This window comes from Epinephelus lanceolatus, chromosome 10 (assembly GCF_041903045.1).
Source record: "Epinephelus lanceolatus isolate andai-2023 chromosome 10, ASM4190304v1, whole genome shotgun sequence".
Lineage (NCBI taxonomy): Eukaryota > Metazoa > Chordata > Actinopteri > Perciformes > Serranidae > Epinephelus > Epinephelus lanceolatus.
Window position 1 is genome coordinate 43444127 of NC_135743.1, and position 288358 is coordinate 43732484.

At 41.7% G+C, this 288358-nt stretch overlaps 2 protein-coding genes and 3 long non-coding RNA genes across 8 annotated transcripts in view; 3 read left to right on the forward strand and 2 right to left on the reverse strand.

The window, feature by feature from the left end:
• Positions 1-7399: 7399 nt before the first annotated feature.
• On the reverse strand, positions 7400-108982 carry ano10a (anoctamin 10a). 3 transcript variants are annotated; one of them, XM_033638262.2, is made up of 15 exons: positions 108746-108826; positions 105051-105101; positions 102928-103074; positions 102654-102851; positions 97904-98038; positions 96589-96708; positions 96069-96253; positions 94942-95326; positions 85837-85892; positions 85640-85714; positions 82949-83137; positions 82626-82817; positions 81398-81526; positions 30935-31051; positions 7400-9048 (listed from the first exon to the last, which is right to left on the reverse strand). In XM_033638262.2, exons 3-15 carry the CDS (start codon positions 103061-103063, stop codon positions 9007-9009), a joined length of 1959 nt encoding a protein of 652 aa, XP_033494153.1. In that variant the 5' UTR covers positions 103064-103074; positions 105051-105101; positions 108746-108826; the 3' UTR covers positions 7400-9006. The 3 variants fall into 3 exon arrangements, with proteins under 3 accessions (XP_033494153.1, XP_033494154.1, XP_033494155.1); XM_033638263.2 differs by lacking the exon at positions 105051-105101 and having other exon boundaries at positions 108746-108982; XM_033638264.2 differs by lacking the exon at positions 108746-108826 and having other exon boundaries at positions 105090-105713.
• Positions 108983-109218: 236 nt separating this feature from the next.
• abhd5a (abhydrolase domain containing 5, lysophosphatidic acid acyltransferase a) lies at positions 109219-163994 on the forward strand. Of its 2 annotated transcripts, XR_013492243.1 has the most exons (9): positions 109219-109292; positions 113759-113839; positions 128150-128235; positions 129329-129704; positions 139335-139489; positions 143376-143487; positions 143631-143817; positions 145090-145149; positions 145228-145349. XR_013492243.1 is itself a non-coding variant. In XM_033638136.2 (8 exons), the coding sequence occupies exons 1-8, from the start codon at positions 109261-109263 to the stop codon at positions 162083-162085; spliced, it is 1119 nt and encodes a 372-aa protein (XP_033494027.2). In that variant the 5' UTR covers positions 109224-109260; the 3' UTR covers positions 162086-163994. The 2 variants fall into 2 exon arrangements, 1 of the variants encoding a protein (XP_033494027.2); XM_033638136.2 differs by lacking the exons at positions 145090-145149; positions 145228-145349 and adding an exon at positions 161996-163994 and having other exon boundaries at positions 109224-109292.
• Positions 163995-207851: 43857 nt separating this feature from the next.
• Positions 207852-208231, forward strand: LOC144464435 (uncharacterized). The gene is made up of 2 exons (XR_013492131.1): positions 207852-207987; positions 208071-208231. It is a non-coding gene; the product is annotated as an uncharacterized LOC144464435 (long non-coding RNA).
• Positions 208232-232714: 24483 nt separating this feature from the next.
• Positions 232715-240321, reverse strand: LOC117264283 (uncharacterized). Its single transcript, XR_004502279.2, has 4 exons — positions 240116-240321; positions 235546-235894; positions 235368-235456; positions 232715-235248 (listed from the first exon to the last, which is right to left on the reverse strand). It is a non-coding gene; the product is annotated as an uncharacterized LOC117264283 (long non-coding RNA).
• A 25541-nt stretch (positions 240322-265862) lies between these two features.
• Positions 265863-288358, forward strand: part of LOC144464536 (uncharacterized) — a 114278-nt gene continuing 91782 nt past the window's right edge. Inside the window, exon 1 of the long non-coding RNA XR_013492245.1 lies at positions 265863-266223. This is a non-coding gene — a long non-coding RNA (uncharacterized LOC144464536). The remainder of the gene's footprint in view (positions 266224-288358) is intronic.

Here is a 288358-nt window from a genome sequence, read left to right on the forward strand (position 1 = left end):
ATGTTATGAGCATAAAGTCAATTCTTTAAAAAAAAAAAAGGTCAATATGAGAACAAAAAAAGTAATTTAGGAGACAAGTCATAATCATTTAAGAATGAAGTTGTCATTTTACGGAACATTTTTAATATTTAGAGATAGTCATTATATAAAAAGTCATTTTGAAGCTAAGTTGTAATTTCAAAAAAAAAATTGTAATAATTTGAGATAAAGAGGGAGAAGTCACAATGCTTCATGAGTAAATTTGATCAGGAAATCTACATTTTTCCTCTAAACTTATTTTCAGGTTCTGACTTAATTTCATGAAAGTGGGGGGGGGGGGGGGGGTTTCTATTTCTTTCATTTACAATTTCAACTTTATTCTCAAAACACAACACTCAAAATATTCTATTTTTATTTTTAATATGTGGGATTATTTTCTTGGAACAGCAGCCCTTATACTCTGTAGTTGTAGTGCACAGTGGTCAGGCTGTTCTCATGCACTGTTGGTTGGTACCAGTAGTTACAGGAACTATTGAAATAGTTGCAGTGCTGCACTGTAGCAGGCAGCTGACTCTCCATGCTAATAAACAAACACTCCTTCACACCTTCCTTCCTTCCCCTCTGAATGTTAGCTATCTGTGGGTCTATAACATGAATTACATTTTTATAAACCCATGCAGGAACCTCTGTTTTACCTGAAGAGAAAAGGTTTTAATTTTGACTCCATATTGCACTCAGACAATCTGTTTTAACTTGTTTTTGAAATGATTTCTACTAGAATGAGTTCATATGATCTGTCAGAACCCCGTTATATGTGGACAGTGGCTCTTTCTAGAGGTAAGAGTTTTACTTTAATAAATGAGACATCAAAAGAAAAGCTGGTGGTTAATCGAAGTGGGTGTGTGCACTCCTCTGTAGCAAGATGATGAAATGTTACTGCTGACCATATATTTTAAATGAAGTATTGCTATTGTTTTATCCATATTTTAATGTGTTGCTGGTAGAGAACATAAGTTGTGTCTGGCTCAAGTAGTGTGTCCTGATTTGATCTCTGCTGACTTCTTTCAGTACCACCTGCACCCATGTCTCCTGCAGCTGACTGTACATGTGGGTGCAGTGTGTCGACTGGTGTATATATAGTATGTTGAAAAGTAAAGTTTATTTTTAAAATGTGTACATTTTGTGGAGCGATGTGCTGTTGATGACAGGAGCCTGTGTGAAGTGTCACTGGTTAGAATAAGTGTGTGTGGTGCAGGTTAACCAGTAGGAGTTCACCTGTGCTTTAAAAGGGGCTGGCCAACAGATGAAAGACAGGGAAGATGAAATGGGAAAATTCTTTAAGGGCATTGGCAATAAGCTATCTGGTGTGTTGCAGCTATTTGTACAGAAATGTTTTCATTAGTTAATTTTTTTTAAATTCCAAACTTGTGCACCCTCACAGCAGCTGACTAAACAGAAACACAGGAAAGCTATGTTTGAAATATTTCTTTGTCTCTTTGGTTGTTGTCTGAGTTTTCTTTTTCAGAGTAGATGTAAATAGGGTTGTAAATATGGTGCTCTTTCTCTTTATCTAGAACAACAGAGTGAACCCTTTGGTGCATAGTTGTACAGTAATCTAGCCTTATGATAATTAGTAATACTGTATGGGTGTCTCAGCTAAAAGTAAAGCCTATTCATACTGTCAGGTCTGTTTGACTGTTGTCTTACTCAGTTGTATCCAGGTGAATGATGTGCATGTGTTTCAGTGTTTAACATTCAATGACACACAGAGAGAATCAGCCACAGAAATGTTACTGGACCAAAAAGCAGCAGCAGCAGAAGAAGAAAAGGGGGCAAAAAGAAAAAAAAAGAGTTAGAACTGACAGAAATATTCAATGTATTATTCTGTAGTTGATATCAGTTGTCAGAAGTTACATATAGCTATGGTAATATCCAAAAATAAAATGTGAAATACAGTCTTGTGTTGTATCTGGGTTTTTGTTTGATTTTTCTCAAACTGGCTGAGACCGGTGTTCTTCCAGTGCTGAAATTATTCTTCATTACTCATGACATATTCCCACTTCATAAAGTTGATATAGCAACATGTTACCAAAAAAAAAACCTTATTTACACAGCCAGCATTTACAGAGCGACATTATCATTAAGTAGAAGTCTTTGTTTCCACTTGATAAATGTAATTTCAATCAGGGGTGATATGGCAAAAAAAACTATTTCAGGGTATTTTTACAATCATGATATTCTTTACAAATAAGTAAAAAGCATATTTTATTTTAATTTAAGAACAAAGAATTGCAACAAAATAGGTTTGCCTTCAAATATTCAGTAAAAACTAAAGAGAAATGATCTCTCATTTCTTTAGTCCGTCAACAACATCAGTAACTCATAGTGAGATTCAGATTCTGTATACAATATTAATACTACAAAAAAAATCAAATCTACCACAGAGTACACATTTAAACAGTTCCCAAATACAAAAAATGTACCCTGGGATCTGTATATATAAATTAACAGGCGATTTCCTTCTCTTTTAGCAAAATCCTAAATGACTTAGTTGTTTTTTTTCCTCCATCTGGATCTTTATGTTCTGCCATTTGTCCTCTAATCATCACGCTGTAACCTGTGACAGGCTATGATACCACAACTATTGCACATGTAGTTTCTTGCGAAGCTGTGAGCATCACGTAAGTTTACATTATCAAACGTTGTGTGCATGGCAAGAGGAGAGAGGGAGAGATGCTGTGCTGCTGCCAGAGGAGCCGCTGAATTCCCTCTGAGCAGTAAATTGCTTAAAGAGTCTGAGTAGTCTGTTTTTGATCAACCCTGAGGAAAATGTGTGTTTTTAGCTGCTAAATGCTCCTCTGTGTTCATCAGCTAGGACCTAATTCCTAATGTCCACTGCATGTACAGCTTGACTCAATTTCATTTTTCCTCTGCGGATAGTACCCCTTCGGGGTAGGTGAGATTCTCAGCTGATCATTGTAGCGACGCTGCATGAAACTGCCCTGACATCATCTGCAAGGTGACACACAGTTATCCTCTAAGTTACTCTATTCCTCCCTCCAAAGCAGTAAGCCATGTGTCTGCTGCTCAAGTTAGATCATTTTCCTCTGTCCTTTTTGTGAAGGCCAGTGTGCATCAATATAAACATGAGTCATGGCAAATTGTATTTGAATCGTGCTCATATTGGCTCAAACAGTGTTCGGGAAAAAAGAGTTACATGTAATTAAATGACTACATAAATGTAATTGTAATCAATTACAGGTGCTAAGAAAAAAATGTAATTAAATGAGTAATCAAAATGTTGGTGATTGAAAAGGGGTTACATCCAATATGTTTTGTTCATATATATAGAATAAAACAACCAATAAAGCATCTATTCTGCTTTGCATCTTTTTGCCATGCAGGAATGCTTTCTTTTGGCAGAGCCTATTTCGGGATCTGTTTCTACCTTATTTCCCCAGTTTGAAACATTTATCAGAAGAAGTGATCAAAAAGCAATCAAATGTAATACATTGCATCACTTTGATAAAGTTAAGTAGTCAAAATACTTATTTCATTTTTAATAGGTGTCGGGGACTGGAGGGTGTGCTCCAGTTATTGGGGTGTCACACTGTTCAGCCCCCTTAGGAAAGTTCAGTCCAGAATGCTGGAAAGGGGGCTGCGACTCATTGTCTAACCTTGGATTCAGGAGGAGCAATGCAGCTTCCATCCTGGCCATGGAACAGCAAGAGCAAGAGGCAAACAGGAAATAGGAAAAACATGTTTTGAGTAAATTTTGTCTCATTACTTTGTCCTAAGAAAGACTCCTGAGCTGTAACCTCTTCGACATTACTTGTGATCAAGAAGCTAGTCAACTTTTACACTTTCCATGCCTAATATTTTTAGACATCTTTTTTAAAGGTATCTTTGTCATATTTTTTATTCTAACTTTTCTGTTCTGTTCTTGAGTGTTGCAGTAGGCCTACTTTTCCTTATGTTTTAGTCTTCTTTTTGTGGGTTTAATGCATGCACAAAAAAAAGCAAATTCCTTGTAAGTGAAAACCTACTTGGTAATAAAACGTATTCTAAATTGAATATTTTATCCATTTTAAATTGGTTTTAAACTTAGTTTGATGTTATTATACAGCCAAACTAAGAGGAATCCCTGCTGTCTAAACCAAGGGTCTGTAGGGGGGTCTTGAACCATAGTTTGAGAATTTGAAACTGATTTTGTAATAACTGACTACATTGTCAATAGACTTTTTTACTAAAGTTTCAACATATCTGCTACATAATAACATGCAAATGTAACGTATGCAGTTTGCAAAAACATGCAATGCCAACATTTTTTATTTTTGGCTATTGGGTTGGATTCAAGCAGCAAACCATACTAGACTATACTCTTGCTTTGGCTAATAGATGGCTCCTATCTAACCCGGTCTCAGTCCGAGGTCATCAAATACCAGCGCTTGGTCAGTGACCTCCGGTGTCAGACAAAAAAAAGCCCTCCTTTCACGTTGAGATGATACACGGCCAGTCGCTGTTATTGCGTAAATTAAAGGGGTGAAAGTTAAGGGGATAAAAGTCCGAGTAGGGCAGGTGGGAGGGGTGGCGGATGGGTCCAACAATCACCAACTTTTACCTATATGAATGTAAAACCAAACCCTGTTCTTTTTTTGCCGAAACATAACCACATGCATTTGTTGTTGAAGGTAAAAAATGTTTGCAGTGTTGTACCGATGTAGTGCGTTTATTTTGAAAGAGACTGTATCCAAACTGTATATTTCCTGTGAGAATGGAAGTGTATTTTGAAAACAGACAATGCATTTAACAGGCTGAAGTTGACACGCCATCAAAGAATGTCAAATACCAACACACCCAGGGTACCTTGCACGTCATATGTAGACGTGGAAACTACATGACCAAACTTCGATATGTTACAAGGTTGTAGTGAGAATGTGTTGTCCAATCAGTAGTGATGCATTTCATCTTCCTGTCCTATTTTCTTATACACAACTTTATTAACCTAGAGATACATAAACACCTCTCTGTGGACCATGCTCACATGTGCGCGCTTGCGTGCGAGACCAGCAAAAGCACGTGAACACACCTGAAGGCGATGCCCATGTCTCACGGTCTCATGCAAGCGCGCGCACGTGAACGCACTGTACAGAGAGGCAGTTAGAGCTACAGGCTACAATGAGGCTAAAAACAGAGTTCATATGACATTTTTCCAAACAACTTTTTATGTCGGGGCTTCAGGACACTTGGATCACTACAGACGAGCAGTATGGAGATACTTTGTGGTTTCAATTATGTGTTTTTGGATGTATTAATCTGGGGTGCCATCAGCCATTAGGTGTGCAGTTGTGCTGCTACCCACTCCCCCCTTAGATCTCCGCAAGTGTTGTGAGGACTCTGAAACTTCACCAGAGCCTCCTTCGGCATATGGGTGAGTAGATAATGGCTGAATTCAAATAGGATGAAGTGAGAAATTTGGGAGTGACTATTCCAAACAACCTGGATAATCTATATCATTGCAACTACGGGTAATTAGAAAAGTCAATAAAACAAGACATACATAGGTGGAAATATCTACCTTTAACACTACTGGAAAAAATTAGTTCATTGAAAATGAATGTTTTACCACGTTTTCTATTTTTGTTCCAGAATCTACCTTTGCATTTTACACGGGCTTCTTTCAAATACTTGGAGAACTTGTTGAGAAACAGTATGGGATGGAAAGCGACCAAGAGTGAAGCTAACAATTGTACAGCAAAAAAGAAATGAAGGGGGACTTGCCCTACCCAGACTATTTTTACACTGCACAAGCAAAATCAATTCTAATCATGATTAATAAAGAAAATTACCCCCAAATAGAAAACACTGGAGAGTAAATTGGTGGGATCATTACACACACTGACTTCTTCAAGTCAGATGAAAGTAAATTACTTCACACTTAAAAATACAGTCAAGACCTGGAGAAGAAAGTAGGAATGGGAGGCGGATGGAAGTAAATTGCTGCCCGAGTCAACGCCTAAGTTTGAATGCACTAGTCCATTCATTTAACATCTAACCACACTTAATTAAAATCATAGCATACAGGTGAAAAAGTGGTGGAGTGGTTTTGAATAAAATCTGATTTTCATGTAGGTGCAATATCACAGGGGAAAAGCACACTTGGAAGCTGCTTTAAATGAAATATAAAAACATCATTCAAACAGGTAAGGCATATTTTACTTGGTCATGATTGTACCTTTCTTTAGTTTTATTCATATTTGATTTATTAAAGAAAGTAGCTTAAATAACCTGTCATTCAGTGGCTATTTCATCATGTAGCTACTGTAGGTCACTAGTAATTTAAACCTCCCAAAAAATACTGCTTCAACTTTTATGTCTTCTTGCCTAATATCCTGCTTAGTAACATTTGAGTTCTACTCAGGCAACAGAAAGAAGGCAGAAGCTCACAAAACATCACCAATATCATATGAAGAGCTACCGTTTGCAAAAAAAGGTAGCACGATGCACAACATTTGCTCTGATGAGAGCGCATGTCCACGGTGTGTCAGATTTGATGTGTGTGGGAAAATTGGGGAATGACAGCACATCTAAACGGGGTCTGAAGATCCTCTCCTGGTGTAAAGCAAAGCGAATTAATTCTGCCTCGATATCGATCTTATTTCCTACATACAGAAAACCCATGTCTGTCTGACAACTTGCTTCAGGCTTGGCAGAAGGAGACAGGGTGAACTCAGCGTTTCTTACAGAAAACCTGCCAGCGAACAGGTTGATTCACAGAGTCAGTTGCCATGGTGATTGACTCAGAGTTTGACTTTCTCTGTCTGGAACTGAAAACCCAGAGTTTCCCTCATTTCAGGGTTAACATACTCAGAGTTTTCACTAAAGCTGCTTTCTGGAATGACTTCTGTTGTGATCTAGCGCTACAGAAAAAATAACATTAAATAAAATTAACTTGATCTTCAAGGGGGGCAGGGCGCCCCCCTAATATAATGGTAGGGGGAACACTGCATTACATTACATCAATAACAATAGTACTGAAAAACTAAATCTTATCATATGCTTTCATTGCCTCAACCTAACCATGGACTCTTGTTGCCTAAACCTGAGGAAGTAAACCCAAAAAACAAAGTGTTTTACCAACGTTGTAAGATTGATGAGCAGAAACTGGGAAAACAGAGTTATGTTTTGAAAAGACACAACCCGTGGGACAAGTATAAATTGAAATACCATCCTTAAAAGTCTAAAACTCACGCAGGAGGGTACCTAGTGCGTCATGTTTCAATGTGTAGGGCCAGTGACCAGGGGTTGGTATTTGACAAGTTGCGATAAGAACATGTTGGTTTTATATGCTTTGAGAAGACAAGGCAAGTACTTTTTTGAAATTATCACACCATGTGCTGAATTTCTTACATTAACAAACTTTTTTTTTTTGCTTGGTTTACAATTTAATAATTTTCTCATAATGTAACATTACATTATACACAAAACCGTTACTATGTTCTGCACCAATGGTTCTCTTACAGCTGATTATTACATGATCAACTTTTATGACGTTTAAATTACTACATTATTCACTGTGAATGTGTGTGTGAATGGGTGAATGTGGCATGTAGTGCAGAAGCGCTTTGAGGGCCAGAAGTCTATAAATGGGGTATACAATTGCAATTCCTTTTTCCAATGTTTCAGACCTCTAGTGCTAAACTCCAGTAACACTGTAAACACACAGTACAGCTCGACACACATTTTAGTTCCTTCTTTAGAACTTTAGCCTGTAAGGTTTCAATGTTCTTTATTCTTCACAACAATTTTAATACATTAGGTCTTGTAAATACCAGAGGACTGTGTGTAAAGCATATTCAGATAGGCATTACAGTTCAAGGCACCAGGGATGGTTGACTTAAGTCATATTCATGTACACTGGAAGAAACAGACTGATATTATTACTGACTAATTACACTCTAGTCACATCACATGCTCAGCATTTGTCATTAACTCTTGTCTAAAACAAACAAAACAGACACTCCTTTTTTCTTAAGTCTTGTAAGCCACTGAATACCTAATTGTGATTAATGTTAAAATCAAATACCGCATTTATGGTGTTAAACATTTTATTTTGAGAAACATCGTATCTGAATTTATGTGCTTTTAATTCCCAAAAGGAAATTTCAAGTTTTGCTATGTCAAGCACTTGGCTACACAAATCCAGATAAAAAACTCCGCTGTCCAACATCTTTCTGAATTACATGATTAACAGACTGTAACCTGATAGGACAGTTTCATGCTTGATAGCATTTTCTTGGTAGCCCCAGTGTTAAAGTTTAAATTTTTAATCTTGAACTTTGATTTTAGTAATTATTTAAAAAAATGGAATGAAATGTATATACTAGAAAATGAACAACAAAGTCTTAGTGACATGAATATAGCTTTTTATTTCCATTGGATAACTGAATTTTGCACTGCTTAAATTACGTCATGAAAATTTTGAAGAGTGGAATTCAGACACATAAATGCAGATAGTTGGCTTCAAAGTCCAGTATTTGATACCACTTTTCACAATTAGGTGTTCAGTTACTTGGAGTGTAGAACTCAAAATGATTTCTAATCACAAGCAGCTTTAATAGCGAAATACAGTCAGCATCAGTCATCCATTTAGATGGAGGCTTTGGTACAGTATAGTACGTCATAATACAGCATTCTTCTGTGATTTTAACATCTTTTTAAAACACCATTTATCTCATGTATCCACCACCCCAACATAAAACCTCATTACAGTACATCTGTAGAGACCAGCGTGATTGGCTGGTACACAGCTGTGTATCTGAAATAGTAGTAAACCACTGTTAACAGCCCATTTAGTAATGCTGAGAAGATATTGCAGGTGAGCAGCACACCCCTGTGTAAAGGTCAACCACAAAAAGTCCCAAGTGGTTTGGTCTGAATACATACATGTGAATACGTGTTTGCATAAACAACAGTGTGAAGCGGCTGCTGGCGGTCCATCATTGCCTGTAGGTCCGCCTCTCCTCTTCACTGGGTGTTCTTAACGAGCTCCGAGGCTTCAAGCATTTTCTGAAACACAGCAACAGCGTCATGTGGATTTGTTTACATACAGAAAGGTGCAGAGTGTGTGTGTGTGTGTGTGTGTGTGTGTGTGTGTGTGTGTGTGTGTGTGCGTGCGTGCGTGCGCGCGCATTTTGTCAAGGTGTTATCAATTTCATAGGAAGTGAGAGGAGCTGGCATCAATCCGGCTTTGCTTTGAGGGGTGGACACACACACACACACACACACATACACATCCCCCTCAATATTTATAGTAGCACAAGTGCATTGCCTCCCTCCTCCACCCAATAATAACATAACAGTACTGGATTTATTTTTTTAAAAAAACTACTAGTACATAACTCCTGGACATAATAATGCCTCCAGTAAATAGTATGCATCCTCAACAGCAATGGTTCCAGTCTGCCATGAAACAGAAAGAAAAAGCCGTGATGTTGACATGTTGTTTTTGGACAGATAGAGCAAGAGAGCTGGCCGCTGTTGCAGGAGGAGTCCTGGGGGGAGGACTGGAGTAAACGCAGCAGAAGACATGACTGAGTATTAAAATATCCACTCTAACCTTGTAAATTATGACTTGTTTTCTCATAACATTATGACTTTATTGTCAAAATGTCAGAGAACAAAGATATGTGGGATATGCTTTCAATGTGCAGAAAGTTTTGAACATGAGCAGAAATTTTGCCGAAACACTTATATGCTTAGGTTAATTATTAAAATAAATTAATGTATCATGGACGAGAACATGTGCCACATACACATTTAAAGAGGCAACCTTCTCAAACCAAAGGCACAAAAGAGGACGGAGGATTAAATCATGCCTACGTGTGGCTGCGTAACTCACCAGTGATTACATTAAATGAGAAATGTTGAGACAATTTTTTTTTCCTTTTCATAAATTTTTGCCATAACTTGATCCAGAAAAATTCATCAGAATGCAGAAAATGAAGTGTTAATGACATTAAGTTCTGAGCACAGTTGTGAAAATAGTATTACATCTGAGTAGAAGGCTGGAGGGTCTGGACAGTGTCTGTCTGTCTGTCTGTCTGTCTGTCTGTCTGTCTGTCAGGGACTCCGCACAAGCTTTCTGGATCATACGCAGACATATAGGAATGGTGTGCGAGAACTGTCTGTAGTGCTCTACTGACAGCACACAACTCAGCGAGGCTCATCAGGAGCAGGGGAGTGGAGTTGGAGTTACACTGTAAGCAAAAACCTGATCCTGAAACACAGATCTGATCTATACACAGCTGTCCAAACACCAGAAATTGGTCTGCTGGGATTTTTCCACAACATTAAGACAGTCTGTGTGTATAACTAAGGATAGAAATGGACATGTACCAGACAAACAGTATGCACTGATGTTTCCTCATATTTCCTGGTTGCTCCTTAATAACTCTCAGTCCATGACTCTGAATAAGCCCCTTTCCCTTCGATGCTGATCTTGGCAGAGTTACTTTTCAATCAGTTAATTCCTTCATGCTTCTGGCAAGATGTAAGGCAGTCAATTTCTGTCCCACAGACTGGTACATGGGAGGGTCGGGGATAGGGGGTGGGGTGGGATAGAATTGTGCTGAGGCAGCCGTTTCACTTCAGAGCTGCTTCAGAGGGGTTAAACACAAACTGAATCTCCAAGGAACATAAAGGGGCAAATAAATGCTTCCAGAAGCAGACAGGAAAACTGTATCCCTCCTGCAGAAGAGAATCCTGAGAATTCATGTGTTTTAATTAACAGGATGCCTTCCACCATAAATTTGTACTCTCTCTTCAGTGATTTTTGCCAGATAAATTTGCAAATAAAGGCAGGAATAGGGGTGGACTTTAACTGATCTAGCTGGATCAATCAATCGATCGATCGATCGATCGATCGGTCGGTCGGTCGATCAATCAATTTTAGTTGTCACATGAGGCCCGTTTCCACCGCAGGAACTTCGTCGTAATTTTACGGGGCCAGGGCCGTTGGTGCGTGTTTCCACCGCAGGAACCACCCCCGAAGGACAGAGTTCCAGAATTTTTACAGGGGCTAAACAAGTCCCTGCCTCGGAGTAGGTACTCGGAACAGCCCCAAAAAACAACTGGGTGGGGCTTGGGGTTTACTTGGTGCTGACTGGAAATACTCAAGGCGGGATGTGACGTCAACAGAAAGTGACAAAATAGCTGGCATTTTTTTTTGCCACATCGCCCCGGTCAAAATGGTCGCGCAACGATTACGTTACATCCAGAGCCCGGTAACTTTACAGGAACCTTCCTCCTACTCCGCTCTCTCAGAGGAGACACGGCGGTTGACAGGGCCGAGTGAGAGGACGTTCCTGTAAAGTTCCTGCCCCCCAAATAGTACCAGGAACTTCTTCAGTGGAAACGGGCCTATGTAATCATATAAGGTACAATTACAGTGGAATGTAATGCCACCAGTTTCTTCAATTTGTGCATTAAAAGCACTTTAAATATTATAGGAATAGTAATAAACATATGATTGAAAGGAGGGCAGTATTAGACCATGTCTTCATTTAATATCCTTGTGACCTAAAGGTAGAAGCTCTTCCTAAGCCTCTCAGTGCTGGCCTGACGTATCCAGTAACTTCCTCCCAGCTCTGCAGGGTGAAAAGACTTTTACCTGGGGGGTTGGGATCCTTAATGATTCTCCTGGCCTTTTTCTTGCTTGAATATCTTGCTGGACCTGCGCCCTTTTTAGAGTTGTCCACGGTGAGAGGTGCTGGGTTTGTGTGGGAGTACTCATGAGCCTTCAGCTCAGTGACACTATGTTGGTGTTCTTCCCAAGGAACTAGGGGATCACTTAAATGCAATTGCAAGTCACTGTGAGGAGGTCTCTGACTGTTAATGCTTAATGCACCAAACAGTTCAGCACACCAAGCCTTCTTGGAGTCTCTGGGGGGTGTCCTGGAAAGGGTACCCATCGGGGAGCCTATAGTTCTGTTGAGGGACTTCAATGCTCATGTGAGCAATGGGTGAGAAACCTAGAGTGAGGTGACTGGGAGGAATGACCTGCCTGATCTGGATCTTTGTTTTGTTTTGTTATTGGATTCTGTGCTAGTCATGGATTGGCCATAACAAAAACCATGTTTAAGCATAGAGTGATTCATATTATACAGTAACAGAACATCCAAGGCCAAAATTTGGGGTTATATCATCAGATTTGCAGCCACTCAAGTGAAGAGAAGAGTAGAGCTGTCAACTGATCACCACCTGGTGGTGAGTTGGATCAGTTGGTGGGGGAAGTTGTGTGACTGACCTGGTAAACCCAAATGTGTAGTGAGGGTGAACTGGGAACATTTGGCTAGGCCTGTAAGTGAGGTCTTCAACTCCCAACTCTAGAAGAATTTTTCATGTATCCCAGAGGAGGCCGGGGACACGCAATCTGAATAGGCCATGTTCAAATGGAGGCAGATCCTAAAGATTGTGGTGCAAAGGTCATTAGCGCCTGCCATGGTAGCAACCTAAGAACCTGCTGGTAGACACCAGTAATGAAAGAGGCCATCAGGCTACAAAAGGAGGCCTTTCGGGCTTTGTTGGCCCAGGGGTTTGCTGAAGCACCAGACGGGTACCAGTTGGCCAGAGGAGCTGTGCAGGACTCTAGTGCACACACGTGTCAAATGTACGTGTAATTACCCATCACAATCTGTGCTGTAGTCCTGGAGCTGTATGAGTATTGAGGGACAGTGTTCTTCTGTGTGTGTATCTGCAAGTAAGTAAATAAGTATCCAAGTGTGCTATGTAGGTATGAAGTGTACAGAGAGAATGGTGTGAATGTGCTGCTTGACAGAGGCTTCTGAGCTTTGGATGGATTGTTCCTTAAACACTTAAACACAAATTCTCACATTATCTGTAACAGTAAACAGTTCATCCATTCTGTTAATAGTTGCCACTTATTTTTCTGTCCATCAGCTAATCAGTAAGTCCAAAAGTTGTTTCAGCTCTACATACTTGCCCTCACAACACTGGCTAAAGTTAACTTTATTTGTCCAGCCCAATATTAAGTACAATTCCCACAACACCAATCCAGACCCAGCCCAGGCACACTTACAGGCCATTTCCACTGTGGGAACGTAATGAAGGGGAAAAGTTTCTGCTTTTGTTCCCCCTCTGCTGCTTTGAGAATGAGGTCCAGCTCAGTATGACTTACGAAATGCAATTTCCATGTTTCTTTTAGAGGTTACCAGTAGTATTGTTGATTGTAATTGGTCAAGCAGATGTGACATCACATCACAACAAGGATGACTACAGTAAGCAAAACGCCCATCACCATTTTACTACAGAATCTGGATCAAACAGGACAACCCACACTTTAAAACAATGCAGAACACTGTTTGGACTAGCAGATATGTCAAGGCCCTCATTAATATGTGGTAAGGTGAGGCTCTGGGAAAGGGAACTGGTCTGGTTAGACATTAAAAAGTGCAGCAAATCAGAGATGGGGATACAACACACAGCCAAACGGTGCATGGCCCTTGATTCCCCATCACCATTTTATTTTGTGCATTAGGTTTATGTAAATCTGAAATTAAATCAATGTTACTTCTCACACTGTCTGTCCCATACCCACTTACTTCATTCTCCTAACAACCCACACAAAAAACTGACATGGACTGTTCCACTTTTGTCTTTTAAATAAGGCATATACAAAATGTTCCAGTTTTTTAAATACAGCAGAACGGCATTACAGAGCTTAGCGTCCAGGCTTTAGGAAGACAATCCAATATATCTTAGAAAAATAAGCTCTGGAGAAACAATGACCCCTCCCCTCAGGTAGCTCAATAGGCCCGTTTCCACCGCAGGAACTTCGGGGTAATTTTACGGGGCCGGGGCCGTTGGTGTGTGTCTCCACCGCAGGTACCACCCCCAAAGGACAGAGTTCTGGAACTTTTACGGGGGCTAAACAAGTCCCTGCCTCGGGGTAGGTACTCAGAACGGCCCCGAAAGACTCCTGGCTGGGGCTTGGGGATTACTTGGTGCTGACTGGATATACTCAAGGAGGGATGTGACGACAACAAAAAGCAACAAAATAGCTGGCATTTTTAAAACTGAGCAGACGAGGGTTAGCTCGTTCATATAGCTTCCGCCGCCATCTAAAAAAAACTCACTAAATGGCCCGTGAAAAAAATATTTTTTCCAGCGGATATCTTAGTTACAACATGATTGAGCTAGCAAAGCAGTTTTGTGTTGATATGTGTGGTATTTATTCAGTTTTGGGAAGTCACGATGTCTAGAAAGCATCAGCTAACAGCAGCAGCAAAGCTAACATCAGGACGTCATCTGTTAAAAGCCTCCCGTTGTCGGATACGACATGAAACTACTCCAGTTAGCTCAATCATGTTGTAACTAAGACATCCGCTGGAAAAAATATTTTTTTCACGGGCCATTTAGTGAGCTATTACAGACACCGCTATCGGCTAACGGTGCCCCTACGTCTCCCCGGTCAAAATGGTCGCGCAACGATTACGTAACATCCAGAGCCCGTAACTTTACAGGAACCTTCCTCGTACTCCGCTCTCTCAGAGGAGACACGGCGGTTGAGAGGGCCGAGCGAGAGGACGTTCCTGTAGTAGTTCTTGCCCCCCAAATAGTACCAGGAACTTCTTCAGTGGAAACGGGCCTAATAACTTCCTCCAGATCAACGTTTCAAAAACCAAACAGCTATTCATCAGCATCTGACCAGAAACCCAGGCCAATCACCACCATGGAGAGAGTGTAGGTGTGACTAATGATATCAGATATTTAGACATTACTTGGGACAGTATCCTCTCACCCACCACTTGCAAACACAACTCATTGTAATCTTTCATCACGATCACTGCTTGGCTATGCACTGCATCTCAGTGTACTCTGTGTGCACTCTGTCTTGTTTCAAACGTTTAAATGTCTAACTTGCTGCATCTGTATGAAACATCCTTCTGTAGATGCGTTTTTTTAATCCTTCATCCGAAAAGAATTGTTACGCACAGAAGGGTGGCACACTGATTCAGATGTGTTTTATTGTTCTATTCGTTAAAATTTGCAAAAGACAAAATGAAAAGACACATTTCCTCCTTTGCCTTTCTTAACTGGAGTTACCTATCTGGCTGTCACCACACCCTCCCTGTCTTGCATTTGGCACCGCAGCTGCATGAAGGAACAGAGCTGTCCTCCCTTTATGGCTTCACATTCTGTGTGCCCTCCTCCTCCTCATCATCATAATCCACCTGAATATTACTATCTGACCTGTTGAAATCAAGGTATCTGAGTTATGAAATGATTCTGTGCCACCTGGTTCTCTGTCTTGTTGGAGCTGTGTCTCACCGCCACAATTTCTTCACTGATTCTTGGTCAGACAGCTCTCTGTAGGATTCTGACAAACGCAAAAAACAAAGAAAATCAAACGTGTTCTGAAAATTTCAATTACGGATTAACCTGTTAAAACCTTATAAACCCTAAGCCTATTTTATAGGCCTCTGCTCAAAAATTGCATACCCATAATGAAATTAAATATCTTTGCAACCACAAGGTCTATTTGAATACTTTTGGTGTCATAGTAAAGGGAACACTTGTGAGATTTGTTAAGATGTGTAAATATCAGTATAAAATAAAAATAAAAATTTTTGAGGTTCGCCTAAAAAAAAAAATTTAAAAAAAAAAAGCATTTTCAGGATGAGTATCCCTTTGGAATGATGCAGCTGCAGCTCTAAACCTCTATCAAGTCATAGTACAATATGTGAACATTAACTCTGCAAAGGTTGATTCTGATAAAGTGAAGCAGAACAATATTAGAGAGGTTTTAGTACAGAAAATCCAGGTGAGCTCTCCAAAATTGCACCATGTTTGCATGTGATTTTTGTCAAATACAATCCTATATCTTTCATTTTTTGTTTCTGTACATCCCTACTGATGTTTAGGATATACACATACAACTGTCCATTTCGTTTTTTTTCATCTATTTCCCACCCAAACTGACCAATACACACCTACTACATGTGAAACTGATTTTCTCTTCTGTGCTTTGAAGGTCCGTATCTCTGTGACGGCTTGGCCGATTTGAGTGATTGACACCTCGTTTGATTTGTTAGAGCCAATAGAATGACGCTATACCCACCAAAATGAGATTGACAGCACTGTAAGCCAATCAGAACGCATTGTGGGGGAGATGTTGGCTGCTGTGAGTGGTCATTGTTATGCTTATCCCCGGAACCTGAAGGCCGTCATTTTTTGCCCGGATTCATTTAAATGACGGACAACATGTCGGCAAATGGGAATGAAGTGTAATTTAACAGCAGAATGAGCTTTTCACAGCAAAAACAACAAGGTAAGAGAAATATTACAACTATAGCTCGGTGAAACGATTTCTGCTGTTGTTGTTCTTTGGCCTCTATCTCTCTGAAGCTTTGGTGTAGCATGCTTTGGCGCATATGTGTGGAAACAGCAGAGTCTCAGCTTTCATTTGAGATGAACGGCGTGTGTTTTGATAACATGTGGTCGAGTTAGAGCCCGAAATATACCAAGTGGGTAGGGATATCGGTGCTGTATGGAGTTGGATTTGTTGCTGCTTATTTAGTTGTTGTTTGAGCTGTGTTTGGGGCATGTAAAAAGGGTTTTTGCAACCTTGTAGCCCAGGTTCTGCTGTTTAATTTGATGTGCAACATCACTATATTCTTTGTGATCAGTGCATTGTTTCACACTGTGTTTGCAAAGTTGCAAAATTGGGGGACTTTCGGTTTTAAAGTTTCAGAAACATGATTGACAAAATGTGAGGTTGTATTTATTTTTAGTTGTGCAACAATTTTGGATCAAAAAAACAAACTAAACAATATTTACTATGAAGCTGAGCCCAGATGGGTCTGAGGGGTCTTGAATGTTGTTAAATGTATGTCTCTTTTTTCTATCTTAAATGTTTTTCCTTTTGATGTTGCAAATGCAGCTGCTGTGAGGCAAAAAACATTTCAGACTCAATCTGGCAATAAAAGTATCATCATCATCATCGTCGACAGAAAATAACTTTAGACATACCCTCCTCCTCTGAGGAGTCCTGCTATAAGGAAACATTTGTTTCTTTACTATCTTAAGCTGCTACAACATTTTTCACATGACGTTTAGCCTTATATCTTCAGCCGTGAAACAGAGGACCAACCTCACTGTCACTTTACACTCCTTTCTCTGCTTGTGAAGATCACTAGAGATCACCTGATCAATAGCTTTTCCCTCTGCCATAAAATAAACTCTCTCTGCTAGTACCACTGTCTGTGTCTGTATAGTTTATGTTTGGACATATTGGTATGTGTACAATGTGTTATGTTTTCAGGAAGAACTATGGGCATCTTTTCATATGTATTCAATGGAATGACATCAAATGGAAAGCTCTCAGTCAGGGTTTAGGTGTGACGGAATCATTCCGTTGTGATTGGCCTGCTCAGATGGTGGCGCAGAGGAAGGTAGAGAAGTGTAGCCAAGAAAGTCACTTGTCTGTCTGATCAAGTGTCTCCTGTGGGAATGGGAGATCTCCCTCACCACTTTGTCCTGCATACCCTCCTGTGACTGTCTGTGTGCATTTTGGTGCACAGAGCCAATGAACACTTGATATTATAGAGACCTACATGGGGGCTAAGGGCAGCTTGTTGCCTTTTAATCACATCAAAAACTCCCATGTGATTGAGAAATAATGATAACTCACAATGTCATTAAATCCAACACTTGTAGTTTCAGGTTAACTCATACCTCATGTACGTTCAACAGCTCTCCTGACTACTGCACTTCAGGCATTTTATGTCTGATTCATATTAATGCTTTCATTTTCATTCATGTGCACGAATGAGTCAGTGGTGGTATTAGCAGACCTAAAACAAATAGCAAATAATACAGGTGTCAGCAATGTGTCCTCGGAGCAGCACATACTGTGACAAAAATAAAGAGAGAATGTCTTAACATTAAGTAAGACACTAAATAACGTCTTTCTAAAGCAAAGCGACTAATGACTGCATTACGTGAAAGCTGGTCAACAGAATGGGAAAGTCAAGAAAATAAAGTTAAAGTGAAGGAACTTAGTCATAAATCCACATGAACTAGGAATGATCGTAGTTCTTAGAATGCTGTTCTGATGGACACTGAACAAAAATTAAAAAACAACACTTTTGCTGTTGCTCTCATTTTTACAGGTTTCACAAATTAAAGATCTAGGACTTTTTTATTCTGGTCAGAAATTTGTTTAAATCTGTTAGTGAGCACCTCTTCTTTTCCAAGATAATCTTTCGATCTGACAGGTGTGGTATATCATGATGCTCATTAAACAGCATGATCTGTTCGTCAGTATCTGGTGTGACCACCATTTGCCTTTATGCAGTGCAACATATCTCCCTTTGAAAAGGTTTATCACGTTGTTGTGTATGGCTCAAAGTGGTCATTTGGGCAGATACTCCAGTCTCTGCTGTGGAATTTTCCAGCTCCAGAGTTATCTTTGTCTCTTTGTTGTCTCTCTGATTACTGTCCTCCTTGCCTGGTCCTTCAGTTTTGGTGGGTGACCTCTCTTGGCAGGTTAGCTGTGGTACCATAGTTTTTGCCATATTTTGTAGGGATTTTGTGGGATGTTCAAAGTTTCAGATATTTTTTAGAACCCTTCTCTGATTTGAACTTCTCCAGAACTTTGTCCCTGACCTTTCCAAACAGGTGTATATATACTGAGATTAAACACAGGTGGACTTTATGTGACTATTTAAAGGAGCTATATGTGAGAAATCTAAAGCAAATAGTTGTAAAATCCTCCTAATATGTCACAGAGACTAAGGAATAATGTTCATATAACATACTGATCTCACCGACAACAATAGTACAGCCAGAATATTCGCATTTAAAAAACATTTTTACGGTCCGCAAATCATGTTTATGTTTTGAATTTGTGTTTTGGCCTGTTGCGCCACCCACCGCCGTCTACCAGTCACACAGTCAGTAGAGTCTCAGCATCAGTTACGACTGAGCTACAGCAGCACGGCAAGCAGCATTAGCAGTGTCCCGGTACATAGCAATAGCAGCCGGCTCCTCCTCAGCTGTATCCCGGCAGCAGCGTTCGCAGCAGAGAAGCCAGACTTGCTTGAATGTTCTGCTGGCAGCGACGCGGCCCTGCCACGGCAGCCACCCGTGGGCAAACAAATCAGTCTTCAGCGTGCCGCTGTCCAGCAACCTCAAATCTGTAGGGGAGGGGGGGCGGACACGACTCGCGGCTATATTTTGAATTTGAGTGCAGTAACCGTTTTGGCCACATTCTTACGTACAACGCCTTTAAAGTAATCTGTAGCAACAGGTCTTATTTAGGGGCTTCTTAGCAAAGGGGGTGAATACATATGCACACACCGCATTATAGTTTCATTTTTTGTTTTTCAGTTAATTTTTCAGAATTAATTTCCCTTCACTAAATTTGACTATTTTGTGTAGGCCCATTACAAAAAACAAAACAAAAACAAAAACAAACAAACAAAAAAATTAACAAATATAAATTCTAAACTTCAGGGGGGTATTCCATCAATGTAGCTAAGAATATCCAGACTAAGGTGTAATCTTGAAGTTTGACTAAATGCCAACTCCCAATCTAGCGCCAGCCCGTTCCATCAAGTGAAATCAGCTGGCTCCAACTGACGCTAATTCAAGCTTCACCTGTTAAGCCTCAATTCATGCACGCTCCCAGGGAAAATAAAAAGCCCAAACTAGTGGAGTGCCGAAAATGTTGCAAAATGTCAAAAAGCAAAGGAAAGGAGTGAGCGGAGGCTTTTTCTGTGGCGGAGCAAACGCTCCTTATGGAAGTGTATGAGAACTATGACATAATTAAGAAAAATGCAATACTGCAGCAATTAATAAAGCAAGGCAGGTGGCGTGGCGGAATATTGCCAACAGGCTTAATGCGCCAGTGACAAAGAAAATTCAGCATTTCAGCATATTATCATGTTCTATAAATCCCTCATCAAAGGGACAAAATATATGTAGATAAGAACACCTATTAAATCTAACAATTCAAGTATGCCTAATGAAATTCACTAAATGTGTAAATTAATATTAGTGATAGACTATTTATCACATTTATCTACTGATTCCTATGTACATTTCAGATGATGCATTTAATCAAACTATTTCATGTCAATCATCGCATTTATCACATAATTGATTGTAGATTATGACATTTCCGAAATGATCAGTTTATACAGTAGGAAATAGTCACATGACATTTATCTATTGATTGTAGAAAATGACATTTAGCAAATCCATCAATTCAGTGGAGATAAGGAAAACTATGAAGTGAATGCAGGTGATGGTGAATCAATTATCTATTTCTCATCATTTGGGAGTCAGTTGTAAGCTCTATCCCTGATTATATCAAAATAAGGAAAATCCCCTTAAATGTATGGGATGTGCTATAACCACAATGGTGTGTGTCCCATTTTAATGTGGTTGCTTTGTGTCATGGTTAATTCATAAATATAAACGATAACCATATGTTAATGTGAACAAATCAAACCCTATGCATGATGTATGGTGATGCTATAAATAATCAAAATGAATAGAAAATGCACTCTTTTTACCTCTCTGCAAACAGTTGCCTTACTTAGCCTCTCAGCATCACCAACACTATACAGGAATGTACCGCTAGCAAAGAACCTCAGTGCAATACAGACTGACTGCACAGTGGTCAGAGACTGGCTGCAGCCTGTGACCTTTATATTGTGTGGTTCCAGCAAACTGCATAGATACACTATGCTTTGCCTGCTGAACCAGTACCTCTCCCACAGATAGGAGTCCATCTGTATCAATGGGTTGGTCCTGTCCTGGAAGACCCTTGGGGCTGGTGGTGGTTGGAAGGCCCACTGAACAATGTGGGCCTCCTCATCAACAGGATCCTCAATGAAGGGGCACGCCATTATTTCCTAATTTACTCTCTCTTGCTCTGTCTCTGTGTCTCTCTCTGGGTGTGTCCCTCTCCTTCTCTGGCTGTTGTCAGTTGACCTTAATTGGCTGTGAATTTGCTAGCCAATTGGAAACACAGTGGGGTGGGGATGGGAGGGCAATCACATATTCATGTACAATCTTTTTTTTAATGCCTCAGTTTCATTTTATTATAGTTTTGTTTTATGAAATTGATTTTGGCTTTACTGTTGTGTTTTTTTTTAATTATCTTATTTTCATTACATTTTAATAGTTAAATTTTTGATTAATTATGTTATATATTTTATGATCTACCTATTATTTTATCATTACATGACAGTTGTGAGTGTGTAAAAGCACTGGCAGAACTGTCTTTTAGGTGTCTGTTCTTGTCTACTGAACATTTTTTGATCATAGATGGAGCTAATCCTCATCTTAATCCTGTTACAGACCAGGACTGCCCGGCAGCATAAATTACCATGGTTACTAGGCTGAGATTCAGGTTAACCACCTTGATGGAACGGAGTTGTGGCTCATTTTGATGGAATGGAAATCGGAGTTTAGCTCGATGTATCAGGCTTAGCCAGAACCATGGTTTCCATGGTTACCGATGTGAGGCTAATCTTAGCCACTTTGATGGAACAGAACTCTGGCTCACATTAGCCAGACTTGGCCATTTAAGCCTGGACTTGCCTTTAGCCTGCTTGATGGAATACCCCCCTGGTTGTAACGCAACAAAACAGAAGAATGCCAAGGGGGATGAATACTTTTGCAAGGCACTGTAGTTATGTAGCAGTTTAATTTTGAAAGTCAGTCTCCTCATGTCATGTCTTTGTGTTTTTTCCGCCTGTTTTCCACCTCACTTGTGTTCCATTAGTTAATTATCTCATTGTGTATTTAGTCTGTGTGCTTTCCTTCTTTCAGTGTCAGTTCATCTGTGTTTGTGACTAATTCTCTGGTTCGTGCCATCCTGGTTTGTTCTCAGTTTAGTTTTGGTGCTTCTTTCTTTTGTACTTCGTTTTGCCTGCACCACCACCCTAAGTTTTGTTGCTTGTAATTGTTTGTTCTTGGTTTCAGCTACTTTAAAGCTTGTTTTTTTTAATCCACCTGCCTGCTGTCCTGCATTTGGGTCATCCCTTTCTGAACTATAAGGCTCAACTTGTTTTCCTTTACATAATAAAAACATTACCACCATAAATCATTGCATAAAAAAAAATCACAAGTATTCAGGAAATGAAACATTTCAACAACATTTCCCAGAAATGACAGAAAACAGGACCAAAATTGTGTGAATAAGTCACAAAATTTGTTGCAGGTCACTTTTTAGAAAAAAGACACTAAATCTAGCAACAAAGTTGCCAAGTTGGCACCACTGTTTAGAAATAAATTAAGTCTTATTTTATCTTCTTTCGTTTATCTATTTCATACTCCTGACTTGTGAGAGGCAGCAATGTGCCGCAAAGCATCCTGTCCACCAGAATTCAAACAGAAAAAGAAGCACTTATGTTTATCACAGACTGACAGTACATCAAATGAGAGACAAGGAATCATTGTCTCACCTCTTTTCTGAAATGTTGTAGTGTTTTGGTAAACATCATAGTATTTTGTGAAATGTTTTGTCTTATGAAATGTTTTATTTGTGAAATATTTTGTTTTCTGAAATATTGTAGTGTTTTGACCCTCAGGGCCAACGCATGAAACCCCCCACTTAATATGGTTCCCACCAATGCTAACATGTAACCTATGCCCTTGCTATTGGTGGTGTGTCAATGTAAACAGAAAAAAAGGAAAACAAAAAGTGTGCTGGCTAAACAAGTTGGAATGCCACAAAACAGATTCTAATGACACAAACTGTCAGATTGTTCTCCAACAAACTTAACTGAATGTCTGTCTGCTTTAGTTAATATTATGGAGCTTTTTTCCTATCTTTATTCAAGAGAGTGGTTTATCAGTTTGAGAGTATTATTTATTAATTTCACGTTCAGATTTTAAAATATTGTCCCTCAAAACCCTGCCCTTGTACTCAAATAGCCTCTGCTTGGCCAACATGGACCGTCAAAGTCAAGGACCTCAAACACCATGTTGGGAAGGAGGCAGGGATCATTTCATTGATCAACAACAAACCTGCCGTTCTATTGGTTAGGTTTTGGGTTTTGACAGAGCAGGGCAGAAATCTGAGAGCAGAAATTCCATGAGTGCACAGAAGCAGCTTGAGCCTGAGGAGAAGAGCTGAAGCTGGAGTAGGAAATCTGTGCGAGCACACAGTTTGAGCAGAAACAGAGTAAATCCAAGCGCAAGCAGAGGCTATTTGAGTACAAGGGCAGGGTTTTGAGGGACAATATTACAAAATCTGAACGTGAAATCAATAAATAATGCTCTCAAATTGATATACCACTCTGTTGAATAAAGATAGGAAAAAAGCTCCATATAATATAGTGTAACAGTTTTCCTCAAGTAGCAGTCTGTCTGCCTGTGATTCTGAAGCTGAAATCAGACTGTCATCAGGGTTCATCAACAAGGTAGGAAAAAAAGGGAACCATTTAAGCACAGAGACTTTCATATAACCTTGAGTAAGTTATAAAGTTCTTGTGATGAGGTTAAGTTTTATGCCATGCTGATTGTTAAATCAACTGCGTTTAATCTTATGACCATGGACATCACCTGGCCTGGGCATTTGGAGCTTTAGCCCTGAGAGATTCTTTCTTTACCCCGGTGGTTTCAAGTCTGTATCTGCAATGAATGGAGATGAAATGAGAGCAGTGCAGTGGCTGTGAAGATGTTACATGACAGAGCCCACTGGAAAGTGGTAACACATGCTCACTCCAGGGGCTGTGGCGGAAGTTGAGAAAGTACTGTTTATGACAGTAGAAAAAGTCAGCAATTAGTCAGCAATGGTCTTCACAAGACAATATTCACAACCTGGATTAAAAGTTGTATTGATTCTTTTGATGGTACTTAAGGGATATAAATAATTGAGAAATGGACACACATTCTGACTTTATGACAGGTTCAAAGGTAAGGAGAGACGCCAGTAAATATGAATGAATTATAATTTGGTACTCATGGGTTCTGTAAAATGACCATTATTGAATTATGGAGAATCTAACCAAACTAATGATGTGCAGCGTGTCCATATTGATAAAAGTTTAATGTTAAACATTTATATTTTGATGTGCTAATCAATTTAGAACTAACATTAGCTCAAGCTAACCGACTGGGTTTAAAGAGGTTTTAATATTCTAAAAGCCAGATGAAAAAGCGATCATGTCATAATCTATCAGTTGATTTATATTTTGTATTAATAATCAAAATCTGCATAGTAACTAGAGCTGTCACTAAAATGCAGTTGAGTAATAAGTACAAAATTTCCCTTCCCTGTAGTGAAGCGTAAGTATAAAGTAGCGGAAAATGGAAATACTCAGTGAAGTACAAGTACCTTAAAATTATATATATGTACAGTACTTGAGTAAATGTACTGGTGAAATGACATTCCACCACAATTAACATCAATACATTTTACTGTTTTTCTAGTCAATAAATGTTTAATGATGGGAGTTCTGAAGTATTCTGTTATTTAGGCTACTAATTACTAAAAACTACTTTATATTTTTAACGTCACAATTCACAACTAATCTAAATTCAGCAAAAGCTAAGTTTTTGATGTAAACATTTCATTTTTTTCATCAGTAAGATGCGTACTATGAATGTAAATAAGGTGCCAGGATGCATTAAAAAAAAAGCATCTAAATAGTTTGTTTATCAAAAAATGTTTCCAGGGGAGAATCCCCCCTGAACCCGCCTACAGAGGTCCGAGCAAAGCCCCCAATGTCCTCAACCTCAGATAACACCTCTGATTAAGACAGTGGAAAAGTGATGCTGCTTATTACGAGAACCCAGCATGTTACATCAAAGATTCACAAACAAACCATTCAAGTTAGAATATTAGATGAGTAGTCAACAATATGAATATCAATTATATTTCTAATATCATCTAAGTACTCAAAATCATTTGATAATGTCACTTCAGCCTACAATCCAATATCATCCAAACTCACACAGCCAGAGCTACTCACCCTCCATGGAACTTTCTCTGCAGAACCAAGAGACCACAAAACAGTCATCAAGCCAAACCTCATTTCTCCAGGCCATGATAAGCATGTCATCATGACTACAGCCCATGCAGGACTGGAAATGAACCGTCACTGTATGCAAGCTGCAGTTTTGTCCTATAGAATAACACATTACCTGTAACAATGGTAAAAGAAAGGAGTAACCTTTGAGTCGTAAAGAATGCAGAAATCATCTATTTCTGTGTGTTGTCTGTATTAGAAGGACTGGGCTGTGTAAACCGTCCTTCTTCAGAATAGGGAAAATTTATATAGAGAGTCATACCTGTAAAATGGCTACATACTAAGCAGAAGCAGCAGCGTAAGTCTAACAAAAAAAAAATCACGTGAGAAATGATGAACCAAAAGCCAAATAGCTGATCAGAGAAGCACTCAGCCCCGTCAGTCCACATCTAGGTGGTACTAGGTGATGGAGGACCTAAGGCTGGATTGCACTGAGTATGTGATATAGTCTTCATTAACCCTCTGCAGTCCACAGCCGCACCGGCGCGTCAAAATCACGTGACCAATTTAAGACGATGTAGCATATACACTGGCAAGACAGTAACTATAAGTGAACATGGGCTGTCTTATGATGCGGTCATGAAACTTATTCAGCCATCCTGTCTTGGCACTGGATATCACGTCTACATGGACAATTTTTACACCAGTCCCAAACTGTTCATGGACCTGGCCAGCATGAAATTTGGAGTGTGTGGCACCTACAGGGAGAGCAGAAAATGATGCCCCAGAGGGAGGGAAAATGCTCTCACCAAAAGATGTGAAAGAGGATCAGTGAGATGGATCAGAGAGGACCCACTTGTTTTTGTGAAGTGGATGGACACACGGGAGGTGTCTGTGTGCTCCACCATCCATCCTGCATTTTCAGGTGACACAGTGCGGAGAAAGGTGAAGGATAGAGATGGACGCTGGGCTGTGAGAGACTTTCCCTGTCCCACACCAATCGTGGCCTACAACCAGAGTATGGGTGGGGTTGATCTGTCAGATCAGCTCATTCAGTATTACTCCACCCACAGAAAAACTGGTCACTGGTACAGGACCATGTTGCTGCAGTTCTTGGACATTGCAACAACAAATGCCTTCATCTTGCACCGTGAGATGAGCAATGCCAAGCAGGTGCAGCCCATGACACACAAAGATTTCATGGTGGAGCTGGTGAGTCAGCTTTGTGGCATGGACAAGGAAGGTGTTCCTCAGAGCAGGAGAGCTGATCATGTTCCTGTGCCTATTGTCAAAGCCACAGATGCAAGCCAAAAAGCCACCAAAGGCAGACTGAAGTGCAAACATTGCCTCCAGGTGGACAACAGGAGGAGTGACACACCCTTGAAGTGTCAGGCCTGTGATGTGCCCCTCTGTGTTGTGGTGGACAGGAACTGCTTTTCAGAGTGGCACAAATAAGTTGTGTGGCATCTGATTGTTTTGTAAATAGTTGTTCAAAAAACACCTGAGGCATTGCCTGCATTTTCATGTAAATAGTGATATATAACTTTGTTGTTTGCTAAATTTGTTCATAAGTTTTTGAGTTCACAATTTATATTTCCATTCTAAGTTACAAAAATGGTTCGTTAGACATGTTTGTGGTTTTCACAGTCAAAAATCAAACTTTTTCCTACTCGGATTTTATGTTTTTTGTGTGATTTTAGGTCCAGTGTGTTAATACAGTATGTCAAAATGCAAAAATAACTGTAAAGTCACACACTAGGTGAGGTTGTGCTGAAAAGAATGATCCCAAACAAGGCAAGGTAAACAGGTAAATTGGCCGTTTTTGACTACTTTTCTTTAAATTTCACCTTAAGGTGAAATTTCTTTAAATTTCACCTTAAGGTGAAATTTAAAGAAGAGTAGTCAAAAACGGCCAATTATCCCCTAGACCCCAAAGGGTTTTAATAGATGGACAAATGTTTAAAAAGCTGCATTTATCCAGCAAAACAATGTAACATTTTAAAAACACTGCAAAAATAACATATAATTTTATCCAACACATACACAAACTGTATCTGTTCAGACAGGCAGCAGTGGTGGGACGAAGAACAGCAATGCTGATTAAGACTCAGGCCTCTAGTTTCACTGACCGGGCGAGGCGGAAACGTAGCGCACCTGCGCTTCGCCAACTGGGTGTGGCCAGGCGGATTTTGAAAGTCTGGCACACCGTGCACACTGGCGCAGCTACTCCTCTTTCTCACCTCCGTCCCTCCTACCTGCGCAAGTCGGAAAGAGGGAGGAGAGAAGGCGTGGAGTGGGTTTTACACAGCCCATTCACATCACACCAATCAAATGAGCCCCTCTCCTCGCCCTTAAATGCGCCGCGCGGAGGCGTAATGAGAGTTTACTCAATTCGCCATGGCAGAAGAGAGCAGCAGCGTTAGACGGCCAAACTTCTCCAAGGAGGAAACTGATGTTTTGGTCCGGGAGGTCCAAGCTCGCAGTGTCCGAATATACGGAACTGCGAGCAGACCTCCACGGGTTTCCATTATGCGTGCCAAACGGTGCCAATCCCCTTTGATCTGACATCAGATGTGACGGGACAGTCGATATAGAGATACATTTATGTGCTGATTGCAGATAGTTGCATTGAATAGTGGTTTTTGTGGGTATTTATTGCATCGTTAATGTGCCTGATATTCTGGAAACCTGCCTGTGAGGTTTTGGTGATGTGTGCACACTGTCCGCTGGTCAGCCAAACTTCCGCTACACCGGCTGCACTCCGCCTGCACTGACAGTAGACCTGGTTTCAGCTGGCGAGCTTTTAGCGCACCTTCGGCGAAGCCTTTTGACACGAAACTGTCATTGCGCCAAGCTGGATCTGTCGACACCTCCCCCTGCTGCGCCGCCACACCCATCTCAGTGCACCTCGGTCTGCCAAACTACCAATCTGAGCGCGCCTCGGGTTGCGCTACTCAAAACTAGCTCTGCGCAGGGTTTGCCACCCTGCGCTGGGAAACTAGAGGCCTCAAACTCACACTGTTGGTACCAATGAGCTTTACTGATGTCTCCACCATCACATCACATTCAAGTGGAGTCACTGGGCCTTGATGCTGCCCACTGCCTTGTTTAATGGTGTCAGACATGTCTTACTGCTGTCCATCATAGGCTGAACCCTGTCAGCTCTGAGTGACAGTGTCTCTGACTATCCGTCCTTTCTATTTGTGCATGCCTCTTTAATGAACCACCTCATGTTGAGCAATCTAGTCATGTTTCTTCTTTTGAGTAACACATTTCAGTGCATGTGTCTGTGTGAATGTGAAGGTCAATAATATAACATACCTAAGGTATATATTTTTTTAAATTTTTTGCTGTGATGATAAATAATTTGGATCAAGGAGGTCAGGATGTGTCTTCAAAAAGAGAAACTGAAATTCACTTTAAAAGGATCCTTTCCAGCAGGCGGCTGTGGCTAGGTAGAGCGGGTCGTCCACCAATCAGATCAGAAGATCAGCGGTTCCTGTCTGCATGCCGAAGTATCCTTGAGCAAGATACTGAACCCCAAATTGCTCCCGATGGCTGTTCCATCGGTGTGTGAGTGAGTGAGTTAAATAAAACTGAGTAGCAGGTGGCACCTTGTATGGTAGTCTCGGCCACCAGTTTATGTGTGAATGGGTGACTTGTAGTGTAAAAAGTGCTTTGAGCGGTCGGATGTGTAGAAAAGCGCTATACAAATGCAGGTCCATTTACCATTACCATCTCACTTACTAGTGTCATTCATAAATAGACATTCTCACCTTTTTAGGGGTTCAAGCCTGAAGCCGTATTGTTATTTGTGCTGATGTATTACTATAATAATTATTATCATTATTCATTCAGAAATGTCTTTGCAAATTCCCGTTAGATGGTACATTGTAGATACATGACATTTTCAATAAATATAATGCCAGATGGGGCCCTATAATTAAGGCCAATTATTTTTATTTTTTTGAAAGGCCAGCTTGTGTCTGATTGACTTGAAATTTGACACACATGTCCAGCTGTATACACAGGAGGACTGCAACATCAGCTAGTCCGGAGCGAAACTTCAGCATGGCCCTGCTGAATGCTAGGTCAGTAGTTAATAAAACTTTCCTGTTGAATGACTTCTTCAGCAAACTGGATGTTATGTTTGTGACGGAAACTTGGAACCCTGCTGGTGACGATACCCCGTTTTCGGAACTCCTTCCTCCAGGCTGCTCTTTCTTTAGCTCACCCCGCTCCTTGGGCAGTGGCAGCGGCATAGCCTCTGTATTCAAATCTAATCTCCAGTGCCGTCTGTCCCAGCCTGTGCCAAGCTATTGCAGCTTTGAATTGCAGCTCTTTGAATTTAATATGTAATAAATTACAAAATACAGCAAAGACTTTATAAATGACTTTGCGGACTTCCTGTCTGGGATCGTAGTGAAATATGACCACATTTAATTTCTGGTGACTTTAACATCCACGTACAGTTGAGGACAAAATTATTAGCCCCCCTACAAAAATGTCATTGTTTTAAAAGTATTTCCCAAGTGCTTTTAAACAGAGCAACACATTTTTAACACAGCTTTTTAAGACATCCTAGTTTTATTTTGGATGCTTACATTATTTTAGTTTGCACACAGAAATGAAAATATTCCACAAAAAACAAAAACTACCAGGGTCAAAATTATTAGCCCCCCGGATCCTAATAGTCAATTGTGTATCCTTTTTTGCTGGATAACAGCCTGCAGTCGTTTGTTGTAGTTTTCAACAAGTCTCTGACACTTCTTTTGAGGAATCCCAGCCCATTCTTCTTTGGCAAATCTCTCAAGCTCCTCCAGATTTGATGGCCTTCTGGCATGGACGTTCTTCTTTAGGTCATTCCACATATTTTCAGTGGGATTTAAGTCAGGGCTTTGTGCAGGCCACTCAATTACATTCACTTTGGTCTTCTGGAGATAGTTCTTCACCAAGAGAGATGTATGTTTTGGATCGTTGTCATGTTGGAAGACGAAGCGACGACCTAGACCTAGACCCAGTTTTACTGCTGACTGCTTAAGGTTTTCTTTCAAAATCTCCACATATCTTTCTTTGTTCATGATTCCTTCCACCTTGACAAGATTTCCAATTCCAGATGCACTGAAGCATCCCCACAGCATAATACTCCCACCACCGTGTTTCACTGTGGGGACGGTGTTCTTTGGGTTATATGTTATATATCCCTTTTTTCCAAACATAAGCAGTGTCTCTGTGGCCAAAGAGCTCTAGTTTAGTCTCATCAGACCATAGGACATGCTTCCAGTATGCATAATCTTTCTCCAGGTTGTCCTGAGCATACTTAAGTCTGGCTTGAAGGTGTCTCTTCTTCAAAAGTGGAGTTTTTCTTGGTCTGCAACCTCGCAGTCCATTCCTGAGCAGAGCTCTAGTGATTGTCTTCTTAGAGACTACGATTCCTGATGTGTCCAAGTCATTCACCAGTGTCTTGGCAGTTGTTCTGGGGTCTTTAGACACATCTCTCACTAGTTTTCTTTCCAGGGTCTTTGAAATCTTTCACTTCCTACCTCTGTCAGGCTTGTTCTGTACTGTGTGGCTGTCTTTGAATTTCTGGATTATACTTCTCACTCCAGTTTTATTTATATCTATTTCTGCCTTGATCCTTGAATCTTTGCAGTACACTCTCATACCCACATAGACATTAAAGGTCAACTGCAATATGGCATTTTTTCTGTTATTGAAGTATATGACTGGACTTTATGTTACTCTTAGCATGGGGAGTGTGCAACTGTCTAACTGTGACCGAACTTTTGTATTTCTATTTAATTTAATATCATTGCTGTTGTTTCCACTGTTAACTGTTGTTTTGTTGAAATGGGGAGAATCAATAACAAAAAAAAAGTAAAAAGTCACATTGTATTGAAGTTTGCCTTAATCCATACGCAGACTATGTTGTCAGATTTTACCTTTTTCTTGAGGGCTTCCAGTGATTCAAACTCCAGGCGGGCCAGATTGATCTGGATGTGTTTGGGAACATCTGGGATGAGGAAGGTCAGGATGAACTTGAAGGCCAGCAGCCCATGCTGAAATCACAGAACAGACACAGTTGTTTCAGCTTTTTTTGCATGCTCTTTTTTTGAAAAAGTAGTGAGGAGAACATTGTTTGAAAGAAAGATCACATTACTTGATTCTGTTTTTACAGGATACTGCCTTATAAAATGAAGATGATGGAATGTCAGGGTGAGACAGACAGCATCTATACAAATGTCCTTGAAGCTGAATGACAAAGACAGTGTTCGCTTTTTACTCCAAAGTGCATTTTCAATATGTGGTCAGTGTCAGTCTGTGGCTTGTAGACTTTAGACCCCTGGTATCCATTATTCCCTGGTGATGCTCTGGGTCTGAACTTCAGTCTGGTCTTCAACAAGTGAAACACATAATCATCATCTAACTACACTATAAAACAGGCTATAACTCTTACACTTACAATGTCTACTTGGACACCTTTAGACACAGATAAGGCTAAAACAAAGGGGCCCTTAAACATCATAGTTACCATTACATTTCAAATCCAATGTGTAGGACAACAGAGCCAACACAATGACATATCACCATCCTAGTGCAAACACTGCAAATGACTTAGAACCAAATTGTCACAATAATAAACCATTTGCACTCTATGATTCATGCACAGAAAAGTACATGTTTGAGAATACATGTGAAGACTGCTCATACATGATAACTCAGAATCAAAGATCCTTGAGAAAGTAGTCGCAGACCAGCTGTGTGATTTTTTCCATGATAATAATTTATTTGAGGAATTTCAGTCAGGATTTAGAGTGCATCATAGCACTGAGACAGCACTAGTTAAAATTACAAATGATCTTCTGATTGCTTCAGACAAAGGACTTGTCTCTGTACTTGTTTTATTAGATCTTAGTGCGGCGTTTGACACAATTGACCATCAAATTATGCTACAGAGACTGGAACACTTACACACTGGAACACAGTTTGTTCTGGAACACAGTTTGTTCATGTTCACGATGAATCATCCTTACATACTAAAGTTTGTTTTGGAGTTCCACAAGGTTCTGTGCTCGGACCAATCCTATTTACTCTATATATGCTTCCTTTAGGTTACATCATTAGAAATCACTCTGTAAATTTCCATTGTAATGTGGATGATACACAATTGTATTTATCGATGAAGCCAGAAGAAACTGATTAATTAACTAAACTTCAAAAATGCCTTAAAGACATAAAAACCTGGATGAGCACCAATTTCCTGATGTTAAATTCAGACAAAACTGAAGTTATTGTTCTTGGCCCCAAACAACTCAGAGACTCTTCATCTGATGACACAGTTTCTCTAGATGGCATTGCACTGGCCTCTAGCACTACCGTAAGAAACCTCGGAGTAATATTTTATCAAGATTTGTCTTTTAATTCTCATTTAAAACAAACCTCAAGGACTGCATTTTTTCATCTGCGTAATACTGCGAAAATTAGGCCTATCCTGACCCGAAAAGATGCAGAAAAATTGGTCCACGCTTTTGTTACCTCTAGGCTGGATTACTGTAACTCCCTATTATCAGGTAGCTCTAGTAAGTCTTTTACAGCTATCCAGCTAATTCAGAATGCAACGGCACGTGTACTAACAGGAACTAAGAAACGAGACCATATTTCTCCTGTTTTAGCTTCTCTGCACTGGCTCCCGGTAAAATCCAGAATTGAATTTAAAATCCTACTGTTAACTTATAAAGCTCTAAATGGTCAAGCTCCGTCATATCTTAGAGAGCTCATAGTGTCATATTATCCCACCAGAACACTGCGCTCTGAGAATGCAGGGTTACTTGTGGTCCCTAAAGTCTCCAAAAGTAGATCAGGAGCCAGAGCCTTCAGCTATCAGGCTCCTCTCCTGTGGAATCATCTTCCTGTTACGGCCTGGGAGGCAGACACCGTCTCCACATTTAAGGATAGACTAAAGACTTTCCTCATTGATAAAGCTTATAGTTAGGGTCGGCTCAGACTTGCCTTGTACCAGCCCCTAGTTAGGCTGACTTAGGCCTAGTCTGCCGGGGGATCTCCTATGGACCATTTCATTGCTATTCTGTTGCTAGGGCAACAACTCTGGTCCCTGTTTACTTCCTGTCAGCTTCTGCATTAACATACATTCAAACAGGAAATACAAAGGGACCCATTTAGAATGTTCATGTTGTCCAGTTTGAAACGGTCTATAATACACCGGGCGCCTTCTCTCCTTCTCTCTCTCTCTCTCTCTCTCATGTCCTGTTACTACATCTTGCTAACTCGGCTGTACTGCATGTCACTAACTTGGCTTCTTCTCCAGAGCCTTTGTGCTCCACTGTCTCACAGGTTAACTTCTATCACAGCGGTGCCTGGACAGCGTGACGTGTGTGGTTGTGCTGCTGCCATGGTCCTGCCAGATGCCTGTTATCATTAGTCATACTTCTACTGTTATTATACACATATGATTGTTGTCACATATGTATACTATCAGACATTTATATATACTTTCAACATAATGTACCATAATAACCAGAATTATAATTATAATATTATTATAATTATAATAATATTATAATATTATTATAATATCATTACTTTCATTAATGTTGTTGTAAGCTTCTGTCATTACCGTCTAAAGTGTTTTTTTTGGGGGGGGGGAAGTTTTTCCTTATCCGCTGCGAGGGTCCTAAGGACAGAGGGGTGTCGTATGCTGTAAAGCCCTCTGAGGCAAATTGTGATTTGCGATATTGGGCTTTATAAATAAAATTGATTGACTGATTGATTGACTGACTGACTGATTGATTGATTGATTGATTGATTGACTGATTCATTCATTCATTCATTGAATGTTATGTGCTTATAAATGTCTCTACTTCTTTGCACATGTTCTTCTAAGATCTCAGCTTCTCTGGTTATCAGACACAGATGACCTGAGTACCTATGATTCAACAGGATGTGTGTTTTCCCATAAAGATGATTACATTTATACTGTGCAAACACAGTCACAGTCCTCAACTCACAGTGTGCGCACACACACACACACACACACACCCGCACACACACACACACACCATTATACAGACTGAAAGGCCACGCCGTGCACACACACACACACACCTGTGCCAGTCCATCTGGAGGACTGCCAGCTGCCATCAGCTGCTTTCACTCACTACAACATCCTACAGTCGACTGACAGCAAACTGCTTCACAGAAAGCATTGAACAGTCTGCACATATATGTATGTATATACATACATATACACACATATGTATATATACAGTACAGGCCAAAAGTTTGGACACACCTTCTCATTCAATGTGTTTTCTTTATTTTCATGACTATTTACATTGTAGATTCTCACTGAAGGCATCAAAACTATGAATGAACACATGTGGAGTTATGTACTTAACAAAAAAAGGTGAAATAACTGAAAACATGTTTTATATTCTAGTTTCTTCAAAATAGCCACCCTTTGCTCTGATTACTGCTTTGCACACTCTTGGCATTCTCTCCATGAGCTTCAAGAGGTAGTCACCTGAAATGGTTTCCACTTCACAGGTGTGCCTTATCAGGGTTAATTAGTGGAATTTCTTGCTTTATCAATGGGGTTGGGACCATCAGTTGTGTTGTGCAGAAGTCAGGTTAATACACAGCCGACAGCCCTATTGGACAACTGTTAAAATTCATATTATGGCAAGAACCAATCAGCTAACTAAAGAAAAACCAGTGGCCATCATTACTTTAAGAAATGAAGGTCAGTCAGTCCGGAAAATTGCAAAAACTTTAAATGTGTCCCCAAGTGGAGTCGCAAAAACCATCAAGCGCTACAACGAAACTGGCACACATGAGGACCGACCCAGGAAAGGAAGACCAAGAGTCACCTCTGCTTCTGAGGATAAGTTCATCCGAGTCACCAGCCTCAGAAATCGCAAGTTAACAGCAGCTCAGATCAGAGACCAGATGAATGCCACACAGAGTTCTAGCAGCAGACCCATCTCTAGAACAACTGTTAAGAGGAGACTGCGCCAATCAGGCCTTCATGGTCAAATAGCTGCTAGGAAACCACTGCTAAGGAGAGGCAACAAGCAGAAGAGATTTGTTTGGGCCAAGAAACACAAGGAATGGACATTAGACCAGTGGAAATCTGTGCTTTGGTCTGATGAGTCCAAATTTGAGATCTTTGGTTCCAACCGCCGTGTCTTTGTGAGACGCAGAAAAGGTGAACGGATGGATTCCACATGTCTGGTTCCCGCTGTGAAGCATGGAGGAGGAGGTGTGATGGTGTGGGGGTGTTTTGCTGGTGACACTGTTGGGGATTTATTCAAAATTGAAGGCACACTGAACCAGCATGGCTACCACAGCATCCTGCAGCGACATGCCATCCCATCCGGTTTGCGTTTAGTTGGACGATCTTTTATTTTTCAACAGGACAATGACCCCAAACACACCTCCAGGCTGTGTAAGGGCTATTTGACCAAGAAGGAGAGTGATGGAGTGCTGCGGCAGATGACCTGGCCTCCACAGTCACCGGACCTGAACCCAATCCAGATGGTTTGGGGTGAGCTGGACCGCAGAGTGAAGGCAAAGGGGCCAACAAGTGCTAAAGTGCTCTGGGAACTCCTTCAAGACTGTTGGAAAACCATTTCAGGTGACTACCTCTTGAAGCTCATCGAGAGAATGCCAAGAGTGTGCAAAGCAGTAATCAGAGCAAAGGGTGGCTATTTTGAAGAAACTAGAATATAAAACATGTTTTCAGTTATTTCACCTTTTTTTGTTAAGTACATAACTCCACATGTGTTCATTCATCATAGTTTTGATGCCTTCAGTGAGAATCTACAATGTAAATAGTCATGAAAATAAAGAAAAGGCATTGAATGAGAAGGTGTGTCCAAACTTTTGGCCTGTACTGTATATATATATATATAGATATATATAGATGTGTATATATATATATAGATGTGTGTGTATATATATAGATGTGTATATATATATATATATATATATATATATATATATATATATATATATATATATATATACACACATATATATATATAAATATATATGTATGTATGTATATGTATATATACATACATCATACACACACACACACACACACACACACATATATATATATATACATACACATAAATATATATATATATATATATATATATATATATATACACATACATACATACATACATACATACATACATACATCAATCAATCAATCAATCAATCAATCAATTTTATTTATAAAGCCCAATATCACAAATCACAATTTGCCTCACAGGGCTTTACAGCATACGACATCCCTCTGTCCTTATGACCCTCGCAGCGGATAAGGAAAAACTCCCCCAAAAAAAACCCTTTAACGGGGAAAAAAAAGGGTAGAAACCTCAGGAAGAGCAACTGAGGAGGGATCCCTCTTCCAGGACGGACAGACGTGCAATAGATGTCGTACCGAACAGATCAGCATAATAAATTAACAGTAATCCGCATGACACAATGAGACAGAGAGAGAGACAGAGAGAGAGACAGAGAGAGAGATGCAGGTAATGACAGTAGGTTACAACAACATTATTGAAAGTAATAATATTATAGTTATAGTTCTGGCTACTGTGGTACAATATGTTGAAAGTATGTATTAATATCTGGCAGTATACATGTGTGACAATAGTCATATGTGTATAATAACAGTAGAAGTATGACTAATGACTAATGATGGCAGTAGCAGCAGGAGGCATCTGGCAGGACCACGGCAGCAGCACAACCACACACGTCACACTCTCCAGGCACCGCTGCGATATGAGTTAATCTGAGAGACAGTGGAGCACAAAGGCTCCGGAGAAGAAGCCGAGTTAGTGACATCCAGAATGGCCGAGTTAGCAAGATGCAGTAATAGAATACGAGAGAGAGAGAGAGAAGGAGAGAAGGTGCCTGGTGTATTATAGGGGGGTCCTCCGGCAGACTAGGCCTAAGTCAGCCTAACCAGGGGCTGGTACAGGGCAAGCCTGAGCCAGCCCTAACTATAAGCTTTATCAAAGAGGAAAGTCTTTAGTCTAGTCTTAAATGTGGAGACGGTGTCTGCCTCCCGGACCGTAACAGGAAGATGATTCCACAGGAGAGGAGCCTGATAGCTGAAGGCTCTGGCTCCTGATCTACTTTTGGAGACTTTAGGGACCACAAGTAACCCTGCGTTCTCAGAGCGCAGTGTTCTGGTGGGATAATATGGCACTATGAGCTCACTAAGATATGATGGAGCTTGACCATTTAGATTTTACCGGGAGCCAGTGCAGAGAAGCTAAAACAGGAGAAATATGATCTTGTTTCTTAGTTCCTGTTAGTACACGTGCTGCTGCATTCTGAATTAGCTGGAGAGTTTTTAAGGACTTACTAGAGCTACCTGATAATAGAGAGTTACAGTAATCCAGCCTAGAGGTAACAAAAGCGTGGACCAATTTTTCTGCATCTTTTCGGGTCAGGATAGGCCTAATTTTCGCAATATTACGCAGATGAAAAAATGCAGTCCGTGAGGTTTGTTTTAAATGAGAATTAAAAGACAAATCTTGATCAAATATTACTCCGAGGTTTCTTATGGTAGTGCTAGAGGCCAGAGCAATGCCATCTAGAGAAACTATGTCATCAGATAAACATATATACACATAAATATACATATATGTATATATCATTGCAAAATAGGCATGCTGGCCTATCTTCCCCAGCCACAACTGCGTCCACATTCTCCTCCTCCTCCTCTTCTTCAGACTTTTTTGACACATATAAATGCCACAATAGCAAAGGCTTGATTCATGTTTGTTTTCATTTTTCTGTTACGCCTACAGCAGCACAGATGGATGTTGCATGCTGATGACATTTTGTTCTTACACACTGAGGTTGATGGATGTACATCTTAGCCTACGACTTAGTAGGCGTGGTCATCGTACAGTTTACATACATCAAACTTGATGTTGTACCCAAGTTTATAAAAGCTTAAAAGCTGCATTGGAGTCTGCTGATCTCAAGGGAAGGCTGTTCCAACGCCAAGTGGCTGTCACTGAAAATGTACGGTCACCTTTAGTTTTCAGTCTGGTCGATGGAACAGCAAGGGTTTTAATCAGATGATCTTGGTGGATGGCTGGGCTGTAAGGTGTTAAAGGTTCTTAAATATAATCTAGAGCCAGACCATGGATGGCTTTGTAAATGATTAATCAAATTTTAAAATGTATTCTTAAAGTAATGGGCAACCAGTGAAGTGATGCTTAAATTGGAGTGATGTGTCAGAACTTCAAGATTTTGTTAATAATCTGTGTATAAATTTCAAATGTGAGACTGAGTGGGAGTTTTAAACAGATGAAAAGAGAGTTACAGTACTCCAGGCGTGATGACATAAAACCATGTATGATTTTTTGGGTGTGTTCATAAATCCATTGTGACACTCTACACTAAAATGAGAGCGCTGTTGTTCGAAGAAATAGAGAGTTCTATTTCTACATGAATTAGTGAACAATTAAGTTAATCACATATTCGCTCCGTCTTCCCAGACAGAGTGCCCAGAGTATGCTTTACTACTCTGAGTATGGGGCTCTGAATCACCGAACGGCACACTCCAACAGTGCACCGAGTTTGTGGAGTGAGTAATTCCAAACGCACCCTTTCTGTGTCATTATAATTAAGCTATCTTAAAGATGTTTCGTGATTGATAAAAACAGGCTTGATTATATTTCTGGTGTGCTGTTCAAAGGATAACTGGCTATCAAAAGTTACCCCAAGGTTCTATGCCACAGTTTTAGCATTTGCAGTACGTGAACCAAGGGAGGACTATATCGAAGGTTACGATATTGTAACCCTAGCTGTATTAGCACAGGCGGACCCCCTATTGGACTCTTTAAGTAATATTCCTCTAATCATGACCACATGTTCACACACTGAGATCTGAATAAACATAGCCGGCTGATCAGGATATGCCTACCTGAATACATGCGGACCCCGCAGTATAAAAGTAGGTGGCTTGCTGCCATTAGACATCATACACCTTCAACAGTGAGCGGCGTCAGCGCATCAGGGCCCCATAGGTAGAGGGTTTTGCCTGTGCTAATAGAACTGGGGTTACAATATTGTAACTCTCATTCTATTTCACACAGGGGTGGAGCCCAATGAATAAATGTGATGTCGTAACATGACACTGACCAAACCACACTGATTCTGAATGGCTAAAGGTTAGACATAGCACATAGTCATAGCACAGAAACGGCGCTTTTAAGAATTTTAAATGACCTTCTTTTGACAGTTGACTCTGGTAACTCTGCAGTCCTGGTCCTTCTGGATCTGACGGCTGCCTTTGATACAGTGGATCACAACATTCTCCTGTCTCGCTTAAACACCTGTGTGGGCATTAAGGGTACTGTTCTTAAGTGGTTTCAGCCCTACCTCTCAGATAGGAGCTTCTCTGTCCAGCTGGGCCAGTATTCTTCAGCCACTTCCCCCCTGAACTGTGGGGTGCCTCAGGGTTCTATTTTGGGCCCCCTCCTCTTTTCAATATGTATGTTGCCATTGGGATCCATATTTAGAAAGCACAATGTCTCATTTCATTGCTTTGCAGATGACGTACAAATCTATCTGCCTTTAAAAACAAATGAGCAAGCCTCTGTTCAGGTCTTATTAGACTGCCTCAATGACATCCGATCTTGGATGGAAGTGAACTTTCTCTCCATGAACAAAAATAAAACTGAGATTATTTTATTTGGCCAACAAAATCTGTTAGATGGGTATGACAGCGCCATTGGCACCCTTAAGTCTCACTGCCACCCTTTTGCAAGGAACCTTGGTGTTATTTTGGACAGTGACTTTAGGTTTGATAAGCAGATAAGCTCTATTGTCAAAACGAGCTTCTTCCAGCTAAGACTATTAGTAGACTTTACTTTAGACTAAAGTAAAGGCATATCTCCCCCGAGATTATTTTGAGAAAGTTATTCACACCTTTGTTACATCACGCCTAGACTACTGTAACTCTTTGTTTGTTGGTCTTGACCAGTCAGCACTGCGCCGTTTACAGGTAGTCCAAAATGCAGCTGCCCGCCTGCTGACTGGAAAGAAACGGCGTGATCACATTAGTCCTGTCCTTGCATCTTTGCACTGGCTGCCTGTTAATTTTAGGATCCAGTTCAAGGTTTTATTAATTGTTTTTAAGTGTTTAAATGGTCTGGCACCGTCTTATTTATCAGAGCTTGTACAGCCTCACAGTACTTCTAGAGCACTTAGGTCGTCAAACCAGCTGTTCCTGGCAGTACCTCGGTCCAGACTCTCTACTCGTGGGGACAGAGCCTTCTCAGTGGCGGCCCCAAAGCTGTGGAACAGCCTACCATTTCAGGTTAGAGCTGCACAGTCTGTTGAGCACTTTAAAACATTACTGAAAACCCATCTTTTCTCCTTGGCGTTCAGTCCCTGCTAGGCAAGAATCCTTGGCTTTTACTCTTTTTACTCTTTTATTTCCCTTTTTTAATCTAATTTTTTGTTTTTTAAATTGAGCCCTTACTATTTCCTTTGTTTTATTTATTATGATATTTGTGTATGATTATTTTATATTTCAATAACTGTACATCACTTTGGTCAACTGAGGTTGTTTTTAAAATGTGCTTTATAAATAAAGTTTGACTTGACTTGACTTGACTAGACGCCATTGCCCATCTACTTCTTTATAACCTAGGCTGCTGCAGTGGAGAAATAGGAGGCCCCAGTTAATAAGCAACTGAACTGGGTTAGACACTGCCAGACCACATGTGGAGTGTGTGCAGACCACAGTGGGAGTGTCCCTGCCTTCCTGCTTGTAGGCTTGGGGGATGTTTCTTGGATAGAGCCTTACCAGCCACACCACCGCCAAAACACACAAACAGCCGTACAGTGTGTCAGATGGGGGCCGTGCTTTCAACATAAGGGCCCCAAAATTTGGGCCCTCTTAAGTCTTTTCCTCCAGAAGTACAGGTCTTGTTTCATCTCTCAGTGAAAGAAACAAAGCTCACATTGGATTGTCCTTAGGACAGTAGACTGAGAGAATCTGTTGTCTAAGTTGTCGCAAGCCGGTGGCAGCAGATAAATGAAAATCTCAGGTAAATGACCCATATGTCCGATGACTAAAACCTTTTACCCAGTTAAAATATGTAGATAAAACAACAAGGATCTAAAAGGTGTATGATAAAATTATGGTTTAAAATAAAAGGGGTTAAATTGTCAGTGTATGAAAGAGTTTCGATTAGACATAGACTAGCCAATGCATTGTCCCAGTGTATTAAATAACATGAAATTGATGCCTTTTCATCCTGATCATATATTGTCATAATTAATATATTATATATTATATTATTATAATTAAAATATAATAATATAATAATATACTAGTTAAAATATAATAAATATACAAAATATAAAAACTGAGTGTCCGAGTCCTAGCTCATAGTTAAGTATATAAGAATGTGTGTATTGTAAGTGTTTTGGTTTTCATTGCTCTTACTGAATCTGCCTGGGTATATAAAAAAACTGATTCATTTCCAAGCAGGTGTTGAGATGACATATTGAGCCTTGCTTTTTTTTTTTTTTTTTTTTTTTTTAATACTTGTCTGCATTGGTCTTCATAGCTTAGCGCCACTAAAGGGTGTAAGCTTCTTGTGAAGATTGATGCACTGTTAATCTTGCAGTCAAGTATTTTATACCCATAATGCGTGGTTGTGACCGTCACCCACCCTCCCTGGAGACTAGCCTATCAGCCTTTATTGGAAAAACTTCCTAATATGAGTCAGAGAGGGCCGTGATACACCAAAGTGTGTCAGGGGGAAAGTAAGGAAACAAGCAAGGGGGAGGGGGCAGGTGCTTAAGTCCTGAGTTATATAGTGACAGTGCATGTGGAGAAGAAGGAGGAAAAACAAACAAATAAACAAACAAACGAAAAAAAAAACAGGGGAGAAACAGGCAGTGTAGCTGATGTATTGTGGCCTTGAGGTGGTTGTGCTCCATGCAGATTATCGAAAATAAACATATACATGTTTACTATACTGTACTGAAAAACAAAAACAAAAGAGAAGTCTATACTGAACACCAAAAATGTGAGAGTCTTGGTGGAGGGGGAAAGCCCAATTGCAGAGAAGAGTTGCCAGCGCGGTGTGGTAGGTTTGAGAAGCAAGTGGGCCCCTTTGGAGTGATCCCATCGGTTCTTTGCGGTGCGTCACGGAGCTGAAGTATCGAACATGCATGCGTGTATTTGAACCCTCCCAATGTGTTTATGAAAACCATCACCAGGGTCCAGGGCCAGCCCTGCGGGGGAAGGGGGGCGGTATGGCACCCCAAGACCGCAGGAGCGCCCAGACCCCAAGACCTGGGAGCCACAGAGGCCGCAGGACACCACGCAGGCCCAAGGACCCAGGGCGGCGAAGGCCGGCACCCCCAGAGAGCCAGAGACACACCCCAGACAGGCGGGGCAGGAGGGCCCGCCCACCCACCGCCCAACGCGGACCGCCCCCACCCCCCCCAACCACCCGCCCGCCCCCACCCACGGACGCACCCAGGGACCGCCCCCGACCCAAGGAGCCAGGCGCGGGGGCCCGGCACCGCCCCCGGAGAGAGAACCAGCACCGCACCGGACGGGCCCGCACCAGGCGCCGGCCACCAGCAGACGCCGGACCGGACAGTAACGAGAGCCCACCCAGGCCCGGGCGGACGAGGGAGGCAAGGAGGCGGTGATACTGCAAGGCATATGTCCCCGGCGCATCGGGAACCAGGGGAACGCGAAGGGCCACCCGCCCGAACCCCCCAGGACGGGCCCCCACCAACACACAGGAGAGAGCGGACCGCCATGAGCAGTCAATCCCACATCGGGACCCCATAGCAGAGGGCCCATAAACCACAGCCGGTCAGGAGGCAGAACCCCGGCAGGAACCCACAGAGCCCCCAGGGCGCCACCCGGCCCATCCGCCACAGGGCCACGGGACCCCCCAGACACCGGGAACCCAGCCAAACCACCATGATGTAAATGGGCTCCCTGGCTCCAACCCTCAGCCCAGGAGGGCCGGGCCCCACTAGCCACGCCATGCGTATCTACAGTGTGTGTTACACATATCGAGCCTTGCTAGAAAATGTTGCAGCTGTTAGAAAGAAAGGGAAATTTTAAGCCCTGGTAATGAACAAAGGTCTGTCCTGTGCCATTGCAGTTCAAGCCCAGTTCAGACCAAAGATTTGAGACGAGATGAAACCGTTATAGAACGTAGCAGAGGAAAGTTGCAGCAGTGTGAAATGGCTGGTCTGAGGTCAAGCCGGCTGATGGCTCAGCACATTATTGGATTTTACTCCTTAACTATTGAGCCAATTGTCACAAAACTTGTAGGAAATGTCCAATACGGGGCTCTACATATGCAAAAAGTTGATATCTCATTATCAGTCAGAGATATTTGTACAAAATGTAAACTGCATCATCTAGGATCATGTTTCAGTTGATAGATAAAAAATGAAAATGATTGCTTAAAGGGGGCGTGGCTTGTTACACTAAATCTAAATTTCAAGACATTTCACATTCCATACTTCAAAAAAATCATAATCAATCACCAGTGTGTCCTACAGGGCTGAAATCTTTTCAGCACATTCACAAAAGTTTGCAGCACTGCAACCTATAGTCAGTTCACAAGTACATCACTTTATATTTTTAAGAATATGCAAAATTAATTAACATCTATATCTCCAAAAGTCTTCATCTAAATGCAAACAACATTGACAGAGACATTCTTTAGATACTAGATGGTGGTCAGATTCGTTAAATGGTTAGCTCACAGTGATATTCATAATCTTGTTGTTATTTGTACTGTATGCACAACATTTTCTATTTCATCTAATTTCTAAGCAATGTCACCAAAATATTTGACAATATACCTGAAATCAGCAGAATGATGTAAGACTTTTACTCAGAATTTTATCACCAACGCTTAAACTGTTTTTGATATCTGCATTTTGAAGATATAGACCACTTTAGAGGGGGCATGGCTTAGCACACAATTCCACAACCTTTGGGTAAATCATCACAAAACTCGAAAGTAATGTCTTATGAGGTACCAGGAACATATCCTGGCAGTTTTATTCAAATTGACCACTAGGGGGCACCATTAATACAAAGAAATGGGTGTAGGATAACACAAATCAGACTACAAATCAGAAATGGATTGTTGAATCATTACAAAACTTGCAGGGTGTGTTAAATAATAATGATGAACGACGTGTTCAATTATATTGAAATTGGTTAATAGAAGGTACCAACAGGTCCAAACAAGTGCAATGGCCTTTTGCAGAATTTGGCCATAAATCAATGAGAGTTTGTTCAAACAACACCAAACTCAGTGGACTTTTTAACTAAGCAAATAAAGCATGTCCCCAAAATGTTTCTGCAGTTGACCACTAGGAAGTGACAGTGTTTCCAAACAAGAGCATGGCTCAGTAGAGATTTGGACGTTAATGAATGAGCATCTGTCTCATTTTCAAAAAACCTGTTGTTAATCTTAAATGCAGGCGTCCTAAATTGTCAAAGGTCTTGATCCTACCCAGTTTACAACTTTTAAAGGTCCATGCTAGCTTGAACCCCAGAATTGCCTTTTGCGGCTATATTTGTTTATATTATTGTGGCGTATTTATTATGAATTCAATCCCTTTGATGCTGGTTTTGTTTCTGTTTTCAGTTGTTTAATCACTACTACAAATGCAACTGTAGCCAGTATCTCACTATCACTATCCTCATTTATATTTTCGGAAGTCACAAATTAGTCAGCCACAAAATAAGCCTTATAAGCTGGAAATTAATTCAATTCAATTCAATTCAATTCATAAAGCCCAATATAACAAATCACAATTTGCCTCAGAGAGCTTTACAAGCATACAACATCCCTCTGTCCTTGGATCCGCAAGGAAACCCCCCCCCCAAAAAAACCCTTTAATGGGGAAAAAACAGAACAGAAGCACAGTGAGTTGTGGCATAGAGATGATACACCCTCTCATCTAGTTGCATTGGTGTGAACTGGCAGGTTTTTAGAACATTGTAAAATGGCACATTGCAAGTAGTTGCCTGTTTCCACTCGTCTCATTGCGAATCTCTGGTCTGAACTGGGCATTATACTCAATGTTCTTACATTTGCCATTCCTGTCAGCACAACAGCTCCACTTATTGACAACAGAACAGCAGCAAAAGCTAAGAAACCCCTGATCTTAGTAACTTGTCATATTGATTGAAAGTACACAATAAACACTCCAGCTCTTAGTTGATTGTTAATGCTATTCAAGGCTGATTTACATTTCTGAGTGCTCAGCAGCTCAAGGTTAAGACTGAGAATGAGAAGATGCCAGCTGAGATGGCAAGGACAATGCGGCAGAGATGGGACCAAGTCACACATGTGCAAGTCTCAAGTAAGTCTCAAGTCTTAACCTTCAAGTCTCAAGTAAGTCCCAAGTCATTTTTTCTTGGGCAAGTCAAGTCAAGTCAAGTCAAGTCACAGGTTATGTCAAGTCAAGTCAAGTCCTGTAACAGGTCAAGTCAAGTCCAAGTCAAGTCACCTTATTATTGTAATTTTACCTGCAGAATCTGATCTTAATAAAGTGAAAAGACAAGATATAAGTAACTGTCAGTAAACATTGACTTCATCGCTGCAATGTTTGCTTTGCAGGGACGACCCCCATGCATGCGCGTGCACACACACACACACACACACACACGCTAACCAAACTAACCCATTTAGCTCATTTAACCCTGTGTTGCTTGTTCATAAAACGTACAGCTGGTCTTGTGATGAACCGGTCGGAATGTTCGCTCATGTTTTCTGGGGTTAATGTTAGCAAATAAATTAAAAAACAAGTTCCACCAAACCGACCTTGATGATCACGTCCCAACACCCAGATTCAAAATATCAAGAAAACAAAACAAGGCTGTTATTATCAATGTGCATCCTAAGGCTAGTTTTTACTCAGAGCTTACATGATTAGACTGAGTGTCTGTGTGGCTACTAACCAGATCTTGAAGAGTCGATGCTGTTTGTTCCATAGATACCAAATCCAAATAATCTTTGAGCCAGCTGTCTATATTGAAACAGTTCAATTTTCTTACCTTCCAATTCCTAAGTATTGTCTGTTCACTGAAAGAAAGGCGGGTCCAAACAGATGATGTAGTTCTTTTGAGATACCTCCCTCTGCCTTATTTCCCAGAAAGACCACTATTGGACATAACTGGAAGCAAAAGTTCAATATTTTGCACAAGAAATCTTTCAAATTTATCTAAAATCTTCTCTCTGGGCAGTGACACAGCTGATCCATGAGAGAACCAGACATGCCACAACCATGTTAACATACACTCAACAGCCACTTTATTAGATACACCTGTTCAATTGCTTATTAACACAAATAGCTAATCAGTCAATCATGTGGCAGCAACTCATTGCATTAAGCCATTTAGACATGGTCAAGATGACCTGCTGAGATTCAAACCGAGCATCAGAATGGGGGGAAAAAGGTAATTTAAGTGACTTGAATGTGGCATGGTTGTTTTCACCATCTCTAGGCTCTACAGAGGATGGTCTGAAAAGAGAAAATATCCAGTGCACTTCAAACCAAGTAACACACTGAGACAGAAACATGTCCACCCCAAGAACAAAACACCCAGACAAAAGCAGAGCAATGTAGTGTATGCAGTTCAGTGCAGCCAGGAATGCATAGATTTATACACTGGGGGAAACAAGACAACCACTCCACAAGTGCAAGGCACAGCACAGGAGAGCCAGCTCCTCAGGTCAAGACTCAGCTGTCCACTTACATCTACAGGAGAAGGGACACTCCTTTGAGGACAGCAATGTGCATATCTTGGCCAGGGAAGAAAGACGGTTTGAAAGAGGAGTAAAAGAAGCCATCTTCGACAATCTGGAACGACCATCGTTAAACAGAGAGGGTGGCTTACGACACTACTTATCACCCACCTACAATGCAGTCTTGGGATCCCTCCCCAGACCCTAATGACTCACATGGTGGCCAGGTGGGCAAACGACTCACATTGTGACAGGCTTAATATTAGGGGAAAACTGTCCCCCCTCTTCTCCTTAAGAACCGCCATTGTTTCTGAGCAGAGAGACTTGTGACTCTGAAAGAAAATCTCTGTTTCTGTAGCAGGCTGGCTGGTTGCCTGGTTACTGCTCAGTGATGTGTGTAAGCCTTATAAAGTAATTATTCAGGTATCATAGCACTGCTGCAGGAAAGCAACGTGGTGCTGCCCTCCCTCCTGCCCGCCCCCACGCCAAACCCATATCCAAGATAGGAGGAGCTGAATGATTTTATTCTCTTCTCTCTTTAAAGCATAAAGATTAAAACAATTGCAAAGATAATAATTGACCTAACAATGGAACTTTTAGATGAAAATCACATTCTTAAAAATGCATGCACTCACTGGTCTGTTAACGGCTTTAAATAAAAAGTGTCCCTCAAGGCAATATATTTTCCAATCACTTTAATAAACTGCTTTCTCCATTTTAGGAAATGTGCTGGATGGTAATGGGGAGGAACATGCATAGATGTGTGTAATCAGCTCAGGTTTATCATACGCTCATGCAGTGCTTTTCTCTCCCCTCCGTCTCTCTCCTCTGACCTATCATTTACTCTCTCAGCCCTTTCTGCCCTTTTTTCTGTCCATTTACAGCGTCATTTCATTTGTTAATTATTATTCACGTTGGCGGCAATGACACCCGGTTACGCCAATCGGAGGTCACAAAAATTAATGTTGCCTCGGTGTGTGAATATGCTATAACTATGTCGGACTCTGTAGTTTTCTCTGGACCCCTCCCAAATCAGACCACTGATGAGATGTTTAGCCGCATGTCATCATTTAATTGCTGGCTGTCCAGGTGGTGTCCAGCAAACGATGTGGGCTTCGTTAATCATTGGCTATCCTTCTGGGGAAAACCTGGTCTGATTAGGAGAGACGGCATTCATCCCACTTTGGATGGAGCTGCTCTCATATCTAGGAACCTGGCCAAGTTTATTAGTAATTCAAAACCCTGACAACCCAGAGTTGAGACCAGGAATCAGAGTGGCAGTCTTACACGCTTCTCTGAGCTTCTAGTGCAGTTACTGACCCATAGTTTTATACAAATGGTGTCTGTCCCCCGACCACCTAAATTATCTAAATCTAAAATTAAACAAAGAGGGGTTTTACATAACAACCAAAGAAAAATTAAAACCTCTTCTGTGACAGAAAGACAAAACAGGAGAATTAAATGTGGACTGTTAAATATCTCTATCGTATAAAGCAGTGTTAGTAAACTAATTAATATCAGATAATCATATTGATTTACTCAGCCTCACTGAAACCTGGCTGTGTCAAGATGAATATGTCAGTCTAAATGAATCCACTCCTCCCAATCATAATAATACCCACATTCCTTGAGGCAGCGGCCGAGGAGGGGGGAGTTGCAGCCATTTTTAACTCTAGTCTGTTAATCAGCCCTAAACCTAAACTAGATCATAATTTCTTTGAAATTTCTTTGCCTTGTTCATAGTCTTTTACATCCGACCTGTAAAACCCTGCAGCCACTTTTATTTGTTATAGTGTACCGTGCTCCTAGTCCGTATTCTGAATTTGTATCTGAATTCTCAGAGTTTCATCCAGCAGTGATGATTTTATGAGCTTTTTTAATGACAAAATTATAACTATTAGAGGCAAAATTCATGACCTCCTGCCCTCAAAGGGAACCAATCTGCCCTCAAACACAGCTGTAAGACCTAATATATATTTAGATAGCTTCTCCACAATTTCTCTTCAACAACTGACCGCAATGATTTCTTCATCTAAATCATCAACGTGTCTCTTAGACCCCATCCCAACTAGGCTACTTAAGGAAGTTTTACCTTTAGTTAACACTCACATATTAGACATGATCAATATATATTTATTAACAGGCTATGTACCACAGTCCTTTAAGGTAGCTGTAAATTAAACCTCTTCTAAAAAAGCCCACCCTGGATCCAGAGGTGTTAGCCAACTGTAGACCAATATCTAATCTTCCTTTTCTTTCAAAGATCCTTGAGAAAGTAGTCGCAGACCAGCTGTGTGATTTTCTCCATGATAATAATTTATTTGAGGAATTTCAGTCAGGATTTAGAGTGCATCATAGCACTGAGACAGCACTAGTTGAAATTACAAATGATCTTCTGATTGCTTCAAACAAAGGACTCGTCTCTCTACTTATTTTATTAGATCTTGGTGTGGCATTTGACACAATTGACCATCAAATTCTGCGACAGAGACTGGAACATTTAATTGGCCTAAAAGGTTCTGCAATAAGCTGGTTCAAATCTTATTTATCTGATCGTTTTCAGTTTGTTCATGTTAATGATGAATCATCTCTACGTACTAAAGTTTGTTTTGGAGTTCCACAAGGTTCTGTGCTCGCACAAATCCTATTCACTCTATATATGCTTCCCTTAGGTAACATCATTAGAAATCACTCTGTAAATTTCCATTGTAATGTGGATGATACACAATTGTATTTATCGATGAAGCCAGAAGAAACTGATTAATTAACTAAACTTCAAAAATGCCTTAAAGACATAAAAACCTGGATGAACACCAATTTCCTGATGTTAAATTCAGACAAAACTGAAGTTATTGTTCTTGGCCCCAAACAACTCAGAGACTCTTTATCTGACGACATAGTTTCTCTGGATGGCATTGCTCTGGCCTCTAGCACTACTGTAAGAAACCTCGGAGTAATATTTGACCAAGATTTGCCTTTTAATTCTCATTTAAAACAAACCTCAAGGAGTGCATTTTTTCATCTGCGTAATGCGAAAATTAGGCCTATCCTGACCTGAAAAGATGCAGAAAAATTGGTCCACGCTTTTGTTAGCTCTAGGCTGGATTACTGTAGTTTCCTATTATCAGGTAGCTCCTTATAAACCTAATTCAGAATGCAGTGGCACGTGTACTGACACGTGGAACTGGAACTGGTGCCTCCGCAGGTTCCCATGCTGCACTCCATGGAATATTTTCCAGTCCAGCAGTCTCGTGACGATACTCTACACTTTGCCTTGGACCAAGTGATAAAAATTGATAGTCATTTGGTGCGCCCCGACGCAGTGCAGACATACCCACACTTCTCATTGATTAGGGACAGATTGTATAGAGTGAGTCGTGACACTCAGACAGGAGAGAAAATTACCCAGTTGTTGGTAACAAAAAGCCACCGGGAAATGGTTTTCCAGGCGGCTCATTATAACCCGATGGCTGGGCACATGGGGTATGATAAAACACTAGACCAGATAATGGCCCGATGCTATTGGCCTGGCCTTCGGGGAGATGTACACCGCTGGTGTGCATCTTGTCCTGAATGCCAGTTGGTTATCCAACCGGCCATCCCAAGAGCACCTTTGCGCCCGTTGCCACTCACGGAGGTTCCGTTTGAGCGGACTGGCATGGACCTCATCGGGCCATTTCACCGGTGTGCACGTGCGTATCATTTTGTGTTAGTCCTTGTGGATTACGCAATGCGATATCCCAAAGCAGTGGCCCTACGCACTATCTCTGCAAAGAGTGTTGCACAGGCGCTGTTTCAGGTCATCTCCTGAGTTGGGATCCCGAAAGAGATCCTAATTGACCAGGGCACCTCGTTTATGTCACTCACACTACGGGAACTGTATGGATTATTGGGCATCAAGTCAATTCGGATTAGTGTGTATCACTCTCAGACTGACAGCCTTGTCGAGCATCTGAACAAAACCTTGAAGTCCATGATCCATAAGTTTGTGCACAATGATGGCCACAATTGGGATAGATGGCTAGATCCTCTGTGGTTTGCAGTGAGGGAGGAACCCCAGGCCTCCACGGGATGTTCTCCCTTTGAACTGCTGTTTGGCAGGAAACCACGTGGGGTTCTGGACCTGATCAAAGAAAGCTGGGAGGAAGGTCTGAGCCCAAGTAAAAATGAAGTTCAGTATGTCATGGACCTGAGAGCAAAACTCCACACACTGGGGCAGAGGGTCATAAGGACAGAGGGATGTTGTATGCTGTAAAGCCCTGTGAGGCAAATTGTGATTTGTGATATTGGGCTTTATAAATAAAATTGATTGATTGATTGATTATCACGGGAGAATTTGCTCAGGGCCCAGGAGCGTCAACAGTCCCTGTACAGCAGCTAGATGTGCTACAATGTTGTTGTAAGCTACTGTCATTACCGTCTGTCCTGCATCTCTCCCTGTCTCTGTTTCTGTCTCATTGTGTCATGAGGATTACTGTTAATTTATCATGTTGATCTCTTCTGTACGACATCTATTGCACGTCTGTCCGTCCTGGAAGAGGGATGCCTCCTCAGTTGCTCTTCCTGAGGTTTTCCCGTTAGAGGGTTTTTTGGGGGAGTTTTTCCTTATCAGCTGCAAGGGTCCTAAGGACAGAGGGATGTCGTATGCTGTAAAGCCCTCTGAGGCAAATTGTGATTTGTGATATTGGGCTTTATAAATAAAATTGATTGATTGACTCTTTTTCACTGCTCCCATCTCCACTTTGATCTGACCCTGAGGTATATACTATAGAGAGTAGCACATACAAATGTTTGCATGGACAGGTATAACTGATCCAGTGTCATGGCGTGCAGGATGCTATGGCAGGATGAAATGCTGAGACACACAACCACACAAAAAAAGAGAACGCAATAGCCAACACATGCTGTGAACTGCCCTCGTTTTTCTTTTTCTTTTTTTCCCTGTACTCACCAGAGCAGCACCTTGCCTTCTCTCCTTATTCAGGTGAGAGGGCACAGGGAAGTCAAACAGGGAACATCCCCGGGGCCAGAATGCAGTCTATTCCTATAAAAAGTCATGTTCAATTCCACTCAGCCCAGGAGACAGTCTGAAGGTGGGAGGGATGGATGAGAGTTGACATGCTTGCTATCAGCACAAGAGTCCATCACTTTCCTACAATCTAAGTTTTTTGTCAACAAGACTAAAATCCTAAGGCGAGCAGCTCCTAGCATCTGTACATAAAATCCAAAACAAACAATACAAGTATCAACATTACTCTGCAACACACTGATGATTTTGATATTCTCACAGGAGTTAGGTTAAAATATTAAGTTTGCTCAGAGGGTGACACTAAAGGTCATGAGAAACCTAGGTGATTGGGTGAGGGGTGATTGGGAGGAACGGCCTGCCTGATTTAAACTCAAGTGGCCGTATGCTTTGGACACTCAGGTGAGAAGAGGAACAGAGCTATCAACTGATCAAAACCTTGTGGTGATTTGGATCAAATGGTGGGGGAGGCTGCCAGATGGACTGGTAAACCTAAATGTGTAGTGAGGGTGAACTGGGAACATCTGGCTGAGGCTGAGGCAATTGCCAAAGCAATAAAAAAAAAAGTTGTGGGTGGATTTTGGGGACGCTATGGAGAAGGACTTTTGGTCAGCCTCTAGGAAGTTCTGGCAAACCGTGACGCCTCAGGAAGGGAAAACAGGGCTTGTTTCAGTCTGAAAACTCTGTGGAACTCTTGTCCATATCCCTGGCAGAGGTCACTGATACCCCTTTTCCACCAAAGCAGTTCCAGTGCTGGTTCCGGGCCAGTGCTTAATTTGGAACCGGTTTTCCTGTTTCGACAGACAAAAGAACTGGCTCGGGGCCAGAAAAACTGGTTCCAGAGTGGCACCAGTTCTTTGCTGGACTACAAGAAAGAACCAATACGTCACGCGGAAGGGGGCGGGGTTATTGAGACCAACAACAATAAACAAGACTGTGCGAAGCGCCATTTTTAAAAAACCAGCGACAGAAGAGAAGCCATGGATGCAGCAAAACAACCAGCTGTCTCCTAGCGTTGTGGTCGTCGGCAGAGGTGCAGAAGAAACTCAAGGGAGCTTCGCGGACCAAGCTGGTATTTTTGTAAATACAGCAAGAGATGGCTGCCGCGGGGTACGAGAGGACCATCAAGCAGATCAACAACAAGCTCAAAAAGCTGAAGAAAGATTACCAGGACCAAAAAAAGGACCTCGGCCAAAGTGGCAAAGGGCGGTCAAGGAAGAATCCCCATTTCGATGTCCTCGACTCGGTCCTTGGTGACAGACCGGCGTGCCAAGTGACCGGAGCCCTGAACTCGGCCATTGCAATGCTGGAGGCAATGGTGGACGACAGCGTAACGTTAACGCTGCCACAAACGGAGCCTGGTAAGTTTCTTTTCAAACGTTTTCGCTGTGCATACAGTTGTTTACTGTAACCAGTTTCTGCAGATAGCAGCTGTGTCTCCCATGAGGATGCCGTCCCTAAATTGGGACACAGCTATTGTTTGTGATATGTGCTTGGCTTAATGCTCAACAGGTTAGCCTTGCTAACGTTAGCTTAGCCATGGGCTCACCTACCAGCCCCACTTTCAGTTGGCTAAACATTGTATTATGTGTAGTGGACAAGTCACTGTTTAAAGCGCTGTTTTTCATGTGGTCTACAGAGTTATCTGCCGTCGAACAAGACAACGCTAACTTGGAGCTAACATTGCCACTCCACTGCAGCTCGCCATCCTCGTCCAGCAGCTCAGGTCAAAGCCACCACTCCAGACCAGGTAAGAGTTGTTGTGCTGTTTATCCAATAGTCTGTCTCACCAGACACTATGCAAACATGGAGATATACCTAAAAGTATGACTTGATAATATAAATATGTGCTGTGATAAATGAACAATCATTCATACACAATCCCCTATCACCCATGACTGCTGCCATTGAACCAGGGCAGCTACATACTCCAATCAGCAATACTATGCACAATTGTCACAGTTACTTTTATACCCACATCCTCATTTCCATATGGTGTGTGGTCTGTATACTGTGTCGTAAGACTAGTGCTGATTGTTGAGCTGACATGTTTGCTACATTGTACTGCTACACCTGTGTTCATGTATTTATGATTTAATGACAAACTTTTAAAATGATTCTTCTGTTCTTGTGCACAGGAAAGAGGAAGAGAGACAGCAACGCCGGGCTGCTCAAGTATCTGGAGAGGGCAGACGAGAGGTTCTTGCAGCACAGCAAGGACCTAAATGATGCCCTGCTGCAGAAGCTGGACACCGATTCCAGTGCATTGCTTGGACTGATGGTGCACATGGTGTCACTGATGGAGGCCCAAGCCCAGAAATGAGCAGCTACACGTTAAATGGACAGTATTTTGCACATTCTATGCACACATATCACTTTGGTCTTTAGTGTGTTTTTTTGTATTTAAATAAACTTTCGTTTTTTAAAGAGACATTTAACTTTGTAATAAGTTCAACTAAAGCTAGTAAAAACCAGTCAAGAACAGGTTACCCATTTATGAAGATGCTATACATATAGATGTTTTCAGTCACTGTTTATAAAGAAATGAGAACATGACAGCCATAATCATTTCTATGAATTTATTGAACTGTAAGATGAAACAATTTAGGTGACATGAAGTAGTCCTAAGCAGCAACAAAGCAGCAAAACAACTCAACAGTTCAATCATTCCCTGTTAAAATATGCCATTAAAGCAGCTCTAACATCAGCCCCTTCCTGGTTGCCATGCTCTGGTAATGCCTGAAGAGGAGGCTGAATGTTGGCCTGTCTGTCCTGGTGCTCCTCAGTGAAATTGTCACCATGTTCCTCACAAATGTTATGAAGAACACAGCAGGTCAGAGCCATTTTCTTGCTCAGGTCAAGCTTGCAGTCATTTCTTTTTAGGAGGCACCTCCACCGTCCTTTCAGTCTCCCAAAGGCCATTTCCACAACCGACCGTGCACTGCTTAACCTGTAGTTATAGGTGTGTTCTTCAGGTGTCAACCTGCCAGTGTCCGCGAAGGGCTTCATGAGCCAGCTCTGCATGGGGTAGGCTGGATCACCTATCAGGTAATGTCCAACATCACAGCCAGAGATGGACACTTTGTTTTGGCCCAGAAATTCCCCGTCACTTAGGACTTCCCACAAATGTGACTGTTTTAGGACTCTTGCGTCATGCACACTCCCTGGAAAGCCAACACATACATCCCAGAAAAGACCTCTGCCATCTACAACTGCTTGCAGAACAACTGAATGCCATCCTTTCCGGTTGAAGTAGTCTCTGGGAAACTCCTCTGGTGCTATAATTGGAATGTGGCTTCCATCTACTGCACCAACGCACTGTGGTACCCACCAACGACTCTGAAAGTGAGCAGCCATTTCCACCAACTTCTCAGCATCAGGGCATGCAATGTGGGTAGGGAGCAGCACCTTGTTGACTGCATTGCAAAAATGCTGCACACAGTTGAATACAGTGCTCAGGCCTACTCCAAAAAGATGGCTGATGGTTCTGTATTCACCGCCGGTGGCCAGCTTCCACATGGCAATTGCAACCCGCTTCTGGATAGGGACACACAAGCGGTAATTTGTGTTCCTCCTGCCAACGACATGCCCCACTCGACCGCAGATGTACTCGAATGACTCGCGGGACACACGGAAGTTCTGGATGAACTGGACAGGGGTGAAATCAGGAACAATTGTTTCCCACCAGTAGTGAGATCTTGGGTGTGCCCAGACAACGGGTGATCTTCGGCTTGCCACCAGTTGCAAGACTACCTATAAAGACAAAAATGTATAGGTAAATAAGCATGTTGAGTGGAGAGTGATCAATACTAAAATTAATATCCATCATGCTATTTAATCCTTGTGCCTCATTTAATGAAGTTCTGCTTGTACTGAAAAAAAAAAAAGACCTAGTCCACACGTTTGTTTACATGCATTTCAAATGGTAGAGTTCATTTCATAGAGCTAAGCATCCTCTTTTGTCCAGCTGAAACTCCAATAAACTAGCCCTCAGTTGTCTTAAATAAGTACACATACACATTTGCGTTGTGAATTAGCTGTGCTCTGCCAGCTAACGTTAGCTTACAACAAAGGCTAACATAGCAATCTCACATTCAGTGTTAGTAAGAGACAAACCGTGTATTATTCTATGGGATTTGGCTGTTTGGCCAAACACAACCGCACTTATGTGCCCCCGAAACCGCGTTTATGTGAAACCGGAGTCCAGGGAGAAGTTTTTGGAAGACTCCGGTGCCAGCGGTTGCGTGCAGATAGGATAACCGCAGTATTTTATTGTTTTTATGTTTACATGCATTTCCAATGGTAGCGTTCATTTCACAGAGCTAAGCGTCCTTTTTGTCCAACTGAAACTACAATAAACTAGCCCTCAGTTGTCTTAAATAAGCACACATTTGCGTTGTGAATTAGCTGTGCTCTGCCAGCTAACGTTAGCTTACAACAAAGGCTAACATAGCAATCTCACATTCAGTGTTAGTAAGAGACGAACTAAACTGTGAGGTTTTTACCTGTCTTCTGGAACTTAATCGCCGTCCATACAAACGCTGTCGAGCCGCACAAACACGCTGTATCTGCCGTGTATGGATGCTGATGAAGCCTCGTAGAGCCAGGAGTAACAGCTGCACAAGTATGTGGTCCGCCATCGTTGTTGTTCCTTCGAGCTCGGCGCCACTTAAGCAACGACGTAACTGACGTATACGGTGACGTATACAGTGACGCAATGACGTGGCACCCTTACCATCTCCAGTCGTGGAAAAGCAAATCGGTTCTCAGCTGGTTCGCAAGTTGAACCAACTGAGAACCAGCACCAGCACTGGCCCCGAACCAGCACTGGAACTGCTTTGGTGGAAAGGGGGTTTGAGGTACTCAGAAAGCTTCTTTGGGGCAAGGCACCCAGGCGTAATTCAGATCTGCCCTGAAATACTGAAGGCTCTGGACATTGTTCGATATCTTGGCTGACATGCCTTTTCAGTGTTGTGTGAAAGTTGGATACAGTGCCTGTGAAGTGGCTGACCGGGGTAAGTGCTCCAATTATTGGGGTATTACACTGCTCAGCCTCGCTGGGAAAGTCTCCTCCAGAGTGCTGGAAAGGAAGCTCCGACCGACTGTCAAACCTCACATTTAGGAAGAGCAAAGCAGATTCCATCCATGCTATTTAACAGTGGACCAGCTCTTTACCCTTGCAGAGTTGCTGGAGGGGTCATGGGAGTTTGCCCATCCAGTCTACATGCGTTTTATGGACTTGGAAAGCTTATGACCGCATTCCCTGGGGAGTCCTGTGGGAATTCCACTTTCTTCTGTAGTTCCTTTTGCCTCTTTTACTGTTCCTCTTGCATTGTAGGCTGCTGCTATGTAATTGTCCATGTTTCCAGACTGCTGTCCTAATTTGCTGCAGTGTGTGTGTTTATGGCATCCTGGATGGTTCTGGTAATCTATGCTTTCTGATTGTGGAATGATTTAAGTATAGTTTTTGGTACAGTTGTTTCTGTAGTTTTACAGATTGAATCCACCAGACTTAGTGAGTTGATAGCAGACACTGCAAATGGTTCTTTCCAACAAGTGATTATCAATCAATCAATCAATCAATCTTATTCATAAAGCCCAATATCACAAATAACAGTTTGCCTCACAGGGCTTTACTGCATACGACATCCCTGTGTCCTTTGGATCCTCACAGCAGATAAGGAAAAACTCCTCAAAAAACCCTTTAACAGGGGGAAAAAAATGGTAGAAACCTCAGGAAGAGCACTGAGGAGGGATCCCTCTTCCAGGACGGACAGACGTGCAATAGATGTCGTACAGTACAGATCAACATGATAAATTAACAGTATCAACATCTGTGTTCGCTGGTTGCTTAGTATTATATACTGAAGTCCTTTTCTTTTTCACTGTTGAGTGTCTTTAAAGCCATGTGAAGGCAGCAGGTATCTGTTCCATCTGCAGTCTTTAAGTGGAGTGATGTTGCACACTGTTGAACTGCAATTATGCTCGGCAGATCTGTTGCTTACATTTTGTGCAACCAAAATCAGACAGTTGTAAAATAACCACAGAATAACCCCATAACCCAAACATGTCATTTTTGTTTAATCATTTTACACACTGAGCATTCCAATACACCTACTACCATATTATGTAGTATCCCAGAAAAAGATTTAGTATGTCCCATTACATACTATGTCAAATGCAATACGCCAACAATACCAGGCTGTTCTACTACCTTCGGTCGTATTTTGCAGTATGTAAGCCAGAAGGCTTTTCTGGCTATTCTGACCCACAATCCTCTGTGTAGTGGAAGATTCATCAAATCAACTGAGCTGCCAACAGATAACCGCTTGTTGACAGCTGATTGACAGCTCTCAGAAGCTGCAATGTCGGCTGACAGCAGATTCAAATTTGTTATGACCAGTCTAATAGCAATAATAGGAATATTAATTGTGAACAAAATAATCATAAAGATTTCCACTAACAACAGGACATAACGATGAATATAACAATGACAGGGAAATGCAGATGTAGTTTTACCCCAGTGAATATAAAATGTAAGAATCTACCTTGTATGCAGTAATAACTTCAAAGTTAAAACTACAACACTGCAAAGTAACAACAACTTCAGAGCTCTGCGGGTTGTCCTCCATCTCTGGAGAGCTCAGTGAATGGCGTTTTGTTTTATCTCCAAGCTAACACAAGAAAGAGGGTCAAAATTCAGGGCATGTTATAATAAAGTAGTATGTCCTGATTGTGTGCATGTTGCATGCAACAGTATGTACTTTTTAAGGGCAGCTACATACATACTAAAAGTTGAAAGAAAAGGTATGCGATTCAGAACGCACATCAGTGGCGATGTTGGAGGCAGGACACATTGAAACCAGTTCAAACAGCGCCATGAAGTTAAACTCTTAAAACTTCTCGCTCTGCTTATAGCTGTCTCAGGACCGTCTGCTCCTGTCAGTCTTTTACCTGGTGAATCCATCCTGAACACTTGTTAAGTGGGGTAACGGCTGTGCATCATTTTTCTTCCAAACAGGGCTGGCCAAAATGTTGCCCGAAGGTCCCCATTTTTTATGATACATGTGGATGTGAGGGTGGGACAAGCCACATGATGTGGTAGAGATTGTCTGGGTTCCAATCTTAAGTTTGAAAATTTCCCTCCCAGGGTACCCAGTAGCTTAGTAGCTCAGTGGGTAGTGTACAAGGCAATGTCCTTGGAGCAGCGGCCCCAGGTTCAATTTTAACCTGTTTGGTGCATGTCATCCCCTCTCTCTTTCTCTCTCACCTTCATGCTTAAAGTGTTCAATCAAACAAGGGCGGCTGGCCAATAGAGGGCGATAGGGCGCCGCCCCTGCTTGAGCCACAAAAGAAAAGAAAGATGATGATAATAAATGTATGATTATCATCATCATCATTATTGTCATATACACAATATTAATTATTCTGATAATTTTCACTTGAAACAGCTCGTCCTGCCTCTGAATATCCAGTGTGAAGTTGCGTTCCGACCCTTTGGGGCGATATCAGCCTGGTTGGAAATCGCCCCAATTCACTCTCAAAGACTTTCATGTAAAAGGCTTTTTTTTTCTAAATGCAGGCACTCCAATGCAATCTCTATGGGTTCCGGGAGGGCTTGCCCCAACGTGTTTTCGTCATATGTAAACCACCAAGTATCATTCATGTGCTGCTCGGATGGTCCGATTTCCCATGTCGGGAAGTCGTTCTTCGGCACTTCATTGTGTGTTCATGAGTGTTTAAGTCGTAATGTGGAGACAACATGGACATTACAAAGAACATGTGTTGTATTTTATCACTCAAAATGTTTGAAAAACATGTCGTCAACCATTTCCACTGAAATATTGCTTTACGGTCGGAAACTCATTTTTCCGATTATTCCGACATCACATGAGGCAGCGCCACCGCAGCGGTCACATTCAAGATCAACATGGCTAACGTTTCCAGCTGATCCAAGAGGTTTTTTAACCATATAGGTTAAAAAAGAACAACGCATAGTGCGTCCAAATTCACACCAAATTGTATTTTCTCTGCGATCAGGCGTCATAGCGAGATGCCACGCATATCACGTGAAACAGCGGAACAAGACCAAGCACTTGTCGGTAGTCCAATGTTTACACAAGGAAAAAAAAACGATAAAATTACACTCAAATTATGTATAAAAAAGCTTTCATACAGCTTTGCACACACATTACTTTTGGATGGATTACTCGCGAATGCAGGCTCGCACAGAAATACCATGCATATCACATGAAAGTGCAGGACCAGAGCTTTCTGGTGATAACACACATATCATTGTGCTGTCATCCCACCATGCTATAAATACAGATCGTCTACAAAATAAAAACCTGACGAATTTCTTTACAATCCATTATACAGATCTTGTTATCAGTTACTTCATATAGTGAGGAATATCGTATCTCACCACATCTTAGGCTTGCGTGTGTTTCTTCCTGTCTATCCACATTTGTAGTCCAGCTTTCAAGATGCAGATATCTCCATATTGTCCAGTTGACACTCCATCAAACTTTGTATGTCAAGACTAGCACACTTCACCCAGACAACTGAGGCCTAATTATGCATGCATGACAGGGCAGTAGTCACTAGGGTTGGGTACCGTTCATAATTGAACCAATACGGTACTGGTACCGGTATCTGGAATTCGGTACCGGATCAAACGGTACCTTATTTCGGTACTTTTTAACCCTATGGGCCCTAGGCCTTTTTTTGGGGTATTTTTACTGCCTTTGCTTTTAAGCTCATATCACAGTCATTATAAAGGCTACATACACATGCTATATCTTGTTTTTTCAGGACAATCTGGGCTAACCAGATTTGCCATCATTTCAAGATTTTCTATGTGCCTGTATTTTATATTAATTTTTATATCAATGAAAAAAAAAAACAAATCTGTGTGCCTTAATTCTTACATTATTACATGTATCTCACCATAGCAAGTTGGAAAAAGACATATTCTACCATATATGAAGAGGGGAGACTCCCTGGAATCTGGTAATATAAGAACCATGATGCTGGGACATTCTGTCACTTCACAGTTGTCCAAAACATGTGGTTTGTGCCAGGCGGACATGATTGCCAGTATTTTTTCATTATTGCAAGAAATTGACTCATTCACAAGTCAAAAATGTGTTTTATCTGAAAGAAACATGCAATATTTACATCTAAGATAATAGAAGAATAGTCAACCAAGTGCAATGATGTCCTCCAAGATAATATTTGTTTTTCAGTTTCAGTTATATATTGGGGAGACATTTTGGGCATTGGTGGGGGGGTACGTGTCCCCCTCAATGTATATGGTGACTACGGCCCTGTCAGCATGCATAATTAGGCTACAGTTGTCTGGGTGCGCAAAGGTGAAGTGGCTGGTCTTGTCATACAAAGTTTGATGGAGTGTCAACTGGACAATATGGAGATATTTGTATCTTGAAAGCCGGACTACAAATGTGGATAGACAGGGAGAAACACACGCAAGCCTAAGACGTGGTAAGATACGATATTCCTCATTGTATGAAGTGACTGATAACGAGATCTGTATAATGGATTGTAAAGAAATTCGTCAAGTTTTTATTTTGTAGACAATTGATCTGTATTTAGAGCATGATGGGATGACAGCACAATGATGTGTGTGGTCCTGCGCTTTCATGTGATGTGCGTGGCATTTCTGTGTGAGCCTGCGTTCGCGAGTAATCCATCCAAGAGTAATGTGTGTGCAAAGCTGTATGAAAGCTCTGTTATACATCATTTAATTGTAATTTTTCGCTGTGAAAACATTGGATCACCGACAAGTGCTTGGCCTTGTCGGAAAGCTACAATTCTGCTGTTTCACGTGATATGCGTGGCTTCTCGCTTGGACGCACGGTCGCGGAGAAAATCCACAGAGAAGAACGGGTGTGAATTTGGATGCACTATGCGTCCTTGGGGGCCCATAGTCTAAACTTCTCAGTTTCAACATTTTATTGAGAACATTTAGGAACAGTGCTGCATGTTAACTTTTGTCTGCACATTGTTTTTGTCGCCATTGTTGCTGAGTCTGAGGTGCGAGTCATGCGCTCTCGCTCCGCCTCCACCTCAGGTACCGAAATTTGGTACCGTTTCATTTTAAGTGAATTGGTACTCGGTAGTACTGAAGTGAATCGGTACCAAGTACAAAAAGTACCGAGTTTCGGTACCCAACCCTAGTAGTCACCATATCCATTGAGGGACACGCATCCCCCCCCAATGCCCAAAATGTCCCCCCAATATATAACTGAAACTGAAAAACAACAACAAAAAAATGTTCAGGTCAGGTCAAAGAGTAGTGATACTATGTGATGTACATTGTATTAAGTTGTACGGTATGCCTGCATTTATTTGTTTAATCAGAACACAAAATGAATTTCCACTTAGCTATAATAAAATGTTTTCTGATTAAGACTGACAATGACTCAGTGAATACCTTACTCAGTTTTATTTGATTAATGGTAAAACAGGTCTCTGTTCACATTCAAAGGTATTTGTGTGGGCAAACTGATGAAAATATGTCTGTTGATGACTACAGTGGATTGTTCAGTCATTGTAGAGCCAAATTAATTTAAATTTACCCATTGAACGGGTCACCTCAGCCATCATCAAAACAATTGCCCCCCCTGAGAAATTTGGCAGGAGACGCCACTGCAATCAAATAAGGCAAAAGCCAAAAAATTACTGTTAAAAAAGAAAAAGAAAGAAAAACTCCCTCCCATGTCACAGACAACAGTAGGCATTTTTATTGCAGGGTTCCAGAATGGTCAGTGTATCATGATGGGGAGAGCTTTGTGTTAAATGAAATTAAAGTTGTGAATGTAATAAGCCATGATTGTCACAGCTTTTAATGTACCTAGGTATAACACTGTGTTCTTTCTGATCCCACTCTCTGTCCAAGTGGGGGGACAATACGTCTTGTTGTCCCCACCACTCTTCATTATTTCTGTTGTGTCTCGTCAAGTATGTTAATTTTATTCATGTTCATGTTTAGTGTTTCATATTTTATGTCATGCCTTAGTTTAGTTTCATGTTTAGTCCTTTGTTGTCATGAGCACTTTATGTTAAGTTAAAGTCACTCATGTCCAGTCTCGTCGTGCACTTCCTGTTTTATTTTGTACTCACCTTTTCCCTCTCATTTTAGACCCTGAGTTCCTCACTTTGTATGATTTTCCTGCCATTGTGATTGTCTACCCCACCCCTGATTGGTTTCACCTGTGTTCCCCTACCTCATGTATAAATAGTCCTTAGCACTATTCGGACGGGATTAGTTTTATATAGGGACGTGGGGTAATGTCACTTTACCACAGGATGTCAGTAATATTAATGGCCGATTCGCACGGGATAAGAAATATCAGTAAAACTACCACAAGTGGGAGGGGTAAATCCATTCACGCACCGCCGTCCCCTCCTGCCGTCATGTGCGTATGATAGGACTGTCAAAAGCACCAGGAAATTGAGTTCGAATATTTTTTAATTAATTTATTAGAATAATATTAGAATTTATTATTATTAGTATTAGTAGGCTATTAGTATTAGTATTAGTATTATTCTTTTTTTTTTTTCAAAAACCCCCCACAAAAAATAAGATGCTTATTGCAATATGAACATGACACTCGGATGAAAACACCCGTTCTGACCTCACTGAAGTGCCAGGTATGATCAACTTCTGCCTCACTATCTGAGCAATGTTTGGATACTTCAGTGCGTAGTTTTCCACCACAAGAGTGGATCCTGGTCGGCTCGTAGTGGTGTCTCATTCTGGTAACATTTCATCTCTTCTTCAAAAAGGGTAGGCAGGGAGGCAGCAGGTGCAACACTCTCCCTGTATGTCTCCCCGAACAGGTCACACATCGCGGACAGCGCAGTGGGTGGTGTTGGCGCAGTGGGCTCCTCCGTCGGCACCTCTCCCTCCCTCTGCGTCCCGAACGGGATTTGCCGTGATATACAACATTATTGATAGTATTAATTAATTATTAATGATATTTTTTGAAATTATCAATTTTAGGTTCGAACTTATAAAAAAATATATATATTCGAATATATTTCTAACTTTGATTTTTTTCTTGACAGCCCTAACACACATATTTACTGCTGGTCTATTCGCACGGGATTAGTATTACCTGGGGTAATTGTCCGGGACCCTTTTACAGAAGGTAAAAGTCGCGGTAATCTTTACTGACATCGTTCCATAATGATTACTGACATGGCACATTCGGACAGGACTAAAATCTCTGGTTATTACTTTACCCCACGTCCCTATATAAAACTAATCCCGTCCGAATAGGGCTCTTGTCTCCCTTTGTTTTGTTGCCAGTTCGTCTTGTTCAGTCTGTGTGATGCCAGGTTTTCATGTTATCAGGTTTGATTCTAAGTTGTGATATTTTTTGATCCTCAGTGTGAGTGTTTTGTTTTGAACTTTGTATATCCTCCTTGAGAGCGCCTTTTGTTTAAATTGATTTTGCCAAGTAAAATACTTTTGTTAAACCTACTGCAAGTCGTGCATTTGAGTCAACCAGTGTCGTGTCTGAGGTCGTTACAATTTCTAAACTTCATGGAGTATTGTGATGTCAGGAATAGGATTTATTTCACTGACATTTTGAAATTGTTTCCAGTGAGATATTATTGAGTTTATATAACTGCTGATGTTAACAGTACTGCTGCTGCTGTCCTAGAAACAGCATTTAGTTATAATTATAATATCACATCCTATTCCTGTTCTGAATCATTTTAAATGTATTATTTCAAAAGCAGTTATTTAGTGATGAAAAAATGGTAGGAGTATTGATAAAGAACTAAGCTGAAAAGCAGTATCAAGAGTAGTAGTAAAATTCTAACGATACCCATTTGTACCTGGGAGTCAGTGCTCTAAACCTATGTGAGGTAGAGATGCATGATGCTTGATTTTTTGCCAATATCCGATATGTTATTATGTAACAACTCATTTGCCTGATAACCAATACCGATATCAATATATCCACTCCACTTTCCTCCCTGCCTAATTTAGTGAATGTAAAGTCTCTTCAGCAGTGGAATTAACATCATATTATGCATGGATACTCTGGCTCACCACCAGATGGAGATGTGAAATATAATGTTTTTCAAAGTATGTGATATTCATTCATTGTGCAAAATATGAAAAAGCATGTTGGCAGATTCCGAAATTTAATTTTAAAGCAAATATTGGCCAATAGTGATGAGGTGCCAATACTACCATGTATCCCTAGTGCAAGACTAATAAAAACTCAATCTCTCTGTCACCAAAGGAAAGCGAAATTAAAAATGAGGTTACCCTGACAACTAAAGAAGAAAAAAAAATCCCTCACAACTAACAACTTTTCCATCAACTAGGGATGTCCCGATCCGATATTCGGATCGGTATCGGCTGCCAATATTAGCAAAAAACGGGCATCGGCATCGGATCGGACTGCATGGAAAAATGCCGATCCAAGAACTCCGATCCAGTTTTTCACGGAATCCGCTCCATGTTTTCTGGACAGCCCAGCGCTCCGCGAGTCAAGCAGTCCATTCCAGTGATCCGCTCCAGCTCTTACTATCAATCCACCAGGCCAGCATGCAGACGGCAGACACACATAGAGGATAGGAAGATTAGCGGTCAACTTAGTTAACTGACTATTTGTTTTCTGCTCTGTTTTTTTGAGAGTGATATTTTTATTTGGTTTACGCTCTTACTGTTTAAGTAAAGAGCACTGATGGCACTGTTTTGGGCACAATTGGTGAAATTGGAGCCATGGATGGACTCCAAAAACACTACTAAAATAACTGAAAAGGAAAGGCTGCATTGTTTGTTAAATGCCAACAATGTCTTGTGGTGTTAATCTTTTTTTTATTTATTAGGGGAGCAAAGCACAAGTGTGTGGAGTCTTGCTTCTATTTTAATTTCACTGTTAGACATTTTAAAGATTTCTTGTGTTGATCTATTTTCTATTTATTAAGGGGCCAAAACAGCCAAAGCAAACCAGCTATATTTTTTATTTAATGTTAATGTTCAAATTTAAAGTTTGTTTATTTAACCCTGTTAAGAATAAACGGGTCAGTTTCTCATACCAACTGTTGTGGATCATTCTAACTAACCCGATTAAGTAGTTGTTCTTGTTAGAGTAATATTGCTTGATCAAACTTTTTCTAACATGACTGACAACAAAATAAGTGAATATGTATAATACGCGCTTGGATCGGATTAGTATCGGTATCGGCCAAAACTCAAGGCTGTAATATCGGTATCGGATCGGAAGTGAAAAAGCTGGATCGGGACATCTCTACCATCAACAGCTGAGTTTATCATTCGATCAAACACATTTGATCAAACATGCAATCGATATGACCCATTTCTGCCTCAGAAACAGCAAAGAGCTGCAGTACTGTGAGGTACAGTATAACTTTATAGTATTTTACAGTCTGAGACAATAACTGGATGAACTGAACAATCATCCCTCGGGAGCTTGTTTAAGCAGAACCAACACTAATGTTTTTTAGTTTTAGTTTTTAGTTTTCTAGTTTTTTCTATGTGTGTGTGTGTGTGTGTGTGTGTGTGTGTGTGCGTGTGTTTGTCTATGCAGTCTGCATACAACACAGAGAAAGGGAGAGCAGGCTGAGGCTAACGTTAATGGAGGTGGACACAGGAGAAGAGGAATCTGGAGTGGGACTGCTGGATTTAGACGCAAACAATGATAGGCTGACAATTACACACACACACACACACAGTTATGTACATAACCACTGTGTGGATCTAGTTTAGACTCTGGCTCCATCTAGTGAGCAAATATCTTCATCAGCCCGACTACTATAGTGTGGTGGAGTACATGTACAGGAACAGAGCAGTGCTGTGTCTCAAATCGCGTACTTCTGTACTTACACGTAATATTCAATTCAAATAAACACAAGAAGTTTGTGCTCTAATAAAAAAAAAAAAAAAAAAGGGATCAGCACTCAGTGAATAATCCTCCTAAGCCCTACGATAAGCTATTATGGCAATGCTTAACTATACAGACCAGTGAGCAGTGATAACTAACATGTCTTTGGGGTCATCGGGTGGGAACCTCCTTTCACCGGTGTTTCGTCTAGTTAGTCCCACGACACCTCCAGGAGGCTAGACAGTGATCTCTGGCGTCCCAGAGACACTCCCCTAATGCCAGGTCTCACTGCTCCCCACACTAACCGAACAACCTCCTTTACCTTACCTATACTACCACAGAGGAGGTAGACCCAGGGAAGGAAGCCTTGTTAGGCTATCACACTCCCCCGCCGGGTTAGGCTGTACAGTCTACCTCCCCAGGACGAGCCCTCACAACAATGACACCTCCAGGAGGCTGGACAGTGATCTCAGCCCAAACAGCACTGCCACCTTCAACCAAGCCCAGGCTCCGTTTATGCGAGCTCCAGGCAGAAGCAATGCTGATACTACCTTTACTAGCACATTCACCATACTCTATTTCACATGCTACATAGCATAACTACAATGTAAGCTAAAGTTAAAGGAGATAAATGAACTCACAGGATCAGCAAACACACTCACTTTGCAGCATGGTCTCAAACAAAATGGATTCAAATAGGCCACTCCCACACTTAAATACTTCCTCTTCCTGGATTTCCTTCTTACTTACACATGGCTTTCTCAGCCCAAACAGCACTGCCATCTTCAACCAAACCCAGGCTCCATACATGCGAGCTCCAGGCAGAAGCAATGCTGATACTAGCTTTCCTGTCACATTCACCATACTCTATTTCACACACTACATAGCATAACTACAATATAAGCTAAAGTTAAAGGAGCTAACTGGACTTACAGGATCAGCAAGCACACTCACCTTGCCGCATGGCCTCAAACAAAATGGATTCCAATAGGCCACTCCCACACTTAAATACTTCCTCTTCCTGGATTTCTCCTGACAGGAAGTGGATCTCTCCACCTGATCTCAAGGAGTTATGTGCCCTGTTTAGTAGTTCCCCCTGCTGGCCCCCAGCTGACATTATTTCTTCTGTAATAGATAAACTGGCTGCATTTAATTGCTTCATCTGACATTTCCCTCACTGTCTTCCTCAAACTCTGTCCCCGCACTCCGAGTTCCCCCAGGAGTGAGACAGTTGATCTTGCTATGAATCCCCTACACCCCACTTCCACTGGACAAATCCTAGTCTTCCATCCTCGCTGCTCAGCTTCTGCTCCTAAGTCTGCATATCTAAGCTTTTTTCTTTCATAGGCTTCTTCCACTGAGTCTTCCCAAGGAACTGTCAGCTCAATGAAATAAACTATCTGTTGACTCACTGACCACAACACTAAGTCAGGCCTCTGCCTGGTACAGACTATTTCCTGAGGAACAACAAGCTTTCCCCCTAAATCTACTTGCATTTCCCAATCACAAGCACCTTCTAGGCGGCCACACCCTTGCCTCCTCACTAACTTATCCCTTCTGTATTTCTCTCCCTCACGGACAAACTGAATTACTAAGCCCCTATCCTTAACACCTTCTGAATTCACCTGTCTTCGTTTCCCTTCGATGCCTGCAGCTAAACATTTCAACACCTGATTATGTCGCCATGTATATCGGCCTTGTGACAAGCTAACTTTACAGCCTGACAAAATATGCTTTAAAGTTGCGGTACGTGAACACAATGGGCATGATGGGTCCTCATTTACCCACAGTTTTAGGTTCTGGGGGGTTGGTAAGACATCGTATGTAGCCCCTACCAGGAATCTAATATGATTCTCCTCCATGCTCCACAGGTCCCTCCAACTAATAATAATATTAATATATTTTGAGTTCACACTGAGAAGCAGTGCACTATGAGTACCCAGATGGTGCATTCAAAACGGTCAGAGTGTGGAACTATGGACACTTCTCGCCCTCAATGGTCGCCATCTTGGCTACGTAGTGGAAGCAGACGGACCACTTTTCAAATTGGAAATAGCGGGCAAGGACTGTGCGACCGTGAACGTTGCTGCATTGTACAAATACATGTGTTTTTTGCAGTAAGCACCACTATACTGTTGTCAGGTATATGCCAGCAGTATGTTTATTAGGTTAATTTAGCAGTTTGTAATGATTTGGTACCATGAACGATAACACGAATGCTAATGCTAGTTTGCTAACTAGCTAATTTGCGGCCGTCATTTCCGGTGAGTGCACAGCGGCCGTGTTTGGTTTGAGACAACACTACCCTGTCGAAATTCCCACACTACGCCAATAAGTACATAGTGCACATAGTATACTACATGGAAGTGTACTAACAGAAGTATGTGATTTGAGACACAGCACAGGTCTGTATATATGTATGGTGTTACAGGTATGGTGTTTGGCCCAATCAGATCTCTTGTTAAGGTGCAGCTGAAGAAGTTCAATCTGCCCAAGAGTATGATGGTGCACTTTTACACAGCCATCATCGAGTCCATCCTCACCATCTCCATTGCCATCTGGTACACTGCTGCCACTAGACTGCAGTTTACCATTAGCCCGTAAGCGCCGGCTTGGGTTTGATACTGGGAGGTAGGGGTGGGTGATATGGCCCTAAAATAATATGATATAATATTTTTGCGATAATGATATTCTTGATGAAATGACAAATTAGTGAAAAAAATATTTCATTATTAATTTAAGAACATAGAATTGCAACAAAACTGATATAGTTTTATAGGCAACCTGACAGTTTGCCTTCAAATATTCAGTAAAAACTAAAGAAGAATGTTCTCTCATTTCTTTAGTCTGTCAACAACAACAACAGTAACTTAGAGTGAGATTCAGATTCAATATTAATTGTACAACAAAATAAACTCTACCTTAAATCACACATTTAAACAGTTCCCAAATACAAAGAATGTAACCTGGGATTTATATATATAGATCATCAGGCAAGTTCCTTCTCTTTAAGTAAAATCCTAAATGATTGAGTTGGGTTTTTTTTTCCACCTGGACCTTTATGCTCTGCCATTTCTCCTCTAATCATTACGCTGTAACCTGTGACAGGCTGTTATGCTACCATAACTATCACACATTCACATATATGTAGTTTAATTGTCGAGCCACGAGTGTCATGTAGGTTTACATTACCAAAGGTTTATGACAAAATCACTTGACAACACAGACTCCCGTGGGCGCATGGTGAGAGAGGACAGGAAGAGACGGTGTGCTGAAGAGGGGGATGTGTACGGGAGCAACTGAAACGCCAGCCCTTGTCTCGTATCCCTCTTCCCTCAATGTTTTTAGCCAACGCAAGGTCCCTCCGCAATAAGACGGAGGAACTCCAAGCCCTCGTATACAATCACCATGAGTACTGAGAGGCCTGTATCTTGCCATCACTGAAACTTGGCTCGGGGAGTCTGACTCTGACAGCAGCGTGGCTATTGACAGCCTTGGAGTAGCCTACCGCTGCGCATGGACTGTGACGCGAGGATCACCGGCAAGCTGTGTGGAGGTGGGGTGTGTCTTTATATTAATGAACGCTGGTGCAAGATTGTGCTTGTTAGAGAGTGTATCTGCACCAAAGACATTGAGATGCTTTTTGTGTCCGTGCGCCCGTCTTACTTGCCGCGGGAATTCCCACAGATTTTCATTAACTGTGGTGTATATCCATCCAAAGGCTGACTCGAAAATTGCCGCTGAGCAGATCCTCGGTGCAAAATCTGCAAGTCAATTTTTAAAAAGAATAATTTGAGTTCTGTGTTGGACAGCCTTATGACGGGGCAAGCCAATAACAAAAAAAAATAAAGTGGCACTAGAGGACTTTTCCTCTGATCAAATTCTAGGAAACGAGCTAAATAACTTTTACTGTAGATTTGATGTGCATGATTTCAGCAATGAAGTGTTTTTTTTTAGGGAAATTTTTAGCTGATTGCAGTGATGTAGCTATTTCTTTTAATGTCCACACTGTCACAAACTTGTTCAAACAGTGTAAAAAGAGAACAAGCGCCGGACCTGATCATGTCAGTAGCCGCATGCTCACCCACTGTGCAGAACGGCTGGGGCCTATTTTTACTTATATTTTTAATCTGTCACTGACTAGTCTGGGGCCGTTTAGTGGCCGTTTTGGTAAGGAACTGGAACCAGGGCAAGAGAGACAGGATCCGGAATTCAATGGATGCGCCTTTCCGTCAAAATAAAAGCACCAAGCTAATAAAAATGCGGTGAAACTTTTTAATTTAAAGAATATAATTTACAAGAAAAGCCCCAAGCCATTAAGTTAACCTTTTTCTTTTATTGTAAATCGATGGTGCACCAGAATTTAAAGCTTTACTGTGGTGAACACTTTTACTTTGGTGAATTTGGTGAATTCTGGATCTGCTCTCTAGACCGGAACCAGAATCCAGACAAAATTCAGAGGGAATGGAAACCAGGCTCTTCACCATACGTGAAGAGCCTGGTGACGCCAGGCTAGTCACTGACTTTGCAGAGGGTCCCAGCAAGATGGAAACAGGCTACTATAGTCCCTGTTGCTAAAATCCCATACCCTAGGATCCTGAATGATTTCAGGCCAATATCATTGACCTCATTGGTCGTGAAATTGGATGTCTTCTCTTCTTCGGCTGGCAGTTGTCATCTTGGGAGAAGTGAGCACTGCAGACCCGATGGTCTGCAAGGCGCAGTGTCTGGACAGGAGTGTTAGCATCCATTTGTAGCACAACTAGCCACAACTTCAGCATCTCGCCGTCCAACAAAGGCAGCCTGTGAAAGCTGTACGGGGTGTTGCGCGACATCCTGTTCTTGCGTTCAGGAAAAAGGCCCGTTTATTTGAGCACTCCAAAAATTCTGGTAATACTCCAGGGGGTAGCATGTAAAAGACCCAAACTCTGACTCTTCTAGCGTAACACACACACTTCATACACACATACTCACTTACAGTACCCAGCGGGGCAGCCCTCTCCCTCTCTGCTCCAACACTGACTGACAGCTGACTCCACTCATACCACACTCAGGGCCTCTACAATATGCTATCTACAGAGATAGCACTGGCGATCTGAACCGGTCAGTGGCGAAAAAAAGCACTTTTAATACTCAAACTTATACGGGATGCATTTGCCCCCGTTACTGTTTTAGCTCGTTTCGCGGCTCCAGGCTGCATCCGCCTCCCTCAATACTGAACCAATTTTAGAACGAGTTGTACCTATGAATCATACGCACACATACACATGGGGAAATAGGGCCCAGGTTGAAAAATACTGAAGTTATCCTTTAATGAAAGCTGCTGTCTTGTATAGCTAAAATATGAACCTTATAGTCAAACACAGTGTATTCAGCCTGTGTAGTTGAAGGACCAGGTCAAACTGATATGATGCTGATTTACAGGAGATTACATGTAAAATGGAGGATAAACCATGAACATAAATTACAGATCACCTGTAAAGCATTTTAATAAATTAATCTATCATAATTGAAACAACTGGAGACTGAAAACAAACTGATATATGGGTCTAATCACTTTTTTAATGAATTGGCATCATTCCAGACAGGATGTTAGTGTGTCTGTGACTTCCTGTACCGACTGGAGGCTGCTGGAAACCAGTCGGAAAACTGTCCGACTTCACCGCAGCTTTTTGTCACCGCCCCCTGCTGCGGCACATACTATTGGGGCCTGCTCTCATCTACTTTTCAGGCGAGGTGCAGTTCATCTCGAACGAGCCTATTGTTTTGGTCTCGCTGTGCTCTCCGCTGATTGGTTTCAGAAACATTTAACTTATTGGTTGTGTTAAACAGAGGGCAGGGCTCATTATCATCTGGAAGAATGATAGTTATTACGGCATAAAAGCGTTGTCTACTGTGGCTTTCTACAACGCCGTAAAAAAACGGGTGCGTTTTATGGCACTTTGTCGTGTTAAAAGCGCCGGTTTAAGGCTCCCAGCAGAAGCGCCGAACAAAGTGGCGCTTTAGACAAGTAAGACGCCGCTTTTTGCTGCATTTAAATAAAAAAAACAGCCGCAAAAAGCGGCGTCTCAAGACAGGTAGCGTTGAAATAGTGGCGATATATGGCACTTTCGGCTTCCCATACGAGACGGGGATGTCGCGCCAGAGTGCAGCGCCCATACCGGAGGAGACAGTACAAACCCATCCTCCCGTCCGTCGTCATGGGAAACGTAAGATCACTCCCCAACAAGATGGACGAGCTGTCAGCGCTGACTCACCATCAGAGGGAGTACCAGCAGAGCAGCGTGCTGGTGTTTACAGAGACATGGCTGAATGCGGAAGTACCGGACACGATCGCTGCGCTGGACGGATTCTAGCTCATCAGACGCGACAGGACAGCGGACAGTGGTAAGAGGAAAGGAGGAGGGCTGGCTGTGTTTGTGAATGATAGATGGTGTAACTCTGGGCACATCACTATCAAGGAACAGCATTGCTGCAGGGACACTGAGCTGCTGGCTGTTGGCATGAGACCATATTATCTACCCAGGGAGTTTTCTCATGTCATTATGGTAGCAGTGTATGTCCCCCCGTCTGCAAAGGCTAAGTCTGCTTGTGACATTCTCCACTCTGTTACAAGTAGGCTGCAGACACAGCACCCTCAGGCCCTCCTTCTGATCTCTGGGGACTTCAACCACACCTGTCCATCCACCACCCTGCCCACCTTCACCCAGTATGTTTCCTGCCACACCAGAGACAATAAAACACTGGATTTATTTTATGCCAACACCAAGGAGGCATACCACTCATCCCCCCTGCCCCCCCCACCCCCCGGGAAAAGCTGATCACAACCTGGTTCATCTTCTGCCTGTCTACAGACCTCTGGTGCAGAGGGAACCAGCAACCACCCGCACTGTGAAGAGGTGGTCTGAGGAGGCCGAGGAGGCCCTGAAAGACTGCTTCGAGGCCACTGTGTGGGAGGTACTCAGCGATTCCCATGGGAAGGACGTTGACAGTCTGCCATCATGTATTACGGACTACATAAACTTCTGTGTGGAAATCATTTAGGGGTGTGCACAATTCATCCATTCTGTGATGCATCGCGATGTGACACGTGACGATTCGGCATAGATTCATTAACGCTGATTCTTTAATTACTGAATGCAACATGGCCGCAGAGTCCGGAACAAAAAAAAAAAGTAGCACGCGCATCGTCCGTAAAAAAAAATCAGTAGCGTGTGCCGCCGCCCGGACAATTGCAAGCGAACCACCACAAGCACACGGGAGACTCAAATGATGACCGCACTGGAAAGAGCAATTCACTCGTCTCTGGGATTACAAGCCATAGCCATAGGCATTGCCGTCTACCGTTGCCGTGGGCGGTATTCTCTGCCGGCCTCGCCCAAGTTTTACCGTCCTTCTCTCGTCCACTAACATGACATCCGGTTTGCCGTCTGCCATTTGCCTGATTCCATGTGAATGCAGCATAACTGTGATAGACTGTGTTACCTTCTCCAGTCTGGCGCTCCGAACCGTAGCTGGGAGACACTGGTTTTCTGTAGATTATCTTTACAACTTGGTTCATTGCTAGTAACTAGCTCTAAGAGTCTGGACCAACTCTGCTTGAAGAATGAGGATGCAGAACTGACGTTTGTGCAGAAGCACATTTATTTCTCCTCTACAGCAGGAAAACATAACGCAGGGCCTTCTCACAGAGACTATGCTGTAACTGGAGCACTAAACACTGTAAACAGACTGCAACCACCCGTAGCATGAACAGTACTATTTTCACGGTGCATTCCCGTCCATACACTCTATACGCCGCTTTACTTCCCACGAAAAAAATTACCCACTCTAAACGTTTAGAGATTTTTGTACACGAACTCACCCCTAGTGTGTGTGTGTGTGTGTGTATGTGTGTGAGAGAGAGAGAGAGAGAGAGAGCGAGACAGAGAGAGAGAGAACATGTGTGTGTGTGTGTGTGTGTGTGTGTTACCTGTACAGAAGATCTATGTGTGTGCACATTGTGCAGTTACTCATTTTCCCCAGCCAGAAAATTAAGTTATCCAGACTGAAAGTCTTATTTATTTATGAAGAGTGCACTTTATTTCCCTGGAAAACGTGAGTGTTTCCATTTGTAAATAAAAGACTCCTCCCCCCACCTCATCTCCTCCGCCCCCCAGCACACAGCCCCCCTGCTCCAGCTTGTCCTTCACTACATGTCAGGTGAGAGATCAACTGAGGAGGATAAAGACGAGGAAGGCTGCGGGTCCAGATGGCATCCGCTCCAGGCTCCTGAAGTCCTGCGCAGACCAACTGTGCGGGATAGTTGAAACCATCTTCAACCTGAGCCTGAGGCTGGGGAGAGTACCACAGCTGTGGAACACGTCCTGCATGGTACCTGTGCCCAAGACTCACCCCAAGGACTTCAGCAGCTTCAGACCGGTGGCATTAACATTGCACCTCATGAAGACTCTGGAGCGGCTGGTCCTGTCTCGTCTCCGCCCCGCAGTAGGCCCTTCAATGGACCCGCTGCAGTTTGCCTACCAGCCTGGCATTGGGGTGGACTATGACGTAATCTTCCTCCTGCATAGAGCTCTTTCTCACCTGGAGAAGCCCGGAAGCTCTGTGAGAATCATGTTCTTTGATTTCTCCAGCGCTTTCAACACCATACAGCCTGCGCTTCTGAGGGACAAACTGGAGCACATAGGGGTGGCTAATCACCTCACATCCTGGATCCTGGACTACCTCACGGACCAGCCACAGTATGTCAGGACCCAGGATTGTGTAACGGACTTGGTTGTTTGCAGTACGGGGGCCCCACAAGAGACGGTGCTGGGGCCATTTCTTTTCACCCTCTACACTGAAGACTTTTCATACGACACCCCCACCTGTCATCTGCAGAAGTTTGCCAACGACTCTGCCATAGTCGGCCTCATCACAGATGGGGATAACAGGGAGTACAGAGAACTGAACCAGGTCTTTGTGGACTGGTGTCTGAGGAACCACCTTCAGATCAACGCGGGGAAAACCAAAGAGCTGGTGGTGGATTACCGCAGGCGCAGACTCCTCCCCCCAACACCGGTGAACATCCAGGGAAAGGACATTGAGATGGTGACATCTTATAAGTACCTGGGTGTTCATCTTAACAATAAACTGGACTGGACTGATCACATAACAGCACTGTACAGGAAAGGCCAAAGCAGACTCTACCTGCTGAGGCGGCTCAGGTCTTTTGGAGTGCAGGGGGCGCTCCTGAAGACCTTCTTTGACACTGAGGTGGCATCAGCCATCTTTTACAGAGTGGTCTGCTGGGGCAGCAGCATCTCGGCTGCAGATAGGAAGAGACTGGACAAGCTGATCAAGAGGGCCAGCTCTGTCCTGGGATGCTCTCTGGACTCTGTGCAGGTGGTGGGAGAAAGGAGGATGACAGCCAAGCTGTCATCTCTGAGGACTAATGACTCCCATCTTCTGCAGAAGGACATAAAAGCTCTGGAGAGCTCTTTCAGCGATAGACTGATTCACCCAAAGTGTGTGAAGGAATGCTATTGCAGGTCTGTCCTGCCTGCTGCTGTCAGACTACATAACCAGCACTGCTCGCAATAAACTGCCCCATGGACACTTTAGGGACACTATGGACACTTTATAAACACCACTACAAGCATTGCTGCCCCCCTTGTTGTTGTTTATTTGCTTTATTTGCACATACAATATTCATTTTGCACTAAATATGCTCACTTTATTCCATTGCTCACTTTTTATCTGCGACTCGTTATCATTATTATTTATTGCTGTTTTTTGTATTTTTTGTACTTTTTTTTGCATGCCTAGTTTTTTAAGTTTTTAAATTTTGAAATCTTTAATCTGACTCTTTCCCCTTGACTGCTGTAACACTGGAATTTCTCAATGTGGGATCAATAAAGGTGTATCTTATCTTATCTTATCTTATCTTACCTTATCTTATCTTATCTTATCTTATCTTATTCGCATATAGAAGCAAGAGAGGAGTGCAAGATGCCACTTTATCTTTGCTTAACTACATTTACCATGGGCACCAGCACCCATGCTAGATTACTCTTTGCCGACTTCTCTTTGGCTTTCAATACCATCCAGCCACATCTACTTGTCCAGAAACCAGTTTGGCCTGGATAACTGTATTGCTGGCTGGATATTGGATTTCTTAAGAAGCAGGACCCCAAGAGTGAGAGTAAATGGGACAATGTCTGATCTGGCATTAACATCCACTGGCTCTCCGCAGGGATGTGTCCTTTCTCCCCTATTGTACATTATGTATACAAATGACTGCAGAAGCAATTTTGAGAACCACCATATTGTGAAGTCTGCTAATGATACGGTGATAGTGAGCCTGCTTAATAAAGATGAGAATTCCCATGGCCCTGTTACTGATTATTTTACCACCTGGTGTGAGGAAGCATTTTTGTCACTAAACGTGACAAAGACAAAAGAAATGCTGATTGATTTTAGACGCTCCAAACCTTTACCTGTCAGCACTGTTATCAATGGGCAGGAAATTGAAGTTGTGGAGTCATATAAATATTTGGGCACCATACTTGACAATAAGCTGACTTTTGAGTCTATCACTGACTCTGTTTATTAAAAGTGTCAGCATCTCCTGTATTGCCTTAGAAAATTGGCCAGGTTCCAGATAGATAAGCTGATGTGCTTGTTTTACCGTTCCTTTATTGAGTTTGTAATCACTTTTTCCTTTATCTGTTGGTTCCAATCCTTAAACATTAAAAACAAAAACTCTTTATCAAGAGTGGTTAATGTGTCAGGCAAAATAATTGGCATGAACCAGGAAGCTCTGCAGGAAATATACAACAAAAGGGTGTACAATAAAGTGAACTCCATTCTGTCTGACAGCTCCCATCCCCTTTATCAATATCTGGAGCTCCTCCCATCAGGTTCCCTTTTCAGACTGCCACCAATCAAAACCAACAGATATACAGTACAGGCCAAAAGTTTGGACACACCTTCTCATTCAATGTGTTTTCTTTATTTTCATGACTATTTACATTGTAGATTCTCACTGAAGGCATCAAAACTATGAATGAACACATGCGGAGTTATGTACTTAACAAAAAAAGGTGAAATAACTGAAAACATGTTTTATATTCTAGTTTCTTCAAAATAGCCACCCTTTGCTCTGATTACTGCTTTGCACACTCTTGGCATTCTCTCAATGAGCTTCAAGAGGTAGTCACCTGAAATGGTTTTCCAACAGTCTTGAAGGAGTTCCCAGAGGTGTTTAGCACTTGTTGGCCCCTTTGCCTTCACTCTGCGGTCCAGCTCACCCCAAACCATCTGGATTGGGTTCAGGTCCGGTGACTGTGGAGGCCAGGTCATCTGCCGCAGCACTCCATCACTCTCCTTCTTGGTCAAATAGCCCTTACACAGCCTGGAGGTGTGTTTGGGGTCATTGTCCTGTTGAAAAATAAATGATCGTCCAACTAAACGCAAACCGGATGGGATGGCATGTCGCTGCAGGATGCTGTGGTAGCCATGCTGGTTCAGTGTGCCTTCAATTTTGAATAAATCCCCAACAGTGTCACCAGCAAAACACCCTCACACCATCACACCTCCTCCTCCATGCTTCACAGTGGGAACCAGGCATGTGGAATCCATCCGTTCACCTTTTCTGCGTCTCACAAAGACACGGCAGTTGGAACCAAAGATCTCAAATTTGGATTCATCAGACCAAAGCACAGATTTCCACTGGTCTAATGTCCATTCCTTGTGTTTCTTGGCCCAAACAAATCTCTTCTGCTTGTTGCCTCTCCTTAGCAGTGGTTTCCTAGCAGCTACTTGACCATGAAGGCCTGATTCGCACAGTCTCCTCTTAACAGTTGTTCTAGAGATGGGTCTGCTGCTAGAACTCTGTGTGGCATTCATCTGGTCTCTGATCTGAGCTGCTGTTAACTTGCCATTTCTGAGGCTGGTGACTCGGATGAACTTATCCTCAGAAGCAGAGGTGACTCTTGGTCTTCCTTTCCTGGGTCGGTCCTCACGTGTGCCAGTTTCGTTGTAGCGCTTGATGGTTTTTGCGACTCCACTTGGGGACACATTTAAAGTTTTTGCAATTTTCCGGACTGACTGACCTTCATTTCTTAAAGTAATGATGGCCACTGGTTTTTCTTTAGTTAGCTGATTGGTTCTTGCCATAATATGAATTTTAACAGTTGTCCAATAGGGCTGTTGGCTGTGTATTAACCTGACTTCTGCACAACACAACTGATGGTCCCAACCCCATTGATAAAGCAAGAAATTCCACTAATTAACCCTGATAAGGCACACCTGTGAAGTGGAAACCATTTCAGGTGACTACCTCTTGAAGCTCATGGAGAGAATGCCAAGAGTGTGCAAAGCAGTAATCAGAGCAAAGGGTGGCTATTTTGAAGAAACTAGAATATAAAACATGTTTTCAGTTATTTCACCTTTTTTTGTTAAGTACATAACTCCACATGTGTTCATTCATAGTTTTGATGCCTTCAGTGAGAATCTACAATGTAAACAGTCATGAAAATAAAGAAAACGCATTGAATGAGAAGGTGTGTCCAAACTTTTGGCCTGTACTGTAAATGTTCCTTTATTCTTTCTACAATTTCCCTTCTTAACTCCAGAAGGAAGAGATAACTTGTAGCAGTGATTTCCACTTTGCACTCTGTTTTTTTTGTTTTGTTTTTTTTAACCGACCTTTTAACGATTTTAATGATTTTTAATGATTTTGATCTTAATAATGATTTTATGATGCTCTTATATTACTGTATGGCTTTTTTTATGAGTACCCTGCCCAGTGATTCCCAGTGTGACTAAATTATTTGTGTATATCTGTGCCTTGCCAGTTTTGTTGTTTTATACAGTACAGGCCAAAAGTTTGGACACACCTTCTCATTCAATGTGTTTTCTTTATTTTCATGACTATTTACATTGTAGATTCTCACTGAAGGCATCAAAACTATGAATGAACACATGTGGAGTTATGTACTTAACAAAAAAAGGTGAAATAACTGAAAACATGTTTTATATTCTAGTTTCTTCAAAATAGCCACCCTTTGCTCTGATTACTGCTTTGCACACTCTTGGCATTCTCTCCATGAGCTTCAAGAGGTAGTCACCTGAAATGGTTTCCACTTCACAGGTGTGCCTTATCAGGGTTAATTAGTGGAATTTCTTGCTTTATCAATGGGGTTGGGACCATCAGTTGTGTTGTGCAGAAGTCAGGTTAATACACAGCCGACAGCCCTATTGGACAACTGTTAAAATTCATATTACAGCAAGAACCAATCAGCTAACTAAAGAAAAACCAGTGGCCATCATTACTTTAAGAAATGAAGGTCAGTCAGTCCGGAAAATTGCAAAAACTTTAAATGTGTCCCCAAGTGGAGTCGCAAAAACCATCAAGCGCTACAACCAAACTGGCACACATGAGGACCGACCCAGGAAAGGAAGACCAAGAGTCACCTCTGCTTCTGAGGATAAGTTCATCCGAGTCACCAGCCTCAGAAATGGCAAGTTAACAGCAGCTCAGATCAGAGACCAGATGAATGCCACACAGAGTTCTAGCAGCAGACCCATCTCTAGAACAACTGTTAAGAGGAGACTGCGCGAATCAGGCCTTCATGGTCAAATAGCTGCTAGGAAACCACTGCTAAGGAGAGGCAACAAGCAGAAGAGATTTGTTTGGGCCAAGAAACACAAGGAATGGACATTAGACCAGTGGAAATCTGTGCTTTGGTCTGATGAGTCCAAATTTGAGATCTTTGGTTCCAACCGCCGTGTCTTTGTGAGACGCAGAAAAGGTGAACGGATGGATTCCACATGCCTGGTTCCCACTGTGAAGCATGGAGGAGGAGGTGTGATGGTGTGGGGGTGTTTGCTGGTGACACTGTTGGGGATTTATTCAAAATTGAAGGCACACTGAACCAGCATGGCTACCACAGCATCCTGCAGCGACATGCCATCCCATCCGGTTTGCGTTTAGTTGGACGATCATTTATTTTTCAACAGGACAATGACCCAGGCAGATGACCTGGCCTCCACAGTCACCGGACCTGAACCCAATCCAGATGGTTTGGGGTGAGCTGGACCGCAGAGTGAAGGCAAAGGGGCCAACAAGTGCTAAACACCTCTGGGAACTCCTTCAAGACTGTTGGAAAACCATTTCAGGTGACTACCTCTTGAAGCTCATCGAGAGAATGCCAAGAGTGTGCAAAGCAGTAATCAGAGCAAAGGGTGGCTATTTTGAAGAAACTAGAATATAAAACATGTTTTCAGTTATTTCACCTTTTTTTGTTAAGTACATAACTCCACATGTGTTCATTCATAGTTTTGATGCCTTCAGTGAGAATCTACAATGTAAATAGTCATGAAAATAAAGAAAACGCATTGAATGAGAAGGTGTGTCCAAACTTTTGGCCTGTACTGTATGTCATATGTTATATGTCATGTCCACACTCCTGCAAATGAATTGCCCCATGGGGACAAAATAAATAAATGAATAAATGAAGTTCTTACAATCTGAAAAAACAGACTTGTCCCTGCTCCTGGTTGTGCTTTTAGCATTCTGATACAAGCCAAGCTAAGCCTTGTTTTATTACAAGTCATGTCAAAACAATTAGATACTGTATGGGATCATACTCTTGGTGTAAGAGTGTGTACATGAATTACCTCAATAGCTACAGTCCACAGTATGAGTTGTGTCTCTGAGTTGGAGAAGTATGCCTTGACTTGTGGAGACATGCCTATCAGCGAACAGTTGGTCACAACAGCTATCACGCTCATGGCCTCAAAGGCAAGCTGGACACAGAGAGAGACAGCAACAGTCAGTGACTTGTTTCCAAAAATGGAAACCTTTGTTTCCCAGCTGAGCAGAGTGTAGACTAAACGATAAATACTACTTGTTCTTAAAGGGATAGCTCGGATTTTCTGAAGTGGGGCTGTATGAGGTTCTTATCCACAGGCAGTGTATTACATAAAGTATATAGCCAAAATGCTTCCAGTTTGGAGACAGAAGCATTCTATGCAATGTACTGCTGTGGACAGGGGTCAGCAGCAAAATGTATTTCAGACATTTAAAAAAAGGTCTACCTAACAAATTATTATCAGTTTGAGTGGATGCTATACTGAGAATATTTTCACCGCTTTACAATGCCGTCAGACAGCCCTTTCATTTGGGACTACATTTTCTCAACCATAGAACTTCTCTATTGTTTTGATGTGTATATTCAGTGGAACTAACCACAGCTGTGTTCATTTCTGTTTGAACAGCCCAGAAAAAAAGCACACACCATCTCTTAAATCTTTAGAAAAGTGAAGTCTGTTTTTAGTCTGATCATGCAGCAGCACTTTCTGGCCCCAACAGCTGACCTGCAGCATCAAACATCACACGGCATGGTTAGGCTTATGCCCAAGAATAAAGAAGTTCTACGGCTAAGAAAATGTAGTGCCAAAAGAAAGGACTGTCTGACGGTGAGGTAAAGCTGTGAAAATAGTCTCAGTACAGCATCCACTCAAACTAATATCAATGTTTTTAGGTAGGCTTTTTTTAAGTGAGGAAAATATGTTTTGCTGCTGACCCCTGTCCACAGCAGTACATAGCTGATCTTCTGTAGGTAATACACTGACTTTGGATAAGTACCTCATAAAACCCCACTTGCCAATGTGGCAAAAGGAGAGGATATATGTTTGTCATTGATCTTATGCTGTTCAATCCTACTTGAACCTTTGGTCTGCACTTAAAAAATAAAGATTACAGGTAATGTGTTTAGTTTTTCTTTTCCTAAAAATAACATCAAATACCACCTTTGTTTTAAGAAAAATCAGATAAATCCATCAAAAATGCTGCAGCAATCTCATATAGTTCTTCACAAACAAGCTAGCAGTCTGAGTCTTTTACCTGCCAGACTCCTATGTTTGCTGCCGGGTCCGAGAAGGGTCGTTTGAACACACGACACATCTTAAAGGCATCAGAGTAAACCTCGGTGATATTGTTCAGCACCACCAGGACAGCAGCCAGAGGGTAGACACAGGAGAAGAGACTGACGTAACCAAAAAGCAGGAAGAGCTCCAGGTAGTCATCAAAGGTACCCTGAGAAGAGGGAGGGAGGGACAGACACACATACTCACAAACACACACACTAAGTAATGGACTCTGAAGGTTACATGATAACAAGGTCATGTAAAGGCTGCAATCTACATTAAAAGACTGCAGGCACTTACCAAGTATGTGCTCATGTCGGCCTCCAGCCGGACCTGCTCAACCAGAGGAAGCTCTTTGTCCTCCAGAGTTCTTCCATTCTGGACTTTGCGGATCATCTTCTTGTTGCGTCTCCTCTGGAGCCAGTAGGGTAGGAAGGCCTCCATAAACTGATTCAAGATCTGACTAGTGATCAATAGTGTGGCCAGACTCTGGATACAGACAAGAACAGGAGAGCAATGGAAACCAGGTGGGGTGAGGGGAAGAAGGATTAAAAGAGGGGAGGTGGGATGAATGGTAAAGGAAAGTAAATAAATATGGAGAAATCGAAAAAAGCCACAAGTGAAGGTAGAAATTAAAGAGTGGAGAAAGGAGAGACAAATGGAAGGTGAGAAGGCAGAATGGTAGAAGAAAGAAAGAAACAAAGGAAAGGGAAAGAGGGTAAAATGAGCACCAGGAGAATAGGTGATAAAGTGTTAAGAGGGACGTAATAAAGGGATCAAGAAAGAAAGAAACAAATGAAAATGGATATGAGGAAAAGGAAACAAAAATAAAGTAAGACAAAAGCTAGATTTACAGCTCTGTGGTTGTATGCCGTCAGTTGCACTTACAGTTTACATTCATGTCTGTGAAAACATGGATGCTTCACACACATCTTACCCCCAGCAACACAGAAGATCTATACAATAAGCACAGTTTCAAGGTGGACACCCAAGATTAGTATCACCAATTCAGTATCTGACCAAATGTCTGTTCCTGAGATATGATGCTGAGTAATGGCCAGAAAAGTGTTTAACGCAGAATATTATGATGTCACAGTGAAGCTGACCTTTGACCATTTGGATATAAAATGTCATCACTTCATTATTTTAGCCTATTAGACTTTTGTGTGAAATTTTGTCATAATAAGCATATGAATTCTTGAGTTAAGGCCAAAAACTCATTTTGTGAGGGCAAAGTGACATTGACCTTTGACTACCAAATTCTAATCAGTTCATCCTTGAGTCCAAGCGGATGTTTGCGACAAATTTAAAGACATTCCCTCAAAGCGTTCTTGAGATATTGTGTTCGCGAGAATGAGACCGATGGACAGACGGTCAAACTAAAAACATAATGCCTTCAGCCACAGCTATCGCTGGCGCAGAGGCATAATAAAACAATGGAACAAACAAGGATGATAATTAAATTAAAAAAAATCTTCCTTTCCTGTGATCCCATTTTTTTCTTTTAAATATCAGCTTTAAATTGTGGATTTCCAGTTGATTTCAGCATGAGGATACAGGGAATAACACACCCTAAAATTAAGTTTATTGTACTGCCACAAAAGTAATGTAAAGAGGACATCAGTTCAGAGAACTAAAAACAAAACAGTCAAGTGAGTGCAAAGCTGGATCCAAAGTGTATGAACATATTGTACATTGTAGCTAGTAAAAAAATACTGTGGTTTTTGCTATTTAAGGGTATTGCAACTGCTATTTAGTCAATCAAGTTACATTTTAACAACTACTTCCAAAGCCTTTTTACTATATATATCATCATTCCCTTTCTGCTGTCTTTTTTACATTGCTGTGAAAACATCAACTAGTTCCTCCTTCAGACAGTTATAACTGTATGTTATCTATGTTTTTTTGTAGCTTGGCGCCACCTAGTGTCAGCAGTGTTGCTCGCACTGTCGCAACGACCAAATTGACCATGGGGATCAGAGATAATCAATAAAATGTAGGCTGTAAAGCCACCTGTATACCTCTATGTATATGTAGAATGAGAAGGTGTGTGGACACTATACTAAATAAATGAGTAAAGAGACCGAGCAACAATTATCAGAGTTATCTGAAGAAAAAACAATAGTAATGCAAATAATTATACCAGAATGCACAGTACCAGTACAAACAACACTATCAACGGTATCACTGTCCGAGGGCTGCCGTAGAATGGTAACGAGGATGTCAGCCAACACTCACTACCCGGTCCCCGGTTGCAGCGATTTGCGATGCTGGCCAGCTGGAATGAACTAGCAGCCAGTACAGTACAGTCCTCTCATCTAGCTAACATTTAGCCATGTTACTTAACGTTACTGATCCATTAGAGAGAAACCTAGATGGACATCGGTTTTGAAGCCTTTGGTCACGGAGCGCCCTCCATCTTTTGAACCCCTGACTGAGGTTTACTTGTTTTTCCTCTTCTTTTATCACTCTCCTTTTTGCTCTTCTTTGCCTCCTCAGACAGAGGAGCTCGTTCGTCTGTCTGCCATTGTGCCCATGGATCAACTATCTCATGCCCAACTCCTCAAGAACTCGCTCCAGTCCCTGATTGGCTGACCGACCAGTTTAGCAATACATGACGCGTTTCCTGCCGTAAAGCAGATTTTTTTCTGTGAAATTTTGCCCCCGGTGGCAGATGCTTATTACAAAGTAACTAAATAACCTGTGTAAACGCTGATAGTCTGATTTTACTGTGGCCACTACCCTGTGCAACCCACATTATTTTCATAATGATATATATAGGAAAAGATGCTATCTGTTGTCTCTTTAAGTCCCCATGACTCTGTCCTTTCAGACCCCTCCCCCAATTTTTCAAAAACTCATCAGATCTACATGAATCTCACAAATGTCATATTTGGTATTCAAAACAGCAATTTTGCCGAAATATGACAAGTTTGCACCCCTGAAGGAAGAGAAGAAGCTGAAAAGAATAAAGGAAGGAAGTAGGCCTACCTGTCTGAGTAGCACCATGTCCTGCATGACAAAGGCGATGTAGAACAGTGAGGCAAAACAGTTGAAGAAGTTGAACTAGGAAGAAAAGAGTCAAAACAGCCATGATAAGTCAACTGTTGACAAGAAAAGTTGCACACTTATCACTGTGGGATGAAATTGGCAATGTTCTGGAAAACATAGATGTGATTTATACTCACTACTAATACTTTGAGGACCAAGTGATTCTGATATGATGACTCTAGCCTGTGATTTTCTAAATACGCAGAGGGGAAAACACATTTGGAGCATGTCAGCAACACAAAGGAAGTGCAGAAATCCTCAGTTCTTTATTTCAGTCACAGCACATATCCTCACTATTCAGTGGCATGCAAAAGTTTAGGCATCCCTGGTCAAAATTTATTTACTGTGAGATCAACTGATCTCCAAAGGGCATAAAGTTAAAGATGACACATTTCTTCAATATTTTATGCAACATTACGTTTTAGTTTCAATCTTTTACAGTTTCAAAATAAAAAAAGAAAAAGGGCTTTCAGCAAAAGTTTAGGCACCCTAGGTAATCAGTACTTAGTAGCACCCAAGTATCACAGCTTCTAAATGCTTTTTGTAACTAGCTAAGAGTCTTTCAATTCTTGTTTGGAAGATTTTCTTCACTGTGAAGGCTTCTAGCTCTGTGAGATTCTTGGACCATCTTGCGTGCGCTGCTCTTTTGAGGTCTATCCACAGATGTTTAATGATGTTTAGGTCGGGGGACTGTGAGGGCCATGGCAAAATCCTCAGCTTGCTCCTCTTGAGGTAGTACATTGTGGATTTCAAGGTGTGTTTAGGATCATTGTTGTAGAAGCCATCCTTTCTTCATCTTGAGCTTTTTTAGAGATGGTGTGATGTTTGCTTCAAGAATTTGCTGGAAATTTAACTGAATCCATTCTTCCCCCTTCCTGTGAAATGTTCCTGTGCCACTGGCTGCAACACATGCCCAAAGCATCACCGAATCACCTCCATGTTTAACAGTTGGACAGATGTTCTTTTCATGAAACTCTGCACTCTTTTTTCTCCAATCATACCTTTGCTCAATGTGTCCAAAAGTTCTATTCTAACTTCATCAGTCCACAGGACTTGTTTCAAAAAAGGTTCAGGCTTGTTAAGATGTATTTTTTTTCTACGTGAATTTTGTGGTGAGGACATAGGTGAGGACACAGAGCCCTGTTTGCAGTCAAACAGGGCTCTGATTTGCCTGAACAATCCTACGAGTAGCTCTCTCAAAAGTTTTCTTGGTCTTCCAGACCTCAACTTGACCTCCACAGTTCCTGTTAACTGCCATTTCTTAATTACATTACGAACTGAGGAAACAGCTACCTAAAACACTTTGCTATCTTCTTACAGCATTCTCCAGCTTTGTGGGCATCAGTTATTTTAGTTCTCAGAGTGCTAGGCAGCTGTTTAGAGGAGCCCATGGCTGCTGATTGTTGGAACAAGGTTTCAGGAGTATTTATAAAGCTTTGAAATTTGCATCACCTGGCTTTACCTAACAATGACTGTGAAGCCAAAGCCCTGACAAGCCCTAACAAGCCTATTATGGTCTGAGACTCTGGTAAAAGTTGTCTGAGAGCTCATATGTCTTGGGGTGCCCAAACGTTTGCATGGTGCTCCTTTCCTTTTCTCATTCTAAACTTGTACAAAACAAATATACTGCACAAATCTTGCTGAAAACCATGTTTCATCTTTAACTTCATGCCTTTTGGAGTGAATCCACAGTGAATCCTACATTTCCTATAATGCAACTTAATAGTACTGTTAATTTCACTGTCCATGTCTTTTAAACTCCATGCCCACAGGGTTTCTGTCCCCAAGCCCAAATGTACATACCTTAAGAACAGTTTTTAGAGGATGAGTAGTTCCACTCTGACTTTGACCCCCCAAATCAGGTACAACCAAAATGACAAAACTAACAGGAGAGATACGTCAAGCACATTCTGTGCTCGACCCTACTGGAATTGTACCATGGTGGTGCATCTATAAAGATTTATCGGTTCCTTTGTAAATATCTATCAAATGAGGTCGCATGGCAGAGATAAATACAGTATTTTTGACTTATGTCATTTTAGCTAAGATTGAGTCACTTACAGACAGGAAAAAAGCTTGCTGTAACTGTACTTGTCTTGGACACTGCTCAAGAAATGTAAAAGCATGTCACAAGGTTGAAATATACCTTTGATTTAGGGCAGCAACTCAACATTGTTTTTATTTATCAATTTATCTGCTGTTTTTTATTTAATCATATACAAAATGAAATGTAGTGTGAATGCTGATTCAGAACCATGAGGCCATCAGATGTACTGCTAAATTTATAGTAAAGGAATTGGAGAGGTCATATGGTAGTGAAATGAGCATTCAGTTCAGGTCCAACAGCTCTGGTGGACATTCCAATGACACGCTCCCTCAAAACCTGCAACATCTGTGCCATTGTGTTGTGTGATCAAACTGCACATTTTAGAGTGTCCTTCTCTTGTAACAATCTCAAGACACACCTGTGTAGTAATGATGCTGTTTAATCAGCATCTTGATATGTCACACCTGTCAGGTGGATGGATTATCTTGGAAAAGGAGAAATGCTCACTAACATGGATTTGAACATATTTAGGACCCAGTTCTGACAGAAATAAATCTATTGAGTGCATGAACAAAAGTCTTAGGTCTTAAACTTAAACCTGTGAAAAACTTAAAGCAAAAACAAGTGTTGTGTTTAAATTTTTGCTCAGTGTAAAAGCTCAAAATATGATCAAGCTTAAAGCTTTTTTTTTGTCTTGAAAAAAAAAAAATTCTAATCTTTAATCTTCTTCAGTTAGAAATTCTACGTCTCTCCAAACTGTTATCTAGATATTTCATCTAAGTTTTCAACAGATCACAAAGTAATTATACTTCTGCTGTGCATTTTTTGATCCACTACTACTTCTACATACTCCCAGCAACAGAAACTATGTTAAGTCTAAATGTTAAGTTCTTGAAGTACATCTATGGTTGTATTCAACTTTTTCTACTTTTTAAAGTGTTAAGTATTCCCTCTTTCAGCCTTTTCAGTCAATTTCAACATCTGCCTTTGCCAGTATTACAGTTTAACTTTAGGTAATGCAGTTAAAACTTCCAATCTGACAGATTTTCAGATCTGTCAGGCAATTTGTTTTATATTCCTGTATTTTCAGCAATGTATTTAAATTCATTTCAGCTGTCAGCACTCACACACATTTTCTTCAGGAAATGCATTTTCAAGGTATTCTTATTCCATATTCCATAAGTCTTTTGGCAGGTCACTACTTTGCTACTTCTCCGAGCTACAGAAACCATTCACACAACAAAATGTTCAGCTCTTTAAGGGCATAGGTACTACATCTTTTCTTGTTTTTACTTCTTATGCCTTTTAAAATATTAAGCTTCTGTTAACATTTTTAAACAATGTAAACCAATGGAGAGAATCTTCAAATCATCTTGAACCTACTCAATTTTAAAACGCTACTGCTTCCGTATACTTAAAGCTAAAGACTTCATTTAAACTTAAAACAGGCCACAAAACTTTTAAGTATTTAATCATAATTCAGCTTTTTTAATATCTTTTCCAGTTTTTGTATTATCCGAGTATATGTTTTACGTTATTTTCAGAACAGAATTTTCAAAATAAAAGCCCCTAGGTTGTCATTTGATCAAATTTTAAGCTTTTTGAAATTTTCTATAGTTGCAGTAAATTGAAAAATATCTTCTAATCTTCTATCTACTCCATTTGACACACACTTTGTCACAAAGTAACTATACCTTGCCTGTGCATTTTTTCATCAACTTCTACGCTCCCGTGCTCATGCGTGGCATTTTGTATGTGCTTGTGTGAAGCGCTGTCACAATCTGTCGTTTTATATCTGTTTTTGAGACACATTTTACTCTACACTTTTCTGTCCCAGTGGTTTTACCTATATGCTCTGTCGAGGCAGAAGATTTTAACCATCGCCTGCCCGGATTTAATTTTATTTCACGTTTCATGGACTGAACAGCCTGCAGAGGCAAGCACAACCCGGTTTGTTTTTAGCATTGCGGGCTAGCTATCTACACGGATGTCAAGACGCCACCAACCAGCTGCTAACTGAAACATATTCTCCTTAGCAGGTCCACTTGGTGTCGGTAAGTCCCGCTGCCTGTTTGTGCTGTTTGCTGATCGCTTCTGACCCATCTGCTAAAACTCAATCAACGCTGTGGGCTCCATGTCGGAGCCCCTGCATGTAAGTTCCCGTGCCCTCCTTGTCCACACCATCATCTTCGGTCTAGCACAAACTGAGACAACCGGTGCCCATGAGCTTGATGCCACTGTGCCCTGCCCTGCTGTTGAAGCTGCCTCTCCAGCGGAGCCTGTCACCACTCACTGTCCCACTGCTGCTGCCCCACCTCTGGTTGCTGTCCCCTGTGACTCCTGGACACAGCTCGGGGCTAGACCTAAAGCCCTGGCCAGCTCTACTCCATCCCATCATCTCCCTGGATTTATTTTATGCCAACACCAAGGAGGCATACCAGTCATCCCCCCTGCCCAACTGGGAAAAGCTGATCACAACCTGGTTCATCTTCTGCCTGTCTACAGACCTCTGGTGCAGAGAGAACCAGCAACCACCCGCACTGTGAAGAGGTGGTCTGAGGAGGCCGAGGAGGCCCTGAAAGACTGTTTCGAGGCCACTGTGTGGGAGGTACTCAGCAATTTCCATGGGGAGGACACTGACAGTCTGACATCATGTATTACGGACTATATTATTCTGTGTGGAAAGCACCGTACCCACCAGGACTGTACGCTGCTTCTCCAACACCAAACCCTGGATTACTCCAGATATAAAAGCTCTCCTGAAGGAGAAGTGGAGAGTTTTTAACTCTGGAACCAAGGAGGAGCTGAAGGCCGTGCAGAAGAAGCTACGGAGAAACATCAGGCGGGGAAAGGAAGCATATAAAAAGAAGATGGAGGAACAGCTGCAGCAGAGCGACGTCAGCGGAGCCTGGAGAGGTCTGAAAACCATCTCAGGACAAAAACAACCAGACTCCCAGGCCAGAGGTGACCAGAAGTGGGTGAATGATCTGAATCTGTTCTTCAATAGATTTGATCAGTCTGCCCCTCCCCCGGCCCAGACATGACTGCTGCAACCCAACTACATCCTCACCTTCACCTCCCTCCCACCTACACTCCTGGCAAACTACTTCAACGCCTCTCCCACCCCAGCTCCCCTGGACATCTCACCACCCCCCACCTCATCACCTCAAACCCCCAGCACACAGCCCCCCTGCTCCAGCTTGTCCTTCACTACATGTCAGGTGAGAGATCAGCTGAGGAGGATAAAGACGAGGAAGGCTGCGGGTCCAGATGGCATCCGCTCCAGGCTCCTGCGCAGACCAACTGTGCGGGATAGCTGAAACCATCTTCAGTCTGAGCCTGAGGCTGGGGAGAGTACCACAGCTGTGGAAGACACCCTGCGTGGTACCTGTGCCCAAGACTCTGCCATAGTCGGCCTCATCACAGATGGGGATGACAGGGAGTACAGAGAACTGAACCAGGACTTCGTGGACTGGTGCCAGAGGAACCACCTTCAGATCAACGCGGGGAAAACCAAAGAGCTGGTGGTGGATTACTGCAGGTGCAGACTCCTCCCCATCCAGGGAAAAGACATTGAGATGGTGACATCTTATAAGTACCTGGGTGTTCATCTTAACAATAAACTGGACTGGACTGATCACATAACAGCACTGTACAGGAAAGGCCAAAGCAGACTCTACCTGCTGAGGCAGCTCAGGTCTTTTGGAGTGCAGGGGGCGCTCCTGAAGACCTTCTTTGACACTGTGGTGGCATCAGCCATCTTTTACGGAGTGGTCTACTGGGGCAGCAGCGTCTCAGCTGCAGATAGGAAGAAACTGGACAAGCTGATCAAGAGGGCCAGCTCTGTCCTGGGATGCTCTCTGGACTCTGTGCAGGTGGTGGGAGAAAGGAGGACGACAGCCAAGCTGTCATCTCTGAGGACTAATGACTCCCACCCTCTGCAGGAGGAGATAAAAGCTCTGGAGAGCTCCTTCAGCGATAGACTGATTCACCAAAACTGTATGAAGGAACGCTATCGCAGATCCTTCCTGCCTGCTGCTGTCAGACTACACAACCAGCACTGCTCACAATAAACTGCACCATGGACACTTTAGGGACAATATGGACACTTTATGGACACTTTATAAACACCATCATAAGCATTACTGTCCCCCTTGTTGTTGTTTTTTGCACATACAATCACTTAGACTAGATATGCTCTCTTTAATCCACTGCTAGTTGCTAATTTTTATTCACTGTACATTATTATCCACTTCTCATTATTATTATTATTATTATTATTATTATTATTATTATTTATCACTGTGTCTCGTATTTTTTGCATGCCTAGTTTTTAAGTTTTTAAATATTGAAATCTTTAATCTGACTCTGCTTGACTGCTGTAACACCAGAATTTCTCAATTGTGGGATCAATAAAGGAGTATCTTATCTTATCTTATCTTATCTTATCTTATCTTATCAAGAACCCTGGTCTCTGGTTAATGCTCGCTCTGGGAAAGGCAGGCACCCTCCTCATGTTCCCCCTCACAATAACATCCAGCTCCAGAATAAATATGACATCCTTGACCTTCATGACTTCCCTCCTCTGACTGCGGTTTCCCGGCCTCCTCTTTCACCTCCCCTGCCACCCCATGGGTCCCAAAGCTCACAGCCACTGCCTCGTCCTGTCCCAAGGCTCGCCGCTCTATGCCAATATTCACACCACTGCTTTTCAAGCCGAACCTCACATAAATCCCCTTTTACTCTGCCAGAGCTCCTAGAAACCATGTCACACATGAAAGTCTCGACCACCCCCTTGACATAATTCCAACATTTTTTTTATTTGAAGTGACTGATTGTATTGGGCCCCATTTGCTTTCCATTGTTAAAAGTTCACTGTCTACTGGTTGTGTCCCAGATTACTTTAAGACTGCTTGCGTCCAACCAGTCCTTAAAAAACCTGGGCTGGATCACACCATCTCAGAAAACTATCGCTAAATCTCTAATCTCTAAACTGCCTTTCATTTCTAAGATTTTTGAAAAAATTGTATCAAAGCAGCTGCTTGCTGCTGTGCACAATAACTGCATTTTTGACAAGTTTCAATCTTTCCGCTAACATCACAGCACTGAGACAGCCCTTCTTGTCAGACAGGAAGTTTTGTGTGTCCATTCATAATGTCATGTCATCAATGTCCCATATTAAGTACGGTGTGCCTCAGGGGTCAATCCTTGGTCCTATTCTTTTTTAATTATACATGCTCCCCTTGGGTGATGTCATCCGTTGACATGGTGTTTCTTTCCACTGTTATGCAAATGACACTCAGCTGTACCTCCCTGTTAAACCCACTGACCTCAGCATGCTGTGATATAAAAAATTGGATGTTGCTAAATTTTCTTCAGCTCAATGCTAATAAAATAGAAATTCTTGTAATTGGGTCACAGCATATCACAAAACAAATACTGCCATCTATTGGTCACCTGTCACAACACATAATGCCTGTTGCAAAAAATCTTGGTGTCATATTTGATAGTAATTTATGTTTTGAATAACATGTCACTAAACTTGTCCAATCATGCTTTTATCACCTCAGAAACATTGCTAGAATAAAATCTATTTTAACTCTTAGAGATACAGAAACTGTAATACATGCTCTTATCTCTTCATGTCTTGATTTTTGCAACAGCCTTTATTCATGTCTTATTCAAAAAACCTTTCAACGACTTCAGATTGTACAGACCTCAGCCGCAAGGCTCTTAACCAAAACCAAGAAGCACGACCACATCACACCAGTTTTAGCCGCTTAACATTAGCCCTTTTAAAACAGGAATTGGCAGTATAAAAACAAAATTGGGGAGTGCGGCAAAATGCCACCTACATACTTTTGATTATAGAGAATGCGCCTTTTTCGGTGCAATGGGGGGCGTGAGCAAATAAAACGTGTTGCTCAGTGTGTGACGTAAACAGTGACGTGGGAGGGAAGCCGCGGCTGGTCAGTCCTTCGGCAATTCTCTCGTAAGTAGGCCTGCCCGTTCCTCACCGTTCCCGTCATCTGACGGTTAATGGACTCTTCCTTTGTGAGGGTAAGGAGGGCGCGCAATTCCTTGTCTCCCCAGTTGCTCATCTTTACAGTGTCTGTTAGGTTTGCTTTTCCCTCTTGCTACTAGCTGCTTGCTAATTCCTGCTATCAGCTGTTTCCTGTTTATCCACCGCCAGTGGTTCGCACGTGCGGCGTCATCAACAGCCCCTCCCATTGCAGAAGCCCGCCTCAGTCTTTTTAAACTAAAAGGGTTCTGCCAATATGAGTACCCTACCAGGAGGAAAATTGGGCACCTCGGATCAACTCGCCAATCCGGCTCTGTGTGTCTAAATGCTCGCAGCTTGCTGGCAAAACGGCCCAACATTCGTGGAAAACCTGACAGTGTATAAGGGGCTATTGGCTCCCTGTTTGTTTTAGGATTGATTTTAAAAACTTATTATTTACTTATAAGGCTCTTCTCTTGCCCCCAGGGCCCCGAGGCTCCTGAATCACCTGCCTGAGGATGTAAGGCTGCCTGAGTCATTGGCTTCGTCTCTCCTAAAAACATACTTCTTTTGGAAAGCATATCCTGACTTTATCTGAGCTGTCTGTCTATGTTATTGTGATCTTACTGACTTTAATGACCTTTCATTATCTTGAATTTAACTTTGGCCTTATTTTATCTTTTACTAGTTGACATTTTATGACATGTTATTTGTTTCATTCCTGTTGTGTTTTAATTGTGTTTAGTTTTATTGTACAGCACTTTGTAACTGTGTTTTGAAAGGTGCTATATAAATAAAGTTTATTATTATAGCCTACTATTACTTCTGCATAGTTGGAGGAACCTTTCAATTTCATTTTTTTTTATTTTTAATGCTTTTAAAAATACAGAGCATATCTTCTTTCAGTGTTTTCAGTTTTTAGCTTTTCTCACACTATATTTTAGCTCTTAGCTTTTTGTTTTAGGTAATGCAGATCAGCTGTCAGTTCTTTCATATCTTGCAGACACTTCATTTTATTTCTGCATTTTCAGAAATGCTTCTGAAATCATTTTAGCTGTCAGCATTCACACACATTTTCTGTAAGAAATACATTTTCTAGTTATTGTTTCTATACTAAGACTCTTCCTAAAAAAAACAATAGATTTAGTGCATGTATGTGTATTGTACATAAAACCACTCATCACCACTACTCACCCCACTCGGTGAGGAACTCGGCAGCATATCTATAGATGAGGTTCATAATCTCTATGACCACAGCATAGATAATACTGGGGATGTACAACAGTATTCCTGTCCAGAATGTGGGGTCCTCATCATGGACTGACAGCGCCCACCCCTCCATTAGAAAGTAGATCATCATGATGGTGAGGGACAGGTAAAGGCAGAACAGGACAAAGGGCAGGGACACAAGGTAGATACGCAGTTGCCTTTTGACATTGGGGTAGAGAGGCTCCTCACGGCCAGTTACAGGGTTGAACCCGAGGACGCCATGGAAACCTGGCCGAGGTTCTTCAAAGGCCCTTTTCCTGCTCAGTGTGCCCCAGCGGTAGGCTAGTGAGGCACTGCAACGCTTCCAAAACTGGTGAAGGAAAAGGTTTAGCTCATCTGTTAGTCAGCTTTCACTAGACTGTCATTAATTCAAGCTATAGTGTATTATACTCTTGTCATTATCACTTTATTCATTTCTTCCATTTCTTTAATAGTGCCTTGGGCCCTGTGTCCACCAAGGCATTTTCTTCCAGCTGAGAACGCCAGGCGCTCCTCAGGAAACACCCTGCTGGGAGCGCCTGAGAGCATTTTGGAGGTGCAGCATCTTTTTAGCTAAGACACTTTGGTTGCGTCTGGTTACTATGATATGGAATATCTGTGGAAGTAAACATGTCGGCACAAGGCAGAGCATTTGCTTTGGATAAGGTGAAGGCTGAAGCATCAGGGAGAGAGGATTTAGTTGTATGATGTAGCTAATATATATATAGCTATATATACATTTTCGCAAATTTTGCCTCCATTGTTGTTGTTCAGCACTTGTACATGTGAGATGTGATGGTTTGTCTTCACAGTATATGTCCCTCCTCAAATGTGACCGAATGGCTGACAGCGATGTGCGCAGAAAAAAAAAAAGTCCAACTGTCAGCCCTCAGTGCAGAATTCATGCCCAGTGCCTCATCGTGCTGCCGGTGTTTGCAGCACTGTGTAAGTATTTAAAAAAATACGCTGGCCTCAGGAAAAACGCTTTGGTGGACACTGCCCTTTGGACTGTAATTCCACTTCAGGTGACCGAGTGACTGTGGCTCAAATGTAGATACAATCACTGTCCATACCTCCAAGATAACAGTGCACCAGACCAAATTGAACCCAGCAAAGATGACATATTTGTCGTAGTCCTCCCAGTCAAACAGATAGTAAGGCACTCCAATGAGAGCCATAGGTACCAGGGCAAAGGTAAAGTACTCCAGGAAGCCAAAGTAGAGGGCCTGACCCTCACCATAGTAGTGTCTGATGTCATCTGGGGATAAAGAATGGGGAAGAAAGTAGTAGCTAAAAACATGAGAATGTGCAAGTCAATCACAAACATGAGAGAGGAAAATAATTACATGTTAATAATAAAAGAGTAAAAACACATTTATAAAGACTGAGAACAACTGAGCTGGAAGGCAAAATGAGCATCATGTAGCAATCACCATGTAGTAATTGTCATGTACAGTAGCAGTGAAAGGTATACAACTGCGCCTCTTTTGAGGAGTTTCCCTCTCTACATCTATTAACAACGTGATTATGTGTGCTTATTTCATAAGATTTTCACAGGAAAGATGATGAGAGATAATTGGTACTTCTACTTACCAAGAGGCTGATAGGCCAACTTCACCTTTTTGTACCAAGAAAAAGACAGCCTCTTCAGTTCCTCCTTGTCGTGGAGAGGAAAAACTTGGATCAGAATCCCCTTGGACTGCAGTCTGCGAACTAAGATGTAAATAATTTTTCATGATATTTTTATGCCACCAACTCACTTCATGATGGATGAAAATGTTGTGTATAGGTAGCTGGGTGAAGCTTTATTTGCTCAAAGTTTAAATTATTCAGAAGACGTTTCACTGACTTTTGAGTAACAACAAAAAAAGCCTTGTTGCATTTTTATTCCTGACTTTTGTTTGTCTGAACTCACTTTCTCAACCAAAAACACCATCCAGCTTCAGTCTGTAAAACAAGGGCAGGCAAACAATAGCTGTGAGGCAGCCCACTCTACACAGTGCACTGTCTATGGCAATCATTTCTATTGTCTAATACATAGTGACTATATACAAGTACATGAAAGCTCTATCATTTCATCTGCCATTTCTTGAGTGCATCATTTGTCAAACTGATTACATTCTGCTTTAACACAATTCATCAAATAAAGGCGCTGAATAGAGGCATCCTATCTCCACTGCAAGTTCATTGCTTCCTTATCTCACTTTGGAGTATTTCACTGCATTTGCATATTTATTGTTTCCATACTGTTGCCACAGAGAGTGTGAGAGAGACAAAGACGGAAAGGGAGGCACAGAGACAGACTGCATTCAGCAGTGCCTCTGAGGCAACATTAAACTCCTACAAGGAACTAGGGTTGGGTATTGTTTAGATTTTAATTATTCTGTTAGCAGTCCTGTTTATTAATTCTGGTTCTTAATGTTTGTTAATTTCAATTTTTTAAGGGGTGGGGTAAAAACAGGTCTTGATTATTTTACAGAAATAAAAAAATCTACTTTTACGAGCTTACACACTTCATATTAATTCATATTATGCTCATATTCACAATTCACTTCTGACAGTTTATGGAACCTGTTCATTAATTTCATGCAGTTTGGTTGCTTTTATTAAATCTGCATTTATAATTCATAATTATCTATTATGATTCTACTGTGCAATAACGACTTATGGTATAATTATTAATACTTTTTTTAATGTGCAATAATTGGTGCACTAATTCAACTGCCACAATACTCATATTGCACAGCTTTATGCTGACATATCCATACTGTATAAACCATAATACAGTAAAATTTCTGGGAAAGCAATTCAGAAATTGCTTCTCTTCCTCTGTTTAATCCGGTGTGTTAAATACCTGAAGCCTATCTGAATTTCAAAGTGAGAGAATGAGAGGTAGATGGACACTCACTGATAGATTTCCCAGGGTAGAGCTTGGCCTGGGGGTGTCCTGGTACATGAGTCTCATCTTTGGCCCGTAATGTGTCTAGCTCATGTTTAATAATGTACTGACACTCAGCCATGCTGAGGAAGGAGTCCCCGTCCCCTGGAGAGACAGAGCAGATCAGTGACAAACAGCACTGTGACATTCACAGAAGAGGCACGTTAAACATCTCAGAGAATGTGACGGTGAGGTCAGAGATTTCAAACTGCAGTGTGTCAGCTACAATGACTGCAGTCTGTTCTGACAGTACAATTCATTTTCCAGCTCTTTTGATTTTAGAGCACCTTGCAAGAGGAGTTGTGATGATTGGAAATCACCTAAATGCTGGTTCTAATACAGCTGTTCAAACCGCACTCATTACCTTTACCTTAACTACTTTTCACTCTACTTTGCATTATTGATTTATCTGCAGGTTATTCACCACTAATCAATTAATCATTATTTCTAAAAACAGTATTTTAAAACAGAGAAAAGCAGCAAATTATTGCTAGAAAATAACGTAACAATTAATGGATTATCAAAATAGTTTTAGGGCTGCTGTGAAACTGCACCTACTTGGGGCAACAAAAAAGTTTGCCTTTAGTGCATCAGTGCAATAAACAAACTAGAAAATACTGCAGAGGAGACAACCACACAACAATGTAACTGGGCTAGGAAGCCACCATGTCTACAGGCTGAGATCACTGCAAAAACAGTCTATTTATTTAGGCCATCTGTGCACAAAAAAGGTACTCAAAGTGCAAAATATGATAAAGACTAAGTAAAAACAGCAGCAAACGTTTCAGTCCTTGACTATCATGTTGCTTTTTTGGTGATATGACTCTTTTTTTTTTGGTTTGTTTTGGCAAGACACCATGGAAATGAAGCCCATTGGGCCATCCATCATTGCACCTCCTGCCGAAACAACAAGACAGACAATACTTTTGTTAGTCATATCACCAAAAAAAAACAAAAAACAAAAAACAAGATTTAGAAATTCATTAGTTGTTCCACTAATGTCATTTACCTTCTTTAATGTCCCTGTGGTCTGCAATATATTGGCAAACCCAGATGCAAACTCAGGACCAGAATCAACAAGCATAGAAGCTCTATTCACAGAGCTGATCCAAAATGTCCTGTAACTAAACACTTCCAGGAGGCCAAATATCCAGCCACTGCACTTTCTGTGGCACTGATGTAGTTCATCTGCAGACATTCAGATCTGGGAACAAAATTTACTCAGTGTGAAAGTAGATGGATCTCTCTTCTCAAAACTGAAGAGCTGCCAGGCCTAAATGAAACACTACATATGTCTTCTTTCTTTAAAGGCATTTGCATGTACCAGCATGGCCTGGTGGGAAATGCTTTGTCATATTTTTCCCTTTCTTTTCTGTCTTTCTGTGTATGGTTGTGTTTTTGTACATTTGTATATTATTATGTCCTGCTATTATATATTGGTGTTTGAAGATGTTGTGAATAGTGTAGTACTCATATGACAGGTCATTGTGGTTTGGTAGACATGCTTTTGGTCCACAGTTGATCTCATCTAATTTTTGGCACCAGCTGTCTGTGTCTCTATCTGTTCTTTGAAACAGTCATGTCAGTAGCACTGATGATATTCAAGGACTGAAACGTTTGCTGCTGTTTTTACTCTTTCTTTATCCTTTTTTTGCACTTTGAGCACCTTTTTGTGCACAAGTGTCTTAAATAGACCATTTTTTGCAATGATCTCAGCCTGTGGACCTTTTTGTGGCTTTCTAGCCCAGTGACATTGGTGTGCGGGTGTCTCCTCTGCTGCCTTTTCTTATTAAAATAGGACCCAATTAAATTTCTGTTGATCAGCTAATCGGTTAATCAGATAATGATTTCAGCTCTACTGAACTTATCTCCATGTGTATATTCATATAGTAAGTTGTGTGTGCCTTGTCTGTCTAGTACTGTTACAACTGAGGATACTTATGGAACCGGCACTTCTTGAACTTAATGAGCCTGGGGGTAGGGGGGTTGAACCTTTATCAATCTCCCAATGCTAATGCTTTTTTTATGATGATTGATTCCTGATGTTTTTTTTAATGATATTTGTTTATATGTTATGTGTTGCTGTTGTTGATGTTTTTTGATACTCATTTACCCTCAATTGTGCAAAGCAATTTCCTCTTTGGAGCAACAAAGGTTTCATTCTTCTGTTATTTGCGCCCAGCGGCTGCGCAGAGCTAATGCTAACTAACTGTCCTCCTGCCAATTTTAATTCAGATTCGTTGTTTACAATATAGCATTGTCAGGGAAACAATAGGTTACATCCTCTGACGTGACTATAGTGAATTTACTGCATCCTTTCAGCCTGAATACTAAAGTGGAAGTGGTCCCAAAAATGTTTTCCCAGTGAGGATTAGACGCCGGCAGCTACTTACCATCTCGTCACACAGCACTGAGATCACAAAGACCGTTTTCCAAACAGTCAGTATATTTTCCTTGAACCTGCTAATTTATTTAAAGGGACATTGTGTAACATTTTCAGTTGTTTATTGGCAAAAACTGATGTCTGCATTCATAAATATGTCATCACTGGTGTACTATTACCTCCACCAATAATCTGACTTATTCTCGTAAAAGGAGAATTTCGGATTTGTTTGTACATTGTGCGGGTAAGTCGTCTGTGGGGTTCCATTACGTTTCGCCATCTTGAGATAACACCCGCCAGCAAGGGACATACAGCACCGCCTTCTGCGTTTTCTTTGAGAGCCAGGCCAGCACTGCGTGACTGAGGAGCCGAAGGAGAGGAGCAAGAGGCGCTTCGCTACTACCCTGGCAAATTTGAAACAAAGTCCCACTCTTTGAGCATAATGCAGGATCATGCATATGCAGCATCATGGGAGACGGAAGCCTTGTCGCCAAGAAAGCGCAAAAGGGAATAGAAAAGGCAGCGTGACTGGCCAATTAAAAAGACAAAGGCCCACATCGGGGTAGCCTTTCCCAGGTAGAGAGAGCTGCTGAGGGAGAATGGTAATGCAATCACAGGCCAGCGCCGCTGTTGGCTGTTAGCCGCTGTTAGCGGCCAGTCGCTAACAGTCTCATCCCTCTCCTCGCATCACTGCACCGCTGTTAGCTGCTGTTAGCCGCTGTTAGCGCTGGCCTGTGATTGTATTACCTTTCTCCTTCAGCAGCTCTGTCCACCTGGGAAAGGCAACCCCAATGCTGACCCTTGTTTTTTTAATTCGCCGGTCACGCTGCCTTTTTGATTCCCTTTTGCACTTTATTGGCGACGAGGATTCCGTCTCCCATGATGCTGCATAATACATGATCCTGCATTATGCTCAAAGAGTGGGACTTTGTTATGCGGCAGTAGTGCCGCTGGCCACTAACAGCTGTTAGCGGCGCAGTAATGCGAGGAGAGGGATGAGGTGTGTGAGGTTGAGCCACTTGTCAGTTGTCAAAGGACAAGACGTGATTGGTTTGTTTCAGTTTACATCCGCCCCAACAGTCCTACGTTGTAAACACAGCCAGCATGGTGAGGAGGGGGTTTGTCAACTCGCGTCGCATGTGTCTGTGTAGGAGCCTGAATGAATACATGAATACTCCATGTAGTATCGGATGACATGGTTTCATCAGTGTTATCATAGCTTTTTGGTACACAGCGGCTACAGTTGTTGCAATACGTGTTTGAAACAGTGAGGCGCTAGAGTGCGCCATCTGTTTGAATACAATATATGATTTCAACGTTAGATGGGAGAAATTCCTACACACTGTGGCTTTAAGCTTGTGGCCCTCTGGAGCCCTGCTTTGTAGCCTGTGCAAAACTGATGTGATACAACTTCAGCCATGGCTACTGGTGAATGTCATCTTATTTGCTGATAGGCCAGTGGCAGTCAGTAAGATGAATATCAGCCGATACCAATGTTCAGCTGATAAATCGGTACATCCCTAACAAAAACAATCTCCATACATGATAATGGGTGCATTATCCATCAACACAGAAAGCCATGGCAAAGGGAAAGAAGTACCCACACAAGAAGGTTGAAGTTACAAAAAGTATGTAGACCTAGCTATAATGTTTTGGCTTGACACATCATGATTGATAACAATCAGTCAATCAGGAAGCTAACGTAGGTATCTGCATCATTGTTCCCAAAAGCCTCAATTTCCACCCAACCACACAAAAAAGCACCCCTGACTTTTCAAACTAAAATGGGATCAGCAGCATTTTCGAAGGTCTCTGTTTTAGGGATTCAAAAAATGCCGAAGTAGTGTGAGTGCTGGGCGTAAATGTGGCAATAGTTATGAGTTTAGGCTATGTTCACTGGCTAGTCTCTAACTGTGTCTGCTGTTTGTTGCTGAACAGGTAGTGTACAGTGGCTTTTTTTTAGTACTTTTTTTTTTTTACAATGGTTTTTTATAGCTTTTTTACTGAGAAAAGAGCTGCCATGTGCTGCTAAAAACAGCGCTATGAGAGCAATAAGGGGGAATCAGAACAGTGAAGTTGTGGCCCTGACAGATAAACAACGATCTGCAATGCCATAAAGCTCTGTATAGCAAGGGGAGCTGCAGAGTCAGCTGATAACTTTCTGTAGGTTTACACTACGAGCGACCCCTTCACACTAGCCCTTTGTTTTCACATTGTCATTTGACACATTGTTATAGTAAAAATATTGATTATAGCCGCTTTAAGCAAGAATTTATTCTACTGCAGAAATACTCCAAGAAACAAACAGCCTTCATGCAGCCGCCTCCTGGACTTTACCTTCAAAGTCTTTGAAGTTGTGTTTGGTGGCATAGGTAAAGCCTCTCATGGATCCATCCTTGAACTCCTTGAAGAGGCCTACATCCTCAGCACCAGACAGCAGCCTCTGCTGTGTAGCCCCCACCAAGAACATGTTGGGGTTTTCCTTCTCCTGAGCCTCGACTCCAGGGCCCAGCTGCTCCACCAGCAGCTCAGCACCTGGGAGAAATGACAGGGTTAATAACACTGAATGGAATGGCAAACAGGGGACACAAATTAAATCAACCTTCCAAACCTCCATTCTGTTGGTTGTCTCTTATTCTCCCCAGTAGCCATGCAATGGCTTCCTCCTTAGTGTCTGAGGCTAGCTCCAGTACCACCAAAGGAGTGAACCTAGGGCCACTACTGTCTGCGCACGGCCCCTGCAGCATCGTCCAGAGCACTATAAGAGAGAGAGAAATTATTACTGGACAGACTGTCCTGTTGCGCTCATCAGAGAGTAATAGAGGATTTTACTGGGGTTCAAGCCCCAAAGGGTCAGAACCATATTGAGTTTGGGACAAGTTGTTCATTTAAAAAAAAAAGAAAAAAAGAAAAAGAACAACAATAACAAAACAACAACAACAATATTAATGTCATCATTATTATTATTATTATTATTGTTATTATTATTATTATTATTGTTATGGTTCAAGCTCCAAAGGGTCAGAACCCTATTGAGTTTGGACACGTTATTATTATTGTTACCTGAAATCAGCTGTCACGGCTTAAATTGCTGTGAGCTGGACTGAGCTAGAAACATTAAACTCAGCCCAATGACTGGAAATGATGTGCAAATATTTCACAAGAAACAGGAACCCAATTGGCTACATGGTGGCGCTATAATTAATGCCTAAAAACAAGATTTTGTAAAGGCCACGCACCTCACACAGTTAGTTACAAACTTGAAATTTGGCACACATATCCAGGTCAGCTCTTGGAGGAAGTGTGCATGTGTGGTGTTGGTATGTGCTTGTCTGTGACTCTGTTATAATTTGACATTTTTTATCCAGTTTTTAAGCTACAGTTTATACTACACTGAAATGTCCTGGTTGTTTTCTCTATATGCTCTGACAAGGCAAATGAGTTGTAGATGTGTGTCAAATTTCAAGTCAATAGGCCTCATGTTGTTAGGGTCATGATCTGTCATAGTTTTGCCATTTAAGCTGGCAAATATAGCACCACCATCAGGCTGGTTCAGATCAAATTTGATGTGAAGCATTAGGACATTTCTTCCAGTTGTGGTGCCAAGTTTCATGTCTCATTCCAGCTTCCAGCAAATTAAGCAAAGACCTATTATGGCAGGCTTAATCGACTTGACTTCCAAAATATACTATATGTGAACCACCACACAATAATGGTTAATCAAGCAAGATCACTTTGCATTCTTACTTCATAATGAAAGGATTATCATACAGTTTGTAGACATGCGTCGATTAGGATCTCTGCAAGAGTAACTATGTTTGCAGGGGGTAAACAAGCAAACTGAATGGTTACTTAAAAGCAGACATTCACTGCTAGGTAGCGGACATAGCCAAAAAAAAAGAAGTGAATAGTGAGGATTGCCGCTTTCAAGAGTAGTGGAATGTTGACCACATTTTCACTAACAGATGAAACAGTTGCATTTTTCTCGTTTGTTGATTGATCTCATTGATTTTTTTTGTTCGTTAGCTTGTTTTTTGTATATAACCCGTTTGATGCAAGAAGCAGCTGGTCCCAGGGAATTGTTCCATTATTTAATTTGGCTCCTGTTCAAAAAAGTTTGAACACTCCTGTCTAATCATTTTACTGTTTTTATTATGCAAATTAGCAAAAATTCATAAGAGAGAGAGCACACTGAGCTTCATATGTGTGCCAAATTTTAAAACAACCTGACTTTATGTGAGAGGGACATGGATGGCCTTTCCAAAACTATGTTTCTGAGCAGCAATTACAGCACCACCATGTGGTGTGGCACCAAGTCAGCAGGGTTCTGCCTCCTCAGGACTTGAACCCTAATAATAACAAATCAGCACAAACTCAACAGGGTTGTGGGCCTGATCCCCCAGTATGGATATCTGACAGGTTTACAAAGGTTGTGTCAAGAGCTGGACCATGTAAGTATGCACACAAGTGCAATTGAGTGATCTTAACATTACCAGTGGAATCATTACTTCTATCTAATGTACAGGGTGAATAAAATCATTCCACAGCCATGTAAAGGCAGAGGCCTGGAGAACACAGAACAGATTTAGTTTACTGACTGAAACAGCTGACACAGAAAGAGAGGGGCTGGCTGGAGTAGGAGGCCACGTGTTAGTAACACAGGCATTAGTGGAATGGTAGAGTTGAAAAGCCAGACTGCTGCAGCAGAAGTAGGTAGGGTGACATGGCACTGACCGTTTCTCTGGATGTGTATCGAGACAGCCCAGCACTCACCCAGATCTGCGTCTGTGAAGGAACACGCTCTGTTCCAGAATCAGGGCTGACTTGTAAACAGTTAAATTAGATTAGAGACTACATGTCCATATACTTGGGAGTCTGAAGGCTTCAGTTATGTTCTGCGTCGCAAAGCAGCACAACAAGCTTCAGCTGTCACACCCACCAATGTCCCTGTCAGTGCAGCTAAGATTTTACAAAATAAAAGCTTTATTCTTCTCCATGTTGTACTGCATGAAGAAAACACAAATCCATTAAGTGTTGTGGGGGGTCATTCCACTTTTTCCACCCTTTTGTCTGTTTTTCAAGTGGCAGATTGCTGTAATGTTTAATATTTTTTTAGATATTGTCTTCCAATCTAGATATTTAAAATGAACTTTATTGTTGTTCAATGTATATTTCTGTCTTTTTATTATTAGATAATACAGGCCAATAGATGGACTCCTCTTCCTTGGAAAGGGTTATGCCTCTTTTACTTTAGGGAAGGCAGAAGCATCTGTACTAGTTAAAATGGTAATGAAGTGTATGAATATGTTTAAGAAAGTCTGCTTTCTCAGCATAAGCTACTGTAAATACCGTCTTCATTATATCCTGGGCATAAGTAAAAAAAAAAAAAAAAACTAAAAAAAACCCCATTTAACTCTGACACCTACCATGAGAGAGGATTACTGTTAATAGGCTGTGGCTGGGGTGAAACCAACAAGACTTAACTAAAATCGTGGAGTGTTTGAAGAATTAAGTTGAATTACTTTTACTGGTGCTAGCCCAGTCTTGCAACCATACACTGACAAAATTAAAGAGAGCTACTAACTCTGGCATGCAGCAGTTAGCATCATCAGGGTCCTTCTCTGTAATATCCTGTCACATGTCTGGTTGTGCAGTTACACCACCTTGACACTTCGGCAGGTCGATTGACTGACATTATTCCCCAAATTAATTATAGTATTCAAAACAATGGGGTTCCATTACTTTTATTTACAATTCAATTATTCTAATGAAAGATTATTCCAAACTATTTTATTTATTTTGTATGATCAAAATAGAATCGAATCGAATCTACTCTAGTTAATATGATGTTTTATTGAGAATTTCACCTTTTTTCAGCAGGTTTAATTATTTGGTACAAAGTTTTTACAGTTCCACCACAGTGACATTTTTGCCATCATCTGCCAATTATTCTCTCAAAATTGTTTAAAACCAGAAATGTTAGATTAGGTTTTCAAAAAAGAAGTCATGCTACTAATTTGTAAATTTATTTTCAAATTTGAACTCTTACTTTAACCAAACCATATGGAAACAAAACAATCAGCATTACATCATTGACCCACATACCGTAGGCTATAACATAGGCAGCCTCAGTATGTAAACCGAAAAGACAGGAAAATAACCTGCTGGCCCTTTGCTGCATGTCATCCCCCCTTCTCTCTCCCCCCCCCCCCCCCACGCTTCCCTGTCCTGTCCATTAAAGGCCAAATGCCCCCAAGAAATATATCTTTAAAAATACACACTATATTAATATAGGTGCATCATATCTTTACTGTTACTATAATGGAGAGTAGATTTATTCAATTCAGTTTAAAAAGTATATATACAAACTACTAATTGTAATAGCTTTTTTTGTCCAGTAGATGGCTTAGTAGAGCAAATGAAGCATCAAGAAGCTTTGCCCTTGAGTGAACCAATTTGATGAAAAGCTTCAATGCTTCATGAAGCTTCATTTGCCCATCACTAGTTATAAGCATCTTGGAAATCTAATATTGTTTTAGATAAAACAGATGGTGTGTCCTATTATTATTATTTTTTAATTAAGTTTAAGATGAAACACAAACTTTAACTTCAAGGGTTTTTGAGGGCCTCCCTCGGTTGGGGCCCAGGGTGCTTAGTTCCACTCTTCCACTATGCCCCTGCCCTGAGTCATTCAGGGTCTCACCAGTACTGTCAAGATATCCTTACACTTCTCTAAACTGTGTGACTGGGTGATAGATGCACGAATAACATAGCTGCTGGAGGGGAAAATACTAAACACCAATATGCCAATAGCAACATCAACTGCATACCTAACTTGATGCTTAATTTTACAGTCTGGTATAATCCTGTATCCTGTCAGGACCTGCACACCCATAGTCCACCTGCACAGGTATTAGCACTTTTTTTTTCTTGAGCAGACCACTTCTTGGGACAAAATGAATATCTACAGAGTGCTTGACTCTCACTCTCCTTTTATTTGGGAACTTAAGACAACTTACACCTTTATCAATTCCATTACATTGTTTGTTGACCTCATATAAATCTCACTATAGCAGAACTGCAGTCTACGCAGAGAACTAATCAGCTGGAACTGGAAACACCTGCGTGGCTGTGCAAGCTATTTCCAAATTAAAGTTCACAATCTTTTGTTATGACAATTAATTTCACACATTTTTTTCTGGAAGGGACTATTCAGAAAGAATATGAAAGACTTTGGTGTCACATGGTCACATACAAAACCAGCAAAGAAAAAGGAAAAATTCAATTGTTTAAGTTTGATTGTAAGATGATTTTCCACTTGCGGCTGGATTCTGCAGAACAGAGCTTTTTTACAGCACACATTTAAACCTGTCATAGTAGCAAAAGCAAAGGTGGAATTGATCTCATGATCCATGGCAGTTTTCCAATAAACCATGTCTGTGGGATCACATCACATCACATCACATCATATAAAAGATGTGCAATGGCTAGTAAAGAGTTTCCAACAACTTATGAATGGATAGAAATAGATAAGGAAATTTATGTTATGTAACAACTGACTTTTTCTCTGAGACATGCTATTAAAAAATGTGAAAAATACTGGAAAAAATCTAAATCTTACCTGGCTTTGAAGTGATCTTTTATTTATCTGCGTATCTTGTCTGGTAAATTTTGCTTTATTCCCCTCCGTATTAAGACATACAGGATGGACTATAGCTTATTAATAAGTGGAATATTTCTCCCTCCTTAAAAATACTGAGGCTTTCCATTAATCAAAGTCATGGATCATAAGGACCTTTGTGATCTTAAAGGACCATCATGGTCTTGAAGGACCCATTATCCTTGATGTCCCTACCCATTGTCTTTGGATATTTCTGCTTTTTTTTAAATAAATAAAAATGCAATTAAAAACAAAATTAAGATCAATGACTAAGATCTTAGATCAACTTCGATTAAGAACAATGCCAGAGCCTTGGGACACCTCATTTAATTGAGCCATCATAATTACACCTCGTTTTTTAATGCTATAAGTCAAATTAAGTCAAGGTTTATGTCTGCAATAATTATGTACTCCTTACAATGAACAGACATACGTTTATGGTTAGGATATAGCCTACTTGATAAACTATACGATATTAAATAACTGTATAAACCTTTTTGTATATCTAAAGCTATCAATGACTTTGGACCGTAATATAAAGTTGAATGAACGTGGGAAATGCCTTTGCTGAGAAAGACAAGCTTTAAAGCAAACAACAGTATTTCCAACATTTAAGTTACTTGCAGCTTTAATTCGTAGAACACATGATGTAGCTGACATGTTAGTTTCCCAAAAGCTGTCAGCGCAAACAAAACAATCTGTGTTGCGTGTAATGTGCACAACTCATTGACAAAAGAGAACTATTAATATAATTTACCAATCTACTCACCAGTTCTGTCCTCCGCTGAGCTGCGACGTTTAGGAAATGTTTAGAAAAGCTACTTCCGCAATGCCTCAAGTCTGTAGCCGGGTGCGCTTGTTTTGTCTACAGGGATGCTGCGATGGGCGTAGGCAGAAGCCGTTAAGATGTAAAGGAACCGCTCGGTTATCTCAAACAACAAATAAACCAGTCTTCAGTTATATTGGTGCGTTAGTTATCGATCGAACATTCTACACTAAAATGACATCGCTGTTGTTAAGTTCTACTTCTTCATGAATCAAGGAACAGTTTAGTTCATCACACATTCACTGCCCTCGTCGCTCTTCTGCTCCGTCTCCCCACACAGAGTGCCCAAAGGGGGACTCAGACTATGCTGTTCTGAATAACCGAAAGGTACATTTCAACTACTCCGAATTTACGAGGGTCCAGTTTGTGGCAGAGCGCGCCCCGGTACTCCGAAGAACAATTTTCGAACGCACACTCAATGTCACAGTTTCTCTTTCCACGTGACAAGGTGTTGGAGTATGGCCGAGCAGGCAGGCACAGCGAACAGAGGGTAAGTGTGTAAAGTTACTGCTCTGTTAGTAATTCTGTACAGGAATGCAAGGGACGTTCAGTCATTTCTGTGATCTTCTGGAAAATACCTGCATGTTCTTGCCATACACCTGTCAAAGTTAAGTTGTCAAAAGTCAGGTTCTACTTTAAAGTTCAGGTAAGCACAGAACGTTAATAACATGGTGCCCTGAGGCCTATAAAGTGTTGTCAGATACAACAAGGTTTGCACATCCTGTATCTAGAGAAGTACTAGATAGTAGTTTTGCCTCTTTGACCGGAGTAATGTTACACTTGTAAGTTTAAAAGTGCATGTTTTACAGAGGATGGCATCATGTATCCAGGGCTGCCCCTGACCAAGCGAAATTTTATTTGGATCCCCCCCCCATCCCAAATGTATCATAGGTACAAAATGACCGTACAACAACATGCCATTTAACTTGACAACCTTTATTAGCATTAACAAATGTACTGTAGATATAGTAGTTTGGCTGTATTACATTATTATTATTATGATTATTATTATTATTATTATTATTATCATCATTATTGTTGTTGTTGTGTTGTTATTATTATGTACAGACTACAGTCCTAAGAAAACATACTAATTCAGGATCAAACAGACTGGTATTTCAAACTTTACATTCAAGTTCAGTTCCCTCTGTCAACAAATGCATCAGTTACACTCATTTCAATCAGTATTTCTCTGTCTCCTCAAAAGCTGACTGTTATGAATTAAATTCACCAACAGATGGCGACATTTACCTCCATAAAAATAGTCGAAAACTTATAGTAACAACATAGGCTAAATTGATAGGCTATAAACTTTAGCCAATATATTATATATTGGCTAAAGTTTATAGCCTATCAATATATACGACCACCAACTGGTCATTTTACCACTCCATTTCATCAGAGGTGAATGCATAGGTCGTTAACAAGACATTAAATAAATGTTAACCAGGGCTGCTGGAAAAAAAAAAAAATTCTCACTTGTCTGTTTAACAAACCACCATAAAATGCATCTCTGGACTTCAGCATGAATTTCTTTGAGCAAGTCACAGTTATGAGCCTACTAGATACTGAAGAGCATCATCGGCTTCAATTCAAATTGATGACTGCTACCCTTGACCTAACCTAACAGTAACCATGGATACCAAAGCCTGCCCTGCACCAGGCCAAATTAGTCCATTACTGTGGGTGCCTTCACACCTAACCTGTTTGGTTCGGTTAAAACGTAATCAGGTCTGTTTGCGCGGTTATTATGGTTTGTTTGGGCTGGTTAGAAAGCTGTTGATCGAACCCTAGAACAGACCAAATAACTGAAGCGAGACCGCTCATAAAGGTAGGCCTAGGTCTGCTTCCAAACGGACTCTTCTTTCACAACACAAACGTACCGCACAAGAGTTTGTGTTGTGAAAGAAAACAATCAAATAAAAAAGCCTTCAATGGGAGCTGAGACTTGGTGTGTGGTACTTTTTCTCCGTTTTTCATAACTTTTATATATATGTATCCAGCACCCACTCCAAATGAACCTTGGGATGTGCGTGTTTTTTGACTATTTTTAAAGAAAACGATCCAACCACAGGATTTTATGATAGCAGATATGTGGTTTTAGCAGCAGGTAAACCAATAATAAATCTTTCTGTTGATTATAAAATCTTTCCGCAATCTCATATTTGATGCTGATAAAGGCCACGTATATACCTTAACCTTTTTATGCTAATGCATACATATAACCATGGTAACACATATGCACGTTAGTGAGGGTATTTTCCCTGATTAAGGCAAGACATGGCAGGCAAAAACATTGATTTTTCATGCAGTGGCCAATTTTGAGATTTTGGGGTAGTTTACTCCTTGAATATGTATTCTTTCAAACTGCTATAAAGAAAACATTCAAATTATACATTTAGATGTTTATTTTATTACATTTTGTCTACTTGTATTATGTTATTATTTAAATCTTTGAATGCCGTTTTCTCAAAATGAGTTTTTTTTGTCATACACCAAGTCTTTTCATTCCCAAAAATCGATTTTTTTTTTAAGGACAGTATATTTTGATTTTCTAGGTTATAAAAGCAGATATCCTTAAATGCCTCTGTAATTTTTTTTCATCTTATATGTAAACAAAATGAAAAAAGAATTTTGCACCTGGCTTTATCAGATGTTCAGATTTATCTTACGGAAATATATGCAAATAAGTGCATATTTAATGAGACAGTGCCTAATTTGTAGGGGTGACCCCGAATAGTCGATGATTCGGTGATTCGATTCGGAGAAGTCTGATTCGACTGCCAGTCTCGCCGTCGAATCGTTGCAAAATGTGGTTATGAAACAAGACCGTACCATTCTGACGATATGGGGGTGCTCACTGCTGCTGAACATCTTGATTTGACATAGAATGTATTTGTTTTCTAGTAATTCATAATATATAGCCTATTTTGAACGGGATACGTGTTGTGCGAGTGAGGCCGGGAGTGCGGCCGGGAGTGGGGATTTCAGCACCACGGACAGCGCACGTAAAAACACTTGACAAGCGTCTCCTTTTAAATGTGTTTGCTGCTAGAGAAATTATACATAATAAATGAAGACAGTGACATATTTTCAATAAAAAACAATGAGTTGAACGTTCATTTCAAGCTTTTGTAGTACAACGAATTTCAGAATTGTGCGAGTGCGGCCGGAGAGCAGGTGGCAGTGTTTGATGCAGGAAACAAGATATGGACTTGAAAATCAGTTTTGGAGTGGGGGTGGTTTGGAACAGCGTTGTTTCAGAACGGTGGTGTTTCAGAATGGAGGGCTGTCATACCTTGATGAAGTGAAAGGAATGAAGGTAAAGATAAAATGATAACCCTTTTACTTTTATTATTATTATCTTATTATGCCAAGAAGAATTAAATTTGTGTATTTGGGTGTTGTAGCTCTTTTCTCTGGAGCGGAAACTGACGCAAATGAGCTCATTAATCAATGAGGGGGAAAACAACATGATTCACGATTAGTTGGCTAAAGGAAAAATCTGTCAAATCAGATTCGACTATGAAAATTCTTAGTCGGGGACACCCCTACTAATTTGCATAATTAAACATTAAAAATTTACATTACATACATTACAATACATACATACATTTTTTTTCATACTATTGTAAGTAATCAACTGAGGAAGTTTCATGATGATATTATTTTAAAATTTTACCCATTCACCTGTAGTGTCTCACCTTAAAAAGCTGTTAAAACTGCCATCATTTTATCTGACACCATGTACTTTGTCATTTGTTCATTAAGTCCATTTAAAAAGTGTCTGACAATATTTAGCCCCAAATCATTACTGTACAAGACGCCTTCTTTTCTTCCTGTCTCTATGTTAGTTATTATTCATAAGATGCTATTGATTTGCAGTCTAAAAATAGCCTACTAATAATTCTTACAATCAGTTATTCCTCTATGAGTTCTTTGTGAAACCAAATAACAGAAATATAAACACCTCAGAAGCATTAAAGGATGACTTTAGGATCGAAAATATTTATCGGGGGGTAACCACGGTAACCACAAAAGCATATGTTACCGTCACTGCGAATACCGCCCAGCCCCACCATCACTGTATGTCCATTAAAAGTGGTTATTTTTGACACAGACAGGCTCAGATTGTTATTGTAAGTGTCTGAATTGTATCGAATAGTATCTCTTTACTTTTCACTTGATCAGGTCTGTTTGTTATTGCCGCGTTAAGCAGAAGTCTGGTTCTGAAATATCATGAGATATCACTCATTTCAGGAAAACAACAGTGGAAACATGAGTGAGATCTGTAGAGAGTATAATAACCAGAGTGGTTTATTGAAATTGTATTTCTGTAACAAACAGACCGGGGGGTTTCTCTGTGAGACCTCTCACCCTGAAAAAAGGGCAAGGGGAGCTCAACACCAGCGGGAAGTGCTGGTGGAGAGATGTTGGCTCAAGAGTCCCACAAGATGCTGAGGTACTGGACACTGAAGAGATGTTGTCGTCATCTACAAATGAAGTCCTATTCTCAGCAGGGATGAGCAGAACCGGCAGTAGCATGTAGGCTGTTGGAGTGGGAATCTCGATGTTATAGATCTTAAGCTCTGGCTTACTGTCATTGCAGCATTATGTCAAACCATCAGAAGTGATCTCACCACTACTGGTGTCTAAATTTGGCTGCTAAATAATGCTCTCTGCATGGTCTGCACCCAGGCATGATGAGGTGGGCAAATCGCCATCACTAAGGATAGCAGACATAGTGTGTGCTGCTTTATATACCGTTGGTCCACACGTATTCAGGTAGCGGGTCCCAATTGGCCGACTACGTTTCATTGGAGAATGTGTGTTTGTGGTTTGAGGGGATTATTACCCATCCATCAGTCCAGTATGGTGCAGAGCCTGTGTGAGATGGAACTACTTTCTCATCAGTCACTATTCTTTGCTTTTTGTTTCATTTTGTCCTCGCTACAGGGTCATTCAGAGAATGCTTTCTGTTGTTGGTGCTCACAGTCTGCTCAGCACTTTGTGGGGCTATGTGGACTCCACAATAAGGTAAGTTCAGTCTTTGACCACCCACATATTGAGGCAGACCCGGCAGGCCTGTGGTGTAACACTCAAAGAACTAAATCCCAGAGGTTTGCCTCTACCCTGGAAATTCAAACAATAGAGTATGAAAAAAGTATTGACATGGGCAGGGCTAGGAATGGGACTAAAGTGGAATCAACACTATACGTCTGGTGTAGGCTCTGCGTAGAGGCGCACACTATGCTGTAGCCTACACCGTAGTCTGACGTGCACCTCCGTATTTTTGTAACCATAAATCAGCCTTTTGGAGGACTTCCTGTGACGTCATGGACAGGCTTGCGGCATAGTAACTGAGCTCTACTCGACAAAACTATAGAAAAGAGTGACAAATACAATACTTTGACGCTGAAACGTAAAAAGAGTATCCATGAAATATGAGTTCCTCAGCTGGACAAAGGAGAAACAAAGAAGAAAACAAACTGAACATGCCGAGCCATGCCAACCTAAACACAGCTGGCAGTAACACGTGTCAATCAGATTCAACAATACTGGAAGAGCTGAGGAAACTCAGAAAAGAAAATCAGGACGGGCACAACCACACCAAAATGGCCCTTAACTGTCTGGACAAACTGTTTCCGACATAAAGAATCAGTTGGTGGAACATGGAGAGAGAACTGGAAATCTTGAGGACAGAGTCAGCATGGCCGAGGACACTGGGATGCGCCACCATAGGGCACTGATGTACCTGCTGCACCGTGATATAAACCTCTCAGCAAAATGTGATGATCTTCAAAACAGACTCAGATGAAATATTAGGATTTTTAAAATCCCAGAAGGTAGTGAGGGCAGAGATACAGTATGGTGGGATTTGTTAAAGACCTACTTCAGAAGGAATTCAAACTATCACCAGATATGGACATTAGGATTGAACGGGCACATCTTTCACTGGTGGCCAAGCCTAAGGATTCAGCAGCCACCCCGAGATCGATAATAGTGAGATTCCTGGACACAGCGGTAAAAGACATGATCATACAACAAGCATGGAGCCAGGGGCCAGTTCTCTTTCAAGGCAAGCTGATCTACTTTGATCAGGATTACTCCCCTGATTTACAGCAGAAATGGATGAGAGTCCAAGAAGTTATCAAGCAGCTTAAAAAAAAAGAAATACAGGCGAGGTGCTTGTACCCAGCGCAATTGAGGATTAAGCTGAACACCGTGGAGAAGACCTTTGTAACACTAGCAAGTGCCACTACGCTGCTGGAGGAGCTGGGGATTGACGTGCGCTGCGGGAAGAGGGAGCGCATCGAGGAGGAGCTGAGAGATGGATGGAGGAGCCAAGAGAGGAGAAAGAGGGAGGCAGTACTGACGCCAGCTGATCTCAAGGCTCTCATGCAGAGGGAAGACTGAAGTGACTTTACCACCAAGGTAGATTAAAGGGAAATTCCGGTTTATTTCAACCCGTCTCCCATCGTCCTAAATTTGTTTCAAGTCACTAGTGACATAGAAATAATAGTTAGCATGTTAGCCGTTAGCCTAGATACAGCCGTAGCGTCAGACCTGTTAAAACTTAATTGAACAGGCATCCTTTCCAGTGCAAAGTTAGTCCACTAAACAAGCTTTTTCTCCACAAAGACTGCCTCATATCATTAGGATAAATGTCAGAGAACATATAGAAAACGACATGTAAACGTGTTGTCTTACCTTACCGGTGTGGTGCAATGTTTGTTGTTTACCATTTAGCTAAGGCTGCAACCGGTCCCATTCCTTGCAACAGAAGTATTCCTCTTCTGTGGGCATTGGGGTACAGCATTCACAGGTAACGTTACACCACCGATCTCCAGAGCTAAAGCCTTGCAGCAGCCATTCCTCTTCTGTCGTCCTCTAACGTTACCTGTTGTGCCTCTCTCTCTCCTCCTCCGTTCTTTAATTTCACGAAGCTCTTTGTCAGTGTATTCTGGCTCAAATAAATAAGGGCGGCCATCGCCTCTCGATGTGGAAAGCCTATATACTAACATTCCACATTTAGGTGGTCTTCAGAGTTGTTGTCTTACCTTACGGTGTGTTTACCATTTATCTCTGCTTCCCAAAGCGCGGCCAAAATATCGCGAGAACAAGCAGCGATCTCATGTCGTGCCTGAAATCTCGCGAGAACAAGCCGCAGCAGCTGCAAGGCATACTGGACAGTAGCCTGAAAGGTTCATTCATATATTTTATGAAAGATTTATAGAATAATGGCTGACTTTTTGCCAGACTTCGACTTTGTGGAGGAGGAATTTGATTTTGCAGAGTTTTATGGCCCCCCTTATTTATTTGAGCCAGAATACACTGACGAAGAGCTTCTTGAAATTGAAGAACGGAGGAGGAGAGAGAGAGAGGCACAACAGGTAGAGGACGACAGAGGAGGAATGGCTGCTGCAAGGCTTTAGCTCTGGAGATCGGTGGTGTAACGTTACCTGTGAATGCTGTACCCCAGTGCCCACAGAAGAGGAATACCTCTATTGCAAGGAATGGGACCAGTTGCAACCTTAGCTAAATGGTAAACAACAAACATGGCACCACACCGGTAAGGTAAGACAACACGTTTACATGTCGTTTTCTATATGTTCTCTGACATTTATCCTAACGATATGAGGTGGTCTTTGTGGAGAAAAAGCTTGTTTAGTGGACTAACTTTGCACTTGAAAGGATGCCCGTTCAATTAAGTTTTAACAAGGTCTGTTTAAGGTCTGACGCTACAGCTGTATCTAGGCTAACGGCTAACATGCTAACTATTATTTCTATGTCACTAGTGACTTGAAACAAATTTAGGACGATAGGAGACGGGTTGAACTAAACCGAAATTTCCCTTTAAGGACGTTAATTTCACCCCCCCCCCCCCCCCCCCCCCCAGTCTTGACAAATGCTCCTTTCAGCCATCCTTATGCCAAGATGAGGTAAAAAGTTAACATAAGATAATAACTTTGACAATAATATAAAACGGCCGACGAGATTGTTTTCAACTTTATTATAAGCAAGTAGCCACAGCTAAACAGATAATCTTTTCGACCTACAACTCCCCCCAAAGATTCATCAGGTCCAGCGGCTGCCAACCACTTGTCACAGGGACTCTTTTGCCAAACCAACCTGCAGCCTAATATCACCGACGTGTGAGGACCACCTAAAGGACACCGCCACCAGGCTCCACCGTCCCTCACCGCTGCATTCCAGTTTGTATCACCCTGCTGGAAGGCCGTAAAGCGAAGCGGGGAGTCACAAAGCGATAGTCCGGTGACCTCAGGAGAAACGTCCGCCTGATTTGCTGCTAAGAAAGGAGGCAAAGAATTTCCTTCACCTGATATAGCCACTGTGCAGTGGTAAGAGTTGATGTCGAATAGAAGACTTAATTATCTTGATCTCAATTTAGGTTTCCTTAGGTAAATGGTTTTGCGCATCCCTGCGTTCCCAATTTATCTATAGTCACATACTCTCTCACTATCGCCAAACTAAATAACTTACACAAGTGTTACTTCTTGTTTTAATCCATTTATACTTACTAAGGATAGACCGATACATCGGCCGGCCGATATATCGGGCCGATATTTGAGTTTTTTACTTGTATCGGCATCGGCCGATACGCGCGTGGGTTTGCGGATTTATTTTTCCCTGGCATGATTTACAGACAGGCATCCACGGGCAGCTCTGTGTTGCCGGAAGACCCTGCAGCGCACATGCAGCGAATCCTACTGTGTACAGTAGTTGTTGTTTTGTTTATGCTTCAGCTTAAATATTTGTTTATTTTATAAAGACATTACTGGAAGATTTAAGAGCACTGAACTCTTTTTTTTATTTGAATGTATTATAATAATAATAATAATATTCTACCTGTTCTACCTCAACTTTCCATCTTGTTTTAGTATTTTTTACTGTTCAATGAATGTTTCTTATTTTAAACTTGAGACCTGTAATATTTGTTATCATTGTGTCATTTTTTTGATGTAAATAGAGGGAGCAAAAGCAGTATCGGCCCCAAATATCGGCTCAAGAAAATCGGCAGTCCATAATCGGTCATCGGCTAAGGGTGATGGAAAAAAATCGGTATCGGCATCGGCCCTAAAAAAATCCATATCGGTCTATCCCTAATACTTACGGTTGATTTTGTGTTTTTTCATATCATCCTCATTCATTTACTCAGTTGTTACATATTTAGCATAAATAAATCTTCATTTATCGCCAAGTCGTTGTCTGTGTATATCTCTTTTGAGCAGGAATTAAAATCATTGTATGGAGAATTCATAACCCAGATATTGAGATTGATTCATTATTGATAAGCATGCTGACGAATTAATAATTGGTTTACAGAGTTATCAATTTGATACTTCGCTTCCCTCATTAGGAGGGTGGTGCCCCAAACTTTATTACGAGTGCAAATATTCTAGGTGTTACCCCTACATCAGGATGATGAAGGCCAGTATGTTATGGAGATTGGCACAATTGGTGAAATAAAAATAACCATATTGAACGTCTATGCCCCTAATGGAGACTGTCTACATTTCTTTAAAAAAGTTGCAGCTCTACTGGCAGATAACAGTGAAGGAATTATACTAATGGGGGGCGACTGTAACTGCACATTAAACTCAAAATTGGACAGGCTACCTACAATAACAAAGTCTCAGTCTAAAATGTCTAAGGGGTTATCAAATGTGATGAAAGAGCTTGGGCTAGCGGATGTATGGCAGCATTTCCACCCTAATGAAAGAGACTTCACTTTCATGTCCCAAGTACACAGTTAAGTTATTTGAGGATTGACCTTTTTTGTATATCAAAAAATGAATTATATAGAATAAAAGAAAGTAAAATTGAGCCAATCACGATCTCAGACCATGGTCCAGTTACTATGAAAATTCACTTAGGGTTTGACAATCACTTCAGGTACTGGAGACTTAATGTCTCATTATTATAACAAACACAAATATTAAGCAAGAAATAGGAGGAGCTCTATCTGAGTATTTTGCAATAAATGATAATGGTATTGTCCCTCCCTCGGTTTTCTGGGATGCCAGTAAGACCACGGTAAGAGGAAAGATTATTTCCATAGGATCCAGAATAAAGAAACAAAGGCTTGCAAAACAACAAGAATTGGAAACTGAAATAAAAAAATTAACAAGGGAACACAAACAACATGGAAAGGAAGATGCACTTAAAAAAACAATTAGATGAGGTTCTGACATACAAGGCAGAGGGAGCCTTTAGGTATATTAATAGAAAATATTATGAAATGGGTAATAAAGCCAGCAGGTTGCTGGCCTTTCAACTTCAAAAAGCCCAATCTAACCATACAGTCCCTAAGATTAGAAATCCTGAAACCAACCATGTTGAGAACCATCCTGCCAAAATATCAGACTCATTTGAATCACTTTATAAACAGTTATATAAGGCTGAAAAACTTGAATTTAAGGAATTTTTTAAGAACCCTTAAAATGAACAAGCTGTTGAATGAGGAAGCAGCAACCCTAATACAACCCATTACAGAGTGTGAAATTAAAGAAAGTATTGCCAAACTTAAAAACAACAAACACCAGTCCCCGCACTTATGAAATGCCTGCATGAATATGGATCAGTGTCTGGATATAAAATTAATGAAAATAAATCAGATGCCATGATGATCTATGGGACCTGGCCCTTACAATTAGATGAAAATGTCTCCTTCCGCTGGTCTAAGCAAGGATTTAAGTATCTTGGAATTATGATTACACCCAATCCCAATCAATTATTTGAGGCCAACTACAATAAATTAATTAAACAAATAAAAAGTGACGTGGCACGATGGGAAGTCCTTCCCCTCTCTTTATTTGGTAGAGTTGAGACAGTAAAAATGAACCTACTATCTGGACTTCTTTTTCTGTTTGAATCCTTACCTGTTAGAGTACCTGTATCCACTTTAAATATTTTAGACAAATTAGTCTCTACATTTATTTGGCAAAAGAAGAACTTGCCGAACTTTAAAAGTTATTATTGGGCTGCCCAAATAAATGCAGTAGTGATTGAGAACGACCGAGAGGCAATATGGACCCAGATAGAGCAGAGCTCAGCTAGAGGTGTTTCTTTGTCAGTATTACCTTTTATTAATACTAAGTCAATAAATAAAATCAAAATAGAGAATGAATAAATAAAACATACTTTAAAGGTTTGGACAACAGTTAAATAAATGCTCAAGGGAACGGAGTCAATTTCAAGGGCTATGATGATAGTGGGAAACATAGAATTCCCACCCTCCTTGTGGGATAGTGGGTTTAGACGGTGGGCAGACAAAGGTCTTCTTACAATTAACCAGCTTTTCAAAGGAACAGAATTTAAATTTTTCTCTCAGCTTCAAGAACAATTTAACCTTCCATCAGAGGATTGATATGAGTACCTCCAGATTAAAGATTATAGCCCCTTTTCCACCACATTTCCAGGAACTTTTATTACCAGGAATTTGTTTACCTGGGTAAAATAATTCCTGGTAACCTGTGTGGTTTGCGTTTCCACAGCACCTCAAAGTTCCGGAAAATTCATTTGAATTTAATTACTCTGCCAGCTTGGCTGGCTACAGGCTGGTAGAGAGTTAGGGCTGTTTGTTTAAAAGTATTTTATGGTCAAACTAAGTTAGTCTACATACAGACAGCTATCATTTGAGCTTATAACTAACAATTCACTATCAGTCAAACTAGCGTGCTGTCCTTGTGTAAGACTTAGTTTCGGTGGATGAGAGACTGTGGACGGAGCATATTGAATATCACTGTCTACATGTTTACATGTTCATGCTTGCTGAGCACATGTATTGATAAATGATTGGCTTCTTACTCACTAAGGGTTAATGTCACTTACAGTAACAAGTGTAGCTGCCATCAACTCCAGTCATTTTCAAGTTATCTTCACTTTGTTTCCACCGCGGCCGCTCAGCTGTTCACCAGTTACCGTGTCGCATTGGTGTGTGTGTGTGTGTGGAGGAGTTCAGCGCTGGCACAAAAGAACAGATAACGTTAGTGCTGATCAATACTACAGTCTTTAATAATTTAGCTCCGGGGCTAATTTAGTACTGGGTTTCGGTACACATCCTTAATCAAAACAGAAATGAAGTGGAGCTTGTAGAAATGAAATAAAGTTTTCAGGGGCTGCCCGTACCAGGAAGTGTGGAACGCTGCAGCGTGTGCTCCACCGATCAATGTTCCTCGGCAGCCCCGCCCCTCAAGAATTCCGGGTAATCTGAAAAGTCCTACCCCCCTACTAGGTACTATTTCCAGGGTAAATTTGGGGTTGAGGGAAAGTTTTTTTACCCAGGTAATTTCGGTGGAAACGCGTGGAGTTTTTTCAAAATTCTGGGTAATTGATAAAAGTTCCTGCAGTGGAAAAGGGGCTAATGTCACAATTCATAAAGAAAGGGAGATGGTCAGCAAAAAATCCAATGAAATAGAAGAATACTTTATTAGTGTTGTGGAGAAACATCTACCATCATAAAAACACACATCTTATACAAAAGGTTGACAACTGACATTTCACAAAATACAGACTACATTAAGGAAAAATGGTAATTAGAATTAAATGTTATAATTGAAGATACTAAATGGGTGGACATATTGGCAGGTTGCCATAAGGGAATAAATAGTCAATTGTGGAAAGAATTTGACTGGAAAATAAAGGTTAGATATTTTAATACTCCTTTTATAATTTCCTCAAAAAGATCCCACTGTGGCACTATGTTGGCGAAATTGTGGAAAAATAGGTGACACCATGCATATTTTTTGGGATTATTATGTTATTCAAGGACTCTGGGAGAATGCTAAAAAAGAAATTGATAATATTTTGAAGGTGGATGTCCCATTAGAAACAGTGTTGAATTGAATTTATTGAAGTATAGCCCCTTGAAATGTAGCATCTCATTTTCGAGGGGGTCCTAAGTACACAAGTAACACGTACATACATACATACATACATCAAAACAATATTACAAAACAAACAGTACACAAAAAACAGAAAAAAACAAACTACAATTGGATAAAACCAGATGCTTGCTCACCCTCTCCCATCCACACCCCAGTCCTCAAATGATATACAAAAGAAATTGAATACAATGAACTGAATATTGTACATAAATTATACGTAAATTAGAAACATGAGCAGGTTGTTTTAATAAAATAAAATAAAGATGACCTAAAGCAGTGAAAGGAGGTAATGGATCTCAAATAAGGAGGAAGATTATTCCAGTCAGATGGAGCTTTATATTGGAAAGACCTGTGACCAATCTCTTTGAGAACTCTGGGTACAAAAAAGAAGGGGTGTTGCATATGTCTGAGTGGATAAGAAGAATTATATGGAACAAGAAACTGTCTTAAATAAGAGGGACAGTTAGAGTGAATACAATTAAAGATGAACAAAACCCAGTGAAACTGTCTTCTAGATTTAAGCTGCAACCAATTAAGTGATTCGTACATGAAGCAGTGATGAGTTCTGTATGGACATTTCAAAATAAATCTACATAGGGAATAATAAACAATATTAAGGGGCTTGAGGTAACTGTCAAATGTGTTCTGGTGAACAATGTCAGCGTAGTCAGTGATAGGCAGAATGGGTCGAGAGATAATTCTTTTTCTAACATGAAAAGTAAAGCACTTGATAGAGTGATATGGTTGGCTGAGACATCCATAAGTTCTCTTAACAACAGAATCAATATGAGGCTTGAAAAAGAGTTCCGGGTCAAGCCAAAGTCCAAGATATTTGAAGGAGTTTACAGTCTCAAGAGGTGAACCATCATCAAAATTAATTTGCAAGTTGTGAAGATATGAGTGATTGTAACATGTGTGAAATAACATGCTGCAAGACTTCTTCATGTTTAGTACAGGTTTGTTGTTGATAAACCATTTTTGGACCAAGTTGAAGTCTGATTGTAGAGTATTCTGAATTTGTGATATATCAGTGTTAGATGTATAAATGACAGTATCGTCAGCATAAAGATGAACAGAACAATGAGAACATGGTGAACGTGGTAAATCATTAATAAAAATGGAAAAAAGAAGTGGTCCTAAGGTAGAACCTTGCGGAACACCCTTTTCAACAATCAAATAATCAGACTGAGAACCCTGAATAGCAACACACTGACATCTGTTATGAAGATATGAATTAAACCAAAAGAGAGCATGTTGTGAGAAACCAATAGAATATAGCTTGTCAAGGAGGAAGTAGTGGTCGACCATATCAAATGCTTTGGAAAGATCAAGATTGCACTGGTGACTTGGCCTTTGTCAAAGGAGGACAACACATCATTGGTGAATTTTAAAAGAGCTGTAGTGGTGGAATGCTTAGATCTAAAACCTGATTGGAATGGAGAAAGAATATTGAACAAGTTTAGGTACTGCGATAATTGAATAAAGATAAGTTTCTCAAAAATTTTGTCAGTGGAACAAATAATAGAAATTGGGCGATAGTTATTCACGTCAGTTGGATCTCCAGCTTTGAAAAGGGGAGTAAATCTGGCTCAGATTAAATTGGTCTGCAAGGGGATACATTAACACATCAGCAGCAATTTTAAGACATTTGGTATCTAAACCATCAGGGCCAGAGCTGCAGCTGTGTTTTAGCTCACGAATGGCATGAAAAACATCAATGGGCAAAATTTTTCTAAAGGAAAAAGACCTATTGGAAAAAATGGGGTTAAGGGAACAAGCTGTGTTATATGAGTTGTTGAATTAGGAACCACAGATGGATGAGAAATGTTGATTAAAAGCCTGAGAAATGAGTAGCGAATCAGAAATAATTTGATTGTTAAGATGTATCTGGTTTATGGGACTTTTGTTAGTTTTATTGAGAATAAGATTCAATTGATTCCAAAACTGTCTAGAATTATGAAAATTATGAGAAAGACTGTCTTTGTAGTAGTTAGATTTGCCATTCCTTGTTTCAGTTTTACACAAATTCCTCAGATATCTGTAGGTTTCCCAGTCAACAGGATTTTTGGAGGAGCGGTATTTGGACCAGGCTATATCCCTTTGTTTGAATAGGCTAACAAGTTCAGAACTGATCCAAGGTAAGTGTCTGCCTTTAACTCTGATTGTTTTCATGGGGGTATGTTTATCAATAGGGTTGGGTACCGAAACTCGGTAGTTTTTGTACTTGGTACCGATTCACGTTGGTACTACCGAGTACCGATTCACTTAAAATGAATCGGTGCCAGATTTCAGTACCTGAGGTGGAGGCGGAGCGAGAGCGCATGACTCGCACCTCAGACTCAGCAACAATGGCGACAAAAAAAATGTGCAGACAAAAGTTAACGTGCAGCACTGTTCCTAAATGTTCTCAATAAAATGTTGAAACTGAGAAGTTTAGACTTTAAAAGTACCAAAAAAAGGTACCGTTTGGTACCGGTACTGAATTCCAGATACCGGTACTGGTACCGTATCGGTTCAATTATGAACGGTACCCAACCCTGTTTATCAATGACATTTAATAATTCAGAATGAAAGAAATTCCAAGCATCTTCAACAAAAGGAATTACTGAAATCTGTCCCAATTAATAGCAATTATATCTTGGATAAAATTGTCAACATTAATATTCTTGCATTGTCTAAATCTAATGTATTTAGGTGGAGAGCTAGGGATTTTAATTTTCCAAACACAAAATATAATAGAATGGTCATTTAAACAGTCAGCCATAACACCAGATTTGATTATTCTTTCCGGATTGGTAACAAGTATCCAGTCTAACAGAGAGGAAGAACGAATATCAACTCTGGTTGGTTCGTTAATTAACCGAGTTAGATTTACACTGCTAAATAGGTTTCGATGATTGGAAGAGGAACGATCAAGCCAATTAATGTTGAAGTCACCTAGGATTATCATTTCATTGTGTTTCTTGAGAGAAGTAATAGTGGAAAAAATGCACATTGTAGAGTCACTTGGAGCAGATGGACGCCTATAAATGCTACCAATGGTTAAATATTTGTTTTCATGGAGACTAATGTTAATAAAAATACATTCAAAATTAAGTGGTTCTACAGTAGGAGTAACACGCTCAGCAACAAGATTTGCAGCAACATATGTGGCCACCCCACCTCCCCTAGAAGCTCTGTCAGCTCTATACAAAACAAAATTGTCAATTTTAATTTCATCATTACCAATGTTGCTATCTAACCATGTTTCAGATATTGTGGTGATATTAGGTTTGTAAAGAGTAACCAGGGTCTGAGGGAATCAATTTTAGAAGCGAGGCTTCTAATATTGAGATGAATAACTTTTAAACCTTTAACTGATTCAATTATGCCAGTGGAAACAATGAAAACACCAGGTCAAGAAAAACAAAAAAGTTGAGGGGAAAAGGTGACAGGGAGTGGGAGAACAGCAAATAACAGATGAAGAGACCACACAAACATGAAAGCACTCACACAAAAGCACATACAGTAACTAGACACAGACAGGACAAGTTGGTCAGACACAAAACAAGCACACACACAAACACAAACAAAAAAGAACAAAATGGCCAAACAATGGACCCAGGACCACATGGGCCCATAGGTTTTGGATAATAAGCCAAAACCACAATCAATCAGAACTGCTGATCTGCTTCATTGGAAAGTTTTATAAATGTAGCTTAGAGAACTCAAAATTAAAGAAACAAAAAACCAGAGCCTTATGAAATAAAGAAGGCTGCTGCTTATAAATAACTATGATGGCTGGATAACAAGACTCATCAGAAAACTTGTTGCAGCGCAATAACAGTTTTAATAAGAAGTGAAAGAAAAATCATCTGTACTGAATATAAACAATACAATCACAGCAGCAAAAAAAACCCCCAGAAAAAACAATGACAACAGAAGGCAGTATCAATGAACAACTTCAAAAGGCACTGACCGTAAAGCCAAAGAGTGTTGACTTGGAGTTATAGCAGGACGGTTTCACCAACTCCATGGCAGAAAGCAGACCGAAGCCAGCCATCAGTATCAGCAGAAGTTTAACGTTAAGTTGAAGAGTTCATGGAGGACTTCATAGGTGGCATGAAAGCGGTTTCAGCGTCTTTGTGATCGCTGAATTTTTGTTCATTGCCATCGACCCACACACACAAAGTGCAGGGATATCAGAGGGAATACTTTAATTTAAGCTCCCGGAGCCTGCGTTTCAGCGGGTTGAAGGACCGGCGCCTCCTCGTCAGGTCTGCACTGTAGTCGGGGTAAATGAAGATATGGTTCCCATTGAATATCAGCTCTTTATTTTCACGGGCGAGTCGAAGAATCTTTACCTTATCCTAAAAGTGCTGAAGTTTGGCAAGGGGAAGTTCTCCTGGCCTAGGAGTTGAGGGATCGAGCGGGCCATGAACCGGTGTATGTCGTAGCCTTTGGAGGATTCAGGTACTCTGACAAAGCGGAGATTGGCAGACCTTGTCCTGTTCTCAAGATCGTCAACTTTATCCATAAGGTAGGAGTTATCCTTTTCCAGTTGTTTAATCCGGGTGGAGATGATTATTTAGAAATGATGTGAGTAGGAAGCCATGAAATGCCACAAGTTCAGGAAGAAAAGGCAAGCAGACACCAGCTCAGAACAGCTTACTCACTCTGCAGCCGTATTTCCACCATTTTTGTTTTTGTTAGGTGCCATATCTAAAGATCAATATAATGCAGATCAGCGATATATTCTTAGAATTCTTTTACTGATTGCAAAGAAAATGACTGCAGTGAACTGGAAGACTGCAAAACCACCAAATGTATCTCAATGGAGGCAGAGACTGAAGAGTGTTTACATGATGGAAAAAATGACTGCAATTTTGCAGACGACTATGGACACTTTTGAGAGGAGATGGACTCATGTCTCACAATACCTGAACATTTGATGATGTGGGAAGGGGTTGTTGGGGTGGAGGATCAGGGATGGTGTGTTTTTGAGTTTCTCTGTGCATGATGGACTTGCTGCTCCTATACCTGTTTGTCCCCCCCCCTTTTTTTTGTAGTTTGTTTGTTTTGTGTTTTGTGTATATATATATATATATATATATATATATATATATATATATATGTATTTGCTGAGGTTGTTGTTTTGTTGTGTGAGGTCCTATGTCAGGAATTGTTTTTAATTGTTTTGTAAAATTAATGAAATATTTCAATAAAAAGTTTCAAAAAAAAATCAACCTTTTGACTTACCCAGTTATTCCTTTGTGCTGCAGAGGAGAGGAGACCCCCCTGCCTAACCACCCCCCAGTGGTTGGTCACAAAAGCTGCCACCATATAAGGCACCTGCCACCAGATCAACCAACAGCAAAACTTAATTGCAATAATAGGGTTTCAACTAGTCGGGAGCAGTTACTATGCACATTCATAACACAATATGTAGAAGTATCACAGGGTCTTGTTCACGAGGGAGGGTAGGTGGATCGGCGATTTGGCGGGGCGCCTGCAGCGATGTGGGTGCTGCGCTGGACTGTTGTGGTGAAGAGAGAGCTGGGTCAAAAGGCAAAGCTTTCGACTTACTGGTGCATCTATGTCCCAACCCTCACCTATGGCTTTGGGTAGTGACCGAAAGAAAGAAATTGCAGATACAAGTGGCCGAATTGAGTTTCCTGTGAAAGGTGGCTGGGCTCAGCCTTAGAGACAGGGGAAACCAAGGTGCTTTGAACACCGGAGAAAGCTCATCGTATAGCCGCTGGTCTTTCACGTCAAAGGAGGCCACTTGTGGTTTGGGCATCTGATCAGGATGCCTCCTAGGCGCCTGTGAAAGGTGTTCCAGGCATGTCCAACTGCTGGGAGGTCCCGGGGCAGGCCCAGAACACACTGGAGGGATTTTATATCTCATCTGGCCTGGGAACGCCGCCAGATCCCACAGGGGGAGCTTGAAAGCATTTCTGGGGTGAGGGACATCTGAAGTACTTGGCTCAGCCTGCTGCCCCTGCGGCCCAGCTTCAGATAAGCAGTTGACAAATGCATGGATGAATGCATGGATGAATGGACAGATGGATAAATGGATGTAGAATTCAAATACTTTGCACTAAAATGTCAGGACTCTGACCTGAATCCATTAACAGCACTACTAAATAACCGTACATTAGTGACAGCTTAAAGAACTGGTTGGGCGGTTTAGTTACTCTCTAAATCACAAGACTGTTTACAGTGCTGTATTGTTTTGAATAAACGTGAAGGGATCTATATATGTAAATCAACAGGTGATTTCCTTATCTTTTTGCAATTTTTTTTCTCCACCTGGACCTTAATGCTCTGCCTTTTCTTCTCTAATCATCACACTGTAACCTGTGACAGGCTGTTTTGCTAACATACCTTAAAGTATAGTCCCACACTGCAGTGACACCATTTCCCTTCTGTATTTCATATCACTCTGTCTGTGCAGGCAGTGCTGGATCCTCAGCTGGCTGCCATCATGGTGTCCCACCTCTCAGATCATGCTACAGACTGCAGAGGACATGATGCTTCGATGTAAGGATCAGCTTCTTTTTAGACTGTCATAATGTGGGAGCTTTATTAATGAAAACAGTAATTATTGTATGACACAACTTAATTTACTGCTAGTTTCGTACAGTGTGAAGACATCTACTGAATTGTGACACAGAGACGTGGTCTTGGCACTTGGGTCTTAAAGCATCATACTCAAACATGATGCCAAAGAGCAATTGGTCAAATCGACCAACCAACAACAAAACACAAATGACATTACATAAGAGTGAGGTAGTACAACTGTATCATTGGGTACGGTTGCATGATGGCTTCTCATTCAGAATGAAATAAATCTGAATGAAATCATTGGGAATTAAAGTTTTTCCGGGTAGTTTACATGAGAAATATTCATTCCGAATGACACTGGAGATCAGTGTAATCGCCTTTATTCGGGTCTGCGCAAGATTTGGGGCAGGGAAGGTTTCTGATTGGATAGCGGCGGATGTTACATGTTTACATTTACCAGAAGAAAACACTGTAGTCCTCTCTCTGGATAACAAGATGCTTGACGACGCTATTCTTAGTGCCTTTTTCTAGCTTGTTTTGCTTATATTCTTGAAGCAGCAGTACGACAACAACCTTGTTCTGCTAATGCTTCGTCTGTTGAGGAGGAGAAGAGAGGTAGAAGACCGTGCTGTGGCGAATGGAAACCGGTGAGTGCAACGAGTCCGACTGCTCTATCTCAGCCCGTTGCTATGCACGCTATATATGTCATCGCACCAGAAGGGCAAGGAAACGAGCATGCGCAGAAAGACCGGAATGAACTTAAAGAGGAATGAGCATTTACATGCACACAAAATTCTTTCATTCGGAATGACAAACGGAATAAACCACCCCCTTTAATCGGATTTAATTTTCCATCGGAATGACCATTTTTCAATCGGAATGACCGTTTACATGACCACTTTTAGTTGGAATGGCCTTTCATTCCAAATGAAAGTGGAATTAAACTGTCCATATAAACGTACTGAATGACCAATTTCTGTTTTTCCCTTTCAATTAAAAGAAATTATCACACCGTTTTTTATGTTCTTTTTTAGTATACTTCCTTGCACTTCTCTTTTTTTCTTTTCAGGTGTGAACAGCACGTTCTTCAAACAGTATGTCCCCATCTCCAACAGTAACCTGCTGTGGACCCTGACCTTTAATAGGGACCATGTCAAGCACAAATCCCCCATGGTTCTGCTCCATGGGTTTGGAGGTGGTGTGGGCCTTTGGGCTCAGAACCTGGATGCTCTCTCTCAGCATCGGCCTGTCTTTGCCATGGACCTGCTGGGCTTTGGACGGAGCAGCAGGCCTCTGTTCTCCACAAATGCCCAGGAGGCAGAGGACCAGTTTGTTGAGTCTATAGAGCAATGGAGGGCTAAAGTTGGTCTGGAGTCCATGATACTGCTGGGGCACAACCTGGGAGGATACCTGGCTGTGTCATACTCCATTAAATATCCTGGCAGGTGGGTGAAGATCTCGTTTATTGTTATGTGGATGTTATGTTACTTAGATTTCGTTTATCATTTGTAATGTGTTGGGTTGTGTTGTTTTTAATTTAGAGTTAGGGTTAGAGATCTTTTATTCTTTGGTACTGATTTTGTTGATCTGAGCTGCATTTGGTGTGATAGATTTAATAGCAATGGCAAAGCAACAGTGGAGTTTATTCAGCAAAATAGACTTTTGGAATGACTTAGAGAGGTGGAAGTATGAGATTAAGCCAGGCTGTTTTAAGAGACTCATCTTTAAAGCCACAGTGTGTAGGAATTTCTCCCATCTAACGTTGAAATCATATATTGTATTCAAACAGATGGCGCACTCTAGCGCCTCACTGTTTCAAACACGTATTGCAACAACAGCAGCCGCTGTGTACCAAAAAGCTATGATAACACTGATGAAACCATGTCACCCGATACTACATGGAGTATTCATTCAGGCTCCTACACAGACACACACAACGCGAGTTGACAAACCCCCTCCTCACCATGCTGGCTGTTTACAACGTAGGACTGTTGGGGCGGATGTAAATTGAAACAAACCAATCACGTCTTGTCCTTTGACAACTGACAAGTGGCTCAACCTCACACACCTCATCCCTCTCCTCGCATTACTGCGCCGCTAACAGCTGTTAGTGGCCAGCGGCACTACTGCCGCATAACAAAGTCCCACTCTTTGAGCATAATGCAGGATCATGTATTATGCAGCATCACGGGAGACGGAATCCTCGTCGCCAATAAAATGCAAAAGGGAATCAAAAAGGCAGCGTGACCGGCGAATTAAAAAAACAAGGGTCAGCATTGGGGTAGCCTTTCCCAGGTGGAGAGAGCTGCTGAAGGAGAAAGGTAATACAATCACAGGCCAGCGCTCACAGCAGCTAACAGCAGCTAACAGCGGTGCAGTGATGCGAGGAGAGGGATGAGACTGTTAGCGACTGGCCGCTAACAGCGGCTAACAGCCAACAGCGGCGCTGGCCTGTGATTGCATTACCATTCTCCCTCAGCAGCTCTCTCTACCTGGGAAAGGCTACCCCGATGTGGGCCTTTGTCTTTTTAATTGGCCAGTCACGCTGCCTTTTCTATTCCCTTTTGCGCTTTCTTGGCGACAAGGATTCCGTCTCCCATGATGCTGCATATGCATGATCCTGCATTATGCTCAAAGAGTGGGACTTTGTTTCAAATTTGCCAGGGTAGTAGCGAAGCGCCTCTTGCTCCTCTCCTTTGGCTCCTCAGTCACGCAGTGCTGGCCTGGCTCTCAAAGAAAATGCCGAAGGCGGTGCTGTATGTCCCTTGCTGGCGGGTGTATTCTCAAGATGGCGAAACGTAATGGAACCCCACAGACGACTTACCCGCACAATGTACAAACAAATCCGAAATTCTCCTTTTATGAGAATAAGTCAGATTATTGGTGGAGGTAATAGTACACCAGTGATGACATATTTATGAATGCAGACATCAGTTTTTGCCAATAAAATGTTACACAATGTCCCTTTAAGGCACTAGGTCCCAATCCCAATTCCTATCTTAACCCTCAATCTTAATTCTCAAACTCAACCCTCAATCTCACTAGCCCTCAAAGCCAAGTGTTAAGGCCTATCTTATGACTTTAAAATGGGACACCTCTCAAAGGCAAATACATCTTAAGACTGTGGGGGGCCAAAACTCTGTCCAGTCTGTCAATTCAAAGAAGAAGAAATACACATCATCAGTAGTCGTCAATAAAAAGATGTGACGTTTTTTTTTTTCCAACACTTTATTTCAGTTCTTGTACAAACACAACAAATATGCCAGGGTTAAGAGGTTTCAGCAGCTCAAACCATTAAATTGTTTACATATTTTCAGAGTCTTTATAGTTTTGGAGTGCTGAATGGTTTCCAAGTATTGCTGCATTTCATTCATAAAAATGTTGAACAAGGGTTTTCTGTTACAAAATTTACTCTTATGAATATGGAATTTCGCTAAGATCAGGGGTCCGTTTCACAAAGCAGGTTCAACAAACTCTGAGTCTAATTCTGAACTCTGAGTTGATCTACTCTGAGATAGGAAACTCTGAGTTTCCGGTTCCAGAACAGCTGATTTGAATCAGTTTAAGCAACTCGGAGTAGTTTCACCTGGAGTTGAGCGCGTGCACCACAACTATAAAAAGCCAGCATCAATGGAGCCCCGATTCGACGAGTCACCATGGCAACGGGGACGGGGAGGGCTGCATTTTTCACCCCACTAGAATTAGAAATCTTAATAATAATACATTTTATTTCTTAGGCGCCTTTCTGTCACTCAAGGACACCTTACAATGGATAAAAGACAGTACACAATAAAATCGATTAAAATAATTTAAAATAAGATTACAAAAGAAAATCACAAAAAATACACACGAGTAAAAACAGTTAGATGTGGACAGGAAATGGGGTTAGTGAAGGGAAAAGGCGATCTTAATGCACTCATACAGCGAGTTTGAACACGTTTTCAAAAAGAAGTGCAACACCGCTGCAGCTGCAAAAGAGAGGGAGACGGCGTGGGAGAATGCGTAAGTTTAAATGTAGTCTTTGCAATCACAATAATATTACAGGGGGAAACTGCTTGAATGGTAGCCTATTAATTTATTTCATTTAGGTGCAATCCCGCGGAGGAGAAGCGCACTTGGCAGCAGTTTAGGATGAAATATAAAAACATTGTTCAAACAGGTAAGACCTCAGCATAATCTCATGGGGGTACCTCATTTTGATCATGTTTTACATTGTAAAGTAAATATTAAGTGGCTGTTTGACTGTGCAGTTGTTTTATCCCCAACATAATGCTGTTTTCACACACATAAATGTCTTCTCATCTATATAATGTTCTGTTAAATAATTAAGCCTATTTAAACTAACACAGACTTCTACTCAGCCAACAGAAAGAAGGCAGATGCCCGTAAAACGAGCACACTTTTCTGACCGCCCTGCATACAGTTGCCTTACTCAAGTGCTCAGCATCTCCGACATTGTACAAAAAACTTCCATTTGCAAAGAAACACAGCGCAACACACAATATCTGCTGGGATGTGAGAGCATGACTACGATTGGTAATGTTGCAAATGTAAGGACGGATTAGGTTGTGTATGTAGATGATGGACTGTGACGTGAAACGGTACAGCTCAAAAAGATAATTGTGTGGAAATGCTAGAACATCTATGCGCAGTCTGATAACCATCTCCTGACGAATATTTAATTCTCTGCGCAGTAATTCTGCACCTTCATCCACGGGATCGTTATCAAAAGGACATGCCATGTTAGTGAAAAAAGTCGCCACCTACTGTGCCTAATGGACTTCTAATATACTTACTCTGATTTTCTTAATGATTTTTTTTTAAATGACAGACGGCAGAACTAGACTACGCCAAAACTTGCCTGCTGACTGAATGAATGAGGAAATCAAATGGAGTGTGTGGCTCTGAAAGAGGGCGGAGACAGAGAGAAACTCGAGGTTCACTGAGAAAAACCTGGTCCCGACCAGGTTAGGTTCATAGAGTCTGTTACTACGGTAACTGACCGAGAGCTTAAGTTACCTCTCTCTCTGAAACAGGCTAGAGTTACACCTCTTTCTCTGGTTTGAGTTACCTCCCTTTTTGAAACGGAAAACTCAGAGTTTCCCTCATTTCAGGGTTAAGAGACTCTGAGTTTTCACTAAACCTGTTTTGTGAAACGGACCCAATAAATAGATTAATTATATAGAATTGTTTTTGTTTTGAAATGCTGACATCATAAAATCCAAACAGCAGATCTTTGTACAGTAGTAAAAATAGAACATAAATGTTGCAACGAATATACTCGACAAAATCTTTCCAAAAAGTGACAGTATAGGGGCAGCTCCAAAACAAATGTACAGTTACCAAACAATAATCTGCTGCCATCTGCAGCTGTGCTGATTTCATATTGAAACAGAATGCTTGATCACTAGGGTAACAGTTGCCATTGTGACCGAGAATTATGTTATGAATATGAACAGTTCACAAGTTACAAATTACTCACTCCCATAGTTTTTTTGGAGCCTGCTTGCTTTTTGTAAACTTGTCTTCATTGGTGGCCCTGAAATGAATCAGGGCTCGTGTTTTGTCTGGTGGCCCTGAAATGGAACAGAGATAACAACATTACTTTCTTTTATTTTTTATTTTTTTGGGCTACCTGTCAGATATTCGTTAAGTTATTAGTTTAGTTTCATGTAGTATTGCAAGTATTATCACAATGAATACTGTAGTCAACATCCAGCAGAACTGGTGAGTGTTATCTGATGACTTTCATCCACGTTAACGTTTCACTCTTTGGGTTATAAGTTGACATTCAACCAAATAACCTGTACAACAACAACCGACGTAACTTATTCAGCGGAAAGTCACCAGATAATACGATCACTAACGTTAACCTGCAGCTGTAACGTTACCAGCTGCCGACTCTACGGCTACAGGAGATGACACCGTCATCTTACAAAAATGTCAATGCAAACATTTCACGTATATTAAAACAACTTAACAATTACATTACCACTGAGAAAAATGACTGAATGACAGCATCACTCCGTTATCAGAGAACCGGGGTTACGTGCAGGGGCAAGCGCCCGCCCCGGCTTCGTTAGCTAGCCAAAATAATATATGTGTTTCGCTACAGAGAGGTCTATAGTCTATAAAATGACGTTAAACTAAGATAATGCAATGGTTATCATAATTTTAAAACAACTATTAACGAGGAAAATACTCACATTGTTAACTCACTCACTAACTTCAGCTGGGCTCGGCGGATGATACGCAAAGGATTCTGGGATAGCACTCACTACCAAGGGTGGTCCTGAAAAATCTTAAAAGTGAGGGCCATACAGCCCTTATTCTTGACCCTCAACTCAACACTCTGAGAATTGGGACAGAACTAGCACTTCGCGGGAGCGCGGATTTTTGAGACTGAGGGTTAAGATTGAGGGTTAAAATAGGAATTGGGATTGGGCCTATGTGTAACATTTTCAGTTGTTCTTTGAGACAAACAAATTTTGCAGTCAAAAGTGTGTCCTAGCACATGTGTATTTACCTCCATCAGCATATCTAAGTATGTCTCTAAGCTCCGAAATTCTCATTTACATATGCATTGCGACCGTTGTCTCATCATGTACGTGCGCCATCTTGAAAATACAGGTACGTCCAGGGACATACTTCAGAAATATGGAATCGCCTTTCGCATTTTCACTTGTCGGTTTCCAGTTTACGCCTGCAGGTAGAGTGACAAAAAGCAGCAGCAATCAGGCTAGTCACAAGTGCCGGTGCATTTGAAAAAAAAGGCAAAAAGGCAACGTGACCGGCAATTTCAAAAAACGAGGGTTAACACTGGGGTAGCCTTTCCCAGGTGGAGAGAGCTGCTGAAGGAGCTAACAGCTGTTAGCCGCTGTTAGCGCTGTTAGTGCTGTTAGCGGCACTGGTCGAGGAGAGGGATGAGGTGTGTGAGGTTGAGCCACTTGTCAGTTGTCAGAAGACAAGACGTGATTGGTTTGTTTCGATTTACACCCGCCCCAACAGTCCTACGTTGTAAACACAGCCAGCATGGTGAGGAGGGGGTTTGTCAACTCGCGTGGCGTGTGTCTGTCTAGGAGCCTGAATGAATACTCCATGAAGTATCGGATGACATGGTTTCATCAATGTTATCATAGCTTTTTGGTACACAGCAGCTACCGTTGTTGCAATACGCGTTTGAAACAGTGAGGCGCTAGAGTGCGCCATCTGTTTGAATGCAATATACGATCTCAACCCTAGATGGGAGAAATTCCTACACAGTGCCCGTTTAAGGTGAGAGTATTATGCACTGTTTAGGAGTTGTTGAGGAATTATTGTTCATTTAATGAATTTAATGAGACAGAATGAATATTGCGATAATTATCATAAAAGGTCAATGAAATTTAAGGAAATGGTTGAAACTGCCCATGTCTTCAGACTGACCCAACACTCAGGCCTGGAATTTCGTCATTTTAGGGGCAAGGCCACTTGGCCTTTCGTGTTGTCATTTTTTGAGGGCACAAAGGCCAAAAGCCAGGGCAGCAAGGCCATACAATAAAACAATGATTTTAAGTCCATGTTCATAATGAATTTAATTTAAGGACTAAGGATGTATAACTATCTGTGAAATAAATAAATAAAACAAGCTCAAGTAATAATAATGAGTATAATAAGTAATGTGATTTATTTCATAGTACTAATAAACCCAATGTGTTTTAAATATAGAACAACCAGGTTTATGTATTTATAAGCAAACAATCTTAAATATTTTTTGAGTGTACATGGTAAACTGATTCACTGAACACGACTGGCTTACAATGATTTTTGATGTGTTGTTAGATAGCTAACAAACAAACAAACTACAGCAGGGCTATTCAATTACTATTTCAACTGGGCCGCATTTCAAAACCAGATCATGTCGATGGGCTACAGTTTTAGCAGTGAGCAACCGATCCACTTTTTTTTTTTTTTTGCATACATATATTTATGCATATAGGCTACAGGCATGGCCCTCCTCAACATGATGCAGAAACAGACTAAAAGAGAGCTGTCAATGCACAGAAGCATAATAAGTGAGATTAACAGTATCTAACAACACACACTATTTCTCTACCAGCATCTCCCTCTCCCCTCTCCTCCACACACACACATGCACACACCTCACCTCCTGGCGTTTTCCTTATAGGCCAGTTACACAGGATATAGTTTTATACAGTCCATGGCAGCAACAGTCATGTTTACAACAACAAAGTCACTATTTAAAACCCAGTAACATCTCACTGGAATATAAATATTCCTCCTGACATCACAATACTGAGTGAAGAAAGTCACGTTATCTCAGCATGAAGACAAACATCAGTATCAGTCGTTCATCCTGCTCTCTGTCCCTCCTCTACTGAGGACACTCACTGTCTGCAGGTCGGCTGCCTCAGGTACATGTTCAGATAAAGTGTTAGCCTACATACAGACAGCTTTCATTTTAGTTTGACTTTAACACTTGAGAGACTGTGGACAGAGCAGACTGAAATAGACTTTCTACATGCTGATCACATATATTGATAAAGTACTGGCTTGGCTGGCAGAGGTTTTATTGCACTTACTCACAGTAACAAGCGTAGTTGTTGTCAAGTAGAGTCATCCCTTCATCTGCACCGCGGCCCCACCGCTGCAGAATGATGATAGATGAAACCAAAACTTTAAAAAGTAACGCCGATAATAGCAGAGCTTACTGTTATTACGGTGTTGATTAAACTTGCCTTGGGTTGTTCAATACCGGGTCTCAGTACTGATCCCTGCCCGGGTGTTTGATGAAGTCTCCTGGTTGGCCGGTGATAGATTGATGTCAAACTGTTGTTAATGCCTGCCCGAGCGGTTCATGCCAGGCTCGAATCAAACCCATGTTGACAGGAAAGAGGCAGAGGAGAAAAACGCAAAATCACCTGGGGCAGTGCGGGCGGAGCTTCAAGGCCACTGTGGCCTTAGGGCAGATATTTTTTTCAAGGGCACATGGCCAAATTAAGAGGGCACGAGGGCCATGGCCCTCAAGGCCCTCGTGGAATTCCTGCCCTATCCACAACCCAGAGTTTTTTATTCACTTTAAAATGTTCTAAATCAGAGAAAGACAGAAGAATCCTTACACTGGGAAGACAGAATGACTTGAAGAATGAATCAATTTTCAAATAGTTCTACCTTTGATAGGCTTCACCCTCTACTGAACTCTTAAATAAATAATTAGTAATTATATCAAATAGTATGATTTTAATGTACATTAAATCACCTCGTGGGGCACCACTTTTGAAAAAGGATAAAATATTATCCAGTCAATTACATCAGTCTAATAAAATACACTAAACTATTCATTTTTGAACACTGATTAATAATTAAAATAACTATAATCAAAATTACTGTATCAATATAGGGGTTGGAGGATTTTGGAAATCTTGATATAGCAGGGATTGGTCATTTTTATTAACTCTTGTCAAACAGACAGCATGTATTATTCAAGAGAATTATTCACAATATAGCAAAGCAAACCTAAACACACACCCCAAAGCAGTACATTAGTCATCATGTACTTTTATTTAACATTACTTGACCAACACATACAAAAGAAATATTTTAAATTAAATCTAATCACAAGGCAGACAATTTAAATGAAGTGGCTACAAAAAATGTAAACAAAGGACATCCACAAGTTTGCTGCCTGTAACCGTCTTATAAAGCTTTTTCCGCAATACACGACAGTGGCTGTGATGCACACATTGACTGTATCAGAAGAGAAACAATATACGTAGGTGAACCCTGCAGCAAAGTGAACCCTCTTCCTCAGACAGGATCTTGGCCTCCCAGTTTGTTCCTGGCGGCAGAGCAGAGTGAACCGTCTTTCTTCTCAGAGCATCTTTGTCCCATGAGAGCAGGCACGCTGCTCTCCGTGTCCGCAGTGTAAACAACGTTCGCTGGCGATTTGACAGTCACTACAAGCACATTATGACCCTTTGTAAAAGTTTCTGTGTGGTACCTGTGTTGTACATGAGCTAACGTTAGCGGCTAAGGACTGAGAGGCTGTCCGGTATGTGTGTGTGTGTGTGTGTGTGTGTGTCATGAGGAGCGTCAGTACGTTAGCTTGTTAGCCGTAACGTTAGCCTTGCTGTTTGTCATGTTAATGTTATCGTTGGCAGCCCTGAATAGCTTGTAAAGCTTTAGCATAGTTAGTTAACACATTTGTTATCGGCCCATGTTACAGAAAATTAATAAATCTTTGGTTTATTTGCACAACGTCGCCTCTCTGCCATCTTTTATCACGCTTCCTAACGCCAAGTTAACTTTACCAGCAGCTCTGTATGAGGTACAAACTGAGGCTACAGTTAGCAGTGTGCTGATGCTTAGTGGTATTTCTTAATCTTTTTCTGTGAAACTGATGTGCATTTAATAAACATGCGTACATTATTAGCGTATTATTATATTTTTAGGGGAAAATGCGAGTGAAAATACTCGCACCGTAGACCCATGCCTTCAGTGGACGCGCTCCCACCATTGTTTGCTGCTCTGTCTTCATTCAGTGTCCGGCCGTCTCGCGAGATCTCTCACCATGACCTCAGGTGCTAAATGCTGATCTCGCGAGACTACCTGGGTTGATAGTACTGCAGGCTGCTGCAGGCTGCTACCGGCTGTACAACACGTCCACGGAGTAAAATAGTTCTAGTAAAAGATTGATTTTTTAATTAATGAATCGATATTGTGCCATTTAAAGGAAAATCGATTCAAATCAATTAAATCGATTTTTTCAACCCAGCTCTAGTGATGCAAGAGATATTTTGCAGGAAATTAAATCAAAATAAAATTTCCTATATTTATTGTTAAACGTTAGATGTTTTGGGAAATATTCTTATTTCAGTGAGAGTTCAGTGAGAACATTGATATCACCAGCAAACATCAGAATGGCATCCATCTTCTCATGTAACTTGTGGCATGAAAAGAGATAAGTGAATTTCCCAAAATGTTCCAAATTTCATGTTCAGCTATGTTTGTGAGACCGTGTGATTACCCAAATAGCAGGTGAATCTGTATTTAATGTCTTTGTCTCTGGCCTACAGAGTGAAGCATATAGTGCTGGTGGAGCCCTGGGGTTTTCCTGAGCGCCCGTACATAGTAGAGGCAGACCGTCCCATCCCGGTATGGATCAAAGCCCTAGGGGCCCTGTTCAGCCCCTTCAACCCCCTGGCTGGCCTGAGACTGGTTGGACCACTGGGTAACTCTGTCTGTCTGTCTGTTCTCCAGTACCACTTTTGACTGTGCCAGGTCAAACCATGCTGCGCCGATTTGTCTGTCCATGATCAGTTAAAACCAGGCAGTAACCTCTGGGGCTGAAAAATGAAGCCAACATGGAAGTGCCAAAAACTGCAGTTCCTCTAATGACCACTTGAGGTTGGTTCCAGAAGCCAGTCAATCCCCCTAGAGCCCCATGTTAACCCTATGGGCCCGAACAACGCATAGTGCGTCCAAATTCACACCTGTTCTTCTCTATGGATTTTCTTGCGACCGTTCGTCATAGCGAGATGCTACGCATATCACGTGAAACAGCGGAACCGTAGCTTGTCGGTAGTCCAATGTTTTCACAGCGAAAAAAAATGATAAAGTCACACTAAAATTATGTATAACAAAGGTTTCATACAGCTTTGCACACACATACTCTTGGATGATTTCTTTACAATCGCTTATACAGATCTTGTTATCAGTCACTTCATATAGTGAGGAATATCGCATCTTACCACGTCTTAGGCTTGCGTGTGTTTCTCCCTGTCTATCCACATTTGTAGTCCAGCTTTCAAGATGCAGATATCTCCATATTGTCCAGTTGACACTCCATCAAACTTTGTATAACAAGACCAGCGCACTTCTCCTTTGTGCACCCAGACAACTGTAGCCTAATTATGCATGCGTGACAGGGCAGTAGTCACCATATACATTGAGGTGGACACGTCCCCCCCAATGCCGAAAATGTCCCCCCAATGTATAACTGAAACTGAAAAACAACAACAAAAACAAAGACAAGAAAACGTTCAGATTTTTTTTTACTGCAAACAAAGTGGCAAATATTATCTTGGAGGACATCATTGCACTTGGTTGACTATTTTTCTATGATCTTAGATGTAAATATTGCATGTTTCTTGACTTGTGAATGAGTCAATGGAATTTATTGCAATAGTGAAAATATACTGGCAATTATGTCCGCCTGGCACAAACCACATGTTTTGGACAGCTGTGAAGTGACAGAATGTCCCAGCATCATGGTTCTTATATTGTCAGATTCCAGAGAGTCTCCCCTCTTCATATATGGCAGAATATGTCAACTTCCAACTTGCTATGGTGAGATACATGTAAAAATGTAAGAATTTAGTAACACATATTTGTTTTTTTCATTGATATAAAAATTAATATAAAATACAGGCACATAGAAGGACATGAAAAGATGGCAAATCTGGATAGCCCAAATTGTCCTGAAAAAAAAACAAGATATAGCATGTGTATGTAGCCTTTATAATGACTGTGATATGAGCTTAAAAGTAAAGGCAGTAAAAATACCCCAGAAAAGGCCTAGGGCCCGAAGGGTTAAAATGCCCATCTTTACAGAAGAAATAAATATGTTTACAGCCTGGTACAAAAAACAGGTTTGGTCTCTACAGCTAATTTCCCCCTCATGACCGCTGTACATTGGGTGAATTTTTTTAAAACTCACCTGTTGACATTTTATTAAGGCTTTGAGTCACGCATAATTAAGGGCTAGTGTCCATGGCTTCTCAGTCAGAGAAGTGCACAGGGGGGGGGCAGGGGGGGGGGGCAGGAGGGGCGGTGGCCCCCCCCCCCTTGTGGCCCAATTGTTGAAAAACGTCCTCCTGGGAGCCAAAATACACACCGAAGTGCCCTCCTGGGAGCCAAAATGCGCGCTAAGGTGCCCTCCTGGGAGCCAAGACGCGCACTAAAGTGCCTTTTTTTTCTTTTCGCCCCTGCCCTTCAAAAAGTCTGTGCACGCCACTGAGCATGTGTGTTGTGAGACTTCACCAGAGACCTCTGTTAAACCAAGACAGCCCACTTTCAGACTTACGGATTCATTTCCTGTACCTGTGTCACATGGCTTTCATCAGTTCCCTGCCGCTTTGTAAGATAAGCAGCGGTCCTGAGTCTGTTTATTCCAATGGGAAAAGTGAACGTGAGTACAGATTATAACCAGTTCTTTAACTCCATAGTCAGCAAAGTAAATATTGGACCTAGTTTTCACAAGCCACATATCTTCCAAATATTCCGGCACTAAAATGGCATTTTTCAGAAGACAAATTTTCAAGACATGTCTCTATCTCAACAACCCATTCTCACGAGATCTGGCAGCACAAAATCTTTTCTCTCTGTGGTGCTGAACTGTCAGGCTGGTTTCACTGCAGTGCTGTGGATGTCACTTTCCAAATGGATAAACTTATACGTGAAATCATAAATCAGAAGTTAAAACCAAAATGAAACTTGTGTTTCTTTGCTTAATAATACAATAATATATTCTGTAAAGATCAGTGATCAAGGAGTTGATAAGCAGACAGCGTAAGCTAGCGTAGCTCACTAGTGCTAGTGAAGCTTGCAAGTGGAAAAGTTTCTAATTCCATTTAAAACCGGCAATTGTGAACCAAAACTAATGTTATTTTTACAAGAACAATCTTAGAGATACATTTTATCAGTCTCTGTCTTTACAACATAAAACTGGTTGTCTGGAACTTGTGAATGTGTACGTCTAAAACTGTGGCTGTATGTGGGCTCTCTGGCTCTGCAGATCGATGTTTTTCACGGGATAAGCGGGACAGCAGACCACGGCCACTTAGGAGGCTGGTAGTTTGTACTATTTCATACCATTGGTGCAGCTTGTAATGTGTTATTTTTTTGTTATGCATGTCTCTGTCTCTGTCTCTGATTCAGTTAGAAGTTACAAAAGTACTGAGAGCTGAACATACAGTCTTCTTTTCTCTCTCGTCTCCTGTATAGACAGTGGTGAGTGGAGTCAAAGATACTCTGCATGTCACTGCCATTGCATGGGGGTGACATGCAGCAGGGGCCCACAGGCTGGAGTCGAACCCGGGCCGCTGCGGCAACAGCCTTGTACATGGGGCGCCTGCTCTACCACTAAGCCACCGACGCCCCAGCTTTTCTTTTCTAAAAACAAGTCTAATACCACAGGGAGGAAGAGTAAAAGCAGAAACAGCCACAGTGAGATGTTAGATGAAGAGCTGCATACGCCACAGTTCACCTCCAACACAGCTCACCTCCAACATGCAAACTTCTTTTACCTGCCCTGCCATGTGATAGAGAAACACTTGCAGCCAATTTAGCCGTGGATCAGCCCGCTGCTTTTAAACGTCATCATTTTAGACAAGCCATCATCAATAAAAACACACCTTCAAGCAGGTAGCCCTGTTGTAATGTAGACACAAATCCCTGCTGCGCTGGGCTGAAGTGCCGAGCCAAACCAAGCCAAGCCAAGCCAGCACATGAGTGTTAAATAATGGTATTAATGATCCCAGCAGTGGCTGCAGCACAGAAGGATACAGTGAAATGGACGCTAGACAATTAAGAGCAGCTAGAGAAGTATCAAACATGACAGAGCTAATGAAATGCATATTTAAATGAGAAGTATTAAATTAGAGGAACAAAAGAGTAGCTGAACACCTGTAGCATACAGAGAGATAATGAATGACAAATACGAAAAGCTCTGTAAAGACAAAAAAGTGCATGGTTAAAATCTCTCCCCCTTTCACACTTAACTGTCCTGTCCATTAAAGGCAAAAAATATCTTTAAAAAAAAAAATGGTTTGTTAATGCTATTTTAGCTGAGATCACCACAAATATTTTATATTTTTTTCTTAACATGCAGACAAGTAGTGTGACTACAGATTAAAAACATATGATGAGTACATAATAGCAACTACAGCTATTTTTTTTATTGTTGTGATTGAAACCAAGTGAAAGCTTGGTTTCTTTTGTGCCCACCAGTCCTCCCTGTTGTTAATAATCCTGTCACATGTAATGAAGCAGCATCGTCCCTTACTGGCTACATGCTTGATTTTGACCCTTGAGCTTCTCCTTTGTGGCCCCTGCAGGGCCCCTTCTGGTCCAGACTCTGAGACCGGACTTCAAGAGGAAGTTCTCCTCCATGTTCAGTGACAACACTGTATCGGAGTACATCTACCATCTGAATGTGCAAACCCCCAGGTCTGTTTATGTCTCCCTGTTGAGCCACATTATGACTGCCATGAAATCAGTTTAGCTATTACCTTTGTTTCAGTCATTAGTTAATGTTTAAGGTGTGCTCTGTGATCAACATCTGAATTAGATTTTCTTTTGTATGGTCACAGTGGGGAAACCGCCTTTAAGAATATGACCATTCCCTACGGTTGGGCTATGAGACCGATGCTACAAAGAATGGACCAGCTTCAGCCTAAGATCCCCATCACCATCATCTATGGATCCCGCTCCAGCATAGACAGCAACTCAGGCAGCACCATCAAACAGATGAGGCCACACTCTCATGTGGAGATCATAGTAAGTTCATGGGCCTTCAATTATCAAACGACCGTACGGCAGAAAACTGTGTGCACGGCCATTTCCACATAAGGCTCGGCATTTATCAATTTGGACATGAGGGCACGCTACTATCAAATCTCACGTCAGGTCTCAGCTCATGTACGCAAGTTTGAGTCAGTGTGGATTTGCGGTACAGCACAGCAAAATCTGGCAGAGTCTAAAAATAATTATGAAACAAACCTCAAACTTGTCATCTAAGCATAAGCAGCCACATATTCAGTACATATTAAAAAAGGATTCTCAAAACGAATAAAACAAAATAAAATAAAATAAAATAAAATAAAATAGCCTACGTTCTCACTGATACTTATTTTTTTGGAAAATAAAAAATATGATAGGCTAAACAGCCTAAACATGACAACTATACATTTAATAGATAGGCCTATACATTATTATACTCTGAAATTTGACGTATACAAACAGAAATCTGTGTTTGCAAAGGAACTCAGTGGCAAAATTCTCTAATTGTTTGTTTTTGGTGTTTTCGATCAAAGCCTGGGTGTGACACAATTTCAAGCAATCAAAAGCATCTGGTAAGATGATCGATATGTGCACTGTGGTTGGTTTATCCACTCACCTATTTAAACAAGAGCTTTGACAGTTATCAGATCTTGACAATGGCAGATTTGCCTGTGTTGGAACAGCAGTACGCGCGTGTAAGACATGAGCGAGTTTTCAGGGACATGCAGGGATCTCCTCATGGAGAGTGATGATTGGCTTATTGTCGCTTTCGGCTCCCAAGGCATGTAATCATTGATTTATGCCACAATTTAGAAGCCCGCTTAAAGAGGGAAACCAGAAGGTCAAATGCCTTACCTGTGCCGGTGCAGGTGCTCGCCATGCTGGGGTTTTTGGCCACCGGCACCTTTAAGCGGGAGATCGGGGACAGGGCTGGGGTCTCCCAGCCAACTATCAGCAGGATGATGCCAGCAGTGTTGGCAGCAATCAAGTCCTTCTCCCAAAATTACATTCGGTTCCCATACAATGATGCCCAGCAATCTGTGATTAAAAGGCAATTTTATGAGATTGCTGGGTTTCTAAATGTAATTGGAGCAATTGATTGCACTCATGGCATCTGAAGCCACCATCCATGAATGATTACGCATTCATCAATCGCAAAAATTACCACTCTGTTAACATACAGGTAATTTGTGATGCCAGGCTATCACTACTAAATGTGGTAGCCAAGTGGCCGGAGGTGACACAAGACTCATTTATATTCCATAACAGTAGCGTGGGCGCACGGCTACGGGAGGGCGCACTGCAGAGCCGAAGTCATCTCCTCGATAAGTAAGTAAACTGCGTTAAATAAATATAAACAAAGTAGACTATTAAATGATTAACATTTTGGTATGGTTCTTGTTCTAGGTGACAAAGGTTATCCCCTCACAGAATACCTTATAACCCCGCTGGTAAACCCTGCCACAGAGCAGGAGCGCAGGTTTAACAGTGCGCACACACGCACATGGGTCACGGTGGAGCGCTGCTTCGGGTTGCTCAAGGGCAAGTGGCTCTGTCTTGGACCAGCGGGGGGAACGCTGCTGTATACCCCAGAAAAGGTGTGTGACATTATTTTGGCCTGTGCAGTTTTGCACAATATTGCTTTAGACAATAGAGTGCCGGCCAGATGAACCAATGCCCAGGGAACCATGGCCAGCACAGCCTCCACTGGGGGGCTATACAGAGGACACAGGACCTCATTCATTGCTTCTAAAATATAAAGTACACCTTAAAGTTGTGTAAGTGCTCTACAGTATTTAATCAGTAATGTAATGCATGTATAGCCTATAGGGGCTATTGGCTAAAGGGATAGTCAATACAGACAATGGACAACGTTTAGTCATTTAAACATTTTATTCAGGTCTTTTGTTTTAGATTCTCGTTCATTTCTTTTAGCGTGTTATTAATTGGGGGGTCTGTAGAGCGAAGCCACAGAAAAAAGACGAAGCGAACATATGCGCGCGGGCATTTCATGAGGGAAGTTGTCAGTCTTGTCCAATGGCGGATTGGCCATCGGGACGTTCGGGACGAATCCCGATGGGCAGTCACCAAGTGGGCCAGTGGGGATGGCCCAGTGAGACTAGTGAATGTCAAGCTAGTTGCTAGCTGTCAGTACTGTAATGCACGTCCCTCCCATGTTGTTTGTTTGCTGTGAGATGTTCAGAGGGAACGTAGGTGGCAATCTTGTGTTTTGATGCTTGAAGGAGGAGATAAGAGCGGCCTCCTCCAATACGAAAGAGGCTCTCATTTTTCTTGAAATCTGATTGGCTCAGCCGTAGTCATCAGTCTATACTCATGGCAGACCAGGCTAGTTTGACCGTAGGCAGAAAACATGGATAAAGTCGGTAAAACAAGAAAGGGTGGCGCGGAAAAAACTTGAATAAAAAAACTTCTGTACAAGAAGAGGCAGCAAGTGCTCCAAAATATCCGACCTGTTTGGCCACAGCAGGTGCATTAACGTTAGCTAACGTTTGTGAGTGTGTAATGAGCAAGGTTGGCTTTGGCAAATTGCATATTTCTTCTAGGTGTCCATTTCAAGAGGCCAACTAGCCTACTAGGTATTGTAAGTCATTATAATTTAAACCTGCACTAAAAGAAAATATGTGCTTGCTTTTTTCCTGTGGATGCATGCAGTTAACATTAGGTGGTGATCCCAGTCCCAAGGACATTGAAGCTGAGGGACAGACTAACCCCAGTCGTGATGAGGAGGAGGATGAGACCAGAAATATGACAGGTGCAATGTGAAGGCATAGCCTACTATGCATTACATTTTAGCCAGAGGATAACCTTTTTAGTAGTACTAAGCGGGATTTTTTTGTTGTAGTAATAAGTTGACTTAAAGTTGACTATAGGGCCTATTTCCCAATTTATACCTCCTTAGTTCGTGGCTGTGACCCATGGAGATATAAACTAGGGTTATGTAATACAAGAGCAGGGCTGGGCAGGACAGGGCAGACAATTATATTGTGCATAAAATTAGATGCATTAGGATAGAGTCATATGCTCCTACAGTATTTTAAGTTAAATAATAAGCACATAGCCATTTGTGGCCAATTCATTATTGCATTTATTTTATAGTCTGGAATTAAATAATAACTGCTGATTTTCTTATGCAGTTGATTCTGAGGACAGCGTTTGTGTACTGTGTACAAGCATATAGACGATTATAGGTAGAAACGTGTGGGTTGGGCCAGTGTCCCAGTCCGCCCCTGGTCTCATCTCTTATACAACATATGTGAACATGTAAAGATACTTTATTTGCACTTAATTATACATTCATACTTTTGTTTTTGTGCAATCTTATAATTCTGCATGTGATCACCACTAGAGTAAATCTAAAAGAAATCAGATATGAGCATTTAGAAGCTCATTTTTCCAAAAAAAAAAAACAATTGAGGAGCATAACCCCGGGACCCCCTAGCAGGTGCCGGGTCTCGTATCCTTCTCACCTTTTTCACCCCTGACCCATTTTCATGCCTGTTCTGGCTCGGTGGGACCACTCTGGAGAGAAGACCTGAACGCCATGCTGCTGGTTGCCTGGTTCTGAAACAGCATTTAAACGAAACAATAAAAATGTGTACCTGTGTATCATGTGCAAGCCTATTTATTTGGACAATAGTGTACTGTCAGGCTTAAATTAAGTGTCCGATTTTACAATGCAAGCAAAGGGAGGGCTGTTAGTTACCATTCTGCTCCGGCTCCGGCTCCGGCTCCGGCTCCGGCTCCGACGCAAGTGCGTCTGTGTCTCCACCACCACCACTTATGCCAGAGATAGATTCTGACCCGATTAGTGAGGAGATTCTTTCCTCGGTCCCCATCAGGGTCAGGCTGGGGTCTGGTTGGCCTCCTCCAGTCTGCGTGCTGCTGCGCCTAAGGGCAGCAACACTCTTTTTTGTTGCCAGCTTTAAGTCTGACCACTTTTTCTTGACCCAAACGTAAAGAATTGTGACTTGATCAACTACCAGGCATAGGCTATTAGGCTATGGATGAAAAAAAATTAATTTTTTTATTATCATCATCATCATTAGGCATAGGCTACTTTATTGAGAATTTTATTCAAACCTCAGCCGGAGTCCATTTGTCAACGGCGACGCTGTTGACTGCCTCCGTGATCTTCTTCCAGACAGCATTTTTATGGGCTCCTTTAATGCCAGTTTTTAAACTTCCAAAAAGCACGTCTTTATTTACCTCCACCTCAGACGTGAGGGTGTCGATTTCCAGCTCGGAAAAGTTTCTCTTCTTTGCAATTTTTTTCCTCTCCATGTTGTGACCTCACAGGGCGAGGCCTCTGAACCACGAATATTTAAGGGCGTGACATGCTAATGACGATCGATTTCAGTCACCACATTTATCGAGGCCTGATCATTCGTACGCTGGGACTGGTCAGATACGAACGTTTCATAAATCACCCGTCCTATCATAAGATGAATCCTGCACTCAGATCTGCACCCATTTCCACGCAAGATTGATAAATGAGGGCCTTGGTGTTTTCGGATGAGGTAGAGGGAAGTGACTTCATGTCGCTGTAACTCTTAATTCATGTTGGACCCCCTCTGCTTTTACGTGTTAATGTGAGGAAAAATATAGTGTTATATTGTTGTTCTTGTGTCATGCGGATTACTGTTAATTTATCATGTTGATCTGTTCTGTTCAACATCTATTGCACGTCTGTCCGTCCTGGAAGAGGGATCCCTCCTCAGTTGCTCTTCCTGAGGTTTCTACCATTTTTTTCCCCGTTAAAGGGTTTTTTTTGGGCAAGTTTTTCCTTATCCACTGCGAGAGTCCAAAGGACAGAGGGACGTCGTATGCTGTAAAGCCCTCTGAGGCAAATTGTGATTTGTGATACTGGGCTCTATAAATAGAATTGATTGATTGATTGATTGATTGATTGATTTTTTTATTCTAATTGATAGAAGGTAAAACTGTGCATTCATGTATTTATTTGCATTCTATTGATGGAGTTTAGTAACAAGGCTGTGGTTATTATTGGGGGAAGACAAGTGAAATGTATGGGATATCACTTTGGACTTTATTTATTACCAGGGAAAACAAAATGTTTCCTGGAGGGAATAGCTGTGTCTGTGTGCACCTGAGTTTTTGATACTGTTGCAGACATATAGTCAGACTCTTAATTATCATCATTACAACTTTCGACTTTCTACATACAGCCTTTTACTTCCATGCTAAAATGGAAGTTTACGGTTCAGCTGTCTGACAAAATAGTTACTTTTCCTTTAATCCAAGAAAAAGACATGCTAAAATGGCTGCATGCTGTAGATAATCATTTCCTGCCACTGGACCCACTAATCAACTTAAAGTCAGCACTAGTTAGATTCACATGTTTCACAGAACCACTGAGACGTAAGACAGACTTAAAAACGGGATCAAATGATTCTCTACCGCTGACATTGTGTTGTGTGTAGTTTTAAAAGGAACTGTTCTCATATTAAAATGTAATAGACAGGAAAGGTGGGTGAGAGAGGGGGGGTGACATGTAGCAAAAGGCTGCGGGTCGGAGTCAAACCCCGACCACTGCAAATGACAGACTCTACCAGGTGAGCTACGGGCCGCCCCTATTTTTTTGTATTTTTTATGAAATACACTTTAATAATGTCACACATAGTAAAAAATGTGGCATAAAAATGTAAGAATTTCATCTCAAAGATGCACTTCCTGAGCTTTCAACTGTCTCTTATGGTCTTCATCAACAACAAATAGAGTTGGCTCAGGTGTCATCATGTTACAGGGTGACAAGAGCAGGGCAGGTAACACATATCCAGTCTGAACTCTTAGGCAAGGTCCATAATGCTGCTAGCCCACCTCAGGATGAGTGAAACCAGAAGCCAGGAGAATAAATAGGATGTTCTCCACCGAACCATCCAAAGTGTACTCTCAGTGGCAAGGTAACAACACAGAAATGTATCCACCCATGGCTGAAACTCAACAATGCTGGAGGAGAATATGGAAGAAGGAGGCATTACATAACACCAATGCTAAGTGGCAGGTGATTTAAGAGCAGACCACAGCAATCTCCCAGAACAAGAGCCAGTTACCATTACATTGGCAGACATTCAAGAAAGGGTATCAGGTATGAGGAGCTGGACAGCACTAGGCCCTGACATGATCCACATCTACTGGCGAAAGAAACTTACTGCACTCTATGACTGCCTCGCAGCACAAATGAACCAGCTGCTGATAGATGGGAACCATCCAGAGTGGTTGACCCAAGGACGGACAAACCTGATCATGAAGATCCCTAGAGGGACGAAGTCCCAACCAACTACCGGTCAGTCACAACATGGAAGCTCCTGTCAGGCATCATAGCGGCTAAGATGAATAGGCACATGGCCTAATACATGAGCAAGGCCCAGAAAGGAATTGGTAGTGATACCAGGGGAGCCAAGCACCAGCTACTGGTCAATAGAGCAGTCACCCAAGACTGCAAGACCAGGCAGACCAACCTGTGCACTGCCTGGATTGACTACAAGAAAGTCTTCGCCTCAGTGCCACACACATGGATACTAGAATGCTTGGAAATGTACAACATCAACAGGACACTAAGAGCCTTCATCAAGAACTCACTGAGGCTGTGGAGAACGACTCTGGAGGCCAGCTCAAAGCCAGTTACACAAGTTACCATCAAGTGCGGCATATACCAAGATGACAGAGGTGACAGTGGCAACAGATACCGGTTCTGAAGTGGAGCAACCATCAGTCACCTCCTTTACATGGATCAGAGCATGTGAGCGGAGCGGGGAGTGGGAGGATTTTGTGTTGAGCGAGGAGCGGCTATTTTTTTAAAAGGTGGAGCGGAGCCTTATCTCTCGCTCCAATTTCGCTCCGGTCGCTCATGCCCCACCCAGAATGCATCTTTGCACCTGCGCACACCCACACTCTTTTCTTTCTAAACTATGGAGTTTACTGTGTACTTCAGAAAAGAAACTGAGAAGAGAAGCAGCAGTACCTTGGAGAACGGTCCCTAACTGCGGGGAGAGGCGAGAGGGCTTCGGAGGTCGGCCGCTTAACCTGGTCCGTCTCCTCCACACTTTGACTTATTTCCACCCTGCCAGCGGTACCGTGTAGAATGGTCCCTAACTGCGGGGAGAGGGCTTCCCCGGAGAATCTACCAAGCTCATGTTTTATTGGTGCCGTAGCATTGTTCCGACCTCTCATTAGTCTGACGTCCCGTTGTTCCGATATGTGATTATTACTGTATTTGTGTACCATAGAGGATCAGCAACGCAACGAAAGTAGGCTACTGGTCGAGATACAAGTGTCATAGAGAGAAGAGAGTGAAACACCATAACCTCCTGTTATCAACTCTGGGGTCGTGTGGGGAGCTCTCCGCGGTGCTGAACGGCTCTTGGCGGGCGTATTTCTGCCTTGATGGTGAGCCGCGACCGGCTCTGGGTCAGCTGGGAAAGGCTTGAGGCAAAGCAGGCTCACGGCTAATGTGTTTGCCACTTTCTTTTTCATTTTAACCCACACCGTGATCTTTTCCTAACCCTAACCAAGTGGTTTTTGTGCCTAAACCTAACCAGACCTTAACCACAAAGCATCATGATGATGATTTCAGAACAACGGGACTTCAGAACAATGGGTTTAATATGGTCGGAACAATAGGATGTCGGACCAGTGGGCTGTCGTCCATATGGGCAGACCCCGTTTTATTTGTGAATAGAAGATTACAGGTTAGGGTAGTACAACGCAGTTTTTTTGAGCGGAGTGGTGAGCGAGTGGAGCGGGATAAAATTTATGATGGAGCGGAGCGGAACGAAGAATGCGCAGAACCAAGCGGAGCGGACGAGCGGCGCAAAGTGACAGGTCTGCGAGCAAGGAGCAGAAATTTTCACCCGCTCCGCTCCGCTCACATGCTCTGACATGGATGACATTAAGCTGTATGCCAGGAGTGAGAGAGACATTGACTCACTGATCCACCTCACCAGGATCTGCAGCAATGATGTCAGAATGTCATTTGGACTAGATGAGTGTGGTCAGATGGTGTTAAAGAGAGGTAAGATGATCAGAACTGAGGGGGTTTAGCTACCAGAAGGCAGCATTGCAGATGTTCAGGACAGCTACAAATACCTTGGGGTGCTGCAGGTAAATGTGAACCATAGAGAGGCCGCAAGGAAGTCAACCACAGCAAAATACCGACACAGAGTAAGGCAGGTCCTGAAAAGTTGGCTGAATGGAAAGGACAAGGTCCAAGCCATCAACAAGTACACCCTGCGAGTCATCAGATACCTTGCTGGTATAATAAACTGGCCAAAGGAGGAGATAGAGGTCACTGATATCAAGACAAGGGAGCTTCTCACAATGCATGGAGGGTTTCATACCAAGTGCAGCACCCTGAGACTGTAAACTAAGCATAGTGAGGGGGGACGAGGACTGGTGAGCGTCAGAGCCACTGTCCAGGACGAAAAAACGAAGATCCAGGAATACATCAGGAAGATGGCCCCCAAAGATGAGCTGCTAAGTGAATACCTCAGGCAGCAGAAACCCGAGAAAGCAGAATAGGAGGATTAACCATCATGGAAGGACAAGCCTCTGCGTGGCATGTACCACAGACAGATTGAAGAAGTGGCTGACATCAAGAAATCCTACCAGTGGCTGGAAAAGGCTGGACTGAAAGACAGCACAAAGGCACTAATCATCACAGCACAAGAACGGGCACTTAGTACAAGATCAATAGAAGCAGGGGTCTACCACACCAGACAGGACCCCAGGTGCAGGCTGTGCAAAGATGCTTCTGAGACAGTTTAGCACATAATAGCGGGGTGTAAGATGCAGGCAGGAACAGTGTACATTGAACGCCATAACCAAGTGGCTGGCATAGTGTACAGGAACATCTACACTGAGTATGGACAAAACCACAACCCCCATGATGGGGGTGGGTGAAAGGGGGATTTACATATATATATATATATATATATATATATATATATATATATATTAGGGCATTAACAGAAAAGTCAATTTGTCGACGTGTCGACGTCAATGGCACAAGTCGACACCCCCCGGGAGGAGTCGACAAGTCGTGTGTTTTTCCCTCTCTCTCGCTGTGTGTGCTTGTGTACGGAATGCGATGGCTGCCTCTGATTGGCTTACGCTGATACTTTATCCTTGACTTAACCAATAGTCATAGTCACTTCATAAAAACGGTGGTAACGTTACTTGGCGCGTAGAGGGGAAATTAACACAAGACCACAACAAGACAATAGACATGGCTGCAGAGAACGTAGAAGGTGATAGGCCTGAGAAAACGCCTGAAGGCCCGAACATACTCGGGCAGAACGTACGCGGAACGGACTCCGCTGAGGTCCGTGCGGACTCAAAGCGGACGTCTGCAAGCCCTGTGCGCGCAAAGCTCAGATTTTACGACCGCATGGACTCCGCTCCGCGCACCAGTGACTGCTCGGCATGTATTTTTCACATCACAGGGATTTTTCACAGACATTTTTACAGGAAACTACAACGCAGAAGTGCGCTCGACTATGAAAGCCCGAATGACTGCGGACATTCCTCGCGGAGTCCGCTCCGCTAATAGTACGCCCGAGTATGTTCGGGCCTTGAGAGTGACAGACACACATCACATGTGTGGAGATACTTCACTTTTCTCCGCCGTGTCAATGTGATGACGTCATCAAATGACTTGTCGACTCGACTTAGACTTTATTGACAGATAAGTCGACCTGAAAAAAAAAAATCAAAGTCGTTAATGCCCTAATATATATACATACATATATATATATGTGTGTGTGTGTGTGTGTATATATATACATACATATGTATATATGTGTATATATATATATATATATATATATATATATATATATATATATATATAAATATATATATATATATATTAGGGATGCAACGATACGTTTTTTTCACCTCCAATACCAATACGATATCTGAGGTTTAGTATTAGCCGATACCGATCCGATATCGATACAGAAAAACAGCGCTGAATTACCTAACAAATGGTATGTCTCATTGTGTGGAAAAGTCTGGGATCATTCTTTTGTGCAAGGCAACATCAGACTTGACTTAAACATGTCTTTTCTAATTTTTTTAAAACAAATAAAGAGATATAAATGTATTGAATTACTTATTTATTTAATATATGTGCACCAGTGCAACAATCTTAAATAAACCAATAGCTTCACAAGCTTGATAAACATTCAAAATAATCAGCTCTTTCTAATGGTTTAGTTTAGTGCAAAAATGAATTTAACATTAAACACAAAAAGAGCTGAATAAACCAATAGCTTCACTAGCTTGGTCAAGCAACATGTAAAAATATAACAAAACCTCTCCTGGTTCAGTCCAATAAGGAATATAAAACCCAATGTAAAATAAAGGCGCTAAAACTGAGAAAAACAAACAATAGCTTGACTGCCTTGGTCAAACAACATGTAAAAATAAACAGGAACAAAACCTCTTGGAAAATGGTTCAGTCAGTGCAATTAGGGACTCAAAATCCAATGTAAGATAAAATAAAATAAAATAAATATTAAATAAATAACAAAGGAGCTAAAATGGCTTTACTAGCTTGGTTGGTAGACATTCAAAATAAACAGCAATCAGTTCTTTAGAATGGTTTAGTGCAAATGGGAATTAAACATCCATTACAAAAGCAGCTGAATAAACCAATAGCTTCACCAGCTTGGTAAAAACTAACAAAAAATCAGAGATAGTCCCAACTTATCAAGTTTTTTCACCAATAGAGGGGGCAGAATGCCCTTGGATGGATACCAATGTCCAAATGTCCGAGCTCCTCACCCTATCTCTAAGGCTGAGCCCAGCCACCCTGCGGAGGAAACTCATTTCGGCCGCTTGTACTCACGATCTCGTTCTTTCGGTCACTATCCAGAGTTTGTGACCATAGGTGAGGGTTGGAACGTAGATCAACCAGTAAATCGAGAGCTTCGCTTTCTGGCTAAGCTCCCTTTTCACCACAACAGACCGGTTAAGCACCCGCGTCACTGCTGACGCCGCCCCAATCCGCTCCATCCTACCCGCACTCGTGAACAAGATCCCGAGATACTTAAACTCCTCCACCTGAGGCAGGACCTCCCCCCCAACCTGGAGTGGGCAATCCACCCTTTTCTGGCTGAGGACCATGGCCTCAGACTTGGAGGTGCTGATTCTCATCCCAGCCGCTTCACACTCGGCTGCGAACCGTCCCAGCGAGAGCTGGAGGTCACTGTTCGATGGAGCTAGGAGGACCACGTCATCCACAAAGAGCAGGGACGAGATCCTCCCGTCACCGAACCTGACACCCTCCACCACTCGGCTGCGCCTAGACATTCTGTCCATGAAAGTTGTGAACAGAACCAGTGACAAAGGGCAGCCCTGGCGGAGTCCAACCCTCACCAGGAACAGGTCCGACTTACTGCCAGCCACGTGAACCAGACTAGTGCTCCTTCAGTACAGGGACTGGATGGCCCCAAGCAGAGGGCCACCAACCCCATACTCCCGGAGCACCCCCCACAGGATGCCCCCGGGGACACGGTCGTAAGCCTTCTCCAAATCCACAAAACACATGTGGACTGGTTGGGCGAACTCCCATGCCCCCTCCAGCACCCTGGCGAGGGTAAAGACCTGGTCCACGGTTCCACGTCCGGGACGAAAACCACATTGCTCCTCCTCAATCCGAGGTTCAACTATCGACCGGACCCTCTTCTCCAGCACCCTGGCGTAGACCTTACCGGGTAGGCTGAGGAGTGTGATCCCCCTGTAGTTGGAACACACCCTGTGGTCCCTTTTCTTGAAGATGGGGACCACCACCCCGGTCTGCCACTCCAGAGGCACTGCCCCCGATGTCCACGCAATGTTGCAGAGGCGTGTCAGCCAGGACAGCCCTACAACATCCAGAGCCTTGAGGTATCCAGGGCGAATCTCATTCACCCCCGGGGCTCCGCCGCCGCGTAGTTCCTTCACTACCTCAGCAACTTCTACCCCAGAAATTGGATGACCCATCCCCGAGACCCCCGGCTCTGTTTCCTCACTGGAATACGTGTTGGTGGGATTGAGGAGCTCCTCAAAGTATTCCTTCCACCGCCCGACAATGTCCCCAGTTGACGTCAGCAGCTCCCCGCCCCCACTGTAAACACTGTGAGCAAGTTGCCGCCTTCCCCCCCTGAGGCGCCGGACGGTTTGCCAGAACCTCTTTGGAGCCAATCGATAGTCTTTCTCCATGGCCTCACCAAACTCCTCCCACGCCCGAGTTTTTGCCTCCGCGACTGCCGCTGCTGCGCTTCGCTTGGCCCGCGGGTACCTGTCAGCTGCTTCTGGAGACCCACAGACCAACCATGCCCTGTAGGCCTCCTTCAGCCTGACGGCTCCCCTCACCTCTGGTGTCCACCAGTGGGTTCGGGGATTACTGCCGTGACTGGCCCCCGCGGCCTTGCGGCCACAGCTCGCAACAGCCACCTTGACAATGGCAGAGCAGAACAAGGCCCATTCAGATTCAATGTCCCCCTCCACTCTCGGGACGCGGTCGAAGCTCTTCCGGAGGTGGGAGTTGAAGATCATTTTGACAGGTTCTTCTGCCAGGCATTCCCAGCAGACCCTTACTGCTCGTTTGGGCCTGCCAGGTCTGCGCGGCGTCCTCCCCTGCCACCTGAACCAACTCACCACCAGGTGGTGATCAGTTGACAGCTCTGCTCCTCTCTTCACCCGAGTGTCCGGAACATGTGGTCGCAGGTCAAATGATACGACTACAAAGTCAATCATTGACCTGCGATCTAGGCTGTCCTGGTGCCACGTACACCGATGGACATCCTTATACTCAAACATGGTGTTAGTTATGGCCAAACTGCGACCCGCACAGAAGTCCAATAACTGCACACCACTCGGGTTCAGATCGGGCAGGCTATTCCTCCCAGTCACGCCCCTCCAGGTCCTGCTGTCATTGCCCACGTGAGCGTTGAAGTCCCCAAGCAGAACAAAGGAGTCCCCAGTCGGGGCGCTGTCCAGCACCCGCCCCAGGGACTCCCAAAAGGGCGGGTACTCTGAACTGCTGTTCGGCGCATAAGCGCAGACAACAGTTAGGACCCGTTCCCCGACCCGAAGGCGCAGGGACGCAACCCTTTCTTCCACTGGGGTGAACTCCAACGTACAGGCAGAGAGTCTGGGGGCTATCAGAAAGCCCACCCCGGCCATCCGCCTCTCACCCGGAGCAACTCCAGCAAAGGAGAGAGTCCAACCCCTCTCAAGGACGACTTGGGTTCCAGAGCCGGAACTATGTGTCGAGGTGAGGTCGACTATATCTAGCTGGTAGCGCTCAACCTCTTCCACAAGCTCCGGCTCCTTCCCCGCCAGAGAGGTCACATTCCATGTCCCAAGAGCCAACTTCCATAGCCGAGGATCAGACCACCAAGGCCCCCGCCTTGGTCTGCTGACCGATCCACAGTGCACCGAACCCTTCTGGATCCCTCTGCGGGTGGTGGGCCTGCAGGGGGACGAGCCCATGTAGCCGGTTTGGACTAGGCCCGGCCGGACCCCATGGGCGAAGGCCCGACCACCAGGCGCTCGCCCACGGGCCCCAGCCCCAGGCCTGGCTCCAGGGCGGGGCCCTGGTAGCCCTTCGGGCCGGGTACACCAACTCTTGTTATTTTCCATCATGAAGGGTCTTTTGAACTGTTCTTCATCTGACCCTTCGCCCAGAACCAATCTGCCATGGGAAACCCTACCAGGGGCAAAATGCCCCCGACAGCACAGCTCCTAGGGTCATTGGGGCACTCAAACTCCTCCACCACGATAAGGTGACGGTTCTCGGAGGAGTATCTATCTATAAGGTCTGTATATTTAATATTTATCAGTTATAAGTTCTATTACATTTAAATAATGTTTCTCACAAAGAGTGAAATAACTTACAAAAACATTGAAATTTTTCACTATACTCTTAATTTATTGAGCTACACCTGTAATGTAATAAGTTTACAGTCTCACCTGTCTTTGTATCTCAGGTCCAGCAGCGTGGAATGTGCATATACAGAGGTTCATCTTCCATGGTGCTAAAGCGCGACTTCTAAGAGGGTCTTTTTCATGGTTTTAATCCCAGAGTCAGCCTCGGTTTCCATAGGGAAATGACATTCAGAACGGTGACACTTGGGACAACATCAGCTGTGGCTGAGCTCATCTTCCTTGTAAACTCCTCAAACGGTTCAAGACAGGTCATTGCTTTCTCAAGCAAGGCCCACTGGTTTGCTGTGAGTGTTGTGGGCAGGTCATGGTCAGCAGTATAAGCAGACAGTGCTCACTTCTGTTCCATCAGACTCTCTATCATGAAGTAGGTGCTATTGCACCTGGTTTTGACGTCCTGCTGCAGGTGTTTTGGTTGCATGTTCATCTCAAGCTGGATATCTTGCAGCCGTGAATATGCTAGTGGAGAATGTTTAAAGTAAATGGCCACTTTAGAATGAAAATACAGACTGTACTTACTGACCCTCATGCCAGCAAGAAGTCCAGTGTAGTTTTTTAATCCACAAAACTCGTCGGGGTATCAGAGGATAACAGCTAGCCGGAATAACAGCTACAAGTGCATGGAACCCACATTTTGGAAATGTAATAAAACTCCGCTAATGCATTTCAAAAATGTCAGAACGGCTCGTCTGTGGTAATCCAAGTGCCCTGAAGCCGCGGCATGCAAAATTTACTAGACGAGCTGATGGCTAGTGGTGGTGCTAGTTCTCGAGTCTCGCGCGAGTTGCCATGTAAACATAGCGGCCTGCAGTGTCCAACAATCTGTCTCCCACTTGCAATGGAATCACTCACAGCGCACTGTGATGGAAATCCCATGTTGACAACGAGCTGAATTGTATGTGCAACACAGCCTAAACTATGTACTCCCATGTTGTCCATCGCCTTTCGCATGTTGCTGGCGTTGTCCCTCAGAATCACATGAACTTTGCTCAATGGAATTTGCCACTTGTCAAACATTTCCATTAGGGTAGCTGCAATCGTGTCGCTGGTGTGTGACCCCCGGAAGTTTGTTGTGTGTAAATACATATATATACACAGTACAGGCCAAAAGTTTGGACACACCTTCTCATTCAATGCGTTTTCTTTATTTTCATGACTATTTACATTGTAGATTCTCACTGAAGGCATCAAAACTATGAATGAACACATGTGGAGTTATGTACTTAACAAAAAAAGGTGAAATAACTGAAAACATGTTTTATATTCTAGTTTCTTCAAAATAGCCACCCTTTGCTCTGATTACTACTTTGCACACTCTTGGCATTCTCTCCATGAGCTTCAAGAGGTAGTCACCTGAAATGGTTTCCACTTCACAGGTGTGCCTTATCAAGGTTAATTAGTGGAATTTCTTGCTTTATCAATGGGGTTGGGACCATCAGTTGTGTTGTGCAGAAGTCAGGTTAATACACAGCCGACAGCCCTATTGGACAACTGTTAAAATTCATATTATGGCAAGAACCAATCAGCTAACTAAAGAAAAACCAGTGGCCATCATTACTTTAAGAAATGAAGGTCAGTCAGTCCGGAAAATTGCAAAAACTTTAAATGTGTCCCCAAGTGGAGTCGCAAAAACCATCAAGCGCTACAACGAAACTGGCACACATGAGGACCGACCCAGGAAAGGAAGACCAAGAGTCACCTCTGCTTCTGAGGATAAGTTCATCCGAGTCACCAGCCTCAGAAATCGCAAGTTAACAGCAGCTCAGATCAGAGACCAGATGAATGCCACACAGAGTTCTAGCAGCAGACCCATCTCTAGAACAACCGTTAAGAGGAGACTGCGCCAATCAGGCCTTCATGGTCAAATAGCTGCTAGGAAACCACTGCTAAGGAGAGGCAACAAGCAGAAGAGATTTGTTTGGGCCAAGAAACACAAGGAATGGACATTAGACCAGTGGAAATCTGTGCTTTGGTCTGATGAGTCCAAATTTGAGATCTTTGGTTCCAACCGCCGTGTCTTTGTGAGACGCAGAAAAGGTGAACGGATGGATTCCACATGCCTGGTTCCCACTGTGAAGCATGGAGGAGGAGGTGTGATGGTGTGGGGGTGTTTTGCTGGTGACACTGTTGGGGATTTATTCAAAATTGAAGGCACACTGAACCAGCATGGCTACCACAGCATCCTGCAGCGACAGGCCATCCCATCCGGTTTGCGTTTAGTTGGCCTGTACTGTATATATATATATACAGTACAGGCCAAAAGTTTGGACACACCTTCTCATTCAATGCGTTTTCTTTATTTTCATGACTATTTACATTGTAGATTCTCACTGAAGGCATCAAAACTATGAATGAACACATGTGGAGTTATGTACTTAACAAAAAAAGGTGAAATAACTGAAAACATGTTTTATATTCTAGTTTCTTCAAAATAGCCACCCTTTGCTCTGATTACTGCTTTGCACACTCTTGGCATTCTCTCGATGAGCTTCAAGAGGTAGTCACCTGAAATGGTTTTCCAACAGTCTTGAAGGAGTTCCCAGAGGTGTTTAGCACTTGTTGGCCCCTTTGCCTTCACTCTGCGGTCCAGCTCACCCCAAACCATCTCGATTGGGTTCAGGTCCGGTGACTGTGGAGGCCAGGTCATCTGCCGCAGCACTCCATCACTCTCCTTCTTGGTCAAATAGCCCTTACACAGCCTGGAGGTGTGTTTGGGGTCATTGTCCTGTTGAAAAATAAATGATCATCCAACTAAACGCAAACCGGATGGGATGGCATGTCGCTGCAGGATGCTGTGGTAGCCATGCTGGTTCAGTGTGCCTTCAATTTTGAATAAATCCCCAACAGTGTCACCAGCAAAACACCCCCACACCATCACACCTCCTCCTCCATGCTTCACAGTGGGAACCAGGCTTGTGGAATCCATCCGTTCACCTTTTCTGCGTCTCACAAAGACACGGCGGTTGGAACCAAAGATCTCAAATTTGGACTCATCAGACCAAAGCACAGATTTCCACTGGTCTAATGTCCATTCCTTGTGTTTCTTGGCCCAAACAAATCTCTTCTGCTTGTTGCCTCTCCTTAGCAGTGGTTTCCTAGCAGCTATTTGACCATGAAGGCCTGATTGGCGCAGTCTCCTCTTAACGGTTGTTCTAGAGATGGGTCTGCTGCTAGAACTCTGTGTGGCATTCATCTGGTCTCTGATCTGAGCTGCTGTTAACTTGCAATTTCTGAGGCTGGTGACTCGGATGAACTTATCCTCAGAAGCAGAGGTGACTCTTGGTCTTCCTTTCCTGGGTCGGTCCTCATGTGTGCCAGTTTCGTTGTAGCGCTTGATGGTTTTTGCGACTCCACTTGGGGACACATTTAAAGGTTTTGCAATTTTCCGGACTGACTGACCTTCATTTCTTAAAGTTATGATGGCCACTCGTTTTTCTTTAGTTAGCTGATTGGTTCTTGCCATAATATGAATTTTAACAGTTGTCCAATAGGGCTGTCGGCTGTGTATTAACCTGACTTCTGCACAACACAACTGATGGTCCCAACCCCATTGATAAAGCAAGAAATTCCACTAATTAACCCTGGTAAGGCACACCTGTGAAGTGGAAACCATTTCAGGTGACTACCTCTTGAAGCTCATGGAGAGAATGCCAAGAGTGTGCAAAGCAGTAATCAGAGCAAAGGGTGGCTATTTTGAAGAAACTAGAATATAAAACATGTTTTCAGTTATTTCACCTTTTTTTGTTAAGTACATAACTCCACATGTGTTCATTCATAGTTTTGATGCCTTCAGTGAGAATCTACAATGTAAATAGTCATGAAAATAAAGAAAACGCATTGAATGAGAAGGTGTGTCCAAACTTTTGGCCTGTACTGTATATATATATATATATATATATATATATATATATATATATGTATACATATGTATATATGTGTGTGTGTGTATATATATATATATATATATATATATATATATATATATATATATCATACACACTCTCACTACGGTGTTATTGAAGGGTTATTAGTGTCCATTATTTCATTGATTTGGAATAACATAATTCTTTTGGCAAGAACTGTCTTTCCATCTTTGTTTTATAAAAGCAATAACAGAAAGACGAAGTGCTCTCCAGTGAAAACTTTCTCTTTGCATGTTGCCTCCTGTTTTTAATAATCCTGTCCTCGATTGTCCCTGCAGACAGTCCGTGGAGCCGGACACTATGTATACGCCGACCAGCCAGAGGACTTCAACCACAGAGTTGTGCAAGCGTTGGATAAAGTGGACTAAAGCAGACACAAGGCTGGTTACTGAACTTTGGACAAAAAAGGGGAGCACAAATAACAGACTTGACTTTAGCTGCCACTATAGAAACACAGGATTCCACGCCCTCAAAGCAGGAACAAGAAGTCTATTTTTATATCATGTGAAATACTTCAAGTGTGAATTGAGCTTTATTTTTGTGAAGGAATACAATTAGACTCTAATATGACATAATGATATTATATTTAGTTACATATTAAATCATATCATGCTGAAACAGAATCAGTGTCACTGCATTTAGAAAGCTTGCTGACAGAGTCATGTGTAAGGTATTTCATGTGAAGTGCCTGAGCTGTGCTTTGTGATTTTTCCATATGATATCAGATACAGACAGGAAGCACACTCTTTATTACATCACTGCATCAGCATCGGGAAGCAGTTATAGATTTATCTGCAGTCAGTAATTATTTCAAAGAGTCTGTCCTATGGCCTCTAGTTTCCCGGCGCAGCGCAGGGTGGCGCAGGGTGGTGAACCCTGCGCAGAGCTAGTTTCGAGAAGCGCAACCCGAGGTGCGCTCAGTTTGGTAGTTTGGCAGACCGTGGTGCGCTGAGAATGGTGTGGCGGCGCAGCAGGGGGAGGTGTCGTCAGATCCAGCTTGGCACAGTGAGGCTTTCGTGCCAAAAGGCTTCGCCGAAGGTGCGCTAAAAGCTCGCCAGCTGAAACCAGGTCTACTGTCAGCGCAGGCGGAGCGCAGCCGGTGTAAGTGGAAGTTTGGCTGACCGGCGGACAGCGCGCACACATCACCAAAACCTCAGAGGCAGGTTTCCAGAATATCAGGCACATTAACAATGCAATAAATAGCCAAAAAACCACTATTCAATGCAACTATCTTCAATCAGCACATAAATGTATCTCTATATCGACTGTCCCGTCACATCTAATGTCAGATCAAAGGGGATTGGCACCGTTTGGCACGTTTGGCATGTTTGGCACGCGTAATGGAAACCCAACCTGATTTGATTAACACAGCCTGCAAACTATGAGTTCACATCCCTCTCAGCCAACCACAAACAGCCACAGCATCAGATAGGGAGTATATATTCAGCATCTGTCATCTTAGAAAAGTCAAAAAAAAAACAGAGTGAGACTGCGGGAGAGAAAGAGAGAGCGTGCGCGCACGAGAGAAACGCTCGTACCCCTTTTTCATTACACAGGAACAAATTACATCTACACCACGAGGTGGTCCAAGTGGTGACGCTCACCCTGGTGGCACCTGTGCTCAACCTGTTGCTGTAAAGGTGACAGTGGCTCTGACCTTCTTCGCCGCCGGGTCTTTCCAGCACACCGTGGCCGCGGTGGCGGGGATCAGTGAGAGAGCTGTCAGTTCGGTTATACATGCAGTGACGTCTTGTCTCGTCCGATATGCAAATGAGCACATCATTTATTTTTATTACCGTTTTTTGCACTGGGCAACGGCAGCGCGCAGGGTGTGCCAAACTTGCAAAATCTGCCTGGCCACACCCAGTTGGCGAAGCGCAGGTGTGCTGCGCCTCTGTCTTGCCCAGTCTGCGAAACTAGAGGCCAGAATTCTCAAAACTTGAAGCTGAAAGGTAATGCAAATGGTTGGTAAACCAGTAAGAGTAAGAATGCTGGGTCCAAAAGTGCGACTTGTATGGATCATATATTTGCAAATTGTATTCATTTATTTTCAAATGCTATGTCAATTCCAGTGGGGTGCACTGATCATAATTTAGTGGTGCTTGTAAGAAAGACAGAGGCAGAAGCAGAACCTAGAATAGTTCTCAGGAGATAAGTTAAAACATTTTGAGAAGAACCATTTGTAGATGATGTTAAAAATATATGTAGGGAATAGGTACCAGAGAGGGATAGTCCAGAGGAGGCTATATGTAAGTACGTATTAACCAAAAAGAAAAAGCAACTGAATTATGGAAATAAATTTTAAAGATGTGAAGAATGACAAAAAAGCTGTGGAGTTTAGTAATTGGCATAATGGGTTCTAATCCTGCCTAACATATCTTAAAGTGGAGGGGGACTTCTAGACTAAAACAGTTCAAATTGCTAATTCAGTTATTGTTTTTATGATAAGGTCAACAATTTTAGGAACAATATGCATAAAACAAGTAACCCCACGATACTAATTAAAGATTTAATAACAAAGAATACAAATAGGCCTATGTGTAAATTTAAAGCTGTAAAAGTTAAAAGATGTTGAATGTCTGCTTCAGAAATGCAAAGTCAGACCACCAAGTGTAGATCATTTAGATTTTAAATTTCTTAGAATTGCTGCCAATGTTATTGCTGCTCTGGTCTGTCATATCAATAATCTGAGTATTGAAAAGTGTATTTGTCTACGGGCATGGAACATAGCAAAGGTTAATCTACTTGTAAAAAATCCAGCTGCATAATCTAACAGCCCTATAAGTTTTTTTTTTTACCAGCTTTAGGAAAAGTAATTTAGAGAATTATTTTTGATCAAACTGAGCATAGCGTTAGTTCAGGCAGGACACAATGTCAAGCTTAGCTCATATCCCAGCTACATCAGCTGATATCAAGCAGCCCAATCAACTGACAGATCAGCTGATCGATGGAAGGGAATCAGCTGATGGATCAAATGATTCCTTTCTATGCAACCATGTGACAAATCTAATTCAGGGCACTATTTAAATTGCTTTGGCTTGCCTACTGTTCCTGATTCCTCTGTAAGCCACTTTGCAACCCGCCTCCACCCCAGTTCCTCCTTTTCATGTTTTGTCTGACTTATCAGTGTCATTTCTGTTTGTCATTTATGCTGCTCTGTTCTGTTCCCAGGGGGACTAAGCTGTAGCCTCAGCGGTAGACCGGCAGCTCCTGTGTTCACACGTTATAAGCTAGGCACGCATGCGTGGCGTCTGTGACTCTCCGTCAGCTCGCGTCCGTAAAATCTAGTGTTTTTATCTAGTTTTACACCACTTTTTATATACTACATTTCTATTATTGGTTGGTTTAAGCTTATTCCTCAACTGGATGACGGATTTTAACTTTTCCGATTTGTGATTCGACGAAATTTGTGAAGAGAAGTATACCTGACAGCGTGGGAAAATCTGATCAGCTGGCGGTCTGACATCTAGGCCGAACCGATCTGCCAGAACATCTCTCTAAACCGATATCATCTTCAATTCAACAGCTAATAAAGAAGACTGACTTACCAGATCGATTCACCAGCAGCGGGCCCGTTTCGGGCCCTTGGTGCTCCACCGATGGCTCCCGCTGCAGAGTTCGCGAAATTAAAAACTGAGCTCCAGTCCATAGAGCGCCTTATTGATGAGCTCCTACAGCGGCAGTCTGTGCTGTGCTCCCGGCTGTCATCGCTGGAACCTGGGGATACTCAGCTGTCCCAGATGTCTAACGCAGTGGCGGCTTCTGCTCCTTTTCCTGGCTCAGTTTCCACTTCATCCGTAGCCTGCCTGGAGCCTGTGGTCAACCTGCGGCCCTCGGCTCCACATCCTGCAGACACCGCTACTGGCACTCCCGGTCCAAGCTCCACTCCCTCCTGGTCGTTCGTTGTCAGGGGAGGTAAAAAGCTGTCTCTCCCCCTCTATGACTCTCCTGGCATCATCGGCAGCAACGATAGTATCCCACTCACAAACTTTTTCAATTTCAATTTTATTTATAAAGCCCAATATCACAAATCACAATTTGCCTCACAGGGCTTTACAGCATACGACATCCCTCTGTCCTTATGACCCTCACAGCGGATAAGAAAAAACTCCCCAAAAAAACACTTTAACGGGGAAAAAAATGGTAGAAACCTCAGGAAGAGCAACTGAGGAGGGATCCCTCTTCCAGGACGACAGACGTGCAATAGATGTCGTACAGAACAGATCAGCATAATAAATTAACAGTAATCCGTATGACACAATGAGACAGAGAGAGAGACAGAGACAGAGAGAGAGAGAGACAGAGAGAGATGCAGGACAGACGGTAATAACAGTAGCTTACAACAACATTATTGAAAGTAATAATATTCTAGTTATAGTTCTGGCTACTGTGGTACAATATGTTGAAAGTATGTATTAATATCTGGCAGTATACATGTATGACAATAGTCATATGTGTATAATAACAGTACAAGTATGACTAATGCATCCCTTCCCCCCGAGCCGGTTTCTCCGCCGCTTGCTCGCAGTGCAGCTCGGGTCCGAAAGCGCTCCTCTCCCATCACCCTGCCCCTGAACTCGCCGTCTTCTCCGTCGGCTCCCCCGGGATGCAAACGGTCCCGTTTATCACCCTCACAGGCCAAGAAACAGTCTTCCCCGAACTCTGTTCACACGCAGTCCAGTCCTTCGTCCTCACAGCCACCTCACCTGCTCATTAGCGCACGAGCTGCAGCTGTGGTCACTGGTGACGTCATCCCAGACAGCGTCTCAACAGGTGATCCTACACAGACCTCCCTCACTAGCATTCAGACACACTTCTCACCCAAACTTTCCGTCTATAAAGGCAACTGTAAGGATCCTGAAATACTCATTATAGGTGACTCCATTTTTAGATCAGTTTCTCTCCCAGGTGCATTCACATACTGCCTTTCTGGTGGTAGAGTTGCAGATATGATTGAGTTAGCCCCAGCACTTTTCGATCTCCATCCTTCTGCTCACACTGCAATATTCCACGTCTGTACTAATGATGTCTTAGACAGAAAATCAATTATACTCCATGACCTCCTAGAGTCACTGGCAGTTACTGTTCAGAGCCTTGGAAAAATCTGTGTTTTCTCTGGCCCCATCCCTGCTCCCTCTAAGAGCTGAGAGCATTTCAGCCGTCTAGTCCATATTCACGACTGGTTAAAAACCTTTTGCACCGCAACAGGACATGGTTTTATCAGCAACTTTGACTGCTTCTGGACCAAACCTGACCTCTATAAGACTGATGGCCTTCACCCCAACATTAAAGGCACCGATCTGCTTGCTCATAACTACATAAAGCACATTGCTTTCTGCTTGGCTGACAGACCTAAGTGTTCTGCAAGCACCCTTAAATTTGCACTTCTCAATGTTAGATCAATTTCTAATAAAACTTTCATTATTCATGACTTTATAACCTCTCACATGCTCGACTGCATTCTCCTTACTGAGATGTGGCATGATGAAACCGGTAACATAGAGTTGATTGAAGCATGTCCACCTAAATTTTCATTTTTACATTGTCCCAGGGTTGAAAAGAAGGGTGGTGGTGTTGCTGCCATTTTTTCAGACAACTTATCATGCAAAAACATCCTGTCTGGCAATTACTCTACTTTTGAGTACTTAGCCATAGTCATGAAATCTGCTTCTCCCTTTCTTGTGCTCACTGTTTACCACCCACCAAAGCTTAAAAAGGGTTTCATAGATGAATTCACCGAGCTGCTATCTAAGATTTCTGTCAAATATGATACAGTCCTTATTTCCGGTGACTTCAACATTCATATTGATAATTCCACAGATTTTTTTGCCAACCAGTTCACTGACATGCTATCAACCTTTGACCTTATACAGCATATAGCTGTTCCTACTCACAATAAGGGTCACACACTTGATTTAGTCATTTCCAAAGGCCTAGATATAACCACAAACTGCATCCGTGATGTGGGGATATCTGATCATTTCTGCATTTTCTTCAACTTGTCTTGCACGACCAAACCTGTACCCAGACTTGAAACTGTTAAAAGGCGTCCCATTCGCACTGAAACACTCACAAGTTTACTTCATGTTATACTAAAAGATCACAGTCTGATTTTAATTACAGTGTTGATCCCAACTCATCTTCAATGTCATTGTGTGACAACTTGATCAATCATTTTAACAAGTCTGTAACTCAAATTCTAGATGATATTGCCCCATTCAAGACCAAGAAAATCTCAGGTAAATCCAAGGCGCCATGGATAAACAAGGACCAACTAAAGTCATTAAAGAGAACCTGTTGCAAATCTGAGCGTAAATGGCGTAAGTCGAAATTGCAAACTGATTATTTTAATTACAAGGAATTGCTCAGGAAATACAACACAGAAGTAAAACATTCCAGACAATCCTATTTTTCTCAACTCATTGCTGAAAATCTTAACAACTCTAAATTGTTGTTCAGCACAATCGATAAACTGGTAAATCCCCCAAGACCCATACCTGCCGAGCTTCACTCTTCAGAAAAATGCAATGAGTTTGCCTCTTACTTTGAACTTAAGGTTGCCAACATTAGGATCAATATTGCAGCTACCTGTGGTGGTGCATGCGGCTCCTTTTCCATACCACAGTCCCATAATACAAACACTCTCTCTGACTTCAGGTAAATACAAAGTCATGATTTGCACAAAGTTGTAAAGCATGCCTACTAAGCATTTTAAAAGTGTTCTTAACTGTCTGGTTGATGATGTGCTTGAAATTGTAAATATCTCTCTGCTTTCTGGAACCTTTCCCACAGCTCTCAAACATGCCATTGTTACTCCCCTGTTAAAAAAGAGCAACCTTGATCTGTTTGTTACTGCCAACTATAGGCCTATTTCTAATCTTCCATTCCTGGGGAAAATTCTAGAAAAGGTTGTTTATCAGCAGTTGTATGATCATCTATCAGATAATAATTTGTTTGACTTTTACCAGTCTGGTTTTAGAATTAATCACAGTACTGAAACAGCCCTTGTCCATGTAGTTAACGATCTCAAAATTAATTCTAATAATCATAAAGTCTCTGTCCTTATCCTGCTTGATCTCAGATGACACAGTTGACCATGCTATTTTGCTTAGTCGCCTTGAAAATTATATTGGTTTTAAAGGCACTGTTCTACAGTGGCTTTCTTCCTACCTTAGAGGTAGATCTTTTTCTGTTTCAATTGGAGATTGTCTTTCAGATGAGGTCAGTGTTTCATATGGAGTGCCCCAGGGGTCTGTCCTTGGCCCTCTTCTTTTTAACTTATACATGCTCCCACTTGGTTCCATAATCCGTCAATACAGTATATCATATCATTCATATGCTGATGACACCCAGCTATATATATCTGCCTCTGGTAATCATCTTAGTGCTGTAAATGATCTCATCCAGTGCATTAATGAGGTTAGGCACTGGATGACAAAAAATTTCTTACAACTCGATGATAAAACGGAAATCCTTCTTGTCGGTCCAAAAGCTTCAAGGCAGCAGATTAGTTCCCTACTGACTCCTCTTTCTGTTAAACCCAGTGAGCATGTCAAGAACCCAGGTGTTATTATAGACTCTGATCTTAATTTCCAGAAGCATATTTCCTCCATATCCAAAACTGCATTCTATCATCTTAGAAACATCACTAAAGTTAGATCATTTATATCCCTCTCAGACGCTGAAAAGTTGGTGCATGCTTTTATCTCAAGCAGGCTGGACTATTGTAATGCACTTTTAGCAGGAATAACAAAACAAGCGCTTCACAGGCTCCAACTTTTTCAGAATGCTGCAGCTAGAGTAATAACCAGGACCAAAAAATATGAGCACATCACTCCCATCTTAATTTCTCTTCACTGGCTTCCTGTGAAGCAAAGAATTGATTTTAAGATTTTGCTTATTGTTTTTAAAGCTATAAATGGTGTAGCTCCACCTTATATCAAGGACATGCTGGCTGAGTACACACCAGACAGAATCCTGCGATCTCTTCTCACTATCCCAAGAATACACTCTAGATCAGCTCATGGTGCTTTCAGTCACTATGGTCCAATTCTTTGGAATTCTTTACCACAACACCTCAGATTCATTACATCAATTTCCACTTTTAAACACAGGTTAAAAACACATCTCTTTTCACAAGCTTTTAACTAGATGTGTGTGTGTGTGGTTTTAACCAGGTATACCATTACCATTGTTTTGTGTTTTTGTTATCAGGTTTTTACATGCTCTTGTACTGTGTAATCTCCTTGCTGTTATGTTTTTATATGTATGTTGTGTTTGTTTTAAGCACATTGAGCTATGCTTGTCATATGAAATGTGCTATACAAATAAATTTGACTTGACTTAAGCTGTTGCTCTTCCTGCCTTAGGCTTTCCATGTAGGTGCAGGGAAGGGCTGAGAGGTGTGCTCTGCCTTAGGCTTTCTGCATAGGCACGAGGAAAGGCAGAGAGGCACCAGAACAAAGGCACACATGCCAAATTATAAAACTGCAGTGGAAATGGGAACTGCCCACTGGTTCGACAGCCCATTGTTCCGACCGTATTAAACTCATTGTTCCGAAGTCCATTCCGAAATCATCATGACACCCTGTGGTTAAGGTCTGGTTAGGTTTAGGCACAAAAAACACTTGGTTAGGGTCAGGAAAAGATCATGGTGTGGGTTAAAATGAAAAAGAAAGTGACAAACACATAAGCCGTAAGCCTGCTCCGCCTTAAGCCGGTCGCGGCGCACCATACGTCCGCCGTGAGCCATTCAGCACCGCGGATAGTCGGACTAATGGGATATCGAACCAATGGGCTGTCGAACCAATGACATGGACCCAGTGGAAATACAATTTTCTTTGACAAAGGTGGTCCTGACTGAAATACATATTTATTTTCATGTTAATAACTTGAACACAGATAATCAGTATGCTTATAACCGTGCCGTGGCAAAGTGAGCTAGATAATAGGGAGTTAGTTGGTGCAGTTTTACTTGATTTCATGTCAGCGTTTCATGGTTTCACTTTTTCTGCATTAAAGTTGATGGAGGGCTAATTGACAAAACGGAGACAGACGATCTTCTTTAATGGCAGTTTGCCAGAAATAAGATGTTACATGTGGAGTAACTCAAAGCAGCTGTTTGATTGTCCATTTATTTTAAAGGCTTAAATTGCTATGTATGCAACTCCATTCCAGAAGTTTTCAGGAGAGACTCATTTTTAGTGAAAAGAGTATTTACATAAGTATGAAAAATGTGAAAAGTCTTTGGCAGTTTGACCCCATCAACTTGATATATGTAAGGAGGGTGATAAAGCAATAGATAAAAATAATAGATTTTCCAGGGTCTAGATGCTGGTGGTAAAGATGAGATGAGATGAAGAAGTGCTGATGATCTGGATGAGAAGAAGAATGGGCTTTTGGTGTGCTCATCCTAGACTCTGTATATGATGGCTGGAGGTGAACGGGGTGGAGGAGGGTGCAACAGTTCTGCCTTAAATGACAGCTAACAGCAGCAGAGAAGAGAGCAGATTTAAAAATTGACAGTTACATCCTGACTGGCTGATAGAGATCATGGCAAAGTTTGATTGGATAACTAGAGGAGTGAACACACATAGTCAGCTGATTGTAGGAAGCAGTGGGAGTGGGGTAGAGAGAGAATTGGGTTGAATGGATGAAGCACAAAAAGTCTTCCTGATTGAACTTTTGCTTAGCTTCATATGCAGCTGTCTCATCAATAGGAGAGCTGACATTTTTAATAAGGAGTTACAGTTAATGGGAGAATGGGCAACACACAACAAATCGCTACTTAGTGTTAGCAAAACAAAGTCTATTAAATTTAGGATCAAGGTATCAGTTAAAAGCTGAACCAACAATGGAGTTAAATATAAATCAGGGTAACACTTTACAATAAGGTACACAAAATTAGAGTAGTTACTGAGAAACGAATGAGGAACTAACTATTATGTAATCATTACCTACCCTTTTTGTGTACCCTAAAGTAAAGTGAGACATCAAAATGAGTAGGTTATGAGTACTGATTCATTACCTACTCATTAGTTACCCTTTTTGTGTAAGGTACACAAAAATTACAGCAGTTACTGAGGAAATTTTGTATTAGTTCCTCAGTAACTACTCCTCTGAAATTTGATTAGGAGTTACTGAAGAACTGACCATTAACTAATACTTAGTTCCTCATTCATTCCAAATTTGTTTCATAGAAACTACTCTAAATTTTGTGCACCTCAAACAACTGTACTGTGAACAACGGTGTGATCAGTATACAGTACTTTACACGCGGCCCCCATGATAAATTCTTTAAAGGGGAAGTTCCGTTTTTAACAACCTGGACCTTATTTCTGGCATTAAATATGGTTGTTTACTCACCCAGATAAGTTTGGTGTCATTTGGAGTCCTTCGGAAATTATTTAGATCCGCGAGAGCCGCATACATCCATATAGTGGGAATGATTAGGGCACCGACAATGAGGCTCTAAATAACACATTATCTGCCGCAAAACTTGTTCATTTCACCAATATGTTTTTATGAATCGTTAGAGTTGCTTGCTACCACTGAAACGTTCACCTTTCTGTTTGTCACTTTTTGTCACTGAGCACTATGTAATAATAAATTCACGTTTTGCATAAGAAGTGCCTCTGCTTTCTGTGCAGTGTGCAGGCCGTTCTACACAAGTGATGAGAAGAAACTAAAGAAATGTAAATTCTCATAGTTATTTACTTATCAAGCAAACAAATTCAAGGAAAATAAACAATTTATGTATGTGTGTAGGCTACTTACTCAATCGAAAGTTGCCCGTTCGGTCCTGCAGGCTTTGGCTGCGTCTTCCAGTTTACTTTCAGGACACGAAAAAAACAGCCCGGTTGATCATAGAAGTGAAATCCTTTGTTGTGAGACAGTCATTTCTGGAGACATCCAGACATGTATCTCCTGGCCTCAAATCCCACTCGGAGCAGCAAAGGCATTCCTCCTCTGTTGGCATAGTGGAACATTTGTTATGGTTTAGTTAATGCCTGGACACAAAAGCACGACTCAGGAAGCAGGTACACAGTGAATAACAAGTCTTTAATGTTCAGATATGCAGATAAGTGCAAGGGGGAGGGGTGGAGCGTGGTCCCAGGATCCCGACGTTGTTCCGTGAAGGCACCGGTGAGTGAGAGTGTCCGTGGTGTGGCGTCCGCCACGTGGTAATGGCGGCGGTGCTGCGGCACGGCGCAGTAGGTTCCGTCTTCTCGAGCGTACTAACTCCGAGGGGAAACACAGGACAGCAGACGGCGGCAGGAAGGTCCACAGGCAGGCAGTGAAGAAGCACACACGAGATCACCAAGCAAGCACAGCAATCTGAGTTGAGGCGGAAGAAACACAGAGGCATTAGCTACACAAGCTAGTGAAGCACGAGGGCAAAAACACAGAGGAGCCAGGATACAAACTATCGCGCAGACTGATGAAACGATCTGGCAATGAGTAGGGAGGAATCCAGAGGCTTTATGGAGAGGTTGATTGCTGGAGTGGATTCACCTGGCACTGCCTGTGGAAGGAAGCCACGCCCACATATGCACACACAGAACAGACAGGGAGAGAAACACAGGAGGAGTAATACAGACAGGGAATGACACACACACACATGAGGGAGAGGGAGGGGCTGCCATGATGAGGATCATGACAACATTGTCCACAAGAATCACCACCAGTTAGCATCTATTCTCGGACGTGCAGCAGCTTGTTGTTCTCTGGCCAGCTGTTCCTCTCTCTGCCTCCGCATCCTCCTTTCAAAGAGCTCCTCATCCGTATACTCTGGCTCAAAACGGTAAGGACGTCCATCATATTCAAAGTCGTCGTCCACAACCTCAAAATCTGACAAATATTCAGCCATGTTTCAAAAAACTAACAGTAGCAAATTCCAGTTGTAAACAGAGGCAGAGCCGTGCTGCGGGTGCAGCGGCGCGCGCACCTGGATGACATCATCCAGGTCAGAGGTCAGTAGGTCAGTATAAATGATCCGGATGATGATGACAAGCAACTTTAGCGATTCATAAAAACATATAGGTGAAATGAACGAGTTTTGGGGCAGATAATGTGTTATTTAGAGCCTCATTGTCGGTGCCCCGATCATTCCCACTATATGGATGTACGCGGCTCTCGCGGATCTAAATATCTTCCGAAGGACTCCAAATGACACCAAACTTATCTGGGTGAGTAAACAACCGTATTTAATGCCAGAAATAAGGTCCAGGTTGTAAAAAACGTAACTTTCCCTTTAAGCTTAGCCTACCTAAAATGTGACACACAATCATGTTTATTTCTAAGGCATCATCATACAGAATAACATGGATGGTCATATTAATGTGTGTGTGGTCTGAAAATAATGAATAAAACTCTTCTCAAGAATCCTGCTGTCTGTGATTTTTTTTTGTTAAGGAACTAACTGTAAAGATGATGATGAAGTAATGAAAGACTACTCATTATGTGTCACTTTAGGACATAAAAAGGTTAACTAATGGACAGGTTATTGAGTAATGATTCTGTACTGATGAAGTAACTAGTTCACTAATCATTAAGTCGTGATTAACTCCTCTATGAAATTTGGTCAGGGGTTACTGAAGAACTGACCATTAACTAAGACTTGGTTCCTCATTCGTTCCTCATTAGTTCCTCGGTAACTACTCTAATTTTGTGTACCTTAGTTCCTCAGTAACTACTCATTGGTTTCTCATTAGTTCCTCAGTAACTAATATTATTAATGGGAATCCTTGTAAAGAAAGGAAAGGAACGTACTGATTGGTGGAAGCTCCCTATTAAAACTGAAGGAAATATTATAAGGGCCCGAGCACCAACCAGTATGAGGATCCTATTGAAACTGAGGGAATGACTATTAGGGCCCTAACACCGACCGCAAGTGGTGGTGAAGGCCCTGCTGAAACAAAAGGAATCATTATTATTACTAGTCCATACCCATTGAGTGCACAGTTGCCCACGTACAGTTTCACATGGTGTGTTTGGGATACAGGTCATAGGAAATTGCAGATTAAATAGTCAAGTGAACCCATTAAGAAGAGCAATGTATTCAGACAGAGTTTTTGTGAATTTGATAGTATGATTGCTTTATTGAAAGTACAGTAGTACCATTGCCAATAGTGGGATAGTTAGTGGGCTAAAGCTGTACATTAGTAGTTGAGGTAGCACGTTGAAAGGCAGATAGTTAAAGTGTTTATATGTTGTATTGACTTAAAAGTGGGGCGCACTGGTAGAATGACTGACTGACAGAATGACACACTGACAGTTTCTGTGATTATGTACAGTATACCATGACTTAGTCATACCAAAACTTAGAAAAAAACCCAACATTTGGCCACATGGGGAGACACAGCTATCGGTCGCATTTTAGCCGTTTTTAAGCATTTTTCTGTTGTTATAGCGCCACCCAGTTGCCAATTAGAGTAAAATTTCTCCAGTCACCTTGAAGCGTCCTGTTGTACATATCTACCAAATTTAGTAAAAATCGATATGGCGGTTAGGCCTAGATAAGAAATTAGCTCTCTAGCGCCCCCATTTTGTTTGATGGGGTCAATAATGGAGGGGTCCCCTCAAATTATGTGTGGTCATATGCCTATAAAGTTGCGTGGTGATCGGTGAAACCCTTGAGATGTTATACACCTTTATGTGATGAGCCACGCCCTCCGCAGTATTTATTGCCTTATAGAAGCTCAGTTTTAGTAAGTTTTCCAACTTTTGCCAAGAGGGAACTTTAGATATTGGTCCCTAGATTATGTTCACCGAGTTTCATGCAGATCGGCCAAACTTCCTAGGAAGAGATCGATTTTAAGTGATTTTCAAAAAATTCAAAATGGCGGAAAATCTATATAACCGGAAGTTATGTTTTGGGGTTGCTTTTTTTTATGATAAAGTTTTTATGTTTATTTATAATACCCAAACAGAACAAATAACAAAACATAAACTCAATGGAGCAAAATAATCGTAAAGTGCACAATACACTAAAATATAAAATAAAACAAACAAAACAAACTATAACATAGGCATAACATTAAAGACAAAACAGATACATAAGAACTCCCAATTTCCAACTCAGACCCCACCGCTCCGCAAGCCCCACTCGAACCCTATAGGCAATTTATAATAAACAAAACAAACAAACAAAAACAAAAATAGTATCAACAAGTCAAGAGGAGATAAGCCAGCATAATAACCAGAATATAGATCAATAGTTATTCAATTTACGTCTTAACCTTCTCTCTTACAATATCATGCATCTTTATTTTGTTCTCTTTGGCACCATGTATTTTAGCCACCGAGCTCTCCAAGCTCAATATGTCAAAAAACAATAGATACCATTGTGATATGGTAAGTGCTTTTCGTTGTTTCCATCTTTTTGCCACCAATTTCTTGGCAGCTGTGATTACGGACAAAATAATCTGTCTGCTATGGGTGTTTAAATTAATATCTGAATCACTGTCTAATAAGTAAGAGGCTGGAGTACAGGGAAGAGATTGACCAATTCTTGTGGATAGGGCTGATACTGAGTGCCAGAAAGAATTAACCATTGTACAGTCCCACATCATATGGATATATGTACCTGGGGTTCCTTGGGGACACGATGAACAATTAGAGCAATGATTATGAGAGAATTTGGAAAGCTTTATTGGGGTTAAATGTGTTCTCCTTACAAAATTGTAATGGATTGTTTGATGATTAGGGTTTCTGAAAGCAAGCTGAGTGTTGCACCGTACTCTTGGCCAGTTAATACTGGCAAGACCCAAATCTTTTAGCCAGATTCTACAGATAGCAGGTTGAGTAGTTGTGGTATTAATAATTAGGTTATAAAGTTTGGATACCACATGAATTAGATTGCCTGAGGTGTAAAGATTATGGATTGGTTGAGAAACCAAACAGGAGCCCCAGGGAACCCCAAAGGTGTTGAGAGCAGCTCTGAGTGGCAAATTTAAAAAAAAGGTATTACCAGAGAGGTTGTAGCTATCTTTGAGGTCTTGAAATGAATGAAAGTCTATTATCATATGTAACATCAGATAGCATATGAATACCTTTTTCTGACCACCGAGGGAAAACTTTGGGTTCTTTTATCAATTGTGATTGAAAAGTTAAACAATGGAATCTGTAGGTGATATTTATGAAAACCCATTACTTTAGATCGCCATATCAAAAGAAGATGTGAAATAATGGAACCAAACTTAACTGAACAGATTTTCTGTGGAATATTGGAATAAACAATATCCTCTAAACGATGAGGTGTGACTCTGGCTTGCTCTAAGGAGCGCCAAGAGTTTATCACACTGGGATTAAACCAGCTAGTTAAAGCATGTAAAGTAAAAGACCAGAAATAAAACTTAAGATTTGGCAGATTTTGGCCACCAATTTTCTTTGACCTTTGAAGAGTGGCAAAGCTAACTCTTGGAGGCTTATTATTCCAAACAAATCTATTAATAGCAGAATGAAGTGTATCCCAAAACCCTGCTGGGAGGGAGTGGTAACATGGAGCTAATGAAATTAATTCTTGGCATAATATTCATCTTCACGATAGAAAAACGTGCCTGAATAGATTGTGGGATTAATGACCAACAAGATAAATCCCTCTGTATCAAGTTAGGTGTAGTTCCATAGTTGTTGGTGATGATTTTATGAATAGAAGAGAATATATTTAAACTAAGGTAACGACATTGTTTGACTACTGGAATAGAGGTGAGAGAAGCAGAAATTGATTTGGCATTGTCATTAAGTAGGAGCAGTGCTGACTTTAACCAATTCATCTTAAATCCAGAGATGTCACCAAAAGCAGAAAAACTGTCAAGAAAAGAAGGGAGCTGCGTGGATATATCTCAGACATAAAGAAGGATATCGTCAGCATACATCGAGAGATGATGTTTTGTGTTGTAAACAGTAATTGGGTCGTGATGTAGACGAATAAGCTGAGCAAGGGGTTCCAAAGACAGAGCAAATAACAATGGGCTTAAAGGACAGCCCTGTCTAGTACTTTTAGCGATAGAAACTTTAATCATTGATATGTATTGTGGACCCAAGCCCATATATTCCAAGACCTGCCAGAGATACTGCCAATTAAGGCGATCGAAAGCCTTCTCTGCGTCTAAGGATAAAACTGCACATGGCGATGGCACATCACTAGCACCTTCTAAAATATGAAGGAAATGTCGAACATTATCTGAGGCAAGTCTAGATTTTATAAAGCCAGTCTGATCCGCATGTACCAACTGCGTCATGAAGGGGTCAAGTCACCTGGCTAAGACTTTGGCAAAGAGCTTTATTTCAGGGTTAAGGAGAAACAACGGGCGGTAACTTGAACATGCCGTGGGATCCTTATCTTTTTTAAGTATAAGAGAAATTATTGTTGTATTAGCATCTCTAGAGAAAGGGCCGATTGTAACTGAAAATTGAATCATGTCAAATAAAAGAGGTCCTAATAACGACTAAAATGAAAGTAGGAGTTCCAGAGAAATGCCATCAAAACCAGGTGATTTTCCTGTTTTCATTGAGAGCAAGGCCTCTTTAAGCTCTAAAAGTGTAACTGGAGTATCGATCATATCAGAAGTACCTTGCGAGATCTTCGGGAGGTTGGACTTGAAAAGTTCTAATTTTATCCCTATTATCAATAAGATCTGCGCCATATAATTTGGAGAAAAACTTAGCAAAATTAGCAGAAATATCAGTGGGATGAACCAGGGAGGTACCCACGTCATCAATTATGCATGAAATGCTGGATAAGTTTTCTTTCTTACATAACTTTTGAGCTAAAAGGCAACTTGGTCTAGGGCCATTAAAATAAAAATTACTACGCGATCTATGTATCATGAATTCGGCTCTGTATCTGAGAAGTGAATTCAGTTCGATTTTTATCACATCTCTCTCTCTGGCTAATTGATCAGTAGCAGTTTCGTACATTTTTTTTCTATAGCAGATAATTTCTTTTCTAAATTATTGATGTCCTGTACACGCTTTCTACTGACATTTGAGGAAAAACTAATAGAGAAGGATCTGATAAAGCCTTTGACTGCCTCCCACAGAATTCTGGGATCACTGACAGTGCCTTTATTAAAGCTAATAAACTCTGCTAACTGATCATTCATTTGGTCAACAAATTCTTTGTTTTGTAATAATGAAATATTGAAGCACCTTCTCGCTGCTCTTTGCCTCTCCATTGACATATTTAATTGCAGGAGGACCCCATTGTGATCCGAAAATGGTACCGGAAAAATATGTCTCTACAACATATGGGGCATGAGATATGCCCATTCAAAGTTTGCAGTTTCAATCGGTTGCTATAGCGCCCCCTTTGGCCAATTGATGTAATATTGCGTCATTCACATCCTCCCATGACCCTCTACCACTGTGCCAAATTTCACATGGATTGACCAAGTCAGTGAGGAGAAAAACATGGAACAGACACACAGACAGACCCACAGACACACAGAGTTTTCATCATTATATAGTAAGATAAAAGATTATTATTGCCCTCTTAAAACTGAAGGCATTAATAATATTATTATTTATTAGAGCCCAAACACTGACTGTTGCGAGGACCCGCTTGAAACTGAAGGAATTATTAGTAGGCTACCTGAGTACCAAGAGTGGTGTGAGGACAACCCTTTTGAAATCACTCTGTTTATTATAAGGGTCTGAACACTGAATGCAGTGCAAAGTCCCACTGTAATTGTTAGGATTATTATGGCCCGAGCACCGACTGGTTCACAGACACCATTAAAAATGAAGGTATTATTACTATCAGGGCTTAAGCACTGAAAGCGGTGCAAAAATCCTAGTGAATCTTATGGAATTATTATAAGGGCCTCCCCCACTGACTGCGATTGCGAACAGCTAAACCCTTATTGTTTTTGTGTGAATATATTACGGTCCAAGTTGCGAAGGGGCTGCCAGTTTGTCATTACTATAATTTGTTGTCAGTCGTCGCGGCTCAAACTGCCATGAGCTGGAATGAGCTAGGAACATGAAACTTGGCCAAATAGCTGGAAATGATGTACTAATGCTTACCAAGAAATATGACCCTAATTGGCCACATGGTAGCACTGTATTTGATGCCCAAAAAGATGATTTTGCAAAGGCCATGCCCCTCACAACAAAAGCCTGACTGACTTAAAATTTGGGACAGATAAAATACCTCTATGTCCATAAAAGTCCACCATGGGGGATTTTTTTCTATTTTGCATAATGTGAGAAACAGTAATATGAAAAGACCTCTTATGATTTTGACTCTATCAACACCAAATTTTGGACACAGTCTTGTGGGAAACCACACATTTAAATTATAAATGAGCAAGATTAGTCAAAAAACATGGCAGCTGTCAAGTCAAAAATCTTTGCAAAAGGTGGGGCTTACAAGAAATTGGCCATAACATTAAGGATTTCTCCAATAATCTCAAATCTTTATAGATATATAAAGATATCTTCGGTACGTGTTGCGGAATGGCTGTACCAAAGCAGTTGTAGCCCAACCCATCAGTGGCACCACAAATATCACAAATGTGTACCTCAATAACAGGTGGACAGAATGTAACCCAACTTGGTGCACATGCTCTTGGGGCAAATGTTAATCAAACCAGAAGTGTCATATTGATTGGTGCATGTAGGCATGGCCTTTTTAGCTATATATGTTATATTATTGCCTTTGCTCAACATGCTGTGAGCTGAAATGAGCTAGAGACATGGTAACTGGCACCATAACTGGAAATGAATAACCTAATGCTTTATATCAAATTTGATCCCAATTGGCTTGATGATGGTGCAACACCAGAAAAAGTAAAAAAAAAAGTAAAAAGATTGAAGCCACTCCCTTATATCGTGAGTCTGATTGATTTGAAATTTGAAATACATTTACACCTCAGTGTGTCTACAAAAAGCCTCTTGTACAATAGTGACCACCATAATAGGTTTCTTACTTATGTGCATGATGTAAAAACAGTAATGTTTACTACTAATCTACTTTTTTCATCATTCACGAATGCCCAGGGGCTCCTTCTGGTGATGCCTATCAAACCTGTCTACTTTTGGCCCACCTGGTGGCCCAGCTGCAGTGAAGACCGGGCTTGGCTGGACTCTGCAAGGGCCAGTCAAGTCTCTCTAACAGTGCAGTCGCCAACAGCAGTGGCTGTTCTTGGCCACCACCTTCCTGGCAACTGAATTCTTCAATTATGTAGAGAACCTCTGGCAACTAGATACCTTACCATACAGCAGCAAGAAGCTGGTCACAAGGTCACAGAGCAAAGAAGAGGCCATGAACCTGCCGGAGGCAAAGACAACCACGGTGAAGGTAGAGGGAGCACACATATATGCCACCCTGCTGCTGCATGTGAGTAACATGCTAAAGCTCACAGCATAGCCTGAGGCACTACTTCCCAGTCTGCATGGCACAGAGAAGTATCTCAGCAGAGATCCTGTGAAGGCAGAGGCTTACCAGGTTGAAATCATGAAGCTGGAGAGGGGAGGCTATACCACCAGACTGAGTCAGAAGCAGGCAATAACCTCCAAGGAGTCCTGGTTCATTCCCTACCACATGGTCATATAAACAGGAAGAACTGAGTTGTGCTCAGCTGTTCCTTCACCTTCAGGAACCAGAACCTGAGCAAGTTGCTATTGTCAGACCCAAATCTAGGTGCGTCTGGCTTGGGTGTTCTGTTCCAGTGAGGGAATATACCACTGACGTCAGCAGGGACATTAAAGGAGTGCTCCACCAGGTGAGACTGCTGCCTGAAGAGCAGCCTCTGTTGCACTTTCTCCGGCGTGACCTACAAAGAGACTTTCAGCCCAGTGTGTATGAGCACCACTGTACAGTACTATTATATTTTACAGTGGACATTTGTAGTTAGTAAACTGACAGGCTAGAACTTTTTGTTTATGCTGCATTTGGCCGAAATGTCAGTGCCCTTTGTATTGCACACTAAGGGCTTCATTCTATATGGCTTCCTTATGTCAAATAGTTTAATTGATAATGAAACTAGTTGCACTTATTTGTGAGATAAAACTTCAACTATCTAGCTTAACAGTAAATTCACTGTGGTCTCTCACTTTGATGCTTATACTGCAGGACCTGTTATCAAAGTTTTTGGCAAAAAAAAAACAATAAAGCTTTTTCTCTGCAGAGAAAAGACGAATTGGCCTGAAATAGATGGAAAATGGCATTTGATGGAGTAATCCAAACGAAGCCTATTAGTTAAATGACATAATCAACTTTAAATTGGTGTGCCTACTGTAGCAGAAAAAGATCCTAGTAAAACCTATTTTCCGTTAACTATTATTGCACTATAAGCCACCCCACCCTTCTAATATTACACACACACACACACACACACACACACACACACATTCTCCCTTCTAGTAAAATGCCACTCCACCACTCCTCCTCCTCCTAGTTGGGGTGTGTCCATCCACCTCAGCATCTTGGACTCTTGCAGAGTAGTGGGTGCTCTCTATTGCACTCAGCAGTGGAGCCATCCAGCCAGCACTCTCCCTCATTACCCCCATGCTTCTTGTTCCTGAAAATGCACTTTTAAAGCACCTTAATTGCATTGGGGAGATAGCACTGTGGGCACGAGACAGGACCTTGGCCATGTAGAGCTTTAAGGGGCTGGATGGGTTGAGTGTGTGTGTGTGTGTGTGTGTGTGTGTGTGTGTGTGTGTGTGTGTCTGTCTGTCTGTCTGTCTGTCTGTGTGTGTTGAGATGGGGGGGGGGCTCTTTGCATCAAATCGATGGCCAATCTAGAGGCTAATGCAGCTCTGGGCAACTCCTCAGGAAGCATTAAAACTATTAGTGCAGGCCTGGCAGGACCACACACACACACACACACACACACTGCCTATCTGTGATGCACACACACTTATACATTCACATTATTTGAAGATGCAGAGGGGCATAAGGGGACCGTACCTATGTTCCCCGGGTTCTATGCTCCCCAGGTCCTATGTTCCCCCATAATAACATCGGACCCTTTTTCCGAAAAAGGGTCCTTTGTTCCCCGGGTGCAGAACATCGGGGGAACATAGGACCCTTTCTCCGGAAAAGGGTCCTATGTTCCCTGCTTTTCCAAAAAAGGGTCCTATGTTCCCCGGGTCCAATGTTCCCTCCCGAAATGCGAAAGAAAAATGCATTTACCTCATGTGATCGTGTGAGTCAATGCCCAAAGACACAGACAACGCTCCCCAAGAGTCACATATATTTAGAAAGGGCTCATTTTCTCCACTATAATTGCCGAATTCTGTGAGCCTATGCGTGGCTTCCCTGATTTAATTCAGCATTTTCCCGCATAGTTTAATGTTGCATAATATGCAATAGATATAGATATAGATATAGATATAGATAGATATAGCCCATGTGACGCGCATATCCAAATACTATAATGTAGGTTATTCTAAGTTGTAATTGGCTATCGGTTTTATGTGAATGAATGGAGAAGCTTGATGCCTTCGTAATGTTGACAGTGTTTTTATTCACAATAGCAATAAAAATTTGCCTAATAATAAAGCATAGGGTGTAGGCATATGTAGAGAAGGGAAACATTTTTCCAGTAGGGCTACTAGGCTTCAGATTAGAAAAATTCTGTGTGCCATTTCTTATTTCCTTTGAAATAAATGAGTAGGCCAATACAATGCAATATGCAGGCTTTTATGTGCAGAGAATGTTTTGGTTCTTCTCTTTTTCATATTTTCTGAAATTTACCTGTCACCAAATTAGATACACAAGTGTGATGGCCTATTTCCAGCGCATAGGACTGTATGCATGCTTAGTGGTCGAGTGACCGACTTGCAGAATGGGATAGACTCTGTCAGCTTTACGAAGGCATCAGCAGCTTCTCCATTCATTCACATAAAACTGATAGCCAATTACAACCTAGAATAACCTACATTATAGTATTTGGATATGCGCGTCACATGGGCTATATCTTATATGCAACATTAAACCATGCGGGAAAATGCTGGAATTAAATCATGGAAGCCCCGCATAGGCTATTTGTCGCGGAATTCGACAATTACAGTGGAGAAAATGAGCCCTTTCTTTATTTTCTTTTTCGGAAAAAGGGTCCCTGGGTGCAGATCATAGGGGGGAACATAGGACCCGGGGAACGGGACTGGGATGACCCCGGCATGGAAGCAATGCATATAAATATATATATAATGCATTGGTAACATATTAATGCTGGCTCTTGTGTTGTGTGAGTGTGTAATGGTAATAGTGCCTTTCTTGTCTTCCGACCACTCAAAGTGCTTTTTAAACTGCATGTCACATTCACCCATTCACAGCCGAGGCTACCATACGTGGTGCCAGCTGCTACTCAGTTAACCATTCATACACAATCACACACCGATGAAACAGCCATCGGGAGCAATTTTGGTTTCATTATCACGCCCAGGGATATGAGACAGGCGGACTGGGAATTGAACCGCTGACATTATGATTGCTCTCTACCTCTACCTCTGACCCACAGCTGCTCGTGTGCAGGAAGTCTATTTGAGTGTATGCACAATCTTACAGTATGCACATATTTGTATTTTTGTCCGCTTCTATGTGTGAATAGTTTTTGTTTGCATGCCCATGATTGAAAAAAACAAATGAATGTATATATGTGTTAATGTGTGTTTGTCACAGTGTCTGTGTGTTTTCAGGAATAAAAGCTAACTCTGTTTTTTCTTCCACCTTGACATTAACTCGTTTTTGACAGCACATGCTGTGTGTTAGGGGATGTTTGTGCTGAGCTTGACACAGGCTATGTATGTATAATTTCAAAAGTGTGTTTCTGCTGTAGATCTGTGTGTTTCCCAGAACTGCTTAGAGAGCAAAATCCAAAATTCTTCAGTCAGTCTGTCTAAATATCTTTGGCTTTGAAACAAAATAAAGAGATATATAATCCCTCCAGTGTGTTCTGGCTCTACCCCAGGGCCTTCTACCAGTTTGATGTGTCTGGAAAACCTCTGACGGGAGACGCCCAAGAGGCATCCTAATCAGATGCCCAAACCACCTCAACTTCTCCCTTTTGATGTGAAGGAGCAGCAGCTCTACTCCGAGCTCCCTCCGCAATTCTGAACTCCTCCTCCTGTCTCTAAGGCTGAACCAAGCAATTCTATGGTGGAAACTCATTTAGGCTGTTTGTATCTGTGATCTCATTCTTTTGGTCACTACCTAAAGCTCATGACCATAGGTGAGTGTCACAATGTGGACAAACCAGTAAATTTAGAGCTTTGCCTTTTGGATCAACTCCTTCTTCACTACAGTAGTCCAGCACACCACCCGCATCACTGCTGATGTCACGCTAAACACCTGTCCATTTCACCCTCTATTTTACCCTCACTCATCAACAAGACCCCATATTATTTCAAGTCCTTTGCTTGGGGCAGTAACTTTCTCCCCAGCCAGCAGGGACAATCCACTAACTTCCAGCACATAACCATGGCCTCAGAATTGGAGGTACTGATTCTCAACCCCACCGTTTCTCATGTGGCTGCAAACCACCTCGGTGTAATGAAGCAACAGAACCACATAATTTGCAAAGAGCAGAAATGCAATTCAGAGGCCCCCAAACTGAACACTCTCCTCCCCCTGGCAGCACCTTGAGATCCTGTCAATGAATATCACAGAATCTGTGACAAGGGGCAACCCTGGCGGAGGCCACTGAAAACGTGCTTGACTTGATGACAAGTATGCGGACACAGCTTTCACATTGGTATTACAGGGACTGGATAGAATGAATGAATGACTTTATTTCGAACCAAAGTTTAAAACAAGGTTGTGATAACAAAAAAAAACAAAAGAAAAAAAAACAAAAACAGAAATGTTTGAAAAGGAGTAGGTAGAAGTAAACCTTATATGTTCCTACCCCTCACTTTTTTCTGTTAACTTAAATTTTTTGCACCAGTTTTTACATGTATATGTAGTTACATACAACAATTAACCCATTTTTACAACCAAATTTTATAATTATATTACATTCCTAAATGATTTACAATACACCTTGTGTATTAAAACAGCTTTTCCTTTTTCCCAGTACCTGTCAAGGGCTTGTTTTTTTTGTAGTTTTTTTTTTAATGGTTTACATTTGAACTTTCTTTAAGCTCATCTGCCAACCTGTTCCACAAATCCACCCCACACACTGAAATACAGATATTTTTAGTTGTTTGAACACACTGTTTTTTAAAGTTAAGTTTTCCTCTCAAGTTATAACCCCCCTCCCTGTTATGTATGGAGCTACATTTGTTTATTTATTATTCAATCAAACAGAGTAGGTTTTGCAATCAAAAAAAAGATTTGAGAGCAAAAGTATCAATATTGCAATAAAAAAATGTTTTATTGCAAGTAAAAAATGATTGATTTAAAAAATGCAAATCCTAAAGTTTTGTTTGCGAGTAATTTTTTTTTCATTTGCAAGTCAAAAAGTTTTGCGAGTAAAAAGTTGAACCTGATGGGCGGGGCCTAAACTGAAAGCTGTAAGACACGTCTTTATTGGCCATTCTCGATTGGAATGACAGCTTGCAAAGCATCATGGGAGTTCTGTGATTCACAGGGAATTTAGTACAGGAGCTGTGGCAAAAATCAATGAGCAGGTATGTTTATACATAACTAATAAAAGTAAGAATGTTTTATTTGAACTGGTGCATGTAGATTGCTTTTGTTTAGCCAGGGCAGAACTATTCAATGGCGTAACGGTCAGTACCGACGATGCCCCGGGGTGGAGAGCGTGACACGGGAGTGGATTTTAAGTTTAAGTTTAAGTTTATTTACTTTATTAATCCCCCCCTGTTTTCACTTCAATGTTCAATGTTGTCAATTACACACAGGTCCGAAAGACACACACATGCACAAACAGGACCTATACATGCACAAAGTGGAGAGATGTCAGAGTGAGGGGGCTGCCCTTGGTGAGGCACCCTGAGCAGTTGGGGGGTTCGGTGCCTTGCTCAAGGGCACCTCGGCAGTGCCCAGGAGGTGAACTGGCACCTCTCCAGCCACCAGTCCACGCTCCATATTTTTGTCCGGATGGGGACTCGAGCAGGCGACCCTCCGGTTCCCAACCCAAGTCTCTATGGACTGAGCTACTGCCGCCCCCCATTTTCAGTCCTGTCCCATCCCACTCTCACAAAAATAATCCCATCCTGTCCCAATCCCATGAAAAATAAAAATAAAAAATCCCGTCCCATCCCAATCCCACAAGAATGACTTCTGTCCCATCCTGCTCCCGTGTTGTGTTTCAGTGTTTCAGTTACAGTAAAAAAAAAAAAAAATACAAAAGTACAAAAATACAGTACATGGATTACACAATCAATGGCGGTTTTTGGGGGGGTGCACCCACCAAAAACATCAGGAGAGAATTGTGTGGCTGTATTTAAGACAACTCTGAGCCTGCACGGCAACACACAGCACCATTGAAGTAAGCTCTGAAAACTTTTTCTTTCTCATGTGGCTCATGGTAGTTACATGTCAGTGACGTGACATCAACATGATGTGATCATGTCACATCATGTTGATGTAGCGATGTGAAATACGATCCGGAGTTTTCATGGGTGTTTTATTGTGAAAACTGACCGGATACCCTTGTCTTTTCTGCGCCTGACTTCCTGTTTGACTGGCTCTGTGCAAATTGACTTGCCGTTGCGTGGCGTCCGTCAGAAATAGACCCGGCGCGTGTTTTTCGCGGAGCGGAGCGTCGAGTCACTTCTAGGCCGCGGATAGTGGAGCAGTTTACATTGACTTGAATGGCTGCTATTAGCTCTGGCACCCGCGCCTCGGCTGGATCGCGCACGCCACGGATCCAGTGGGTTGCCATAAATGGGCCTGTCCCAGAGGCATTCAACTACCAGAGGGCTTTTGAAATCTTCTTTTCGAAGCCGCAAAAAATTAAATGCTCTGAATCAGGGTGCCATACTTGCAAATCGTGAGGGAGGGAGGGAAGCAGTAATTTGTGCCTGTTTGTGTGTAATTGATTTGAGTCTTATCTTTTGTTTCCTTTTCGTATTGCGTATTTTGTATTGTTTAGCATATCTGTAACTGTGTTTGTGAATGGGAGAGTTTTAAAAGAATATTTTGTCTGCACATGATTTGAAATAATAAAATAGCCCTCCAGAGGGCTTCTTTTGATTACTGAAATGTTAAACCACTAATCCTTAGCTGTACCAAAAATCCTGTGGGAAACACTGATATACATACATATATATATACATATATATATATATATATATATATATATATATGTGTGTGTGTGTGTGTGTGTGTGTGTGTGTATGTATATATATATATATATATATATATATGAGATATTTGACCCTACTTGTATGTGCCCCTGTATCTTCTCGAGCTGCTAAAAACATGCTGTGCCTAAGCGATGGCGGCCGTTTGCCCTCATCAATCTTATTTATTTATTTATTTAAGTTAGAAGGGACAGTGCACATTAATGAATGCTAATTTTCATCCGTAGTCCCTTGGCAAGTTGATCTTACAGAGTAGTAAAAACGGAAGAAAGGAAAGGAATAAAAACATGAGATAGTGAATACATTAGATCACTGAGGACAAAAGGAGAAAAAAATACACACCTTATAAGAGAAAACATAACAACATGGTGTACAAACATCAAAAACCGGGGCCATTGAGGTGAATGTCTGTCCAGTCCAGTGTATGAAATTGAGTCCAAATAAAGTGCTATGTGCTGTGGTTATTGCATGATGCCCTTAATTACATATTTCATCTACAGTGCAGATGCTGACATGAATATATAAACGCCAACAGTCATGAAGTACAATTTGAGTCCATATAAAATACTGTACGTTTAAATTATTGCACAATGCCCATGTGGATATTAAAAAACAGACAATACACAGTAATTAATTGAGTCCATATAGAATTCAGTATCGGAGTTATTGCATAATGCCCATAAACCACAATTTTCAAATATTTCCGCTATAAGTGCCAGTGCTGATACATACTGTAATTATCAATATAGACCAGCAGTCACATTTCACAAAGTGCTAAGTGCAGGTGATATTGCACTATGCCCATGAAGTGCTACATGCTAATATTTGACTGAAGAATATACTACCTATGATTACATATTTGATTGTTTCTGAGCCACACTTTTAAGTGACCCTTCAAGTTTCTTCTAAGTGAAGAAACTTGAGGCGATAAACTCTGAACTACCTTTGCAACAAAAACTGGAGCAGGACGTTTCACAGTGGTAAGTTTTTATTTTGTAGTTGTCTTATATTTCAGCTATAATAATATATAATAATGATAACTGTAACTTATCTGACGGTATGGTAACAACTGTATGTCAATCCTCCGACTGAAGTTGGAAACGTCTGCTGCAGAGTACAAAAGGTTTCTAACAGTATAGTCAATTACTGCATTACGTGGAAACACCAACAGTAGCACTCACCTGTTATATGCTGTGGTGTAAAGCATAACTGCTTTTTTTTTTTTAAATATATATATATATATATATATATATATATATACATATTTCAGCAGGCTTATCTATGATCAGACTAATGTAGCTTGTGTTGGGTAATAATACCAAAGGTATTATAAATTTGGTTTCTGACACATTCCCCATTAAAACCATACAGGCTCATGAATTCAGCAGTTTTACCACAACAGATTGAGATGACAGATTTCTGTATTATACAAAAACAAATTAATAACAATTCTTAGTACATTCAGATGTCTTATCTGTCATGTTTACTGAAACTATTCTACTAAATGTTGCTGCATTTTATAATCATCTTCACCTTATGTTTTTATTCTACAATATGTACAATGTACCAATGTATCACAGTTTCTCCTTTGTTAACATCATTTTATATGAGATCAAAGTTTCATATTAAAACACTTGTTACTTTCTGGATCAATATTTGGTCTATGCAGTGATGTTGTCTCCTGAGTCTTAATTTGTTTACTTAGGTTATTAAACAGTATGCCTTGTCTCTTTTTTTTTTTTTTTTTTTTGTTTTTACATATTAGGTTTTGGGGTAATGAACCAGGTTCCAGTACATCCGACATGTTTGATACCTCATCCAGGCCTGGAGCCTGACTGCAGAACATCCACAGCATTTACAGGTATGACTATGGACCCATGAGTCATAGAACTAAAGAAGAGTGAGTTTTCATGACATGTAATGAGTTACAATTGTGTAAACGCAACACTAAGGTTTCATCATACCAAATAACCCATTAAAGAAATTACAACTTTTGTCAAAAGAACTTTATATTTATTAAATGTAAACAATGAAAACTACAAAAACCTTTATATACAATATACAATACAATAGATAGATACATAAATGTAAACACAGCAGTGTTTTATCTGCAATACTAATAATATCCAATTCTTTCCATTCAGGCATCCTGTGTTGTACTCTGGATACTCCAGGAGTTCCCTGATCCAACTGGTCACTGCGTTGGCCTCCAGCTGCCCCTTGGCTGAAGTGAGAGACGCAACCACTTCCTCCTTTGCGGGTCTCTCATACTGGGATGCCAGGTCCTTTGGGATGGGGATTTTCTGCATCTCCTCAGCAAATGGCACTGGGTTCCCAAACACCACCACAAAGACGAGCCTCACCAGGTCATCTACAGTCTGTAAAATATTGCATTTAAATATTGATTTCCTTGTGTTTCTAAATTAAGGTTTTCTCTGAATCCACCTTTCTTGTATATATTTCAAGTGTTGCCACAACTATTTCATATTTTTTATCAGATGTTATTATGTTGGTAATTAAAATAAAATCATTTACAAATTACTGCATATAGGGTCTGTTTTTACAGCATTTGTTGAGTGTGAAACAAAACTAAAACAATACATTTTTGCTTTACTTTTCCAAGAAAAACTTCTAATAGGTCATAGTAACATATACAAAAAATATGAAACTTATTAAATCCCAGATTCCTCTGTAATAACAGAGTTGGGAAACAGCATTTAAATACTATAAAATACTTCTAGATACTGTGTCTCATACACAAAAACATATATAATTAATGTGTTATGTACATTTGCTTCACAGGGGGCTGCTCCCTGTACAGCTGTGTGCCCACTGAGATGGTTTGTGGATGGTCTGTTTGGCATCCTACATCAGGGAATCTGGCTGTAGTGGAGAGGTGTTAGGCACCAGGGCCCTGCTGTGATTTACTCTAAAAGACAAAGGAAAATTAAGTAATTTAAAGGGAAATTTCGGTTTATTTCAACCCGTCTCCTATCGGCCGCGCTTTGGAAAGCAGAGCTAGAGGGATAAACAAACATGGCACCACACCGGTAAGGTAAGACAACACATTTACATGTCGTTTTCTGTATGTTCTCTGACATTTATCCTAACGATATGAGGCGGTCTTTGTGGAAAAAAAGCTTATTTAGTGGACTAACTTTGCACTTGAAGTATGCCCATTCAATTACGTTTTAACAGGTCTGACGCTACTATGCGCCCCGGATGTATCTAGGCTAACGGCTAACATGCTAACTATTATTTTTATGTCACTAGTCACTTAAAACAAATTTAGGACGATAGGAGACGGGTTGAAATAAACCGAAATTTCCCTTTAAACTGAAATTGCACAAGATGAAAACAGTCAGCATCTAAAATGCTAAACAGTGCTGTCCCCTGTAAAATCAGCAGACCACACATACCTATTCAAACTCATGTAGAGACCGACATACACACAATGTCCTTTCATCACATAAATACCTCCCCAATTGTGTAACTCAGACTAACTACAATGTTTATGTAACGGGTGTTATGCATAGGCATAACAGAAGACAACTCGTGGACAGTTTTCTGGCATTTATTGGCTCCTGCAGAAGACATAAAACATTGTTAAAGCCTTCTGGATACTCCCATCTACACTTCTGCCCCCTCAGCAATGCCAACAGCACCATCTGATTTACATTTTTTTCTCTAAATGCATATGAATATGTTATCTTAACATTACATTACATTTACAAATCATTTTGCACATAACACATTACTTTGCCAAGAGCAGAAAACATTTCACAACAGCATATTTCAACAGTAAATATCCTAAAAATCATAAAAAAAATACATTCAAAAAGGAAAACAATGCCACCTTGTGGCTTAAAATGTTCTGGTTGTATTGCTGAGGAATAGTGTCAGTGATAAATTCCAACCACTTACTCTTCCTTTCTTCTTCTTTTGGCAGTCTAAACGAGGGTAATTTGTGGTCACACTGATAAAAGCAGTGTCTCCTAGACATGGCGTTTCTTCAGCACCTCCTCAACGTATGAGCCAAGCCATAATTCATTCTAGCCCTCTCACACACATACATTCTCCTTTCACATATGTATATTTTCACTCTTCTTTCACATACATATATTTTCTCTCTCACACACATACATTCTCCTTACACATACATATATTTTCTCTCTCTCACACATACATTCTCCTTTCACATATGTATATTTTCACTCTTCTTTCACATACATATATTTTCTCTCTCACACACATACATTCACCTTACACATACATATATTTTCACTCTTCTTTTTGTTCTTCAACTTTAACATGCCGGGGGATCGAACCGCTGATCTTCCGATTGGTGGACGATCCACTCTACCTCTGAGCCACAGCCACCCTGATCTACTAGTGATGGTCATTTCCAAGAAACTTTCAACTCCCTGGTGATCTCCCTCCAGCCAGTTGCCACCTAAATAACTCATCATGTCAGCTTCACAAATCAGCTGTTCTTTGTCCATTGTGGAGCTCTGGGACTAAGCAACAGGAATCAATAGAAAAGGCATTTGACAAAAGTACAGCTCAAAAAGGCAGCACTGTGTGTTGCTGTGTTGATAAGAGCCAGTTGGAACATTCCAGTAGAAAACAATGCAATCAAACCTCAGCTAGCTCATGTTGCATTTAGTTAGTACACAGCATTAGAACAAATAAAGCAAAACAAAAAGAAGTCATTTAATCTATTTTTTAAGACAGTGACTGATTCAGAATACCGCCATTTTAAAGTGTAACTGGATAAAGTTACTCATATTTTGTATTTTAGACGTAGAACAACTTTACTTGTTGGTGAAGATTCTTAGTCATCCAGGTCATGGTAATCTCAAATGATATTTCAGGCAACTGGACTTGCTTGCGTTTCTTTAAAGACGTTTCGCCTCTCATCCAAGAAGCTTCTTCAGTTCTAAATGACTGGTGTGGAGTGTCAGGCTTTAAACTCTGTTTAGGTGAACTCTTACAGTCATTGAGGTCACATGTGAGCTCTTAGTTTCAGAGTCGTTAAGGTCACATGTGAGTCGTTGACCCACCCGGCCATTATGTGTATCGTTAGAGTTAGATGGGACCAGGTGTGAATGTTGTCTGGGGAGGGATTCCAAGATTTCACTGTAGGTGGGTGATAATTGGTGTTGTAGGCCACCTCCTCTGTTTAACAATGGTCATTCCAGATTGATGTAGATGGCTTCTTTCAAGCTTTTTTCAAACCATCTTTCTTCTCTGGCCAAGATGTGCACATTGCCGTCCTCAAGTGTCCCATCTCCTTTAGATGTAAATGGCCAGCTGAGTCTTGACCTGGCGAGCTGGCTCTCCTGTGCTGTGCCATGCGCTTGTGGACTGGTTGTTTTGTTTCAACAAAGTACAAATCTGTGCAGTACAGTCTGTAAGCACAGTGAGGGCTTCCACCACAGAAAAAAGAATGGCTGTGCTTTGGGCACACCTGGGTCAAAATCAAAATTATAGAAGTGGAAACCTTCACAGAACACATTAATGCAGTGGATCCCAACATCAAATTCACACAGGAGAATGTCAGAGCAGACAGTCTACCCTTCTTAGACTGTGCAGTACACATTGAAGAGGACAGAAGCCTAAACATCGAGGTGTACAGAAAACCTACACATGGACCAATACCTGTTGTTAGACTCTCACCACCCACTGGAGCACAAGCTGGAAGCCATCAGAACCCTGAACTATTGGGCCGTAATGCGAGTCGGTTAATTGCACGGTAAATTAAAAGGGATTAATTGCCATATTCATGCGTGTTTGTTTTCCTCGTCTCTCTCCACCAAAGAGACTAGACGACAAGAGTGTTCACTGCCGTGCATCGTCTGGCAGCCAGGTGAGTTGGTTCATTAGCGTAATGAACAGAGGGAAAGCTCTTGTCATCGAGTGTCTTTGTCTCTGTGGGAGAGGTGGGGCTACGGGCTACAAACACACACACAGTGCAATCTTCGTGAGGGGGAGACGAGGCGGAGAAAAAAACAGGGAGTTGAGCATAAGAGAAAGACATGGAACTGGTTCCTAAACCAAATGCCACGGCCCCTGTGTGGGAGTGTTTTGGATTTAAACCAAATGACAGAGGGCAGCCCAGTAATTTGGATGAGCTGGTGTGCCGGGTTTGTTCTAAAACCATCTCAACAAAAAGAGCGAATACGACCAACTTAACTGCACACCTGCTACAACAGTAACATGCTGCTCTAACACTGATACTTCAGAATTAATAATCTAATGATGCCATATAATAATCAGTCAGAGGAACCAAACACTACTTTTACTGCAATACTTTAACTACATTTTTCTCTCTCAGAACTGGTTCTTATGACGTGTTGTCTGACCACATCAGAAATCAAATGTGTCATTCTGAACAGCATCAAGGTGGAGTGAATGTTAAAATAATTAGGAAATAAACATCAAAACACAACATTAGATGTCATATTTGGGTTTATATTTAACTAAGGTAGGCATTGTGTGATCCATGTACTACAGTACAGGCCAAAAGTTTGGACACACCTTCTCATTCAATGCGTTTTCTTTATTTTCAAGACTATTTACATTGTAGATTCTCACTGAAGGCATCAAAACTATGAATGAACACATGTGGAGTTATGTACTTAACAAAAAAAGGTGAAATAACTGAAAACATGTTTTATATTCTAGTTTCTTCAAAATAGCCACCCTTTGCTCTGATTACTGCTTTGCACACTCTTGGCATTCTCTCAATGAGCTTCAAGAGGTAGTCACCTGAAATGGCTTCCACTTCACAGGTGTGCCTTATCAGGGTTAATTAGTGGAATTTCTTGCTTTATCAATGGGGTTGGGACCATCAGTTGTGTTGTGCAGAAGTCAGGTTAATACACAGCCGACAGCCCTATTGGACAACTGTTAAAATTCATATTATGGCAAGAACCAATCCGCTAACTAAAGAAAAACGAGTGGCCATCATTACTTTAAGAAATGAAGGTCAGTCAGTCCGGAAAATTGCAAAAACTTTAAATGTGTCCCCAAGTGGAGTCGCAAAAACCATCAAGCGCTACAACGAAACTGGCACACATGAGGACCGACCCAGGAAAGGAAGACCAAGAGTCACCTCTGCTTCTGAGGATAAGTTCATCCGAGTCACCAGCCTCAGAAATGGCAAGTTAACAGCAGCTCAGATCAGAGACCAGATAAATGCCACACAGAGTTCTAGCAGCAGACCCATCTCTAGAACAACTGTTAAGAGGAGACTGCGCCAATCAGGCCTTCATGGTCAAATAGCTGCTAGGAAACCACTGCTAAGGAGAGGCAACAAGCAGAAGAGATTTGTTTGGGCCAAGAAACACAAGGAATGGACATTAGACCAGTGGAAATCTGTGCTTTGGTCTGATGAGTCCAAATTTGAGATCTTTGGTTCCAACCACCGTGTCTTTGTGAGACGCAGAAAAGGTGAACAGATGGATTCCACATGCCTGGTTCCCACTGTGAAGCATGGAGGAGGAGGTGTGATGGTGTGGGGGTGTTTTGCTGGTGACACTGTTGGGGATTTATTCAAAATTGAAGGCACACTGAACCAGCATGGCTACCACAGCATCCTGCAGCGACATGACATCCTATCCGGTTTGCGTTTAGTTGGACGATCATTTATTTTTCAACAGGACAATAACCCCAAACACACCTCCAGGCTGTGTAAGGGCTATTTGACCAAGAAGGAGAGTGATGGAGTGCTGCGGCAGATGACCTGGCCTCCACAGTCACCGGACCTGAACCCAATCGAGATGGTTTGGGGTGAGCTGGACTGCAGAGTGAAGGCAAAGGGGCCAACAAGTGCTAAACACCTCAGGGAACTCCTTCAAGACTGTTGGAAAACCATTTCAGGTGACTACCTCTTGAAGCTCATCGAGAGAATGCCAAGAGTGTGCAAAGCAGTAATCAGAGCAAAGGGTGGCTATTTTGAAGAAACTAGAATATAAAACATGTTTTCAGTTATTTCACCTTTTTTTGTTAAGTACATAACTCCACATGTGTTCATTCATAGTTTTGATGCCTTCAGTGAGAATCTACAATGTAAATAGTCATGAAAATAAAGAAAACGCATTGAATGAGAAGGTGTGTCCAAACTTTTGGCCTGTACTGTATATATATATATTTATTTATTTTTTTTACTGTAACTGAAACACAACACGGGAGCAGGATGGGACGGGAGTCATTCTTGTGGGATTGGGACAGGACGGGATTTTTTTTTTTCCTTTTTCATGGGATTGGGACAGGATGGGATTATTTTTGTGGGAGTGGGATGGGACGGGACTGAAAATCCACTCCTGTGTCACCCTCTAGTGGCTACCCCAATAGTTATAGCTCTATTGAGCCTTGTATTCCTGTAGCCCTCAGCAGTAATACGATACAGTACGATATACTTTATTGTCCCACTAAGGGAAATTTGTCTCAGCAGCTGCGCCATAAATGCCTTGACAGCCACAATGACAACAAACAATACATCAACAGCCATACCATCCCAACAATAAGTAATGATTTTACGAGCTTTTTTAATGACAAAATTCTAACTATTAGAGGCAAAATTCATGATCTTTTGTCCGCACACAATACAATCTGCCTTCAAACACAGCTGTAAGATATAATCTGATATATATTTAGATTTCTTCTCCCCGATTTCCCTTCAACAGCTTACCTCAATGATTTCTTCACCTAAATCATCAACGTGTCCCTTAGACCTCATCCCAACTAGGCTCATTCATTCATTCATCTTCTAACCGCTTCATCCTCTTGAAGGTCGCGGGGGGGGGGGCTGGAGCTTATCCCAGCTGACATCGGGCGAGAGGCAGGGTACACCCTGGACAGGTCGCCAGACTATCGCAGGGCTGACACATAGAGACAAACAACCATTCACGCTCACGCTCACATTCACACCTATGGACAATTTAGAGTTATCAATTAACCTAATCCCCAATCTGCATGTCTTTGGACTGTGGGAGGAAGCCGGAGTGCCCGGAGAGAACCCACACTGACACGGGGAGAACATGCAAACTCCGCACAGAGGGGCTCCCATACCCGGGATCGAACCAGCAACCCTCTTGCTGTGATGTGACAGCGCTAACCACCACACCACACCACCGTGCCGCCCCCCAACTAGGCTACTTAAAGAAATGTTACCTTTAGTTAACACTTCTATATTAGAAGTGATCATTTAATAATGATTATAATTATGATATCTTTATTAATAGGCCATGTACCACAGTCTTTTAAGGTAGCTGTAATTAAACCTCTTCTAAAAAAAGACCACTCTGGATCCAGAGGTGTTAGCCAACTATAGACCCATATCTAATCTTCCCTTTCTTCCAAAGAGCCTTGAGAAGGTAGTTGCAAACCAGCTGTGTGACTTTCTCTATGACAATATATTTGAGGAATTTCAGTCAGGATTTAGAGTGCATCATAGCACTGAGACAGCACAGGTAAAAGTTACAAATGATCTTCTGATTGCCTCAGACAAAGGACTCGTCTTTGTACTTGTTTTATTAGATCTTAGTGCCGCATTTGACACAATTGACCATCAAATTCTGCTACAGAGACTGCCACATTTAATTGGCCTTTAAGGTTCTGCACTAAACTGGTTTAAATCTTATTTATCTGATTGATTTCCGTTCGTTCACGTTCATGATGAATCATCTTTGCATACTAAAGTTTTTTCAGAGTTCCACAAGGTTCTGTGCTCGGACCAATTCTATTCACCTTATATATGCTTCCCTTAGGTAACATCATTTGAAATCACTCTGTAAACTTCCATTATTATGCAGTAGGGTTGGGAACGATTAACCTATACGACCGATATCCGGTTTGACAAGCGAGAGATACGGCTACGTCGGTAGCAGCCTCCTCAATCGATATGAATCAGCCATGAATCCTTAGATTAATCGATTGTAGAGTCATGGATTCGGGTATCACGAGACTAGCAATCGGTTGACTGGCTTTAACAGTTTGCATCTCTAAAACAAGGCAGGATGCTCTGTAGCAGGCATTACTGACAACGATAATGGATGTAAACATCAGCGCCAGCTTGAACAGTGGAGATGAGGAACAGAAGCTAATGCTGGTTGGATAAACCAGGGAGCAGCCAAGCCGCAGCAGAAACTAAAGGCGAATCCTGCTGGTTGTGGGTTGAACGCGGGGTCACAGACACAGACAGAAATACGTATTCCTGTCAAATACGGCGGCGCATGATAACGGCTTACCAGTGACCGACAAGCCTGGCTCCAGGTCCAAGAAGTCTTTGTCGGTGTCATGACTGCCCAGAAATACCAGGCGAGCCCTGGCAGCACACAGGTATGTGACGTGTCAGAGGAGAAATGAACAGTTCACATTTCCACAAACCTCACCGCACTTTAGGGACTGTTCTTTACTTGTCAGAGGAGGAGGGTGGCTGGTTGATTTTTATTTTATTTATTTATTTTATTTTGATCCCCCCTTATGTTAATCACTTATTGATGCTGTTTTTGAAGTATGAATAAGTCAATAAGTAATTTATTCCATTGAAATATCATTGATGTATTATAGAAAAGTGATTTATCTTTTTATAAATGACAGAGTGTAGCAAACACAGAGAAATAGTCTGACATGCTGTCACTGATAAGCTGCTAGTCATCACAGTCCATGATATCAACTAATAACAGATGTCAGATTCTGCCCCTACATTGCATGTTATTATTTTATTCTGCTTTATGTTTATATTGTACAGCGTTATAATAAACTTTATTCCAGACTCAAGTCCATATAAGATACATACAAAAACACAGACAATACCATAAAAACAACACAACAAGTAGGTTTAAAACACTTAAATTTTACTTAAAGTTCACTTCACTTAAAATTTAAAACTTCTTCTCATTTTTATATTGATCCCATCCAACAAAATGATGTTCATTCAGCAAGACTTTTTTTGGTCCATGTCTAAAAATAAATACATTTGACATGTGATTTTGTTGTTGTTTTGACTTTTTATTTTATTTTTGCCAGTGCCATACAGCAACAATGCTTGGGGATGTGGTCTTTTACAAATTTGAAAATACTGTAAGAATGTCACTTTTATAGAATTGGCTTCTTTATTTTATAATGTATGATTAATATCTACATCAACAAATGTTAACCATAGAATCGTATCGAATTGTATCGTTCCTACACTGTATCGAATCGCATTGAATCATTCTGTATTAAAAATATATCGTTTTTGAATCATATCGTAACCCGTGTATCTAGATACGTATCGAATCGTCTATCACAGAGAGATTCCCAACCCTATTATGCAGATGATACACAGTTATATCTATCGATAAAGCCAGGAGAAACGGATCAATTAACTTAACTTCAAACATGCCTTAACGACATAAAAAACTGGATGAGCTCCAATTTCCTTATGTTAAATTCAGACAAAACTGAAGTTATTGTTCTTGGCCCCAAACACCTCTGAAACTCTCTATTAGTTTCTCTGGATGGCATTTCTCTGGCCTCTAGCACTACCATCATAATATTTTATCAAGATTTTTCTGTTAACTCCCATATAAAACAAACTTCATGGACTACGTTCTTTCTTTCTTCATCTTAGTAATATTGCAAAAATTAGGCCTATCCTGCCCCAAAAAGATGCAGAAAAATTGTTCCAAGTGTTTGTTATCTCTAGGCTGGATTACTGCAATTCCTTATTATTAGGTAACTCTAATAAGTCTTTGAAAACTATCCAGCTGATCCAGAACACAGTGGCACGTATACTAACAGGAACTAAGAAAAGAGATAATATTTTTTCTGTTTTAGCTTCTCTGCACTGGCTCCCTGTAAAATCCAGAATTGAATTTAAAATCCTACTGTTAACTTATAAAGCTCTAAATGGTCAAGCTCCATCATATCTTAGAGAGCTCATAGTGCCATATTATCCCACCAGAACATTGCGCTCTGAGAATGCAGAGTTACTTGTGGTTCCTAAAGTCTCCAAAAGTAGAACAGGAGCCAGAGCCTTCAGTTATCAGGCTCCTCTTCTGTGGAACCATCCACCCGTTTCTGTCCCGGAGGCAGACACAATCTCTACATTTAAGACTAGACTTAAGACTTTCCTTTTTTAATAAAGCCTATTATGATGGCTGGCTCAGGCTTGCTTTTAGCCAACCCCTAGTCAGGCTGACTTAGGCCTAGTCTGACGGGGGACCTCTTATAATACACAGAGCACCTTCTCTCCTTCTCTCTCTCTGTCCCCAGTTTCTGAAAAGTTGGTTCTTCTTCATTTGCTAACATCCACTTCCTATTACTGCATGCCTTAGTGCTCCACTTTCTCGCAGGTTCCCTCGTACCGCAGCTATGCCTGGATGGTGTGTCGTGAATACACTGCTGCTGTGGTCCTGCCTGATGCCTCCTACTACTGCTGTTATTATTAGTCATACTTATACTGTTATAAAACACATGATTATTATTGTCACATACATATACTATTATATATTAATATATACTTACAACACATGCTATCACAATTACTGTTATTATTATTATTATTATTATTATTATTATTATAGTACCTTAATTAATGTTGTTGTAAGCTACTGTCATTACTGTCTGCCCTGCTTCTCACTCTGGCTCTGACTCTCTTTGTCTCTCTTTATGTATCATTTTGTCATATGGATTACTGCAAATTCATTGTGTTGGTCTATTCTGCACGACATCTATTGCACGTCTGTCCGTCCTGGAAGAGGGATCCCTCCTCAGTTGCTCCTCCTGAGGTTTCTACCATTTTTTCCTTGTTAAAGGGTTTTTTGAGGGGGAGTTTTCCTTATCCGCTGTGAGGGTCCAAAGGACAGAGGGATGTTGTATGCTGTAAAGCCCTCTGAGGCAAATTGTGATATGTGATATTTGGCTTTATAAATAAAATTGAATTGAATTGAATTGGGTCTTTGCAAAAACCTAAAAAAAACCCAGGATGGACAGAAAGGAAGAGACACAACAACCAAACAACATCGTCATTCCTTATAGCTCAGGAATATCTGAGAAACTTAGGCCTAGTCCACACGGACCCGTGTACTTCTTTTTTGGGCTCCGGTTTAAAACGACACACGAGTGGTGTGATAAAAAAATATGATATTCACACAAAACCGCAAAACCGGCTACCAAGTGATGTAATACACATGCCAAAGCAGTAGGTGGCGATGTAACTTCTAACGGAAAGGTCATTTTAACCAATCAGAAGTCAGAGTCAATACCGAAATAGGCAAGTGGGGAAAATAAAAACAACCCGATCCACAAAAACAGCCAACCTGATCTCACAGAAATACGTGAAATGACCACGACCTCTTAACACCGCATTCCGTGGTGGCAGCACGTAATGGGTTGAAATTACGTGCCGGTACACGCAAACAATGCCAATGTAAAGTCTATTAGGATCCTTTTTCGTGGTGGACACATGGATTCCCTGATTCGATAACGTCCTGTGTACACACAAAAACACGAAAGTGTTCTTGATATTAAAACGGCAAATATATTCCTCTGTTATAATTTCCCACTAATAATAATAATAATAATGATAATAATAATAACATGATAGTTCGGCTGTACTAGATATTTGATATAGGCCTATTCAACTACTATAGGCCTATTCGTCGCTGCTTTCGTGGTAGTGTAGTTTGGGTAGCTAGCAACAGGAGCAGCTTACTTCGTTGGTCACCTAAGCACCTTCAGATTTTATCAGTAGTGTACCCTTAATAGATAATGTGTTTATATAGTTTGTATTGTTTGAGGGAACTGTAACATAAGGTAACTGCATACAAGTGGATGCAACCGTCACTAATGCTAGCGTAGTTCCTCAGGGATTTAAGCTGTTATTACTTTAATTTTGACAATCTAACCTGTGACAACACATTAGCTAAGGTTGTAAGGACTGTAACTGAGTACATAACTCCTTGAGATCAGGTGGAGAGATCCACTTCCTCTTAGGAGGAAATCCAGGAAGAGGAAGGTTATTTAAGTGTGGGAGTGGCCTATTTGAATCCCTTTTGTTTGAGACCATGCTGCAAGGTGAGTGTGTTTGCTGATCCTGTGAGTTATCTATCTCCTTCAACTTTAGCTTATATTGGAGTTATGCTATGTAGCGTGTGAAATAGAGTATGGTGAATGTACTAGGAAAGGTAGTATCAGCACTGTTTCTACCTGGAGCTCGCATGTACGGAGCCTGGGTTTGGTTGAAGGTGGCAGTGCTGTTTGGGCTGAGAAAGCCATGTGTAAGTAAGGTAAAGGAGGTTATTGGGTTGGTGCAGGGAGCTGTGAGACCTGGCATTAGTGTCTCTGGGACACCAGAGATCACTGTCTAGCCTCCTGGAGGTGTCCTGGGACCAACTAGACGAAACACTGGTGAAAGGAGGTTCCCACCCGATGACCCCAAAGACATGTTAGTTATCACTGCTCACTGGTCTGTATAGTTAAGCCTTGCCATAATAGCTTATCATAGGGCTTAGGAGGTTATTCACTGAGTGCTGATCCTTTTCTAGAGCACAAACTTCTTGTGTTTATTTGAATGAATGAATTGGTAGCTGTTGTTGATTTTGTTTAAATATGTTGAATTGTAATTTAATGGGTTATTGTTTGTCGGACGATTGAGCTAAGCTAACTAACGCTAACATCAGCTGTCACTTGTTGCCATAGCAACGGTAAACATTCACATACAGGCTAAGTGCAGAGTGCAGAATCAAGCTTCATTGTAAATATAGTTAAGATACATTGTATTTAACACAGGATGTGGGATTTTAGTAGTAAGTAAACTTTTAGAAAAGAGCTATTTACTGTTGCTCTGACGTCAAACGAGGGAGACGGGTAATAAAATACTACGGTTATCCTATCTACACGCAACCGCTGGCACCGGAGTTTTCCAAAAACTTCACCCTGGACTCCGGTTTCAAAGAAACGCGGTTTCGGGGGCCCAAAAGTGCGGTTGCGTGTGGCCAAACAGCCAAATTGCATTGAATAATACACAGCTTCAGAAGTACACGGGTCCATGTGGACTAGGCCTGAGGAGGATCTTCAGCAAACACCACATTCCTGCGCACTTCAAGCCCAGTAACACGCTGAGGCAGAAACTTGTCCACCCCAAGGACAAAACACCCAGACATAAGCAGAGTAATGTAGTGTATGCAGTTCAGTGCAGCCAGGAATGCACAGATTTGTACTTTGGTGAAACAAAACAACCACTCAAGGGCATGTCACAACACAGGAGAGCGAGCTCGTCAGGTCAAGACTCAGCTGTCCATTTACATCTAAAGGAGAAGGGAAACTCCTTCGAGGACAACAGTGTTCACATCTTGGACAGAGAAGAAGGATAGAGAGGACAGAGGATAGAAGACAGAGAAGTTAGATGGGTCACACCTGGACCCATCTAACTCTAACGACACACATGATGGCCAGGTGGGTCAATGACTCACATGTGACCTTAACGACTCTGAAACGAGCTCACATGTGACCTCAATGACTTGTAAGGGTTCACACCCACACAAAGTTTAAAGCCTGCGACACTGCACCAGTCATTTAGAACTGAAGAAGCTGTTGGCCACCAGACAGCCCTTACTCTGCAGAGGTAAATCATCACCTGTTGGCCTCCATTGATGCCAGGCTCAAAAAGCTCAATATTCTGGATGAATTGCGCCAAGATGTACAAGAGTTAAAACAGACATCTGAGTTCATATGTGCGGCACTGGATGAATATAAAAAGAAAACTGACACACTGGAAACCAAGGTCGCCAAACTAAAAACGACGGTGAACATGATGAAATCCGAAAATGGACAGATGAAAGAAAAAATGCTGCAGATGACATCTAGACCCATGAGAGGAATACCAGAAACACCAGGTGAAGACGTGGAGACAACATTGAGACAGTTTTTCATTAAAGAGCTGCGGATGGACGTGGAAATGGTGAAAACTATCCAGTTTGACCACGTGCACAGGATGCAGCGCAGCAGGGAACATCAAGAAAAGCCTCGTTTGCTGGTGGTGAAGTTTGTGTGCTTCAAGGATAAAGCTGTTGTTAAAAGTTTCAGCAAACGCCTAGCTGGCAAGCCCTTTGGACTGAACGACCAGTTTCCACCAGAAATTGCGGCAAGAAGAAGAAAACTGATCCCTAAACTAAAAGAGCATTGTGAAAATAAAGATGTGGTGAGACTTGCTGTAGATAAACTATACATAAACGGCAGAATATTTAAGGACAAAGAAATCACACCATGGCTGTTTTCACTGAAGCTAGACAATTAAGCCTGTTAAGTGACGATAATCTCTGGGCGCTAGAATGATTCAGTATTTGCCCATCTGACTGTGGAGTTTTCTGATGCAACATGATCACGAAGTGGAGTTGTGTATGGGTGGCAGGGGTTAGGAAGATAGGGGAAAAATAAAATGAAAAAATAAAATAAAATAAAATTTAAGGAGACAGTTTTTGTTTTGCCATATTATTTGGATATTTGAACTGACATCTTAATTATGCTTCCACAATATACTTGTAGGCCTATTTGAGTGGTTTTTCCCTCCTCAACCACTTAAGGCAATCTTTAATTTTTATTCTCTTAAATGTTTGTCCTGTTTGTTTGTTGGTATAATTAGGCTTATATGTGATTGTTTAATGTTATGTTGTGTATTGTATTTCTTTTTTGATTCTAAAAGTTGGCCAAATATGAGAATGTTCCCTTTATGTTCACGTAATACAGACTATAATCTAATATGATTTTAATTCACCCTATGAATAACAACGAGCTGGTTATTGGTAGCTATAATTGCAAAGGGTTAGCCAATAATGTGAAAAGAAATGAGGTTTTTAAATGGCTTAAAGATAAAAAATATGTTTAATATTATATGTTTACAAGAGACATATTCTATGCCAAATGAAGAAACTAAATGGATGAGAGAATGGGGAGGACATATTTCCTTCAGTCACAGGAGTAGCAATAAAAGGGGGGGTTTCAATTCTTATTGAGAGAAATACTGAATATGTAATCCATACAACTTTACGAGACTCAGATGGAAGATGGATTATTGTAGATCTCACAATCAAATCTATACGATTATGTCTGGTTAATTTGTATGCAAACAAATTGTATACTGATGATGCTATATTTTTTGAAAGTTTTCAGGAGGCTGTACAAAAATTAAAAGATTGTGGGGCCCATGTTATTTTTACAGGAGATTTCAATACGGTGATGGATTCGATGACAGATAGGTCTGGAAGTTACTCAGTTAATTATCATCCACAGGCATTAAAAGTCATTCAAACTCTTAGGTCTTCTCTTGACTTGATTGATAAATGGCGTTTGAGAAACCCTAAAAAAATTAGGTATACATGGCGTAGAAAAAAACAGGCCAATTGAATTGATTATTTCCTTGTGTCTTTCTCACTCTGTTCCAAGGTATCAATGACAGACATAACTGAACGTATGCGCTCAGACCATTCCCTTATAACCCTCCATGTGATGACTGATGATTCTCCCAGGGGCCGGTGGTTCTGGAAGTTTAATCAATCCTTATTACAGAACGATTTGTTCATTGAAAAAACACAAACGTTTATTTCTGATTTCTTTAAGCATAATATTGGAAGTGCCAATCCCCATATTGTATGGGATTCATTTAAATGTTCTTTTAGGGGACATTCAATAAAATACTCTTCTTGGAAACATAAGTTATGTGTGCATTATGAAAATAAATTGCTGCAAGAAATAAATAGTTTAAATGAAGAAATTGATAAAGATAATCAAGCACCCCCCTCTATGAGAACTTGGGAAAAAAAACAGAAAGAGTTAGAGAGACGTTACCATAAAAAAGCCAGTGGCATTATAAATAGGTCTAAAGCTACATGGATGGAGAAGGGTGAGAAATGCACAGCCTATTATTTAAAACAAAATCAAACAAGAAAAAATAAGACTCGCTTGGTGACTGAGAATGGTTTAGTGCTATCATCTTCAGATGAAATCTTAGACGAAGGAAAAATCCTTTTTTCAAAATATTTACACCCTAGAAGAACAGAGCAGCCCACCACCAGATCTCTACCAATCCTTTTTCCCTGCTTTATATCACAAAAAATTATCAGAAACAGAGAAACAAAATTGTGAAGGTATGATTTCTGAGAATGAGTTGTATGAAGCAATTAACTCTTTTAAATCAGGCAAATCACCAGGTCTAGATGGTATTCAAATTGAATTTTATAAGATATTTTATGACTATATAAAAGATCCCTTGCTAGCATGCTTTAATTACTCATTTGAGACTGGTAGAGTGACTGCTTGATCTCTCTTCTTTTAAAACAGGAGGGAAATGGTCAATACAAAGATCCGGTTAAATTAAAAAATTGGAGACCTCTAACTTTATTGTGCTGTGATAACAGAATTCTATCTAAATGCATCGCCTCTAGAATTAAAAAAGTTATTCATGATGTTGTTGATAAAGACCAGAATGGATTTATCAAGGGTAGATTCATTGGAGATAGCATAAGACATTTTATGGAGATAATTGAATTTTATGAGAAAGAAAAAAAAAACCTGGGTTAATTTTTGTGGCCGATTTTGAAAAGGCCTTTGACACTGTGAAATGGGAGTACATCTATGAATGTTTGGATGTTTCAATTTTGGAAGCTCTTTGATAAACTGGGTTAAAGTGCTATATAATAATCTGCTAAGTAAAATTATAAATAGTGGTTATTTGTCAGAAAGTTTTCCATTATCTAGGGGAGTCAGACAGGGTTGCCCCCTATCTCCATATTTATTTTTGTTGGTAATAGAAACACTAGCGATAAAAATAAGAAACAATATAAATATTAAACGTCTAGACTGTCATGGAGTAGAATCAAAGATTTCATTATATGCTGATGATACAATCTTCTATTTGTCACCTAAAGAAAATTATTTAAATGCCCTCCTAAAAGAGTTGGATGATTTTGCATTCTGTCTGGGCTGAAGCCAAATTATGATAAATGTATTATTTTGCGATTAGGTTCTTTACATGGTTCTACATTTAAACTTTCTTGCAATTCAAAACTTACATGGTCAGATGGACCAATAGATGTTCTTGGTATTCATGTTCCAAAACAAATAGATGAACTTGTAAAAATAAACTTTGAGGAAAGCTTAAAAAAATGGAGAAGACATTATGTCCATGGAAATCAACAACATTATCCTTATTTGGTAAAGTCACCCTTGTTAATTCATTGTGTAACTCTCAGTTTACTTATTTGTTAATTTCTCACCCTATGGACCAATAGATGTTCTTGGTATTCATGTTCCAAAACAAATAGATGAACTTGTAAAAATAAACTTTGAGCGAAAGCTTAAAAAAATGGAGAAGACATTATGTCCATGGAAGTCAACAACATTATCCTTATTTGGTAAAGTCACCCTTGTTAATTCATTGTGTAACTCTCAGTTTACTTATTTGTTAATGTCTCTTCCATTGCCTGTTGAATTTTTTTTTTATAAAAGATATAATCAAATAGTCCTTAATTTTATATGGAATAATAAACCATAAAAAATCAAGCGTAAATATTTATATATTGGCTTGAATGAAGGAGGAGTAAAGTTAATTAATCTTAAAGCATTAAACCTGTCTTTAAAAGCATCATGGTCACAGAAAATATATTGGAATCCCAATTGGAGCTCCTCACAACTTATTTGTAACACTCATCCAGTATTTAAGTATAAACTTTTTCCATTTGGTCAGATTGCAAAAATCCATTTTCAATGTATACAAAAAATCCTCTCTAATTTATCACCCTTTTTTATAGACATGATACAAGCATGGTTGCATTTTCAGTATTTCCCACCAGATTCTGTTGATGCCATTTTACAACTGTTACATCTGCTGCTTGAGTGTGTGTGTGTGTGTGTGTGTGTGTGGGTGTGGTGAGCAGAGTGGTTACAGGTGTGCCGGAGACTGAGCAGAGCACCACCAGCCGCATCTCATTCTGCAATCAACTGCCTACTTGTACTCAGCCCTGCCACATCCACGCTGCCAGATCGTAGCCACTGTTAAGTCAGTATACAGCTCGACTCTAGCCTCTAGTTGAATCCCTGACTTAAAACTTTGTCTGTAATCCTGTTTTCCTGTGTTTCCAGTATCCAACCAGCCTGCTCTGCTCTCCGGTCCGCTCTGCTCCACCTGCCCTCACCTCGGACGCTCCAGCCTACTCCCCACTCAGCCTGCCCCCTCCTCAGACGCTCTGGACCCAGACCCCCTCACCCAGAGAGCTAAAATAAACCTTTTGGACTCAAACTGTTTCACTGTCTGTCCGCACTTGGGTCCTTGCTGCCGCCCCGTAACAACAACAGATTATTCTAGTATATTAATTAACAGATTACCTATTTTTTGGGAACAATTTGTTCAAAAAGGTATTATTTTTATAAACGATATAATTGATTTGAATGGTGACATTTATTCTTATAAATTATTTTGTGAAACTTATGGGTTTTTCTGTTCAGAATTTAGATACTATCAATTAGTAGCTGCAGTGCCTTCAGACTGGAAGAGAAAAATGAAAAACGCGGTAAATAAATTGTTAGTGTGTAAACCTTGCATAAAAAATTGTTTTTGGCTTAAAAGAAAAAAATTCTTTTGTATAACTTTTTCTTGCAGGCATATGATTTAAATGATAAACCACTTAAACTTCAAGTGTACTGGGAGGGGATATTATGGAGTTAGATTTGTGTCTTTATTACATGCAAGAAAATAAATGATATGAGAGAAAAAAAATATTTGAGAACCTTTTTTTTCACACTGATAGCAAAAAATAATAATATGTGAGACTAAAAAAAGTTTTGAGAGAAAGTATTTTGTCATAGAAGATAAACAAATAATTTGAGATTTAAAAAATGATTTCAGAGAAAAAAAAAACTCAAAACTTTTTTTTACTCTCCAATATTATTTTTTTGCTATCAGTGTGAAACATTTTCTCTCAAAAAAATTGTTTCTCTCAAAACATTTTTCTTCATGTCATGGGCGGGGCCACGTTCCTATTGGCTAGTCTCAATTGAATTGACAGCTGGGTGAGGATCGTCTTGGGAGTCGAATTCAACTGAATCATTCATCCACCATGGTGGATTCACCGGCATAGATGTGCTGCATTATTTGGGAGCGGAGACTCCAATGTTTGGGTAAGATGATGACACAGATGATGAATGATTCAGTTGAATTCGACTCCCAAGACGATCCTCACCCAGCTGTCAATTCAATTGAGACTAGCCAATAGGAACGTGGCCCCGCCCATGACATTATTTTTGCAGCGAAAGCAAAATCCTGACACGAGAGCAAAGACTTAGGTTTTGAGAGAGAGAAGAAAAATGTTTTGAGAGAAACAATTTTTTTGAGAGAAAATGTTTTCACACTGATAGCAAAAAAATAATATTGGAGAGTAAAAAAAAGTTTTTTGAGAGGTTTTTTTTCTCGGAAATCATTTTTTAAATCTCAAATTATTTTTTTATATTCTGACAAAATACTTTCTCTCAAAACTTTTTTTAGTCTCAAATATTATTATTTTTTGCTATCAGTGTGAAAACTTTTTCTCTCAAATATTTTTTTCTCTCAAACTTTTTTTTTCTCTCATATCATTTATCTTCTCGCATGTAATAAAGACACAAATCTAACTCCATAGATATTCAATACCCCGTTGCCATGGGGACTTGTGTACAACTTAACTTATAAATCTATTCTAGACACTAAATCACAATACTTTCAGTTGAAAATTTTGTACAAAATATTGCCTACAAGTAAAACTATTTTTATTTGGAATATGGAAGAGTATGAAAATTGTCGCTTTTGCAAATCTGAAGCCGAAGATATTTTGCATTTATTTTGGTTTTGTCCTCATGTAGCGAGCTTTTGGATAAACATTAAGAAATGGCTCGCTTTGCACTCAATTATGTTAGCTATGTGCCCTCAAACAATAATAGTTGGTGCACTGGGAAATAGATGTCCTAGCATTGTAAACACTTATTTTGTTAGGCAAGAGATTTATTTTTGAAAGCAAAGGAAAAGAAAGACTGACTCTTCCCACTTTTCTTGCTTTCTTAAAACATTATTTTATGCTGGAAGGTATTATTGCTAACAGACAGGGAACAAGGAATGATTATGATAAAAGATGGAATTCATTAAGGCCAAGTCTAGAAGAAGGATGAGATTTTTCTATTTATTTGTTTGTCTTTGGTTTACGTTTTGTATGTTTGTGAAGTTTTGTTGTGTTCTCGTTTTAATTGTTGTATTGTTTTGGAGTGGCTTTGTTTTATTTTTGTGCCGTTTCATGATATTTGTCTTGTTTGGATTATGTTAATGTTTAACCAAAAAAAAAAAAAAAGTTTCTTATTTTCTGTTACTCCCCAACCCTGTGTTTACCTCCTCCTTATTGATGATTTCAAATGTAAATGATTATTGATCGGGTTGTAGATAGCAATGCAATGTTGAATAATTCAGGCAGTGAGCAGAGCTGAGAGCTTTGTAGTGAATGGCTGATGCATCAACATACATGAATCCAGACAAGCAAAGCCAGACAAAGTCACAGTCTAGGCCTAAATGGTATTGCAGTTTTGTGTGTGTGTTTACTTGTTTGTTTGTTGTGCTTAGTAAGTCACAGAAGGACTGGCCTGTCTGAGGGCAGTAGTTACAGCTCGGTGTGAATGATATGGGGGTGGCACCGCCACACAGCCTGACAGGATACACTGTCTAAGGTCTGAGATGGAGGGAGGATAGGAATGAGAGAAAGATATATCCACACATATACACATGCAGCTGGGTAGTGCCAGCTAGAGAGAGGGAGAACAGAAAAAAAGACTGAGGAGAGGAAGGGAGGGAGATAAGCGCCTTGGAGGGTGATAAAGATAATGACAGATAGGGAAAGCAGCACAGAGATAGAAAGTGAGCAAGCAAGACAAACACAGGAAGAGAAAGAGACAGAAAGGAGGCAAGAGGCTGAATTAAATAAATTACATTAGGTGCTTTGCTGGTTTCCTAGCAACCCATAGAAGATGAGCCTGGTCTGGCTTGGTCTGGCCTGGTCTGCGCTCCAGAGTAAAGGTCTCTCTCCTCCGCCTCTTCTTCCATCTCCCTCTGCCTTTACTCCTTTCTCCTCCTCCATTCACTCAAATCAGCACTGGAAACAATCACTTTACCAGTTACTATTAATGAAAAGTATATTTAAAGACATATTGAGGGAAGATGGTGCTGATACTTAGAAGAAACAGCCCTGGCTCAAAAAAATGAAACACTCTGTATTGTTTAGTCTATTCAAAAACAAAATGACTCATTATTATAAGCAATAAATGCTCTACCTGTTCATAATTTGTACATTGCACCCCAAAATGTATGCTTGTGTGGCAGGTTGAGTTTCCCTCCCCCTCCTCTCCTTTTTTCCACCTCACTCAACTGGCAACGGATTGCTTTCAAACTGATTGCGGGGCGGTGCCACCCACCTTTATATCTAGGTGTGTCAATACTGCTCTGGTTCCTCTGCCTAACCTTTACCAGAGTCTGGTGTTTGTGCGGTCTGGGTCCAGTTAGTCCAGGCATTTGTGAGATAAAGGGGGTGAACCTCGGACAAATTGCAACAGAAACTCTTTCAACTGTTTTAGTCTCATAGATATGTTAGTTATAACATATCAAAAGTCCCCAGAAATCCCAGTGGGGGAAGGTGTTGAAAATACTGTACTGTAGCGCCATTTATGGACGAATCATGGTCATTCTTTCTGTCATAGTTACTCATGGTCTCTAGTTGCAGTGTGCAAATTTTGAGCATTTTTGGTCAAGGACTTTTTGAGTTACTCACGAAAAGCTTTGTGGCCCAACCGACCGACCGACAGAGTGAGCTTTAGAGCTGCGGGTCGCAACTAAAAAAAGATTTATGCATGTTTTCTTGTCTGATGTTCACACAAAAGGTTCAGTACTGTCCACAATCAGCCATGAATTGCAATGTATGTGCAGAAGGAAATTCATAATATTATAGGCATTTGTGAGGGGAAAGGGGGGTGAACCTCACACAAATAGCAAAAGAAAATCTGACATCAGAAAAGAATCACTCAAAGCAACATGAGTTTGTTAGTAATGCATATAAATGTTATTGATTAACAAATTTAAAACAAATGTATTCAAATATAACTTAAGATAGTAGTTTTACATTACTTTATGTGTGACTGCTAAATTGGCACTAATCAACATAAATGTAAGCACTTATGAACATAAACTTACAGTAACTTACTTAAACATAAACATGACTTTTTTCTTTTTTTTTAGACAAACTGCAAGGCAAAAAGACAACAATAGTAGCTATAGATAGCACATCTGAGAAATCACTTTTTAAAAAACTTTTTATATTTCAATATTCAGGGTTTTCTACTAGTACAAAACTTGCTCTATATGTGTGAAGAAGTCCATGAGCTTGACAGGCAAAGCTTTATTCCAGTATGTGAACAAGGCCTCCGAAAGACACAGATAGAGGAAAGGACGTAATAAGAAACTAAAGTAGCAAAATGTAGTTTTCACACAGTTTCATGAGACACAAGGCATTGTGGGCACTGCAGTGCATCTTTCACATATAATACCACAATGCCACACAATACAGGACAGGGACAGCAAACAATACAACCATAAAATACAGCAATACAACACAATACAAGGACAGGGACAAACTATGCAACAAAACAATACATTATAGCAATACATCTCAAAACTAGACAAGGACAGGAATGAGAACATGTAAACTTTAAGAAAACTTACAGCGTGCCTCCTCTTAGCCATCGCTGCCTGGCTCATCTTCATTATCATCAAAGTCATTACATGGTGCCTGACATGAGTTTGCACAACCTATCCTTTACAGTTGCTGCATGCAACAGAGCACTCAATGTTAGACTTCTTGCATGTGCACCTCAGGCTGCTGCAAATGCTTTAGCTTGGTCACAGAAGTCACTGCTGGTTCTGAACGTCTTGAGGGGAACTCCTTTACCAATGCCATGAAGGCGGGACGTAGTGTCACACCCAGCTATGGCATGGATGAAGAGGATGTGAGTGCACACACTGGGACTCAACTGTGGTCTGAGCCGCAGTTACAGTTAAGAATGTGCTGCATCCAGCAGAGTTTCTGGTTGATTGTAGACAGCAATGAAACTTTTGTGTGGACATCAGACAAGAAAACATGCATAAATCATTTTTTTAACATGGGCGTCAGGGAAATTGTGGCATCACCTGTTTCAGCATTTTTCAATACTTTCCCCAACTGGGATTTCTGGGGACTTTTGATATGTTATAACTAATATATTCATGAGACTAAAACAAGCGTTTCTCTTGCAATTTGTCCAAGGTCATGTCATATAATGCCTGGACTAAGTTTGGTGTGGCTGGTGTGCCTTCTGTGGCTTTTTGGTGTGCTGGTCCTGCTACAAGCTTAAGGTAGGCACTCGTAGAGTCTCTGGTGTGGCACATTCATTGCGTGCGTAAATTGGTGTTATACCTGCTGGTGTCCTCGCTCTGCAGTGTGGCTGCCTTTTCCTCCCTTGGCCTTGAATGCAGACCGGAGTTACGGCTTCCTGATCCAAGCTCTGGTGTCACACAGCTCAGTGTTGTGAGGTAGGCTGAGGTAGTTAATTTAAATTGTGCCAGTGTCTACCTGGTCTCTACTTAAGGAAACTGTCTTTCTTTCTTGGTTTCTGGTCAGCAGTTGGCAGTGCGCAACGGCCGTGTGCCTCTTCTCCTCTCCTCCATGCTGTGTGGAAACCGTTCTCCCCTTTGTGGTATGTATCTCTGATTTTATACTAGCCTATTATTGATTTGCAACGTATTTTCAAATTGTTAATATTATAGTCAGGTTCATTATGTGTAGATTTCAACTTTTGTGGGATTTTTTTTGAGATTTGCAAAACTATACATTTTTGGAAAGGTTATTGTATAAGGATTCAGAAAATCAATGTTTGCATTTGCCCAGATGTCTATATGGCGGCCATATTGGAATGTACAAAATGGCCACTGTAAAATGTACGTTTTGTAATATCTAGACTTCTAAATAAGTTGGAACATTGATTTTAACTGCTAAACCTACATTTTCAGGGTCAAGGAATCCAGTGGTGGTAGTTACAATGCTACAACAGTTTAACAGTTACCACATTAACCCTTAGATGCATGAGTGGGTCAAAAATGACTCGGTGTGGTTGTCTAACTACAAAGTAGGCTAATTTGATGATAAATGATAATAACATATGTTACCCGCAAACGTAATAACAGCCCACAAACGTAATAAACCACAAACGTAATACAAATCTGCAGCTTTGAATGTAATAATCCCGCAAATGCAATAAATTTCCCACAAATGTAATAGCAGCTGCCTACTACAAACGTAACACACAATTTTCCGCAAACGTAATAACTATTACATTTGTAGGAAATTATTACATATGTGGGAAGGTGAAAATCTAAACTGTAATAACTTCCCATAAATGTAATATGAGACTGAATAATGATCTTTGTGGTTGTTGTTGTTTGTTTGTTTACTTATACACCTGCCAATAGTGATGCGTGTGTTGACAAGCAATCCGCAGGTTGGGTGGGGCAGGTCAGAAAGTGACAGAGCAGCATTCTGAGTAAGTTAGAAATAACTTACAGAAGCACACACACACACACACACACTGGTCATTCCTTGTCAGTTCACAGAATTACTCTGTGGCAGCAAATATGTTGTTTAATTGGATTTATTTTATTTTCTTCTGCCTCTTGTTAATACGGATTTCTCTGCAGCATCAACAACAACCACAAAGATCATTATTCAGTCTCATATTACATTTATGGGAAGTTGTTACAGTTTAGATTTTCACCTTCCCCCATATGTAATAATTTCCTGCAAATGTAATAGTTATTATATTTGCGGAAAATTGTGTGTTACGTTTGTAGTAGGCAGCTGCTATTACGTTTGTGGGAAATTTATTACATTTGCGGGATTATTAAATTCAAAGCTGCAGATTTGTATTACGTTTGTGGTTTATTACATTTGTGGGCTGTTATTACGTTTGCGGGTGTAACAACACCTACTCTTAACATAATAGTTATGAATGATGCACACAGTAGGCTAATGTTAGCTAGTTAGTTAGTGTTAGCTAACTACAAAGTAGGCTAATTTGATGATAAATGATAATAACACATACTCTTAATATAATATATATGAATGATGCACACACACTAGGCTAATGTTAGCTAGTTAGTGTTAGCTAACCACAAAGTAGGCTAATTTGATGATAAATGATAATAACACACTCTTAACATAATAGTTATGAATGATGCACACACTATACTGTACAGTAGGCTAATGTTAGCTAGTTAGTTAGTGTTAACTAACTACAAAGTAGGCTAATTTGATAAATGATAATAACACATACTCTTAATATAATATGTAGGAATGATGCACACACACAATACTGTACATACAGTAGGCTAATGTTAGCTAGTTAGTGTTAGCTAACCACAAAGTAGGCTAATTTGATGATAAATGATAATAACACATACTCTTAACATAATAGTTATGAATGATGTACATAGGGCTGCACGATTCTGGAAAAAATGAGAATCACGATTTTTTGGCTTATAATTGAGATCACGATTCTGTCACAATTTTTTCAACATAAAGATATATTGTGCTTATTTCCTGATACAAAAGTAAAAGTAACAAAAATTATAAATAAATAATAAAAAAATATCATTAAATAACAAAGCCTTTGATTGTGCCTGATACAAGAGACACAAGGCACATAAACTCTGGTCAGCAGAGAGGGAACACTCCTGTTTTAGCTTTAGTCTCTTGGCTTCTCTTACAGCCTTTGAACAATTTTAACAATAATATGAATGTTGAACAACATTTTTCTGAGGTAGGTATTCCAGGCCTGGAATTAAGTCAAAATTAAACATTTCAACACCATGCATTTGACAGGAGTATTCACCTAACATAGCCTACATATCTTTAATTATATCATTATTTATGTCTCTATGTATATTTTTACATAAATCCCCAATATTTTATTTGCCTTTAAAAAAATCCTCTTCCTTCATTTAATTAGACAATGTTTATTGTATTGTATTATATGTATTAATTCTCTACAGGATCTTGTATATTCTTTAATGTGTGTTCAATTTATTAAAAGAAAAAAAAAACAAAAAAACGTTTTGGTGAACCTTGCAGCAAAGTGAGCCCTCTTCCTCAGAGAGGATCTTTGCCTCCCACTTTGTTCCTGGCGGCAGAGCAGAGTGATCCGTCTTTCTTCTAAGAGGATCTTTGTCCCATGAGAGCAGGCAGCTGTTCTCCGTGTCCGCAGTGAAAACATCTTTCGCTGGCGATTTGACAGTCACTAGAAGCACATTATGACCCTTTGTAAAAGTTTCTGTGTGGTACCTGTGTTGTACATGAGCTAACGTTAGCAGCTAAGGACTGAGAGGCTGTCCGGTGTGCGTGTGTGTGTGTGTGTGTGTGTGTGTGTGTGTGTGTGTGTGTCTGTCTGAGGAGTGTCAGTACATTAACTTAGCCCATAGCCTTGCTGTTTGTCATGTTAATGTTATCGTCGGCAGCCCTGAATGGGAGCGTATCTATGTTGCCCGGGTTCTATGTTCCCCGGGTTCTATGTTCCCCATTTAACCCTGCAAAAAAGGTTCTATGTTCCCCGCTTACACAAAAAAGGTTCTATGTTTCCCTCTTACTAAAAAAATGTTCTATGTTCCCCGCTTACACAAAAAAGGTTCTATGTTTCCCGGGTTCTATGTTTCCCTCTTACTAAAAAAAGGTTCTATGTTCCCCGTTTATCCAAAAAAGGCGGGAAACAGCAGTTGCATTAATATGTTGTTTTAACATCTCTAAACACACACAACGGAACATAATGGGGAGAAATTACAATCTTACTTACTTACCCACCCTTTGGGCGATCTATGGTGGGCAGTCTGGGCAATTATATCCTTTACAGGTTTTTTAATCCAGCCGTTAAATGCAGTGTTTCAGTCAGTGCAGATTTCTTGGAGCAGCCAAAGACCAACTGGTAAATAAGCTGTTAAGTGCAGCGTTTTTTCGGGTTCAGTAAATCTATCATGATTATTTATTAGTTTTGTGATAAAAATAAATGTGTCTATGTTGTTGATCACGGATGTTGATATCAACTGTTCAGTTTCATGTTTCATACATGTTTCCCTGTACCCATAAGCAAACAGGGAAACGCATAATTATTTATCTTTATTTCGGCCATGATCAATATTCTTTTGTTTACGAACACTGGTAGATAACTATCTTGCCACAGGTGGTCTTTGGCTGCTCCTGACACTACTGTCATAAAAACAAGAGAGGAAGAAATCTGAGTGTCTGATTGGTCGAAGGACCGAACTGAACAGTTGATATCAACATCCGTGATCAACAACATAGACGCATTTATTTTTATCACAAAACTAATAAATAATCATGGTGGATTTACTGAACAGAGCTCCCGAAAAAACGCTAAACTTAACAGCTTATTGTAATTTCGCCCCATTATGTTCCGTTGTGTGTGTTTAGAGATGTTAAAACAACATATTAATGCAACTGCTATGTTTCCTGCCTTTTTTGGATAAGAACATAGAACCTTTTTTTAGTAGTGATCCTGAAAAATAGCTAGGAATGTCACTACCGAAACAGTCACTACCGAAACCTATGGTAAAGTTTCGGTAGTGACATGATCATTTCGGTAGTGACAAAATGGAATGGTCAGTAGTTAAACCCTATAATTTTGTGGTCCAAAGTCTTGCTCTGAAAGTCTCTGCTCTGCTCTGCTCTACTCTACTCTGCTTTACTCTATTCTGCTCTACTCTGCTCTGTTCTGCTCTACTCTACTCTACTCTGCTCTACTCTGCTCTACTCTATTCTGCTCTACTCTGCTCTGTTCTGCTCTACTCTACTATACTCTGCTCTAATCTGCTCTACTTTGCTCTCCTCTGCTCTACTCTATTCTGCTCTACTCTACTCTACTATGCTCTGCTCTACTCTGCTCTACTATACTATAATCTACTCTGCTCTGTTCTACTCTGCTCTACTATACTATACTCTACTCTGCTCTGTTCTACTCTGCTCTACTTTGCACTACTCTGCTCTACTCTGCACTGCTCTGCCACACCCCTATACTCTTCTCAACTCTACTCTTCTCTACTCTACTCTACTCTACTATGCTCTACTCTATTCTATTCTGCTCTATTCTACTATACTCTGCTTTACTCTATTCTGCTCTGCTCTACTCTGGTCTACTCTACTATATTCTGCTCTACTTTGCTCTACTCTACTATGCTCTGCTATACTCTATACTCTGTTTTACTCTGCACTACTTTGCTCTACTCTGCTCTACTCTGCTGTGTTCTACTCTGCTCTACTTTGCACTGCTCTGCCACACCCCTATACTCTTCTCAACTCTACTTTTCTCTACTCTACTCTACTATGCTCTGCTCTACTCTATTCTGCTCTGCTCTACTCTACTACACTCTGTTCTACTCTATAATCTGCACGACTCTGCTCTACTCTGCTCTACTCTGTTCTGCTCTGCTTTGCTCTACTCTACTATACTCTGCTCTACTCTACTATGCTCTGCTCTGCTATACTCTATACTCTGCTTTACTCTGGTCTACTCTACTCTGGTCTACTCTACCCTACTTTACTCTGGTCTACTCTATAATCTACTCTACTCTTCTCTACTCTGCTCTACTCTATACTCTACTCTATTCTGCTCTACTCTGCTCTGTTCTTATCTACTCTGCTCTACTCTACTCTACTCTATTCTGCTCTACTCTGCTCTGTTCTACTCTGCTCTACTTTGCTCTACTCTGCTCTACTCTGATATACTCCGTTCTGCTTTACTCTGCTCTACTCTGCTCTGTTCTTCTCTACTCTGCTCTACTTTATTCTACTCTGCTCTACTCTACTCTACTCTACTATACTCTGCTCTACTCTACTCTACTCTACTCTGCTCTACTCTACTCTACTGTACTCTGCTCTACTTTGCTCTACTCTATTCTGCTCTACTCTGCTCTGTTCTACTCTGCTCTACTTTGCTCTACTCTGGTCTACTCTGCTCTGCTTCACTCTGCTCTACTCTGGTCTATTCTGCTCTGCTCTACTCTACTATGCTCTGCTCTACTCTACTGTGCTGTGCTCTACTCTATATTCTGCTCTACTCTATAATCTACTCTTCTCTACCCTACTCTACTCTGCTCTACTCTAGTCTGCTCTACTCTATACTCTACTCTTCTCTACTCTATTCTGCTCCGCTCTGTTCTACTCTGCTCTACTCTACTATATTCTGCTCTACTCTACTCTACTTTGCTCTTCTCTGCTCTACTCTATTCTGCTCTACTCTGCTCTACTTTGCTCTGCTCTGCTCTACTCTACTATACTCTGCTCTACTTTGCTCTATTCTACTATACTCGCTCCACTATACTCTTCTCCGCTCTGCTCTATTCTGCTCTGCTCTACTCTACTCTGCTCTGCTCTGCTCTCAAAAATTAAATTGTTTTATTGACCACAAAACATTTGTCTTTGAATTCCTACCATAAGGCATAAATTTGAGGAAATATGATGCAACCTTAAAAACAGAATAATGGTCACTACCGAAACAGGACTGTCACTACTGAAACAGTGCAGTCACTACCGAAACACTGGGTGTTTTGTAAAAGATAAAGTATATTGAGTTATCAACTAAAGTATTATGATGCTAATCGGTTACATTTATGTTCTGTTTCATCAGTTATTAACTCTGAAATCAATCTGATCAGCGTTATGCATTTTACAAAGAAAGATTGCATTTATATTTTGAAGAATTCTATAATTTGAACTTCGAAACGCGTTAAAATATTAATTTTTATAGATTTAATTGTGAAAACCTTCAGTCAAAATTTGTAAAAATTTAAATCTTTAGACAAGGGAAGAAACAAGCATAACAGGTTGATATATATTTTTTTGTAGAATATAATACTATATGTTTCAGTAGTGACAAATTTTGGGAGAGGAAAAATATTCCAAAACAGTCTGAAAATACAATATAAAAATTTACAGTCATTTTACTTGTTAAATATGTGACCTTTACATATGGTACAATATATATAGGGACAAAGTTTTGGAAATAAAACATACAAAATTTCAAAATATTTCCAGCCCAACTTTGCACACATTTGGTAGAATGCCCCATAAACAACATGTTTTTTGTGGAACAGCCGGAATATGAAATGATAACAACTTTTCATTACAAAGATATCGCAAGAAAACAACAACACCGAGTCATTTTGACCCACTCATGCATCTAAGGGTTAATGTGGTAAAGTGTTGTAGCATTGTAACTACCCCCATTGGATTCATTGACCCTGAAAATGTAGGTTTAGCAGTTAAAATCATCGTTCAAACTTATTTAGAAGCCGAGATATTACAAAACGTACATTTTACGGCGGCTGTTTTGTAAATTCCAATATGGCCGCCATATAGACATCTGCGCAAATGCAAACATTGATTTTCTGAATCCTTATACAATAACCTTTCCAAAAATGTATAGTTTTGCAAATCTCCGAAAAAATCCCACAAAAGTTGAAATCTACACATAATGAACCTGACTATAATATTAACAATTTGAAAATACGCTGCAAATCAATAATAGGCTAGTATAAACTCAGAGATACATACCACAAGGGGAGAACGGTGAACCTGACTATTAGTTTTTTTATGCAAATTGTAGGCAATTAAAGGCCATGCTGCGCGCCATGATTTAGTGCCTCATCTTCTCTGAGCCATCCGCCGTCACTCCCTGGCGCAGGCTGCTGTTCTGTTTTACTGTTTGTACAACATTCTGGTCCACATTGGATTTGTGGCTGTTTAGATTCCTTCTAATTGCACAATACTCACCAGAACTGTCTTCTTATGATACTCCTTTTACTTCTTCTGCTTCTGCTATTGACAAGTTGACTATACGCATATTCGTGCGCTATAGTGTGCCCACTGTGTTTTGTTTATTCAAGTTCATTTGTTAGGTTCCACAAGAAGACAGGGCTGGACCCAGAAGCAGACACTGACACTGAGGTTTCCAAGAATTAACAAAGAGGTTTTATTGGCGTGACAGAACAAAAGGCGAGCACGAGGAAGCCACTCCGCGTGCTGGGGAAATCTTGATCCTGGAAAAACAAACCAAAAAGGACAAAAGGCAGGTGAGGGAACAGGCAGGCGTGGCACCAGGGGAAAACACGAGGATCTGGAAGAGGCAAAAACACAAAAACATTAGCCTTCAAGCTAGCAGGGCACAAGAGCAAAACACACGAGAGTGGCCGAGACAGGAGTGGTACCACGTAGGGAGACTGAATACTCGGATGGACAGCCGGGGTTCTTATACTGCCAGGGGATGATGATGATGATGAACACCTGGTGCTGCCTGCCGGGGAAGCCACGCCCCAGCCACACACACACACTGACAGGGAAAAACAACAATTAGAGGGACAAAAACAGGGGAACACAGGAAGGAATCCTGATACCACCATGACAGTACCTCCCCCTCAAGGACCGACTCCAGGTGGTCCACCCGGTTTGCCCGGGTGGTCTCTATAGAAATCCTGGAGGAGACCATGGTCCAGGATCAGAGACCGGGAGATCCAGCTCCTCTCCTCAGGACTGTAGCCCTCCCAGTCCACGAGGAACTGGAACCCCCGGCCCCTGCACCGCACGTCCAGAATCCTCCGGACCGTGTAGGCTGGATGGCCATCAATGAGCCGGGGGGGCGGAGGGGTGACGGCCGGAGGGCACAAGTCACTACTGGATACCGGTTTTAACTGGGATACGTGGAATGTGGGATGTGGGATGAGTTTCAAACGGACTGCAGAGGGGTTAATGATGGTGTCGATGTCATATGGACCGATGAATCGGGGGGCCAGCTTCTTGAAGGGAACGTTGAGTGGAATGTCCTTAGAACAGAGCCAGACCCTCTGCCCTGGGGCGTAATCAGGCGCTGGAATCCTCCGGCGGTCGGCGATCCGCTGATTACGTTCCCGTGAACGCAGAAGGGAAGCTCTGGCCTCCCTCCAAACCCTCCTGATCCTCCGAAGATTGGCCTGGACAGAGGGGACAGCCAACTCCACCTTCTGGCTAGGGAATAGAGGGGGTGAGTAGCCCAAACAGCACTGGAGTGGTGACATACCTGTAGCAGAGCTGGTCAAAGAATTGTGGGTGTACTCAATCCAGGTGAGATTAGTGCTCCAAGCAGTAGGATCCCGAGCACAGATGCACCTTAACGCTGCCTCCAGGTCCTGGTTGGCCCTCTCCGTCTGTTCATTGGACTGAGGATGATATCCAGAAGACAAGCTAACAGTAGCCCCCTAGTGCCCGACAAAACGCCCTCCATATGTGCGAGGTGAACTGGGGTCCTCGGTCCGAAACAATGTCCAGAGGGATGCTGTGAATCCGCAACACATTGGTGACGAGAAGGTCCGCTGTTTCAGAGGCTGAAGGCAGTTTAGGCAGGGCAACAAAATGAACAGACTTGGAAAATCTGTCCACAATGGTGAGTATGGTGGTGTTACCTTAAGAAGCGGGCAGACCAGTCACGAAGTCCAGGGCTATGTGGGACCATGGTCTGCCAGGCACAGGGAGCGAACGGAGAAGGCCAGCGGTGGATGATGGGTAGATTTATTGCGGGCGCAGACAGTGCAGGCCAACACAAAATCCTTAACGTCTTTGGTCATGGTGGGCCACCAGAAGTGCTGCTGAATCAGTTCAGCCGTCCGAGTAATCCCCGGGTGGCGAACGGACTGGGTCGGGAACAAACAGACAGTTAGGAGGACCCCCCCCCCCCCCCCGGGTCCGGGTTACTCTCCTGGGCAGACCTCACCACCGACTTGAACTCCCAGGTAGAGGCCGCAACGAGGCAGGTAGCAGGCAAGCAGGCCAGTGTCTCCATTCTTCGAGGGCCATCTTAACTGCCAGCAGCTCGCAGTTCCCCACATCGTAATTCTGCTCTGCAGGTGAGAGTTTGCGGGAGAAAAAGGCACATGGGTGAACTTTATTATCACCTGGAGACCTCTAGGACAGAACTGCTCCTACGCCTATGTCGGAGGCGTCCACTTCAACAATGAACTGCAAGGCTGGGTCAGGTTGAATCAGGATGGGTGCCGAGGAAAACCGCTTCTTAAGTTCCTGAAAGGCAGCTTGAGCATCTGGTGACCATACAAAAGGCAGAAAGGCAAAAGGAGAGAGGTGAGACGAGTTAAAGAAGAGGCAACTCGGCTATAGTTGCGAACAAACCGCCTGTAGAAATTAGCAAAGCCGGGGAAGCGTTGTAGATGCTTCCTTGTGGTTGGTGTCTCCCAATCGACTACGGCCTGCGCCTTTGCCAGATCGGTCTTCACCTGTCCGCTCTCCAGAATGTAACCAAAAAATGCCACTGAGGATGAGTGAAACTCACATTTCTCTGCTTTCACATACAACTTATTGTCATAGAGTCTCTGCAAAACTTGGCGCGCATGAGTGACATGCTCATCAATGTTCTGGGAAAAAATCAAAATGTCATCAATGTAAACAAAAACTGACCTGTTGAGCATGTCACGGAGGACGTCATTCACCAGAGCTTGGAATATGGCAGGTGCGTTGGTGAGTCTGAAAGGCATAACAAGATACTCAAAGTGTCCCAGTGGTGTGTTGAATGCGGTTTTCCACTCATCTCCCTCCCTTATCCGGACTAGGTGGTATGCACTTCTCAGGTCTAACTTCGTGAAGATGGTGGCTCCGTATAGTGGTTCAAAAGCAAAGTCAATGAGAGGCGAAGGGTACTTGTTCTTGATTGTAATGTTATTTAACCCACGAAAGTCAATGCACGGTCTGAGTGCCTTATCCTTTTTACCCACAAAGAAAAAAACAGCCCCCAGGGGAGATGACGATGACCGGATAATACCTGAGTTGAGAGACTCATTGATGTACTTCTCCATGGATTCCTTCTCCGGAGCAGAGAGGTTGTACAGGCGACTGGATGGTAATGGAGTGCCTGGCAGCAGGTCAATGGCGCAGTCGTATGGACGGTGTGGGGGAAAGGAGAGAGCCTTCTCTTTACTGAATACCTCAGCTAGGTCATGGTACTCTGGAGGCACTGAGGTGAGATCAGGAGGTTCTGGTGGAGCCGAGCTAGGCACACTGCTACTGCACAGATGAGCGGAGGTTAAGCACACAGAGTGACAAAAGTAACTCCAGCTAGTAATCTTTCCAGCTGCCCAATCAATCACAGGGTTATGTTTCTGTAACCACGAAAGGCCCAGCACAAGGGGAGCATTAGCAGAGGACATAACGTGAAATGAGACCTGTTCACGGTGGTTACCTGCCACCAATAATGGTAAGACCTCAGTCTGGCTGTTAATGTGGGCTAATACGTCACCGTTCAAAGCGGTTACGGCCAGGGAGGTAGCTAACGGAGAAACAGTTAATTTAGCTTGGTTGACTAGTTCAAGGTCTAGGATGTTGGAGTCAGAACCAGAGTCAACTAAGGCCAACAAGGAAAGGGGCTTACCATTAATGAGGATACTAGCTTCAATATTAACACGTTTTCGGGGCACAGCAGGCATCATAGCATGACTCACCAGAACCCCGTCTGTGACTGATGAGTCTCTGCGTTTAACCGCAGCTGACAGTTGGAGAGTTGATGTCCAGCCTCTCCGCAGTAGATGCATAAATGCTCTCGAAAACATCTGTTCCTTTCTGCTGGAGAGAGCCGCTGTCTGCCCAGCTGCATGGGTTCCACTCTGTCGGGTGAAGCGGTGACTTGAGGAGGACTGGGATTTCCTATGGTGCCTGAAAGCCTCTGGAGTTCAGGGCGGATCTGCTGGTGAATGGGTCTTAGGGGTTGGAGCCGAGGTCTCTCCCTGCGCCTATCCCTGAGCCTGTTATCTACCTTAATGGCTAGAGATATAAGCTCCTGGAGTGATCCCACCTCAGCTCTTCCCACCAAATTATCCTTTACCACTTCGTTAAGTCCTTTAAAGAAAATGCCCTGGAGTGCCTTGTCATCCCAACCTAGCTCCATAGCCAGGGTCTTAAAATCCACTGAATATTCTGCCACACTGAGTGGACCCTGTCTGAGGCTGAGCAGACGATTACTAACATCGCTACTGCTTACAGGATAGTCAAACACTGTTTTAAGTTCAGTAGCAAGCTGGTGATAGGTGGCATTAGCATTATCAGAGCTATTCCAAAAAGCAGCTCCCCAAGCTCTAGCCCTCCCCGTTAGCAAACCTAGCACATAGGCTATTCTCGCTCTGTCGCTAGCATACATAGCTGGCTGTTGCTCAAACACTAACAGGCACTGCAATAGAAATGACCCACACTCCCCCAACTTTCCCTCATACCGTTCAGGAGCGGGCACAAAAGGTTCTCTGGGTTGGTGGTGTGGAAGCAGGGGAGCGGGAGCGGGGGCGAGAGGAAGAGCCACAGGTGGAGCTGGTTGAGGCTGCTCCTCCAAGCGAGTGAAGCTGGCGGTGAGCTCCTGCAGGGTTCCCATTATCCCATGAAGTGCACTGGCATGTTGTCCAAGCAGGATCCCCTGACTGGAAACCGCATGGCGAAGAGCGTCCATCTGAGGCTTCGGGTCCGTGTCCACTGAGTCCATGCTGGCCAGAGTATTCTGTTAGGTTCCACAAGAATACAGGGCTGGACCCAGAAGCAGACACCGACACTGAGGTTTCCAAGAATTAACAAAGGGGTTTTATTGGCGTGACAGAACAAAAGGCGAGCACGAGGAAGCCACTCCGCGTGCTGGGGGAAATCCTGATCCCGGAAAAACAAACCAAAAAGGACAAAAGGCAGGTGAGGGAACAGGCAGGCGGGAGGCAGACAGGCAGGCATGCACCAGGGGAAAACACGAGGATCTGGAAGAGGCAAAAACACAAAAACATTAGCCTTCAAGCTAGCAGGGCACAAGAGCAAAACACACGAGAGTGGCCGAGACAGGAGTGGTACCGCGTAGGGAGACTGAATACTCTGATGAGGATTGGATGGACAGCCGGGGTTCTTATACTGCCAGGGGATGATGATTATGATTAACACCTGGTGCTGCCTACCGGGGAAGCCACGCCCCAGCCACACACACACACACTGACAGGGAAAAACAACAATTAGAGGGACAAAAACAGGGGAACACAGGAAGGAATCCTGATACCACCATGACATCATTTACAGTACTAATTTGTTTTCATTTTGTTTGCTTTCTTTTCTTTTGTTTTTGTTTTCTCTGGAGTTGGTTGACTTATGCCCATGCATGTCCTCCAACTCCTGGTTAATGCATATTAGATTTTCTTGTGGTTTATTGATTTAATTGAATTGTTATTATCATTTTTCTTCTGTAATTCTGCTTTATTTGGGAGGGTTTAATTTTGATTTAGTTTCTATAGTGTTTTGGGTCAATTGGGTTGTGTACGCGTGTTTTGTGTGAGTGTGTTTAATTGATTGTGTGTGTGATTACCATTGGCCATTTTCTTTGGTTAGTGGCCCCTATGAGCCTAATTTAAAATTTTAAAAAGATATTGTGAAAAATACATTTTATACTTTTTTTGGATTCCTGTCTCTGTCAGTGTTTAATCAAACCTGTGAGCCTTATTTTTGGTGTCCCTTGTAGGGGTTAAATTAATAATTTCTGCACACTAAACTAAGTCAGAGGACACAACTACACAGAGAGATATAACTGAGGCTGTCATGCTACAATTATAGTAAAAAGCAGAATAAACTGACTGGCCAACTTACAACAATGTGTATAATGTTTATAAAGTCACGGGGTAATGGTGATGGTGTGTGCATGTGATAGGATGTATGTATGGTTGGTCCTGGTGGTGGCACTATCTATGGCTGGAGCTTTTTTAGCTTTCGTGGGATTTCCAAATGACCTGGAAATACACTGTGAGTGAGTGGGCTGCGATTGGTACACTGGGCTTCCTGTGGGTGTCTTCTACCGGTCTCTACAGCTAATAAGGTGATAAGTCCAGGGCTGATAAGTAATAAGTGCGCAGGGTCGTCAGTGCAGAGCCAGAGCAGAGCGGAGCTCATATGGAAGTGAAACAGAGCGGCGTGGACATTTTCATTTCATTTCATTTATTGGTTTATTTTGTCGGGACAGGGCATATTAATGAACAGTACATACATGATGTAATGTAAATATGCCGGAGTTAGCATGCATGCTAAATTTCATCCGCAGTCCCCAAACAATAAACATAAAAATCAACAACACTGGTGCACCGAACCGAACGGAGAAGAAGCTCCAGCCTACAGCCTAATCTGATCAGTGCAACGGTTGCATCCACTGGGGCGTCAGAGGCTTAGTGGTAGAGCAGGCGCCCCATGTCCAAGGCTGTTGCCGCAGTGGCCCGGGTTCGAGTCCAGCCCGTGGCACTTTGCTGCATGTCACTCCCTCCCTCTCTCTCCCCCCCTCACACTCACCTGTCCTGTCCATTAAAGGCTAAAATGCCCAAAAAAATATCTTTAAAAAAAAAAACCAAACAGTTGCATCCGCGAGAGTCACCTGTGAGACAGTGAGGGAGGACAGAGCTTGGCTGCGTTTGGCACACACACTGTTCCAGCAGGCCGCTGCAGGAGAGGGTGAAATGCGCTTTGTGGGAAATTGGAGGGGTGAAAGGGCGCTTCACTCCTCCTTCTTCAGTTAAGTCTCTTAAGTACCCTATGTACCTTTTGAACTGTTGGATGTGAGGAGCAGTGCTGGCTGTCGCAGGGTTCTATTTCAAAACTCCTCAAAATAGGAAAAACCAGTGGCGTCACCAAGCAGTTTTTCCGGGGCTTCAGCCCCGGATGTTTTGACTCCAGCCCCGAACGTATTTTCGGTGATTCACAGCTATTATGTTCAGGGGCGCCCAGACAGGACCAATACTATCCAGCTGCAGCCCTGGAGCAGAATCCCCTGACGTGACACAAGCCTCCGGCCTCCGCATTGACGTAGCATACCGGAAGTGACATATTTTTCCGTTTTTTTTTTTTTTGTTTGTTTGTTTGTTTTGTTTTTTTTTGCCTCTGGCATGCCGGAAGTGCCCCTGGCATGACAGAAGTGACTTTTCTCTCTTTTTTACAACTTTTTAAAGTAAAATTGCTTAACATAGCGTCTATGAATTGATGAATTGTCCATTTATTTTACCTTTATTTAATCATACAAGTCAACTTTGTTTTTTGTTGTTTCTTAGTAAAACAAAATTGTTTACCATGGCGTGACGGAAGTGACGTTCTTTTTTTAAAATTAAAATTGCTTAACATAGCATCTATGAATTGTCCATTTGTTTTACCTTTATTTAATCCTGCAAGTCAACTTTGTTTTGTTTTTTTAGTAAAACAAAATTGCTGAAAGCTATAGTTGGTAATGTTAGAGAGCTAACAAGATTTGAAAGCGGCACCTCCTCTAAGCTCCACCCCCTCCTCCCCCTCCCGTCAGTGCTCCGTCCAAAGTCATGGCCCCACACAAGCTTGAACGCGCATCCTGCAGTCAGCAGGGCAGAGGAGAGCCGAGTAAAATAACAAATCCCCCCGAAGCAAACAAATAATTACCTGTCCAACAGAAAGACAGCAACCTCTGCATCACTTTTCAGGCCCTTCAGCTCCCTCAGTTGTCTCCACCGTTCAAAAGCTGCACCGATGTTGATGTCTGGTTTGTCCTCTCGCTTTATCCAAAGCCTTTTTCGTCACAGCCTTTTCTGCCTCCGATTTTCTTTTCTCAGCCTGTTTAGGGGGGCGAGCCGTTACAAGTAACACAGGAAGTGGTACTTTTGGCTGCATTTTCTCTGCCGTTATTCAGCAAACTCCTGCTAACTCGGTATTTCTGCTGAGGAGTGTGCTGAATATTTCCAGGAACAGTGACACGTGATGAGTGCATGCAGGGAGGAGGGAGGGAGGGAGGGGGACTCGGGCAGGACGAGACATGAAGGCATCTGATTGGTTCTTTCCATTCGCACCGAATGGCAGGGATTGGTCAGAGTTTTTACAGGCCTGCAGCTGCCACAGAGGTCGGATTTTTTTCATTCCTTTTTCTGAACACATTATGTATTGACTACTCTCAGGGTGGAAGGACCATTTCACCCAATATAACAAGAAGTGTTTCTGAACAGGATTACCAACTGTAACTTTAACAGCGTGTATGAATTGTCCATTTATATTTATTTTATCCTTATTTAATCAGGCAAGTCATTAAGAACTAATGTTAATTCTTTTTTTTTAATGTATGATTTATTTATGGATTTTCAGCATAAGACACACATATACAAAAGGCCTCATATAACAACATGACAGGTATTCATTACATAGAGTGAGGCCACAGTAAAGGTGAAAATACAAGACTCACCCTCCCACCCTTTCACAAAAAAAAGGAAAAGAAAAAGGACAGAGATAGTCAATGTATATGCGTCCACCTACGCTAGTACATATACAAAAAATTAGTTAATTAATTAACTAAAAAATAAAAAACAACAAAAAATTAAATGAAATTGAATATAAGTAAGATGATTCAACAAGACTGATATGAATAGAATGGAATATGACTAGATGGTACAGGGCTTAGGTGCAGTACAGGGGGGTGCTTAATCGTTTGGTGCAGGATCAAGCTGGAGGGACCTGACATGGTCTCCCAGATTTCAGAGAATTTTGTGGCAGACCCACGAAGAGAGTATTTGATTTTTTTCCAGTTTTATAAAATAAAGAACATTTCTTATCCACTCTGAGTGAAATGGGGCGTTGGAAGTTTTCCAGTGTAACAATATAACACGTCTTGCCAACAGTGTAAAAAAGACTACAAGATCAACAAAATACAGTATCTCACATAAGTGAGTACACCCCTCCCATTTTTGGAAATATTTTATTATATCTTTTCATGAGACAACACTATAGAAATGACACTTTGATATAACTTAAAGTAGTCAGTGTACAGCTTGTATAGTAGTATAGATTTACCTCCCTCTGAAAATTACTCAAAACACAGCCATCAACATCTAAACAGCTGGCAACATAAGTGAGTACACCCCACAATGAACATGTCCAAATTGTGCCTAAAGTGTCAATATTTTGTGTGCCAACTATTATTATCTAACACCGCCTTAACCCTTTTGGGCATGGAATTCACCAGAGCTCACAGGTTGCTTCAGGAATCCTCTCCCACTCCTCCATGATGACATCATGGAGCAGATGGATGTGAAGACACCTTGTGCTCCTCCACCTTCAGCTTGAGGATGCCCCACAGGTGCACAGGTGAGTTTAGGGCTGGATACATACTTGGCCAGTCCATCACCTTTACCTTCAACTTCCTCAGCAAGGCAGTTGTCATCTTCTAGGTGTGTTTTGGGTCATTATTTGACCCAAAAGTGGGAGAGTGGGAGAGGATTCCTGAAGCAACCTGTGAGCTCTGGTGAAATCCATGCCCAAAAGGGTTAAGGCAGTGCTAGATAATAATGGTTGGCACACAAAATATTGACACTTTAGGCACAATTTGGACATGTTCACTGTAGGGTGTACTCACTTATGTTGCCAGCTGTTTAGATGTTGATGGCTGTGTTTTGAGTAATTTTCAGAGGGAGGTAAATCTATATTACTATACAAGCTGTACACTGACTACTTTAAGTTATATCAAAGTGTCATTTCTATAGTGTTGTCCCATGAAAAGATATAATAAAATATTTCCAAAAATGGGAGGGGCGTACTCATTTATGTGAGATACTGTAAGCTGGTAGGGAGAGGCCAGCTGGTAGAACACCAAACGGGGCAACTACAGGTGAAGGGCCGATGTTGGCATTTGTGATGGGTGAGACAGAGTCAGAAACGCCTTTCCAGAACTGAGTAACAGCGGAACAGGCCCAAAACATATGACCAAGATCAGCTGGCCCTAGATGACATTTATCACAGTTTCAACTACACTGAACAAAAATATAAACGCAACACTTTTGTTTTTGCTCCCATTTTTCATGAGCTGAACTCAAAGATCTAAAACATTTTCTATACACACAAAAGACTATTTCCCTTAAATATTGTTCACAAATCTGTCTAAATCTGTGTTAGTGAGCACTTCTACTTTGCCGAGATAATCCATCCCACCTCACAGGTGTGGCATATCAAGATGCTGATTAGACAGCATGATTATTGCACAGGTGTGCCTTAGGCTGGCCACAATAAAAGGCCACTCTGAAATGTTCAGTTTTATCACACAGCACAATGCCACAGATGTCGCAAGTTTTGAGGGAGTGTGCAGTTGGCACGCTGACTGCAGGAATGTCCACCAGAGCTGTTGCCCGTGAATTGAATGTTCATTTCTCTACTATAAGCCGTCTCCAAAGGCGTTTCAGACAATTTGGCAGTACATCCAACCGGCCTCACAACCGCAGACCATGTGTAACCACACCAGCCCAGGACCTCCACATCCAGCATGTTCACCTCTAAGATTGTCTGAGACCAGCCACCCGGCCAGCTACTGCAACAATCGGTTTGCATAACCAAAGAATTTCTGCACAAACTGTCAGAAACCGTCTCAGGGAAGCTCATCTGCATGCTCGTCGTCCTCATTGGGATCTCGACCTGACTGCAGTTCGTCGTCGTAACCGACTTGAGTGGGCAAATCAATCAATCAATCAATCAATTAATCAATCAATCAATCTTTATCTATAAAGCAATTTCATACATAAATGTAGCACAAAGTGCTTTACAAGGTTAAAAAGATGTCCCTCCCACCCACCCCCCACCCGCCCACACCCCCACATACACACAGCCACCCAGCCACCCATCCACACCCACGCACACACCCACATACACAGTCATGATGTAGACATAAAAAACATAAAAACGTGGCAGAGCGCAGATGCTCACAAATGCTCACATTCGATGGCGTCTGGCATGTTGGAGAGGTATTCTCTTCACGGATGAATCCCGGTTTTCACTGTTCAGGGCAGATGGCAGACAGCGTGTGTGGCGTCGTGTGGGTGAGCGGTTTGCTGATGTCAACAATGTGGATCGAGTGGCCCATGGTGGCGGTGGGGTTATGGTATGGACAGGCGTACGTTATGGACAACGAACACAGGTGCATTTTATTGATGCCATTTTGAATGCACAGAGATACCGTGACGAGATCCTGAGGCCCATTGTTGTGCCATTCATCCACGACCATCACCTCATGTTGCAGCATGATAATGCATGGCCCCATGTTGCAAGGATCTGTACACAATGCCTGGAAGCTGAAAACATCCCAGTTCTTGCATGGTCAGCATACTCACCGGACATGTCACCCATTGAGCATGTTTGGGATGCTCTGGATCGGCGTATACGACAGCGTGTTCTAGTTCCTGCCAATATCCAGAAACTTTGCACAGCCATTGAAGAGGAGTGGACCAACATTCCACAGGCCACAATTAACAACCTGATCAACTCTATGCGAAGGAGATGTGTTGCACTGCGTGAGGCAAATGGTGGTCACCCCCCCCCCCAATAAAGCAAAACTGCACATTTCAGAGTGGCCTTTTATTGTGGCCACCCTAAGGCACACCCGTGCAATATTCACGCTGTCTAATCAACATCTTGATATGCCACACCTGTGAGGTGGGATGGATTATCTCGGCAAAGGAGAAGTGCTCACTAACACAGATTTAGACAGATTTGTGAACAATATTTGTGAGAAATGGTCTTTTGTGTGTATAGAAAATGTTTTAGATCTTTGAGTTCAGCTCATGAAAAATGGGAGCAAAAACAAAAGTGTTGCGTTTATATTTTTGTTCAGTGTAGTATCAGGGTAAATGCAGGATAGCTTACTTTTAGACCAGTGGACTCTGTGAACCACTTTACACTGTAAAACTCCATGTCGAGCGCAGATAGAAGATGAGCGAACCCTTTTGAGAACCTGATCCCAAATTGCAGGCTTTATCTCTATATTAAGATCTGTCGACTATGTCCTCCGTAAGGCATCGGAGGATGAGAGCTGATGTTTGAGAAGAGTGTTATATAATACCAAAATAGTACCTTTAAGGTAGGGATTAATTTGGAGAATGGTATCAGTGAGAGTGGAGGGAGGAATGATAGGGAAGCTGGAGAAATGCTTACGAACAAAATCTTTAATTTGAAGATGTCTGAAAAAATGAGTCGGCGGTAGATTGAATAAATGGGCTAGCTGTTCAAAGGAAGCAAAAGTACCGTCAATGTATAGATGCTTAATGGACACAATCCCTTTGTCCTTCCAGGTTAAAAAAGAGGGACATAAAAGAAAAAGAAAAAGAAAAAGAACCACATGAGGCTTCCTCTATCTACAGCCATGACAGGGGTTGTTTATTAGTACAGCAACAATGTAGAATAGTTCTTATGTTCGCAGCCCAGTATTAAAGTAAAAAGTTGGGGAGAGCTAGGCCACCCAGTTCCTTGGGCTTTTGCAAAGTGTCCATTTTTATCCTGTTTTTTTTTTTTTTTGTTGTTGCAAATAAACTGAGAAATTAATCTATCGAGGGATTTGAAAAATTGTTTAGGGAGGAAAATGGGTATGCATTGAAAAAGGTATAAAAATTTAGGCAATACATTCATTTTGATGCAATTTATATGTCCAACAAGAGACAGTGGTAAGAGAGACCACCGCTGAACATCCTGGGTTAGTCTAGCCTGCAGAGGAGAAATGTTATATTTGAACAAATCTGAATAGTTCCTAGTTATGCATATCCCCAGATATTTCAAGTGTTCAGGAGATAACCTAAAAGGTAACTGAGAAAGGGGATAGACTGCGGCTGCGACGTTGACTGGTATGACCTCACTTTTATGATAGTTTAGTTTATAGCCTGAAATTTGCCCAAACTCTTTCAGCAAGTTCAATACTAGAGGGGCAGATCTGTCTGGGTCGGAGATGAAAAGCAAAAGGTCATCGGCATATAAAGACAGCTTATGTTCAACCCCACCTCTTGTGATACCCAACATCTGACTGGACCTGAGGGCCACAGCTAGTGGTTCAATGGCGATGGTGAATAGTAATGGGGAGAGTGGACAACCCTGCCGTGTGCCACGTTTGAGGGGGAAGTAATCAGAGTGGTCATTGTTAGTACGAACACGAGCGAGAGGAGATGTATATAAAAGCTTAATCCATGATATGAATGTACTACCAAAACCAAAACGTTTCAATTAACGTTAATTCTTTTAACTTAGCATAAACTAGTTTTGTCTTTGGACCTTTAAAAAAAAATAAAAACACTACTTCCCATTATGATGAATCGTATAGTAAAACTGATGAGTAATTTCAATGTGGTCTTTAGGCTACCATTACTTCAAACAGCTTAATCTTTCCTGTGTTCCTGTAGTCTGTGTACAGAGATGGATATTATAGCCTACACGTTTTCCTTTTATTACATAGATATAACCAATAACAAAAAAGTGTGGTCATAGATCAGGTTTAGCCTACTTTTTTAAGATCCAGAGGATCCTCAAGGGAACTGCACATCAGAGAATCAAATGAAGGAATTTTGTGTTAAATAACTTTACCCACAAGACATTGACTAATCAGAAAATTTAAGACTAATTTCTCATGAAAATCCAGATTTATAGGGAAAAAAGTCACAAAAGGACCTCCATGCCCACGTATATCATTTCTATTAAAAAAAAAAAAGATAATATAAAATGCACTGTTTAAATAAAATATACTTTTAATATTTTTTTAAAAGATTATTTTTGGCATTACTGGTTTATTCGGCAGAGAGCCTGAGGTTGGATTGGAAGCCAGGCCAGTGTGGTAAGGACTCAGCTTTAAATTTGTCGTATGCACTCTACCAGGTGAACTACTGGGGCATGAGATGGAAATTTTATGCTCAGAAGCATTATGACTGTTGCATTCTGTAAAACCACTTATGTTGACCCTTGGTAAAGTTACTGAAGCAAACATGCTCAGTGGTAAAAAAAAAAATAAATAAATCTGAGAACAGAGGCATAAACAAGCTCCCTATGCATGACCATGTTTTGGTATTAATTTCCAGGAGAACCAATTGTTTGGTCTATACTATAAAACCCTCACTCACTCAGTCAGATGTGTCATTTCTTACAAAAATCTACATGCTGTGTAAGAACTGATCCCTCTGCAGAAGAAAAATAAAACTATTTGAGACCAAAACTGCTCATCATTATTGTATATCCTTAACAGGCACCTATTTTTTTCATACATTTACAATAGATTTATAAATGTTTCTGATTGGAGGACTTTTCTCATTTTTTGTTTAAACTCCTGAAGCCTTTTGGTGGCCTCCGCGCTCAGATTTCTCTGGAGGCAAATTTGAAACAGGTCCCACTCACTGTCAAAAGGAAGAAAATAGAGTCAATAAACAAATAGTGTATTAAATTACTTAACACTTTATTATATATGAAAACATCAATGTTTAATATTGTCAAACCTCTCTTGTCTTTATCTTACCATGGTTCATATTGTGGGCCCTGTTTGTACATCTCAGTGGCTTTTTGTCCTGACAGGGAGTGCACCTCCACCAGGCTGTAGATAACTGTCTGTAGCAGAATGAAAGAACTCAATAAGGGTAAGGCAATATACCAGTTTCTACCAATCTGGATCTGAATGATGAACAATGACATTTTACCTCAGGCAAAAGCACGTCAAAGACAAAGGCAACGTGATCTAGAAGTTGTCTCGCTCCTGGTGTGTCCTTAAGGATTCCAAATAGAAAAGAGACCACTTCATCAAGCTGCTCCCCTTTGGCCTCCTGCTGATGCTGCTCCCCTTTGGCCTCCTGCTGATGCTGCTGCTCCTCATCCCCCTACTCCTCTTTGGCCTCCCGCTGCTCCTGCTCCTCTTCAACAGCTTGTTGGACGCACTGTCCCAAATGGTCTACAAAACGGTCTCTTCTTTCTAATAATCGTTTGCAGGAGGGACAGTGGAAGTGTGCAGTGGGCTTAAACTCCAAATTACATTTATATATGTTGTGTAATCTGAAAAAGAAATGCAGCATTTGCAGTTAGCTACACATGTTAGTGGTCAATGACAGATACAGATTTTGCCCCCCCCCCCCCCCCCACCCAATGCTTTCTGCCTTTTGGATTTGAAATTATACAATAACAATTAAAGTGTAAATACTAAGCTTTAATTTTGGGGTATATTATACATCCTCCATGACTGAGAGAACAGTTACCTTTGTGTTGCACTGCATGCTTTGCATGGCCTTGGAGATGTTTGTGGACCTTACTCCAAACTGTTGGTTTGAAGATCTGAGGCCTGCACAACGGGCAGTGCAACACAAAGGTGCATCTCTCTGGTGTTAGTGTGACACCCCTAGGCTGTATGGTGATTTGTGGGACAGCCTGCTGTAGAATAGATTACAGTGCAGAATAGTAAAGTTGGGAGTATTGGAGGGGAGGGGAAGGGAAGAGAGGTAGAATTTTGTTAATTGAGAATTGTGTAAATTAAACAACAAACCATGTAACATTTCCATGCTAACCATGGAACAATAAAACAAAGCACCAGTTATACACAACCACTATTTTATCACACAGGCTCAAGGTTTTTCCTGGCACAGAATGTGGCTTTATTGGTGACTATGTGCAGCAGTGCATGATCGGACTCAGTGTACTACGTTACCTTATTTCACAGAAATCTCACATTTTCCTGTTATTTCTAACATATTTCTGACATTTGATTAAAAAAATATATATATATTATGCTTGAATAAATACCATATGAAAAAAGCCATATGAACAAAAAGGGTTTGGGTGTAAAATCTGACACTAGATAAAAATGCTAAAAAAATAATAATAATAATAATAATTTTCATATCAAATTTGACACTCCCAGGCTCTGATAATCACACCACAAAAAAAAAAAAAACCCACACACCACAAAAAAAAAAAAAAAAAGAAATTGCATTTATGGGATGGCCAAAAGAAAACATTTCCGCACACTTAAATCTGTGCAAAAGTTCACTTTACTTCAAGCTTTAGGTCTGCAAGACCTTCATCAGAGCACACATGATACAATGAACAGGCAGGTTAAAAAAAAAACATGTCAATCAGTCCTGCTAATCATTAGCAGTATGCAGAACACCTGTGCACACTCTGATTAACACAAAAAAATGCTCCAAAATCAATTTTCATATCCAATTTGACACTCCCAGGCAATAGCACCAAAAACAAAACAAAAAATAAATGTTGCTTTTATGGGATGGAAAATAATCCACTTTGTGTTTGCCTTAAAAAAAAAAAAATCACAATAACTGGCATTTAAGGGGTTAAAATTCAAAAACTGAATGAATATTTGCTATGTATGGTGAGGACTGAAGTTAATAATAGTATCCATTAAAAATATATATAAAAATACATTAACAGATACTATTTCTGTGGCAGTCTTTGTGTATTTTTTTGCGCTCTTAGACCTTTAATGTTGCATTTTTTATAAGATAGTACAAGGATTAAAGTGAAATCCGCCGAGGCTGGCTTGTCTTTTCATCATTGTGGTGCTCGGGGTTTTCATTAGCGCTGCCAATTACAATAAGCCTTTGGTGGCTGACAAAAAAATCTCAATGCAGGAAAAACCCTGGCTCCGCACCCATACACATCTCACAGGTTGCAAAAAACATTTATCAAATAAACAACCATCTGTTACTGTGAACTAACGTTAGCGTCACATCAGCAGAATGCTAGCTAGCTCGTTAGCAAACTCGCTAGCCAACACTGGGAACGTTTAACCATAAACAGAGGTTGGAATGTATTTCACACAAATAGGCTACACAAATGCAACATTATCGACATAGCAAAGCTTACCTTGTTTTTAAATGTCTTTAAATGTCTACCAGAAGCACTACTAAGCAGCAAATACGAATGCACCAATAAATGCTCGCTTAAATAGCCTACAACATATGTCACTCCCGTGATGCCTTGCGCCATTCTTGTGTGCAAAAAAACGTAACTTCCGGTATTCTACATCACTTCTGTCATGCCAGGGGCACTTCTGGCAAGCCAGAGGCTTGTGTCACATCAGGGGCTTCTGCTCCGGGGCTGCAGCTGGATGCTACTCGACAGGACAGGCAAACCAGGCAATTGGTTGGGGCCCCCAAACTCGAAAAAACAGACATCTTCTGTTAAAATAAGTGCTTCCAATGCACAAAGTGCAATCTCTTACTGTAACGTAAATTTACATACTACTAATATACTTACAACTGTAAGGTTTTTGAAACTAGAATGATTTAACCCACTGGTAACAAAAAGTGCAATCTTACAACTGTAAAGTTGCATCAACTCCTGAATGAACCTACAACAGTCCACTGTGAAAATGAAAACTGTAACTGCGTAGCCTCTAACACTGGCCAGTCATTCGTCCACTCATCATCCACTCATCCTCTATCCCCTCTCCCTTAACATCTGGTCCATCTCCTCCCCTGCGTGGTTTGCAGCTTTTCGATGACGTTCACGTCGTGTAATTACGTCACTTCATAACGTTCCCAAGGCAACAGGGGAAAATGGCTGCTCTTGTGTGAAGTAAACGCAACATTTTTCAACTTTCTGCTAAGATATATGTGACTTTTTTTGCAACGAAAATGCGGGGATTATGAAATCATGCAAGCCCCGCGATTTATGCGGCGAAAGTGCGGCGTCTTTGAAAAAATGCACTCCCTGCATAAATATGCAGACTTTGGCTGATTATGTGTTGAATTATGCGACCGCATAATCAAGTTTGTCTGGAGGGACTGATTTACTGTGCATACTGGTGGCCAGCAGAGTCGCCGTATTTTAGTCTTGTACACATACAACTGTCCGTTTCGTTTTTGTCATGTATTTCCCACTCCAAACTGACCACACACACACCATCTTAATGTGCCCCTCCCACTAGGCATATTATTCACATAAAAAACCCCACAATCAGCATATTGTCTAACCAAAAACACAATTTGCAGCTTTCTAAACTCAAAAAATACATAAAGCAAAATATTCAGTATTTAGTTATTTACAACAAAAGTTAGCTTAACAAACAAGAAACGTAATAATGCAGGTCACATGATCATAAAAAGGAATGAGAACTGTCTATTTAACAGAGCAAAATGTTACACCCCTGTTTCGCCAATCAAACTCAGACAACGTTCAGCAGCGGATGAATATGTAACATACTTCCGTATGGTAAGTGATACAATGACTGCGTGAATGTATGCATATTAATTTGTGTAGAACTACAAGACTGCACCCTTGGCCATGCTACAGAAACAGAGGTAAAGAGGGATAACTGTGAGTTTGTTTTTTTTAAATGACTAAGTGAAGACAGGAAGGGAGCAGGGACTAGGAAATGAATGAGAGCAAATGTGTGTGTGTGTGTGTGTGTGTGTGTGTGTGTGTGTGCATGTGTGTGTGTGTGTGTGTGTGTGTACTGCCCACAGTCAGTGAAAGAGCTGCTCTGTCACATCATCCCCCTCTGGGGATGGGTGATGTGCGGGGCGGCTTTGTCACACTGGTTTATACAGTGACCCAAGGACACCAAAAATTAAGGCAGCTATGAGCTGAATAGGGTGAGAGCCTGCTTTTTAACCTCTTGCACTCCACCCCCATTTTGTAGCAAAAACGCCTAAAATGACATACACAAATTAAAATGACTGTAGCCTCTGAACTGCTCTGACTATATGCATGCATGAGGTCTTGCCAGAAAGCAAACTCTCTGGAGTTTCTTGTGAAAGTGTTAGAAACACTCTAGGTGATACAGAGACAGAGTAATGGGCCTCTGAAGTCAGTAAAAAGTTGAAGATTTTGCTTAAAAAAACAAAAAAAAAAAAAAAAAAAGATTTTCGGGATGAATATCATCCTTCATCTGAGCAGGTAAATGACACCTTGGGGCTGTAGGCACACTATCAATGAACATTTGTTTCAAATTTGAAGAAAATCAAAGTATGACCATTCTACAGTGTTTTTTCCATGAAAAGATCCAGGCGGAGCTCCACATGACAAGAGCGCTCACTCCGCTTCAAAACAGTACTATCGGTGATCAAACAACACTCAGCCAGCTTCAAACATTGTACCTTATTGAAATCAGGCGTGATTATGATAGCTGATGTTGTTTATGACACAGAAAAACCATAAAACATCACCAAATAAAGCCATATGAAACGTGAAAGTTATGATCCCACTTTCTAGGCGGTATATCTCAGCCCAAACTAGTGGTAGGAGTGAGACTCTTACCTTTTATAAAAGATCTAAGTCCCCACTCGCCGGTCTGCATAAGATCGCGAGTAATCCTTTAACTTTTCCCCTCGACAAACGGCATGACATGACTTGTCACCACTCATCGCGATTTTGGACTTTGTGTGTTTAGGCTGCTCTGGTGCGAAATCCATAAGAAATAAAAGAAAATCGATGCCGGATTCAGGAAGCCGAGAGCTTCCTGAATCCGGTGATACCAAACATCACATGGTTTGATGACGTAGTGCGCCTGTGAGATACCATTTAACAAGGAGGAAGGAGGGAGCGCGGACGCCGGTGTCCAGTGTAGAAGGAATTATTTTGGCTCCTTCTATTCGCTTTTATAGCTTCATTCCATCTTGTATTATGAACTCTTGGTGCACTGAGCGATTGATAAGTCTGCTGATTTATACCATCCTCTGATTTCACCAGTTGGAGAAGCTGCTGGACAGCAAGGGACTGGCTTGGGCTACGGCATGAAGCTGGGGATGGACTGTTTTTACCTGGGCTAGGCCCTGCATGGACCCTTTTCAACACAGAGACCAAGACCAGGACTATTACTCAGTTGGACTCCTTTTTTTTTTTTTTTACTGCTTTTAACTTGTGTTTTGACAATTTTTATGGTTCACATTAACAGTGGTTGTCTGCATGCGGATTTGGATCAGTAATATTCCCCAGTGGCAGTTATTGAAATTTTACTTTAAAGTCACACACCATACCTGTGACAAATTTTGGCATTGTTGGACAGGATTGTTCCTGGGTATAGTAACTGGCCTGTTTCAGCATGCACGGGGGAGAAGCACAAGCCACAGGACCGTCAGTAATGATAAAGTCATTTATTATGGGGGGCCCAGGGATGCAAAAGTTCAGTGGTGTTGGTTCAGAAGCAAAATTGGGAGAATGGAAGCTTCAGATTGAGACTATGTTGTGCTTCCAGCCACTCAGTGACTCTCAAAAGGCAGATTTTGTGTTGGAATTGTTCGAGGGGGAGGCAAAGAGGGAGATTTTGATTTTGAAATGGAAAAAAAGAAATATAAATATTTTATGTACTGCTTGCATTGTATGGAGATAACACCCATGTCTCCACCCTCCGCACTCAATTTTTTAACTGTAGGCAAGAACGTCAGCAGTCTGATCCTTCTCTCCGTCTGCGAGAACAGTTTTCCAGGTTAAAGCAGAGAGATGACACTGCCCTGGGGGAGGGCGATGTGCTGCAGGACCAGTTCATCATAGGGCTGAAAGAAGAGCTCCAGCGCCAAGAAAGGAAGACCCCTGGGCTATCCTCTGAAGAGGTCAAAATGGAGGCACTAGCCCAGGAAGAGGAACAAGATGAACAGTGGCTGCCGTCTACCTGCTTGGCTGTGAATAAGCAGACACCCTGCCCCACAACCCACGGTAACAGACTGGAAACAAGAGTTCAGGTGTGAAATTCTTAGGGAAGTAAGGGAACAAATGACTGAGATGACAAAGACAATTTTATCAGAACTGAGAAACAATGAGAGACATGACACTTACTCCCCACAACTACCCCGTCCAAGACAACATTCAGATCATCTCAGCAGAGACAGGAACAGAGCCAGAGCTGTAGGGTGCCCCTCCAAATATAAATCTGACTCTTTATGACGTCCAATTTGTAATACTTGCACTGAAGCGGGACATTTTAGTCGTAACTGCCCCTCCAGGTCCCTAGTCCTTCCGGCCATCGTGGGTCAGGTGTCTGGACCACTCATACATGACCCGACCTATTCCTATTCTGATGTGAAAATAACAGGAACCTGCCCCTAAGTGACTGTAAAAGTAGACGATGTAGATGTACAGTGCTTACTTGATCCTGGTTCTCAGGTAACTCTCTTCAGTGAGAGTCTTTTAAGTGTAAGGAACATGGTGGAGTGTTGTCCTGGCTTAAGGTCAGGGCAGGTAATTGCCTAAGCATCCCTTATACAGGTTACATAGTTGCTGATATCCAGGTCGGAGGGGTCCAGGTCTTAGCCAGCGGTGTAGTGGTAGTCAAGGACGATTTAATCAGGGACAAAAAGGCAATACTGGGGATGAATGTGATTTCGGACTGCTGGGAGGATCTTTATAACAGATGCAGGCCAAATTCTCCCCATTCAAGAGACTCCTGTCTTAAAGATCGATGGGATAGTTTTTTTATCAGGAGAACTATCAAAAAACAGTCAGTGACTGTTCCAGCCCTAAGTGAGGTTTTGTTGTGGGCAAAAACTCCACCCCACTCCTGTAGACAAAAATATGCGTTAGTAGATCCCTTGGCAGGAGAGGAGGGAGTTGAAGTGGTGAGGGCTCTGGTGACAGTCAGGATGGGCAGATTCCCAATTAGAGTGAGGAACATCAACCCCTTCCCCATGGTCCTTAAACGGTTCCAGAGAGTGGCTAATGTTTGTGCTGTTTCCCCAGAGAACATTAAAGATGACAGAGACATTTCTCTTACAGAAGTGAGTCCAGGAGCTGTGTAAGTAGACCTTGTTAATGTTGTCAGAGAGCTGAACGAAGCAGCTAGTGAGAACCTGGCTTTCACCTCCATTAAAGGTGATGGTCTGACAGAAGAACAACAGCTTCAACTGGAGCAGTTAACCCAGAAGTGGGGATATTTCTTTTCCAGGCACAAGGAGGACAATGGACACACCAATGTAATCAAGCACAGGATCCCAACAGCAGTGTTGGACAAGTTACTAAGAAAAAGTAATTAGTTACTTTATTACTTTTTTCAGGAGTAATAAAAGTAATCAGTTACTTTACTATATTACTCCCCCCACCCCCTAGTAGTTTAGTCAGACTCATGAATATGCACACAATATTAGCTTTTTTATCATTTATCATTTATTATTTTATTTATAAGAAGGCAGTCATAGAATGAAAATATGTCTCCCAAATCTAGCGGGGACGCTCATTTCTGTGTCACATATGACATACAGAACTGGTTAGACTGGTTTTAACAAAAATACTGAATAGCACACCACATTTAGGGAGATATATCTGTCATCTCTGCACTTACATAGACTATTAAGATTCAACATTGGTTTGCATTTAAGAAAAAAAAAGTGTGTAGGCTGTGCCTACTACGGATTTAATTAAAACAACAAAACTGATTATCGGTTAGGCCTGCATTTCACAGAATTACCAATCAACAATAATTTCTTCAATTAATGAACTTGAACTTTGAAAATCTGATTGATTTCTTTGCATCTTATAGCCTAAATATCATTGGCAGAGACCAAGACAGTAGCCTAAACCTCAGTATCTTGAGAACTATAGTAAACAAATACTGTAGCCTATCAACCCAAACAGTACAGACTAAATGTAGGCTAGTGAAACAAGCATATCATTAAGCAAGGTTCTAATGTTCAGAATCTTAAGTGAAACAGTGGTTGAATCTCATTAGCAGAAGCTTCTCAGATCTTGAATCAGACAGCCTGTTCCTTCTAGGGGTGAGCACCAAACCTTTTAAACTAAACAGCCGCTCTACAGGTGTGCTAGATGGAGTTGGAGTGTTGTACCTCATGTACATGTTTCAGACATTTGGGAACTGGTTCAATATCACAACCTCATACCCTGACCTTAAATAGTCTGCAACTTCCTTTTCTGCAGAGTAGCTGTCTGCCTCAAAAGCAAAAAAAGTAATTTTCAGCGGGGCTGGCTGACGTCATTGACACAGCGGCAGACTCAGCCTGGTCGGCTGCAGCAGGAGCAGTGTTGGGGCATTCTGTTGTCAGAAGCTCCTTTACATACTCTCTCCTTGCCTCATCTCTGAGCCATCGAAGTTTAAACTTTGGACAGCTGGCAGCAGCGAGAAGTGCATCTTTGCTGTCCAGTACTGCAGCAAAACGAGTCTTGATGGCCTGAACAATAAAGCAAACATATATTTCAATCCTGTTTATTTTTGGGGGTTTTTCCTAAGGGGGAGTCGGGGGGCCTCACTCGGGTTAGCTGGGGGGGCCTCACGTGTTTCCATTACGGCACTGCATTTATTAACTTCTTTATTTCATTTAATTGTCTGTTGCTGTGATGATGATTAATAATTTGATTATGCTACTATTATTTTGAGAAGACTACTGAATGGTTTAATTTGTAGGTCTGTATTGCAATAGCCTATAGGCCTAAGCTATGTTGTGCAACAAATCCCCCTGAATAAAATAGGCCTATAATAGCAAAACGATGTAGGCTATAGGCCTATAGCCTATGGCTATTAGTCATACATACCTTCACAATGACATCGGGAAGACCTGCAGTCATTTTCGAGAGGCTGTCTTTCAAAGCCAGAATCCTTGACTTCAGGACTTCCAGTGTTGGCAATAAACTCCCATAAGTATTGTCATCTCCTTGTAAGATGTCCAATGCTGTTGGCAGTGGCTTCATAACTGAGCAGTATTCCCACAGGAATTGGTGTTCCTTTTCGTTTAGACACTTGATGCCAATTTTCACACAGGGAATTCAGTTCATTCATTGGAATTTCGGTGATTCTCGCAACTGCCTCGTAGAAGGAATTCCACCTTGTGGATGATGGTACCAATAGCTTTCTTTTTTTTTGAACAATGTCTTTATTGATTTTTTTCAGATACATAGACATTACGCAGTATTTGTGACAGGGAAAATACAGAGATTGTCAAAGCCCTCCCTCCCAAACCAACCCATGCCAGTCATCACCCTCCCCATCCCTCCCCAGCTAATCTATCGCTTACTTTAGTTTGATAAAGCGTATATTTTTCCTCCTGTTAATAGGCAGGGCCGACGAGTCTCCTAACAAAACCAATCTTGGTGAGTGAGGGATCTCATCTCCTGTGATCTTGTTTAGTGCATCCAAAATATAGCCCCAATATTGTCCCAAGTTCGTAAGTCCAAAACATATGGATGAGGCTTCCCGTTTCTATCTTAAATCTAGGACACAGTTCTGAGACGGTACTGTTAATTTTGTGGAGTCTTTCTGGTGTAAAATAAATTCTATGGATGAGATTAATCTGTAAAAGTTTGTGGCGGCTATTATAAGAGAAATTTTGAGCTCCCAGACAAATTTCTTCCCAATCACCATCTTCAAAAGTGAAATTAAGGTCTTGCTCCCACTTAGCCCTGGATTTGAGGGTTTTGTTTGCTGAGAGGTCTAATAATCTGCCATAAATTAAGGATACAATACCCTTCGGGTGTTGAATGTTTTTAAAGATTTCGTCAGTTAAAGGAGAGTCTAGAGGATGTGGGTGGCCGCCCTGTTGTGTGCTAATGTAGTGCCTAACCTGTAGGTACTTAAAGAAATGTGCAGCAGGGAGGCTGAGGGCGTCTCGTAACTGTTCGAAAGATCTGAGTGTGTTTTTTTCATAAAGGTCTCCGAATGTTTTTACTCCTTTATTATGCCACATCTTTGTGAGCCCATCCCTTAGTACAGATGGCAAAGCGGGATTATTATGGAAGGGGGTGTTTGTGTGTAGTGGGTTTACACTTTTGAGACGCGATTGTATAACTGACCATAATTTGGATGTATAATTTATAAATGGGTTGTTCTTTTTATTCTTCAAAGTATAATATGACTGGATGAAGGGGATGCTGGCTAGCGGCACATCTGCTGTGTGGAATTGTTCTATTTGCCTCCAAGCAGGAGGGTTGCTCATCTCTGTCTGCCAAAACCAGATAGCTCTTAACTGGGCAGCCCAGTGGAAAAGTTCAAAATTGAGGAGCTTCAGTCCACCATATTGAGGAGCGTTATATAGGGTTTTGATTTTTATTCTGGGTATCTTCCCCTCCATATGAATCTAGTTATCACACTTTCTAATTTCTTAAAAAACTTATTCGGGATCGATATGGGAAGGGTTTGGAACAAGTATAGAAATCGGGGCAGCGCATTCATCTTTATACAGTTCACACGCCCTATTAGTGAAATAGGTAGCTGCATCCATCTATCCAGGTCCTTCTCCACCTCATTAAACAATGCTTCATAGTTGAGTGAGAAGATTCTATCCAACTGAGTGGGGATCTTAAAACCCAAGTATGTAATATATTGAGCATCCCACTGAAAAGGGAAGTTTTCCTGTGAGATTTGTTCAGCTGGGGAGTTAAGGGGTAAGGCCACGCTTTTCAGCAGATTAACTTTATATCCGGATATTCCACCATCTGTGGAGAGCAGGTCTACAAGGGCTGGTAGGGAAGAGTTCAAATTGGTTAAGAATAGGATTATATCGTCCGCATATAATGAGATGACGTGGTCCGCCTCCCCAACTCTGACCCCTGAGATATAAGGTTGGGACCTTACTGCAATGGCTAAGGGCTCAATTGCTAACGCAAAGAGTAAGGGCGAGAGTGGGCACCCCTGTTGAGTGCCCCGTCATAGGGGGCATATATTGGAATTTGTCTGTATCATAGCTGTAGGGTTGAGGTACAGTAATCGAATCATACTTAACATATTTGGGCCGAAGTTCATTTTACGTAGGACTGCAAAGAGAAAATGCCATTCGACGCGGTCGAAGGCTTTCTCCGCGTCCAGTGAGATAGCCAATACTGGGTCATTCATGGACTTAGCGCAGTGCGCTATGTTAAGAAATCTCCTGACATTATCAATTGATGATCGTTTTTGTATAAATCCGGTCTGGTCCATGTCAACCAGTGTAGGAACTATTTTCTCGAGTCTGGTGGCTATAATTTTAGCAAGCACCTTATATTCAGTTGACAGAAGGGAAATGGGTCTGTATGACCCACATGACATAGGGTCTTTCCCTGGTTTCAGCAGAACTGTGATAAGGGCCCTTTCCAGTGTTTGGGGTAGCTGATTGATTTCAATAGCGTGATTGAACATATCTATAAGGGGGTCAAGTAATTTATTTGCGAATGCTTTAAAAAAGTCAATAGTAAACCCGTCAGGGCCAGGGGCTTTCCTCCTGGAAGCCTAGTCAGAGCATCTAGCACCTCTTGTTTGGATATTTTGTCTTCAAGTCCAGTCTGAGTTTCTTCTGGCATCTGTGGAAGATCCAGGCTATCTAAAAAGCGGTCTGTGTCATGATTCTTCTCACCCTGTGATGAGTAAAGTGTTTTATAGAATTCTATAAAGGCCTGATTAATGTGTTCGGGGCTGCGGACCACGTCATTCCCATCCGATGGTTTAATAGCCGGGATGTATCTCGCAGCTTCCTCCCTTCTAATCTGCCAAGCTAGTAATTTTCCTGATTTGTCGCCCTGCTCGTGATAACGTTGTTTCAACCTAGCCATTACATTCTCCACCTCCCGTGTTGTAAGAGCATCATATTCAGCCCTTTTGGCGGTTAACTGATCAAGAGTTGCCTGAGTTTTAGAGTGGGAATGGTCTTTTTCAAGGGCTTTAATGTCAGTCTCCAGCGACCTCGTTTTGGATTGGTATTGTTTCTTTTTCCAAGAAGAGTAGCTAATTATAGAGCCCCTGATATAAGCCATTAAGGATTCCCAAATTATAGACGGGGAAGCAGAGCCTGCATTTATGGTGAGAAAGAAATCAACCTGTTCATTAATTAGTTTGATGAAGTCCTCATCGCTGACCAAATGAGTGGGGAACCTCCAGCGTTTGGGTTTTTTGTTTTGGTTCTGTTTGGTCACGTGGAGCTGGAGAGGAGCATGATCTGACTGTGTTTTAGCCAAGTATTCGCATGAGGTAACGAGATGCTCCTTCCCTGTGTGCATAAAGAAGATGTCAATCCAGGAGTAACTGTTATGTACGTGTGAGTAGAAAGAGTATTCACAAAGAGATGTGTGTCTCTCTCTCCACACATCGATTAAATTGAGATCTGCTAGTTCTTTTTTTAAGGGCCTTAGCTGCTGAGGATAAAGATTTAGAAGTTGGAGAGGATCTGTCCTTAGCTGGGTCCAGAACCAGGTTAAAATCTCCTCCGATGATGAGCTCAGTGGGGGCACAAGTTATATTGAAGAAAAGATTCACAAAGAAATTTGGATCATCCTGATTTGGTCCGTAAATGTTAAGCATAGTAACTGGCTCATCAGCTAGAAAGCCTCTGACCAAAACATATCGACCTTCCTTATCCTTTTCTACATGTTCCAAATGAAACGGTAACCCTTTTCTTAATAAAATGGCCACTCCCCGTGCCTGAGAGGTGAATGAAGAGTAGTATATTTGGCCTTGCCATTGTTTACCTAGTTTGCAGTGTTCTGCATCTGTTAAGTGAGATTCCTGCAGGAATGCAACACCAATACTATGATTTCTAAGGAAACTGAGGACTTTTCGGCATTTAACCTGTTGATTAATTCCATTGGTGTTCCAACTAAGAAACCTGTATGTTATATTTGTAGACATGGATCACAACATGTACTAGTGTGGCAATGTGGAAGATAATTGTCAGTAGATGAGGTAAAAGATATGGTGGTGTCTTGTAACAAAGGGTAGAAAAGAAAAAGAGGAAAAGAAAAAAACAAAATAGAGAAAAACACACTAAAAAGATAAACAGACCCGGCCCTGTCAGTGACCCTCCTTCCTCCCTCTAAACCCACCCATCCCATAAAAGAAGAGACTGGCCTATGTTTCTTCCTTTCGACAAGCGTATTAAGATAGACTACTCTAACGAGTGTAACCAAGCTGCCCAAGCTAGGTCAGGGAGTGCAAAATTGAACGACCACAACTCCATTATGAAACACCTCCAGAATTTACTTATATAATCTAGTGAAAGGGGAACTCTGCTGAACTTAGAAAAGTAACCCTAAGCAGGTGTCCACAGTCTCTCAAATAAGGCTTGAAAATCCTGAGAGCTCGTTCAGATGACACTATTTGTCGCCAACAGCATTACAAATTACATATAGAACAGAGGATATATGAATATTTGCAGTCAGTTAAACAGGTAGTCTTTAAGGTTAGGCGAGGTGAAATAAGAATAAAGTAAAATGAGGATACTGCTAGGCCTTAATTTGTCCATTCTGTGACTAGTTGTCACAGGATGGACTAGTTAGTAAGAAAAAAAAAAAAAAAGAAAAAAAAAAGAAGAAATAGAACATTTCCAGGTCTGGTTTATCTCACATGTAACAGTTTATAGTCCACTCCAACAACAAACAAAAACACTTCCAAGCCTTAGTTCGACTTATATGTGACTAACTGCAGTCAATTAAACAAGCAGTCTTTAGGCGAGGCAAAAGAAATTGTACACTTCCAGGTCTCTGTTTAACTTACATGGAGCCTGTTCAGTGCAGTGGTGGCTGTTTTCCCGGTCAGAAGAGACCATGACAGTCACGGGTTCATGCCAGCAGGTCCGGATGATGTTTCCCCAAGTAGTGTCCTGCCGGAGCGGGGGATGTGAAGGTGCGCCGTCCCTCCGGGAGGTCCAGGACCAGGTTGGTGGGGTGAAGAAGCCTGAAGGAGATGTTGCTGTCATGTAGCTTTTTTCCAGCGGCATGAAGGCTTTCCTTTTCTTGTAAAGAGCCATGGACATGTCCCTGAATATCATGATGTCCGAGTTACCGTACTTTAGCGATCTTTTCTTCCGTGCTGCGTCGAGGATTTTCGTCACGTCTGTGAACCGGAGCAGGCGGATGACTAGAGCCCAGGGAAGGTTACCTTCAATGGGGCGCCGCTGGATTGCACGGTGAGCTCGCTTGATTTCGATTGGGGTGTCGGTCTCAAGGCCAAGTATTTTCGGGAGCCACTCTTGTAGAAAGGTGATGGCGTTTTTCTCTTCCACACCTTCCGGGAATCCAACCAGCCTTAAATTCTGCCATCTGGCTCTGTTCTCCAGATCGTCTAGCTTGTCTTTAAGACCGCTGATTTCTTCCTCTGTCTTGTTTTTATGGTCCTCAAAGCTTTTATGGAGAAAGTCAAGGCTTTTTGTGTGGCTAACCTGCTCGTCTTCAGTCTCTTTAACGTGCTGCCCCAGTGCACGGTTTTCGCTGATTAGAGTTTCCACGGAGACAGCTAGGGTGTTCAGTTAATGGTCCAGCATGGATTGAATTTTGTCGAACCCTTTTTCCATTTCCTCGTAAAACCAGGTCGGCGGCTTCTCTGTGTTTTCCTCGGGTGAGCTATCATTAGCAGCGTTAGCTGTGCAGGCGCTAGCCAAGGCTGATGAAGGGGCTTTCCACTTTTGTCTTCCCTCGTCGCCGCTTCAGCTCTTTTGGGGGGCATTTTTAGCTGAACCGTGTTGGTTTCAATTAGTGTGTAGCTGGAGTTGTTTCTGTAATTAAGTAACTCAGGGCAGGGGACTAGTTAGGATTTTGCATGGGAGCTGGTTACACTACCTCCGCCCTTCACGCCGCCATCTTGAATCCACCAATATCTTTCTGTGGCTGACTTCCTTCACGTGTTCTGATGCAACTGTGGACTGACTTGCCTTTGTCCAAAGGGCTGTACATTTTGCAATACTATTCCTATATATAGTCTTTGTCTCTGCACTAGCTGTTACATATTTCTCAACATCAGTTGTGGAAATTAGATTAATTGTGTGCAAGCTGGCCATCAGACTCGGTGAGGACTTGTGCAACATCTGTTAAAGTGATGTCCTCCTCGTCATGGACCTCATCTTGCTCAGAATCCGAATCTACAGGTTGAGGTTTGTATACTTTCAAAGCTTTGGTGAAATTTGAGCCACTGTCTGTCACAGTGACAACAACTTTGCCGTGCAGTCCATACGATGCATGAATTTGTTCGATCTCTGCGGCGATCACATCAAACGTGTGCCTACCTCGGATTCCTTTACATGCAAGGGCAGCTTGTTGTGTTTCAAAGTTGAGCTGCTAATCCAGTGAACTGTAACACCCATAAAGCTTTTTTTATTAGCTGTCCAAATGTCCGCGGTGGTGGACACAAACTCTACCTCTTTGAGTGCGGCCCTCAAGTTCGATTCCATCACTGTATACTCTCTCTCCAAGTAGACCGCAAATGTCTTTCTCTGTGGCAGCTTGGCGTTGCGCCTTGTCGGTATTTTGTCTATAATGCAGTGAAATGAGGGGGAGTTAACAGTGGAAATGGGTAACATTTCTTCTACTATATATCCAGCGACGAGCTTCTTCAGATTATCTCTGTTTAACGGTACGGCATTGTGTCTTGCTGCATTGAAATCTAGTTTCTGTTGTTTGGCACTGGTAGTAGGCCTATCCTCTTCCTTTGTCTCCCCAGCAGGGTTTTTTGTGACAAGTTTGACGTTGCTGTGCAGCCGTAACAGGTGCTTTATCAAATTTGATGTGGTGTTTTTTGCGCTTGCAAGTATTTTGCTGCCACCACAGAGTTTACAGCGGATGTCAATATTCTTTGCATCTCTGTTGGAGACAAACTCAAAATAATCAATCAATCAATCAATCAATCAATTTTATTAATAAAGCCCAATATCACAAATCACAATTTGCCTCACAGGGCTTTACAGCATACAACATCCCTCTGTCCTTAGGACCCTCGCAGCGGATAAGGAAAAACTCCCCCCATAAAAACTTTTAACGGGGGGGAAAAAAATGGTAGAAACCTCAGGAAGAGCAACTGAGGAGGGATCCCTCTTCCAGGACGGACAGACGTGCAACAGATGTCATACAGAACAGATCAACATAATAAATTAACAGTAATCCGTATGACACAATGAGACAGAGAGAGAGACAGAGAGAGATGCAGGACAGACGGTAACGATAATAGCTTACAACAACATTAATGAAAGCATAACAGTAGAAGTATGACTAATGATAACAGCAGCAGCAGGAGGCATCTGGCAGGACCACGGCAGCAGCACAACCACACACATCACACTATCCAGGCACCACTGCGATATAAGTTAACCTGCAAGACAGTGGAGCACAAAGGCTCCGGAGAAAAAGCAGAGTTAGTGACATGCAGTACAGCCAAGTTAGCAAGATGCAGTAACAGGACATGAGAGAGAGAGAGAGAGAGAGAGAGAGAGAGAGAGAAGGAGAGAGGGTGTCCGGTGTATTATAGGAGGTGCCCCGGCAGACTAGGCCTAAGTCAGCCTAACTAGGGGCTGGTACAAGGCAAGCCTGAGCTGGCTCTAACTATAAGCTTTATTAACACTAGGACCGCCAGGATTACAGCGCCGCAACGGTCTGCCAGACCGTCATATGTAACTTCATTGTTTATGCTGCCCGTGTGCTCAGAAGCACGGGAAATTATGATAAAATAAAAAAGATATTATAGACTATAGAATAGGACTGACAACCTCTCCAATGTCTCATGTCAATTAATTAACACTATTTATCGGGTTTTTATAATGCCTTTTTTTTTTCTTTTTTTTTTGCTGCTGCGCTGCTGCTGCGGGTCCCATCTCCTCCCTGCTCACATGTGCTCGGGACTGAAAAACATAAACAATAAACACACAGGAACATAATGCGATCATTTATTGATTACGAAATATCATTCTTCTGTTATCAGGCTTTATATCAACAACTTTAGAATTATTTCGTTTTCAAATAAATATTTGGAAACGAAAATGTATGCTTTGGTGTACTTTTACAGAGTTTTGCAATATGTATAGCCTACCTGTATGTTCAGTTGTTCTCTGTCTTTTTCTCTATCTCTCTGTCTTTCTCTCTGTCTGTGTTTCTCCCTCTCTCTGCACCTCTTTGATTTGCAGTGTATGAATTTATAACACAATAGCCACGGGAAAACAATGGCACAAAATGTATCAAAATGTATAATTTTCAGCAGCGGTCTGTGTGACCACTACTGCGGTCGGAGGTATAAATGCTCAGAAGTCTAGTGTGTTTCATTTTTGTAACCTATAGGTTTCAGAAAACATACAAGACACATTTTTAGGAAAAGTCATAGGAAGAGAAGCTTGTAGGTTTTATCTAAACAGAGTTATTTGCATTATAAAAACCCAACAAATATAAAATGGCTTTTCAGATAACAATCTGACAAGTGATTACCAGCATGCATGTAGAGTGGGGCACTCAACAGCCACAGCACTAATGGTTCTCATAAACACATTGGGAGGGTTCAAATACATGCATGCACGTTCGATACTTAAGCTCCGTGACGCATCGCAAAGAACCGATGGGATCACTCAAAAGGGGCGCACTTGCTTCTCAAACCTACCACACTGCTCTGGCAACTCTTCTCCACAATCGGGCTTTCCTCCACTACCAGGACTCTCACATTTCTGGTGTTCAATATAGACTTCTTTTTTGTTTGTTTGTTTGTTTGTTTGTTTTTTGTTTTTTTTCTTTTCTTTATTATACATTTATTTGTTTATTTTTGGTAATCTGTATGGACCACAACAACCTCAAGGCCACAATACATCAGCTACACTGCCTGTTTCTCCTCTGTTTTTTTTTCCCTCCTTCTTCTCCGCATGCACTGTCACTATATAACTCAGGACTTAAGCACCTGTCCCTCAGTCCCCCCTGCTTGTCCCTTACTCTCCCCTTGACACACTATGGTGTATCACGGGCCTCTCTGGCTCATATTAGGAAGTTTTTCCAATAAAGCTGATAGGCTAGTCTCCAGGGAGGGTGGGTGACGGTCACAATCACGCACAGTATGGGTATAAAATATTTGACTGCAAGACTAACAGTGCATCAATCTTCATAAAAAGCTTACACCCTTTTGTGGCGCTAAGCTACGAAGACTAATGCAAAAACATGCAAAAAAAAAAAAAAAAACAGCCACAGCAATGGTTGAAAGAAATTGATAAAAGAATATTGTGGGAACAGTAATGTTAGATTTTAGTGCTGCATTTGATGTGGTGGACAACAAAATATTGTTAAATAAACTGAGGTGTTATGTTTCACGTAGACAGCGCTATCATGGATAGAAAGTTATCTATCGAATAGAACTCAGAGGGTATTCTTTAATGGTAGCCTCTCTGGGGCTAGACCCGTTGAAAGTGGAATTCCACAAGAAAGTTCCCTAGGTCCATTGTTGTTTTCTATTTTCACCAGTGATTTCCCATCTGTTCTCAAAAATGCAAATATGTCCATGTATTCTGATACAACAATATATATGTATGCACCCACAGTAAATGACATCACGATTCCCCTGAATGAAGAACTGCAAACAGTTCAAGACTGGGTTACCAATAACAAACTAGTCTTGAATATATCAGAAACCACAGCTAAACCTGATACTAAATAATGCTGTCGAACAAGTGGAAGAAACAAAGCTGTTGGGTGTTACTGTAGATTGTAATTTGTCATGGACAAGACACATAGAGATTCACTAGCAAGAACCACGCCACAACAATATGTCGTTTAAAGGTTTAATGGAATACAGGAGTTATTGAATGTTAAGAATAGATGAATGGATGTGGGTGAGGTAGAGGGAAGATGTCATCTGTTAGGCTGGTCTGGGAGGATGTATTGGAGACCGGGTGGAGGGAGACTCAGTGTGGGGGTTCTGTATTAAGCATAATCCGCCCGAGCTGATCACTGGCTCCCAAAAGAGTCAGATTTAAATTGAGCTGATTTGAACATGAGCTTGACGGAGATCGTTAAGATTGTCGCGGATGTAGGAGCGATATGCTTGGGATGACCAGCGGCCTAGGACCTGAATGGTTTGGTCTGAGATGCCTAGTCTGGCTGCTGTGGATGCTTCGCCGATGCGGAAGGAGTGGCTAGAATAGAGTTCTAGCATAGGACTTGGTGTAAGTGTTTCTGGAACCAGAATCAATTGGCCATTTTTCCTGTTTCAGTGTGAAAGAGTGGGTGTTGAGGTGATGCCTTGGCAGCATACCTGGAGCTGATGTATTTGGTCAGTGGCTCGTATGGGCTGAGGTAGGATTCGAGGCAGAATCAGTAGATAGGGAAAGAAACTCCCAACTGATCTGTTTTGCTCCTTCGGAGTGTGAATATGAGTAAGTCAGCAGTGTGGATGGTTATGTCAGTTAGGTAGGCTGAGAGTGTGCTTGGGGCGAGACCTTTGAGGATGGCTTCTTGTGAAGCGTGAGAAAGGTTTGACTGCTGTGGAGCTAGTTGAATATTGTGGCTGAAAACAGTGGGATAGGTGTTGGGTGAAGATCCGATTCTGGGGCCAAGTGTCTGAATTTCTGGAACGAGAAGCGAGACAATGAGTCAGCAATGCTATTGTGATGACCGGGAACGTGGGCTGCCCGGAGGATGAACTGGTGTTGAGCTGAGAATAAGGTGAGTCTGCACAGGAACTGCATGATGGCTAAAGAACGAGACTGACCTTTGTTCAGGATCTCTACGACTGCGGTGTTATCGGAGTGGGTAAGTATGGACTTCCTAGACCATTTGTGCCCCCAAAGAATGGCAGCTTATGATGGGATACAGCACGTGAAGCGCAGAGGAAGGAGAGCGAGACTCTGAGTCGAGGGATTCGAACTCTGGGGGCCAAGCGGAGGCAAACCTTCTCCCTCCATAGTAGCGCCACATCTGTGAAAAGTTGAATGTCCTCAGGCTGGGTGATAAAGTCGTTGTAGAAGAGGAAATGCCATTCCAAGAAGATAGGAAATGTAGCCACATACGCATTTCCATTTTGCAGGTATCGTCTAGAATGACCCTATCGTGGAGAGAGGGAATGGCAGAAGCCTAAGACAAAAGGATGGACAAGAAGGATTTAGCTTGAGGGATTATGCGGATGGCATAATTGAGATGGCCAAGGAGGGCTAACAGCTGGTGTTTGGTGCATCTGTCTGCTAGGGGGTAGTTTGACAGAAGCAGAGAGATGCGCTGTATTTTCTCCAAGGGCAGAGATGCTTGGAAGAAATTGAGTCCAGGGTGATGCCAAGGAACTCAATGGAAGTGCCAGGTCCTGATGTTTTCTCCTTGGAAAGAGGGATGCCAAGTTCAGAGAAAGCGTTAGTGAGCATATTGAGCCCGTGGCGAGGAGATGAGGATGGTGGAGTGACGACGAGAAAATCGTCAAGAAGATGGAGAATGTAAGGGAGCCTGTGGTTGTTAGTAAGGATCCAGCATAGGGCTTCTGAAAGAGAATCGAAGATCTTAGGACTGCTTTTGCAGCCAAAGGTAAGGCGCACAGAAAAATAATATGCCCCCTTCCAGCAAATGCCGAAAAAATGCCAGAAGTCAGGATGAATGGGCAAAACTTTGAATGCACTGGTGATGTCTGCTTTAGAAAGCCAAGCTCCACATCCTGCTAGCCGAATGACGGTGATGGCATGGTCGATGGTTGCGTATTGCATGGGGAAATCCAGACTGGGAATGACACTGTTGATGCTTGGAATGTGTGAGCCATGTGGGGAAGACAGGTCCATAATAAGCCTCTTTTTTCCAGAGTATTTGCGAGTGGCAACACCTATTGGGCTGATGCGGAACAGAGGAAAAGGAGGAATATCGAACGGGCCTATCATGAGTCCTTCTTTGACCTCTTTAGCCAACAGGGTGTCGACAGTGTGAGGTTCTGCAAGAGCAGACTGGAGGTTGTGACAGATGTGGGAAATGTCAGGGAGAACTGACAGGATGAAAACCATGTGTGAAGCCATCTATAAGAAAATGAACAAGCTGTCTATCAGGATGGTTTTGTGGAGTGGTGGCAAGGGCATTTACCTGAACGGGAGTGCTGAGGTGCTGTACAAGTTGGTCTGCAGCTGTGGTTGGATTGTGGGGGTAGGTGCTCCTGGCATGCACACCACCGCAGAAGGAGCAGACATGCAGGAGGCCGCAGTTGGAAAGAGCGCAGCCCAGGTGGTTGAAATTGTTGCACACCATTCTGCCACCCTGGTAGAGGATCGACCTTCCCCATCTGTCAACCCCCTTTGGCATGGGGACATTGACCGAAGGATGTATGTTAGCGGGCCTAGGAATGATGGGAGGTGGGGGTGCGGCAGGTGACAGGCGGTTAAAGACTGGGGTGTTGCATGAGGAAGATGGACGTGAGCGAGGTAGTGGAGCAGTGACAGTGCATGCTGTGGCAGGGTGAGAAGGGGCTCCACATAGCTCGCAGGAGAGGGACCTGTGGGCTGCAAATATGCGGCAGTAGAGTTCAGAGTCAAGGGTGCCCCAGTACGTTCCCTGGTTAAATTGCTGTATCCAGCCAGCTGCTTGGTTAGCGAAGTGCACTTGGTAACTGTAAAACCCTGTCTCTCCAAAATGTAGGGCCATGTCGAGCACGATAGGTAGATAATCATCCAGCTCTGCTCTCCGTATGGGAAATGCAGAACAGATGACGTCGCGGTAGAGAGAAAAAGCAAAGGCAAATTCTGTGGGGGTTAGACTGTGAGGGTAGTGAGTGGCGGAGTTGCATGGAGCCGTAGTTTGTCTGCACTTCCCTGACCTGATTAGTGTCGATGACTGATGGTTTAAGAAGCTGGGCTAAATCTACGTAATTACCAGTGAGAATCTGTTGGCATAGTGCAGGAGAGACGGGAGAAGGGCGATGAACAGATGAAGCTGGCTGGACAGGTGGTGCCGTTGTGGCGAGGGTGAAATTGCCAGTACAATGACAAAATACATTTGGGTGTTGGGGAAGGGATGGGGTGGGGATGGAGAGGGGAGGGGGAAAGGATAGACCAGTTGAAAGTGAAGGAAGAGGCTGGAGATCACCGAGTTGGTTAGTCTGTGGTGGGACCCCTTGAGTTGCTGACTGAGGCTCTCCTGCTGCTGCATTGGCTATTGCAGAAAAAAGAGGAGTAGAAGCTGTGTTGCTGGGAACGGCAGAAGGAAGGGTAGAGGAAGGGATGATGGGATGAAAGGATGTCTGTGCATGGGGATTTTGTGAAGCCTGCAAAGACAGGGATGAAAAGAAAGCTGAAATCATCTGAGAGAATTCAGGAACAGAGGGAGCAGGCACAGGGCGACATACAACCTGGCCCCCACCAGAGGGGGCTGATGATGCAGGCTGTGGCTGAGGCAGCGACAGCCCTGTGACGTCACACCTGACGACACCGGCAGTTGGTGGCACGGGTGAGGAAGCCGGAAGAGCGGGAGGTATGGAGTCTGTTGTTGCGTTGATAGAGGCTGAATACAGTCGGAAAAGTGTGGCTTTGTTGGCGTTGCGGTGAAATGGGATGCCCTTGCTCCACAGGAAACGTTGGAGTCTCTGATATTGGGCTCAGTTTGAGGACGCGGAGACTGCCGACTCGCAGATGAGGGCGCACCGTGGGTGCGCCGTGTTGAAGAGCCGGGAGCTAAGCCTAGGCGATGGGGTCAGCTGCCAATGAGGAGAGGGTTGGAGGGTTGCCCGTGCCCGCGGTGTCTGGTCCTCGCTGAAGGAGGAGAGGAGGCCTGAGATCTGCGGACCCCCGCAGTCTGAGTCGGAGTCGGAGAGATCTTGTTGGCGGAGCTTGAATCGAGACACCGGGACTGAGGTATGCTGACCTCTGAACGCAAGCATCTACGCTGGCGTGTTTGGCTGCGGTCTGGTTGCTGCTGAGTCTGGGGGGACCGGTGTCGAACAGATCATCGAACGGATCGCCGTCTGAATCGGTCGGGTAGATCTGCAGTACCGGATCCATGGTAGGTAATGTTTAGACAATCTTTACGTTTTTGTCTTTGTTTGAAGTTTTCTCTATGAAGCGTTAAGGCAAGACGCACGGTCTGTCTGAGCTCGAGAAATCTTGAGACAAACAGGGTAGGATGGGTTGACCCGGCATAAGTAGGCTTGGCAGGTGATTAGAGGTGTGGTTGAGGCGTGGTTCTGCTCCCGAACCTAAGTTAACAGGTTAAGTTAACTACCTCTGTTGTTAGGAAGATGGGAAGGAACATATCTGTTATTAAAAGATGCTCTGCCTTTCTGACACCACAATTGACCAAGCAAGTACTCCAAACTCATGTTTTATCAAATTTAGATTATTGCTCAGTGATTTGGTCTGGTGCAAACAAGAAGGACGTAGGAAAGCTGCAGCTGCCACAGAACAGCAGCTTGGCTGGCCCTTCAAAGTACAGTCAGGGCAAATGTCAATAAAATGCATGTCAGGCTCTCCTGGATCATCACTCCTTGTTTGTTTGAGAAATATTAACGAGTCAAAATATCCAAATGTCTTATACAATCAGCTAATGCGTTGTGTGGTGTGTGTGAAATACACACACACACACCACACAAGGAATGCCACCAGAGGTCACTATACATTGACTAAAGCCAGAACACAGTCAATGCAAAGAACAGCAAAGTACCGAGCAATGGTGGGATGGAACTCTTGGCCAAAACACATCACTAAGCAAAAGACAAAATTAAGTTTTAAAAGACAACTGAAACAACATCTCATAGCTCCACGGCTGTAGACAGTTTATACTTGGACATATACATATAAGATAGGATGTACATGTAGAATACACACTCACGCGTGCGCACACACACACACACACACACACACACACACACACACACTTAGAGGTATGTTTTACCTTAATCTGATTTTATTCTGAATAATTTGTATTATGGTTACTACTTTTGCTTTATATGAATTGAACCATTGTTTTCACTGAGCACTGAGTTTGTAAATGTATGTGTATTTGTGTACATGTTGTATGTCATGTATGTTTATGTGTGGACCGCAGGAAGAGAAGCTGATGTTCTGCACCAGCTAATAGGGATCCTAATAAATAAATAAATAAATTACTAAAACTGTACCTTCCTCATCGATCAGACCAGGAACTGAAAAGACCATATCTCCCCACATACGGCAGTTGAGGAGTTTGAACAGAACAGAAGTGTGACTGATGAATGGTGTAATCTGGCACCAGAATCTGAAGTTGTGGGGATGGAGTGTGTTGAAGATCTGCAGGCAAGAGAGCCAGATCATGAAAATGTACAAGAGAATGTCCCAGACTACAGTAATCAGGCTAATGCTGTAACACAGGCCAGAGCGATCAGAGAGCCCCCTGCATTAGACCCCACACAGTTATGCCATATGTATCAAAGTCTGAAACAGGAATAAGCATGTGTATTCTATGCAGTGAGAGACTGGTGCTTGAAGCGTGTCTGTGGCCTAAACCCAGAGCAGTTTTTCATTTACATTGATGGTGGTGCTGGAACAGGAAAGTCACATCTCATCAAATGCATCTACTGTCATAAGACATGCTGAAGAGGCAGACATCTCAAATCCCACTGTCCTGTTGACTGCTTTCACTGGAACTGCAGCCTTTAACATATCAGGATCTACACTGCACTCGTTAAAGGTTCTGCGAAGTCTAAGTCTAGGCAAATTACCCTGATGACGTAGATGATTCGGCATGTGCCCTGTATTTGGCCCCGCCAGCTTGGCTGGTTACATGTCGATGTGGGGAGAGGAGGTTTAAAGTTTAAAAGTATTTTAAGGTAAGTGTCAAACTAAGTTAGTCTACATACAGACAGCTGCCATTTGAGCTTATTAGTAACAATTCACTACCAGCTGAACTAGCGTGCTGTCCTTGTGTAAGACATAACGTTAGTGGTGGTGGATGAGAGACTGTGAACGGAGCATATTGAATATCACTGTCTACATGTTTACATGTTCATGCTTGCTGAGCACATGTATTGATAAAGTATTGGCTTCTTATTCACTAAGGGTTAATGTCACTTACAGTAACGAGTGTAGCTGCCATCAACTTGAGTAATTTTCGAGTTATCTTCACTTTGTTTCCACCGCGGCCGCTCAGCTGTTCACTGGTTACCCTGTCGTATAGGCGTGTGTGTGTGTGTGTGTGTGTGTGTGTGCAGAGGAGTTCCGCGTTGGCACAAAAGAACCGATGCTGTTAGCGCTCATCAGGGCCGTCGCAACGGGACAGGCAAACTAGGCAATTGCCTAGGGCCCCGAGCTGGAAGGGGGCCCCCAGAGATGGCTGACATTGGTCCATATCAATGACAATATGATGGAACCCCTATAGACACTGCAACAATGACAACACATTGGAATCCCCCCTAATGGGGCCCCCTACTAGCTGCTGCTTGCTAGTGGCTTTCAGTAGGGTGACCAGATGTCCTGCACTGCGCGGGACTGCACAGCATTTCTGTCTCTTTTCACGCGTCACGCAAATTGAGACCTTGTCCCGCATGATTGGTTGATTCCTGTCAAATACGCCGCAAGAAAAGGGCTTACCGGCAACGGGGAAGTCTGGCTCCAGGTCCAATAATTTCCTCTTTGTTGACTTCATGACTGCCCAGAAATACATGAACAGCCGTGCCGTGGCGGCACACAGGTATGTGATGTGTCAGAGGAGAAACGAGACGTTCACATTTCTCTCTTTGTGGCAGGTAACGGCCCACAAACCTCACCGCACTTCAGGGACTGTTCTTTACTTGTCAGGGGAGGAGGGTGGCTGGTTGATTTTTATTTTATTTATTTATTTTATTTTGATCCCCCCTATATTAATCACTTATTGATGATGTTTTTGAAGTATGACAATCACTCTTAGTAAATCACCTGCAAACCGCGGTTCAGCCCCACACGCAAAATTCTAGATTGTGCAGGCAAATTAGTACACGCAAATTGGGATCTTAGTAGATCCGGCCCTATATGTGCAAATATAGTATTATCTGTGAACGTAGTGAAGGATTAAAATTTTATTTCAGGGATTTATATAATTATATAAATATATATTAAATTGAAGGGGCAGTATGTTAACTTTAGCAACAGACAGTGGTGAAACTGAATTTTACATTGAATGGCAACCTACGTGGACGGACCTGCCTCTATGTAGATATAAAGGGTTTATTCTGATGTCAGAAAAACGGAATAATTTCTAATTTCACTAATTTAACATGACTAAAAATGCTACATTAAATTTCTACCTAATCCATTATGCTTTTATTTTCACCACTAGCTATCACTAAACACATAGTTTTTGAAGATAGTTGTAAACGGTGTAATTTACAGGATGTTTGCTAACTGTTACTTGTGTTATTTATGTTCAGTAAAAGAGAAAAAGTTTGTTCTTCATCTATTGTCACCTCAATCTGTTTAAAATCATGTTTGTTTATTAATCAGTAATGCACATAAGTTTATTGTCAACACCGTCAGTTCTTCATCAACACTTCCAGATGTAATGTTGCTTATGTAATAAAGGATTATCTAATCTACATCATTTTATGTCTTATTTATCTAAGGAAATTGCTTTTATGGTATTAGAATTAAATACAAAGATTGAAAATGCAGACATTAAGAAACTTGGGCATTCAGAATAGTGTGAAATCACAACACAAGTTTATATATTGTATTTTATTGCATGTCAATGTGACTAAACACCATTCCAATGTATTTCAGGACCTTAGAAGAAGAATTAAAATTGTAGATTTTTTAGTGGTTCTGGCGGAGTTGACACATAAATTTCTAAAGTGAAACATGTTTATTTTTTTTTAAGTATTTTTATTTAGAACCTGTTCCTTTACATACTTAAATAGTTAAGAATTTTCTCTACAGACATATCCAATTCCAATAAATATAGTGTGCATTTTTAGAAAAAGGATTTTTTTTTTTTTTTTTTGGTCCTTTATCTCAAGAATAAGTGAGTTATGAAATAATTGTAGTGGAGTACAAATAGTACAATAGTTCCTTCTGACGTGTAGAGGAGTAGAAGTAGAAAATGGCATGAGCTTAAGATACTCAAGTGCGGTAAACATATCTCAAATCTGTACTTAAGTACAGTACTTGAGTAAACACACTTAGTTACATTTGACCAATGAAGCTCTAGCGAAAGTTCAGTCAGGAAAATGTTACTTTTGCATGCTTATGCTGGGTTCACACTACACCAGTGGTGGTTCTAGCCTAAATGGCACCCTAAGCGACAACCCCCTATGCTCCCCCAGCCACACGCCCATTCGGCCCATATCAGGATCTGCTACTGCACTACACAACATTTTTGTGCGTTCCGACAGTCTATGTCAGGTTAGGCGATTTTGGAGTCATAAAATCTTGCTGTGACTTGACTGAGAGACATGACAGACTACACGATGGTCCAGGACCACTTATCCCTGGTCATATTTAACGACGTGTGTGATGTCATCGGGTTATTCGTGTCCTATTTTTATCATTATTACTATTATTTCAGTCACTGTGGCTGTTCATGTCCAAGCTGAAAAGTTATTGTAGTAACCTAAAAAGCACCAGCAGATGGCAGGAGTTACATTTGAAGTACCCCATGCAAATTATGCAAGTCACTGAATCCTCCACAAAAAGTTCCTGCAAATATTTCACAATAAAAGCCTATTTAGAAAATGAAGGGATTCTCTCAACTGAAATTATAATGGGCTTTTAATTCTAAACGCATACAGGAAATGTTGAGTTTTAAATTATGGTACGATGCATTAACTTAAACAGGGCAAACGGGAGCAGATTAAAAGTCCAAACAGACAAATGTAGGGAATAATGAATAATGGCCTGTTTCTAATCTAATGTAGTCTGTTTCAAATGAAGCTGGTTCCCTCTGCAGTTGTGGTGAGTAAAAGCCCCGCCACTATTTGTGAATTTTATTACTTTATGTTTGTCAACATTATGAAGAAATAACATTCTTTGCTAACCTGATGCTAATGGCAGTACTCACTGGGGATGCTGAAATACTTCTGCTGTTTCACGCCATCAATTTTCCTTTTTCACTCTGTCATGGTAACATCCCTAGAGGAAAAAAGGCTGTGGTGTTGTTGCTATACAGTTGTTCACAGCAGCAGATTGCTCTATGTTTTATTGGTCAGAGTGACCGCTGTAATGGAAGAAGTCATGAACAACCAAAAGAAAATCAAACATGCTAGACTTTCTGTCGAGACGTCATTGAGGCGCTCCAGACATGGCGTCGATTGTTGTTTTCTATGACACACTACACAAGATAAAACGATGGATTATCGCGTAGGACACTCATTGTTGTTCATGATCCAAGCCAATACTGTACGGCACTGCATCAGGCTATAATTGGGCTGATACTATGTAATCTGACCTCGGCATTAGGTCTTTAAAATATTTTTCATAACATCTACCATTCACTCCTTGCATGCATGCTCACTAATTTCTTTCTGTCATTATTGGGGCTATCAATTAAGACATCAGCTGTCCTGTCAGCTGATCACACCAATAGCACAGCAACACACCCTCTCTGTTAACCTATCATCTTACTGCTTCTTGTTTTAAATATTGGTCTCTTTAGTTATTTTATGCTGCAGTTGTGCGCACCCTCCACCTCCCCATCATCACCAAGTCTTTGCAGATTCATCAGCTTCATCATCCTTAAGTCTGAGAATCACCAGCCACCACGACAACCAGTGTCTGGACTCCATGGAGGAATTATCTTGCTACATCTAAGAGCAGCATGTAAGACATTTAGAGGCTGAAAGCACAGGATATCATCCAAGGGCTTTTAGAGTCTTAATTGGGATCACAGTATTTATTTAGCCCACAAATTAAATAATCCAATCATTATAATTACTTTAAAAAAAATCTAAATTTGATTATGTTATATTCATACATTTTTTATGTTCCTCAAACATGAACAAACAATTTGTGGACTTTTAAAACTGATAAAGTATGTAACAGGCAGAAATTGACACAATGTCCCAGAATGTCAAAAACCAACCTACCTAGGGTACCTTGTATCTCGAGATTGAAAGTCCACGCCCAAACGTCGATATGTGACGAGGTGGGACTGAGAATGTGTTGACAGAACAAAAGGTACTGTATTCAGTAACTCCTACAGCCATCCCAGCACAGTATTGTATTTATGAAATCAGGGTTTTATAATATGTTAATATTTAATGACCTTTTCATCATGATATGATAATAATCATTAAAAGTAAGCTCCATGTGGGTATCACACTCACTGAATCTACCGTTCACATCAAATATGATAAGAATAGCTGATTTGTCAGCTGATTTCAGGCACAGTAAACTGCTTCAGCTCCCATAATCACTGCTCCTCCTGGTGGATAGATCATCCATCGCAACCAGTTTCGCTAAGGAGTGATGTGAGTCGGCTATTCACTACGTTTTCGTGAGGGTTCTCATTCCAGCCAAAGGCCAGCCAAGGACCTGGCAAGGTCACGGATCTGCCTGAGCCCAATCACGGAGGAATGACTGCATCTGTATTCAAGAGTCCAGGGTGTTGCAGATTTGTCCACTATCACTATTGTGTGCAATCAGGTTGGTAAACATTCCATATCCAAAATATTTTGACTGCAGAAGAACAGCGTCTTCCTGAGCTGACTGAGGTGAAAGTCATTATGAAGGGATGGTAGTTTAACCATTTGTGAGAGAGACGACAGCTTGCAATGAAGCAGGAAGCTGGTCAGTCTCCCCGAGACCTAACCTCTGTGTTTTCCTGTCTCTCCTCTGCTAGTCTGTCTGTCTATTTGACACACTCTCACACACAATGCGGCTGGGTTGTAACCTAAAGCATAAAGCATCACAAATTCATCACCAAGCTCTTTGTTCATTTTTCTCATACATTTTATTCCTATACTTAAAAATATGTCCTTAGCTAAGAGGCTTCATTGATTCAGTCTACAACCCTTCAAGGCATCCTCCCCGTCATACCAATCCACTGTTCATCTTTCCTTACATTCCCATCCTTTCCCCTTTCCTTTCCTTTCCTTTCCTTTCTTTTCCTTTCTTCTACTCCATCCTTTCATTCCCACACTTCTTCCTCCCACTCCCATTCTCTCCCTATCTTTCTTTTTCTGTTCCTTGTTTGCCTCCTTTCTCCCCTTCCTTGTTCATTCCTTAAACCTCAACATGCAGAGAGGATGTAGCGAAGCAAGACCTCCCGTCATCAGTGGGAAAAAAGGGAGAGACCATCAGCTCGCAGACAGAGGGATGCAGCAAAGGTATAGGTTGGAAGGTAGTAGTATAGGCCTACTCAGTCTTCCCTCCCCCTCCCCTCCCTCCCTTTTCCTGTGCCAGGGTGGTATGACCTGCTGGATTACAAAACAGCCCTCCCATGTGTCTGCCTGTTCTCTTTGCCAGCCAAGAGACAGCGATACCAATTTCCTGGAGCGCTGGTGAGGGCAACAGAGAGGAGGAGGAGGAGGAGGAGGAGGAGAAAGGAATAAGGGAGAGAAAGAGAGTTGAGTGGAGAAGAAAGAAAGAGGGAGAAAGTGAAATGCAGTGCAAGAAAACTAAGAGTAAGATATTAAGGAACAAAGGAGAAGAAGTAGGCAAAAGGAGAGAGATGGGGACAGTACAGGTAGACAGGAACAGGAGAGAGAAAGAGAGAGCATGTCTGGAAGTTTAGAGTGATTGCGAACATACTGTAGATGGAAGCTTTTGAAGAAGCGAGACGCTGAGAAACATCAGCACTGTCAGAGCATGTTCAGCCCTCAGGGACAGCCAGGGGTAAGTCACACGGTACTCTGCTACAATGCATGTGCACCTGATATACACACCTTCACTGCCTCACACATTCTCATTCATGCATTTCGACAGTACAGCATCTTAATGTCTGTCTATTACACTCCTTTTTGTGAAACCTCAAGACTAAATTCCACACATATCATTGTCACTTGAATGTTCATTGGTGTTAGTGTTGAAAATGTAGTTTTCTAAGGATGATACACGTTCCAGTCAAATTAGTGGATTTCCACTGGTGAGTAGAGTTGTTCTGATCTGGCAAAACCTGCAGGTCAAAAGCTCCACAGTGCCTTTGAAGAAGCAAGACCTGAAAGGTATCACATTCGTAGCTGGACTTCCAGTCCAAAAGTGATCCTGACAATGTTTTCTGCACTTTTACATCATCCCTTTGTGGCTGTACCTCTCTTTCATTTTGTTGGCCCTGGAGAGTACAAGGTGGACCATTTTCTAAGATGATAAAAGAGACTGATCAACTGCGGAGTTGTCAAGGGATACGGATAATGGCACAGAAAGGGAGAGGGGAGCTTTGGCTGTGTGGAATCAATTTCATATGATGTCTGACAGGCTGTCATGGAATCGTTATGCAATCCCCAGAGACAAAGAGATGCTTTAAGAAGTGGTGTGTCCATGTGAGTGTTTGGGTTGTACTTCTGTCGAATACACACTTAAGTGCACACAAATTCCAGTAGACTGTAATTCTCCTTCCATTTATGTGTGCAGACAGCTCAGTTTCAAAATAACCACTCAGTTGGGCCTTAAACCAGGTTACAGCAGCCATTCAAGGAATTTTTTAGCAGGCTCCAAGAGAGAAGCTACAGTTCTAGGGAATTGTTTGTTCCTTGTTTATCAGCACTGCTCAGAGGGAATAGGTCGCCCATGAGGAGAGATTGGGTTTTATTGTCTGAATGAAAGGCACTTCCTCAGATTTAGCTGCTTTAACCCCCTGGGGTGGAGGGATTAGGATGAGAAGAGGGTGGTCTTCTCCACAGCAGCCATATTAGCTCCTTCACAGGTCTCAGGGAGACAGCCGGGTGACAGACGTTGTCATGGTGGGGGTGGAGGGGGGTGTCATGGCAAGTGGTTGTCATGGAGATTGTGGGGGCTCCTGCAAATGGGGCTCACCTGGTCTGAAGAGACCAGACATGGGGGAAAGTCACACATGTGCAAGTCTCAAGCAAGTCCCAAGTTAGTTATGGTGAGAATCAAGCAAGTCAAGTCCCTGCTATAAGTCAAGCAAGTCAAGTCGAGTCATTCCTCAGGTCAAGCAAGTCACAAGTCAAGTCATATGTCACATACAGCAAACATCTCACGATCCGCTAGCTACATGTCCTCTGAATATGCTGTGAAAAAGTCCGGTCTCTGTAGGCAGCCCAGGCTCCGCAAATGGCAACAAAAACATGTGGGTCCACGGGGCGTCGGTGGCATAGTGGTAGAGCAGGCGCCTCATGCACAAGGCTGTTGCCGCAGTGGCCCGGGTTCGAATCCAGCCTGTGGCCCTTTGCTGCATGTCATCCCCTCTCTCTCTCCCCCCTTCATGCTTACCTGTCCTGTCCATTAAAGGCAAAATGGCCCAAAAAATATCTTTAACAAAAAAAAAACAAAACATTTGGGTCCAGGCCACACCAACCAGCCAGCGCAAGACCAGCAAAAGCAAGCACGCACACGTGAACGCGGTGCCCATGTCTCTCGGTCTCGCGCAACCGCGCACACATGAACGCAGTGCCCACAGAGGCAGTTACATGTGCTGCTAGTGAAAAAGGTTAGCAGCACAGAAAGAAATTTAGGAGCGCAGTGAAAATTTTAAATAACACATTTAATAGGAAAACAACAAAATACAAAGGCTCCTCTGGAGCCACCCTCTCCTCCATCATGTGTGTGATAAGGGCCCAGCACACACACACAGGGCTACATTGGGCCTACTGCTCTACTATTAGACACAAAGGATGTCTTTAGTCCACTGGCTTTTGTAGTTGGGTCGCCTGGCACGCTTATTAAATAAATTTTAAAAATCTAATTCACGGTGAAGTGTCATGCATTTTCCACCAGTCACGTCGAAAAGCTCAAGGAAAAATATTTGTGGCTACAGGGGGGATCAAAATAAAATAAATAAATAAAATAAAAATCAACCAGCAACCCTCCTCCTCTGATAAGTTAAGAACAGTCCCTTATCAGTGCATAAACCATACACATCATGCAGCCCCCGTTGGTATATTTTAGTACATTCCCTAATAGACCCACAGTGGGCTGGGTGCTAACAGTCACTGTGGAGCATGACACCAACAAAGAGGAAATTATTGGACCTGGAGCCGGACTTCTCAGTCCCTGGTAAGCCACACGGTGGCCAGAGTGCTCCGCCGTATTCCTGTCTGTGACCCCCGTTCAACCCACAACCGACAGGATTCGCCTTTCGTTTCTGCTGCTGGTTGAAATCTGTACTCACACAGCGTGCTCCTGAATGATTTCTTTTGCTCGCACAAAACTATTTTTAGTTGCATTCAGGACACTTGGGTCACTACGGACAAGTAGTATGGAGATATTTTGTGGTTTCAGTTATGTGTTTTTGGCCGTTTAAATCTGGGGCGCCGTAAGGGCGTAAGAGCTAGCTCCGCTGTGTTTGATAACATTGTTGAATGTAAACAGAAGTGACGCCCAATGGTGCTTAGCGTGCCTTTAATATTGAATTAAAGCCAAATCCTTTCGAGTCATCTGTCTCAAGTCAAAGTCAAGTCTCAAGTCATGAATACAAAGTTAAAGTTGAGTCTTTTATCAACGTTAGTCAAGCAAGTCTCAAGTCATCATAGGTGTGACTCGAGTCTGACTTGAGTCAAGTCATGTGACTCGAGTCCCCCATCTCTAGAAGAGACAATTATGATCAATGTACCTGCTACTGCTTTTTGTCTTCCTTATATTCTCCAAGGGTCTACTACACAGAAAATAAAGGAGTTGAGAATCATAAGATAAAGTCATTCTAATGAAAATGCATAGTTGGATGCCAAAAGGTGGGGTCTTTTTTAAAATTTTGTCTGAGATTTTTGTTCTGTTCAGATAGCTTTCTGCTGGTGTTGATATTCATTATTGACGGAGTCCTAACACAGCTCTGCTTTGTGTATTTCATGAATTAATCCATAACTAAACTGAATAATGCTCATGAATGAAGCAGGCCTCACTGCTTTTGTGCCATTAACTTTGGCTGCATTTAGACTGAAACAGAAAGCAGTTTTAAAGTTTGTACTGAAAAACCTACTCCACTGAGGCATCTGAGGGAGGAAAAGGTGCAGACTTTGCCACAAAGTTTTAAAGATCTGATCTCTTTTGATTGTTTGGTTTATCTGTGCCAAACTGCATTGGGAAAAGAGAAATATCAAACATGTTTTTAATGATTTTCATCTTTTATTGTGCACAAAATCTACTCGTTTGCATTAAATGTCACAGCCTGGAGGAAATGTGGATTTGTGTGTGTAAGCGTAGATCAGCAGTAGGCCAGACACTGATAGCATATGAGTTTGTCTATTTGGTTAGTTTTGGTGCCCTGAAGCCACTGCTTTCACGTCAGCAAGAGAGCGATGATTTGAATATCTAAAGGTAGATACTGTATGCAACCCTGTAATGCAACGAACCCCCATCAGCTGGAGAGTGTTATATACACACATATACAAACTCACACTGTAAAACATTACAATATCTCTCATTAGTTCACCTCAAATTTCTGCTTATTCATCAAAAAGTATATGAAAGCAAATCTGGGTTCAGAGTATGTGAAATACTCGATTTGAATTTAAACATTTCAACAAAACATTCCACAGCAGTGTACAAAAAATAGACATCCCCAATTCAATTTATTTAGTTTGATATGATCTGCAGTTACTCTGTCTGAATGCTTGCTCATCCTTCCATCTCTAAGAGGCTGCGAAGCACCAGCATCACTGAGGTGTCTCTCTGCAGTGATAATGTAAGGGATACAGCAGTATCATAACACACAATACTTATACTAATGTTTCATATGAACACAGGCCACTGACCCTGTGGTGTGTGTGAGCTGGTCATTGAAGGAGGGGAGTGTAGTATACATATGAGTAAGGGCCTTTGGCCCGAACGTTTTTCCAGTGTTATTAAAGGGCCAGTGTGTAAAATGGGTTGAAAACAGTGACATGTAGTGTTTAGATTCTAGATTGCAGCGCTCACTCGCTCGCCGGTGCTCACCCCTCCCGTTGGCAAAGTTACGGTGGCCTCCGAGGACCAAAACACTTTGGAAAAATGGCATCGTCCGCGACAGAGAGCAGCGTCTCTGCCGGTAACATATCCGAAGAAACGAGCAATGAGGTGAAGATCTAAACCATATTACGATATGTTATAGGTTATCAGTGAGAGGTTAGGAGTGTTTTATTCCTAATTGTTTTGGTAACACGAGTATAGTAGCATTTATTTTAGTAGTTTACCTGTCCAGCAGAAAACATGCCACTTCAGCATCGGATTGAAGCCCTTTGTCCTTCATGAACCCCCTCCATTGCTGAAAAACATCACCGATGTTTATTCTCTGCCGCCGCTTGTCCTGTTTTCTTTGCCCCTCTTTGCGTCTTCTTTTCCTCGCAGATGACGGTTTGGGTTCATTCTCTCCTGTTGCATGGTAAGCGTGGTCCATTCGCAAACTTTATAACTAAAAAAACTTTTCACTACTCTCTATCGACGAACTACTAACACTCTCTGCTGTTTCTTCCTCCTTCTTCCTTCCTTCCGCTGTCTTCTTCGTTGGTTTATTTATACACGCGAAATGCGTTCTCTGGCTGGCTGGATTGTCCACTCGGGCTGCCATACATAAATGGCGGCGCAAGATGGCGACCTCTCTAAAGCAAGGCCCTTGCTATATATATATATATAAAAGCATAATTATAAGGCTACAAAAACAAAACGAATTTTATTTTATAGCGATTCTACACTTATATAAACATATTAATGGGTAGAATATTCAGATTCAGATTCAGATTTGACAATAAACCATACCAAATATTACACACTGCCCTTTTAAATGCATTCCATTTCATGCAGTGTGTAAAAAGAGTGAAAGGCTTTCCAGCAATAATATATATTTGGGGAATACATAGGCCTATAATACATACATATACATATTTACATATCATCAACTGTGTTCCATTTAAATCTGTAATAATGTAATCAAACGAGCTCTTTCATTTCTTGGATATATACAGTACAGGCCAAAAGTTTGGACACACCTTCTCATTCAATGCGTTTTCTTTATTTTCATGACTATTTACATTGTAGATTCTCACTGAAGGCATCAAAACTATGAATGAACACATGTGGAGTTATGTACTTAACAAAAAAAGGTGAAATAACTGAAAACATGTTTTATATTCTAGTTTCTTCAAAATAGCCACCCTTTGCTCTGATTACTGCTTTGCACACTCTTGGCATTCTCTCCATGAGCTTCAAGAGGTAGTCACCTGAAATGGTTTCCACTTCACAGGTGTGCCTTATCAGGGTTAATTAGTGAAATTTCTTGCTTTATCAATGGGGTTGGGACCATCAGTTGTGTTGTGCAGAAGTCAGGTTAATACACAGCCGACAGCCCTATTGGACAACTGTTAAAATTCATATTATGGCAAGAACCAATCAGCTAACTAAAGAAAAACCAGTGGCCATCATTACTTTAAGAAATGAAGGTCAGTCAGTCCGGAAAATTGCAAAAACTTTAAATGTGTCCCCAAGTGGAGTCGCAAAAACCATCAAGCACTACAAGGAAACTGGCACACATGAGGACCGACCCAGGAAAGGAAGACCAAGAGTCACCTCTGCTTCTGAGGATAAGTTCATCCGAGTCACCAGCCTCAGAAATGGCAAGTTAACAGCAGCTCAGATCAGAGACCAGATGAATGCCACACAGAGTTCTAGCAGCAGACCCATCTCTAGAACAACTGTTAAGAGGAGACTGCGCCAATCAGGCCTTCATGGTCAAATAGCTGCTAGGAAACCACTGCTAAGGAGAGGCAACAAGCAGAAGAGATTTGTTTGGGCCAAGAAACACAAGGAATGGACATTAGACCAGTGGAAATCTGTGCTTTGGTCTGATGAGTCCAAATTTGAGATCTTTGGTTCTAACCGCCGTGTCTTTGTGAGACGCAGAAAAGGTGAACGGATGGATTCCACATGCCTGGTTCCCACTGTGAAGCATGGAGGAGGAGGTGTGATGGTGTGGGGGTGTTTTGCTGGTGACACTGTTGGGGATTTATTCAAAATTGAAGGCACACTGAACCAGCATGGCTACCACAGCATCCTGCAGCGACATGCCATCCCATCCGGTTTGTGTTTAGTTGGACGATCATTTATTTTTCAACAGGACAATGACCCCAAACACACCTCCAGGCTGTGTAAGGGCTATTTGACCAAGAAGGAGAGTGATGGAGTGCTGCGGCAGATGACCTGGCCTCCACAGTCACCGGACCTGAACCCAATCGAGATGGTTTGGGGTGAGCTGGACCGCAGAGTGAAGGCAAAGGGGCCAACAAGTGCTAAACACCTCTGGGAACTCCTTCAAGACTGTTGGAAAACCATTTCAGGTGACTACCTCTTGAAGCTCATGGAGAGAATGCCAAGAGTGTGCAAAGCAGTAATCAGAGCAAAGGGTGGCTATTTTGAAGAAACTAGAATATAAAACATGTTTTCAGTTATTTCACCTTTTTTTGTTAAGTACATAACTCCACATGTGTTCATTCATAGTTTTGATGCCTTCAGTGAGAATCTACAATATAAATAGTCATGAAAATAAAGAAAACGCATTGAATGAGAAGGTGTGTCCAAACTTTTGGCCTGTACTGTATATATATATATATATATATATATATATATATATATATATATATATATATATATATATATATGTATATATATATATTTATTTATTTATTACACTGTATTCTGATTGGTAAGTCGCGGCATTCAGAGGTCTGATATTACTGTGTAATGACCGTTGCTATGTAGCCCAGCGTTGCTAGGGACGCTGCCCTGACAAGGAGATTCAGCCGTTGCCGGCAGTTTTTTTTCATGTCACATGTCATACGAAAATTATTATAAATTTCAATAGAATAAACTTGCTGGATTAACTGAAAACAATTATACAATAACGAAAAAAAATAATAGCCTATCGAAAATATAAGTCAAGTAAATTCTGAAAAAAGTCCATTTTACTGCGCTGAGACTCACAGCAAGCAACTGACACTGAAGTGTCCCAAAATGCGTGTGACAGATCATCTGTTATAATACTTGCAGCTTTATGTAAAAGAAAAAATGTGTCTCATGAAATTGTTATATTGTTAATGTAAACTGTAAATGTATGTCTGTTTAACGTTTAGAATGATTCCAGCATATGGTAGTCTGAGTAGACTGTTAGCATTGTGACTGAAAATACTACCCCATAATTTACATGGAGTATTAGATTTTTAAAAGGTATCAAACTATTTGAATGCATTGCAGAGTAGAGAGTTTCACCCTCCTGGTCACAGGCTGAGGTGGATTAAAATGAGGTGTGTTAATTCAGCACCATGGACAGCTCCACGGATTTATCATTAAACAGCGACCTGCTCCACCTCAATCTGTGATATCCACGGATTTGGGTCATTCAGTTTTAATTATTAATTAATAGCGTCATAGGGTACGGGCAGATTAAAACCAGCAGACCTCTGTATTATACTTTCCCAAACTATAGGCTTTATTGTGTGTAGAACCACTTTCTACAGGCGGCGGCTGGCTTAACTCGCCAATAATGCGCTGAGAAAAATGTCTTAAGTCCAAAAAAAGTAATTTATTACAAAAAAAGGTCAACAAAACAGGTACATTTTTTTTTTAAATATGTGCACTCCACAGACAGACAGCACCGCACGGAGCGAGGTTTTTGAGCACGCTCGGCTTTCAGTTATAACTGACAGGACTGCAAATATAACAAAAACACTTAAGATGTCATACTTTAAAACAAACTCTCAACTGGCCGGATCAACGAGACCCTCCACCGGTGTCTAGGCTTGTGGCGCTGGTCTGACCCGGCCGTATGCAGTGGAGGTTCCAGCACTGGAACACCAAGCAGCTCACAGCGTGACAGATGCCCGTACACACAAAGCTGGAAAGCGGGAGGACACTCCTAATTCCCCGGTCCTTAACTAACCTCCACCCTACCCCCGGAACTTCTCCACCTATGCTGGCTGTCTTTGCCCCCCCTCCCGACCGTGAATGCAATAAAGGTGGCTTCGTCGGGCACTTTACAGCAGCTCCGCTTCCCAGAGCCAAGCTGTCGCTCGCTCGGATCTCCTTTCTCAGTTCGTGCCCTGCAATCAAGTCCAGCTGTGTAAGTTATGATCTGTCCAGAGTCTCTGTCAGACCCACAGGTGAACGCATTGTCTTTGATTACTTGTCGCCATGGCAACCGGTCCGCTCAACCCCAGTTCATTAGCCTGCAATATGAGTAAATGTTGGACAGTGATTAGAAATTCTTCCAACATGGTGCAGGGAAACTATTTTTCGGATCGACCCAGGAGCAGTAGCATCGCTATGCTAACTAGCTTGCTATGCTAATCAGACGTGCGTGCGTAGACACTTCATGTGATCACAGGGGTCAAAAGTGTCAGCTCTTGAAGCAGCAACGCGTTGTGTTACGGATGTGTGACATGTAGCATCGCTATGCTAACTAGCTTGCTATGCTAATCAGACGTGCGTGTGTAGACACGTCATGTGATCACAGGGGTCAAAAGTGTCAGCTCTTGAAGCAACAACGCATCGTGTTACGGATGTAACGTAGACGGTTTCAAACTGGACAACATAAACATTCTAAATGGGTCTCTTTGTATTTCCTGTTTGAATGTATGTAAATGCAGAAGCTGACAGGAAGTAAACAGGGACCAAAGTTGTTGCCCTAGCAACAGAACAGCAATGAAACGGTCCATATATACTGTACATATATATATATGTGTGTGTGTGTGTATGTATGTATACCTACTGTATACCTACTATATATATATATATATATATATATATATATATATATATATATATATATATATATGTATATATATATATATATATACATATTACACAGCTCTATTAAATGCTGTTTTCTGATTTGTCAGTCGCGGCATTCAGAGGTCTGATATTACTGTGTAATGACCGTTGCTATGTAGCCCAGCGTTACTAGGGATGCTGCCCTGACAAGGTGATTCGGCCATTGCAGGGGAATAGAACCCCTCCGCTATTCCCCTGTCGGGAGTTATTTTCCCAGTATTCACCAGTACATTTTACGTTATCCCTTACATATATACTGTATGTACAGTACAGGCCAAAAGTTTGGACACACCTTCTCATTCAATGCGTTTTCTTTATTTTCATGACTATTTACATTGTAGATTCTCACTGAAGGCATCAAAACTATGAATGAACACATGTGGAGTTATGTACTTAACAAAAAAAGGTGAAATAACTAAAAACATGTTTTATATTCTAGTTTCTTCAAAATAGCCACCCTTTGCTCTGATTACTGCTTTGCACACTCTTGGCATTCTCTCCATGAGCTTCAAGAGGTAGTCACCTGAAATGGTTTCCACTTCACAGGTGTGCCTTATCAGGGTTAATTAGTGGAATTTCTTGCTTTATCAATGGGGTTGGGACCATCAGTTGTGTTGTGCAGAAGTCAGGTTAATACACAGCCGACAGCCCTATTGGACAACTGTTAAAATTCATATTATGGCAAGAACCAATCAGCTAACTAAAGAAAAACCAGTGGCCATCATTACTTTAAGAAATGAAGGTCAGTCAGTCCGGAAAATTGCAAAAACTTTAAATGTGTCCCCAAGTGGAGTCGCAAAAACCATCAAGCGCTACAACGAAACTGGCACACATGAGGACCGACCCAGGAAAGGAAGACCAAGAGTCACCTCTGCTTCTGCGGATAAGTTCATCCGAGTCACCAGCCTCAGAAATGGCAAGTTAACAGCAGCTCAGATCAGAGACCAGATGAATGCCACACAGAGTTCTAGCAGCAGACTCATCTCTAGAACAACTGTTAAGAGGAGACTGCGCCAATCAGGCCTTCATGGTCAAATAGCTGCTAGGAAACCACTGCTAAGGAGAGGCAACAAGCAGAAGAGATTTGTTTGGGCCAAGAAACACAAGGAATGGACATTAGACCAGTGGAAATCTGTGCTTTGGTCTGATGAGTCCAAATTTGAGATCTTTGGTTCCAACCGTCGTGTCTTTGTGAGACGTAGAAAAGGTGAACGGATGGATTCCACATGCCTGGTTCCCACTGTGAAGCATGGAGGAGGAGGTGTGATGGTGTGGGGGTGTTTTGCTGGTGACACTGTTGGGGATTTATTCAAAATTGAAGGCACACGGAACCAGCATGGCTACCACAGCATCCTGCAGCAACATGCCATCCCATCCGGTTTGCGTTTAGTTGGACGATCATTTAGTTTTCAACAGGACAATGACCCCAAACACACCTCCAGGCTGTGTAAGGGCTATTTGACCAAGAAGGAGAGTGATGGAGTGCTGCGGCAGATGACCTGGCCTCCACAGTCACCGGACCTGAACCCAATCGAGATGGTTTGGGGTGAGCTGGACCGCAGAGTGAAGGCAAAGGGGCCAACAAGTGCTAAACACCTCTGGGAACTCCTTCAAGACTGTTGGAAAACCATTTCAGGTGACTACCTCTTGAAGCTCATTGAGAGAATGCCAAGAGTGTGCAAAGCAGTAATCAGAGCAAAGGGTGGCTATTTTGAAGAAACTAGAATATAAAACATGTTTTCAGTTATTTCACCTTTTTTTGTTAAGTACATAACTCCACATGTGTTCATTCATAGTTTTGATGCCTTCAGTGATAATCTACAATGTAAATAGTCATGAAAATACAGAAAATGCATTGAATGAGAAGGTGTGTCCAAACTTTTGGCCTGTACTGTATATACAGTAGGTATATATGCTATAAGTGTAGCCTATATATATTTACGCAGTTTCTATCTATCTATCTATCTATCTATTTTCTTTTCTTGTTCAGCCTATAATAATAGGATACTTGCAGCTTTATATCAAGGGGAACAAATTGTGTCTCATGAAATTGTTATATTATTTATTGTACCTACTTATTTCCACAGCAGTTGGGGTGCTGTGTGTTGTTGCCTGTTCCTGCCACAAGGTGGAGTCTGGGGTTTGTGAGTCAGTGCCATAATACCAGACTGTATAGAGATTTCATTTTTATTTTGAATAAAAATGAAATCTCACATTTCCAGAGGATGGTTTCACTTCAGATTGATAGTAGACCACCTCAGAATGTCACACACTAAATTTCATTTGATTCTGATGTAGAATTTCAAAATAAGAGCCTTCTTAAAAAGTCAAATATGAGAAAACACCTCATATTTGACTTTTCTTATTTTAAAAGAACTATTTTCTAGACAATGCACTTACATCAATTCCACTGCCACTGTAGCTGCTCTATAATGAAGCCCACTCTTCTGCAACTTCTCTTTCCTCTAGAGTTCCTCCAGACATTTCCCCACTACTTTCTGTTTAACATAGCCTATCTCACCAGAAAATGCTGGCAGCCGGGATATCTTTTCATTGTTGTGTAACTGTTTTTTTCCCTCCAATTTTATTTTAATTCATGAACATGAATGTAAATAAATAAAAACAAATATACAAAGTCGTGAGTACATTCAAGTTATAAAGAGGATTTTAAGGCTTCATAAACATTCAAAGTCTTGATGGCTTTCATATTGGTCAGTTCATATTTTAACTGGTGTATATTGGGTTTCCTTTCCGTCCACTTGCTTTTGTGGATATGAAACTTTCCATCAAAAATACGATGGTTTAAAAATAAAAGATGTCTTCTGTCCATATTGTTTTTCTCCAAATAAAAAGTAATGTCCTTTTTTTTCTTTTTTCTTTTTTTTTAGCAAATTAATCTTAACCCCACAGAAAAAATCAAATTGTCAACATCAATCCAAAATAATTGAACATAAATACATTCATAAAATAAATGAACAATAGTTTCTGTGTCAGTTTGCAGAATACACAAGATTCAGATAGAAGGTCTGTACATTTTAAGAATTTCTTTTGTTGGATAAATTAAATGTATATCTTTAAAATAAACATCACCACCTTTATTATTGACTATATATTTTTTGTAGTAAGTCAAACCACTTTCCAGTTAATGTAACTGTATAACTGAGGTTGTCTGGAATCTGTCAATATCAGTGTGCTGTTGATTAAAAGCCGAATCTCTCAAAAATACTTTGGGTGATCTGCTGTTTATTTATGATATGCAGCAAGTCACAAAGTGATATGAACTTTTTGATTTATACAACGGAGAGACAAGTCTGTGATAACAGTTAAATGGGAAATTAGTAAACCATAGGCTACTTTGCAGAATAAGTTTGATCTGTCCTCATAACGTGTGAAAATATTTGAGTAGCATCATCACAAAGCTGCTTCAGTTCTTCCTCCATTTGTTTCATATCTGTGCAAACGAGTTCATAAGTTATGTAAACAAGTAGGCTAGCCTGTGTAGGCAAATGTGTGTGCAGATGATTTCTGTTACGTTAATTCAATGCTGTATTTCTCAGCACTGGGATGTCGCTCCAACAAGCAACTCACAGCTATGGAAAGTTCAACTCTTCTAGTTTCTTTCAATGTCCGCCCTATCTTGCAGTGAAGACTATTTCACGAGCAATTGCCCACATCAGCCTCATAGCGTGAACAGTTTGATTTAAGATATTGAGGTAGGCCTAACTCACATTTATACATTCAATACATTAATTCACCATTAACTCATCATTAATTAATGGTCCACACCATTAGCCTAATTAATCAATGGTTAGGTCTTAACCCACTTAATATATCATTATTTAAGGGCGATATTTAATTAATACATTAATTCATATGCGATCAAACTATGTGCCATGGATGGTGAGTTTGAGTCCTCAGACCCCCCTGGGGTCATTATTGTTTACTTACTACTTAATTAGGCTACTGTAGCCTTTTTTTTTTTTTTTTGGAAAAACCAAACAAACCGTAATTGCAACGTAAAACACACAGACATCTTCAATCATGAATCGATTAATCATTTAACAGTGGAATTTCAGCAGGGAGGCCAAGCTGCAGGAAGGGAGCGAAAGCTATGACATCACATACGCGACCTCCTCCTGTTTAGTCTTTATAATTAAAAAGCTTATATCTCAACAGTTTTACCAAGCTAGTTAGCATAGCGATGCTACGTGTCACACGTCTGTAACACAACGCGATGTTGCTTCAGGAGCTGACACTTTTGACCCCTGTGATTATATGATGTGTCTACGCATGCACGTCTGATTAGCATAGCAAGCTAGTTAGCATAGCGATGCTACGTGTCACACGTCTGTAACACGACGCGTTGTTGCTTCAAGAGCTGACACTTTTGACCCCTGTAATCAGACAACGTGTCTACGCACGCACGTCTGATTAGCATAGCAAGCTGGGGGGATGAAACTTTGATAACTAAATCAAGCCATTTAAGGAACAATATAACCCTGTCTGCACGGTCAAACGCATCATGTGCATAATTAACCACAAAACAAGCAAATACTTCATCTTAATGACATGTAACACTCATTATGCTTCAGCTGAATCTTCTAAGCAAATTACCATGTTGAATTGAAATTAGTTTATCGTATTAAATGTCCGCAATTGTATGAAATTGCTCCAATGTGTTAACCAGTCTTTGTGCATAATCACACAGCCTGATATGCCCTGCAAACACAGTGGGACTATTCTCTAAAAGCACAGAGCAAAGAAATGTCTTTTTTTTTCTCCCCTGGTCGGCTGTCAGCAGTGGCGGCGGCTGCAACGGGGATTTCAGCACCACGGACAGCGCGCGTACAAAGACTTGGCAAGGGTCTCCTTTAAATGTGTTTGCTGCTAGAGAAATTATGCATAATAAATGAAGACAGTGACATTTTCAATAAAAAACAAGTTGAACGTTCATTTCAAGCTTTTGTAGTACAACAAATTTCAGAATTGTGCGAGTGATGTAGAGCGGGTGGCAGTGTTTGATGCAGGAAACTCGATATGGACTTGAAAATCAATTTCAGAGTGGGGGGGGTTCGGAATGGAGGGCTGTCCCCTGTTGGAACATTGTGCACGAACAGCCCTTCACCACCTGGATCCTAAAATAAACACCTGTTTTATTACATAATCATGCTTCCGTGTTGCGCCATTCAAATAACAAGAATTGCGGTTTAATACCCTTAATTAGGCCTATAACACAATCAGGCTGTTGTAGCCTATATATTATCTTAGTTAAATATTTTTAAACCACAGCCAGACATCGAGGGTGGTCAGTAGCTCTGATTTGTGAGGATAAAATAAAGATTAAAAAAAATCATGCGTGTGTATATGCACGCGTATGTCTGCAGAGACGTGATTCATTTATTCATTCCACTTCTTGCGAAGCACACACACACACACCTGCCTGCACGTGTAAACTATGGAGACAGACAGTTTGCCAAAATAGGCTAATTTGACACGTTCAGGTGTTAATGATGTGTACATGCATTATGTGTGTGCGAGATTCACACGCACACACAAGTGTAGTGTACGTGTGGTGTTTGTAATGTGCTGTGCACGCGTACTGATAAGACATGTGAGCGTGTCATGTGAGTGGAGCACACAACGCTTGCGCGTCATGTAGCGGGCGTGTGTGTAACATTCGTGTCTCCATAGTAACCCTATTTAAAATGTAGGCGTGCGCTCACGCGGTTTGATTAAATCTGATGGTAAGTAGGCGCAAGTGACGCATTGTAGTGTGGTTGGGTGAAACGTTTGACCCCTCATACTCATCAATGTATCCTTCCACTCGGACTTAAACTTGTGAGTCAGGTCCTTTTCAAAAGCAAGCTGAATCAGCAGGGCCTTGTGTCTGTGCGCTCTCCAAAACGCACATCCATCTCTCCTTGCACAGCATCGATAACACTGTAAAATAATCTCTTTTTTTAAAGATATTTTTTTGGGCTCTTTTGGCCTTTAATTGATAGGACAGACCAGTGTGAAAGGGGGAGAGAGAGAGAGAGCGACATGCAGCAAAGGGCCACAGGCTGGAGCCGAACCCGGGCCACTGCGGCAACAGCCCCGTACATGGGGCGTCCGCTCCACCACCAAGCCACCGACGCCCCATGTAAAATAATCTCTTGAACTCAGTCCTTTCGTCTATGTCACTTTGTGGCTGACCAACTGTTTCTTCAACTGCAAATCTGCGGAGGTTCTTGTTACAGGGATCCTACGCAAGTATGGAAAATATGGAAAAGTATGGAAATAAATTTGATCAATTTCCAGGTATTAAAAAGTATGGAAAATGAAAAATAAAGTATGGAAAAATATTTATGTTTCCAGACTATTACCACTGTTCTAAAATACTGTTTTCTAAAATAGAAAATTAGGTATTTCCAAAAATAATTTAATCAATCCGGATCGTGTTTTATGCCAGACCAGGCACAGTTTGTGTGGGAACAAACGTCTCAGAAAACATACCGCCCCTTTTACCTTATTGACAAGTGGTATGTCCAGTCCGCTGCCCCATGACCCTCCTCCAGCCCCCCAGGTATCAAGTTTCACTCCAACACTGCACCTTCTACAAGAAGATGAGTCTCACGTGGTTCACAAGGGGTAGATGCAATTTTTTGGATGGATGGCTTGACAATACCATATATAAATACTGGTTGGCCAAGGATTCCCAATTCACACACAGAGCTAGATGCAAGCTTTGTGTGAAATCATTTGACATCGCAGGGCTCAACAATAATGATTGCCCGATTGCCCGGGGCAAGTAAAACTCGGGCATGTAAACTAACAACTCACTCGCCCGATCGGGCAAGTTGCTAAAAATAGTAAAAGTTAATAACTAATTGATAAAATAAATGTATTTTAAAACATGCTCCTTCGGCTCTGATGCAGAGGTCTCTCTGTCAGAAGTCACAGGCACACGCTGTGTAACAATGTCCTGCCCACAGCCCCCATTGATTGGTTACATGGCACAAGTGAAGCCAATCAACACTGAAGCCTTTCTACATGCTGCACTATGTAGAGGAGAGGAGAGAGCTCTGTCTTACCTCTTCATAAACTAAAGTCATATAATTTTACGCGACGGACGCTTCATATAATAACATAACAATATACTATTTATGGTGTTACGTCATCGTGTCATTTCTGTCTCTACATGGTCACGCGTTAACAATTCTCCTCTGCTCTCTGTATTGCGCACGGCGGAGTTCCACCACACACACACAGGTGAGCACGCTAGAGCGGCTCGGGCTGCATTTTCCTGACCAAACCTGACCCCGAGCCCGGTGCAGTTTGTCAGCTGACAAAGTTATTGTTATGGACAGTGTGTTAATAACCTTCAGCAGATGCACAGACAAACACGCTGCTCGCACAGCAGCGCAGCACGGCACTCTTGGTGCTGAGCTTGTGTTTCGTTCAGGCGTTGTAACGTAAATAACAACTTCCAGTACTTAAATAGATCATAGCACAAAACAGCAGCATGTCAAGTGACTTTTTACTTTTATTATATTCAATAAAATTTTATTTTCCTAAATCTTGAGACACCTCATATGTAAGCTAGACAGACATTTTACCTGCTCATTACTGTGCACACATGTGCTGTAGCCTATGTACAGCAGGCTGTGCTTTGCAAGCATAAAAAAAAGTTTCACGCATGTGAAATTATTTTTCATGCATGTGCTTCACCTCTGCTGCTACAACTCCATCCTAGGGGAAACACTGCTGTGTGCGTTTTGTGCAACAGATGGATGTGGTAGTCTACTGGTAGAGTAAAGAGGGAGCTAAGTAGCGTTGAAGTAGAGTAGAGCAGGGCAGAGAAATGGAAACAAAATATATTAAACCCGGTGTTAATACAGCAGAACTGGAGAGAGGGGTGAAAAATAAATAGAGGTGGGCATGGCTCAAGTAGGGCGCAAAATTATAGACGGAGAGTGATTGACAAAGATTGCCACTGCCCCCCCAGGTTTCTGGTTTCAGGCTCAGGAAAATTTTTCATTTTAAGCCCTGACACTGTCATTTTTGTGTAGGAATTAAGCTACAATACATGATGTATGTTGTTTTAATTAATAAATACAGTGTGAATAAAGATTACATAAGAATAACTGCAGTCTTTGTTATTTGATAGCCGCTTAAATTAAACAATTTTTATAGAGCAAGTAAAAACTGACTTCGGGCAAGTAGATCTCTGACCAACTTGTGAAAAAAACCCTTAGTGTTGAACCCTGTATCGCCAACATGGGGGAGAAGGCAATTCTGAGCCACATGAAAGGAAAAAACACTGACATCTCGTTACTGCATCGCTTGCACCCAGAGTCAATCAATCAATCAATCAATTTTATTTATAAAGCCCAATATCACAAATCACAATTTGCCTCACAGGGCTTTACAGCATACGACATCCCTCTGTCCTTAAGACCCTCACAGCGGATAAGGAAAAACTCCCCCCCAAAAAAAACCCTTTAACGGGGAAAAAAAACGGTAGAAACCTCAGGAAGAGCAACTGAGGAGGGATCCCTCTTCCAGGACGGACAGACGTGCAATAGATGTCGTACAGAACAGATCAGCATAATAAATTAACAGTAATCCATGTGACACAATGAGACAGAGAGAGAGAGAGAGAGAGAGAGAGAGAGAGAGAGAGAGAGATGCAGGTAATGACAGTAGCTTACAACAACATTAATGAAAATAATAATATTATAGTTATAGTTCTGGCTACTGTGGTACAATATGTTGAAAGTATGTATTAATATCTGACAGTATACTTGTGTGACAATAGTCATATGTGTATAATAACAGTAGAAGTATGACTAATGACTAATGATGGCAGTAGCAGCAGGAGGCATCTGGCAGGACCACGGCAGCAGCACAACCACACACGTCATGCTGTCCAGGCACCGCTGCGATATGAGTTAATCTGAGAGACAGTGGAGCACAAAGGCTCCGGAGAAGAAGCCGAGTTAGCAAGATGCAGTAATAGAATACGAGAGAGAGAGAAGGAGAGAAGGTGCCCGGTGTATTATAGGGGGGTCCTCCGGCAGACTAGGCCTAAGTCAGCCTAACTAGGGGCTGGTACAGGGCAAGCCTGAGCCAGCCCTAACTATAAGCTTTATCAAAGAGGAAAGTCTTAAGTCTAGTCTTAAATGTGGAGACGGTGTCTGCCTCCCGGACCGTAACAGGAAGATGATTCCACAGGAGAGGAGCCTGATAGCTGAAGGCTCTGGCTCCTGATCTGCTTTTGGAGACTTTAGGGACCACGAGTAACCCTGCGTTCTCAGAGCGCAGTGTTCTGATGGGATAATATGGCACTATGAGCTCTCTAAGATATGATGGAGCTTGACCATTTAGAGCTTTATAAGTTAACAGTAGGATTTTAAATTCAATTCTGGATTTTACAGGGAGCCAGTGCAGAGAAGCTAAAACAGGAGAAATATGATCTTGTTTCTTAGTTCCTGTTAGTACACGTGCTGCTGCATTCTGAATTAGCTGGAGAGTTTTTAAGGACTTACTAGAGCTACCTGATAATAGAGAGTTACAGTAATCCAGCCTTGAGGTAACAAAAGCGTGGACCAATTTTTCTGCATCTTTTCAGGTCAGGATAGGCCTAATTTTCGCAATATTACGCAGATGAAAAAATGCAGTCCGTGAGGTTTGCTTTAAATGAGAATTAAAAGACAAATCTTGATCAAATATTACTCCGAGGTTTCTTACGGTAGTGGTAGAGGCCAGAGCAATGCCATCTAGAGAAACTATGTCATCAGATAAAGAGTCTCTGAGTTGTTTGGGGCCAAGAACAATAACTTCAGTTTTGTCTGAATTTAACATCAGGAAATTGGTGCTCATCCAATTTTTTATGTCTTTAAGGCAGTTATGGAGTTTAGTTAATTGATTACTTTCTTCTGGCTTCATCGATAAATACAACTGTGTATCATCCGCATAACAATGGAAATTTATAGAGTGATTTCTAATGATGTTACCTAAAGGAAGCATATATAGAGTAAATAGGATTGGTCCGAGCACAGAACCTTGCGGAACTCCAAAACAAACTTTGGTACGTAAGGATGATTCATTACGAACGTCAACAAATTGAAAACGATCAGATAAATAAGATTTAAACCAGCTTAGTGCTGAACCTTTTAGGCCAATTAAGTGATCCAGTCTCTGCAGTAGAATTTGATGGTCAATTGTGTCAAACGCCGCACTAAGATCTAATAAAACAAGAACAGAGACGAGTCCTTTGTCTGAAGCAATCAGAAGGTCATTTGTAATTTTAACTAGAGCTGTCTCAGTGCTATGATGCACTCTAAATCCTGACTGAAATTCCTCAAATAAATTATTATCCTGGAGAAAATCACACAGCTGGTCTGCGACTACTTTCTCAAGGATCTTTGACATAAAGGGAAGATTAGATATTGGTCTATAGTTGGCTAACACCTCTGGATCCAGGGTGGGCTTTTTTAGGAGAGGTTTAATTACAGCTACCTTAAAAGACTGTGGTACATAGCCTGTTAATAAGGATATATTGATCATATCTAATATATGAGTGTTAACTAAAGGAAAGACCTCCTTAAGTAGCCTAGTTGGGATGGGGTCTAAGAGACACGTTGATGATTTAGATGAAGAAATCACTGCGGTCAATTCTTGAAGAGAAATTGGGGAGAAGCAATCTAAATATATATTAGGTTCTACAGCTGTGTTTGAGGTTAGATAGGTAGGCCTACCATCTGAGGGCAGGAGGTCATGAATTTTGCCTCTAATAGTTAGAATTTTGTCATTAAAAAAGCTCATAAAATCATTACTGCTAAGGGCTAAAGGAATACAAGGCTCAATAGAGCTTTGACTCTCAGTCAGCCTGGCTACAGCGCTGAAAAGAAACCTGGGGTTGTTCTTGTTTTCTTCTATTAATGCTGAGTAATAGTTTGCTCTGGCATTGCGGAGGCCCCTCTCATAAGTTTTGAGACTGTCTGTCCAGATTAAACGAGATTCTTCCAGTTTGGTTAATCGCCAATTCCTTTCAAATTTTCGCGATATTTGTTTTAACCTACAGGTTTGAGAGTTATACCAAGGAGCAAACTTTCTTTGCTTTTTTAACTTCTTTTTAAGAGGAGCTACAGAGTCGAGCGTTGTTCGCAGCGAGCCTACGGCGCTATCAACAAAATGATCAATTTGGGAGAGGTTAAAGTCGGCACGGGAAACCTCTGTTACTGAAGGTATTGGTATTGAATTTAACGACGAAGTAATCTTTTCCTTAAATTTTGCGACAGCACTATCTGATAAACATCTAGTATAGTAACTGTTGCTGAGTGGCGTGTAATCGAGTAAAAAGAAATCAAAAGTAATCAGATAATGATCTGATAGCAAGGGATTCTGTGGAAAGACTTTTAGGTTATCAATTTCAATTCCATACGTCAGAACTAGATCGAGGGTATGGTTAAAACAGTGAGTGGGTTCATGTACACCCTGACTGAAGCCAATGGAGTCTATTAATGAGATAAACGCGGTAGCCAGGGAGTCATTATCAACGTCGACATGAATGTTAAAATCGCCTACAATAATAACTTTATCTGATTTAAGAACTAAACTGGATAAAAACTCTGAGAATTCAGATACAAATTCAGAATATGGGCCCAACCTTTTTGCCTCAGCCCAGACATTGAACTTACCTGAGTTTTTATTTGCATGCCATTATGGTACTTGGCTACAATCGCCTATTAAGAATAATTAAATATGAGGTGAAATATGATACACTGATAAATTTACTCAGATGTCGCATATTCTCTGAAAAAAAAAACAAAAAAAAAAACGCTGAGAAGTCTGGAAATTAGGGTATGGAAAAGTATGGAATTTTGAAATTCCAAATGTGTAGGAACCCTGTTGTTAATTGTGCGTCTTCTCTTGCTTGGACCAGGGTCGGTCACCGGCACAGCCTCGGTGGCCATGGCTGGAGGAGCGCAGAGATCCCACAGTGCAGAAAACTCGTTTTCTGTGCGCAGTGTCTTCACGCAGAAGCCTAACTTTTTTTTCAGGAAGGCCATGATAGGCTGTTGCAGTGTAGATTCCCATCAATCAAACAAAATCACACCATTGTTTTATTATATTTTTAATGTTTTAATGATAAAGAATGCAACATTAGTATTTCTCAACACAAAATTAGCTACTATGATAATATAAAATACAAATTAAAGTAATTTTTTTTAAGAGATGTGTGCCTCAAGTGGGGGGGCACAAGCATTTTTGGGGGCGGGGCGGGCCCATAGCGACGGGTGTGGTCTGTGGTACATGCCGTGCAGGGGCTTGTCTTTCCATGATAGTTCGTTCCTCCTCTTCTGCATTCTTGGGTTTCTTAGCCACTCATCTTTGGGGGTCATCTTCCTGTCCTCTGCCCCCTGGCTACAATCAGTGTACAGTTTCAAGGTGCTTGACTTGGGATGAATACCGCAATACATACATAAATATATATATATATATATATATATATATATATAAATATATGTTGGGGTCTATGGCTCACCAAGCGGCACCATTGTTGGGTTTATGCCTTAACGCAGGGCTGAGCTCGTAACAGATCTCCAATTATAGTATAAACATGGCTATCAGAAGTAATGGATAATTATTAATAATATTAATTATGTCAAATAGTGTGACTCAATCTACAATAAATCGCCTCGTGGGGCACCATTCCAGAAAAGGGAAAAACAATAGCTGATTTATGATATCAGTCTCATAAAGTTCACCAAACTATCAATTTGGAATTTTGATTAATAATAAAATTAATAATCATAGCCATATTGATAGTAAAGCCTGAGGGATTTCAGAGTTCTTGACATAGCAGTGGTTGATTATTCATTCACTCTTGTGCAATGTTAAACCCACAGCAGATACAATTCTAAATATATTTATTCATAAAGAAAGCAAAGCAACAAAACACAAATCGACGCGAGAGAGAGAGAGAGAGAGAGAGAGAGAGGCAAAAGGTGGGTGTGTGAAACAAAGGCTGTCTGGCCTACAAACCAAATGTCTGACAAAAGAGATCTTCAAA

Bases quoted from the DNA above. Each gene is read 5' to 3' on its own strand.
- ano10a (XM_033638263.2), bottom strand. From the start codon at position 103,063: ATGCTGCAGGGGCCGTGCGCAGACAGTAGTGGCCCTAGGTTCACTCCT. The intron at 98,039-102,653 runs GTAAAGTCCAGG...CTGTCTCTCCAG, and splicing joins CAACTTCAAAGACTTTGAAG to GGGACGGGGACTCCTTCCTC. The intron at 31,052-81,397 runs GTAATTCATGTA...CTGTGATTTCAG, and splicing joins TGTGGACTGTAGCTATTGAG to CATGGGCTGCTGGCCTTCAA.
- abhd5a (XM_033638136.2), top strand. From the start codon at position 109,261: ATGGCCGAGCAGGCAGGCACAGCGAACAGAGG. The intron at 109,293-113,758 runs GTAAGTGTGTAA...TCCTCGCTACAG, and splicing joins GCAGGCACAGCGAACAGAGG to GGTCATTCAGAGAATGCTTT. The intron at 128,236-129,328 runs GTAAGGATCAGC...TTTTCTTTTCAG, and splicing joins AGAGGACATGATGCTTCGAT to GTGTGAACAGCACGTTCTTC.